Raw genomic sequence first — 232,902 nt, 5'->3', positions numbered from 1 at the left:
CGAAATGGTCGTTGGGAAATTGGCAAACGGGCGCATATTTGGAGCGGTGTTGGTCGTGATTTTACTTGGGACGGTGGCAGAATTTTCACGCCGTGAATTAATGCGAATTAATTTTGAATTTTCCGGCAAATTTTTCACAATCTCCTCGGAAAGTTCTTCTGAACTTGTCAGACAGATTTCACCGCAAATTCTTCTGAATTATCATAGGATTTTTCCGAATCTTCGACAAACAAAATAATTCCATTGATCGTATCAAAAAACAATTGATTACATTGAAGAGTTCAATTGGTTCGACCGCCCGACGTAATCTGCGTAAAATAGTTTGGTTCTCTGAGGAATATAGTGCCATTATGCATGAACGAACATCACCAGATAACTCTTTCGTTTTCCTATGTCACTGGTTTAGATCAAAATAGAAAGAAATTTGTTGGATACGACAATTTACGACATTTGCACTAAAAAAAAGCTACTTATATATTTTTGAAATTTAGTAAATAAAAAAAATTAACTCCTGGGTTGTTTATTAAATTTATCGAAAAATCGTCAATGTGAGCCTAACTTTTGATATTTTTGTTGCAAATTTCATTTTGTCAGGTGAAATTACATTCTTTACTATATTTAACTATTAACATGTCCGCAATTGAGGATAATTACCATCGAATCGCTAGAGACGAACACTGCTGAGGGAAGACCCATTAATTACGTAACGCAAAATTCGGCCGATTTCTGCAGTAACCACTCGCCGACGCGTGCGTTTTGCACTTTGAAGAAATTTGCCCCTGATCGGCGAAATCTTTACGATTGAACTGTCTGCCATTTCCAAACGAATGTGTTATAGACTATGAAGAAAATTCGTATCGATTCAACATTCCCTTGTATAAAATTGTGCCTATGAAAAAAATTAATTCCCTTCAACAATGCGCTTTTCCAAATCCTTAAAGCAACAAAACCAAAAACAGAATTTCTTGAGGTTCATTCGGCTGCTACTGATGCCAACGTCAGCCACGCGATTATTGCATCGTCTCCCTTCGACGCGCGCTTGTGATTCCGCTACCGACGGCATCGCTACGATTGAACTGTCTGCTGTCGTCACGCGATTGTGTTTTGTATTGTTAAGAAATCTCGTCCAGGGTCAAGTTTTACTTGTATGAATGATGATCCTGAAAAGAACCTGTTTGTTTATAATAATGTGCTTTTCAGTATTTAATAGCAACAAACCCAAAATGCTAGAAAATTTCACTTATCGTCGAAGGCCACTGCTCGAACCAAAACTGACGCCACGATTCCGCTACCAACGTCAAGCGATTGCATATGTTTGTCACTTTAAAGGTAGTCAAAATGAAGGCTTTCCGTACCAATGACAGGGCGAAAGAAACTTTCTTTTCCGATCTGCGCATTTGCATCCCCGATGACAATCTTTACATCGTGTGTTGGGCACTCTCCGTAGGCCTTATCAAGGCTCTCATAGAACTCGTCCTTAGCGTCATCAGGCTTATCGTTCGTTAGGGCATAGGTGCTGATCACGCTATAGTTGAAGAATTTGCCCTTCATTCTGAACAGGCAAATACGGTCGCTTATCGGATTCCACCGGATAACACGCTTCATCTGTTTCCCGATCACCATGAAGCCAACTCCACGTTCTGCTCTGTCACCGCCGCTATAGTAGATGTGGTACTTGAATTAAGTGTTCGCTAAGGGATCCACCGCCCGGAATTCACGTTCTCCAGTTCTGGGCCACCGTATTTCCTGGATGGCTGCCACACTCACGCCGACCTACTGCAGCTCACGAGCCAGGAGCCCAACACGCCTCTTTTTGGTCCTCGAGTCCCACGGTCGTTTTGCGGAAGCGGGGAGGCGTTCGGATCTGGTTAGCGGAATAGAATTGGGGGTTAGCTTTGCGAACCTTTATTACTCACTCACGATTGCGATGTATTGCGATGTACAGCTGGGAGCCACAGAGTAGTCGGTAACTGGGCTGGCAAGTTTGGCGATGACGGAAATTATGTGGGAATGCTATCGGCATCAATGACGGGGGGAGGGGTTCAATGACGAATGAACGACGGACCGGATCGACGAGTATCGTGATGGTAGCGGTTGCTTGACAGGCTGTGTAACGCCAGCGAGGGCGGCGAAGGCTAGGCTTGAACGGCTGATACCACGGCAAGAATGGCGATGCCGACGGCTACACTAGCGGGCGGTGATAGCTTGACAGGCTTGACGGCAGGACGGGAATGGCGATGACGACAGTAACCGGGGAAGCAGGCTTGCTGAGCGATGGGTAGGGTTAGCGAAATCACGCTGGCGGCGATGGCTTGACAGGCGGATGGAACGGTGAGAATAGCGAGGCTGGCGGTAGATAGGCCAGCAGGTTTGCCGGACTACGGACGAACAACGGCACTCGCAATGGCGGCGATAACCGGGCAGGCGGAGAAATAGTCGATGGTCTCAATGGCAGGCTACCGATGGAACGGGCCGGAACAACGGTTACAACATCGGCGTGACGGGAATGCGGCCTAGATGATAGCCTAGATGAACTACTGTTGCCACCCGAAACTTAGAATGAACTGTTCTTAGTGATTAACCACCAACGATTATCATGACACACGTTTCAAATATCATTATCTTTAACTTTGTTCTTGCACTCCAAAAACGTCCATTCACCACGATGCTTCACGTCCAACTCCTCGAAGGGAACCAACCAAACCGCCTTTTCTGTCTCCCCCCATACAGCCACCCACTGTTTTTTCCTATTCCCGACGTTCTTCGTGTCATTTCCTGACTTCCGTTCCGTGATCTGTCACCCAGCTGTCACACACGCTGCGAAATGGTGAGTTGACATCTGGGAAGGAGCGACCTACACAGCTATGGTCCTCACAAGTTCCAATATCACGCTTCCACTGGTCTTCCGATGACAATCTACCGCCAGCTAAGGGTTTCGTACTTAGCTGGTAGTGCAGCCTGGGCACTGTTGTCCTTCTGACATCAGCTAGAGTGAGTGGGTGCGACCAAAGGGACCATCGTCCCTAACCCCTACTCCCAAGGTGTTAAGCGACCAGTGCCGAGGGGATGCATGACCAGGGTGGTGAAATAATGAGCTAGGCCTTCAACGGAGCCTGTGGGGTACCTGGGCACCCTCCACAGTAATTGTCCCTTACCGCGTCATGCTGGGCTCTGGCGTGATGGACCTCTTTTCCCGAGCAACTCGTGGGACCAAAATGGAAAACCAAGTCAATTCTTCAATTAGTGGTAGTAGTGTAGGCGACAACCCCTTCGCAAGAGGTGGGTTGTTCAGGTCTCCGCCTAGGAGGCCAGAGGCATTAGTCGGCACCAGCGTGAGTCACTTAACCATCTCCTCGGCTACGCCGGTAGAGGTTATGAACGGCCCATGGCTAATCATCAAAACGGACGAGGCTAAGTACTCGGACATCTTGAAGGCGATGAGGAGTGACGTCAAGCTCGATGAACTCGGCGCCAACGTACGTCTAATAAGACGTACCCGGATGGGCGAGATGATCCTCGAGCTGAAACGGGGCGTCTCGCAAAAGGGCGCCGCCTACAAGAAGTTGACGGGGGAGGTCCTGGACGAGACGGTCAAGGTAAGGTCACTCACGACGGAGGTGAATCTAAGGGTTAAAGACCTGGACGAGATCACAGAAGTCGAAGAGCTCGTCACGGCACTGCGGCGACAGTGTGAAGTGGAGACACCGCAGCCGTTCGGCTACGGAAAGGTCCGGCAGGGACACAGGTAGCATTTGTTCGGCTATCTGCAGCGGATGCCTCCAATGTAGTCAAGTTAGGAAGCGTCAAGGTGGGATGGTCGGTGTGCCCTGTGGGCATATACGAGCAACCCGAAGTTTGCTTCAAGTGCCTGGAACCGGGGCACAAGCAATGGGACTGCAAAGGCCCCGACAGAAGCAATCTCTGCCGACGCTGCGGATTGGAGGGACATAAGGCACAATGCTGCACGAACCCTCCCAATTTTTTTATTTGTTCCAGCAAAGATGTGAACAGCAAGCACCCCATGGAGGGTTCGATGTGCCCGGCGTTTAAGCGTGCTTCAAAATCACAGTGCAGATAACGCAGCTGGCTTTCTCGGCCTCGCCCGTGTGTTTGACGTGCGCAGGTTTAGAGGAAACGGCGGAACACGTGTTGTTCGTGTGCCCACGTTTTCGCGCAATGCGTGACCACATGCTTGCCACATGTGGTCTGGATACTACCCCGGACAACCTAGTCGGAGGATGTGCAAAGATGAAGTTGGCTGGAACGCCGTTTTATCTGCTATCGTCCAAATCGTCTCGATGCTACACAGAAGGTGGCGCGTGGACTAAAGGATGGCTAGTTCAAGCGCAAATAAGAGGTGGTCCAAGGGATCGGAGTCGGCTTCATGGGTCATACCGGTGGTCATGCTCTGTGGTCGAACTCGATCCTTTAATCGAACAAGTGGCCGCGCGCAGAACAACATGGTATCGTCGCTTTCGCGACGTCGGTCAACCGGGCGGGTTCCGAGCCCGAGGACGGAAAAGGGTCCTCGTCAATGCTGGGTAGGCGTAGGCACCGCGTCGGCAAGTCCCTCTGTGTGTTGGCGAATAGGCCCTGTCGCAGAGAGGTCAATTTGGGGTGCAAGCGGCATCATCATTCTTGATACCAGTCGTGCAGAGGGAAGCAGGCGCGAAGTTGACTCTTCCCACCTTCCGAGGACATAGGACTTGGTAAGGCCACCTGGAAAGCCGGCAATGCGCTGGCATGATACCATGGTGTTCTTCTAAAAAAACAAGTCACGATGTTCGTTGCTGCAAGGACACGCAGCTAACCTCGAGGGTGCGTTGTGCACTGGCCCCCCTTTGAAGCATTACTTTCTGGTTGTACCGAAGGGACTATGGGCTTGGCGGCAATGGAAACGGTTTAGCGGGTCGGGGATGTAGTCCTGCTTCCCTCGTTTGCTGTTGGAGGTGGTCCCTAACCCCGCACTTCCTGGACAACCCAGGATGTCTGTTGAGCAGATTCCCCCTCCATTGCTTAGGAAGAAAAAAAAAACACACACACACACATACACACAGACATCACCTCAATTCGTCGAGCTGAGTCGATCGGTATATAACACTATGGGTCTCCGGGCCTTTTATAAAAAGTTTGTTTTTGGAGCGATCATATAGCCTTTACGTATACTTAGTATACGAGAAAGGCAAAAATGCTTTTCAAGTTAAAAGTCGAATGATAAATCGATTATGTAGGAGCGCATTGTGGAATCGTTGAACGCCGCAGAAGTTAAGGCTCAAATCCCAGATATGGTGATTTTATGCAGGGATCTAAACGGGATCACGTCTGAAGATGTGATCAAAGGTGCAGTTACAGCACAATGTAACCAGGGCAAGGTGCAAATCCGGATAAGTGTGCGGAGGCTCACCATCATCAATTATTCGTCTGCCAGTAATCGCTGGCTTACAATGCACTGGAGGTAGACATATTGACTGTCGGATGGCCTGTAAAAAAAACAAGTTGAGGTAGGTTTCAAATGTTTGAGCTTTGTAAAGGTCCGTGCAGATCCAGCCTGTGAAATATGGGGAAACATGTGGTCATTTAGCGAAAGACTGCATGCAAAGACCGAAGTGCATGCTTTGCACTCCTGATGAAAACAACCAGCAGATGAGTGGCTGCAAATTCCCTGCCTATAAAAGGGCAATCGCAGACAAGCAATAATGAAGACAAGATTATTCTGAATTACTGCGAACCCGCACAGCGAACGATGTGTGATGTAGCGGAAATTGCAGATCCGTATCGACTTCCCCTTGCTAATGGCAGCTGAGTGGTTAATAGAACGGAAAATGGATTCGATACTAAATAGATTCATTATCCAAGAAGCGATGGAAAGTTTGGATGGAGGTAATCAACGGCGTTTTCATGTGCAGTTTCTATGCACCTCCAAGTTGAACAGTAGAGCAGTTCAACCAGATGCTAGAGCGATCGGACGAAACCCATTAGTTCTCGGAGGTGATTTCAATGCCTGGGTTGTGGAGTGGAGCAGCAGAGTAACCAATGCGAGAAGGTGCCTCTTCTAGGAAGCTGTGGCGAAACTAGATGTACGACGGTGCAATGGAGACTCCGTTATGACATTTCGTTGAGATGGAAGGGTGTAAATGCCGGTCTAGCAAACCGGGAGCACTTCCGAGACTCCCCGAATAAACTGCCTCAGGGTCGGCACACTCTCGGAAGTTTACCGCGGGACAGGGAATCTTCGCACTCGAAATTAAGGAAAACCTACCAGCACTTTCAACGTTTTTAACAATTTTATTAGCTTCACTCCTTCCTCTCTTCACTTTCCCACTTTCTTACTAACTATTTAGCTAACCTTAACTGAGGGGGCCCCTTCTTCTTTCCAACCACCGTTCTCCTCTTCGCTGCGTGCTTCCTCGTCTGATGAGTCTTTGACTGCAAACTTCAGCCACGTCTGGCTACGTTCCGCGCCTCAAGTTGCGCCGAGGGATCGTCGGCGGATAGCTGATGATCCAGTTGCGCGTCCTAGGCTACCGATGTGTTGTCGGATTGGTCTTCGCCCAAAAAAACCAAGCGAGGGGGCTCTAGGACGGCGCAGGGCTTCACGGGAAACTAGGCCCAAGCACGGCGTTGAAAATCACGGGAAAACAACGATGGAATCCACGGTAGAACAACGGGGTCCTGATATCCTTGTCTTATGGCTTTCAATATTGGTTTCCGAGATATAAACGCTCTCCTTAACTTGTCTCTTTACACTTCTTAACTCATTCACGATTAGCGAGCTATTACATGATTTATTCAGGCCCAAGATTCATGATCCCCATCTCCGGTCATCAACTTTTCCAGTCTTCATCCCTGTTTCGTACCACCCACTTATGCAACCCATCATGGCCGCTCCCAACTCCATATCCTGCGGCTCCTGATGGTGGGTTGGAGGGTGGTTGGTAGTATAGATTGTAGAATCTATAGATGAGCGAAAGCATGGCTGAGTCGATTTTTTTGACCGTGCACGCGCGCATATGACGTCATGCTCGTTTGGAGACACGTTTGACAGTTCGTTTGGAGACAGAGGATTTATCTTCGCTCATCTATATATTCCACTATCTATAGTTGGTAGCAGTTAAGGTGGTTGCTCCTAATGGCTATCTTCTTGTATGCTAAGTGAGTCTACTGGGGGACAAACCTTCTCATACAAAAACTACCTGTCATACATTTTTACACATATTTACAAAGAAAATCTCAGAAATACGCATGATTAACAAAACCGAACACTTACAAGAGAGTCTATCATCGACATCACGTTCTGCAGTCTATCGCTAATGGAAAACGATCATGTATTACTGGCTTATTCCGAAGGCAGGAAACGCATCTGTGAACTATTTGTCTAGCGAGGCTTCGCACACTTAGCGATCAAAATCTTTCTCAGACACTGGCATCCAATAGTTGCGGCCTAGCGTACAAGTGCTCATAGTGGTTGTATAAACGCAGTAATTTATAGTAGCAATTATTGTCGCATATTCTCAGTTGGACGATCGTCCAGTGTCCAGTACAGTTAGCTTATCAGCAAGAAGCAAACGAAATATCCCTTTAGTGTAGATCAAGTAGTGTAGTGTTCATTTCCTCGCACCCAAGCAAAACGCAAAATTCGTTACAGGGTCCGAAACAACCATTTTCCGCAATAGTTGAGGGCACTGACCAGATCGATTACCTGTACTTTAAGTAGCTCTGCACTCGTCAATGCGTGTTTTTTATTACAGTCCACTTGATGGGAAGACAGCCTGGAACAGGGACTGATCTCATCTTTTTGTTGTAGCTAATTTTCTGAAACATCCACTCGCGTTGCGATCTTCACCAACTTGAGTAATGCTTTTTCTCGTTCGTTGAGATTTCAATGCCTCGTTTACTTGTCGTTTGAGCCAAGACTCCGAAGGGCATAGTGTTCGAATCGTAACAGTCATGCCACCAGCTTCTTTAGATGACCCAAGGTTGGCCGGAGGTTGAAGATTTCGCCCGGTGGTGATACTGATCTACTACTACTACTGATATCTCTTCAAAATGAGATTCGTCCAAATCCCAGAGCATCACTTCTTGGGTTTTGAGCCAACAACTAGTTTCTTTTTTTAGCCAATGTGAGGGTGAGATGTATTAGAGCTCGGTGGTCTAGTGGCTACCGCTTCTGCCTTATAAGCAGGAGGTCGTGGGCTCAATTCCAGGCTCGTCCCATTCCTACTTTGTATTTCTATCTTAGTTCTTTCTGTGTTTCACGTTTTACCCAAACGATTCCTACTGTTATAACCTTCCACACACAATCCCAAATACTTCCGTGGCACCTATGAGAGGTCGTAGAGTTCTCTGCATCTTTCTTAAGTAGGTGTCTAACTAACCATCCTTCCCCTTCCTCAGCATTCACAAGGACGTGACCAGGACAGATCTCGACTATTGGAGACTCCATTGCTTCCATCTAAGAGATAGTTATCAGTCCCAAATCAATATCTGTGGTAACGGATGAAAGTGATGCTACTCTCATACAATAGTCTTGGCTTGTACCACCTACGAATTTGTGCGAATTGCTCAATGCAATGCTAATGCTAATGTGAGGGTGAGATATATTAGAAATTGGGCAATCCACTTCCAGCGTGCATAAATGACAGATAGCTATAAAAAAATCTTCCGTATAACGGTTCGGTTGCCAACATTGACTAGTGAATAGCAGGCCATGGCTTTGTCCCTTTCCTCGATGGGTAACGAACATATGTAGTTGCACGCTCGATAAAATAGCACACAAACAATCAAAACTTGTTCGGCGGATTTAGGCCACACATCCAACCAGGCAACATCTGTACGAGATGATGATGATGATGATGATGATGGTCCCGCCACATACCCCTACAAAGGTTTGAGCTAGACGATTTATCTTTAAGATAATTAATTTAATTTACTTTTTCAACAATTTAATCAGATTTGCAAAACAAAACAAAAACGATCTGATTACCATCACAGATATAAATTTCTTAACTTTCCATTACTATCCAGCAAAAATATTAAATGTAAAAAACTGTTTATTTCATCTACAGATTCTCATAAGTATCAGTAGTGATGCTTCGAGTGCAGATCGACAGAAGTAAGACGGGATAGAGCATATGCACTATCCGTGTGTTGTGAGTTGAGTTTGATAGTAAAGATTCGCAAAGAGGAACTGCCAACACTGATTTTGGACGATATTCGTGTTATGATTTTTGCAATTTTCATTTTTCATCGACCATTCAAGGGACTTTTTATGTGAGCGTTAACTTCTGATTTTTTTTTAATCCACCACCCAGATTATCCACAAACTGCAAACAAGTGAGATTCTTGTTGCCACTTTATTGGGAGGTGTATTGAAGTGTTCTTACTATCTTTTCATATGACAAATCTCATACAGTTTAGATCTGAAGTCTTACATTCTTATTTGCATAATCATTTTCAGGCGATAACAATACTTTCTCACTACCATGAAACATTTGTTTACATTGCTCGATAGCCAGACGGTTTGACAGTTCAATAGGTAGATTTTGCTAAACTCTTTGCGCAACTTTATGTAATAGACGAATCCAAGTAAAAATAAGAAGAAGACACACGACGGTGTTAACTTTGACAGATCCTACAGCACAGCATAGGAAGATAATTTTAAAATGTTTATTATAAATTATAGACAAATTATAATTAAAATCTGATTGATGTACGATACGGAAAAAGTTCTGAATTACATATTTAGAAGCTTATCTCATTTTTTTAATATTTTCCAAAAATGTATCTATCATACAGGTCGGAACTTTTTCCGAACATCAATCAGATATTAATTACATTTTGTCTAGAATTTATTATAAGCATTTTAAAATTATCTTCCTATGCTGTGCTGTAGGATCTGTAAAGTTAACACCGTCGTGTGTCTTCTTCTTATTTTTACTTGAATTCGTCTATACACTCCGATGTTTACTATAGAGGACAATGTTCAGGGTTGTTACGGAGATCCTGAAATATTTTCCGCGCCAAATCCGCGCCGACTGAAATCAAATCCGCGCCATTTCCGCGTGACATTAAATCCATTCCGCGCCAAATCCGCGCGATCCAAATCAAAATTCTAAGCAAATACACGTTAAATATAAATTTTTGTATAACAATTTATTGAACGTCTTCTCTTCAAGTTTTTTTTTTACAATATTACTGATTTCAAATATGATTTTAAACTGCAACCAGGGCCGAATTTAGGAGGGCGGGGGCGGCTTTGCGGTGGGGCCGTGGCCCCCACAAATCTTATGTACCAAAACCAACCTATTTTGTTCATTTTGGGGTCCCCACATACTGTCGGCCCTGGGGGCAGCAGGGACCATGTCCGAGGACTTGACGACCCCTCCCCAGCTGTCTGCGAGTCAGGGGGTTCTGCCTAGGAGGTGGTGGGGTTAACAGGGGGCTCTGTTAATTCCCTCCCAAAAACCACATATCCGCAAGCAAACCCTATCAAGCGACCGTGTGCCGCTTAAAGCATACAAGCCCCTAACCCCGAATCCCAAGGTGTCAGGCGACCCGTGCCGAAGGGATGAATGACCTGGGGAGTGAAACAATTAGCCAGGTCGTTAACGGAGCCTGTGGAGGTTCCACAGAGTGAGGGCTGCTTCGGCGGCAAGCGGGTGGCAGTGGGTGGTACCCACACACCCCAAGTGGTGCACATGTGGTGCAAGCGAATGGGAGTTGGGGGTATTACTCGTAATACCCCCACAGAGTGAGGGACCAAGTGTATGGGTGAGCACACAAGTAAGACTTGCATGGTACGCATGGTCGGTAGTGTTAGAATGACTGAAGTCTGGTGGGGCCTGGGAGGAGTGTCGGGGGGCAGATACCTCTGCGGCACCTCAGAAGTAGGGGACACGAAAGTCTCGCTGCGTCTGGCAGGAGTGTCGGGGTGTTGATGCTTCTGCGGCACCTCAGAAATCGGAGACATGTAAGGTAAGTGGTGCCACCCCGTTGCAGGATGGGGAGACCACCACACTGGCTGAGGACTATCTGGGCTTCGAATTGTCAATAGGTGGGTGCTACCTGCAAAGTACCCGTCCTTCAGACCTATTGGCCGTATCAAAGCCCGGGTAGGTGAGTGTTAGGCACGCGTGACGTGCCGGGTGTTCCACGCCCAAACAATGCACAGGAGGTGCACAGTGTGGATAAAAATGGGAGATGGGGGTATTACAACCCCCACTGAGTGAGTGACTGAATGTCAAAGAGAGTGGTGCAAGCGATTGGGACTGAATGTATGAGCGAGCACACAAATCAGACTCGCATGGTACGTATGGTCAGAGTGGCTGCTTAGGCAGTAGTGTGATCCGGCTGTCAGGGACAGAAAGAGTGAAGTCTCGCTAGGCCTGGCAGGAGTGTCGGGGGGTTGATGCCTCTGCGGCACCTCAGAAATAGGAGACATGAAAGGGTCTGCCTCGTAGCTGAGGTAGGAGCGGCATAGGAGCCACCAACCTAGGGTCGCCTCCGGCTTGGTAGACAAGTGGTGCCATTCTGTTGCAGGACGGGGTGAGCACCATACTGAGTGAGGACTGTCTATGTTGTGAGATGGCGGCATGGGGTACCCCCTGCAGGGTACCTGTCGTTACCCTTGCAGTCATTCAAGCGGCATAGGCAGGTGAGTGTTGGGGCACATGTGGTGCCAGTATGTCTTGTGCAAATGTGTTGCATGGGGAGTGTCGAAGAGTTGAGGCGCATACGTGTACGTCATGGAGGGGGCGCAATGCCCAATAGTCATCCCCCGAAGTATTGCTTAATTGCGGGCCGGGGGAATGACTGGAGAGGAAGGAGTTGGTTTTAGTGGGTCGGGAGTGGTGATCCCATCCCCACACTACCTGGGTTCGCCTCCCCATGTGTCTGGTTGCAGATTTCCATTACCTTCGTGAAGTGCAGAAGTCGCTCCAAATTATCTGTGGGAATTCCTCTGAGTATTCTTACAAAAATTCCCCTGGGAAATTATTTTGTAATTCTTTTGGGAATTTTGTCGCGAGTTCAAATAAATTCTCCACAAATAACCTGCGGAAAATCTTCAGAGCATACTTGCAGATCGCTTTAGAAATTCTTGCAGAAATTGATTGGTGGCTTCCTGCGGAAAAACTCCCGCTTCTATTTTTGAGAACTTATTAAAGAAATTTCTGTTATCATCGCTATAACCCTATTGTAAATTTAAGGCGATATTCTTTTAAATTTTCTATAGTCATTCCCTTGCTCACCGCTCCAGGAAATTCCTCCAAAAATGTCTTTATAGTTTTTTCGTGTTTTTAATGCTGCAGAAATCCTCTTTACGGTGTGGAAATTTATTTGCAAGGAACTTATTAAGTTAACCAAAATATCATAAAAAAAAACCGCCAGAACTTTTGAGAATCATCTTCTTATTTTTGATCGACATTCTGCGGAAGAACTTATTAAAATGAAGCATCTGCATTAAATCACAGAACATTTTTATGTTTCCAATGAATCGCCTGCTTTGAGCGTGCTTACAGCGCTCAAGAGTTAACTTTTGGAAATCAGTATGGCAAAAGGGATCTAATGTTTAATATCTCGGAAATAAGCACCTTAATCGAAAAAATATTTGGTAGGCGTAGTAGCGGACACCTTCCTACATGACTGGTATCAAATAATTTTTCGTGAAAAGTTCCTACTGTTGAGAAACCCCGCGTTAGATGTCTTTCGCCATACAAATTTCTTGCCATTAACTCATGCTGGCTACATATACGATAGCGCATGGATAAGGCAGCGGCGGGTAGGAAACCAGCCACTGTATATGATACATTGTTATATAAACCCTTATTCGTTCTAGATGAATGTTATAAAGGAACTATAAAATGTTCCAATATTATGAAAGAATTCCTGACGACTTTTGAAAAATGATATAATATATCATGCTGAGTAGTTCATCGTAAAAGAAACAACCAATCAGAAACTGACAAATATCTTGGAATTACAAAGAAATTGACAAGATGAAAATGGGTGTTCATGTCCTTCAATAGACATGGTTTGTGTGCGTCGTGTTTCAGAATGGATTAAAAATGACAATAAGTGGCGTATCTCTCCTCATAACGTTTGTTTTAATAATGCTTGAGAGTGTAATGCATGCCATTAAATAAGGACTTGGATATATCCGAAAAATAATGTTAATAACCTTGAAACATTCTCAACAACATTTGCTAATGAAAATAAAGCCCATATATAGATAGGCATCAAACTAATTTTCAAATAAACTTCCTTAGATTTAGTATTTTATTTATTAAATTTCCACCTAAAACTAAATCCGCGCCAAATCCGCGCGAAACCCTAAAATCATTATGTAAATCCGCGCCAAATCCGCGAAAACCGCGAAATCCGCGAAAATCGCGAAATCCACGTATCGTCAAACGGGGTGACTTGCAACACTTTTCAAGTTTCTCGCTCAATAATTCTGAATTAAAAGGATTTATTCATTCTACTAGTACATGATACTTTTAATGGGTCCTAATATTAGTGATTAGACATATAATCAGATATACAACAAAAATAAAAATATGAAAATAATATCAAAATGATGGGTGTTGCAAGCCACCCCTACTGCGGGGTGACTTGCAACACATCATCGAATTCAATCATAACATGTTTTAGAACATCTTAATCGTAGTGATTTTTCATCCTGGGTCATTCTCCATCACTGTCAATGCAGGGGCCTTACTTGAGCGATCCCCCCTCCCACCATTCCGCCTTTTTTACGATTTCAACGTATCGATTGATATTTTTAAGTCATCAGTTTAAAAGTGCTCTATGTCGGCTTAAGAATGGTGTGCCCCACCAGTCATTCCCTAGATAGTTGTTTTTAAAACAGTTTTCCTTTCATTCCCCATCATCTAATTTACCACCATTATGTTAAGATCATTATTTTGAAAAGGCATTTCCGCAGCAAGCAGCAAACCATCCACAAGTGTTGGATCTTCTTGGGGATTCAACACTGTTTGACCACCGTAAGTCTTAGTTTTACTGTTTTATTTATTAAGATAATGTAAAATTGTTGTAGGGGACAAATCGTAACGCCAAGCGGCTTCCCAAATAAACAATTTGTTTTTTAACTTCTACCGCCGACTCCATCAAAGTTTTCTTTGAAAAATTAGAAATCATGCAACTTCCTCCAGGTTTTTTGTAGTTTCGCGGCTAGTAAAGGAATTCTGTAACATAAAATCAATGCTAGTTTGAAAAAAAAAATGTTTAAAAACTGAATCAGCAGTTTTTGATAAATAAAACTATCGTGTATCAGCTGTTGCAAGTCACCCCGCAGGGGGACAAATTTCGAAAAAGTTGATATTTCAAAAACAAACAATTTTATTATTTTATAGTTTTTGCGGAATTACATACCTTATTAGGTACTGTAACTGGAGAGGGGATCGATTTTGGTGAAATTATTTTCAATTTGCTACACGAACTTACGATTTACGACGTTCGATTTTCAATTAACGAAAATGTTTCACAAAATAATACAAAAAAACAACAGTGAGTTATATTTTCACCTAAATACCAACTAGGCACAACAAATACAATGTAACCTAGGGATGCGTGACGACAAGTTCGATGTTTGGGCCTTTTTTTATTGTAAAAAAACAAAAACTTGTGGCACACCCAAGTGTTGCAAGTCACCCCGCTGTTGCAAGTCACCCCGCTGTTGCAAGTCACCCCGTTTGACGGTAGTCGTAACAACCCTGAATGTTGTCATTTGCAAAGCTTCATTGCCTCCAATACATTTTTCGAATTAAATCTTTTACATGCTTTACTAATGCAAATCGAGTTTTCAAGGACATATTTTTATTTACTAATTTATATTAACAAAGTTCAGTTTTAAGGTTCTCAATCATGAACTCTTGAACTGATTCTCATTGTCGGATTCCAGTAGCTTTATATTAATGTTGTACACTGTCTGGATTTCCTTTCCGGTGAGGAACATCGATGCCATCAGATTGAATGCCAACAGACCAATCACCGTCATCATGATAGGGTTGGATAGCTTCCTATACAACTTCACTACTTCCATAGGCTTCTCGGTAATTGAAGGCAAACGATAGGTGAAATGTCTGGTAGCGAACTGCAAAGGAAGCATCAAACGTAGTAAATTTCGTGAAATAATTTATATGATCGAAGATACCATAAAAGCGGACATCGGAGCTAACAGCATGGGGTAAATAGTGCTGAATCCTGCCTGCAATAACCCAGCCCTGGTTTGAACACAAACCGGACACTGATGTTTACCGAGCACTATGTCCGGCACGACGTAGACTCTGTGGAAGAATGTAGTCATAATTGCCGGCAGGACGACAGCCGGTATGTAGCTGGAAAGACGTCCATAGGTGCCCAGCTTGAGCTTTGTTCGATAGTGGTTGTTGATGTAAATACTGGACACAACCGTCGTTACTCCCAAAATGCCAGGGGTGTACTTCATTGCCCATCTGAAAAAGTGAGGTCAGTGTTTTGAATGGCAACCCATGATTCATATAAGGATACTTACACATCCCACTTATCCGGCCATTTTTCCACCAGCTTCATGAAGTACAGCAGCGCTTGCCTTTCATCCAATAGCACGGCATCCTCCGGTAATTCACTTATCTTTTTATGTAACAATGCCATCGTTTTCACACAGAGAATCAAGACCCACTGCTTCTCCACACACTATTTATGTTTATGTCGGAGACTTGACACTAGCAGCCACCTAGCTTTCGGCACAGGAAACACAAACTCAGCAAGCATAGTTTTTGTACGACCGATGCCAGCCCTATCGTCACTCACCGACCGGAGATGTCACCCCCTCGAGTCGTGGTGAGTTTTCCACGCGATACTTGACTGCAGTCAAACCGCCCGTCAAAGAACGGGGCCATGTGCGTCATGGTGCGGGTGGTCGGAAAATTCACACCACACAAACAGGATTTATTTACACCAACACACCCCTAACGGCACGGTGGAAAAGCATGATGGAAGATGGAAGTCGTCCGCACACTTGGAAAAACCGAGCACTATGATGCTGATGATGGTCGACGACATCGAACCAAATGCAAAACACACATTCTGCCTAGTCGTCAGAGTCAGAGCAGCCCATGAAGTGAGTGACTCTCGCGTTAGAATGGTTTGTTGGTGTGGTGGACGGACAAACAGACGAACGACGACGACGACGGCACAGATAGAAAAGATCGAAGCAAGCGACCGAGCAGGACACTTTTACTAGAGAGCAAGGAAGAAAAGTGAAATTTTCGAACGGATCGGTGCAATGAAATCCCGTGACTAAATCCAACTGGAACGGGCTGGAATCGTGTCGCGTAACGTTTCGGGACGGGTTGCGATTTGGTTAGGTGGTCGAGAAATAAATCGAACGCGGACGGTGCGGAAAATTCGGAGGCACCTGCTCGTTTTTCTTCCTTATTCGCGCAAAGGCACCGCAGTGTCACTGGTAAAAATATTAAGTTTATCGTCTTGATCCAGTTTTTTTGCATTGGTGAAAACGCCCGATGAAAATTGATATCCGAATGCGAGTGGTGACATTTGGAACGTGAGAAAATTCGATAACGAATCCGTGAAAAGCCCCACTTAGGAAAAGCAGTTTTCCTAATTCGTGAAAAGTGTATTAAATTGTGAATGCATGCATAACTTTCGCGTTTTACGGCGAAGCAGGTGGTAAAGGGGGTGGGTACAGCAGGTTGACGATAGGAGGACGACCCAACAAACCCAGCAGTGCTAGTGAGAGAAAACGGGTGGAAGAGAAAAGTCGAGCATATTCACCCCATCGCCGCAGCAGTCCGATTCAGTCCTGATAGTCGCGTTGGTATTTGTGTGCAGCTCCTGAAAAGTCCATAGCCTGCCGTTTGCCTTCTGCTGATAATCAATTTTCTGTCTATTTTCCTCGTCGGAGTAGGCCGCGCGCAATAGCATTCACTCGCGTGTATTGTTTTTGTGCTCGTATAATTCAATCGCTCGACTGTTGGGATAATCCAGCCAGTGTTCTATATTGAATGGCATGCTATTTTTGTAGGCAAGCTCACGAAGCTAGCTGGTGGTGCGGGCTTGGGCCATCACTCGGACAGGTTGTCCGTCAGGTGGACTCATCCAAATCAAAATTATTTGATCAACGGCAAAAGCCAAGGGGAACGACCCGCCTGCATTTATGCAATCGTGTATTGTTCTTGCCGGGCAGTTGGTATAAATCGCTAATCGGATTGTGTGTTGGTGTTTTGAAATTCCTCGAGTGTCTACCAGTGTCTAGCGTGGTTTGCAAATGAGTAAATCTAGGACAAACAATACGAGAGAAATCGAGAGCGCAAAAATTGAAAAAGCAAACGCTGTTCCATCCGAGCATAGATTTATAGTAGGGTATTATTTTTAGTATCTCATTTTTCTTATTGGCACCCTTCTATCTGCTGTGTCGTGTGTGCGATGCTTTCGAATATGGCAGGAAGTGGAAAAAAAGTAGCACGATACAGTCATCGATATTAGAACAATCACGGTTCTATTTTTCCTGGCTACTGATTCGAACCGAGTGCTTCTCGTCATACTTTACATTATTTACTTAGTCACTGATAGGTTTTTTTTTACATAGGTTGGTATGCTTCTCCACGTTTATAACATTTGGTAAATATCAGAATCAGAAATGTTCTCATGTTTTATCAATCACCGCAAGTCAGTCGTAGGTTTCGAATTTTCTCAGTTTTCGATAGAGACAGTAGTCAAATTTCCAATAATGATTAGCAGCGTACCACATATTTATTCCAACTGTCATATGAATTCCAAATTTATTCACAGTGGTTCGGAAATATTTTCCATTGTCATTCAAATTACTTTCCAAGCGAAGTTTTGAAGGTCACCTTTCTGTCAATTCTCGCTTAATTTTTCAAAAGGAACTAAGTAACAATTTTTTCATGAATTAATTTGAATAGCGCAATCAACAGAACAACATGAGAGCTATTGATTGCAGTATTCAAATTAATTCATGAAAAAAATGTTACTTAGGTCCTTTTGAAAAGTTAAGCGAGAATTTATTCCAAGACCAAGCGTTGGTATTGTTCATTCTGTTACATGATATTTCCATTTGAAACGATCATTGAATGGGTAGGGGAACGGTTTGCCACATAGCTCTCATAGCTCCTATTTCCATCCCATAAAAAAACAAAGCAATGGAAAGGAATTTGGTTTGTTTATTATTTTTGTGATTTTTTTTCAGCAGTGAGCGTTGACAAAAAGAAGCGATTTCTCGCTTAACTTTTCAAAAGGTCCTAAGTAACATTTTTTTCATGATTTAATTTGAATATTGCAATCAACATATTTCATGTTAATCTGTTGATTGCAATATTCAAATTAAATCATGAAAAAAATGTTACTTAGGACCTTTTGAAAAGTTAAGCGAGATTTCTTTGTTTAGCGATGGGATGGATATATGTACAGTGAGATGGAGATCGGAACAGTTCCCCTATATAATATATAACATTCTACAAATTAAAAAAAAAATCGGGGACTAGACGTTACTTTGACTCGATGTTCAGGTGAGAGCATGGATGAAAAATGTCTATTCATGGTTTTCAATTTATCTCTAAGAATTAAGTCTACAACTTTGTCTAACATATGTCTATATAAATAAAAAAAAATACTATGCGCTGATTTGAAAACTGTGATTTGCCGTAATTTAACTCTGCAAGTTTTTTTTCAAAAATAACCAAAATTACGCGCTAAATTCTTCTAAATTTGTCAATTTTTAAACTTCCCGGAAAAATATTTTCGAATCTCGGGAAAGAAATGGTGTGGTTTCGGATAGGAATTTCTTTAAAAAAAATGCAATTCACTAGAGCAGCAGTTCTCAACCTGGGGGTACCTTCGCAAGCCCTAGGGATTCCTCGGACAAAAATGCGGCCGTAGGACAATTCCAATCAAAACATATTGATAATTGTGTTTTTTTTTATTTCAAGGGACGATTCAAATATGACGTCCACTACTTTTTGAGATTTCTAGACCCCCCTCCCCCCTCTGTCACGCTTTTTTGTATACCTAGTATATGCAGTGTCACAAAGTCTTAGACCCCCTCCCCCCCTAAAACCTGTGACATCATTGTTGAACGACCCCCAATACTTTGCCTTGTACATAATATGCATAGAGATTAATAAACCAAAGCCAATCGAATTCCGCCCTCCACAACCAACGAATGAACAAATAATTAAAAAAAAATCTTCTACGCAACATACCTGATCGAAACGAAATGTTAAAGAATATGTTAAGAATATGGTTCTTAACTAAAATCTAGAATTCAAAGGTTTGGGAGCCTTTGTTTGAGAGGCATGAAGGCTTTTTCAGAAAAGCTCGTTTTTTTGTTGTTGCAAGAAGATTAGAAGCATCCTTCGACGCATTTCGGAAGTATTCTTCCAAGGTGCTTGAAGGTCGTCTTTCGAAAGGCTTGGAAAGTCTCATTTTGAAAGGTTTGGGCGACTCCTTTCAAGAAGCCTGGAGGACTCAAGGCTCGGAAGGTTCCTTTCAATAGGATCCTTTAAAAGGCTCGTGAGCCTACTTCTAAGAGTCTCCTTTCAAGAGGCTAGAAAGACTCCTATCAATAGGCTTGGAAGTCTCCTATCAAGAGGCTTGGAAGACTCCTATCGAGAGGATTGGAAACCTGGAAGAGGCTTGGAAGCATTTCTTCAAGAGGCTAGGAAGCCTTCTTTCAAAAAGCCATGAAGTCTTCTTTCAATAGGCTCGGAAGCTTCGATTAAAGTGGTCTGGACGCCTTCTTTCAAGAAGCTTGGGAGCCTCCTTTTAAGAGTTCGAAACCCTTCTTGCAAAAAGCTTGAAAGGCTCTTTTCAAGAGGCTCGGGAGGTTCCTTTTAAGATGATCGGAAACCTCCTTCAAGGGGCTCGGAAGCCTCCTTTTAGAGATCGAAAGCCTTCTTGCAAAAAGCTCGAAAAGTTCTTTTCAAGAGGCTCGGGAAGTTCCTTTTAAGAGGCCCGGAAACCTCCTTTCAAGATGCTTAGAAACCTCCTTTCAAGAGGCTCTGAAGCCTCCTTTCAAAAGGATCGGCTGCCACCTTTCAAGAGGCTCGGAAAGCTCATTTGAAGAAGCTCGGGAGCTTCCTTTCAAGAAGCTCGGAAGCCTACTTTTAAGTGGTTCGGACCTCAAGCCTCCAATAGTCATAACGGTCCTGTAGGAAGCTTGATGGTTAAACTTAATGTGGGTTGGTAAGTTGCACGGAATAATAAAAATGTCAACCCACTTTATGAAGGGCAATATGTCAGATACGCTTATTTTCATTTACAGCAAAAAATAGGGGGTACATCAATTAATGTAAAAGTTCGAAGGGGTACCTCTCATGAAAAAGGTTGATAACCGCTGCGCTAGAGAAATGGTTCATTGAGAACGTGTTTTACGTTAACATTTAATTTTTGTTGCGATTGTTATTAGTCGGGGATGTCCAAGAGGCTATAGACAAAAGTATTAACACAGAGGAACAGACGTCTCACTTAGAACAAATTGCAATCAAAATCATCGTCACGAAAACATTGTCGCCCAATGCTGAAATCCCGGTGAGTGGCCAAGCGGCAACCAGATGGCGGTAGTGTGCAAACGTCAAACACAAGCAAAATCGATGAAAGCGCCATCGGTGGCCGATTGACCACCTACAAAAAGTTAAATAAACCGTTAAAAAGGTGTACGATGGAACATATGTTTAGTGAGACGTCTGTTTCTCTGTGGTATTAACAAAATGGCTATGCTCATAGGAGTAGAACAAAGTGGGGGCATACGGTGGTTACACTCAACAGCCCTGGTCGACCACAGTAGTCTCCTTTACTTCCTAGCTCCAGCTTGGCGCAGTGTTCTCTGGATGCAATCAACGGCAAGCCTTTTGCAATGAAGTCCGCTTGTTGATCCGATGATTGCACATTTCGGATAGCGATTTCCACGCTGCGCTAGGTCACGTGTAAAATGGAACCTCATGTCATCGAGTTTCTTCTGGTCATAATCCTTGGAGTCCTCAGCTATACTCTCGCCCTAGAGCCACACCTATTTTGATTGATTTGATGAGTGATCGGTTATAGCGTTCGACCAAACCGAGTGTTTGATTTCTATTTCAGATATCTTGCAAAAGCTAACAAATTCATCTGATCCGAATGGAGGGCCGTTTTTTTTATTCGTGTTCTTATTTGGTAGGCACTCTGTGTTCTGAACCGCTACATACTATGCCGTGATCTAATGTGTTACTCTGCTGTACAGAATCCACACAGAATCTATTATTAGATGTCCATAATTCGTTATCGTTGCCAGTCCATTTCATCGTGAGTCTATGGTGTCCATTTGTCCATATGGTAAATAGTTATGGATGACATTATTTCGATTTCTGGAAATCTGGAGAAATCAATGACAACCAAAAGATGTATACGTTTAGAAACTTCTGTTAAGTCCAAAGCGAGTAAAGTCCAAGTTTTTGCCATGGACCTGCTGGTAGCGTTGTTCTAACCATCGGTTCAGTTGATGAATTTGAGACCAGCAAACAGCCGTTACATGCTTTGACGAATTTTTCCACCAAAACATCGATGCGTACCCACTAGGGTGGTTCAAAAAATCGATTTTGCTCCACAGTGCTCATCTGATTCTTTACCATGTTCTGAGTGTCCTCTGAAAATTTGAGCTTAATTGGATTAAAACTGATTTAGCACAAGACGTTTCAAGTTTGCATGCAAATTAGTATGGGGAAATTTATGTTTTCATTATACTGTTAATGACGCTTCCCAATTCAGCGCAGGTTAAAAGAAAACCTACATAGCTAAAAGGAATACTCAACAGCTTTCACCCAGTGAAAACCGCATCTTAATTAATCTTTCCAATAATTAGTAATCGAATTTAATCTATACCGTGGTTTTCTGGAGCTAATTGCATAACTCCTCAACAGGCAACAATGCTGCTCGTGGCGCGAAAAATAGCACACACAAATTCAGGCTACTATGTTGCACTGCACATTTCAGTGATGCCCTCAAAGAAGTTTAACGATCATGACTAAAGATTTGCAACCTGTCTTAAAATCGATTACTAATTATTGGGGCGATTAATCAACATGCGATTTTCGTTGGGTGAAAGCTGTTGAGTATTCCTTTCAGCTATGTAGGTTTTCTTTTAACCTGCGCTTAATGGGGAAGCGTCATTAACAGTATAATGAAAAAATAAATTTCCCCATACTAATTTGCATGCAAACTTGAAACGGCTTGTGCTAAATCAGTTTTAATCCAAATAAGCTCAAATTTTCAGAGGACACTCAGAACATGGTAAAGAATCAGATTAGCACTGTGGAGCAAAATCGATTTTTTGAACCACCCTAGTACCCACCATACCTCCATCTTTCGATTCTTGCCCAAGCTTTTGCTTTATCCTCAAAGATTGTTTCCATCAAGATAGAAATTGAATTTCTCTGGGGCCCAAACCAAAGCCAATGCTCTCCTCTTCGTCTGGGCATATCGGCGTTCAACTTCGGTGAGTGGTTTGGAGGCATGACTGATTACTCTGAATCCTTTTTTTTTTTTTCAAAGTACTGCTCCTAGACATATTGGACTAGCACCAGCCATTAGAAACGTATCCAGATCAGAGTCAAAATATGCCAGAGTTTCCACATTTGATTTGGCATTTTCTGGTAAAGTGTGTTCAATGGGTTCGAAAGGTTCGGAATATATCAACCAACAAATGTTATAAACATCAGAAAACTTCGAACTGCCGTCGTGGTAGGCGAAACTTGATAATAGTTTCCAGTTGAAGAATAGTTTCAGGGGGAAATGCTAATACCCTTTGCTGATAAATGGAAGTAGTTCTTGGTTTTAAGATGTTTTCATCTGGAGCGTCTATGAATACGACCAGCCATGGAAAATCTCCTAACATTGATTCCATACAGTTTTGGAATAGCTACGGAGCGGCTGGTAATCCAAAAATGTTTATAACGTACTATTAGCCCAAGTGGGGGAAATAAGTATCGTAATGTACTGACAATCCTTGCTCTAGTTTATGAAAAACTTGTTTATTGTCGAATTTAGCAAATACGTTACTGTCCTTCAATCGGCTGACCATTTGTGCGAGAGTGGGCAAAGATGAACTTCCCTTATCATAGCCTTATTGGCCTCTCGTAAATCGACCATGATCCTCACTTTGTCTTCGCTCTTCCGTTTCACCAACATAGGGGTCGTTCAACAATGATGTCACAGGTTTTAGTGGGGGAGGGGGTCTAAGATTTTGTGACACTGCATATACTAGGTATACAAAAAAGCGGGACAGGGGGGGGAGGGGGGTCTAGAAATCTCAAAAAGTAGTGGACGTCATATTTGAATCGTCCCATAGGTGATACCCATTCTGAAGCCTCTGGGACGCGTTCAATTACACCCTGACGCTCATGTTCCTAAAGTTTTGAGCAATATTAGCCCTTCCAGTGGGACGGGTATGCGACGATACGCTTACCTCACAGGAGGAATAGATTTATCAATTTTGATAGTCACGCAAAAGTCATACAAATCAATACAAATTTTATTCAATTTTATTAATAATATGTTAGCTGAATTAATGTTCAGGCATTGACGAAAATTGCTCACCTTTTATACATGGTAGTCCTTCCTTAGACACGGAATGAAGAAATTTGATGATTCCTAGAACCTCCACATTTTTACCCGACAGTAATGAACATCTTCCATCCTGGATACCAAATAGTGTTGTATCGCAATATGTTCCACCAATAGTGACTCTAGCAACTGTCTAAGACCAGTTTAGTACTAAACCCAAACTTTTGGCCAATGCATACCATGCACTTGAGTAAACATTTTAATTTTTAAAAATAAAACAAAAAAGAAAACGCCGAAATTTCATCAATGCATCTCAAAGATGATCAAAACTGGGTTCCTTTCCACTTTTTATTTCGAAATTTTGTGGACTCAATAAAGCGTTCATGAATTCGTGAGTTAACAAGTTCACGGTGTATTTTTTCGTGAACAACCACGGATTCGGGAACACAGTCACATTTTCTGGAACGTTTTAAAAAACGTGACTGGTGTTCCCGAATCCATGAATTAAATCACGGTGTATTTTTGCTGGTTCACGAATTCGGGAACACTTTTTTTGCGTGTAAATATAAGAAAAATGTGTATCTTAATGTAATATTTTAGAACATAAAAAAATGAAAATTGTTGGTTTAAAATACCTACGATGCAAGATCTACTCATATTCTTTATAATGAGCCAGCAATACCCGAAATCGGATGTAAGACGGCGAAAATACGGCCAAAAACTTTTGCCTATATTTTTTAGGGCAGAGGCGCCTCGTCTATACGTTCTACCTGTTCATGGAACAGGTAACCATTTTTATAACGAAACAAAATATTGCGTAGGCAGATGAAGTCAACGCCACATAGTTGGCGTACAGTCAAATTGCAGCTAAATATGTATTTTTCCGACACACTACGTATCACATAGAAAGCTTTTGCCAATCGTACGATTCATAATAAAGAACCAACAGCAGCGCTGTCAGAAGTTAAATTTAAAGTTTTGCGCCATGATATTGCGCAGATTCCGCCTTATTAGACTCCTGCGCGAAAATTATTTGCGTGAATATTTTTCCTGTGTCACACACACGAATGAATTGACACTGTTTATTGTTTATTTCAGTAAACAAAAACATGTGTGTTCGATAAATAACAACAACAAAAAACAATTACGAAGATAGTTTGAATGTATTGGTGTGCACGCTAAAAATTCGAAGCAAAACGAAGTTGCAACGGGCAATAAATGTTTTGAAATAATTTCCTCCCTGGCATCAAATATATTATATATTAAATATATTAAATATATTATAATATATTTGCTGGCATGCTCACTCGTTCTACGCGCGCAGAGAACCAGCGTGAGCGTCGCCAGCTTTCTCCGTTTCCACACATCATCCTCTTTCGCATGGAAAGCAAGCACGTTTGGATGAAAGTTCTGCTATGCTGTGCAGGAGTCCAACTCGTTCGACGCGCTGCGAGAATAATCAACGATGCGACTTACCTTCGGTTAGACTCTGTCGGACTGTCGTGCTGTGCTTTGCCGATAGGCGCACCGCGCACGCACGTTTTCGTTCAAACCAGGGTGGCCATATTATATTTTGGGAAATCGGTAGCTTGACTGTAGAAAAGTCAGTAGTTATCGGTAGTGTCAAATTATATTAAATGGTATGATAACGTTTTCAAAATATGTAAATCTTATAATTGAGAAGTTCATTCTTGAGAGCCAGGGTTTATATGTACTTCACTATAAGACGTAAAATCAGTAGTGATTAAGTCAAGATTAATATCAAATAACCTAACACTTTTCTGATTTGAATCTGAAACTAGATATTAAGAACTGATATAAAGATAAATCTAAAATTGCCTTTTGAGAAAATTCACGTTTCTCAGATTCATAATCAATATCGACGAACAATCGCAACAAACATTGGGGGCCTAATAGAGCGCTTATTCGACAGAAACTAGGCTTCTTCAACTAAAAAACTAGTTTATTCAGTGCAAATGGTTCGTTGGGATCTAATGATTGTTGATTTAACTCTAAGTATTCCAAATTTATTGATGAACTTCAAACCGGACGGGAAGAATAGTTTTCTCATCACATTTGAATTTGGCTGAGAAATACCCCACTTGTTTCTTCGCTTAAAACTTGGAGAAAAACTAAATTGCAAAAAAAAATTCCTTGTGGACAAAACATCTTTAGCTTAAAAAAAACTGAGAATTCATGAAAGTTAGTGGACATTTTTGTAGAAAAATTACCATGTAATAAATGTTCAAGTTACTGTTAAATATTGAGCAAACATGAATATAAGGCTTGTTCGCGACAAAATCTGGGCACAACATTGAGAATTGAGAAAAAAATATGTGTCAGTTTATTCGGCACAGTTTTTACTTCAAATGACTTCATTCTCTGTCTATGCTTTGACATATGCCTTAAAATTGGTGACATTCAGAGAAGAAACAGTTCGTGTCGAAAGATTTGTTCTCCTCTGTAGTATTTGTTTCACCTTCCCATCCTACTGGTGGTTCTCTAAATCCGTTCTTGTTCAACTCCTTGGCATCCTCATGGATGTCAAAAAAGCATCAAACTATTTCAAGACTCTATGAACAGCGCTTACATGAAAACAATAGCTTTTTAGCAAGATTTCGAATCGAAAGAACTAGACCTTAATGGCGGCTGCAAACAATTGATTTTCTATCCTGCTCTTTCTTCGAAACCATGATCCATTAAGTGCTTGTAATACTAATAAATAAAATATTTTCTGATAGTACAGACATACGTTCATTACTCTATGAAATATTTCACTCGTTGATGAGGTATTTTAAAAGTTATACGTGTTTTGGGATGTACAGATTTTGTCGCGAACAAACCTTAATAATGTAGATGATCATCGAACTATCTTTATCAAGGATGCAGTAATATCGTAAGTGACACAAAAGATAATAATTTAATACTCTGATCCTGTATTTATTCTATTTATGTGGATTGGACTATGGATTTTATGCAAAACATCATCATAACAGATAAAACAAAATTAAGGTATATGCGACACACAGGAGATTCAATTATTCTGAATCTCTGATATTAGATTGCATGGGAAATGATTTAAATCATTTAAATATTTATGATGATGATCATTTATAATAAAGATTATTATGATGGCCGTGCTTTTGTTTGGCGGGTTGAAAATCGGTAGTTCTCGGTAGGAATTTTGAAAAATCTGTAGTTTTTGATCTCTCGTCTGTGAATCGGTAAGTTAGTCAAAAATCGGTAGGACTACCGAGAAATCGGTAGGTCTGGCCACCCTGGTTCAAACTCCGATGATTCGGAACAGTTTGTTATTCTTTTTTCTCCTGATGAATAGGGTAAATCACTACTTGGGCCTATGGACCCCATTCCCGGCTCACTGCACAGAAAACTAATGATTTATACTGTTTGGTAGCTGTAGGCTTATGATTGATAATTTTTAAAAAGTCTCCTATTTATCGCGCACAATGCTCAATATTTTTCAACCATTTATTTCACTCCTAATCGATCCAATTATAGAAAATAAAAATGTAGATTTCAAACTTTTGCTCTTTGTTGCAATACCACTGAGCCGGAGTGATTCTTTCCACTTTTACAAAATGGTATCATCAAATAAACACCTACCTGAAAATCGTCACAGTGCTCGATACAACCATTGCTTCAGGCTGTTTATCACCACACAATAATGCTAAAATCACGCACTTCAATCTTTTCTAATTGTTCGTATCACTAGATCTTATATAAACATATTAGAATACATTTAAAAATGTATCCTCAAACCGAACAAAAAATCACCTCGGCACAAGAACTTCTAGCTGTACAGTGCTGCCAAAAGGCCGTGAGTCTCATTTTAGTATGAAGATAATCCTTCGTCGTTAATAGGAAAACTGTCTAAAACGTTGACGCTTTTAAGTTATTTATAATTATCTCAATTTCAAAGACTAAAAACAATATATTTACAAGTATTTGGAAGGAATTTGGATGAGTGCATATATCTTCTCAACCAAATAAAAATTATTATTAATAATACCATCTGGCATCACGTTATCGTGGAACGTGCATTGCATATTTTTGTTTACGTCGCATTTTCTACCGTCCCGAGAGAGAGAATGAGAGTGAGATGTTGAGAAATTGAGTAAAATATTGCGTATGCCGAAGAGACTTGCGTATGCCGGATAAGCAATCGCCTATGACTGAAATGAGTGCTGCACCATGTTAATTTAAATCAAATAAAAGCTTTTTCGAGCGGTTTTTAGCAAGAATAACTATTTTTTAAGCAGAGGTGAACCCCATCGCAATACATGGCCCACAAAATTCAGAAAAAGTAGCTCCTAGTCATAAATATCAATTAAATAATGCAGTCGTGCCCATGTTAGGCCGGGAATGGGGTAAGAAACCCTACCTATACATCAAGAACAATATTAAATTAATGTTTGAGTTTTCAAAATAGACCAAGATTTTTTTATGTATATCTTGAAATAGACATCAAATAACGCTTTTTACGAATACTCAAAATCAATCAACATAGATTTCACTAAATTTTCACTAAATTTGAAAAATTCAATAACTGGAAAACATTTCAGCTTCTAAATGTGATTCATTGGTCGTCATAATCTGGGGTCGCATCAAAAAAATATACTAAGAGTGAAATTAGTAGTGATTCAGTTTCATTCCAAATTTTCGACCACTATTTTAGTTTGAATCTGGAGCAAAATAAAACAAACACGTTAATTTCCCCAGCAGTGTTCCACACATGTTTTTCAAATTTCCAATTCCAATGAAATCATGTTGCTGTCAAGAAAAGCGCCGTAATTGCAAAGTGTATTGATCCGTAGATAAAATGACGCATCCATACACCAAAACAATTGAAAAATATTTGAATCTCGTGATTCAATCGTGGTTCAAATCAGAGTCTATTATATATAGAGTTACGCAAAGAGTGAAGCCAAATCTACCTATTGAACTGTCAAACCGTCTACCTATCGAGCAAAGTAAACAAATGCTTGTTGGTAAGGCGAAAGTATTGTTATCGCCTAATGATTATTATGGCGAAATAAAACGCATGAATTGAAATATATTAGAATTGTTCTAGAAACAGCTTCAAAAAACTTCAATACACCCCCCAATAAAGTAGCAACAAGAAACTCACGTGTTTGCACTCTGTGGGTGACTTGGTTATCGAATAAAAAAGCTTTAGTAGTGAACACTCCCGTGAAGTCACTTTAAGGGTTGAACAAAAATGAAAGTTGCAAACAGAATAACAAGAAGATCGTTCAGGATAAGTGTAAGAAGATCCTCTTTGCGCAACTCTATATAACAGACTCTGGTTCAAATCTGCAGAAAAAAGAACTGAGCATTATAACGTGTAAGAGTAAAATCATTAGTGATTCAAATCGTTCGGGGCTGTCAGTTTGAATATGAATCTGAAACATTATTTTTCCCAGCAGCTGTTGTAGATTCATTTTTATGCCAGTCAACTATCAAAAAAAATAAAACTGGTTCAACGCTCAGATCTTTTTCTGCAGATTTGAACCACGATTGAATGACGAGATTCAAATATTTTTTAATTGTTTTGGTGTGTGAATGCGTCATTTTATCTACGGATCAATCTACTTTGCAATTACGGCGCCTTTCTTGACAGTTTTGACAGTTGACTGGTATAAAAAATGAATCTAGAACAGCTTCTGGGAAAATTATTGTTCCAGATTCATATTCACAGCTTCGAACGATTTGAATCACTGCTTGAATCATTTTACTCTAATAATGGTTAATAACATTTCATTCATAGCAGTGGCGTAGCCACGGGGGTGGTTTTGGGCATAAAACCCCCCCAGAGACAAAATTTTTAGAAGAAATTTTTTTTTTCGAAAAAAAAATGTTCAGAACCCCTTCCCCCCAGAACAATTTTCTGGCTACGCCACTGATTCATAGCAACAAAATATGGCCGGGGCTCAGCCGAATCGCACCAAGCGCCAATGAAAAATTACCCATTTCAAGTACAAATTTTCGTGTAGCAGATCCAATTGATCACAAACCGTATCGGATATCCTTCTACCCCATAACTGAGGATATCCAAAAACAAATATACGAATGAATTGACATGAATTGACATGAATTACTTTTGGTTTTTATTCTACGAGCAAAATATCACAAGTCAGTCGAAAAGGCGCTTGGTGCGGTTTCGCTGAACCCCGACCGACGAAATATGAGCGGCGATGAGTCCCGTGTACCCCGAATCATGGAAAGAGCCGATTTGAAAGATCTCTATTCTGAGCAATATCCAGTTATCGCCAACTGTTACCAAGTTAGATGTCGGAAGACTTGCGAGAGTTTAAAATTTTAGGTACATATTTATTTAGAATAATTTTTGGAACAAAAGAGATTAATAAGCTGTTTATTGTTTTGTAAATCCTTTCTATTTATTTTTTTCTAATATTTTGTTAAGTTGTATAAGAAAAGGTTGTAATAGTAGATTAAAAGCACAACTTTCATTCGAAACCACTCAGCAACCCAGAAATATGCATCAATATTTTTTTAGCAGGATGATAGAACAGGTGTACCAAAAGTCCACGAGACGCCCCTGTTTTAGGGTGAACCCAAGTTTTTGGCGGGAGTGTAACTGATTCATGACTACGTGCAATATCAAGCATCTTGATCAGACTGGTATCAGCCTCCAGATATTTGTCGCGAAGCTTATCACGACTTGATCCATGATCATTTCTTCAATCTGGTCACCGGAACTGCATTGAGCCTGCTCCTTCAAACGAATCACGAATTGGTCAATTTTCTCGCTTGAGTTGGAAGTTAGCTAACAACGCATGAACCTGAATTGCGTCACCGTGGAGAATAATAAGTAATTGTCCAATGTTTCCATTGCTTTCCTGTAACGGTTATCAAGGATGGCTGATTCGCTGACACTGACATCACGTGCTATCTTTCGTACATCCGATCCGCCGAAACACATGCGTTCAACATGTTCTCGTGATTATTCCTGTTCTTTGATTGATTCCTTTTAGAGTAAGACAGGAAACGAAACGTTGAAGCACCCCCAATATCGGAAAATGATTGGTTTTTGATATTGAGCTGTAAACAATTTTGTGTAGGGGAACTACTCCTGGATTTCATTTCATGGCTCCGATGTTCATCCCATCAAAAACAAAGCAATGGAAAGATATTTTTTGATTTATTTCATATTTTTGTGACTTTCTCAGCAGTATGCATGCATGTTAGCAAAAAGAAACGACGGAATTGGTGCCGTATTTCTTTGTTTCGCGATGAGATGAATATATGTTCAGCGAGATGAAAAACGGTCAATTCCCTTATTTATAATTTTTATTAGTTCAAAAGTTGGGAATATTCTATTGATCAAACTTATTTTGGGACAAGTTTAACCCCCATTTCATTCAGGTTGCCTTAGCAACGCCTAATGTTTTTCGCAGAAGTATTGTTTCCTCTTCGTTTTTTTTAAAGATGCGGTCCTGATTGCTGAATATGAAATTTCCTACTTTTTTCTCTAAAGGACCGAAATTTATTCCCCTACGCGGTTCTCCACCTGGGGTACATGTACACCTGGGGGTACCTTCGCTGGCCCTAGGGGGTACCTCGGATAAAACTGCATTATGGCGGACGTATTACAATTCCAATTGGAGCTTATTGATAAAGTTTTGATAATTGTGATTTTTTTATCTCTAAACTTTGTCCTGTACATAATATGCATGGCGATCAGTAAATCAAAAAATAATTGAACCCTGCTCTCCTCAACTAGAACAGCGTATGAAGGACGGCGGAACAAAAGATCAAACGGACAAATGTCGAATGAGCAAATTTTAAAAATCTTCAATGCAATCTACCTGATCTGAAAAAATGTTGAATAATATGTTAACATACTTTTGAATAAAAATCTAGAATCTAAAGGTTTGGAATCCTCTGTTTGACAGGCTTTTTTAGAAAAGCTCTATTGCTCCGTTGCAAGAGGTTTAAGGGCATCTTTCTACGCTTCTCGGAAGCCTTCTTCAGAGTAGCACGAATTCCTCCTTCCAAGATGTTCAGAAGTCTTCTTTCGGAAAGTTCGAAAGCTTCCTTTCAAGATGGCCGGATGCCTCGTTTTAAGAGAGTCGGAAGACTTTTTCACAAAGCTCGGAAGGGTGCTTTCAAGAGGGTCGCAAGCCTTTTTTCAAAAAGCTCGAAAGTCTCCATTTAAGTGGTTCGGAAGGTTATTTTCAAAAGGCTTCTTTTAAGAGACTGGAAACGTCCTTTCAAGAGGCTCGGAAGCGTCCTTTCAAGAGGCTCGTCTTCTTCTTCTTCATTGGCATTACATCCCCCACTGGGATATTGCCGCCTCGCAGCTTAGTGTTCACTAAGCACTTCCACAGTTATTAACTGCGAGGTTTCTAAGCCAAGTTACCATTTTTGCATTCGTATATCATGAGGCTAACACGATGATACTTTTTATGCCCAGGGAAGTCGAGACAATTTCCAATCCGAAAATTACCTAGACCGGCACCGGGAATCGAACCCAGCCACCCTCAGCATGGTCTTGCTTTGTAGCCGCGCGTCTTACCGCACGGCTAAGGAGGGCCCCCAAGCTTCCTTTCAATAGGCTCGAAAGCTTCCTTTCAAGAGGCTCGGAAGCCTCCTTTCAAGAGGCTCGGAAGCCTCCTTCCAAGAAGTTCGGAAGCCTCCTTCCAAAAGGCTCGGAAGCCTCCTTTCAAGAGGCTCGGAAGCCTCCTTCCAAGAGGCTCGGAAGCCTCCTTCCAAGAGGCTCGGAAGCCTCCTTTCAAGAGACTCGGAAGCCTCCTTCCAAGAGGCTCGGAAGCTTCCTTCCAAGAGGCTCGGAAGCCTCCTTTCAAGAGGCTCGAAACCCGAGCAAAGTCTGAAAACATAATGAGAGCATATAGAAAACATATTTTGATATTGATATCAAATTGAAATCATAATTTGTTTTCAAATATGAATCATCATGACTGATTACATATTTTGATCTCATTTTGCTGTTGATTTCTAAATTGTATGATCTGACATCAAACTGTGTACTTATTTTGTTATCGGAACCAATATCAAAATTAGTTTTTGATTTGCTCTCATCTATAGCAGGAATAGTTTTCGATTTGATGTCATAGTAAGATTTTTCTGCTATAGATTTTGATCTTTTAACCGTTAAAACGACCAAAAGGATATCAACCTGAGTAATCAAAATTAGGCGATTTCACAACAACAAAATTAGTTATCGATTTGCTCTCAAGCTTTGCTCGGGAAGCCTCCTTCCAAGAGGCTCGAAAGCCTCTTTCCAAGAGACTCGAAAGCCCCATTCCAAGAGGCTCGGAAGCCTCCTTCCCAAAGGCTCGGAAGCCTCCTTCCAAGAGGCTCGGAAGCCTCCTTCCAAGAAGCTCGGAAGCCTCCGAACTTTCATAAATCCATTCGTTTGCTTTAACAAAACGGGCTTGAAATTCCTTTCGTTTGGATCTGTAGGGAACTGTAACCATGAATTTCGGTTTTCCTGATTCTAACGTTTTTTCTTTTATATCAACGAAGAAAAAATTTCTATAGGTATTTAATTACCGAAGTCATGTATCCAGTTATAAAAGCTTTCGATTATTCTGGATTCAGTTTCAATTTGATTCTCCAATCAAGGTCATCGCCAATTGTAGATGCGAAAATGCCTAACTACGGAACGTAATATAACACAACCGTTGCTTAACAAGTATTACATTAGAATGAATCTTTATTTTATCAGGTGCTTCCGAGTCTTCAGTGCTTACAATGCATGCATACACCTTGCATGCAAATTTGCTAACATATTGCATCAGGAAACGCTTATAGCATTAAATCATCCTTCTATCTTCCATAGACCAGGCACACATCTAGTGTCCCTCTATTGTACCTTAAAATCTGCTTCGAGTAGTTCCAATAGCGACGAACACTGGAAGACACGCTTGAAATTGGCTGAAATAATTATTGACTGACAACAGGATTGTTCTTGTAGTAAGCGACGGGTACATAGAATAACCGACCAGCTAATAATACGGTACGGCTTTTTGTTACTCAGCTTTTCTAACGCTCTACTGAGCTTCAGTCGGATTTCAATTGATGTCGACTTCTGCTGGAATTCACTCATGCCAAAGCGCCTGAGCAATCCTTCAAGGTAGTTTCGTTAACTGATTCTCAAAATACCTGCCTTGAAATCCCGCCCAACCTTCGTGTTCAGAAACTGCCTCACTTCGCTGGAGTCGGTTATCTGTTCCGACAGTTTTCCCTTGATGCGTCAATATGTCGTCAAGGTACTTCAACTTCAACTTCTCGGATCCGAGCGTGTGAAGGCAATGGTCGAGGTCGCTGCATACGAAGCCCACCCTCTTCACGAAATGATAAAATTTGGCGTTTCATGACTTCAGCTCATACGGAGCTCAATTCAGCCCTACACAAGAGACCTATCTTCCACTCGAACCCGTCTAGTTGAGCCCTGCATTTTTTTTCTTCTTTCTGGCAGCTCTTCATTTAAGAACGCAGTCTTCCCGTCCCTCTGGTGGATCTGCACTCCGCTCTGATTCGACAAAATCTACACTGTCCGCCAAGTGCCCATCTATGCTTCCGTAGAGTACGTTTCAATATGATGAAAGCCTTTCTTTAGCCAGCAACCAAGCGTTGTATTTCGGCGGCCCGTCCGTCTTGTCGTGCTTATTCGGAACACCTACTTGCACGAGCGAGTTTTGTCCCGCTGCATTGAGCTTATCTCATTGTCGATCACAGTTTTCAATTCGTTACTACCGACCGCGTCTTCCACTGCCAACTCCACGGATGCTTTTTTCTCTACGAAGTTTAAATCCGACTGATTTTCTTCTGGTACCTGCAGTACCTGCAGTACCTGCAGGAAGAATCCTCTTCTTCTTTATTGACAGGGCTACAAACCATTTGCTTCACGAATAGAATTTTCCCAATCGAGTCTACTTCACGAAGTCAACTCCTTCTTCTAGATTCTAGAAACTAGATTCCACATTCCCTATCCAATATGGCTGTAAATATATAGATATATTTTGAAGTTCAGTCGAAATTCGTTCGAGACATGAACAAAAACTTTACAGTTGATATATGTAGTATCTGGGGCTCCCACTGCTACAGTCAGCATTGTCTATCCTCAGAAACGCTTGTCGATCTCTGAATCCTCCATCATCGCTCTTACCTTTTCGACGAGCGTCCGTCTTTTGAATTTCCCCGAAAAATTGTTCTAAATTTCATCGGAATTGTTTTTCTCTCTATATTAAAAAAAACTGGAAATCTAAAAATCCATTTTTTACCAGAAATTCTCGGCGTGTTCACTGTTACTGTTTTGTGTAATAGGTTTAGGTACACAGATAAAAAAAGTTGTTGAAATTTACGCGAAAGTAATGCACATAAAGGGAATGCCGAAAAGAGCGTAAATTTAAACGATATTATCACCTGAATGTATGCAATTTTTATTGCATTATGTCACTTTTTATACGAATAAGTGTTATAATGCTATGTAAATTGCATACATTTAGGGTGAACTTGTTGGAAAAGATCCATGTACGCCAAGAATAGTGTAATTTTTCACGTCTTTATTGTTTACGCGTCGAATACTTTTCATTATTTTTTTCTGTGTAGCTCGATTCAATGATGTATTATGCCCGTATGGTGAAAGCAAGATATTTTCTACCGTTTCACCATATTTGTCTGGGCGGTACTGAACGACAAGGTTGCGTTATACCCCCATGCATATTGCTGCCATAACCTCCATGTGTACCCGAAACTACAGCGATGTTTAGTATGTACTGTCAACTTTCAGTAAGTCGACTCATGTCATTCCTCACGCCCAGCTGTTTCGAACACTTCGCACCTCTTCTAACCATCTAGATTTAGGTGACATTACTCCTTGGCCCAACGCTTCCAGAAGTTGCCAACATAACCTGGAAAGCTTTCCAATTGGATCGAAGAGCTGCTACTTCTTCCGTTGCACTCGAAGTCGGTTGAACCACTCCGCTGGAATTCAGGCACAAAACATTGTTGGGCATTAAGGCTTCGTTCGCTTCGCTGTCCAGGGTTAAGTAGGTTAGTGGACGTGGGTGTACGAGCGATTCGACTTTAGCACAGTAGCCGAAGCTTTATCATCGGGATGTTTATCCGTTAGTAGACAGCTAAGTTCTTTCTTAACGGAGCGTACAAGCCTCTTCCGTGACGCACGCATATGAGGGGGATACTGAGAGTTAAGCTTCCACTAGGTTCTTGATGGTGAAAGCAAGAGATTCGTTGACACACTGTATTTGTTTGGTCAACTCACCACTAGCTCCCTGGAAATTAGTCAGAGGCTCGTAATAGTCCATTTCTAAGTTTGTAAAAGCTCTCACGTTAAGCGTATTCGAAACCAACGACAGGAGACCCATTTTCGGAACCTGAGGTAGTGCACAGCGCACCGAGCAAAGCTGCAACTTTCATCAAACTAATGAAAGTTGATAAATAAAAAAATATGTTTGCCGTTATATAAAAAAAATATATGCCATAATAAGCACTCGCTATAAGAGTATTAACATAAATGTTATCATCTTAAATGTTTAACGCATATTAATTACCATTAGAGTTCCCATCCCGGGACATCCCGGGACAAAAAATCCCGGGATTCAGGAAAATTCGGGATTTCCCGATTCCCGGGATATTATTTTTGAAATCCCGAAAATCCCGGGATACCCGGGACAAAAATACTGTTTCACTTCCGGTTCGCAAACAGTGTAATTTTCCTTTTTACAAAAGTTATTTGTTTTGAACGCGAAACCCAACTTAGCTGATAAACTCATATCATATTTTTATACCTCCCATCAGACATGATTTTTTCTCCAAGTTTGTTTATTTGGTAGGCTCAGGCATGTATACGGGGCCAAGGTTTTTTTGTGATGCACAATCGATAACATCTTATTATCAAATTAGTAAGAGAGGAACAGACATGAAAATATCGGAGATAGTTAATAGAACACCTTCACAAAAAATATTAGATTCCCCTATACCGTTCAATGGAGGACTACTGACTGATGCTTTTTACAGCAGCTACAGCTCTCAATTAATTAAACGACAAGTATCTACAGTACAAGATCAGCTACATCTATTTGGCGCCTTACTTCTACCCATCTCCCGTCTACAGCTAGGTTGTGTACACTAGCTGATATTCGCCTTGCTAATCTCCTCGCGCCATCCAACATTGAGGCAGTCTTCCTGAGCTTCTTGCCTCCAAAACAATTCTTGATCCAATTCATGTCCTTGCAATCGACGTTCGTACAACAAACTTTCCAGCACATGCGCAAGTACAAGTACCACGATGCTCTACCAATTTTTTTTATTTTGGTACTTGCTGCTAACCAGCTGACCAAAGCTTCGCTTGGACTCCTACTGACCAACTAGCAAGCTACCGAAAGTTCGAACCTCACACTAAATTCTGTACGGCGCTACCCATGATTTTCGCAGCCAATGCACGATGCCACGAGACTTATGCGCCCGATCCATGGATCCCGGATTGTGATTACGTTTCTGTAGATAATCCATCGACACTATGTTTAAAATCTGAAATCTTCCTGGACCATAATCTGTTCCAGGGTTGTTAATCGATAAATTATCGTCGTTAATTTAACGCCTACTTCGATAACAATAACGGATGTACGATGATATTTCGTTGACGATAAAGTGAGCGTTGATTTAACGTTATCGTTATCGAGTACTCGTTGATTTATCGATAATTATCGATTCTACTGCGCATCTTCCATCTTTCGTCACTAGGGTATTGAATGCAATCCCAGCATCTGTCTAAACCCAATGCATATTCAAAACAATGCAGAAAGTCAAGCCGACTGCAACCGCCAGCGAACCCTTCTTCTCGGACTCGGCGATCATATATTCCAAAAGGGCACTCTTCCTTCCGAGAAAAACGTGAATATTATTTGCTTCTTGAAATAATTAATATTGAGCATCTTAGGGGAAAATGTTACAAGGTTAAAAAAATTTAGAATTGAATTGAGTTTCAATTTGAACTCTGTATTATCTGGCCTTTCTAAAATAAGAACTTTACCCTTGAATAAAATCGTTTTTAAATCAAAATATAGGTTTTCTTAGGAAACAGAATCCCGGGATTTCCCGGGATATACGAACAACTTCATCCCGAATCCCGGGACAACGGAAATGGCCGGGAAATGGAAACTCTAATTACCATGTGTTTTTTGCCTTTCTCGTACAACAAAGTTGTACCAGAAGGCTATAATTTCACTCCAAAAGCCAAATTTTGATAGAAGGCTCGGAGACCCATAGTGTTATATACCAATCGACTCAGCTCGAAAAACTGAGCACATGTCTGACTGTGTGTGTGTGTGTGTGTGTGTGTGTGGCCTCGGGAATTTTTTATTGTTAAACACGTTTCATATAGAAGGACTTGACCGATTCGAGTGCAACTAGTTTCATTCGACGGAGAAACTTTCCTAGTTGGACACTATTGTTTTTGTTTGCTAATATCTCATGCGGTTTGAATAATATTTCTATTTTTCTTTTATCAAATACGCTGTGTACATGCACATTTTAAATCATTAATCAATTTAGCCGTGACGCAATCCATTACTCTCATAGTTGAGTTATTTTTAAGCAGCGTGATATAATCGCATCAAAGCTATTAACCGCCTAAATGTAGGCAATTTACGTTGCATTTACCATACTAATTCGAATTCAACAAATTGAATCGAGAAAGGCATAATCACCACTGGGGGATAAATTTGGGTTTTTTTTAATTAGGTATTTAGGATTTTTTGTAAAATTTTGCAAAGATTTTGGTGGCATATTAAAGTCACACGATCAAAAAATCGTGTAAAAACAGAATCCTGTGTAGTTTAGTAAGGGTTATGTGTGTTTCCACATGGTGAATTTGACCGAATGCCACTAAGGCCGAGAATCATCTAGCGGAATTCCATTTGGCCGAATCAGTCGAGAGGGACGTACTTTTAGAATTTAAAAAACGGGTAGCGCTCAAAAGTTTCATCTCCTCGAAAAAACTCCTTATACAAAGTTTCAGCTCAGTCGGACTTCGTTAAGTGTTTGACCAAAGCGGTGAAAGAGTTGGCAGTGAGCCAAGCAGTGGAGGCCAGGAAGGAAGCAGAGTCGAAGATTCGAGTCCTTGCGGAAGAAAAGCAAAGCAGCTATCAGAAAGCCAGACTGCAGAACTCCGGAAACGCATGGTTGTTACTGGAGAAATTCCAAAGCTTAGTAAGGTCAGTATGGCAACCAACCTGAAGGGAGCTAGCGCCAAGTCGGTATTGCACGAGAAGAAGGGTACTAAGATCCATTGGGAGAAGGTTGAGCAGGTTGCCGGCCCTAAGGAACGACGGAAACCAGTTCCTCCTTCTACGAGGACTACCGAAGTTCGCCGGGAGGAAGGCCTGCCCTAGAGGGAAGTTGTGGAGGCGAAGGTATAGGAGGCGAAGACGCCATTGGCCAAGAAGGGGAGTGGCCGTAGAAGAAAGGGCAAACCTTCCAATGGTCATGGCAAAAAAGGATAGAGGCGAAGCAATTATCGTCAAGGCTGATGGTAAGAGCTATGCTGACGTTCTGAAGGCTTTGCGGGGCGATACAAGCTCACTGGCCTAGGGGATGATGTAAACTGTGTGTGATAGGAATGGAAACGACATGGAAGTCCATTTCCATTTCCAGAATATAAGAACTAGCAATTCCAAGAACTGGAAATGGACTTACATGCCGTTTCCATTCCTATCCTACACCTTGAAATTGAATTCTAGCAGTAGTTGCTAGTTTCCGCTCCATAATTTCCGAGGCAAACTCTCCACAATTTTGAAGAAAAAATCTCTTCTACTGCTGAGTAAAATTCTTCACAATTTCCTAGAGAAATTATTTACAATATCCGAAAGAATTTCTCCACAATTTCCAAGAAAAACTTTCCATTGTCCTGGGGGATATTCTCCACAATTTCCAAATAGTATTCTTCATATCTTCCGAGAGAAATTCTCGAATATCAAGGGAAATTTCGCATAATTTCCGAGGGAGATTCTCCACAGTTTCCAACAAAATTCTCCGAAATTTCCGAGGAAAATCCTCCACACATTCCGAAGAGAACTCCGCAAAATTTCTGGCAACAACTTTCAAGGAAATTTCCCCACTATTTAATCCACAAAATTCCAAGAGAAATTATCTACGATTTCCAAGTAATTCGTATTCGCAATTTCTGAGTTAAATTCTCCAGGGACTTTTTCCACAAAGTCTGAGAGAAGTTTTGCCCAAATTCCGATGAAAATGGCTCCAAAATTTCGGAGGGAAATTCTTCACAAATTCCGAAGGAAACTCTTCACAACTTCCTGATGAATTCTCCACAATTTTTGAAGGAAGTTCTCCACGACTTCCAAGGCATATTTTCTACAATTTTTGAGATAAATTCTTATCAACTGTTGAGTAAAATTGTTTACAAATTCCGAGAGAACTTGTACACAATTCCTGAAAGAATTTCATCGCGATTTCCGAGAGAAACTTTCCATTGTTCTGAGGGAAATTCTTTACAGTTTCTGAATAAAATTCCCCACAACATCCAAATAAAATTATCCATTATTTCCAAAGAGAAATTCTACTCGAGTTCGATTATCCACAATTTCCAAAAAAGTTCTCCACAATTTCCAAGGGTAATCATTCACAATTTCTTAGAAAAAATCTCCACAATTTCCGTGGAAAGTTTACCACGATTTCCAAGGAAAATTCTTCACCACTTCCGCTATAAATTCTCCACTGTTACGAGGACATTTCTCCATAATTTCCGAAAAAAAATCTTTCAGTTTCTGAAGAAAATCCTTCACAATTCCCAAAAGAAGCTCTGCACAGTTTCCAAAACGAAATTTTCTACAATTTTTCTTAGAAATTCTCCATAATCCCCGAGGGAAATTCTCCGCAGTTTCTGAGTGGAATTCTCCAGAATATTCGAAGAAAATACTGCACAATTTCGGAGAGCAACTCTCCAAAATTTCTGGTAACAATTTTCAGGAAAATTTCTACACAATTTATGAAGAAAATGCTAGCAAATTCTCCACAAAATTCCAAGGGGAATTCTCTACGATTTCCAAGGAAATTCGCCTCTATTTTCGAGTGAAACTTTTCATTTTTCTGAGGGAATTACTCCACAATTTCCGAAGGAACTTCTCCGCAATTTTTGAGAGAGATTTTCCACTATTTCCAAGGAAAATTTTCCACCAATTCCTAGGTAAATTTTCCACAAATTTCGAGGAAAATTGTTCACAACGGAAACTCTCCACGATTTAAAAAAAAATCACTTTTCCAATGTAAATTCTCCATTCTCCACAATTTACGAGTAATTTCTCTACAAAGTCCAAAGAAATTTTTCCTCAATTGCAGACGATTTTTTATGTCTCTATTGGAGGGGTTGGCTTAGCGGTAAGATGTGCGGCTACAAACCAAGACCATGCTGAGGGTGGCTGAGTTCGATCCCCAGTGCCGGTCTAGGCAATTTTCGGATTGGAAATGGTCTCGACTTCCCTGTGCATAAAAGTATCATCGTGTTAGCCTCATGATATACGAATGCAAAAATGGTAACTTGGCTTAGAAACCTCGCAGTTAATAGCTGTGGAAGTGCTTAATCAACACTTAACTGCGAGGTGGCTCTGTCCCAGTGTAGGAATGTAATGCCAATAAGAAGAAGAAGAAGAGAAGCTAGCTCGCCTCTAGGAAGAAAATTCTCCAAAGCTTCCAAAGGAAATTCTCAATAATTTCCGAAGAAAACTCTTCTCTTTGCCGAGGGAGATTCTTCGTAATTTTCAAATCAAATTACTCACAAATCTTCCTCAATTTCCGAGGGAAACTTCCCCGCAATTTTTGAGAGAAAGTCTCCACAATTTCCCAGAGAAATTCTCCACAACATCCAAGGGAATTTCTACACAATTTCCGAGAAAAATTCTTCGCAGTTTCCGTGAATTTTTTTGCATACTTCCAATTTTCACAAGAAATTCTTTTGAAATTCCACGCTTCTCAAGTATTCAAGATTAAATTATTCTTTTCGGAATTTGCACATACAATTTTTTTTAATTAAAAATTAATTTAAAATTTTTTTTTTAATTCCTCGAAAATTTTATTTAACGTGAAATTTTTCCAAAATCTCAAGGGATCTTCAAGTGAAATTCCGCGGAAATTTCTTTTGAATTTCCACAATTGAACTCATCAAATATACAAAAACAAAACACAGTATTATTTAAATCCTCACCATTCCATAAGTGGCATCTAATAAGTTGGCAATAGTGCCCATTAACATGAGTACTACTGAAATAATTAATCATAGATAATCAACCAGTACCGGTGCACAGATAGGCGAACGAGAATCTTCTTTTTTTATAGTAGTTATGCGGCCACTTGAGGCGCTGATTCTATTGTAGTTCTCTCCAGCAAAGCTCCGAACACGCTCAAACGCCAATCTTAACTGGCCAGTAATACTTTATTGGTAAAAAGCTCACGTAAAAATACACATACTTCAAGCGTGCATTTGTTTTAGAATATCCTCAATGGCCAAATAACCATACGGCATTGGTAGTTTTTGACAATAACTTTCGTCGTTATTACGGCCATGTAACATCTCTTTTAGGGCCTTTCTTAGCCATGCGGTAAGATGCGCGGCTACTAAGCAGGACCATGCTAAAGCTGGTTGGTCTAGGTCCGGTCTAGGAAATGTTCGGGGTGGAAATTTTCTCGACTTCCTGAGCATAAATGTATCATCATGATATACGAATGCAAAAATGGTAACACTAAGCTGCGAGGCGGTTACAGTGAGGGATGTAATGCCAATAATAAGAAGAAGAACATCTCTTTTAAACACATTCTGCTAGCATGCTTTTTATGGATGTCTCAAAGTGTCACGTTTTGTAACCCATCCATTCGAATATATCGCTCTCCAGTTTACACTAAGTTTAGCAAAACAATTCACTCGATGAGAGCTACTGTGAGAAATTCTCCGCAAGATTCAATCCGCACATACACACTCAACCAGCATAACCCCAACATCGCTTGCCTGTGACTGTAAAAACATAATGCAAAGTATGCTCCTCGCTAGCTGGAGCAAATCATTGCAAGCCCAATAGCCCACGGCCTACACTAAGCTTCTTGACCAAGGAAGATCCTCTTGTGTGTCTACGTCGTCGACGATGTCCATCGTCCCCAGGCCAAACCAAATCAAAGAACTTTATTTTTTATTGTGTAAGCGCTGCTTCTGCTGCTAAGGTTTCCCATTTCCGTTTTTATGCTGCGTTTGCCGATTTTGCCCTTTCCGCTCAGCCGCGCGCGGCCGTGTCATCATCTCGATCTCGACTTTTATGTACCGCACCACCCGACCCGACACGCTGAGGAGCACATTTCGCGTCATCGAGGGCTGTCGTCCGTTTCGAACGAGCTGAGCGCGCTTTACTGTAGTGGGACTGCTGTGTGCTGTGTTCTATGTACTTATTATGTTCTTCCCCGACCTCCCGTTCTTCCGATCAACTTGAACCGCGATGTTTGCCTTCCAGCCAGGCAGCACCAAAGTGAAGTGAATCCTCATCGTCGTCGTGGAGGAATTTGATGTGATTGGTGATATTTGAGAAGCGAAGCGACATTCACGGCTGAAGTGGCAGCCTACTGCGACGACGGCCAAGGAGACGCCGACGACCGATAAGTTGAGTGGTTGAGCGATAGCATCGTGAAATAAAAGTGCGGCTCTTCGGGGTTTTTCTTCTTCCATTTCTTTTCCTTTTTGGGTTAAGTGATTGGTGTGTTTAGTGTTTGTAAGGGAAACGAAGAAACATAGCAATAAGGATACGCGCTGAGAGGCTGCTGCAGAGTGAGTTAGAAGATACATAAACGTAGTCATTCTGTTTAGTTCAACAATAGTTCCTGTTTTACCGACTGCAGTGGACCGCTACGGGGGCTCTGCTATAATTTTGGCGCTAACGAAGGACGGAAAGATGCCTGTCAAGAAGCAGGGTGAGTACATGTCATTGGATAATCTCTATTTTCGTCAATGATTGATCACTGGTCAGTGACCAGTTTTCCATTCAATATCCTTGTCATATTCTCTCATAATCTTGATTATGTAATTGATAATATAAATATCCCAGCTTAACTGCCAGCTTGTCACCGCTAGTTGAATGATAAAGCTACTTTTTTCTCGTCGACCCAAACGTGTCACATGGTTCCTCTCGCTCTATTTCCCTTCCATTCGTCAGTCGACCACCCACGTGGAAATTGGCTCACACTATCACGGTCCGAGTGACACTACCTGTCTACAGATATCTATATAGGAACATGTAACATAGTAAGCCAAGAGTCCGAACATCCGAACGCAACTAAGTAGGCCAAACGAAGCAAACGTCGACATACGATACAGAATACTGACTACAGAAACAGCAGGCTGTAGAAACCGGATATTTTATCAGGTGCCTTTCATCTATAGGAGGCACCGACTCGACTGGCAGACGGATTTCACGGAGCTTCACTCTGAACAGAACCTACCATAGAGTAGTTCGCTCAGTAGTTGCAGTGGTGGTGAGGGCGTTAGAGGGCTATTCAAATGGGATAGCAGTCTAGCGGAAGTGGAAATTCGATATTAATCGGAAAGTTGCAATCGCAGTTCGCCGGGCTGATGTTTATTGTTTCACATCATGAACGTTTGCCCTCCCTCTAGGCCTAATGAAGACTGATGATAACAATCAACTTCACCGGAAGGGTTATTTTTCTGGCCGTCCCGCCGCGCGTGTTCTCCCACTTGCTGGCGAATTTAATATTAATGACAACCGAGATGGAGCAATTCCCCCGTCTAATATGTGGGGCTTGTGCTGCTCGTGACTTTGGATTTTCGTGAGTGCGTGCAATGCCCAAAACGAAAACTTTACGATGTTGTACAAGCATTATCATTGGTGGACAAAGAGCGGTAAAAATGCTATTTCTGGGACAAAGGTTAGATTTTTATCATGCTGTTAAAAAACTGATTAAAAAAATTGTATAATAGAAATTATTAATTATTCTTCAAGCTGTAGGGTTGGCATTGCATTAGGACTCTCGTGAATTACATATTCGGAAGCTGATCTCCAATCTTTAATTTGATACTATAAACAGCAGCAATTGTGGTACTGTAGGAAAATAAAACATTAGAGATGAATTTTACCATAACTTAAGTTTGAATCAGCAATCAAATGTGCTGCATCATCTATCACTTTAAATAATATATCTAAAATAATTATAATACTTTACATTTGAACCGGTGCCAGCGAAAGTGGTACATGTTACATTGAGCAAATTTTACAGGAGACGCATTTTTCCAAAAACTTAGAAAATGAAATTCAAATTTGCAATTTTCTGCAACTCAACTGTACCAACATCATGACTGATGTAATATGCGAAGTTTCTTGACAGACTTCAAGTTTGTTGGAACAAAATGCATCAGAAACCGAAAATCGTTGCCAGTAAAAGTAGTACATGTACAATGTACATTTATAAAATTATTTTAAACGGCAGTAAGCCATCTAGAAATTCAAAATAGAGTTAACATCTGCGGCGGAAACGTCCATGTTGTCAAATTTTCTTTTCAATAAGCTGATTTTAGTGGGTAGAACTGTCTACGCGGAACCGCGAAACAACTCACTTTACCCAAGTAACATTGTAGTTTTATGCTGGTTTTATAACACTCTTGAAGAGTAAATTATGGTCTTCAAGAGCGTTATAAAACTTAAAATATTACTTGGGTATGGTCCCTTTCACTCAAATCCGCCCTCGCGTGGAAGAAGCCAAAAATAAGGAAAATGCGAAAAAATCCGGTGAGTACTTTGCCTTTACTCCCGTGTTAAATTTCCACCCACTATAAAGTTTCACCAACTCAATTTTATGTTATTTTCACTCACCCGAGACTGCTTGAAGTCTTGACTGTAATTATTTCGGGTGCCCAAAAACGTCATGATTACACTGACTGGCTTCATTAGTAACCTGCCATTTATTTCACCCTCCAGGGCATGCATCTCCCCAGTACGGATCGCTTGACTCCTTGTGATTGGACGTTGTTATTTATTTACTCACACCAAAGGTGGAGTTGCCTGTGTAGTACATAAAGGTCTTCTCCATTCAACTCGGTCCATGACTGCACGCCACCAACCACGCAGCCTACGGAGGGATCGCAAATCGTTTGCCACCTGACCGATCCACCCTGCTCACTGCGCACCTCGCCTTCTTGTTCCCGTCACTATCCGATATTCTGGCTACGTGCCAGGCCTACCACAGTCGTCCAATTTTCGAGGTGTGATCGATGGATGGTTCTCCCAACAGCTGATGCAACTCGTGGTTACATCTGCACCCCTCCAAAGGTGATACACAGCACTTTCCTTTCGAAAACTCCAAGTGCGCGCTGGTCCACCACAAGCATCATCCAAGTATCGTGTCCGTAGAGAACTACCGGTCTAATGAGCGTTTTGTAGATAGTCAGTTTGGTACGGCGGAGAACGCTATTCGATCAGAGCGTTTTGCGGAATCCAACTTACGGTACGGTTTCCAACCACGATGCGTCTCCAATGTTTTCTGCTGGTATCGTTATCGGCAGTCACCAGTGAGCCCAAGTACACGAATTCTTCAACCGCCTTGATTTCGTTACCACCTATACAAACTCGTGGTGGGTGGCTCACTTTGTCTTCTCTTGAACCTCTTCCTATTGTGTACTACGTCTTCGACGTGTTGATGACTATTCCGAACCGCTTAGCCTCGTTCTTCAGTCTGCTGTAGGCTTCCTCCATCTTCTCTAAGCTGCGTGCTATAATATCTATGTCGTCTGCGAAACCAAATAACTGGACGTGGGCATGTTGCAAGAACACCAGACAGCAACCCTGCAAAGATGGTGTTCGCTTCCGATCCGGCAGGTACGAGACGGCGTGGAGCGCAGCACGCAAGGTCGGCTGACCAGGTACAGAATTACTTGGCAAACGTGGCGCGCATTCGAGGATGGAGAGATGCGGCCTCGAACCGTGTATTGTGGCGTCAAATTGTTGATTCAATGTTATCTGTTTAGATGTAACGCGGTGAACTGGGCATTTTACGATAAGACGAATGAATTGATTGCTCACTTGTTATACGGACTAGAGATAACACGGCAGATACGAGTTTGACTGTGGTTTGTATTCGACTGACTATTGCGAGATTCTTGCTGTCTTATATCTAGGTATAGGATCAGTACGGAGATCTTGTGTAGATGTGTGATTTTGCCGATTACTATCTACCTGTGGTGTAGGTGAGTAATCGGAATGGTGTGGGAAAAAATCTCAACTGTTGGTCACATATCTGATATTATTTGGGTGTTTCAATTAACTAATTACTTAACATATGCCGGCCACCCTTAAAAAACTAGTTTTTAACCTATCTATCCTAAGGTGACCGGGACTGGGATCGGAGATCTACACTAATACAGTAACAATCGGTTTCAACACGTGACTAATCGGTTTTTATATACACTGAAAATTGCCGATCTTACGATCAGCTGTTGATAAACACTAATTCGGCTGTCGACCTTGCTCGATTAGCGGCTGGCTCTGGTTCAATGACTGATGCATGAGGGTATTTGTTCGTCGTCACGTCATCGTCAATCGAATGGTCAGCACTGTGCTTGTGGGTTGTAGCGCCTGTGCCCACGGATTGTAGCACTCGTCCAGCGGCCGGTCATGATGGGAGACAAAAATTCCTGAATATTCATAAAACAAACAAGACTTACATGGACCGGAGGCCCGTAGGCCCCCGGTTGTTGTGCAGCGCGAAAACTGCGATGGAATAGCGATGTCATCAGTTGTCATCAGCGGGCTCGTGCTGTACGAGCGATGATGAATGGTCTATCGGCAGCACGCATATTTTGGAAATCGCGCGCCGGTACTCTCTGTCCTTCGCCTTGACTACGATGACGCGAATGTTCCCGTCATCTCCCCTAAATATGTGGGTCACTCTACCATAGCGCCATTTGAGAGGTGGCAGTCCGTCTTCTTTTACCAGAACTAGCGTTCCGATGACGATGTTGTCCTTCTCGCGGGTCCTTTTGGTTCTAGGCTGCAGCCCGGACAGATATTCTGTGGCCCAGCGCTTCCAAAGTCTGCGGAGAAACTCTTGGACTTCCTGCCATTTGTCGAGTCGATTCGGAGGTACATCTTCCAGCAAAGGTTCCGCAATGGCTGTTAGCGGACGGTGTATTAAAAAATGCCCTGGCGTTAGGACATCCAGGTCTTCTGGGTCCGCTGATAGTTAGGTTAAAGGTCGCGAGTTCATGCAACTCTCGATCTGGGTCAAAAGTGTGGTTAATAGCTCAGCAGTCAAGACGACGTTTCCCAGTGTGGCTTTGAGGTGGGTCTTCAGTGATTTGATGCCCGCTTCCCACAAGCCACCGAGGTTAGGGGAGCGAGGAGGGATGAATTTGAAACTTATTCCGTCTTCGGCACACGCACGGGAAATACTGGATTGCATCTCCTGACTTCGAAATTGCCTTGCTAGTGCTGCCAACTCCCGAAACGCTCCGAGAAAATTCTTTGCGTTATCGCACGGGATCAGTTTAGGTTTTCCTCTTTGAGCCACAAAACGCCGGAGGGCAGCTAGTAGGGACCCCGTTGAAAGATCCCCAGCGAGCTCGATATGTAATATCGTGTGACTTGCTCGGTAAAAGGGTGGTTCGATGGCAAAATATATGATTGTTGGTCAGTAGAGATCGAAGCTTGGCGAAATAGACCACCGACTCGCAAGATACCATCATCGAGAAACGGTCTTGAATTTTTCAGTTTAGACGAGGGTTTGACTTGCCCAGAGTTGGACACCGAAGCAAAATCATTCTGGAACGATTCGAACGAGGCATCGCAAGGCATCGTCCATTTCCACAGTAGATAGACCACCAGAGCGCAGGTATACCCCGTTAGGCATAAATATGTTAGGTATATAGACGGTAGGCATACACACTTAGTTTTTATTTCTGCAGCTCGGCAAAAATCCGCACAGCCGTGCGCCAGCAAATGAAAAAAAAAACTGATATTCCGGCAAAAATGATGTTTGTAAGCTGATTTTCGGCAAATTATTTGCTGATTTCCAGCAATTTTGACAGAAATCTCGGCAAAAAACATGTTTGCTGGGGCACGGCTGTGCGAATCTAGGTAAAAGTTGACCATTTTGCTGAGAGCCGGTTAATAAAATTAAGTTTGTAAGTACGTTAGGCATAAAATGACCCAAAGAACAGCCTATGACATAAAGAAGGCAGAATTTTGCCAAACGTCCATTATGCCTAACGTCGCGGACCCCCGAGCGCCGTTGTGTTCGGTTATTGGGATTCGAGTTGAAGTGGAACCTTTTCATCCATGTAACTATTCGCAGTAGAGCATCGTACGAGGACCGCAGCGAGAAAATAGGATTTGGAGGTACGGATTGGATAGCGAGAGCGTTCTTCGAGTTCTTCAGGGTTGAAGTTTTCATCATAGGTGCGAGTTAAGGAAGGTCAAAACCGCGATGGTTTCGACAATCAATCTGGTCCGTGCCATCACGTGTTGGTAGCCTTTAGTTGTTCGGGCTCCATTCCCCGCGAAATTCGCAGCCAGGAACATGAGCCCATCATCCATTTACGGTTGCATGCTGAACCTCCGACACCCGATTGGCAACGAAGGTTTTCCAACGGGACGGATTAGCACTTTTTGGAATCGATGGACGAGGAGTAATGCCGCCGAAAGTTCTAGACGAGGTATGCAGATTCTTTTCTGCTTCCGAGAATTTGCGAGAGGAGCCACTTTAGATTTTTCCGTCAAGAGATTCACGCTAATAGTGCCGTTGTTGGCTACCACACGGACATAAATGCAAGCACCGTATGCGAGACCAGGGCGAGAAGGTTTTTCCGGAATTCGTGCCACCTTTGTTGTAATTTATCGTCCAGGTTTTCATCCCATCCCTTCTGGCTTCTCCAAACATCCTGGAGGAAAATTTTGGCTTGCACGATTACAGGACCAGCTAATCCCAACGGGTCAAAAAGTTTAGCCGCGTCCGATAGCGCAATCCGTTTGGTAATAATGGGAGATTCGTTCCATTCAGGAACGTCGAAGAGAAATTCGTGATCGGAGCCGAGGATTCCCAATCGAAAATTGTTCTTTCGTCTCGCATTGCGGGTGACAGTGGAGCGAGAATAGCTTGGCAGTTCGATGACCACTTCCGAAGGCCAAGTCCAGCTGATCTGAGGAGAGCCCATATCTGAATACTTAACTGCTGACCTTCCGGGATTTCGTTGACGCCGGTTAAAAGGTCATCCATATAAAAGTTCTTGGCAACTGCCCCCGCAGCTTGTGGGTGAGAAATTTCTCCGATCTTCGCGAGTTCCATAAGGAACCGTACACATATTATGTAAGCACTTATGGGGGAGGGGGGACTGTCAATATCTTACGCGCCATATAAATAAAAAATCTTTTGTTTGGAAAAAATCTTACGGGGGGGTCGAAAAACCCAGAAAAATTGCTTACGTAATAAGTGTACGGCCTCTAAGACTTCTGGTGGTAAGGTACGGAGCACATGACGTTCCGTACGTCACGGTGGAAAGTTGGAATGTGCGTATTGGTTCGGATGGAGAATTCCGCCAGAGTATCTTCTGAAATCGCCGGTCCAATGGCGAAAGCAAAATTTGCCGGTAATTTTTTTTCGATGTCCGACACAATCACGTACCGAGACATCCGGAAGCGTAAGATAATCGACACTAGGTCATCTTGGACGACGGGAACCATAAGTCCGTCATTCAGCGAAACTCCTGTACTGGTAGCACACGAGGCGTACCCGGAGTTTGGTAGTCAGGCTGTCGAGTCGCATGACACAATGGTGGGGCAGATAATACGAGATAGCGTGCGTTTCTACGTCTGTCGAGTCCGTGATGTCTTCCATGTGGCCAAGTCGATGGTACTCCACAACGAACTCCGTGTACGCCTGCTTCAACTGCGGGTTGGCATTCAGACGCCGCTCTAGAGCAAGAAAACGGCGAGTATCGATTTCTTTGGAATCACCGAGTGTTAAAAGAACTGCTGATCTGCAACTGATTTTCGAGTGAACTGATGCTACAGACATGAACAAAGTTGATTTGTGCCGACGGTGTCGATCCAACTTTACTGGATACGACCCTTACAAAAACGGTTTTGTGCAGCACTGGTAGATTGGATCCTAGATGAATCAAACCTTCATCGAGCAGTCCGTAGTAGACTTCCATCCCTAGTATCATGTCGATAGGTCCAGGCTGAAGGAAGGTGGTGTGAGGGTGAGATATATTAAGAGCTGGGCAATCCACGTTTAGAGTGCATTGATGACAGATATGCAAATATCGTATAACGGTTTGGTTGCCAACACTAACTAGCAAATAGCAAGCCATAACTTTGCCTCTTCCCTCGTGGGACAACGAACGGAGTCGCACGCGCGATTAGACAGCACACCCCGTGATAGCTCGTTCGGCAGAACTAGGCCGCACATTTGGCGATCCTGCCAAGTTGTTCCTGGTTGGAAATAATTGTTTTGTAAGTATCCTGTGGGCGTGATTGGGACATTTTTTCATCGGTTTCGACTTGTAATGTCGAAGACGCTCTGGGAGAGCCTCGGATTGTTAAATTGGCTCATCGGTTTCGACTTGTAGTGTCGAAGACGCTCTGGAAGAGCGTCGGATTAAATGATTTGCACATCGGTTTCGACTTGTGATGTCGAAGACGCTATGGAAGAGCGTCGGATTGAATGATTTGCACATCGGTTTCGACTTGTGATGTCGAAGACGCTATGGAAGAGCGTTGGATTGATAAATTTGCTCATCTGTTTCGACTTGGAGTGTCGAAGACGTTCTAGAAAAGCGTCGGATTAAATGATTTGCACATCGTGTAGCAATTTCGAATTTGGATTGATTGTGCTGCGATTTTGTTGGAAACGATAGACGACGAGATTTATTGCTCTACTGAATATACGCGACGATATTACAGTACGATGCGTTCGAATTTTTATTTGCGACTGACTCTCTAATTCTACAGCAGGTAATTTATATAATCAAATGGAATGATAGGGACGAAGATTGATATCGATCGGCTTTCCGATCGAATGCTGCTAATGCTAAGAGCTGATAAGAAAGAAGAGTTGAGAGTGAGAGAATCAACACACTATCGTTTTCTAGCAGTTTGTGCTTCCACGGACTACGATACTACTTTAGATTTTGGATTCAACATGCCGGCCACCGTGAAAATGTTAATTTTAACGACTCCGGATTATTTCATAACCGGCGGGCAACACATGTCAAAGTCTATCCTTACTTGCTATCGAATTCACTAGTAAATATTTCTCTATAATTTTAATTTGATCACTTCGTTGGGTTCTCCTTCTGCTTTCGATGCGATTGTTGCGGCTTCGACGACAGGCTTCGTTTTCGTTCGGTTATATTCGTATCAGGATCGTGTGTTTGTTTACGCCACCACGTGTTACTTCGGCGACATCTCGGGACTGAATGGGTCAAAGCCATGTGACTTCTCGGCTGACATGGTCGATCCTTCAGTTTGCTGCAACTCACGGTAACCTGGATGCTGACAGGGTTTCTGTTACTCGTCCGTCTCCTTCGTCGGCTGCGTCGTCCTCGCCTAGACTCCTCATTCTGTAATCAAACATAGACGGCTTTTTCAAACAGTAAATGAAGAAAATAAGAAACACTTAACTGGGACGGAGGCAACCGGCCTCCACGGGTCCGTTTCCGGACGATGACCGTTGGCAGCGAAGTACTGAGCGTACTTGTGCGGAATGGAGAATCGAGTTACCAAGCGACGGCATCCTTCGAGCGACGATGTAACGAACAATACTTCCTTCGAGCGACGACTTGGCAAGCTAGACATCCTTCGGTTGGCGGCTAAGCGAGCGAGGCTTCCTTCGTGAATGCATTGGATCAGATGCAGACCGTCGAGAAGCCGCCAACTGGAACCTCGTTGGGCGGGTTGATGCAAACGATACCATCGCAGACGCAGGGAGACAAAGCATTCCATTATTTTTTTTAAACACAATTGAAACAAAACGACATACGTGGACGGGAGGTCTTTCGAGTTTCGACCCCCCGGTGGTGCGCAGTAGAGGACTGCGATTGGTGGAAAGATTTCAGTTTCCTTCAGGTGGAACGACTACGCCACTATCATCGAGTTGATAGGCAACGCACAGATTTTGGATATTCCTCAGCGGTATTCGCCGTCTTTCGTTGGCACATCGACGACTCGAATGCAATTATCATCTCCCACGAAGATCTTCGTGATCCGCCTTATTCTCCACTTCAGTGGAGGAAGGTTCTCCCCCTTGACCAGAACCAAAGTTCCGACCTTTATGATGTTACGCCGCTGAGTCCAACGCGTACGGGGTTGTAGCCCGGACAAGTATTCGGACTGCCATTGGTTCCAAATTCTTCGGACGTACTCCTGAGTCTGTTGGTATCGGTCTAGTCGGTTTGTCGGGATGCTGTTTAGACTGGGCTCCGGTATAGCAGTAAGGGACCTATGCACCAAGAAATGCCCCGGTGTGAGCACCTCCAGATCATTTGGATCGGATGTTAGCTGTGTCAACGGACGAGAGTTTAGGCAGCTCTCGACTTGGGCTAAAACAGTCTGAAATTCGTCCTGGTAGAGGATCACATTGCCCACAGTTCTGCGTAGATGGCTCTTCATAGACTTTACTGCGGCTTCCCAGAGTCCTCCGAAATTCGGGGACCTGGGAGGTATGAATTTAAAAGTTATTCCGTCTTCCGAACAGCTGCGAGAAACTTGGTCCTGGTGCTGTTGCGACCGAAACAAGCGAGCTAGCTCTTTTAGCTCTCGCTTAGCACCTTGAAAGTTGAGGGCGTTGTCGCACTCGATCACTGCCCCGACGTGACACGAATCATTTGAGTGCCGCGATGAATGCGTTGGTGGTCAAAGCGGAAACGCATTCCAGATGCACTGCCTTTGTTACGAGGCAGACAAACACAGAGACATAGCACTTGATGGCAGTAGCACGGCGGGTTGGGCGATATGAAAATGGACCACAATAGTCCACTCCAGTATGAGCGAAAGGGAAGGTGGGTGTAACACGTTCTACCGGTAGTTCTCCCATTAGCTGCTCTAAGACCTTGGGTTTGCACCGGAAGCATTTGGTACACGCGTGAACTATTCGACGAGAGAGATTCCGTATACGAAGCGGCCAAAACCGTTCCCGTACTACAGCTGCCAGAAGCTGCGGTCCGGCGTGTAGGAGTTTCCGGTGGTAGTGCACCATTATCATTTCCGTGAGACGATGCTTGTCCGGCAGGATTATAGGGTGGCGTTGGTCATACGGAACAGGGGCGTGACGTAACCGGCCACCTACACGGATCACACCATCTACGAGGATTGGGAACAGTGCCTTCAAGCGAGAATTGGACTTAACTTGTCCATTTCGAGAGATCTCCGCCAAGTCTTGGGCGAAGTGTTCCTGTTGAGCGATTTTGACGAGTAGCAGCGTAGCATAATTGATTTCCGCGGTCGAGAGAAATCCAATGCGACGGTTTATTCTATCTTTGGCTCTTGAGTTGTGAGCAAATCTTTGTAGCCAAGCTACAGTTCGAACGAGTTTAGAGTACGTGGAATACAACAAAAATAACTCGTTTGGTACTTGTATTTGCATAGGAAGCGATACCGTTCGTTCTTCAAGCTCTTCGGGACTGAAGTTTCGGTTTGTCGGCCGCCCCAGTGGCGGCCAAAAGCGTGATGGTTGCGATAACCAATCTGGTCCATGCCACCAGCCTGTGTAGTTTTGCAGCTGTTCTGGACACATTCCTCGGGAGATTATGTCTGCCGGGTTTTCCGAGCCAGGAACATGCGACCACATGCCATCCGCCGTGATACGCTGGATTTCGGAACACCTGTTTGCGACAAACGTTTTCCAACGTGAGGGACTGGCTGTAATTTGGTAAAGCGTGATTTCCGAATCCGTCCAGAAGAAGTTCTGGGCCTTAAGTTTCAGACTGAACTCGACCTTCTCGAATAAGTGGCTTAATAGCAGGGCTCCACACAGTTCCAAACGTGGAAGACTGACGATTCCTGCTCTTTTGCTTTTGCCATTTGGTGCTATTTTTGATTTAGCGGTAAGCAGGTTGACATGGATGCTGCCTGTCGACGACACAGCACGGAGATATATGCAGGCCCCGTACGCTCTCTCCGATGCATCGGAGAATCCATGGACTTCTAAACTCACAACTCCGGTAGTTGCAACGACCCATCGAGGGATTCTGAGGGCCGCCAGGTGCTGAAAGCTATCCCGAAGTTCCAGCCACTGATGTTGACGATTTTCGTTTAGCGGTTCCTTCCAATCACAGCCATCTCGCCATAGATCTTGGAGAAACAACTTTGCTTGTACCAGCACTGGCCCAGCTAGACCCAATGGATCAAACAGGCGGGCGATATCCGAAAGTACTATCTGCTTGGTCACTGGCAGCTGTGTGTTGTAATTTGGAACATTAAACTGCAACTCATCCGAAATAGTATCCCATTGTAATCCTAACGCCTTTATGGGAGCAGCAGCAGAGTCGAGTTCGAAAGGGTGCGCTCATCTCTCAGGTGTGGTGGAATGACTGCTAAAACAGCCGCGCTGTTCGACGCCCATTTCCGCAGGGTAGACCAGCGGAATTAGTCAGGTCGATTAGCTGTTGACAGAGCTCCTGACCTTCTTCGATGCTATCTGTTCCAGTAAGCATGTCATCCATATAAAAGTCACGCCCAAGAACCAATGCTGCCTCTGGATGACTACCGGACCCATCTTCAGCTAATTTCTGAAGACATTTAGTCGCGAGGTACGGAGCCGAAGATGTTCCGTACGTAACCGTTGTAAGTTGAAACGTTTGCAGCGGTTGGGTTGCGGAATCTCTCCATCGAATCCGTTGTAATTGATGATCACACTTCCTCACCCTGATTTGCCGGTACATTTTTTCAATGTCGGCGATGATTGCAAACTGCGGCATCCGGAATCTCAGAACGATAGACAACAAATCATCTTGGATGACAGGACCAACCAGAAGCGCGTCGTTGAGTGAGACACCGCTGTCGCTTGAGCATGACGCATCGAAAACCACACGTAATTTCGTGGTGATACTGTCAGGTCTGACGATGCAGTGGTGAGGCAGATAGTACGATGGAAGTGTATGGGTTTCCGCATCCGATATAGGCTGCATATGTCCGAGTTGCACGTACTCGTGTATGAAAGCAGTGTATGCTTCCTTTAGCGCAGGAGTAGCGTTCAACCGACGCTCAAGCGAGTAGAAACGACGATCTGCAATATCTTTAGAACTCCCAAGCATGGAAATCACTGAAGACTTCGTCGGTAGAGCGACGATGAAACGACCAGACGGATCCCTTTCGACTGTTTTTCAAAAAACTTTTCACATTCATCCTCTTCTACAGAGTGAGTGCTAAACGTGCGACACGATTCAATTTCCCAGAACCGTGATAGTTGATCTTCAATCGTTGGGCTAGGTGCCACGTGTGCAAAATTCGATACCGAGGCAGAAGGTATCTTTGCTTGAACCTTCCCGGATACTACCCATCCTAAGGCAGTATTCTGCAACACAGGATCTCCGCCTCCATGCTTAATTTGACCATCTCGTAGAAGGTCGTAGAAAATGTCAACGCCGAGAATCAGATCGATTGTGCCAGGTTGATCGAATGTGGGATCTGCTAATACGACGTCTGACGGCCATCTCGATCGGCAAATATCAACAGCTTGATTTGGCAGTTCTAATGTCAACTTTGGAAGTACATGGAACTTCCAATTATCCTCGAAATCAGCACAGTGAGACTGAATGCGAATGATGGTTGTGTGTTTGGAAGAAGTAGACGAAAGGCCTACACCGCTGATTGGGACGAACTCCTTTGTGCGACGAAGCTTCAGTTTTTGTACAATATTCTCCGAAACGAAATTAAGCTGCGATCCGGAATCCAACAATGCGCGGACCCACAATGAGAAGCCAGATGAAGAGAATACTTTCACCAGAGCCGTCGACAAAAGAACAGTTGCAGGAACGATATGCTCGGCTTCGGTGACAGGTATCGAAAAGTGGCTGGTTTGTGGGGCAGGGACCGCGGAGGCTGGGGGTTGGCTTTCCGGTTGCAGAGCCTGTTTGCTCGATGAAGCAGACTGCTGACGATTGGTCTGAGTGTACGAGAACGAAGTCTGTGGATCTGTTGGTTTGGTAGGTGGAATCGATTGGCTATTTGGGACGATGGGTCTTTGATGCAGCATTGTGTGGTGTCTTTGCTGACAAACACGACAAGTTCCACTCATACAGGCTTTGACGAGATGCGAAGGTGACAAACAGTTAATGCACAGAGCGTTTTTCTTAGTGGCTTCAAACCGTTGAACAGGAGTCATTTTTCGAAACACTTCGCATTGATAGGGTGAGTGGGCCAACTGTTTACAGAAGGGGCATGATTTCTGAGGGGTCACGGTTGCGTGAGCGACGTTCAGCTTAGTGGGATGTGAGGGGGAGCGGTGAGTGGATGAGCGAGAAGAATCGGTCGGTCGACCTTTGGACGCGTCAAGGGATTGCAGTACCAGACTATGATTGCGCAGGAAATTCACGAGATCGGTGTAACTAGGAACCAGTGTAGATTTCCGGTGGGTTTCCCAATGGCGGAGAGTTGCAGGATCCAAACGAGAACTCAGCATAAACACCAACAATGTACTCCAGTTGGCTGTTCGTTCTCCCGTCTTCTCCAGCATTTTCAAATTGCGCTCGAACGTATCGATCAAGCGATTCAAAGACTCGTGACACTCTTTTTTGACAGGATCGGCCGTGAAAAGCGCTTCAACGTATGACTTTACGATCAGGTATTTATTTTCAAAGCGCTTCTCAAGAAGTTCCCACGCCACAGCATAATTATCGGAGGTCACTTCTATCACCTCAACTACGCGCTTCGCCTCCTTCGAGAGGGACGAAAGAAGGTAAGAAAATTTGTCCACGTCGCTAAGATGGGTATTTGACGCAATCAGCGACTGGAACGAGTCTCGAAAAGAAGGCCACTCCCTAATAGTGCCATCAAAAATTGGCAGTTTGATCTCCGGCAGCTTAACCCGAATTTGCTGCGCCGGAATAGGTACGACTCCTCTGGATGCGTTACCCTTAAGTTGAATTTTGGACAGAATGAATCCCTTAAGTCTCAAATAAGTGGACTCGAATGAGGCTCTTGCCTCTCTATTCGCTTGTTCAATTGATTGAGGTTCAACTGAAGCCCCTTTTTGCGATTGTTGTAGTGCGTCTGCCTCCAGCCTTTGCTTAAGATCATTTTGGAATTCATCTGAAACCTCTAGCTGCAACCTAGTATCTTTATAATCATCAAAAATCTCCTCGAGACGCTCTTTCCACCCCTCGAGCATGACACTGTCCTTTTCATCTTGGTACTCGTCAACCAGATGAGACAGATTCCGCAAAGAATCCCGACAGAAACGTTCTCCCTTTGCCAACCTTCTTAAATTCGGGGCCATAGCGCGCACTAAAACAATCGCAGATGATTCTATCCAAAATGCGAAAATTCCGATCCAATCAGATCATGCAAAATTCTCGAAAACTTCAGCGATACGGGAAATCTTTCAAAAGTGATTATTTCCTCGCGATCGGATTACATACAGCATGCAGTACTTACAATCGTCGATGATGTACCCAAGCCAACCCACGCGGTAATGCCCAAGCCACGTCTGCTCACTGTTGCTATAGAACGCCACCGACAAAGGTGATCGGAAACAATGCAGCAATAGACCAGCTTCACAATCGAGAGATGGCTTCGATGATTGCACACTATCAGCGACCGTTAGCACCAACAACTATGGTTTCGCAATAACTACACTGTACGCGGAGGTAATTGTTCGAGATACGTTCTTTTATTCACAGTTCGCATATGCTTTATATTTAGTTCTTATCACTTAATTCCACTTTGCCAATCCGAACCGACGTAGACAAAATCGCGAACACAATATCCAACAGCAAACAATCCGGTTCAAAGGACCATTTTTTATGTAGCAATTTCGAATTTGGATTGATTGTGCTGCGATTTTGTTGGAAACGATAGACGACGAGATTTATTGCTCTACTGAATATACGCGACGATATTACAGTACGATGCGTTCGAATTTTTATTTGCGACTGACTCTCTAATTCTACAGCAGGTAATTTATATAATCAAATGGAATGATAGGGACGAAGATTGATATCGATCGGCTTTCCGATCGAATGCTGCTAATGCTAAGAGCTGATAAGAAAGAAGAGTTGAGAGTGAGAGAATCAACACACTATCGTTTTCTAGCAGTTTGTGCTTCCACGGACTACGATACTACTTTAGATTTTGGATTCAACACATCGGTTTCGGCTTGTGATGTCGAAGACGCTCTGAAGAGCGTCGGATTGATAAATTTGCTCATCGGTTTCGACTTGAAGTGTCGAAGACGCTCTGGAAGAGCGCCGAATTAAATGATTTGCACATCGGTTTCGACTTGTGATGGCGAAGTCGCTCTCGAAGATTGTCGGATTAAATGATTTGCACATCGGTTTCGACTTGTGATGTCGAAGACGCTATGGAAGAGCGTCGGATTGAATGATTTGCACATCGATTTCGACTTGTGATGTCGAAGACGCTATGGAAGAGCGTCGGATTGATAAATTTTCTCATCGGTTTCGACTGTCGAAGACGCTCTGGAAGAGCGTCGGATTAATTTATTTGCACATCGGTTTCGACTTGTGATGTCGAAGTCGCTCTGTAAAAGCGTCGGATTGAATGATTTGTCTATTTTTTTTTATTCGACTTGTGATGTCGAAGACGTTGTAGGAAGCGTCGGAATGAATGATTTGCTCATCGGTTTGGACTTGTAGTGTCGAAGACGCTCTGGAAGAGCGTCGGATAAAATGATTTGCACATCGGTTTCGACTTCTAATGTCGAAGACGCTGGATTGACAAATGTGTTGTTTCTCAACGGTTTTTACTTTAGAAAAAGTTGAAGGCGCTTTGGGAGAGCGCCAGCATAAATAATTTGTTTTCTCATCGGTTTCGACATGTGATGTCGAATGGATTGAATGTTTAAGCTTGTGACGTCGTAGACGCTTTGGAAAAACGCCGAAAAAAAATGTTATTTGTTTTCTCATTGGTTTGACTTAAGCGAGTTAAAATGTATCGGATTGTTTCAGCTTTTGATGGTGAAGGTTGTGTAAAAGAGGGGCGGATTTTTCGCGTCAAACGTTAATGCGGATCAGCAGAACACAACTATTCAAATTAGAATTTTGAAGGTGTTGTATGAGAGTACCGGACTAATTGGCTTGAAGGGCATAGTATGTTTGACGATCCACCGATATCGTTTTGATTTTCCCATTGGAAGGCCATCAAATTGTATTGGATATGGACTGCCGAATCGAATTATATTGGTTTTGGGTTGCAATTCTGGAAATATTTGCACATAAAAATTAGAAGGAATACAGCTGGAGGATCATGAATCTGAAATAGTTGACATTTTCAGAATGTTAATAAAAGGCTGGATTAATTTGCTTAGTAAATATGTATTTGCGTATTTGTATGTGGACTTTGAATTGAAATATTGAACTTGGATTGTTTTTGGTATTGGTTTTCAATGAAACATTTGATTTTTGATAATGGGTGAGGTAACATGATTATTAGATTTGAAAATTGGAATTGGGTTGGTTGCAAATATTTAATATTATTTTAGAATTAACTTTTGGTTATAAGCTAGAGATTGTATTTGAAAGATGGAGTTGGATTAGAATATTAGTTGTGAAAATTGGATGGACAAAATACGTAACCTTGCAATGGCAGGCATAAATAAAACTTTCAAATAATTACTGTGGAAATGCTAAAGAACACATAAATAGTAAACCGAGAACTAGTTGTAATGCAGATCCATGAAAGATGAGGAGAATAAAAAAAAACTTGATCATTTTATATGAATGTTTGATTTTAGTATTCCATTAAAAAAACGTTCCAATCTTGGTCTGGGAATAAAACTTTATTCATGGGATAGGAATATTGAATTTGCTTTTCGGGTTCATACATTGCATTTGAGTATCAGATTGGAAAATCATATTAAAATATTTGAATTCCAATTTGAATTAGGATTATTTTGAATATAGGAATTGAGTACGGATATTGGATACTGGATTGTAAAATTAGAAAAAAAAATGCGATTTAAATAGTTGTTTATGAAAATCCTAAGTCAATGGTTTTTTTTATATCTTTTTTAGTGAGAGAAGAAGGGGAATGTGAGGGTGAGATATATTAAGAGCTGGGCAATCCACGTTTAGAGTGCATTGATGACAGATATGCAAATATCGTATAACGGTTTGGTTGCCAACACTAACTAGCAAATAGCAAGCCATGACTTTGCCTCTTCCCTCGTGGGACAACGAACGGAGTCGCACGCGCGATTAGACAGCGCACCCCGTGATAGCTCGTTCGGCAGAACTAGGCCGCACAAGTGGGATCAGCTAGAACGAGATTAGCGGGTATGTTCCACTCTTTGGTGTTGAGTGCCTTGGCTGGTAGCTCACGAGTGATTCCTGGTAGTACATGGAAAAAAATCTGCGACGAAACTGGAACAATGCGACTCAATCCTTGCATCGACTAGATACGACGAAACGACAGTAGCATTTCCAACTCCTCCAATCTCCTGGTGGGTCTTCAGTCGCCGAAGCTTCAATTTTTGCGAGAGTTGCTCCGTTAGCAAATTAATCTGCGACGCAGAATCCACGAGCCCATACAGCATATACATTACAATCAACAATCTTCACCCCAGCAGTTTGCAACAAAATGGTCAAGAAGACACTGCGAACATTGCCAAGCAGAGCCGTAGGCACGTAGCTGCTGGATGCAAAACTGGCGGAAGGAACAACTGCAGTAGATAGCGGGCGAGGTTGAGAGGTGGAAGGCTGAGGCGGAACTGTAGTATTTCGAATGGATGGTATATGATTGGGAGGAGAAGGAGACATTTGAGTGGATTTTGGAATCGAATCAATATCTGACGAAAGAAGCGTGGTATTTTGGTGCAACATTGTATGATGTTTTTGTCCACATACTCGATAATAGCTGGAAGGACACTGTTTCACAATGGATGGCGAGAAGCAATTTCTGCAAAGCTTTCTTTACTAGTTCGAAACGTTGGGATACTGGCATTTTGCGAAAAGCTTCGCAGTGGAAGGGGGAATGCGACGACTGTCCACGCAGACATTAAATCAAAAGCAATTAGCGATATTTGATTACCTCGTAGTCTTACTTAATTTGCCTCGAAACGATCACCGCAGATGTGCTGCTATCATGCATGCGTAGCGTACTTGCAGTCTGCGGCACAGAAGAAGGGATGATTGTTTCGCCTCATTTGTGTAGTCCAACAATAGTTCAGTTTCGTGGACCTAAGCCAAGCCACCTGACGATCGATTCAGCAAAACGATTGCCTTTCTTTCCGCACTTATTTCCAATTTTTCTCCGACCTGTGCGGAATCACTTTCGAATCTTCACCCCGGTTGTGAATTTAAATTGCGGTTGTTAGTTGCGGCAAGCACACACAATGGGGGAGGTTCCTTCATCAGTGCTGCCACCTGGAAAAGTTTAGAGAAAAAGTAGAACCATGGAAATTTGACATGGCATGATATAGAAAATGAGAATTAAAATGTTATAGAACGTCATAGAAATTTTTTTTGCCAAACAATTTTTAGTTTTTGGAGTTAGAAATTCAACAATCTTAAGCATTAACTGCTTATTCGAAAAAAATATAAAAATCGAGATATCATGTCTATTTTGTGTGCTTTTAAAATTCTAACCCCGTAAACCAAGATTTTTTTGAGAAACGTCCTTAATTTTTGTTTTATAACAAAAATATACTTCATTTCCTATACCACACCGTGTGAAATTTCAATGATTCTACTTTTTCTCTCGATGACAGCTGATGGTCTTCTCCTCTCCTATGTCTGATCGTCCAATCTTTAGTGCAAATGCGATGCACTACACTGTGACTTTGCACACGATAGGTGCATAATTCACTATCACTTGTCACGATCAAGTTTCACGCGCGCGCAGTGATCCGGCTCTTCAAAGGACCAACTTTTATGTTCAGAATTTTTACAATCACATTAACGCGGTGAACTGGGCATTTTACGATAAGACGAATGAATTTATTGCTCACTTGTTATACGGACTAGAGATAACTCGGTAGATGCGAGTTTGTATTCGACTGACTATTGCGATATTCTTGCTGTCTCATATCTAGGTATAGCAGTGTTTCCCAACCGGTGGTCCCCAGGGGGTCCGCGAGACCATACCAAGGGGGGCGTGAGACCTTTGCAAAGAATTAACCCTTTTTGTGGTTTACTACAACCAAAAGCGACGACAACATGGCTGCAATAAATAGCTTTTTGAATCTGGTGGCTTGCAGTGGAAACAAATTTGAGAAGTTTGTACTGATGGTACACCAGCAAGGCTTATGTCAAAATCAGGATTTCAGAGAAGAGTAAATACCAAGCATTGCATGATTTTCCGATATACCCTTGTTTGTAAGACCTTACCGCAACCATTGCCAAAAGCTGGAGACAGTTTTCAGAATCGTGAGCTACATCAAATCTGAAGCTCTCAATATACGTCTGTTTAAAGAACTCTGCAAAGAAATAAATGAAGATCACGAAAGCCTTCTTTTCAACACCACCGTACGTTGATTTGCAAAATGTGATGTTTTGAAATTAGGGATGATAATAAAATTTTCCCAAGAGGTCAGTATATGACTTTCCTTGACAATCTCAATGAAGAAATATGGTAAAAAAAAAGTCTCGCTTACCTATCAGACATTCCCCAAGTAACCAAAAGTTGTTTTAAAAGCACGTTTTTCGCTTAATCAACTTCGCAGTCAAGCTGTTTAAGATCACTCCTCACGGAATCCAAGTTTCAAAGTGCTCGCGTTTTCGGGGGTACACCACTCGATACGGAGGCGGCGCACAACTGTCATTTTTGTTGATTTAGCTTTGCTGCGTCGAAAAAATAAAAATGACAGTTGTGCGCCGCCTCCGTATCGAGTGGTGTACCCCCGAAAACGCGAGTATTATTATTATAATCTTTATGGTATTTAGCCCAAGGCTAGTTCACCTCCGAACCTAAAAAAAAAAAAAAAAAAACCGAGTATTTTGAAACTTGGATTCCGTGAGGAGTGACCTTAAGCAAAAAGCATACTTTTAGAGAATTTTTTGGTTACTGGGTTCTGATCATTGAATTTGTAGCTACAGGACAGGAAAACTAATTTGTTTCAGTTTAAAAACAATTTGCATATAAGTCTCAAATTGTAAAATATGAATCAACTTGACTCACTCGTTGTTTCCTTGAGGTGGTTCAAGAAGATCATTTATTAGTTTGCAATTCGTTTTCGTAACATTGGACGTGGTTAGCCTTCCCGACGAAATTCTGAATTAATATTTGGACATACTGAATGCTTCATCATTCGGTGATCGGTCGCTTGGATCACCCCTAATGGATCGGATGTGATCTTTTTTCGGAAGTAAGTTCTGCCGTTTCGTTTGTTCGTCCTTCCGAAAAATGTCTATCATTAGTCGAAAACTATCAGATCAAATCCTCTATATCAGAGGTTCCCATAGTTTATTGATGGCAACACCTACACATTAGGTAAACATAAGTCCACGTTAGAATGAGCAAATCATAGAAAATTGCTTCATACTCCTCCATCGCATTTAGCGAAATTTCAGCATTTTATCATACTTTATTTAATTCCTTATTAAAGACTTTTCCACCCCGAGGCAATTATTAAGGCAAGTGGACGTAAAATTTAAATCAAACGTCTTATGGTAATTTGTCACAAGAAATTGGTATGAATTTCAATATGTTGTCTTATGAAAGATGATTTCAGTTTAAACTTAAAGTGCGTAGACTAGGTTTGAAACCACGGACGTCGGGATATGAAGCTCAGCATGTAGACCACACGCTCGTCGAGCTGATTTTTTTGTGTTTATTTTGAGGTTCAAGTTGAATAATTTTTCGGTACAGCAGAGGCAGAAATTCTTTCATGTTGTCACATGCCTCCTCTATAGACGAATCCAAGTAAGAATAAGAAGAAAACACACGACGGTGTTAACTTTGACAGATCCTACAGCACAGCATAGGAAGATCATTTTAAAATGCTTATAATAAATTCTAGACAAAATGTAATTAAAATCTGATTGAAGTATTATACGAAAAAAGTTCCGAACTGTCTGATAAATACATTTTTGGAAAATAATCAAACAAATTGAGATATGCTTCCGAATATGTAATTCAGAACTTTTTCCGTATCCTACATCAATCAGATTTTAATTACAATATGTATAGAATTTTTTATAAGCATTTTAAAATTATCTCCCTATGCTGTACTATCTATCAAAGTTAACACCGTCGTATCTTCTTATTTTTATTTGGATTCGTCTATGGTATCTCCAAAAGCTATCGCTGAGAAATCGTCCGTCGTCAGGATACATTTTTCGTTCGTTTCGTTCGACTTTCCTGGGCATAAAAGTATCATCGTGACCTGGCTTAGAAACCTCGTATTTAATAACTGTGGAAGTGGTTGATGAACACTAAGCTGCGAGGCGACGCTGTCCTAGTGTGGGTATGTAATGCCAATAATAAGAAGAAGAAGATATCAACTTTTCTGGTATTCCAAGTGATATCTGTTGTTTGAGCAGAATCTCCAAATCCACCGAGTCGTAGGCCATTGAGACATCGAGAAAGGCCACCACGCTGTTTTTCCTCTGTTCCTTGGCTTCTTTGACCGCATTCACTATGTAGTTGGTGGCTGTTGTTTCTGATACGTTTTTCCAAACACAGAACGATAGATCAGAGATGATGTTTTCAAGAGTTACTATTTCCATTAGTCTTTCCATTAGTAAGACAGAGCTTATGAGCTTTATTTGCGCTATCGACCTTCTCGAATCGGCAAACTTGGATCCGCTTCTTTCTTGGGGATGGATTTTATAGTGGAAATGCGCAATCTGTCGGGAATGCGTTCATTCATGAAGACCCTGTTGTGCATCTAAAAAAATTACCTTGCATTTCTGGATTTAGTTTCTTGAGTATTTTGTATATGCTGTTTTCGCCTGGGGATGTTGTTTTTGGTTTTGAGAGCCGTCTTCAATTCTGCGTGTTGTAGTTCCATCTTGTACGCCTTCAATCCCGCCTCCGTTCCTCAGGATGGCAGCAGGACAGTTTTGAGTTTTCCACCAAAGTAGTAGGTTATGAACTCCCTACCTTTCTCCAAATCGATGTATGTCTTCCCGTTTTTTGTTCCGCTAAGCGTCGTGTCGACTCCTTATATGATTTTGCAGAGCTGCCGTGTTGGGGTGGTTTCATCGATCTTTTCCATTAATTCGTTGGTGTAACTTCGTCTTTTCCTTCTCACAACTTTCTTGAATTTGGCCCTCTCCTTCTGTAATGTGATGTAGTTGACTTCGGATTTGTTTTTATTATAGCTTTTCAGGATTTTCCGTTTTGATTGGAACAGTGCGTTGATTTCTGCGTTCCACCAGGGCTTAAGCAAATTTGTTTTCTTGTTTTAGAACGAATATGAGGCTGAATCGACTGATTCGTGGAATATCTGCACCACTTCCTTATACGCGAATTGAAATCAAATAAAACTTTAAAGTGACAGTTCGTCTGAATATGAAATCCTCCGGTCATAAGAATGCCTGGTGCTACCCAGCAAGACCTAAAAAATATCTATCCAAAATGATTCAATATCTTGCTCTGCGAGCAGGATTATTTGGAAATTATTGACTGTCATTTTTATACTCAACCAGCGATTGTTAGATTTTCTAACAATTCTGTATGAGAACCTAGCAAAACCTGTATAAGAACTGGGCAAATGCGAAAATGCTAAATTCTTATACAAATATTGTATGAGAGCTTACAGTTTTGCATGATTTTCTTCAAACTTGAAATAAAATACCGAACTCGGTTGAATTTGAACCGAGTTTTCATCTGCTGAACGCTCGGTTCCGAACATACTGTAAAACAATTACGTAGCTCGGTTCGAATTTTCAAAATCGATCATTCTCCATGAAAAAGTTTTTTATGAGGAAAAATAAAACTGATAACTAACTTTTATGCGAGAATCATTGTTCTATTTCAAATAAGAAGGATACAGGATAAATTACAGCGGCTTGCGATTGTTTCAATCCGTTGCAAGAAGTTGGACAAGAGCGCATATCCAAATGAAATAATAAACTGGATGTACTCCGGAGGATTGGACGAGGTTTGTTCAATCTGAAAATAAAAATAATGATCGTTTAATGAAACTATTTGTTCATTTCTCGTGATTTTTTACGCTCAATGTTTATAAATTTATATGTTTCACAATTCGAATAACACAGAAAATATATGAAACTTGAAAAACAGCTGTAGTGATCAAAAATGTCTAACTGTATCGTTACCTCATGGCTAACAAAAAAAAATGCTAAGATTGGTCGGTATTAATTTATTGTATCGAGTTTTCTCGGTTATCTCGTACCGAATAAGTACACAAAAATGTTCTACCGAATATTTCGGTTCATTTGACATGTTCTCTGTCAAATATTTTCTGATGTAACCGATTATTCGGTTATGATTTGAAAACATGTGACTGAATAATTATTTTAAAACGAATTATTCGGTTTTTTAATAATAACCGAGTGGTTTCGGTAGAAATATGAACCGAGTTCGGTCATATATTTTAAGTGTGTTACAATATTTGGTTGTCAGCTTACATTTTGTGTATAAAAACCTAACAATTTTACATGTGCCCAGTTCTTATACAGATTTTGGAAGGTTCCCATACAGAATTGTTAGAAAATCTAACAATCGCTGGTTGAGTATAAGTTTATTTAATTTTAATTCTCGTATCAAACCAAAGCCTTAACTGCGAGACGGGGATGACTAAAATAATCATTCGACTAAATGTCTTTCGATGAAATGTCCCAAAATTTTTCCAGTTTGCCCTGATATAATGAAAACGAAGTATTTTTTTTCTATTTCCAAATAGAATACAAAGTGGATTTTATTATTCATTATGGAACAGATGCCTCATACATTGTTGTAAATTCCGAACGGCAAAGTCGCTATGCTGCTTGTCTGTCCAAATCAAATATCTCGTTTCATGGCGCTGCCGGCAGCCAAATTGCTGATTCTACTGTCAATCAAGTCACCAGAAATTGTTTTTTTGTTTAAAATTTCTTCCCAATGAAAACAACCTGCTACTATGTGTGCCACAGTTCGTGCTGAAATCGTGACAGCATCTGTGCGGTACTGACATTTTTTATTCATACATAGTATGGTGATCGCTCATGTTCGCTTTATAAGCAATGTGCCGTTCAATATTGGCAATAAACCGTACAAAAACGCGCGATCAGAGGCGAACAGACAGATACCGCTGCTGACTAAGCCACATTGTCCAAAGCCAGCATTTAATCAAACCAGGCGCGATGGGTTTGTTTGTTTTTCTTTTCCATTTCGTTGGCGTGTCAAAAATAGCCAGCATTCGGTGAACTTGATTTTCGATAACAACTGCTCCTTTTTCAAGGTTTGCTTGATTCGAATGACGTCCGACGCGGTGTCATCTATCGACCCAGTTCGTTCGGATGGCAGACTCTGATGGTACGTACGTTGATTGCATTCCCCGATCCCAGTCGGCGGTCGACGCCGATTACAAAATCTCTAAACAACTCTCATTTCATTGTGTAATGCGAGCAGCCAGCCGCTTAAAACACACAAAAATAAGAACGAAAACCGAGAAAGGGGGGAATACGGTGAAAATAATTTTCTACCAGAGTGACTAAAAATAATCACTCTTTCCACCACAAACCAAGCATCGTCATCATAGCTACCGCAGTTAGCCGGTGGCAAAGAGTGTGGTTTTCCAATTTGACGGAGGGAAAATGTCAGCACATTGTCGTCCCCATGACAACTTGTTTTGTCCTCGACTCGGTTAGCTATGCAACAAACAAGGATGTAACACAAGACTACTATGTTTAAGAACGACTGACTGCCGAATGAAAAGACGCCGACATTGACCTATCTTTATGTTGTTCTCTTTCTTTTGCAGAAGCACACCGGGCCCTAGAACTGCTGGAGGACTACCACTCGCGACTGTCCAGCCCACAGGATAGAGCCCTCCGCAGTGCCATCGAGCGAGTCATTCGGATATTCAAATCGAGGCTGTTCCAAGCGTTGCTCGGTAAGTTCTAGTCCCGCAGCCCCCTCCAAAACCACCAGCGAATCGAGTGTGTGTGCTCTCATTCTATAAGCTGACATACAAGGGAATCTAATTACACACTAAAAATAGCCCCGCTATCAGACATATGTTCCACGGAAAATAATCAATTCAAAATGGATCTAAATAGAAGTTTCCGAACCACTTACCCGGGACAGAAGGGGCGGGCGGGTGGAAATTGTCTGGTATTTTCCAACAATAGCAACATCGAGAACGAATGAAGGGAAAATGTATACAGCACACATATTTTTCTGGTCAAACACTTGTGCCACTCGCTCAATCGGTGAAAGCAGTGATGCAAGATCTAGGGATAATTAAAACATTCTACCGATTCAAATTTTTAAATGATCAAATTACATTTTTTATTTTTATAGTTTGGTACTTTTGGTTTTGACTCGTGCTTGATTTAGATCAAGCTTGAGTGCATTAGTTTCGAAATTTTGAGTTGTTTCCAACACATGAAGATTTTTTTTTGTCTGGAGAAAATGGCATGATGTTTTCGGAGCTATTTTAGATCATACATTCTGAAACGCTGACACTATATTACAATGCCATGAAATACAAAAAAAGTTGCAGATAAATGGCCGAAATTGAAAACTATGGGACTTAGAAAGCTGTCAAAATAATTTAATTATATTCAAATGTATCTTCATTATCATACAACACACATTTTTATGTTAAAACCGATACATATTTGAAAAATCTGCTAGAAATTTGATTTAATTCTGGTGATGATGATGATGGTGCAGCTGCCCAAAGTACTGGTCATATCTGGTAAATACTTTGATCCTGTTTATATTATTGTTTACATTTCATCAAACTCATGTATGAAGGGGCAATGGGTGGGATGGTTCCATAAGCAGAACATTCATGCGAACTTCACGTGATGAATAGAGAATCTCCTTCATATAAAATTCGTACAAATAATAATACAATCAAGCCGTCGTTCCCCAGATTGATCAAGTAGATGAGGAGAAGAGTCCGCCCTTTATGAACGAAATGTTAACAATAGGAAGTTGGCAATCCAACTCTTCCTATCCTTCATTCTTTAGAGATGAGAAATTCATTATTGCTGGACAAGATCCGTCAACACGTAGTTAGATTGCAGTCAATTAACGCTACAATGGAATACTTCTAAAGGTAGCATGGTCCTGTAAGCCATCATGTAATAAGGTTACTGGAACATCATCCAAAGCAAGGTTCATCTGGCCTAGTTTTGGTCCGCCGTCTTGTGTCTAAGTATCTAAGTATCTATCGTCTAAGTATTTGATGAGCAGTCCAAACTTTCTCTCCACGGCGATCTTGGAGAAAAAAATCATTTTTGTGACAGCTGTTTTTTTTCAGTCCGTCTTATGTCACGGCACTCTTCGAACTTATTATTAGATTCTGAAAAGATGAGATAAAAAGAAGAAAGTATCAAACATAATGAAATGAGTGTTTTAAAAAACCAATACTCCAATACAAATTGATAGTTTTATGATGTATTGCATCGCTGATAGAGATGAGATGTAAATTTGAAAAAAAAATACATACAACCAATAAATAAAGGTTGCTCATACAACAACATCACAATCTGAGTTAAACTGCGGCTTAGCTTCCAGTAAAGTTTAACATAGTTTAAAATGTTTGTAGACATCTAGATTCCAGTGCGTTGATTAATGAACGACAGCCTTTCAAATGGAGGTTTAAAAAAAGTTATTGAAGTTCAATACGAAAAGTTTTGACATGTCTGACACCTTACATATTTAAATCAGAAAAAAAATCAATCTAAATTCACGTACTGCAGAACAAAATTCAGAGCCTCTTGAAAGGAGGCGTTCCGAGCCTCTTGAAAGGAGGCGTTCCGAGCCTCTTGAAAGAAGGCGTTCCGAGCCTCTTGAAAGGAGGCGTTCCGAGCCTCTTAAAAGGAGGCGTTCCAAGTCTCTTGAAAGGAGGCGTTCCAAGTCTCTTGAAAGGAGGCGTTCCAAGTCTCTTGAAAGGAGGCGTTCCGAGCCTCTTGAAAGGAGGCGTTCCGAGCCTCTTGAAAGGAGGCGTTCCGAGCCTCTTGAAAGGAGGCGTTCCGAGCCTCTTGGAAGGAGGCGTTCCGAGCCTCTTGGAAGGAGGCGTTCCGAGCCTCTTGAAAGGAGGCGTTCCAAGCCTCTTGAAAGGAGGCGTTCCGAGCCTCTTGAAAGGAGGCGTTCCGAGCCTCTTGAAAGGAGGCGTTCCGAGCCTCTTGAAAGGAGGCGTTCCGAGCCTCTTGAAAGGAGGCGTTCCGAGCCTCTTGAAAGGAGGCGTTCCGAGCCTCTTGAAAGGAAGCGTTCCGAGCTTCTTGAAAGGAAGCGTTCTGAGCCTCTTGAAAGGAGGCGTTCCGAGCCTCTTGAAAGGAGGCGTTCCGAGCCTCTTGAAAGGAGGCGTTCCGAGCCTCTTGAAAGGAGGCGTTCCGAGCCTCTTGAAAGGAGGCGTTCCGAGCCTCTTGAAAGGAGGCGTTCCGAGCCTCTTGACAGGAGGCGTTCCGAGCCTCTTGAAAGGAGGCGTTCCGAGCCTCTTGAAAGGAGGCGTTCCGAGCCTCTTGAAAGGAGGCGTTCCGAGCCTCTTGAAAGGAGGCGTTCCGAGCCTCTTGAAAGGAGGCGTTCCGAGCCTCTTGAAAGGAGGCGTTCCGAGCCTCTTGAAAGGAGGCGTTCCGAGCCTCTTGAAAGGAGGCGTTCCGAGCCTCTTGAAAGGAGGCGTTCCGAGCCTCTTGAAAGGAGGCGTTCCGAGCCTCTTGAAAGGAGGCGTTCCGAGCCTCTTGAAAGGAGGCGTTCCGAGCCTCTTGAAAGGAGGCGTCCCGAGCCTCTTGAAAGGAGGCGTCCCGAGCCTCTTGAAAGGAGGCGTCCCGAGCCTCTTGAAAGGAGGCGTCCCGAGCCTCTTGAAAGGAGGCGTCCCGAGCCTCTTGAAAGGAGGCGTCCCGAGCCTCTTGAAAGGAGGCGTTCGAGCCTCTTGAAAGGAGGCTTCCGAGCCTCTTGAAAGGAGGCGTTCTGAGCCTCTTGAAAGGAGGCGTTCCGAGCCTCTTGAAGGAGGCGTTCCAGCCTCTTGAAAGGAGGCGTTCTGAGCCTCTTGAAAGGAGGCGTTCCGAGCCTCTTGAAAGGAGGCGTTCCAGCCTCTTGAAAGGAGGCGTTCCAGCCTCTTGAAAGGAGGCGTTCCAGCCTCTTGAAAGGAGGCGTTCCAGCCTCTTGAAAGGAGGCGTTCCGAGCCTCTTGAAAGGAGGCGTTCCGAGCCTCTTGAAAGGAGGCGTTCCGAGCCTCTTGAAAGGAGGCGTTCCGAGCCTCTTGAAAGGAGGCGTTCCGGGCCTCTTGAAAGGGGGCGTTCCGAGCCTCTTGAAAGGAGGCGTTCCGGGCCTCTTGAAAGGAGGCGTTCTGAGCCTCTTGAAAGGAGGCTTCCGAGCCTCTTGAAAGGAGGCTTCCGAGCCTCTTGAAAGGAGGCTTCCGAGCCTCTTGAAAGGAGGCTTCCGAGCCTCTTGAAAGAAGGCGTTCTGAGCCTCTTGAAAGGGGGCTTCCGAGCCTCGTGAAAGGAGGCTTCTGAGCCTCTTGAAAGGAGGCTTCCAGCCTCTTGAAAGGAGGCCTTGAGCCTCTTGAAAGGAGGCTTGAGCCTCTTGAAAGGAGGCTTCCAGGCCTCTTGAAAGGAGGCTTCTGAGCCTCTTGAAAGGAGGCTTCCTGAGCCTCTTGAAAGGAGGCTTGAGCCTCTTGAAAGGAGGCTTCCGAGCCTCTTGAAAGGAGGCTTGAGCCTCTTGAAAGGAGGCTGAGCCTCTTGAAAGGAGGCTTCTGAGCCTCTTGAAAGGAGGCTTCCAGGCCTCTTGAAAGGAGGCTCTGAGCCTCTTGAAAGGAGGCTTCTGAGCCTCTTGAAAGGAGGCTTCCTGAGCCTCTTGAAAGGAGGCTTCCTGAGCCTCTTGAAGGAGGCTCTGAGCCTCTTGAAAGGAGGCTTCCTGAGCCTCTTGAAAGGAGGCTTCTGAGCCTCTTGAAAGGAGGCTTCCAGGCCTCTTGAAAGGAGGCTTCCAGGCCTCTTGAAAGGAGGCTTCCGAGCCTCTTGAAAGGAGGCTTCTGAGCCTCTTGAAAGGAGGCTCTGAGCCTCTTGAAAGGAGGCTTCCAGGCCTCTTGAAAGGAGGCTTCTGAGCCTCTTGAAAGGAGGCTCTGAGCCTCTTGAAAGGAGGCTTCTGAGCCTCTTGAAAGGAGGCTTCCAGGCCTCTTGAAAGGAGGCTTCTGAGCCTCTTGAAAGGAGGCTTCCTGAGCCTCTTGAAAGGAGGCTTCTGAGCCTCTTGAAAGGAGGCCTGAGCCTCTTGAAAGGAGGCTTCTGAGCCTCTTGAAAGGAGGCTTCCGAGCCTCTTGAAAGGAGGCTTCCGGGCCTCTTGAAAGGAGGCTTGAGCCTCTTGAAAGGAGGCTTCTGAGCCTCTTGAAAGGAGGCTTCTGAGCCTCTTGAAAGGAGGCTTGAGCCTCTTGAAAGGAGGCTTCCAGGCCTCTTGAAAGGAGGCTTCTGAGCCTCTTGAAAGGAGGCTCTGAGCCTCTTGAAAGGAGGCTTCCAGGCCTCTTGAAAGGAGGCTTCCGAGCCTCTTGAAAGGAGGCTTCCGAGCCTCTTGAAAGGAGGCTCTGAGCCTCTTGAAAGGAGGCTTCCGAGCCTCTTGAAAGGAGGCTTCCTGAGCCTCTTGAAAGGAGGCTTCTGAGCCTCTTGAAAGGAGGCCTGAGCCTCTTGAAAGGAGGCTCTGAGCCTCTTGAAAGGAGGCTTCCTGAGCCTCTTGAAAGGAGGCTTCTGAGCCTCTTGAAAGGAGGCTTCTGAGCCTCTTGAAAGGAGGCTTCTGAGCCTCTTGAAAGGAGGCTTCCTGAGCCTCTTGAAAGGAGGCCTGAGCCTCTTGAAAGGAGGCTTCCGGAGCCTCTTGAAAGGAGGCTTCCGGGCCTCTTGAAAGGAGGAGGCTCTGAGCCTCTTGAAAGGAGGCTTCCAGGCCTCTTGAAAGGAGGCTTCCGAGCCTCTTGAAAGGAGGCTTCTGAGCCTCTTGAAAGGAGGCTTGAGCCTCTTGAAAGGAGGCTCTGAGCCTCTTGAAAGGAGGCTTCTGAGCCTCTTGAAAGGAGGCTTCCTGAGCCTCTTGAAAGGAGGCTCTGAGCCTCTTGAAAGGAGGCTTCCAGCCTCTTGAAAGGAGGCTTCTGAGCCTCTTGAAAGGAGGCTCTGAGCCTCTTGAAAGGAGGCTTCTGAGCCTCTTGAAAGGAGGCTTCTGAGCCTCTTGAAAGGAGGCTTCTGAGCCTCTTGAAAGGAGGCTTCCAGGCCTCTTGAAAGGAGGCTTCTGAGCCTCTTGAAAGGAGGCTTCCAGGCCTCTTGAAAGGAGGCTTCTGAGCCTCTTGAAAGGAGGCTTCCTGAGCCTCTTGAAAGGAGGCTTCCAGGCCTCTTGGAAGGAGGCTTCCGAGCCTCTTGGAGGAGGCTCTGAGCCTCTTGGAAGGAGGCTTCCATGCCTCTTGGAAGGAAGCTTCCGGGCCTCTTGAAAGGAGGCTTCCGAGCCTCTTGAAAAGAGGTTTCCGAGCCTCTGGAAAGGAGGTTTCGGAACCTCTTCGAAGGAGGCTTCAGAGCATTTTGAAAGGAGGCTCTTGAGCCTCTTGAAAAAAGGCTTCCGAACCTCTTGAAAGAAGGCTTCCGAGCATCTTGAAAGGAGGCTTCCGAGCCTCTTGAAGAGAGGCTTCCGAGCCTCTTGAAAGGATGCTTCCGAGTCTCTTGAAAGGAGGCTTCCGAGCCTCTTGAAAGGAGGCTTCCGAGCCTCTTGAAAGGAGGCTTCCGAGCCTCTTGAAAGGAGGCTTCCGAGCCTCTTGAAAGGAGGCTTCCGAGCCTCTTGAAAGGAGGCTTCTGAGCCTCTTGAAAGGAGGCTTCTGAGCCTCTTGAAAGGAGGCTTCTGAGCCTCTTGAAAGGAGGCTCTGAGCCTCTTGAAAGGAGGCTTCTGAGCCTCTTGAAAGGAGGCTTCCAGGCCTCTTGAAAGGAGGCTCTGAGCCTCTTGAAAGGAGGCTTCTGAGCCTCTTGAAAGGAGGCTGGGAGCCTCTTGAAAGGAGGCTTCCTGAGCCTCTTGAAAGGAGGCTTCCAGGCCTCTTGAAAGGAGGCTTCCGAGTTTCTTGAAAGGAGGCTTCCGAGTCTCTTGAAAGAAGGCTACTGAGTCGCTTGAAAGGAGGCTTCCGAGACTCTTGAAAGGAGGCTTTCGAGCCTCTTGAAAGGAGGCTTCCTAGCCTCCTGAAAAAAGGTTTCCGAGCCTCTTGAAAGGAGGCTTTCGAGCCTCTCGAAAGGAGGCTTCCGAGCCTCTTGAAAGGAGGCTTCCGAGCCTCTTGAAAGGAGGCTTCCGAGCCTTTTGAAAAAAAAACCTTCCCAACTCAAAGGTTTCCTAGACTGCGACCGGGATTAGAACATCGACTCTTGGAGGATCCACTGAAGCTTGTGAAATTGTTGAGCGCGATCTAATCGGCTCAATGGTCCTGCTGGAATGTTCAATAATGCACGAATACGTCGTGCAGGACTTGATTGATCGAATAGATCATATGTTCTGAGCTCCTGGACGTTTTGGAGAAACAAAAAGTTTTGTAGTATAGTGTAAAAGTAACGAATGCAGTCCTATCGGCTTAAAGGACCTTCAGGGATGTAAACGAAGCACGGATACATCGTTCAGGACTAGATTGATCGTTTCAATCGCGTGTTCTGAACTCCAGGACGTTTTAAAGATCTTGAAAAAAATTACGTTTATTCAACTCTCGATTAATTAATGTAAATTATGATCACATGGCTATTTCTCGACATACATCTCAGCTTGGGATATGTTGACTCTAGACATATTATCTGATACACTCAAGGATATGCTCTCCAGAACAGTTAGGCCTAGATCATCCGAAATAATATATGCCAATGCCTTTTCAGTTCTTTCTATACTAGTTTTGGCAGGATCCACAACAAAGAAAGTAAAATAAATAAATAAATAAATAAATAAATTTGAACGTCAAATCTACGTAAAAAAAAGTCTTGAAAGGGTTAATGGATTGAGCATACCTGCTTAGCATAGCATGATTTCCGTAAGTAAGATTTCGAGTATACGTAAAGCCCCAAATACAATTCAGCGGAACGGCGATGAAAGGTCTTCGAGTTTTCCTATTCTGTGTCATCTGAATTTTGGCGTTGAAAAGCTAATGAGTCAGTTAATCGCTGACCTTCGTTCTTATATGTATTTTAATGATATCTTAATTCTAGTTAAAAAGTATACGAAATCAGTAATATACACTAAGTCAGACCTACAAAATATCAATATTCAACGAAATTTTCAATGTTTTCAATTACAAGCAGCCGTACCGTGAAGTTGACCAGATTGGCGCCTGCCAAGGGCGCCAGCCTTCAGGAGCGCTAAAATCGAGGATTACTACATAACAAAAATTTATTAGTTTTAGGATCAATTAAAAAAGTAACTAAACTGACTATGGGTTAAAGACCAGATCATTTAGAAGTGGGGCACTTTCAAATGGGTGTATTTTTTTAACTTTTAGTTTGATCGAAAAGCTTTCTAAGAATGGAACAAAAGTTATATTATTTTATTTCATATGAATGACTGAAAGGAATCATGCATCGTTATTTCGAAGAAATTCTCGCAGTTTCCTGGTGATGCCGCTTGTCAGTTGGCGCACACCTCCTCCAGTCATGATTTTGGCTAGTTGATTCCACCAATTCTTCATACGGCCAATGTCAGTGGTGACTGCTCCCTTCATCTTCAGATTCTGGTAAATAATCACCCAAAATAACTCTATTAGGTTCTGCAGCGTCTGTATCTAACCTCAAACTGATAACTGGTTAGTAGTACTTCGCGTTAGACTCGGGGGCAGCCAACCAATCACGAACTAGAACCTTGTCGGAGTCAGCGGAAAGTCTACTGAACTGTCAAACACGTTCATTCGACGAGGACCGAATTCATTCGTGACGTCATGCTGCAGAACCTAATTGTATGGAACTGAGGACAATTTAATGGATTCAGATATTTTTTTGGTATGAACTGGACTCCACTATTTGTAGTACCGTTGTAGCACTTCCTTGCTACAATGGTAGCTGGCTAAATCTAGTAAAAACGTAAATGGGCCATCATGGGACTGAATGAAGAGTAAAATCTGGCTTTTGACAAAGATGGATTTTGCAGGACTGTGCAGAATTATTTATCTATTCTCTTCCTGTATGGTGAATATATTAAAACCACGTTAGTTTCAAACTGTGGAAAAAATAGACCGAAGACCGCTGTGAAAAACTTGCATATCCGACCACTAGGAACGCAACTACCTCTAAAATGAAGTGCCCCATTTCTAAATCATCTAGGCTTTAGTCCAAAAGTAATCTTGATCAATCAAATAATAATTCTGCATTTCTATATGAACATGTTATATATGCATTGGTTTAAGTTTTGACTACTTTTCCAGTCTCTAAATGGCTTCCGGAATTGTTTTCAAGGGGTGAGTTAAATTAGAATTCTCAAAGTAGCTGTCCAGTATCCATGCACTACGTAAACAATTTAGGGTGAGGGAGAGGTATTATAATTTGTACGCTAGGGAAGGGGTATCTAAAACTAATGAAAACATGTTCTCGGACAGCTTCAATTAATTATTTGTTTTTGTATTATTATTTTAAAACACATATTACGTAGATCTTAAAAGGTTCAGATTTAGAGATGCTGCAAAACTGTTAAATTTGAAGAGAAAAAAAACAAATTTTGATCACTATTACAGCCACCAAGGTACTTTCCGAGCTCTTATGTTTAATATTTCGAATAGAATCCAATGGACAATAAAGCAGTTGCATTTCATAATCTGTCATTGATTCGCATATATTATTGACTAGTCGACCCAGCAGACGCTGTCCTGTATAGTAGGCGAAAAACGCGTTGTGAACTGCTCATGCGAAATTTCCATACAAATCTTTATTTTTGTTTTTCACGATTTACTCAACTTTACAATGATTTTCGCATGAGGAAATATCATATAAACCCGTCGGAAGCCGTAACAAACATATCTGCTGAAGAAATGAAGAAAATCCATCCAGCCGTTTTTGAGTTATGCGGATACGAACACAGACCATTTCATTTTTATTATATAGAAGAAGAAGAAGATAACAAATGTAAAATGCATTCGAAACATGTTCATTCATAAATGGTATTAAATCGAAATTAGCCGTTTTCAGCATTTGAGCCAAAGCTTTGGCTGCTTGACAGGTCTGTTGCTCGATTGGCTGCTGTTTTTTGACGGTTAGATTGGCGGCACATACCAATCCGCGTTTCTCTTATCAAGGCCTCTAACTTAGACTATTACCAAAATGTATATAACATCGGTTCATGTATTCTAGACCGATGCACTATCGTTTGCCATCATAAATAAGTTAGAAACTTGGGAAGTTATCAAGGTTCCGTAAATAGACTTTCTCGACATATATAGAAGGCATTGTGTCATATATTCCAATATGGCATCACTGGACGCAGCGGCGTCTCTCGTTGCATGCATTAAACATTATCATATGACGCAAGAGTCAGATATTGCGGGCCGCCACCACACGTCACTTATTTTAAATTCAAGGCAATCGCGGGGAAAGTCACGAGAGCGCTTGGAAAATAGATAAAAATACACTTACCTGCTCATGTCTGCCTACCATTTAGCTTTCCTCGAGTAGGACACGATACAAGTGCCGTTTACCCGAATGGGAATAATGTTGTTCGCAGAAGAGTGATTGGCTGAGCAAACCCGACCGGCCGCGTGTCTGTCTACGTCATCGCAAAGTCGTAGCAGCGTCCTGACTCGTCAGAATGGTAATAACCGGGTGGAGGAATAGAGTTTCCTCCTTTTTGGTGCAGCACAAGGATCATACAAGCATGAGCTTGAAACTTCATGAAAGTTTATCCTATAATTGGATGAGGCCTATATAATCAACTCGAATGAAAATATTTGTACAATAAGGAATAGCCGAAAGTAGAACAAAAGTTCTAAAAACACAATAAGAAATGAAAAAAAACATTGTTGATTTAATTTGAAATAATCTCCTTTTCTCTAATTTTCAAACAATATTAAGTAAAAACAGTTAGACATTCAAGCAAAAACACACACACAATTCTAATCTGAGATAATTTGAGTTCGTTCTGATTTTCTACAAAGGAAAGGTGATTTTGAAACTCAACTTTGCCGGCACGCAACCGTTAACAGTTGATGTAAAAATCGAAAATCTACAGGGAAAAGTCACCTTCAAGTTGGGTAAACGAGAGGTATACAAAACTCTGAACCAGCTGGATAACTTTTCCCAAGTCCGACGAGCAACGAGCAACTTTTTCCTGCATATCATGAGTGAGTGCGTAGTTTAGTACCGTAAAATGGGGAATGACTGATACTTATATGAAATATGATGGACTACAAATTTTGATCTAGATCACCACATGCCTATGTTGTGACCGTGGGTTTTATCCATACCAAGTTGTGTGAATTGAATTTATTTATACATATCTTTATTCTATATATCACTACAGCCTGGAGGATCCAAAATAGTTTTCTCTTGTGTATAGGGAAAAACACACATGATCCCCCCCCCCCTACTTCTTGTACTTGCGCTTGTAAATTCAGCACTCAGTACCTGCTGTCTCCGTCTTGGTCTATAGCGTTCTACGTTCTGGCGGGTACCTAGCGCAACCGTGAGCGCTACGTCCTACTCTTACAAAATCTGTCAACAGTCTTCAGAATCTGTCAGAGTTCAAACCAACGATTGTTCCGTCGATTTCCTCCCACTTACACGGCACGTTGCTCTCCGCTATGTCAATAATGGCTGCTCTAACTGTACTCCAGCAGGCTCGAAGAGGGACCCCATTGAACACAACATCTTTCGGAAACACTGCCTTGAGATGTTGCGCATTGGCGACATCAGATTGTTTCAGTCGCTCTAGGTCGTACCGAGGTGGCATTAGATATCGAACATGTGGCCAGTTCGATCGACAACCTTCAAAAAGTGGTTCAGTGTACTTATTCAGGGTGGCCACCGAACCGGGAAAAACGGGAAAAGCGGGAAAAAGACGGGAAATTGGAGTCACCGGGAAAAAAAGCGGGAAAAACCGGGAATTCAGAACATGAACCGGGAAAAAATAAATTTTGGACAACTTACATTCAAAATTATTCAAAGTGTTTAATGAAGTTGATAAAGCCTGTCCACGTTAAATTTCGGACACCCATCTACAAACGCGATTTTTAAACATTTTTACCAGCCGCTGAGACCATCTATTTACATGACAGCTCAATCTCTTCGCTTTACTGCTGCATTCAGCATGTCTTAGCTCTTATTCAAATTGATGGAATGGCGACAAATCAATTGAACATTGTCCAACTGTCCGAAATTTAACGTGGACAGGCTTTATAAAGGGAAAGATTTACTCTTTAATTTTCATTATTCAATCGCATTCTAACTGAGTTATTTGATTTTAGTACATAATGTGTGAGGTATAAAAAATAATTTTTTTTTTCAGATTCATTTGCCTCTAGATCATTTTGATTCCAATTTCGAGTAATCGGCTTTTTGATTGACTACAGTAAAACCTCCATGAGTCGATATTGAAGGGACCATCGACTCAGGGAAATATCGAGATGTGGAATATACAATCCAAGGGATGCTGTTTGAAGGGACCATCGTAGTAACCCAGAAAATAATTTTTAATATGGAATAATTTGCTTCCATGAGTCGATATCGAGTCATAGAACATCGACTCATGGAGGTTTAACTGTATTTCGTACGTATGCGTACATTTGTTGTCGGATATCCTCAGTTATGGGGTTGAGGGATATCCTTTAGTATAGGACCTAAACGATTTGTGATTAATTAAATCTGTTAAACAAAAACTTGGGCAACACTATGAGTAATTTACCCCGGCCATATATAATAAATATTATAAGACATAAAAGTATAGAATCGAATATCGAAATATTCATTTTTTCAAATGAATGTTTTTATCTTTAAGTTGTTTGCCTTTGTATGTACATCTGTTATTTGTATATAATTTCCAATTGCACAGAATTCGAATAAACATGAATATGGTAAATAATATATAATTTAACACATGTTCAAGAATTTTATTTGAAAATTCTACAAATCATTGAAAATGGTAATTTTTTTAATACTTCGTGAATATGTCTATAATATTCTAAAGAGTAAAATATCTTTAGTTAGTTTTTTTTCGCAAATAGCATTAGAATTAGTATTGAGCAATTCGCACAAATTCGTAGGTGGTACAAGCCAAGACTACTGTATGAGAGTAGCATCACTTTCATCCGTTACCACTGACATTGGTTTGGGACTAATCACCATCTCTTAGATGGAAGTAATGTACTCTCCAATACACGAGATCTGTCCTAGCCACGTCCTTGTGAATGCTGAGAAGGGGGAAGGATGGCTAGTTGGACACCTACTTAAGAACCAGTCATGAACTTAATTTTAAAATTAAAAACCCAGATTAATCCACCTACAGTGAGATTTTGACCCTTCCTTAGTTATAATTTTTTTTCCAGACTCCAGTATTTAAAACGAGATAAAACTATTCAGCTTCCCACGGCGATTTACTGTGAAAGTGACAAATTTATTGCCTACCCAAAGGCGGATGCCATGGGTTGAGTGACAACTCAACGAATGATAACGTACTGTTCTTCATGCTGCCTATGTAAAAGTGAATTTGTTTAAAATACCATACATTTTAAGTGATAATTCACAAGATTTCTTGATAGATTATTACGTAACACACCTGCGTAACGCATACAAAGTGAAATTATAGACACTTCCGAAGGAAGGGTCAAAAATCACTTAAATAACGATTAAAAAAATACTTTATTTATTTTTTTATTCTTTATTAATGAAAAAAGAGACCTACTTAAGAAAGATGCAGAGAACTCTACGACCTCTCATAGAATTGTTAGTGTGGAAGGATTTAACAGTAGGAATCGTTTTGGTAGAACGTAAAACACAGAAATAACTATGATAGAAATACAAAGTAGGAAAGGGACGAGAATGGAATTGAACCTACGACCACCTGCTTATAAGGCGAAGCGGTAGTCACTGGGAACGTTCAAATTTTCCAATAAAAAATCCAAGATTTACTTTCTAGATATTACTTCTAGAATTTAAAAAAGTAAAATAGAATAAATTACGAATCGCATGTTTTGATTGCCTAAAATGTGTTTAAATCTTTTTTAGAAAACTGAATAATTATTTTGGTCGGAAACGAAGATTGTCTTCGGGTTAAATCTTTGTTCAAATTAGTTAATTAATAATTTAGGTATAAAGATAAAAAAAAACTTTTTTTCAAGTTTAATTAGAACCGGGAAAATTTGACAAAAATTACCGGGAAAAGCGGGAAAAAAACGGGAATTTGAAAATCGACTTTCAGTGGCCACCCTGTTATTTTATAAAATTATGAAGTTCGACATGTCGCAAGATGAATTTCGAGGACCATCTGTAAGCGGCCATTTTCTCCGGGAGGAAGGTAACCCCAGTACTCCCCGGAATATATCCGAATCCATGGTCATTCCACAAAAATTGTTTCTCGATTCGTAAAACTATTGGAATTTTTTGATCGATTCCAGAAGATTGCTTGTAAATCCGAATGGGAATAATGTTGTTCGCAGAAGAGTGATTGGCTGAGCAAACCCGACCGGCTGGCCGCGTGTCTGTCTACGTCATCGCAAAGTCGTAGCAGCGTCCTGACTCGTCAGAATGGTAATAACCGGGTGGTAACATATAGAGTTTCCTCCTTTTTGGTGCAGCACAAGGATCATATAGTTTTACGAAAGCATGTCATGAGCATGAAACTTCATGAAAGTTTATCCTATAATTGGATGAGGCCTATATAATCAACTCAAATGAAAATATTTGTCCAATAAGAAATAGCCGAAAGTAGAACAAAAGTTCTAAAAACACAATAAGAAATGAAAAAAAAACCGTGGGTTGTGTTGTGACCGTGGGTTTTATCCATACCAAGTTGTGTGAGTTGAATTTATTTATACATATCTTTATTCTATATATCACTACTGTCTAGAGGATCCAAAATAGTTTTCTCTTGTGTATAGGGAAAAACACACATGATCCCCCCCCCCCCTACTTTTTGTACTTGCGCTTGTAAATTCAGCACTCAGTACCTGCTGTCTCCGCCTTGGTCTGGCGGGTACCTAGCGCAACCGTGAGCGCTGCGTCCTAGTCCTACAAAATCTCTCTCTCTCTCTCTCTCTCTCTCTCTCTCTCTCTCTCTCTCTCTCTCTCTCTCTCTCTCTCTCTCTCTCTCTCTCTCTCTCTCTCTCTCTCTCTCTCTCTCTCTCTCTCTCTCTCTCTCTCTCTCTCTCTCTCTCTCTCTCTCTCTCTCTCTCTCTCTCTCTCTCTCTCTCTCTCTCTCTCTCTCTCTCTCTCTCTCTCTCTCTCTCTCTCTCTCTCTCTCTCTCTCTCTCTCCCTCTCTCTCTCTCTCTCTCTCTCTCTCTCTCTCTCTCTCTCTCTCTCTCTCTCTCTCTCTCTCTCTCTCTCTCTCTCTCTCTCTCTCTCTCTCTCTCTCTCTCTCTCTCTCTCTCTCTCTCTCTCTCTCTCTCTCTCTCTCTCTCTCTCTCTCTCTCTCTCTCTCTCTCTCTCTCTCTCTCTCTCTCTCTCTCTCTCTCTCTCTCTCTCTCTCTCTCTCTCTCTCTCTCTCTCTCTCTCTCTCTCTCTCTCTCTCTCTCTCTCTCTCTCTCTCTCTCTCTCTCTCTCTCTCTCTCTCTCTCTCTCTCTCTCTCTCTCTCTCTCTCTCTCTCTCTCTCTCTCTCTCTCTCTCTCTCTCTCTCTCTCTCTCTCTCTCTCTCTCTCTCTCTCTCTCTCTCTCTCTCTCTCTCTCTCTCTCTCTCTCTCTCTCTCTCTCTCTCTCTCTCTCTCTCTCTCTCTCTCTCTCTCTCTCTCTCTCTCTCTCTCTCTCTCTCTCTCTTTCTTTCTCTTTCTCTCTCTCTCTCTCTTTCTCTTTCTCTCTTTTTCATTCTTTCTTCCTTTCTCTCTTTTCCATTCTTTCTTCATTTCTTTCTTTCTCTTGATGTGGTGTTCGGTGTAGTGTTTGGTGATTATTTTGGGTCAGCTTCAGTTTCTGTTGGTGCCAGTACTGTCGTTTCTTTTACCATTATGCGAAAAAAAAAAAAAATATACTTTACAGCAAATGAGCTATTTCGTTGCGTTTTAATTATTCTTTTGCACCTACGTCAAACCGGGTTCCATTCATACATTTTGAATTGCTAACCTTCACACTACTAGCTAATATTACAGAGATACAATCTAAACGAAATGCTTGGCTGTATGGACTACACCAGTTCTAATCGGGTGTATACATTTTCAAGGGTTGGACCAAGATGAATACACCACTTCGTTTTGCACTGAAAATGAATTTTTCACCCACGCCGTCTTCTCTTCCACAAACTTGGCTGGTGGGAGCACCTACTACTGTTTAACAAAGTTGCATTCATTTTGCACAATACGGGAAAAACCTTTTTTTTCTACAACGAGCTGAATTTTTACACGGAGAGCGTAACAAAGTAATGTCTATACTATTGAATAGGATAGAGTATCAATTGCCTGACGATTTAAAAACACACCCCTCATGAAAATACTTCAAATTTTAGGATATACGTTTCTACACTCCTAGATAAAGTATATAAATTGTAGATCGCTTAATGAATAAATTTAAAGATTACCAAGCAAAACTGTTTTATTCTCGGCTTAATTTACACCACCAGAAAGTGCTTGAGTACCTCAACAAGACTGTGTAGTTAATTATAAAAAGGATGCCTTAAATATCAGCCTTTCTCTCTTGGAATCTTTACTAATCTTATATGAACATATTTCCAACCAACCATAAGGTGTGGTTTGCTAAGAAGTAGTACTTGGGTAGTAACAGCTTGCAATACTTTTTGAGAAATCTATCTATTGCTTTTTTCACCGAGGAATAGACTACCGTGTTGAAGTACCAAAACAAATGTTCTCACTTCCGAATGGATGGAAACTAGCTAAAGCATTGGATTTTGCTTTACGTCTTGAACCATGCATCGTTCTTGCAATAAAGACGTCACCATGAGGGAACTGGTGGGAATAATATTTTTGGAACAATATTTTTGAACGGGAGTTTAAGACGGCGCTAAGTTTACAATACCTCCGCCGGAATATTATAGAAATGACATGACTAGTTGATCAGTACACGTTATTTTTTGAGATTGAGGGATTGTGAAGGATTTAATTGTTGACAGATAAAAAACCATAAAAATACTAAGCTTGGAAGAATTTCGAAGCAAACTAGCAAAATCACTAGATTAGTTGCCAGTTGGGTCGGAATAATCTTGTTTCGTAACATTATTTATATTTGGAGATCTATTTTACCCCTCTCTCCCCATCCCAATATTTTGCCAAATAGTTTCATCTACATATAGAAATAAACCAGATGCTGAAACATCGATAAAATGGAGTTGCGATTCTCACAAACTGGCTTGCAAACAAACAGTGCAATGTGCAGAAACTCATAATTTGATTGATTGTTCTTAAGTCGGCGCACTGAAATAAGTTTCAATAAGTTTGATGTATATTCTGCTCGAGCTCACATATAAAAATTTATGAATTTTTGACATTTTATTTTTACAAGGCTATTTTACCCAATTTTCCGAAATTGCTCGTTTGTCGTTAAGAATAATTGTTTTTTTTTTCGCATAGCTGTAAAAGCAACATCCGGTACCCACATTAATTGTAGCTCATTAAAAAAAATATCAACAAGCACGTTCGCCGAATTCGTTCATTTTTGTTTCAGTTTGCGAAAGACGTGCTAATGTTTAATGTTTAAATTAGATGAATTGAAAGGAAGAAGAAATAGTGTTTTTAAACTTATGTATTTTCTGCTAGAACTCACATAAAAAATTGATGTATTTTTTGACATTTATTTTTAAAGGACTATTTTACCCTATACTCCCCTAATAGAAAATTTAGATTTTTAATTTCAACTTGGACAAAAAAGTTTGGACAGTTTTCACCAGATCGGAAAACATCAACATAAGTAGGGTCGAAATTTGTGCGAACTTCCTTGAGAATAAACAGTGTTGCAGAAAATTGCGATTTTCTTAGAAATTCTTGAGTTGGCGCTTCTGAATTATATATGAGATGAAAGCTCTTTAGTTCCTTAATTGCCTTACGGGTTTAGTTTTTTATCCTAGATCTGTTGGTGAAAAATATTCCCTTTGGAAAAACGACCATTTTCTATCGAAAAACTCAATTTTCTACTAAAGTAAACAATTTTATAACCCTATTAATCACTTGGTATAAAGTACTAATTGAGTAGAAAAAGCGTGCAAAATTTAAACAAAATCGGTCACTCATTGCCAAAGTTATTGCATTTTTTTGGTTTTGGCGATTTTTGAACAATATTTTTTGAAAGGCCGTTTTACCCCACTTCCCTTCAATGAAAAAATCTGAAAATTTGCAAAATGCCTTCTTTTACATATATGAACAAACCCTGAAAATTTCATCCAAATCGGAGAACATCGTTGCAACCTCCCTTGGAAAGGGGTCGCGCTTCTCGCGAACTGGCTCTTAATCCTCCCCGCTTGACATTGGATTTACTCAAATTGTAGTGGGAACGCATTGTAAACTGTAAGGAAAGTGTCTTGTTGTTGAATAACTACTTGCGGTTGAGTACTTACACCAAGCTTCCTTTGAGTTATGATCGTCCACTTCTGGCGAAATAATCAACTAAAAAAAATCAACATTTGGTCGTTCATTGTTTTGGCTATCGTATGAAAAGCTTGCTCTTCGTTAATGAACACCATATTTCGGTTTTTAAGGTTTTTTCTACCAAAATTATAAATTATTTTTACCAAAATTATAATGGATAAAATGACCAAAATTTTAGATCATATCACTAAGTATTATGGATAATCATGACGATAAAAATTGCGCAAATTTGAATCTACATGGATCCAAATATAGTTTTTATGGATCATTTGTTTATGGTTTATGGAAAACTAGCAGGGATGATATAGTTTTTCTTGGTGATGTCTAACAGAACATATTTGCGAGCTCAGTGTTTGTTTTCTCTTGTTTCGGACAGCAGAACCTGCAGAACGATCGCGCGATCTGCCGAAATATTGTGTTCTGCATTGCGCGGCCGGTAATAAGAGTAGCCATCGAACAAGTAAGTGCAGTGCGTGTTTAGTCGTCGGCAAAGAAATAAAATATCTATCTCGTGTTCGGTGGCTTATGTGCATGTCGTGCGCGGTCGAAAAAAGCGCTTTCTTCAATAGTTTGCTGTAGCCATCGAGCAAGTGAGTACAGAGCGCTGCGCTTCCGTGCGGTCGTCCAAAATGCGAATCTCCTCAGTTTTCCTTTCCTCAGTTTTCACCGGGCGTGCATGTTTTATTTTTTAACTCGTATTAGTGTTATCTCCCATCCCATAGATCGCATCGCTTACCAAAGTGAATCCAGATAAATTATCCTTTGTAACTAAAACGATATCCTATCCCAAGACAATCGTGGAGCTGCAGAGGTATACTCGGTCTCTATAATTAGCAACGAGAGTCGGGCTAACAATCCTTCCATTCCTATATGACCGTAAGGACGTGGCCGGCGGCGTTATTGACTTTAAATATTTGAGCTCCCGAAACGTGTACATTGATAATGGGTAGCTAATCCCAAGCCCCATTCATGATGTTCTCTGTACAATTTTTCTAGCGGAGTAGCAACTACGAATTGTGCGGTCATAATGCTCATGCTCATCATGTCTAACGAAACATATTTGCCTATCAAATTGCTAAATTTTAGCGAAGCAATGGATCATAAAATTATTCTTCATGGAGACTCCTGAACTATTTAATGGATTTATGTTAGCGTTGTATGGAACAATAAGATGTTATTTATAAATCGTTTTCATTTTTGAAGGATCCTTTTTGCACATTTAACGGTACAAAGTAAGGGCTGTCATTCCTTACCACAAATCTAATTCTTAATTGCAATATGCAATTACTCGTAGATCCCTTAACGCAGTAGACAACAACATTGCAGACGCCACTTGTTTTTTCGCATGATTATTTCGAACGACCGGATTAAAAGTTGGCAGTAAAAGAACTTATTTTGAACGTTAACGGAAAATAGTCAAGTCAAGCAGAAATAACCTGTATCTCTTTCTGTGAAATGACAATTCTTCCACGTGCTGAACACACATTCAATAAGTACCGGAGCAGATTCAATCAGGAAGCTGGTTTTCTAAACACAAAATCTTATGTCATGTAATCAAAGATACTCCATTTCACAGTAGGTTACTGCATACTGTTCGTAGTGATGAAATGCAAAGAGCCGCTCATTGACTCAATACCTACCGCTGCTTATTGCTGTTGTTCTGTGCGGAAAGTTGCACGTTCCGATATAGAGCGATGATGTTGGTGTTGCTACCGTGCGCCGACCGTAAGGATATTGTGTTGAGCCACCCTCTTCAGGCTTCACCACACCGGGGAGGACCAGCCCAAGCGCTTATAAAATGTGACGTTGGTAGCAGCTTTCCCATAGTCTTCCGGACGTGCCCGTGATGGGCTTCGCATTGATTCCTCTTTGCCGGCGAGGGGCACCCTGCCGCTGCCTTCTTGACGATGATGTTGGGGGAAGTCAAGCTGATGGAGCTTTTAAATAATCGATTTAGCGTCAACATCAACTTCCTTCCCCTGCATCGAAGGGGCTTGAAAGCATTCATCGGAATCCTTAGTGTGTAGTGGGTGGGCTGCGTTTGGTTTTATCGTCATCGTGGCTTACATGCTGCTACAAGCTACATAGCTTCGTAGACGGAATGTGATGCGAGGAAGCTTGCCAAGGCTCACAAATTTTAGTCCATCTTCATCAGTTTCGTAATTAGATGGTTAATGAGGAGTAGTAAAATCTAATTTTCCATAGCGTTTGGGCAAATTGATAATATCGTGGTGCTAATGAGAGATCCAAGTTATGTTAGGGAAGAAGCAGTTCGTGCAGCTCTTATTAATCACCACTATAAGTGGTACATAAAGTCGATAGGAATTATCTAAAGCTGCGCTATCGTTTTTATAAAGTCAAATTCAGTTGGCACCGTTCAAATGTCCTTATTAAAGATCTAAGACTTGGTGTATTTTTTCGATCAGCTTCCCACTTCTAACTTACAAGTTTGATCGAAATTTTGTCCAAGTGACTCCGCTGCTCGTCCATCATCTTTGTAGTATATTAAAACTCGAATTTTTCAATCATCGTTACGACGATTTTTAATCCTGTTTTTTTCTGCTCAATTGTCCATTTAACGATGGATCAAAGTATGTCGCTCCTGACAAAACTTCTCTCTGTGTCCAGAAGCATTTCTGCACGCCTATAACCAGTGATGCTGCACAGTACAGATTACTGGTGGAGTCAGAGGTGGAGCATCACTCGTCGCAAGCACGCAATTATTCTTAAAAGCAGAGATGGGAAAAATCAAATTTTCAAACAATCGAGGGTGATGAACACTCACACGCGATAACACATTTAAATTATCAATTGATAAAAACTCACCAGCGAGTGCGAATCGTTTGAAAATCGTAACTTGATTTGAAGCATTTACTATTATTTTTTGAACGCATGTTTCTTTCTAACACGAAACCACAACGCCAAACAGAAGATTTAACGAGACTGTTGACATTTAGCTAATATTAGTAAGGTTTAGAATTGAATGATAATTCTGTGTTTATTATCGTTTGATACCATCATTTGAAAAGTTATTGCCGGCGACAACTCGCCTACTGTTTTCATCTGAAATTTTTTCACGTGAAAACTGCAATCATTATTGTCTGAGAATGATTCAGGACAACACTGCTTAAAAGCAACGCCCTTGCACAAAATGATGCCCATTAAATAAATGAATCATTTGTTTGAGAAACTGCATAAGTCCATTTTACACAATTTCGAGAAAACAACAAAAAACTGCTTTTGAACAAATTGGCAACGAAACTTTCGATTTCTTCGATACAGATCAATAGTTTTTGGCAAAACTCAACACCCTGAGGTACTTCCAGTGCAAAAACTATAAGCAGTACTCTTCAAAGTGCGTAGACATATGTAGTTTCTCAAACAAACGAAAAAAATTTCATACATTCCTGAACAATTTTTTTTTTCGTTTTTTTGCCAGAATACGTATTTTTGGAAGAGGATTCAGAATATATAAAAATCTCATTTTGGCCAAAAATGTTACATATGCAGTTTCTCAAGCAAACGGTACAAATGTAGCTAATCCTCTGGCTGCGGCAAGATTGGCCAGCCCTAGACCGTTGTAATTGAAGTTCGGAAGTTCTTCATTCCAAGAAGCCTTTCGACATATGCACCAGTGCGACTTGTCTCACCCATGTCGGATTCTGACTCCTGATCATGCTTCTTAGTCCTTGTTTAGACGCTCAACGAACTCGGATTCGTCGTTGATTTGTGGGCATGCATTGATCTTCTGAAAATGACTCTGCGAATTTCTCAAATTGACCTTTCCCATAAAAAAATCGCTCAACCGGTTCTTTGATTTTTTTTTTACAGCCAACTTTTTTAAAGAACGCCTCCAATTTAAAAAATTGAAACAACAAATTGAAAAACTGCTGCTTTGTTCAGTTTGGTCTAACATTCGCCCGATTTTAAACCAATAGGCCAATTCTTTAGGCCGGAGATCGCAGCAAACATTGCTCATGGACGGTTGTGACAAATTTTTGTTGACAAGATTTTTCTCGTGTCCCAGATTTTCTGTAGGAAGGTCCTGTAATTACGGAACGCAAAAATTTCCCATTTTAAGCCCCATCCCCTCTCCCCTTTTTCATACTTTTTGTACGGAATGTCTAAAATTTGTGTAAGGATCGTCACACTTCTCGCAACCACATTCCCCCTATCCCGCCCGGATCGGATAGAGTAGAGTGGGGCAAGAGTACGCACTTAGTTTTCAATCGATCATGTAACCCTTATGAAGCAAGCTTCTGCATATCAAATCAATGTCGACGATTCGTATACTCTTCCTATATGTTACCCAGTGGCAAACATATTGAAATTATTGTAATTCGCTGTAGTAGATCCCTTATTGCAAAACATGTTCAAAACGCTCTCTTACCCCACCGGTGGAGTAAGAATGCGCATCGGGTGGGGTAAGAGTACGCATTTTTCCAAATCATGTATTTTAAGTATATATTAACAAAAAATAAGAGTAAACAACATTGAATTGATATTTATTGAAAGTATATTATAGAATGTTTAAAGATTACGTAACTCTGAAAGGGGGAGGGGTTCTAGAAATATGAACTTTCATACAAAATTTTTTTTTTCTAATATTATATACGAAAAAAACTACAGAGGTAAAAATGTACGAGGTTTCCCGTAGCTTGAAGAAAGGAATTTTCTTTAAAGAAAAATCACTAATTACGTAACGGAAAATTTTACCATTTCATCACCCCTCCCCGCTATCTTACACTTTTTGTATGAACCCTCTAAAAATTCTATGAATCGTTATACATCTCGCAACCCTCCCAGCTCAGCGTTGCGCAATTTATGGATGTTTCTTTTGATTAAATGATTATCATTCAGATGAGATTGTGTTTTCGGACTATGTTGAGGTGTAAAACAATACCAAATACAATTTTATTATTTCGTTTCAGTGCTTTGTTCGCTAAGTCCTTTCTAACACCAAATTACTTATCTTTGAAGGGAGAATTTGTGATAATTTTCGATTTCTGTCCCTTTTTTCTTTGTTTTGGACCTTTACGCTGTGGAACTAGTCTTATTTCGGCCGGAGATACGGGTTTGACAATAGAACTTAAAGATTCACATGCGTACTCTTGCCCCATCCGTTACTGCGTATTTTTACCCCACAGCTCCAAAATTTATTCAGTTAATGGTTTTGACTTCTTAGAAAACCAACCGAATTAATGTTCTGCAGCACCAAGTACTCTATACAATAGGTTATCGAAATGGTACAATGTTCACCTGATTGAACGTATAGATGGAATACTAGTATATATTGGAATACTAGTTGCGAAAACACAATTATTTTTAGCAAAATGACCAGAAAATTAACTATCTTCATATCTCCCTTGTTGTTTATTCAAATCGTTTACAATTACACATGAAAATAGTTGGTCAGAATACCTATCAAACTGATGCAGTGCTGCTAGTTTATCTTTTTTATAACTTCAAAAAATCGAAAACGTACTCTTACCCCACGCGCACTCTTGCCCCACTCTACTCTAATGGCACTATCCAACAAAATTGAACTTTTTTTCGCTCCCTTCAACAATTTTTAATGTACTCAATAGATTTTTTTACGCTGAATTCAGGTACGTATTCAGATTTTCTGTAACACGTCCAGTTTTTGAGAAAAACGCATTTTAATTCACGAAAATACGTATTTTCATAGAAATTTGGTTTCTCTCCCCTGCAAAGCTGAATTTTGGCTCCTCACTTTTAGAATAAAGTTTGAATTTTGTAGAATGGGCCTTGTAGAATGCATGTGGGTTGTTGGATTTCATTTGGCACGTACATTTGTTGTGAAAAACGGAATTTAATTCACAAAAGAACGTCTTTTCATAGAAATTTGGTTTCTCTCCTCTGCAAAGCTGAATTTCGGCTCCTCACTTTTAGAATAAAGTTTGAATTTTGTAGAATGGGCCTTGAAGAATGCATGTGGGTTGTTGGATTTCATTTGGCACGTACATTTGTTGTGAAAAACGGAATTTAATTCACAAAAGAACGTCTTTTCATAGAAATTTGGTTTCTCTCCTCTGCAAAGCTGAATTTCGGCTCCTCACTTTTAGAATAAAGTTTGAATTTTGTAGAATGGGCCTTGTAGAATGCATGTGGGTTGTTAGATTTCATTTGGCACGTACATTTGTTGTGAAAAACGGAATTTAATTCACAAAAGTACGTCTTTTCATAGAAATTTGGTTTCTCTCCTCTGCAATGCTGAATTTCGGCTCCTCACTTTTAGAATAAAGTTTGAATTTTATAGAATGGGCCTTGTAGAATGCATGTGGGTTGTTAGATTTCATTTGGCACGTACATTTGTTGTGAAAAACGGAATTTAATTCACAAAAGTGCGTCTTTTCATAGAAATTTGGTTTCTCTCCTCTGCAAAGCTGAATTTCGGCTCCTCACTTTTAGAATAAAGTTTGAATTTTGTAGAATGGGCCTTGTAGAATGCATGTGGGTTGTTGGATTTCATTTGGCACATTACATTTGTTGTGAAAACGGAATTTAATTCACAAAAGAACGTCTTTTCATAGAAATTTGGTTTCTCTCCTCTGCAAGCTGAATTTCGGCTCCTCACTTTTAGAATAAAGTTTGAATTTTATAGAATGGGCCTTGTAGAATGCATGTGGGTTGTTAGATTTCATTTGGCACGTACATTTGTTGTGAAAAACGGAATTTAATTCACAAAAGAACGTCTTTTCATAGAAATTTGGTTTCTCTCCTCTGCAAAGCTGAATTTCGGCTCCTCACTTTTAGAATAAAGTTTGAATTTGGTAGAATGGGCCTTGTAGAATGCATGTGGGTTGTTGGATTTCATTTGGCACGTACATTTGTTGTGAAAAACGGAATTTAATTCACAAAAGTACGTCTTTTCATAGAAATTTGGTTTCTCTCCTCTGCAATGCTGAATTTCGTCTCCTCACTTTTAGAATAAAGTTTGAATTTTGTAGAATGGGCCTTGTAGAATGCATGTGGGTTGTTAGATTTCATTTGGCACGTACATTTGTTGCTAAAAAGGAATTTAATTCACAAAAGTACGTATCTTCATAGAAATTTGGTTTCTCTCCTCTGTAAAGCTGAATTTCAGCTCCTCACTTTTAGAATAAAGTTTGAATTTTGTAGAATGGGTCTTTGAAAATGCATTTGGGTTGTTGGATTTCATTTGGCACGTTTATTTGTTGTGAAAAACGAAATTTAATTCACAAAAGTACGTATTTTCATAGAAATTTGGTTTCTCTCCTCTACAAAGCTGAATTTTGGCTCCTCACTTTTAGAATAAAGTTTGAATTTTGTAGAATGGGCCTTGTAGAATGCATGTGGGTTGTTTGATTTCATTTGGCACATGCATTTGTTGCGAGAACAGAATTTAACTCACAAAAGTACGTCTTTTCATAGAAATTTGGTTTCTCTCCTCTGCAATGCTGAATTTCAGCTCCTCACTTTTAGAATAAAGTTTGAATTTTATAGAATGGGCCTTGTAGAATGCATGTGGGTTGTTGGATTTCATTTGGCACGTACATTTGTTGTGAAGAGCGGCGTTTAATTCACAAAACTACGTATTGTCATAGAAATTTGGTTTCTCTTCTCTGTAAAGCTGAATTTCGGCTCCTCACTTTTAGAATAAAGTTTGAATTTTGTAAAAGAGGCCTTGTAGAATGCATAAGGGTTGTTGGATGTTATTTGGCACGTTCATTTGTTGTGAAAATCGGAAGTTAATTGACAAAAGTACGTATTTTCATCGAAATTTGGTTTCTCTCCTCTGCAAAGCTGAATTTCAGCTCCTCGTTTTGAGAATAGAACTTGAATTATTTAGAATGGGCCATGTAGAATGCATGTGAGTTGTTAGATTTTTTTCGGCAAGTTCATTTGTTTGAAAAACGGAATTTTATTAACAAAAGTACGTTTTTTCATAGAAATTTGGTTTCTTTGATAAGCTGAATTTTGGCTCCTCATTTTTAGAATAAAGCTTTAATGTCGTAGAATATGCCTTGCAGAATGCATATGGTTTGTTGGAATTTATTTGGCACGTACATTTGTTGCGACAAACGGAGTTAAAATCACAAAAAAACGTATTTTCATATAAATTTGGCTTCGCTTCTCTGCAAAGCTGAATTTCGTCTCCTCACTTTTCGAATAAAGTTTGAATTTTTGTAGAATGGGCCTTGTAGAATGCATGTGGGTTGTTAGATTTCATTTTGGCACGTACATTTGTTGTGAAAACGAATTTAATTCACTAAAGTACGCATTTTCTTAGAAATTAGATTTCTCTGCTCTGCAAAGCTTAATTTCGGCTTTTCACTTTGAGAACAAAATTTGAATTTTGTAGAATGGGCTTTGCAGAATGCATATGGGTTGTTCATTTGGCACGTACATTTGTTGTGAAAAACGGAATTTAATTCACAAAAGTACGTCTTTTCATAGAAATTTGGTTTCTCTCCTCTGCAAAGCTGAATTTCGGCTCCTCACTTTTAGAATAAAGTTTGAATTTGGTAGAATGGGCCTTGTAGAATGCATGTGGGTTGTTGGATTTCATTTGGCACGTACATTTGTTGTGAAAAACGGAATTTAATTCACAAAAGTACGTCTTTTCATAGAAATTTGGTTTCTCTCCTCTGCAAAGCTGAATTTCGGCTCCTCACTTTTAGAATAAAGTTTGAATTTTATAGAATGGGCCTTGTAGAATGCATGTGGGTTGTTAGATTTCATTTGGCACGTACATTTGTTGTGAAAAACGGAATTTAATTCACAAAAGTGCGTCTTTTCATAGAAATTTGGTTTCTCTCCTCTGCAAAGCTGAATTTCGGCTCCTCACTTTTAGAATAAAGTTTGAATTTTGTAGAATGTTGTTGGATTTTATTTGGCACGTACATTTATTGTGAAAAACGGAATTTCATTAACAAAAATACGTATTTCCAATGAAATTTGGATTCTGTGCTTTGCAAAGTTGAATTTCGGCTCCTCATTTTAAGAAAAAAGTTTGAATTTTGTAGAATGGACCTTGTAGAATGCATGTGGGTTGTTGGATTTCATTTGGCACGCACATTTGTTGTGAAAAACGAAAGTTAATTCACAAAAGTACGTATTTTCATTCCGTTTTTCACAACAATTGAACGTGCCAAATGAAATCCAACAACCCACATGCATTCTAAAAGACTCATTTCACCAAATTCAAACTTTATTCTAAAAGTGAGGAGCCGAAATTCAGCTTTGCAGAGGAGAGAAACCAAATTTCTATGAAAATACGTACTTTTGTGAATTAACTTTCGTTTTTCACAACAAATGTGCGTGCCAAATGAAATCCAACAACACACATGCATTCTACAAGGCCCATTCTACAAAATTCAAACTTTATTCTAAAAGTGAGAAGCCGAAATTCAGCTTTGTAGAGGAGAGAAAACAAATTTCTTTGAAAATACGTACTTTTGTGAATTAAATTCCGTTTTTCACAACAAATGAAATACAACAACCCACATGCATTCTACAAGGCCCATTCTTCAAAATTCAAACTTTATTCTAAAAGTGAGGAGTCGAAATTCAGCTTTGCAGGGGAGAGAAACCAAATTTCTATGAAAAGACGTACTTTTGTGAATTAAATTCCGTTTTTCACAACAAATGTACGTGCCAAATGAAATCCAACAAGCCACATGCATTCTACAAGGCCCATTCTACAAAATTCAAACTCTATTCTAAAAGTGAGGAGCCGAAATTCAGCTTTGCAGAGGAGAGAAACCAAATTTCTATGAAAAGACTTACTTTTGTGAATCAAATTCCGTTTTTTTACAAAAATTGAACGTGCCAAATGAAATCCAACAACCCACATGTATTCTACATGGCCCATTCTACAAAATTCAAACTTTATTCTGAAAGTGAGGAGCCGAAACTCCGTTTTGCAGAGGAGAGGAAGCAAATTCCTTTGAAAATACGTACTTTTGTGAATTAAATTCCGTTTTTTACAAAAAATGAACGTGCCAAACGAAATCCAACAACCCACATGCATTCTACAAGGCCCATTCTACAAAATTCAAACTTTATTCTAAAAGTGAGGAACCGAAATTCAGCTTTACAAAGGAGAGAAACCAAATTTCTATGAAAATACGTACTTTTGTGAATTAACTTTCGTTTTTCACAACAAATGTGCGTGCCAAATGAAATCCAACAACCCACATGCATTCTACAAGGCCCATTCTACAAAATTCAAACTTTATTCTAAAAGTGAGAAGCCGAAATTCAGCTTTGTAGAGGAGAGAAAACAAATTTCTATAAAAATACGTACTTTTGTGAATTAAATTCCGTTTTTCACAACAAATGAAATACAACAACCCACATGCATTCTACAAGGCCCATTCTACAAAATTAAAACTTTATTCTAAAAGTGAGGAGCCGAAATTTAGCTTTGCAGAGGAGAGAAACCAAATTTCTATGAAAATACGTACTTTTGTGAATTAAATTCCGTTTTTTACAAAAAATGAACGTGCCAAACGAAATCCAACAACCCACATGCATTCTACAAGGCCCATTCTACAAAATTCAAACTTTATTCTAAAAGTGAGGAACCGAAATTCAGCTTTACAAAGGAGAGAAACCAAATTTCTATGAAAATACGTACTTTTGTGAATTAACTTTCGTTTTTCACAACAAATGTGCGTGCCAAATGAAATCCAACAACCCACATGCATTCTACAAGGCCCATTCTACAAAATTCAAACTTTATTCTAAAAGTGAGAAGCCGAAATTCAGCTTTGTAGAGGAGAGAAAACAAATTTCTATAAAAATACGTACTTTTGTGAATTAAATTCCGTTTTTCACAACAAATGAAATACAACAACCCACATGCATTCTACAAGGCCCATTCTACAAAATTAAAACTTTATTCTAAAAGTGAGGAGCCGAAATTTAGCTTTGCAGAGGAGAGAAACCAAATTTCTATGAAAAGACGTACTTTTGTGAATTAAATTCCGTTTTTTTACAAAAATTGAACGTGCCAAATGAAATCCAACAACCCACATGTATTCTACATGGCCCATTCTACAAAATTCAAACTTTATTCTGAAAGTGAGGAGCCGAAACTCCGTTTTGCAGAGGAGAGGAAGCAAATTCCTTTGAAAATACGTACTTTTGTGAATTAAATTCCGTTTTTTACAAAAAATGAACGTGCCAAACGAAATCCAACAACCCACATGCATGCTACAAGGCCCATTCTACAAAATTCAAACTTTATTCTAAAAGTGAGGAACCGAAATTCAGCTTTACAAAGGAGAGAAACCAAATTTCTATGAAAATACGTACTTTTGTGAATTAACTTTCGTTTTTCACAACAAATGTGCGTGCCAAATGAAATCCAACAACCCACATGCATTCTACAAGGCCCATTCTACAAAATTCAAACTTTATTCTAAAAGTGAGAAGCCGAAATTCAGCTTTGTAGAGGAGAGAAAACAAATTTCTATAAAAATACGTACTTTTGTGAATTAAATTCCGTTTTTCACAACAAATGAAATACAACAACCCACATGCATTCTACAAGGCCCATTCTACAAAATTAAAACTTTATTCTAAAAGTGAGGAGCCGAAATTTAGCTTTGCAGAGGAGAGAAACCAAATTTCTATGAAAATACGTACTTTTGTGAATTCAATTCCGTTTTTTACAACAATTGAACGTGTCAAATGAAAGCCAACAACCCACATGCATTCTAAAAGACTCATTTCACCAAATTCAAACTTTATTCTAAAAGTGAGGAGCCGAAATTCAGCTTTGCAGAGGAGAGAAACCAAATGTCTATGAAAATACGTACTTTTGTGAATTAAATTCTGTTTTTTACAAAAAATGAACGTGCCAAACGAAATCCAACAACCCACATGCATTCTACAAGGCCCATTCTACAAAATTCAAACTTTATTCTAAAAGTGAGGAATCGAAATTCAGCTTTACAAAGGAGAGAAACCAAATTTCTATGAAAATACGTACTTTTGTGAATTAAATTTCGTTTTTCACAACAAATGTGCGTGCCAAATGAAATCCAAAAACCCACATGCATTCTACAAGGCCCATTCTACAAAATTCAAACTTTATTCTAAAACTGAGAAGCCGAAATTCAGCTTTGCAGAGGAGAGAAACCAAATGTCTATGAAAATACGTACTTTTGTGAATTAAATTCCGTTTTTCACAACAAATGAACGTGCCAAATGAGATCCAACAACCCACATGCATTCTACAAGGCCCATTCTGCAAAATTCAAACTTAATTCTAAAAGTGAGGAGCCGAAATTCAGTTTTGCAGAGGAGAGAACCAAATTTCTTTGAAAAGACGTACTTTTGTGAATTCAATTCCGTTTTTCACAACAATTGAACGTGCCAAATGAAATCCAACAACCCACATGCATTCTACAAGACTCATTTCACCAAATTCTAACTTTATTCTAAAAGTAAGGAGCCGAAATTCAGCTTTGCAGAGGAGAGAAACCAAATTTCTTTGAAAATACGTACTTTTGTGAAATAAATTCCGTTTTTCACATCAAATGACCGTGTCAAATAAGATTCAACAACTTACTTAGATCTTGTACGATTTCTTCTATATAATTCAAACCTCTTTTTCAAAGTTATAAACCGAAAACCAGCTTTACAGAACAGAGAAACCAAATTCCCATAAGAATACGTAGTTTTGTGAGTTTAAATCCGTTTTTCTCAAAAACTGGACGTGTTACAAAAAATCTGAATACATGACTGAATTCAGCGAAGAAAAATCTTTCAAGTACACTGAGAATGGTTGAAGGGAGTAAAACACTGTTGACTAGTGTGGTCACTAAAGTCACTATTTTCGCGCAGCGATTGGAGCAAAGCAAGCAAAAATAAATCACTTGTAGTTTCAGTCAAAAGGTTTGCACTGCTCTACATAAAACACTTGAACATTTTCTTCTTTTAACTGCAAAAACCGGGTGAAACAACCTTGACCGCTCATTTATAAACCAACTCTACTAGATACAAATCATAAATAATAACGTTATTGGTGTTTTGGCGGTTCACGCTTTCAATGTCGTGCACATGCACACGTATACGTATGCATTGTGGGAAGTTGTCACGGAGGCTTCCCACGGCAAACAGCGGAACCGATCTACACTCCCGGCGAGGTATTTCGGACGCGATCAGTGGAAGTAAACACAAGCGGTTACTCTCTATCTCTGGAAAAAATAAAAACCAAATAGGTTAAAAGTCATACTAACTGGCTATTTGCCTGGTTGACCCCAGCTTAGATTAGGTGTGTACTATACCGCGTTAGTATAACTTGGATTTTTAGTATAACGACAATTTGCCGTTACCATCCACACATTTTAGCGATCCTTCACCAACACCGGCGGATTTCACGGCGGAACCATCCGCCAACGTAACATCCAGCTTTACGCTCTCGTCAATCTCGCTAAAGAACTTCCGGTCGCTGGTCATGTTGCTGGAGCAGCCACTGTCCACGTACCAGCTCTCCTGCTGCCGGTCTCCTCCTACGCCAAAACATATTCGAGAATTCTTCTTCGTTGCCGTCTTCGCCTCCAGCACATTCTCCCTTTGCAGCACCGGGCAATTTATCCGGATGTGTCCCGGTTTTCGGCATCCATAGCAAATGCGGTCCTTTACTCTCCGCCAGCCTCTCTTCTGCGCTTTAAGCGCACGGTCTTCACGCTCACTGTACCCTTCATTTTGTTTCTCGGTCCTCCGGTGGTACTCATCCATCAGCCGCTGCTCGCGAATTCAACCGTCTGGTCTGCGTCTGGTCGGCTCTCCAGAGCAGTCACCAATCCATTGTACGACTCTGGTAGACTTCGGTAAATCATTGCCACTTGCAACGAAGCTTCTATCTTCTGTCCCGCGCACGAAAGTTGGTTGAAAAACTCTTCGATCCGGAACAGGTGCTGTTCCATATCAGCACCTTCGTCATAGTTCAGGCTACACAATTTCTTCAGTAGTGACACTCGCGACGTAGCTGAAGCCTTTTCGTGGTAGTTTTTCAACTTTCTCCGCACACATCGATCGCCGATTTGGCATCTTTCACCAAAGGCAACTGATTGTCCTCGACATACAAAATTATTGTTGCCTTGGCCTTTTGATCCTCTTTGCCCCCACTGGCTCCGGTTTCGGATCACTCACTGTGTGCCACAGATCGACACTAATTAACAACACCTCGATCTTTATTTTCCACGTTTGATAGTTCTTGTTGTTCAAACGTGCGATCAGAACTTTCTCCGCCATTTCTATTTTCTTTCGCTAATTTTAGCGCACCAGCATCGATCAAAACACAATCGAAAGTACAGCACGTACCTACACACCGACGGCAGGCACAAGAACGGCATAGGCACTATCGATCACCACTACCAATAGGCTACAGCTACAACAATCGCGGCACAAAATGGCACTCTGATTATTAGTTCACAGAACATGAAAAATACTGAACTAACAGCCCACCAGAGTCCAACCAGAATGGTTTCACACAGACCCAAACGATTGTCGCGAATCACTGCTGCAGCACCACTCAGAAAAAGTCCACCCCCGGCAGAAAACGAGCAAAACAAATTTGCTTCTGCCGAACGGTACACACGGTAAAACTTTTTCACACTCCGCGGCCGATTTTCGAGGAACTATCACGCCGATTTTAACGGTTTCTTCCACCTAAACTGGGCCGATAACCTGTTGGTAGTGATCATCTCTCCCGATAATGACCAAATGCTATCATTTTCTCACAGCAAAAATCCATAAACACTCTACCACAATTTCAGGATTTTTGGATTTTGAGTTGTTGCCTCAATTTGAGGAGACTTGATCCCTCATTAGTCATTCATATATAATACTAGCGAAAGAAACCCAGCTTTGCCCGGGTGTTGCAAATGTCACAATAAACTATTTGTAGCATCGCACTCTAGATCAATCTCCGTGCGTTTGTTCTGTTTTCCTTAACAGCTGACCCAAAATTGTTTCTAATGATTTTTTTTACATTTCCCCGATAAATTCACCAACTTTTTGTAGATACAAACCTTGCGGATCCCAAAACGAATCGATTAGGGAAAAAATCTTGCAAATCAGTCAACCCGTTCGCGAGTTAAATCGTCAGGAAGGAAAATTCAACTCATTTTTATTATATAGACTAGCGGAAAATACCCAACTTTGCCCGGGTGTTGCAAATGTCACAATGAACTTATTTGCAGCACCGCACTCTAGATCAATGTCCGTGCTTTTGTTTTGTTTTTCTCAACAGCTGACCCAAAATTGTATTCTAATGATTTTTAACATTTCTCCGTTAAATTCACCAACTTTTTGTATATACAAACCTTGCGGATCCCAAAACGAATCGATTAGGAGAAAAATCTTGCAAATCGGTCAACCCGTTCGTGAGTTAAATCGTCAGGAAGGAAATCTCAACTCATTTTTATTATATAGAAGATAATATAAAAATTTTGTCTAAAAAATTCGAGAAAATATAATTTGTTCTCATTTTTTTTTGTTCTCATTTCAAATATAATTTTGTTCTCAAAATATTTATTGAGTAGATATTATAGAAAGGAGATCAAGTCTCCCCAATTTTGAAAAAAGAGTGGTGAGTGAAAGATGTTTTTCGCCACAAATTATTTTCCTTCGACTCAAAAACGCTTGATTTCGTCTCATTTAACTGGAATTGGAAGTCACTATTTGGTCACTTTTTCTGCAAGTGGAAGTCACTATTTGGTCCCTTTTTCGTCAACTTTGGTCACTATTTTGAGTGGCTTTGGTCGCTACCAGCCCTGTTGATGGGTAAAACTTAGATTTTTACTCTCTTGAAAAAATACGTCTCTAAAGGGACGTAGAGTCTGAATCAACCGAGTTTTCTCCTCGCCGTTCATATGATCGCTCGGGAAGTTGAGTTTGGGTAATTTCCTGTTTGTTATTGCGAAGCTATCATTACAAAATGGGTCTATCTTTTGTGAAACTAATTTTGACTTATTCGACAGGTGAACCATGGCTCTGTTACCTTCAGCGGAATACAATCCGGGTTTCAGAGTTATCTGAGGCGATAAATTTATCTCTTCCTCAATCAAAAATGTTCCGTTACTTGTAGTACAAATGGGGACTACAGAGTTCTCTTGAATATGGAAGTTTACTGAAGAAGGATAATATTTCGAGAACTCGTACGACTTATTTCCAATTGTCAAATGATGGCGTTTGGTGTCAATTACAGCTTTCATTCTAGATAAATTTTCATATCCAATAAGTCCATCAAAGAACTTATGGAACTTGAAAACGTAATACGGCAGTTTTTCGAGGAAACTATCAGAGAAAAGTTTCGCGTGAACCATTTTGTCAATCAAAAATTTGCCGTTTTTATTAGTAACGATGGATGGATTGTTAACGGTTTTCGCCCGCTTCACGTGCTCGGGATTAATATAGGATTTATTGGCTCCCGTATCAACTAAGGCATGTAAGATTCCTTTCGATTGTCGGGAAACGTACATACGGAATAAAGTTCAATATTTGTTACTCGGTCCTCTAGCAGCTTGAAAATTTAGTTCCTCATCAGAGTACTCCAGGTCATCATTTTCTGTAGGAATTTCAATCGAAGGCTCTGGTTCATTTAACTCTTCCACTTCATTATTATGAGCTTCAGCGCGTGGCTTCGGCTGGAAGACTGGCTTCTTGAACGAATATATATTGTTTATGCGGATTAGATTGTGAGGTGTTAGGTTGCATTGGCTGCTGACTACTCGAGTTTGTGCATCGTTCGTCGTCCGGTTGCCTTCTCAGCTTCTGGGTTCCTTGAGGCAGGAGCTGTTGTCGATATCTCTTTTTTTAAACACCACAAATACTTGCGATCCCACTTCTGACACCAGTTAGGGATTTCTTTGACACGAACAAGTTTTTAAAAACTAAACTTAAAAATACTTTATTACCGCGCACTTCACTTATCGACTACTTACTATGAAATCTATACCAAGAAGGCAGCAAGCCACGCTGCTGGTTCGCTTTTATCAACTAATTATGCATTCCTTGCGCATTTAGCGCTTCCTAACACCTGATTGCAGTGCAGCGTGGCGTGATGTGCCACGTTGCGTGAAACTGCGCCTACTGACTAACTCCCCTAGCAGAATTTCCTAACGCAGAAATTGATTTTTTTACTCAAAGGCACAATCCTGGTGGTCCCCCTAGAATTCGACAACTTTTTTTTCTCCCCATACAAGGCTGGGCCACTCTAGTGGGCATCTATCGTATGTCTGCTCCAGCTGTGCATAGACCGCTTCTTTCTCGTCGTTGGGTGGGCTGTGCACGTTGATGAAGCTATAGTTGAAGAATCGGCCTTTTATCCTCAGCTTGCACATCCTTGCGTTGGTTGGCTGCCACCCAATCACGCGTTGGCGCATCTTTCCCAGCACTATGCAGCCGGTTTCCAGCTGATTAGTGGTGCCTCAGCTTTAGTAGAAGGTAACCGCTCGATGCCCGCTTTTCCACACTTTCTGTCCTGTCCAGCAGATTTCATGCAGTGCTACGACGTCGAAGTTGCGGGGATGTAATCCATCGTAGATTATCCTGTCGCAACCTGCGAAGCCTAGCGATTTGCAGTTCCATGTTCCAAGCTTCCAATCGTGATCCTTTATTCGTCGCCTAGGTCGTTGCCGATTGTATCGAGTCGTATTATCTTCTATGTCGTTCGTAATGATTGGTTTTCCAGGCGGCTTATTGGGCCTGCGCAAACCTCCTGTCTCGTCGGAGGGCCGTCGTGTCAGGGCTGTTTAGCGTTCCACCTAACACCAGGACTTGGGCTTGTGCGCTTTGAGCGGCACACGGATTCATGCAGCTTTTTATAGAGGTTTAAGCTGGTTTTCTAAACACAAAATCTTATGTCATGTAATCAAAGACACTCCATTTCACAGTAGGTTACTGCATACTGTTCGTAGTGATGAAATGCAAAGAGCCGCTCATTGACTCAATACCTACCGCTGCTTATTGCTGTTGTTCTGTGCGGAAAGTTGCACGTTCCGATATGGAGCGATGATGTTGGTGTTGCTACCGTGCGCCGACCGTAAGGATATTGTGTTGAGCCACCCTCTTCAGCCTTCACCACACCGGGGAGGACCAGCCCAAACGCTTATAAAATGTGACGTTGGTAGCAGCTTTCCCATAGTCTTCCGGACGTGCCCGTGATGGGCTTCGCATTGATTCCTCTTTGCCGGCGAGGGGCACCCTGCCGCTGCCTTCTTGACGATGATGTTGGGGGAAGTCAAGCTGATGGAGCTTTTAAATAATCGATTTAGCGTCAACATCAACTTCCTTCCCCTGCATCGAAGGGGCTTGAAAGCATTCATCGGAATCCTTAAGTGTAGTGGGTGGGCTGCGTTTGGTTTTATCGTCATCGTGGCTTACATGCTGCTACAAGCTACATAGCTTCGTAGACGGAATGTGATGCGAGGAAGCTTGCCAAGGCTCACAAATTTTAGTCCATCTTCATCAGTTTCGTAATTAGATGGTTAATGAGGAGTAGTAAAATCTAATTTTCCATAGCGTTTGGGCAAATTGATAATATCGTGGTGCTAATGAGAGATCCAAGTTATGTTAGGGATGAAGCAGTTCGTGCAGCTTGTATTAATCACCACTATTATAAGTGGTACATAACGTCGATATGAATTATCTAATGCTGCGATATAGTGCGCTATAACTTTTATAAAGTCAAATTTAGCTTAGCACCGTTCAAATGTCCTTATTGAGGATCTACTTGGTGTATTTTTTCGATCAGCTTGCCTCTTCCAACTTGCAAGTTTGACCGAAAATTCCTTCCAAGTGACTCCGCTGCTCGTCCATCATCTTTATAGTAGATTAAAGCTCAATTTCTTCAATCATCGTCATGACGACCCTTAATCCTGATTTTTTTATACTCAATTGTCCATTTAACGATAGATCAAAGCACCTCGCTCCTGACAAAACGTCACTCTACTCTGTCTCAGGAAGCATTTCTGCATGCCTATAACCAGTGGTGCTGCACAGTACAGATTACTGGTGGAGTCAGAGGTGGAGCATCACTCGTCGCAAGCACGCTATTATTCTTAAAAGCAGGGATGGGAAAAATCAAATTTTCAAACAATCGAGGGTGATGAACACTCACACGCGATAACACATTTAAATTATCAATTGATAAAAACTCACCAGCGAGTGCGAATCGTTTGAAAATCGTAACTTGATTTGAAGCATTTACTATTATTTTTTAAACGCATGTTTCTTTCTAACACGAAACCACAACGCCAAACAGAAGATTTAACGAGACTGTTGACATTTAGCTAATATTAGTAAGGTTTAGAATTGAATGATAATTCTGTGTTTATTATCGTTTGATACCATCATTTGAGAAGTTATTGCCGGCGACAACTCGCCTACTGTTTTCATCTAAAATTTTTTCACGTGAAAACTGCAATCATTATTGTCTGAGAATGATTCAGGACAACACTGCTTAAAAGCAACGTCCTTGCACAAAATGATGCCCATTAAATAAATGAATCATTTGTTTGAGAAACTGCATAAGTCCATTTTACACAATTTCGAGAAAACAACAAAAAACTGTTTTTGAACAAATTGGCAACGAAACTTTCGATTTCTTCGATACAGATCAATAGTTTTTGGCAAAACTCAACACCCTGAGGTACTTCCAGTGCAAAAACTATAAGCAGTACTCCATAATTGCTCTTCAAAGTGCGTAGAGATATGTAGTTTCTCAAACAAACGAAAAAAATTTCATACATTCCTGAACAAATTTTTTTTTCGTATTTTTTGCCAGAATACGTATTTTTGGAAGAGGATTCAGAATATATAAAAATCTCATTTTGGCCAAAAATGTTACATATGCAGTTTCTCAAGCAAACGGTACAAATGTAGCTAATCCTCTGGCTGCGGCAAGATTGGCCAGCCCTAGACCGTTGTAATTGATAGTTACTCGGAAGTTCTTCATTCCAAGAAGCCTTTCGACATATGCACCAGTGCGACTTGTCTCACCCATGTCGGATTCTGACTCCTGATCATTCTTCTTAGTCCTTGTTTAGACGCTCAACGAACTCGGATTCGTCGTTGATTTGTGGGCATGCATTGATCTTCTGAAAATGACTCTGCGAATTTCTCAAATTGACCTTTCCCATAAAAAAATCGCTCAACCGGTTCTTTGATTTTTTTTTACAGCCAACTTTTTTAAAGAACGCCTCCAATTTAAAAAATTGAAACAACAAATTGAAAAACTGCTGCTTTGTTCAGTTTGGTCTAACATTCGCCCGATTTTAAACCAATAGGCCAATTCGGCACCAACATTTCAAAAGGGCGAAACTGCTTTTGTAAACAAGAGCTTCTCACGTCTCTGGTGCGCTTATTTGTGCTCACCCACGCAATCCAGCACCATTAAATGATAGAAGAGGATTCGATGCTTCCATCAGTGGTATTGAATTGCGTGGGTGGGCTCAAATTAACCCACCATCGACGTGAGAAGCTCTTGTTTACAAAAGCAGTTACGCCCTTTCGAAATGTTGGTGCCGAATTCTTTAGGCCGGAGATCGCAGCAAACATTGCTCATGGACGGTTGTGACAAATTTTGGTTGACAAGATTTTTCTCGTGTCCCAGATTTTCTGTAGGAAGGTCCTGTAATTACGGAACGCAAAAATTTTCCATTTTAAGCCCCATCCCCTCTCCCCTTTTTCATACTTTTTGTACGGAATGTCTAAAATTTGTGTAAGGATCGTCACACTTCTCGCAACCACATTCCCCCTATCCCGCCCGGATCGGATAGAGTAGAGTGGGGCAAGAGTACGCACTTAGTTTTCAATCGATCATGTAACCCTTATGAAGCAAGCTTCTGCATATCAAATCAATGTCGACGATTCGTATACTCTTCCTATATGTTACCCAGTGGCAAACATATTGAAATTATTGTAATTCGCTGTAGTAGATCCCTTATTGCAAAACATGTTCAAAACGCTCTCTTACCCCACCGGTGGGGTAAGAATGCGCATCGGGTGGGGTAAGAGTACGCATTTTTCCAAATCATGTATTTTAAGTATATATTAACAAAAAATAAGAGTAAACAACATTGAATTGATATTTATTGAAAGTATATTATAGAATGTTTAAAGATTACGTAACTCTGAAAGGGGGAGGGGTTCTAGAAATATGAACTTTCATACAAAATTTTTTTTTTTAATATTATATACGAAAAAAACTACAGAGGTAAAAATGTACGAGGTTTCACGTAGCTGGAAGAAAGGAATTTTATTTAAAGAAATATCACTAATTACGTAACGGAAAATTTGACCATTTCATCACTCCTCTCCGCTATCTTACACTTTTTGTATGAATCCTCTAAAAAATCTATGAATCGTTATACATCTCGCAACCCTCCCAGCTCAGCGTTGCGTAATTTATGGATGTTTCTTTTGATTAAATGATTATCATTCAGATGAAATTGTGTTTTCGGACTATGTTGAGCTGTAAAACAATACCTAATACAATTTTATTATTTCGTTTCAGTGCTTTGTTCGCTAAGTCCTTTCTAACACCAAATTACTTATCTTTTAAGGGAGAATTTGTGATAATTTTCGATTTCTGTCCCTTTTTCTTTGTTGTGGACCTTTACGCTGAACTAGTCTTATTTCGGCCGGAGATACGGGTTTGACAATAGAACTTAAAGATTCACATGCGTACTCTTGCCCCATCCGTTACTGCGTATTTTTACCCCACAGCTCCAAAATTTATTCAGTTAATGGTTTTGACTTCTTGGAAAACCAACCGAATTAATGTTCTGCAGCACCAAGTACTCTATACAATAGGTTATCGAAATGGTACAATGTTCACCTGATTGAACGTATAGATGGAATACTAGTATATATTGGAATACTAGTTGCGAAAACACAATTATTTTTAGCAAAATGATCAGAAAATTAACTATCTTCATATCTCCCTTGTTGTTTATTCAAATCGTTTACGATTACACATGAAAATAGTTGGTCAGAATACCTATCAAACTGATGCAGTGCTGCTAGTTTATCTTTTTTTATAACTTCAAAAAATCGAAAACGTACTCTTACCCCACGCGCACTCTTGCCCCACTCTACTCTAATGGTCACTAAAGTCACTATTTTCGCGCAGCGATTGGAGCAAAGCAAGCAAAAATAAATCACTTGTAGTTTCAGTCAAAAGGTTTGCACTGCTCTACATAAAACACTTGAACATTTTCTTCTTTTAACTGCAAAAACCGGGTGAAACAACCTTGACCGCTCATTTATAAACCAACTCTACTAGATACAAATCATAAATAATAACGTTATTGGTGTTTTGGCGGTTCACGCTTTCAATGTCGTGCACATGCACACGTATACGTATGCATTGTGGGAAGTTGTCACGGAGGCTTCCCACGGCAAACAGCGGAACCGATCTACACTCCCGGCGGGGTATTTCGGACGCGATCAGTGGAAGTAAACACAAGCGGTTACTCTCTATCTCTGGAAAAAATAAAAACCAAATAGGTTAAAAGTCATACTAACTGGCTATTTGCCTGGTTGACCCCAGCTTAGATTAGGTGTGTACTATACCGCGTTAGTATAACTTGGATTTTTAGTATAACGACAATTTGCCGTTACCATCCACACATTTTAGCGATCCTTCACCAACACCGGCGGATTTCACGGCGGAACCATCCGCCAACGTAACATCCAGCTTTACGCTCTCGTCAATCTCGCTAAAGAACTTCCGGTCGCTGGTCATGTTGCTGGAGCAGCCACTGTCCACGTACCAGCTCTCCTGCTGCCGGTCTCCTCTTACACCAAAACATATTCGGGAATTCTTCTTTGCTGCCGTCTTCGCCTCCAGCACATTCTCCCTTTGCAGCACCGGGCAATTTATCCGGATGTGTCCCGGTTTCCGGCATCCATAGCAAATGCGGTCCTTTACTCTCCGCCAGCCTCTCTTCTGCGCTTTAAGCGCACGGTCTTCACGCTCACTGTACCCTTCATTTTGTTTCTCGGTCCTCCGGTGGTACTCATCCATCAGCCGCTGCTTCGCGAATTCAACCGTCTGGTCTGCGTCTGGTCGGCTCTCCAGAGCAGTCACCAATCCATTGTACGACTCTGGTAGGCTTCGGTAAATCATTGCGATTTGCAACCAAGCTTCTATCTTCTGTCCCGCGCACGAAAGTCGGTCGAATAACTCTTCGATCCGGAACAGGTGCTGTTCCATATCAGCACCTTCGTCATAGTTCAGGCTACACAATTTCTTCAGTAGTGACACTCGCGATGTAACTGTAGCCTTTTCGTGGTAGTTTTTCAACTTCCTCCACACATCGATCGCCGATTTGGCATCTTTCACCAAAGGCAACTGATTGTCCTCGACATACAAAATTATTGTTGCCTTGGCTTTTTGATCCTCTTTCGACCACTTTGCCGTCACTGGCTCTGGTTTCGGATCACTCACTGTATGCCACAGATCGACACCAATTAGCATCATCTCGATCTTTATTTTCCACGTTTGATAGTTCTTGTTGTTCAAACGTGCGATCAGAATTTTCTCTGCCATTTCTATTTCTTTTCACTAATTTGAGCGCACCCTGTACTCGATCAAAAACACAATCGAAAGTACAGCACGTACCTACACACCGACGGCAGGCACAAGAACGGCAGAGACACTATCGATCACCACTACCAATAGGCTACAGCTACAACAATCGTGACACAAAATGGCACTCTGATATTTAGTTCACAGAACATAAAAAAAACTGAACTAACAGCCCACCAGAGTCCAACCAGAATGGTTTCACACAGACCCAAACGATTGTCGCGAATCACAGCTGCAGCACCACTCAGATAAAGTCCACCCTCAGGCAGAAAACGAGCAAAACAAATCTTTTTCACACTCCGCGGCCGATTTTCGAGGAACTTCCACGCCCATGTTAACGGTTTCTTCCACCTAAACTGGGCCGATAACCTGTGGGAGGTTGTCACGGAGGCTTCCCACGGCAAACAGCGGAACCGATCTACAGTCCCGGCGGGGTATTTCGGACGCGATCGGTGGAAGTAAACACAAGCGGTTACTCTCTACACTGAACGAAAGGTTCTGCCAGTATCTGTATGATTTTTGCTTTACCCCAGCCCCATGCCTAAAATCAGATGATTTCTGAAACACCATCATTCAATTGACTACATGCCGAATTTGAAACAAGTTGTATGAATATCATACTTGAACCGATGCATAATCATTCAAATGATAATAAAAAAAACAAATTTGTTAGGAGATGTTCATCATTCAAACATTAACCGAACAACAGACATTAGCGAAATGAATGTTATTTAAAATGCGATTGCATTTGATATAGTTAATGGGACTTTTCTCACTCAAAACATGTATGAGAAATGAAACAGATAACCAACCGTTTTTGTTTTAGGTGAATTTTATTGTACCATCGTCCCACACAGTAATAACAGATATTCAGGAATGGAATTGATTAATCTGGAAGTCAATTGCATCACGATTCCGTCACTTCCTTTAGCTGCCACACACTTAATTTTTTTCGCCGAGGCCGGCAAAATAAATTACCGAGAATCCAACAGCTGAGATGTCGGTAAAAATCTCGGCAAAAGTTCAAATTACCGACTGGTCGTAAAATGTGCGTAAACGTCCAGCTGTCAAAATTTGCCGTGCTGTTCGGTAATACGTTACCGAAGTGCTCGGCGAAGTGCATTACCGAGATAATGTAAATTCATATTTTAATTTGTTTTACTTTTTAGTTGAAAATAATAAAAACAACAAAAGCGTGAGGTAGCATCAAATATATTTTGTAAATGGAAAATGTGAAATGAATTTAAAAAAAAAGATTTTTTTTTTACAAAATTGAATAACGCTTGACATTATCGAGAGTATCATTGTACCTATTTCGACCACCTAAGATATGATAACACTACTCTGGCTGCACTTAGTATATGGCGAGCTGGAATATTCTTCCACATCCAAGAATCCGTCACACCCATTGCAAGCTGACATTACTCATTGAGTTACAATAATCGTCCTCTCCATTCTATTCCATGATGGTATGTTCTATAAAATAAAAGTTCAAGCACGGGATAAAGTAAAATGCCTGCTAAAATGTAACTTTATAACTTACATGAAGATTTTTTTCTGCGGCCGTTGTCTAGAATCAAACAAGTGAATGTTCTCCTCATTTTTTCTAACACGTGCTTTTGTCACGTTTTGACGTTTGACAAGTATACTTCTCCGAAATTCGGTAAAGTGGGTAGTATACCGATGAAGATCGCAAAACATATATCCGAATCTCAGTAAAACGTTTATTTAGCTGATTCTCGGTAATTAAATGTACAATAATTCGGTGAAACAACTTTTTTTGACGACATTCCGGTTAAAAGCGATTTTACAGAACATGTTCGTTAAATTCTTTTACCGAAATAAAATCTGGCTTTTAAGTGTGCAGATACCGCAAATCCTGTATCGGGTTTCGATCCATCAGTGGATCGTTTCCGGTGACTGCCTAGGAAAGGACAACATGTGTAATTCCTTGGCTTAAAGCTGTGGATTCAATTTCAATAGTCATGAACTTACCATCTGTATGAACAAAATAATCGAATCTTCATCATTGAAATAGAACAACAGTATGTTACGTTTCTGCAAAAGATGATTGACATGCCAACATGACGGTTTCGTAGAAAAATGGTTAACAAGGCAAGGCAAACCTCAAGCATCGAGAACTTATGTAACGGCGATAAACCTGCAAAGATAAATGTTACTTTAGTTGAGACGGAACCCTTTTTAAACTACATATATCACCTGCATAATTTATGGAAAACGTCACTTACCATTGGATTATTGATTGCGATGCCGCGAGCTTGCCACCTTTACAAATAGCACAACATGACCTATGAATATCTACTTGATGATTTTCCGTATAATGAGGATTCAACGCAGGATCATGCTGTTTGTGAATGATATTTGTTATGGGATGGGAGTGAATAGAAACAGGGTTATTATTTGGCATGTTAACATTTAACAACTGCATTAAAATACATCAGGTTGAGGTAGAGAATCATCCAAATGGATATTTCATTCAATATTAGGAAACATGAAAATGATAGATCCATGAATGATTTTTCATTCATTACATGGCGGGTGATTTGGCTCAGTGTACGCGGTGGTCAATTTATTACTATTATTTACATACATTCACAGGGCTGGTCACGGATTATAAACATCGACAACATATAATAGACTGGCCCAAAGTCAACATGCATTAGCCTCTAACATTTTATAAAAACTTATGGCCATCTCGACTCTCAGTTAAACTCAAGATGAATACACCAATAGGTGTTCCAATTTGATAAATTCACGATTCAGTCACCTTGAGTTTAGTACATATGGGAGAGCCAGCCGGTTTGTTTTCGTTTTGAACTGAAAATGAATTTTTCACCCCCACCTTCTTCTCTTTCACAAACTTGGCAGATTGGAGCATCTAGTACTGTATTCATCTTGGTTAAGCTCAGTCAAATCAAGTCATTAATTAAAACTAGAGCACACAAATTTTAGTTTTTTCTAGCAAACTTCTGAGACAATGTTGTCTGTGTCAGTCCATCTTATCGAAATTCTATTGTGTCCGTTTGTCCATGTCGTGCATCCAATGATCGTTGCTTTGTTCGGTTGCCATTTATCCGGGTAACGTTGGAGGAATGCCTCCGAGAAGAACAAGTGGTCAGTCGTCATCAGGCAGCCGTGACGGTGAGGCGCGTACCCTAAAACGCCACCGTATAGGCTGTGGACTCGACGACTGACGGGTTTGGTGGAGGGGCTGGAAATCGAACCCATGACCATTCGCTTGCAAGGCGAACGTGTAGCCAACTACGCTACGGGACCCCCCTTAATGTAAACATTATCATCAGAATATATTTTGTGAAATTTTGAAGTACTGATCGTTTGAGCAATTCATCGAACACCAATGGCCTTCTTGAAAGACGGATGTAGAATGCAGAACAAGGCCAGATTTAGGGGTACCAAAACCAACCTTTTTTGTACATTTTGGGGCCCCCACAAGCTGTCGGGCCCGGGGCCCCCTTCCGGCTAAATCCGGCCCTGATGCAGAATTTAAAAAAAATCAATCTGAATAGCTTACGAAGTTTATTCGTTTTTTTTTTTTTTAATATTAGCAAATCAGCTAGGTCCGCACGTCCGCAGTAGGGTGCCAATGGAATGTATGGGAAAAAAATTGTCATCGAATTTCAAAAAACGACATTGATCACAAGTTTTATTGCCCCAAAATATGACCCCATGCTAAATTTGAGCTCAATCGGATATGATCTAGGGGTGCCTAAAATTCATTAAAGTTTTGAAATTTTTACCCATGAAAATTTTCCCAAAGGGGGGCCAAAGGAAAAGTCGAAAATCGAATTTTTGTTTTTGATGCCAAATGACTTAAAAATGCATGAAACGTCAAAATCTGACGTTATCTAAATTTTTTTTTTTTTAAATCGATTTTGCGATTAATTGAAATTAATTATAATCGATTTAAATTTTCGATTTGAGCAATGTCGTTTTTTAACATTCGAAAATGTCATTTTCATTGGCACCCTACCGCAGTTAGCCTTGCAAATATGTTTGGATTCCTGATCTTTATATGCTTACCTCCACTAAAAAAACATTCATGAATAGTGACATAGAATCCGTCCAACAAATTATTACCTTTCCGTCCCCAACGTCTTTTTCTAAAGGCTTTCAAAAATCTAAACTGCTGTAAAAACCGCTTTTCTTGACCGATTCTTTCGCAACAAGTTGCATTCCATCCGGATGGATCCCAATTTTCCATTTATACATACGAGGCTATCCACAGTATGGTTCAAGAATTATTCCAGATTCCGTTGCGGTCGGTTGTGCCCGGAATAAGTGGCCATTTACAATTTTAAGTCAAAACAGGTCGTGCGACACCTCAAACTTCATGATTTTACAAAGCAATGATGGGAATGATATTTTTAGGGTTCCTGGCCCACTCGGATTCAATCCGGCCACATCGGTCACAATCCAGGGACCCAGGAATTCCACCGAAAATTTATACAGAAATTATTCCGTAAATGAAATCAACAATGGAATTTTCGGAGCAATTCCTAGATTAATTCCCAAAGAAATCCTGAAAACTCTTCCGGGAATTTCTCCAGAATTTTCTCCGGGAATTCATTCAAACTTTCTTTCTGGAATTAATTTGGGCTCCTTCAGGAATTTATATAGAAGAAGTTCCACCGAGAATTTCTCTGGGAGTTCCTCAAGGAATTCTCCGGGAGGTCCTCTGATGTTGATGATGATCCAGCTACAAACCCCTAGAAACCCAACAAACAACTTCAGCTGAATAAGCTAGTTTTCTAGTTGAAGAAGACTATTTCTAGTTGAATAGGCGCTCTATTAGCCTTCAATGTTTGTTGGGAAGGTTTCAGCTAGACGAGATTTGTCTATAAGATGAATTATCCAAGAATTTTTCCAAGAATTCTTCTGGTAGTTTCACTGGCAGTTCCTTCGGGGGTTTATTTGAAAATTCTCCCGGTTTTTTTTCAGAAATTCCTTCGGAAGTTATTTCAAGAATTCCTCCGAGAGTTCCTCCTGGAATTCCACTGGCAATTCATCCGGGTGTTTATCCGGTAATTCCTCCAAGAGTTCCACTAGTAGCTTTTCCTGAAAATCATGCAGGGTTTTTTTCAGGAATTCATTTAGGCCTTCTTCAGAAATTTAACTGAAAATTCCTCCCAAAGATCTTCCAATAGTTTCTCTGGGAGTTCCTCTAGGAATTCTTCTAGGAGTTCCTCCTGAAATTCCTCCGGAGTTCTTACGGGAGCTCTTCCGGCAGTTCCTACAGGAATTCCTTCTGGAGATCCACCGGCAGTTTCTATGAGCATTCCTCCGGATGTTTCTACGGCAGTTCTTCCGAGTGTTCCTCTAAGAAGGAACTCCTGGGGTAATTTTCGGAGGAACTTCCGGTAGAACTTCTTGAGAAATTTCTGAAAGAACTTCAGGAAGAATTTCTAGAGTAACTCTCGTCAGAACTCCTGGATGAACTACCAAATGAACTTCCGTTAGAATTGCAGGAGGAACTCCTGGAAGAATTCTCAAAGGATCTCCCGTAGGAACTCCCAGAGAAATTTTCCGAGGAACTTCTGGAGGATTTTGTAGATGAATTCCCAAAAAAAGCCTGAATGAATTTCCGGAACTCCCGGGGGAATTTTCAGAGGAACAGCCGTTGGAATACCCGAAGTTGAATTTCTAGAGGAACTTCCGAAATCCCATTTTCCGTGAAATTCCTGCAATATATCCTCCAGGAATTCCCTGGGAAGTTCTTGGAAGGATTCCCGGAGGAACTCTTGGAAAAACTCGTGGAGGAGCTCCCAGAACTCCCACAAGCACTTCCGGAAGAATTCTCACAAGGAAGTCCTGAATGTATTCTTGGAGAAGTTCATGAAGGAATTCCCGGAAAAATACCAGGAGGAATTAATGCAGAAATTCCCAGATGAAATGCTGAAGAAATTACCGGATAAATTCCCGGAGGTTAGGAATTCCTGGAGAAATACCTGAAGCAATTCCCGGGAAAATACCTGAAAGAATTTCCGAGGAAATACATGGACGAATTCTTGGAGAAATTTCTAAAGAAATTTTTAGATGAAATCTTGAAGGATATTCTGAAGTAACAGCGGAAAGAATGAAATCCTAGAGGATTTTGCAATTAAATTTATGGAGGTATTCCCGGAAAAACTCCTGAAAATTATCCTGGAGGAAAAAATATTTTCAGCTCTTTTTTAGTGAAATGTATTCAATCGTCTAAGACGAGTTAAGTAACTCCATTTAATTCCACCAATTATTTCGATATCTTTGCAGATACGTATTTCGACCACAACTGTGTGATCGTCTTCAGTGTCTCGTACTTGTACTTTTCGTAAGTCGAGTCAAGTACGAGACATTGAAGACGACCACACAGTTGTGGTCGAAATACGTATCTGTAAAGATATCGAAATAATTGGTGGAATTACATGGAGCTACTTAACTCGTCTTAGACGATTGATCCTGGAGGAATAAAAGGAAGACTTCCTGGAGGAATGACCGGAGAAGTTCCTAGAAGAATTTCCGAAGAAATTTCTTACAGATTTACGAGTGAAATTATGAAGCGAAATCGGAGGATTTCCGTCATAAATTTCTGAAGAAACTTCTAGCGGAATTTTGGGAGGAAATTTCGTTTGTATTCTTGAAGGAACTCTCAAATGTATTCCTGAAGAAAATGCCGGAGATTTTTCTGGAAGAATAGCCAAAGAAATGTCTAGAAGGAAACATTGGAGACAAAAAGAAATCTTCAAGGAATTTCCTCATGAATGTCCTAAAAACAAATTTAGTGAGGGGTTTCTAGATAAGGAGAAACTACAATTACATGAGAAAGATTTTCGAACGATTTTCAGAGGAATTTGTGGATAACTTTCCGGAGAAATAAGAAGTTCCTAGGGGAGCTTCTAGAAAGATTTCAAGGAGAATTATTGAGCCCGAAATTTTTCGAGATGTTTTGCCCTAACCTGCCCCCTCTGGCTACGCCCTTGTATCATTCCCATCATTGCTTTGTAAAATCAAGTCGAGTCAAGTACGAGACACTGAAGACGGCCTTACTGTTGAGGTCGAAATACGTATCTGTCAAGATACAATTAAGTGGTGGAATTCAATGGGATTGTACAAACTCGTCTTATGACAAAAGAAAATTATGAAGTTTGAGGTGTCGCACGACCTATTTTGAATCAATTTAGAAAATGGCAATTCCGTAGGTCCCCGGATTGTGACCGATGTGGCCAGATTGAATCCGAGTGGGCCAGGAACTCTAAAAATATCATTCTTATCATTGCTTTGTAAAATCATGAAATTTGAGGTGTCGCACGACCAGTTTTGACTTAAAATTGTAAATGGCCGTTTATTCCTGGGATAACTGACCCCAACGGAATCTGGAATAATTCTGGAACCGTACTGTGGATAGCCTCGAACAAACTAGTATAAATCGAAAATGGGGATCCATCCGAATGGAGTGCAACTTGTTGCGAAAGAATCGGTCAAGAAATGCGATTTTTACAGCAGTTTAGATTTTTGAAAGCCCTTAAAAACAGACGTTGGGGACGGAAAGGTTAAGAGCGGCTTTCGGGCTAACAATAAATTACTGATACCGACATACCGACGATTTTTTGGTCGCAAAACGTACCAGAATTTTAGTATTCCAAACATCGATAGTGAATATAATAATTTTATTTCTCTGCATGGTTGTATACGGCATAAGTAGTTATCGAACCTAAACTCAACATTGCAGGATTAATTCGCATCAATAGCCACTTCAATCGACACTTGAGTAGCTGACAATCGAAAATTTGTTCCATACAGTAGCAGACCAGTCACACAATTCAGTCTATCTTCAGCCGTCAGTCAAAAATGTTCCGACGTATTACACTGATTATCGCGTTGTTAATTCACACAGCAATTCATGCTGCCAACTACAGTCTACCGTTCGGAAACAATCACAATGTGGTGGCACATGTCGATACCGCCGCCAAGCAGCTAACAGTGCATCGCAACGCCAAGCCGGTGCAAACAATCATCATGGGCGATGACCTCGGATCTGTAGTTTCCCATGAACAACTGGAACACGGATTTAGGTTGCGTAACTCGGACGGCGAGGCGATTGAGTTCACTATCGATTGGAATGGAGAAGACTTCTCGCTGTTTACCGTCGCACGACGAATAAGGCACCGTTCCCGAGCGACGGAGGACTGTGTTAAGCTGGGCACGGACGTAAACTGGTTCGGTGGTCCGATGCAGGTTATGCAATATTGGCCTGTTCAAAAGCAGAAGTTCAATGGGTACGATTACATGATCAAAGCAGACGACAGTTGCTACATTGCGGAACGGTACTGGCTGAATTCCTTGGGATCGTTTATCTACGTGGACGACGAAACTCCTCTGTTCATCGATCAGAACTATGGACAACCAGGTTACTTGTGTTTGCGGGCGAAAAAGTCGCTTCCTTATGACATTCACGACAACACGTACTCGTTCGTGTATCAGATCGGTGTCGGTAAGAACGCTCGAGAAGCTCATATGGGGGCCATCGAAAGGATTCTGGGTAAGCCTTCCGGACACCCAGCGGAAGAAATGGTAAAGTATCCAATTTGGTCTACATGGGCGCGCTACAAAAAGGATATCAACGATACCGTTCTTTACGTGTACGCTGATGAAATCTACAAAAATGGTTGGAGAAATGGACAAATTGAAATCGACGACAACTGGGAAAAGTGCTACGGCTCGTTAGAGTTTGATAATTCAAAGTTCCCCCGCATGAAGCATACCGTTGGTGTTTTGAAAGCGAAAGGATTCCCCAGAGTAACACTCTGGGTTCACCCATTCGTCAACAAGGATTGCGAGCCAGCGTACTCTGATGCCCTTCGAAACGATTACCTGGTGGCAAACCACAATGGGCAGACGGCGGCGCAATGGTGGAACAGTGAACCGAATGGGTCTGCACATTTGGACTTAACGAAGCCGCAGGTTGCCGAGTGGTTCACCAACCGTCTGAAGAATCTCCAAACTGAAACCGGGGTCTCCAGTTTCAAGTTTGATGGAGGAGAACCGAGTTGGATGCCCGATGATCCAGTGCTGAACGGACCACGCTCAAAGCACCCGTTTATGATTGCGGACAGCTATCTGCGAACCGTAGCCAAATTCGGCAATCTGGCAGAAGTTCGTTCAGCGCGACGAACACAGGATTTGCCGATCTTCGTGCGAATGAACGACAAGTTTTCCGAGTGGGGTTGGCACAACGGTCTTCCGACGTTGATTCCCACCCTTTTGATGATGAACATGGTCGGTTACCCGCTGGTGTTGCCCGATATGGTCGGTGGAAATGGGTACTTCAACCAATACCCGAGTAAGGAGATGTTCATCAGGTGGCTGCAAGCCACCGTGTTTATGCCAAGCATTCAGTTTTCTTTTGTACCGTGGGACTACGATGAGGAGACGGTGCGTATTTCTAAGAGGATGACGGATTTGCATGAGAGGTACACTCCGATCATTATGGAGCGTTTCAAGCTGGCTGTTTCCGACGGGTATCCGGTGAATCCCCCGATTTGGTGGGTTTCACCAGACGACATTGAGGCTCAGAAGGTTTTTGACCGTAAGTGCAGGTAATCAGCGATCCAATAGGACATTATATAAAAAGCTCCATTGCAATTGCAGAGTTCATGCTGGGGAATGACATCATATCGGCACCGGTTGTTCGGAACAACGCCCGGGCTAGAGACATCTATCTACCGAGTGGAGAATGGGTGGATGGGAATATTGCTACCGTTTACATCGGACCACGGTGGATTCGGAACTATTCAGTGCCGTTGCACATTCTCCCATATTTTGTGAGAAAAGGTGTCAAAATTTACTGAGCCCAACGGAACTGAGCAAATATTGAATAAAATTAGTCGAGCGATCTTTTCGTGTCATATTTAACAGATATGGTTAAAAAATTCTAATTTTCCTAGGGACCCGAATAAAAGACGGAATCACAAAACGCAGAATCTCAAAAGGCAAACCTTTCTTACACATGTAACAAAAAGCGGAAAAAATCATTAGGCGCAATGCAAAAGGCGGAACTTCAAAAGGCAAAATTTAACCATTTCTTATTTTTAAACAGGCGTCTGTTTCAGGTAAAGGAAAATATATTTTATTCTTTGAAGGCAAGAATCTGCCCGGTCATCCACAACTGAAACATTAGCCGTCTCGTAACTCATTCCCACAGTTATTTAAGTGTACTATTTCTATGCTTCGGAAAGGCGAGGAAATTTCTCAGCCGAAAACTTCTCAAAATGTATAGAGATTCGATCTCAATTGCGAATGTCAGAGCAATCACCAACGCGTTCGTCTAAATACATGGATGACGGAAAATTGTCTGATTTTAATTTGGTTTTACGTAATTGAAAAAGTTCTTTATTTCGTTTTCTATTTTCGTGTTGTGTTCTTCAAATGCTACATCAATTGCTAATTTTAATTGATCGCAGACGTCGAAATATTTTTTCAAATTTCCATTCGTCTTAGTTTTATTTAATTTTTGTTTGCGATTCTTTAAACTTTTTATTTGCCTATTGTACCAAATTGGATATTTTGAATTTTCGCTCCGTTGTTTTCTTCTTTTTGGAACCTCGTCAATAATAATATCAAAAATGATGCAATAAAAGACATCAATGGAAGATTCAATATTAGCTCCATTTTCTCAAATTAGCTTCCAGTTAAATCTACATAGCTTATGTCTTATGTTGTCATTCAATAGTACGAGATCAAGGTAACAGTTCTGTTGATTTTTAATGTGATTGATTTGGTTAAGTCCTAGGTTAGTAGTTCTGTCAAATATAAACAAAAGTGTTTCATTTTCCCCAGCGTAGAATTTGTTCGTTCTCTGAATCCGGAATAAAGTCAACGGTACATTGATTAAAGTCTCCGTAAATATGTACTTTGACTTCAGGAGGAAGTTCCGATAAAATTTCTTCTGCAGTTTTTAAAAAGCTTCCATAAGATGTTGTTTGTGCATGTTCCGGTGGAAAATACACAGAGGAGAAAACACGGGTTTCTCCTGCAATGTTAGATTTTACCCAAACATGCTCAAAATTCTTATATTTTTTGGTAGTTATTATTTCTGAATCAAAATTGGTAGAGTTTGCGATTAGAACTTTACCGCTGGACTTTTTTTAGATTCGTAGAAATCACAATCGTCCCTGAATACATTGAAGCTGCTTCCAAAAAGTTCTTCACTATTCACGCTTTCATCCCAGCTGGTTTCAATTGCCAAAATAACCGAGAAGGACGAGCTTAAGATGTCATTATGAATTTTCTTCATTTCAGCTGCGCTTTTCATGCGATTGAAATTTTGACAATAAATCAAAACTTCAGTCGTATTCTGTTTTGATGAAGAACTTGGAAGTACGTTGGTTGTTAAAATATTTACCCCGTCGGTCGTTAAGATAGTGCTACTTTCTCGTTGTGCTCTCCCGTAGTTGTTGCAGACGATGTGTCCGCTCGCTGGACAGGTATTGTCGATATGACTGTAGATCAGCTGCAGCCCAATTCCGTATTCCTGATGGCCTTGGCTGAATATTTGATGTAGATATTCTGGTGCCGTCGGCAGTCCTTCAGATGCAAGGAGCATGCTGATGCTCGTTGAAGTCATTCCCTCGACGCATACATTAGCAGACTGGTCCTTCATGTATGCCAAAAACAACCGGACAAGCTTCATATTCCTCGGGTCACGTAGTCTGGCTTTAAGGAAACGGCCGTCTCCTTCGGTGGATTGCTGAGTCAGACGGACCATGGGTGGCCTCATCCTGTTGTTGTTGTTGCTGATGTATTTGGTCATGTGATGATTTTGTTCTTGTCGTAGATGTTGTTGTCGAAGGCTTTGCTTATTTCCGATAATTGGTGCACGCTGTTGGTTGTGGATTGGTGGAGGTGTGGGTTTTGTTTTTTTGTTTGGCCGGTTTGCAGTGGACGGTGCAACTTTTTTATGCGCTAGATATTTTCTATCTGTCACTGTACTGCACTGTACTGTCACTGCTACACTGTACCGTTTTCCATTGCAACGGGTACGGTGAGGTTTGAGTAAGATACCTTCAGCGTGGTTTCTTAGATACACACTTCAGCAATCCGTGACTCTGCACATTCCTGTCAAACTCTGTGGCGTGCACACGCATCCACGGAGTGCCGCTACCATCCTATTTTATTCCGGTCGCACAGGTACGAGCATTCGACTCCTAGTTTCTTTTTTCTTGTCCATCACTACTCATTTCGTTGGCCTCGCTGTGCAGTGCCTAACACTTTCTGCACTGTTGTAGTCACAGTTTCGTGGATATTCTCCCCGCCGTCTCTAAACGGGGGAGCTATTCATCAACCATTTATCAGAGAGCATTCTATGAATAAATAATAAACCCATTTCCATGTGATACCTCTTCTACCAAAGGAGAACACTTCAGTTGATTCATTATTTCGTCTCATTCCATACATCTAATCTAATTAACAATCACATTCGGGAACGGATTCTGCTTAGAAACCACCAACTTATTATGCTGATGGCTGATGTAGCCCTTGATCCGTCCCTCGTAGATCAAGTTGGCCACGATGCAGTGGGTTTCGTCCATGGTCAGCTCGTCCTCTCCGACCCATTGCAGCGCAGTCAAAAATGCATTCAAATCAATCTGATGCGTCTGCAAGATTATGTACACCTTCTTGAACAGATTGCGGTAAGCGAGTATTTTCAGCTTTTCCACAATGAGATAGATTCCAGCGTTGATGAAGAACGCCTCATGCTTCTGAATGACTTCGTCGAACCGCCGCACATTTCCCTCCTTCAGTGCAACGGTCAACTCGTAAAACTGCAACATGTTGTACCGCTCCAGAATTTCCTTACGAGGCATGTACCCCAGAAGCATCTTCACCGGAACCAAATACGTCAGGATGAGTCGTTTGTTCTTTGTAAACTTCCTCGGACATCTCTCAAACGCGAAGCTCAAGTACTCGTCTGCATTTTTATACTCCGAATCGAACATGGCCTTCCGTCCGGCAAAGTACTTGTACGTGATCCGCTGGGCTAAGCTGAAGGATTCCTTAAAATTCGAACTGTCAATTGCCCGAATCAGTGGCTTGCACAGATTTAATTTGTTTATCCGGAAGTATACCTTGAACAGCTGATTGACCAAATTCAACATCCCGAGTCGCTTCGTGTCCGGGTCCAATGAGCGGTTATCCGCGGCGCAAACACGAAAACAGCTCATTAAACACTCGGCGGCTTTCTCGAGAATTTCGCCTGGTTTGGACGATTTCTGCTGTTGTTCGCATTTTACGGCCAACCGCCGGAGATCGATGGCCACAGTGTACATGACCGGCAGGAACCAGTTCTCGCCCTTCATCACCTGAAGCATCTTGACCACCGCCTGGACGCAGTTTGTTTGATGTTTGAAGGCTTCGCTGTAGTTGCGTGCTGAAATTTTAGGAGCGATTAAAGCGAAGTCCTCTTACTTATGTAAATCAAAAAACTTACGCTCCTTGGTGAGACAGAAGAGCACTTTCAAATGGCACGAAACGATCTCAACCACAGGCGATTCGTGCTGACGGTCCACAGCCGTCTCCGGATGTTCTACGTGCAGCCATTGGTTGTTGACATGCTGGTCGGATAGGGATAGTAATCGTGCCACCGCTTGTCCCTCCCCAGCATCCCAAACTCGCTGCACAGAGTAGTGAAGGTTCATCGTGTGGAATCGATGCTCTCGCAATCGTCAATGTGTAACTCGATTCTATGAATGAGAAATTGACTCAAAAGGCACGTTGTCCTGGAAGATACAATTCTTTGCTTACCTAAGTTGATTTCGTTTTTATACACACATATTTATAAGATTTTAAGGGATTTTAATCAAAAATACCACAAAACTTGCCTACAATCAAGCATCGCGCTTCAAACCCTCCGAACCGAGGTTCGATCCGAACAAAACGAAAACAAATATTTTGACAGTTTGCCGGCGACGGCGCAGCAAAGAGAGTGACCAGAAATTCACCAAAAGCCATGGTGAATGCGATTAACTCACGAGTGCGAGTTCTGATGTGAGTGGCAAGTCAGACTCAACGCGACGTCTGCATTTCACGATTGGCACTAGTAGAATGAGGCACGAGGCACAGTGGTTCGAAACTTGATATTGCAAATTCATTAAGGTTTCGGTTTCTACCAAACACAAATCAAGGGGGTCAGGGATCAGACATACACTACTAGAAATCCACACATATCACACACACAAAAATCCATAGATTTAACTTATGATGTATATCAGCGCACACATAACCATTCTCCACGCGAACTACTAATAAAATATATATTCAAATAAACTTTATGTGTGGTCTCAAATTAGCAATAGCAATTATTTAATTTATGTGTGGTTCTATATCGATTATATTGGGGTGGAGCTATTGCAAAAATTTATAACGGCGACACATATATCTTATATAGATATTTTTGGCAGTATACAGACATCATACAAATTATATAAATTATACACTTTTGATTGAATTTATCGACTTTAACAGACATTAAATTTTGTTGTTTTCGATAACTTTAGCCCAAAATAAATCCATTAAAAACCCAAGGTGATTCCGTTCGAAAGCCCAAAAGAATCCCATTTTGGGTGCCCAAAAACATCTGTTCGAACGGATTCCCGCAAAGAATTTCCGAACGTAATCCTTCTTGGTTTACTAACAGAATCCCTTCGAGCTTCCGAACGAAATTCTTTTGGACTTTCGAAAGGAATCACTCTGGGCTTTCCAAAACATTCTTTTTGGACTTTGGACCAAATGAAATTCTGAACAAAAGCATTTTAGAATTCCGAACGGAATCCTTTTGGGCTTCCGGAAAGAATACTTTTGGACTCTTGATTGGAATGTTCTGAACGGAATCTTTCTCTGCTTCTGGACAAGGGATTCCGATTAGAATACTTATGGGAAACCCTCAAAGGATTTTGTTCGGAAGCGCAGAAGAAATCGATGCCAACACTCGAAGAGTTCTTTTCCAAAATGCAAAAAAAGTTCCGTTTAGACAACCAAAAAATCTCGGTTCGTAGACCCAAAATAAGTCCTTTCCCTGTTCTCTGAGTTTCCGAATGAAATTATTTGGGATTGTGAAAGGAAATCTTTTATATTTCTGAACTGAATTCTTTTGGGCTTCCAAAACAGAATTCTTTTAGGTATCCAAACGGAACATTATTAGCCTTCTGATCTAAATTATTTTGGACTTTTACTTTCAAAAGGAGTCCTTTGGGAAAAAATACTTTTAGAATGCCGAGTGGAGCTCTCTGGGCTTCTGATTGGATTTTTTTTCTGTTTCTGTACAAGGGATACCAAATACTATTTATCTGTCTACTCATCCCAAATGTTTATTGTATTTTAATTACCATCTTATTTTTCTACGAATTATTTGGGATCTTTTTGAAATGTGATGCAAAGATTTTAGTGGGGAAACCATACGATCAAAAAAAGTTTATCAAGATATTGAGTTAACCCCATGGAAAAATCTACAATAAATCGAAAAATTCGGAGATATTCATAAATCAACATACCATGCTGATGGTGGCTGGGTTCGATTTTAGATTCAGTTGACACATATATTTGTCTCATTTCATACATAATCTAATTAACAATCACATTCGGGAACGGATTCTGCTTGGAAACCACCAACTTATTATGCTGATGGCTGATGTAGCCCTTGATCCGTCCCTCGTAGATCAAATTGGCCACGATGCAGTGCGTTTCGTCCATGGTCAGCTCGTCCTCTCCGACCCACTGCAGCGCCGTCAAAAATGCATTCAAATCAATCTGATGCGTCTGCAAGATTAAGTAAACCTTCTTGAACAGATTGCGGTAGGCGAGTATCTTCAGCTTTTCGACAATGAGATAGATTCCAGCGTTGATGAAGAACGCCTCATGCTTCTGGATGACTTCGTCAAACCGCCGCACATTTCCCTCCTTCAGTGCAACGGTCAGTTCGTGAAACTGCAACATATTGTACCGTTCCAGAACTTCCTTGCGAGGCATGTACCCCAAAAGCATCTTCACCGGAACCAAATACGTCAGGATGAGTCGTTTGTTCTTTGTAAACTTCCTTGAACAGTTCTCGAACGCAAAGCTCAAATACTCGTCTGCATTTTTGTAATCCGAATCGAACATGGCCTTCCGTCCGGCAAAGTACTTGTACGTGATCCGTTGGGCTAAGCTGAAGGATTCCTTAAAATTCGAACTGTCGATTGCCCGAATCAGCGGCTTGCACAGATTCAACTTGTTGATCCGGAAGTAAACCTTGAACAGCTGGTTGACCAAATTCAGCATCCCGAGACGCTTAGTGTCCTGATCGGAGGCTCGGTTATCCGCGGCACAAACGCGGAAACAACCCATCAGACACTCGGCTGCTTTCTCGAGAATTTCGCCCGGTTTGGAAGTTTTCAGTTGTTCCTCGCATTTGGCGGCCAACCGACGGAGATCGATGGCCACTGTGTACATGATCGGCAGAAACCAGTTTTCGTCCTTCATCACCTGAAGCATTTTGACCACCGCCTGGATGCAGTTCGTTTGCTGTTTGTAGGCTTCGCTGTAGTTGCGTGCTGAAATTTTTGTATTGAGTGTTAACGCATAAAACATTTTTCATAAATCAAATAACAAAATAATCAACTTACGCTCCTTGGTAAGATAGTAGAGCACTTTCAAATGGCACGAAACGACCTCATCCAGTGGAGATTCGAGCTGACGATCCACAGCCGTCTCCGGATACTCCACGTGCAACGTTCGATTGTTGACATGCTGGTCGGATAAGGACAGTAACCGTGCCACCGCTTGTCCCTCTCCGGCGTTCCAAACACGCTGCACGGAGTTTAAGTAGTGGTGAAGGTTCATCGTGCGGATTGAAATTGGTTCCGGTGCTTCCTATTTTGTTCGTGTAACTCGATTCTAAAGAACATTACATTCAATCGATAAGCGCGATACCACATGGGGATACAATTGTTTTCTTACCTCAATTGGTATCGTCTTTATTTAACACATCACTTTATTAGAATTTCTGCGATGTTAGACGAAAATAATTTTATTTATTCAACTCTCCGAACCGAACAGCGAATGAAAACAATTTTTTTGACAGTTTGCCGGCGACGGCGCATCAGAGAAAGAGAGTGATCAAAAATTCACCAAACGCTGTGGTGAATGCAATTTCCGCATGAGTGCGAGTTCTGATGTGAGTGGCATCTCAGACTGAACGCGACATCTGCATTTCACGATTGGTACCACAAAGTAGAATCACAGAACAGTGGCGTGCCCCCATACACTGAGAAAAATTTTATAGTATAGAAACTACTATTTCAGGGGTAATATTAACACGCTTAGATATGATTACCTAAAATTAGGTTTTTATTTTACCTAAAATTAGGTATTGGATGTTTACTACAAATATCGGTAAAAATTAACGATAATTATCGTTAGTTTTTACCGACTTTTAGGTACTTGACGTTTTCAGACGAGGACGTTAATTTTTACCTAAACTTACATTTTTCGTGTGTTTGTAAAAAAAAGTGTTTGCTCCTGTTGGCTGCTCACAAATCTCCTGCTATTGTAACTTCCTGTTCCTGCGGCAGTATTCTTTGGAAAATATGTTACGTTTCAAGATTGATGGTAATAGTGTTGATTGCTTATGAACAACTTTCGAGGATAATAAAGGAACTTATATTTATTTGCAGAATTCCTGAAATGGTTTCCTGGTGTCATATTTCGGCTGGAACTTTAGGGCGGCTAATCAGCATTGATTAAACATTTCCACAGTTATTAACCGCAAGGTTTCTGAGCAAGTTGATTACGCAAGCATGCGTATGTAATGCGACTAGCACTAAAAAAACTAAGCTTCTGGAAAATCATAGCAATTTCCCATCCGAAAAACTTCCAGACTGGACCAGGACATAACCTAGTCACCAATATAGATAGTGGAATATATAGATGAGCGAAGATAAATCCGCTGTCTCCAAACGAGCTGTCAATCGTGTCTCCAAACGAGCATGACGTCACGATTTCAATGGAAACGTTAAGGGCTGTGACGTCATATGTGCGTGTGCACGGGCAAAAAAATCGACTCAGTCATGCTTTCGCTCATCTATAGATTCTACTATCTATAGTCACCAACAATTAGGTCTGTTTTGCAGTGCGCGTTTTTTTATATTATTTATTTTCATTTATTGGGTTTATACCTACAGATAAATCTGAATCAACAACACTCGGTTCGTGGCCACATTCCTCCGGACTCGGTAGCGAGCTACGCCGGCTAAGTCGTTTTGAATTTGGTCTGCTCACCCAGCTCGCTCCACACCGCATTGAACGGAACATCTAATTTGCATGGTTGCTGTCTGGCATTCTTCGACGACACACGTTCTCTTGAACACCGCTAAAGATGGCCCTAATCACGCTTCATTGGAATACATCAAGCGCTCGCAGGTCCTCCTCAAGAAGAATTAAAAACTCATTTTCGGACCACTTCCGAACCCGTCCGAATCAAGATTCATTGTTTGGCCGTTGTCTTATTGCAAAATTACGGAAAGCTCTTTTCACGGGATTTGCTCCCATGTATTTTATAAATGGCGAAAATCCGACACGTTTAAAATACATAGGGACCGGAATCCGGCGGAAAAGTTTGCCAGGACCGTAAGGAGAAATTCTTGTGCAACAACAACAAACAGATTAAACCGCCAGGTATTCACGCAAGATTTTAAAACATTATAAATATAATCCGGTATCGGCACATTTATTCAAAGCGGCAGCTCGTTCTGCATCCCAAGCACATTTCCATATTTATCGCATTGAAAATAAAAACATGAGTGATTGAAAGAATTTTGTTTTTCTGTAAACAAAACACTTAATAATTACCGAAAAATCGGTAATTTTCAACGTTTTTGCGTGACCAAAACAAACATCCAAAACCTATTTTTAGGTAAAAATTAACGACCAAAAATCGGTAATTTTTAACGATAATTCTTGATGGCCACCACTACCTAACTTTAGGTAATCGATGATTACCTACACTCAAATAAAAACGCACATTAGTTATATATGCCCTGCACTTAGAATACGACCAGTTACTTTCATATATGAAAACTATGTGCAACGTTATTGAATTATTGCCGATATAATCAAGATGAATTTTATGTGCAACCTTTTGATTCACATTAAGGAGCTCGAATGGATTATACTAATGAGAGTAATGAAAATAATAGTGTATAATGGCCATGTCTCGGATTAGGAACAAATAAATTATGCTCAGAATTTTAATGCTATTTGTAATAGCAATGTTAGTAGGGAAGTAAATGATTAACTCAATCATGCTGAATAGCCTTTTAGTTCATTTATTCGTAGTTTTTCAGTAAAACATTTTTGATTTTTTCAATGTAGTGGCACAAATTAAAAAAGAAATTGGCTCCATGTTTGGCTCCGTTCGCTGCATAAATGTCAGAGTCACAAAAAGTATTATTAACCTACAGAACAAAACCGACAAAAGCGCTGGTGGTTACATTACTACTGATCCATTCAAATATGATAAGTTACTTGCCACGTCCTTGTCGTACATCTGCCGGATCATCCGTGCCAATGCCCTCTCCCCCCAACAATCGACAATCACCAATATCTCTGCAATCATAATTCGGGGTCGAAAGAATGCGGATTTTGTGAGCGGTGATTATTCATTATTCGGTGAATAGCCGACGGCACGGAAGAGCCGTTTGATGTACGACGGTCGTCTCAGTGGTTCCAACATAATCCTATCCTACTGCTGGCTACGGTGGCAAAAATAATTGGCCCTTCTCGACTCAGTTCCTCTTCCTTAGTTTCCCATGTATTTGAATTATGCCATCCTACAATATTAAGTGTTTAAATGTTTTTGGTTTACAAAAATATGATCTTTAAAAACTTACGACTACTTTCTATCAGACTATCAAGATCAAAAGTGGATCTGCCGAATTTTCGCATAAGCCCAATTGATTACCAAGTTCTTCGCTGCCGATAATTCTGCCTGTAACACAATTATGAAAACCTGAATAAGGGATGTAATAACTAAACATATAGTAATATGTGGTAATATAATTAATTACCTCGAGTACTTTCACCAGTATTCCATAATCCCAAATTGTGTTTGTTACTGCGGCTAAGAATTGGTTTTCTTCAAGACTGTATTGTTCGCGCCCAAGCTCGCGCCTGAAAATTGTTTACTTTGCGTCAATTAAAAAAATGTGGGGTTGCGCATGTTTTTCATGTCTATACACATCTAATGTATTTTATACATAATAAGCCTTATAAATAAAATTCATAAGTTTTATTAGCCGCACATAGAATTGAAATTCTTCCATTATTTTATAATCTATGAGCTTTGCGCACATAGAATATATCAGCAGTTTGGTTTGAGTGTACATTTTAGGTATGTGCACTTTAGTTCGATTATCGGTATTTTTTACCGAATTTTAGATTGTCCAGTCTAAGCGTGTTGAGAACAGTACCGACGTTTTTCAACCGAAGTGCCAATCGTCTTAAAATAACTAAAAATTTTATTTAATTTTTATTTAATATGGTCTATCTTACTATAAAAATAGTATATTCAACCGCTTACATGGTTATTCTTACTGAAAATATAGTAAAATTGTGTAGTAAAATCAACTATTTTGTTTGAGACTACGTTCAGATTATGAGCTATATCACTTGATATAGAGCATCTTGACATCAGTGTTTGTACATCTAGTTTTCACTGGAAATAATGCATATAGCATCTCATGTCAAGATTCGCTATATCAAGTGATATAGCTCATAATCTGAACGTACTATGAGTCTAAGCTAAATAACAATTTTTGTGGTGAAATTAAAAATAATATCAATCAGATTTACTACATTTATGGTAAAATTAAGCGATTTGTCCCTTCAGTTGAAAAACGTCGGTACTGTTCTTAATTTTACCATAAAATTGTTATTTCTACTACAAAGTTTTTTTCAGTGTAGAAATGCCGGACAAAACCTAATAGTACGTTCAGATTATGAGCTATATCACTTGATATAGCGAATCTTGACATGAGATGCCATATGCATTATTTCCAGTGAAAACTAGATGTACAAACACTGATGTCAAGATGCTCTATATCAAGTGATATAGCTCATAATCTGAACGTACTATAATAGTACGTTCAGATTATGAGCTATATCACTTGATATAGAGCATCTTGACATCAGTGTTTGTACATCTAGTTTTCACTGGAAATAATGCATATGGCATCTCATGTCAAGATTCGCTATATCAAGTGATATAGCTCATAATCTGAACGTACTATAATATGTTGTTCGAATCTTTCACCACAGACAAACAGACGTAACAGCTTGAACATTTTTCAGAAAAATCCATCGCCCAACTCCTCTACTACCATCTTGCGAGCATGTTACACGAAACAATGTTTCGTATGACATTGTCACCAGAAGGCGCTGGAGTGAAATGTCAAACTCGAAGGATTACGATTCCAGCGCCTCTAGTTGTGAATCGCACAATCGCTCTAATTCAAATTGAGCGTTGAAGTCATGATCGATGAGAATTTCTCTAGTGTTACGTCTGTTTGTCTGTGCCTCACCTACTGGGACACGTGCTCATTCTTTTTTCTTTTGTCGCCAAAAATGCAAATGCCTAAAAGCACGTGGTTTTCGGTAAACAAAATATTCGCTCTTTCACTCAGATTGCTGGTTGAAATTTTTTTGACGTTTACTTTGTCTCGCTCAAACCAACAGCGAATAAATATACTCTAGCGACTAGCAACCCTATAACCAGAGACCGGCGAAGTGAAAAACTGTCGAAATGGCAACGTATGAAAATGCATGATATAGTGAAAATAAGACTGGCAGCACTTGAACTTTTTGCTTGCTTCTTATGGATGCAAAATGTAAACAAGTCGAATTGGAATCGCTTTTGACGGTTCAATTGGAAACAAGATGGCGTCTTCGCCGATCTCTTATTGTAGTATTTCTACTAGCGACTACTTTAACGAACACTTTTTTTTATTTTTCATTTTTCACGAATGTCATTTGTTCAAGACTTTTGGGGCTTTCCAAAAGGGATCGTTCAAAAATTACGTCCATCGTTTTTCGGCATTTTCAACCCCCTCCCCCCCTCCTGTCACAAACTGTCACAAATAATTGACCCCCCCCCTCCCCCTGTACGTACATGTCTCATTTATATTTTAGCGATTACTGTGGTTTATCTTTTTCGTACACTATTTTCACAATAACATAGTGAGTTATGTCCCTTACTAACAGTTTGAATGTTTTTAAAATGCAAGTTGTTTCTAAAATGCTTTCAGTATTTTTTTCTTGTGAACGGACGTCACATAAGACGAACCCCCTCCCTCCCCCTGTCACAAACTGTCACAAAACTCTGACCCCCCTCCCCCCCTCAAACCTTGGACGTAATTTTTGAACGGCCCCAAACGCGTGTTTTGTTATAGGAATATCGTCTATATTTTCTTCCATTGTCGAGTTATATCAATTTACTTGAAAAAAACATGATTTTTGTAAAAATGGTAAAACTTGAGATAAAAAAATTACATATCGCCAATTTTTTGACACAATAAAGAATATGAATTGCTTTTTCAAATGCCGTGTGAACATATTGGTTCATTGTTTTTGGTCTGCCCTAACCAGGGATATCAACTTTTGAAAAAATGTAATTTTGACAGAAATACGATTATAACTTTTGATCGGAAAAAGATATTGAGCACATTTACCGATCAAAAGTTGCATTTTTTAGAGCTCACCCAAAGACGACTTTTTCGAGAAATGTAAAACAAAAAAAGTAGATAAAAATTGTCAAATTCCGAGAAGTAAACAAAATATTTTCTATTTTTTTTTTAAATGGTGGGCCACCCTATTTTTTGATAGCACCATAATGATGCCCTTACTATTTTGAATAGAAAAAATATTTTAAGCTCTTTTAGTGGAATGTATTCAACCGTCTAAGACGAGTTTAGTACTCTCCATTTAATTCCACCACGTTTTGTTATCTTTGCAGATACGTATTTCGACCACAACTGTGTGGTCGTCTTCAGTGTCTCGTACTTGACTCGACTTGAAAAAAACAAACGCAACTTACACTATTTTTACTACGCTAGGTACCTAATCTAATCTTATTTGCCTACTTTATTTACCTATACAGCTAATTACCTTATTGCTTGGGTAGAAACTTGAGGAGCCAAGAGCTGCCGTTTCGGTTTTTATTTTGAATAATTTTGTAGAACAACAATTTCTTCGAAAAAATATAGTTTTGGCGTAGAATGCATCTTTCCGCGTAAATTTGTATCCTGGACCATAGTGCAGTGGAACCGCGTGTATCTGGGAAAGATTCGGGTACGCGAAATAAAGGCACTAGCGAAACACTAAGCGTTAGATAAAAAAGGAACTTTATTCGTGAAAATAGAAAAGTACAGTTTCGTACACACACGCGTCTCGACGGGTTGATGTTCGTTTTCGGTATAAATTTCTCGATACCCACGTCGTGGGTAGACTGACAGCGGTGGAGAGTACACAGGGGTGTACTGAGGCGAAGCTTGGCCCATTGCAACTCCACACTCCTCCGCAATGGACATTAGCTTCGGGTTTACTGATGCAAGCCAAGTGTTTCACAGAACCGCGCGTATTTGGTCGGTCCTAACGGCTTAGTCATCACGTCCGCAGTCATGCTCTCAGTCGGACAATAAACGAGTTCGACGACCTTGTTGATACACAGTTGCTGCACAAATTTCTGCCTAGTATCAATGTGTTTGGATTTTCGGCTGGCTCTTTCACACTTCACAGAAGATAAACAGCCCTGATTGTGCTCTCGAACCACCGTGGGCTGTATTTGTGGATTTCCAAAATCGATGAGTAGTTTTCTTATCCATACGGCCTCCTGGCACATATTCGGCCTCCATGGACGAGAGCGTTACACTACCTTGCTTACGACTGGCCCACGAAATTACTGAGCCACCAAAGAAAAATACCATTCCCGACGTCGTTTGCCGATCACAAGGATCTCCGGCCCAGTCGGCGTCCGAATACCCATTCAGCTGTTGATCCAGATCTCCACCAACTACTAAGAAATAACTGCAAGCATGCTTCAAATAGTCCTCCATGTCTTTCAGGTAACCCAAGTCCAAAGGCGATTTTGCTCCTTTGGCTCCACGCATTCCATGGCTGTTGACAAGTTTTTCAATGTACTGGTGCAGACGAATCTTGTAAACACCTTGATCCCGTTGGATTTCCAGTCCTATAAAATGGCATACAGGTCCTAAGGATGCCAGATCAAACTCCACTTTCAAATTGTTGAATATGTCCTGGATGACCTTACCGGACGCTGACGCAAGCAACAGATCATCTACATAAACTATTAGATAAGCCTCACACTCTCCTCCTCGCACGTAAAGGCAGGGATTAGATACAGATGCATTGAATCCAAGTTTAGAAAGAACATCATTTAGCAGCCTATTCCGGCACCTCGCCGATTGTCGTAGGCCATAGATGCTTCGTTTCAATGTACAGACCCATCGCTCCTTGTTTTTCTTCTTAAATCTCGGAGGTTGTTTCATAAAAATCTATTCATCGAGTGAGCCATGGAGATAAGCAGCTTTTACGTCAAAATGGTGGACACAGAATTTCCTGTTTACTGCAACAGCCAAAAATGCACGCAAAGTCACTTGGCTAGTCACAGGTGCGTACACGTCGTTAAAATCTATTCCCTCTCGTTGAGTATAGCCTTGAGCTACGACCCGGGCTTTGCGTTTCACCAGTTCACCTTTCTCATTGCGCTCCACTCTAAAGACCCATTTGGATCCAACCACTTTCTGTCTTTCCGGAGCGCACACCAATTCCCAGGTTCCATTCCGCCTGTGGGTGCTGAGTTCTTCAACCATAGCACTATGCCACTGCGCATCCTTCATGGCCTCTCTATAGTTACTAGGCTCTTCGAAAGCACAGGACTCCTTCTTAACAACACTATCCAGTACGCAGTCACCGAGTCACCCAGGAATCACACCACGAGTAGAACGAGTGGACCGTCGTACGACTTCTTGATCTTCACCTTCAGACTCTGCATCTTCGTGTTGATCACGAATCACGATGTTCTGAAGTTTCGTCCTTCGGATAATCGACTTCTTGCTCCTCCTGTTTCAGGTTTCCCTGTTCCACTTCAGTGCCTTCTCCACCTGACATTGGAATTTCCACAAAGCACGAACCGTTGCTCAACTCTAAGAATCAAGCATCTCTGCTGACTATAACCGAGTCCGTATCACGATCTAAGAACCCTTTGTGCTCCATTGATTACCCAACTGTGCGGCCCAGTTCTTCCGAACGAGCTATCTGTCACGGATTGTGCTGTCTTATCGCGCGTGCTTCTCCGTTCGTTGTCCCGCGAGGAAAGAGGCAAAGTCATGGCCTGCTATTTACTAGTCGGTGTTGGCAACCAAACTGTTATACGATATTTGCATATCTGTCATCAATGCACTCTAAAAGTCGATTGCCCAATTCCTAATATATCTCACCCTCACATTCCCTTCTTGTCTCACTAAAAAATAGAAAAAAACCATTGACTTAGGATTTTCATAAACAAGTAAATAGTTGTCGCATTTTTCTAATTTTACAATCCAGTATCCGATATCCGTACTCAATTCCTATAATAAAACCATCCTAATTAAAATTGAATTCAAATATTTTAATAGGACTTTCCAATCTGCTACTCAAATCCAATGTATGAACCCGAAAAGCAAATCCAATATTCCCATTCCATGAACAAAGTTTTAATCAAAGATCAACATTGGAACGTTTTTATAATGGAATACCAAAATCAAACATTCATATAAAATAATCAAGTTTTTTTTATTCTCTTCATCTTCCATGGCTCTGCATTGCAACTAGTTCTTGGTTTACTATTTACGTGTATTTTTTAGCATTTCCACAGTAATTTATTTGAAGTTTTATTTATGCCCGCCATTGCATGGTTATAAATAACTCGTATCAGTATTATTTTTTTCATATTCATATCCAATTTTCACAACTAATATTCTAGTCCAACTCCATCTTTCAAATACAATCTCTAGCTTATAACCAAAAGTTGATTCTAAAATAATATTAAATATTTGCAACCAAGCCAATTCCAATTCTCAAATATAATAATCATGTTACCTCACCCATTATCAAAAATAAAAAATTTCATTAAAAACCAATACCAAAAACAATCCAAATCCAATATTTTAATCCCAAGTCCACATACAAATACGTAAATGCATATTTACTAAGCAAATTAATCCAGCCTTTTTTTAACATTTTGAAAATGTCAACTATTTCAGTTTCATGATCCTCCAGCTGTATTCCTTCTATTTATTTATTCTTTTGCAAATATTTCCAGCATTGCAATCCAAAACCAAAAGAATTCAAATCGGCAGACCATATCCAATACAATTAAATCAAAACAATATCGGTAGCTCTTCAAACATACTATTTATTGGCCCTTCAAGCTCAAGCCAATAAGTACGGTGCTCTCACACAACACCTTAGAAATTCAAATTTGAATAGTTGTGTTCTGGTGATCTGCATTAACGTTTCTTTGACGCGAACAATTCGCTGCAACAATCCGATACTCTTCCAGAGCACCTTCGACAACGCAAGCAGAAAACCGAACAAATAATTTAATCCGAAAACAAATCATGTTTAGTCGAAAACCGATAAGAAAAACAAATCATTCAATCTGGCACCTTCGACATTACAAGTGGAAACCGACGAGAAAACGAATAATTTGTTTCGGCGCTACTTCAGAATTCTTTCGACATTTTAACTCGTAGGTCGAACCAATGAGAAAACAAATAACTTCTTCCAAAGCGTCTGCGAAGTCACAAGCCAAAACATTCAATCCAGCGCTCTACCACAGCAGCTTCGACATCACATGTCGAAACCGATGAGAAAACAAATCATTTATGCTGGCGCTCTTCCAGAGCGCCTTCAACTTTTTTTTTAAGTCGAAACCGTTGAGAAACAACACATTTGTCAAACCAGCTTCTTCGACATCAGAAGTCGAAACCGATGTGCATATCATTTAATCCGACGCTCTTCCAGAGCGTCTTCGACACTACAAGTCCAAACCGATGAGCAAATCATTCATTCCGACGCTTCCCACAGCGTCTTTGACATCACAAGTCGAATATGATATACAAATCATTCAATCCGACGACTTCCAGAGCGTCTTCGACGTCACATGTCGAAACCGATGTGCAAATCATTTAATCCGACGCTCTTCCAGAGCGTCTTCGACTTTACAAGTCGAAACCGATGAGCAAATCATTTGATCCGACGCTCTTCCAGAGCGTCTTCGACACTACAACTCCAAACCGATGAGCAAATCATTCATTCCGACGCTTCCAATAGCGTCTTTGACATCACAAGTCGAATCCGATATACAAATCATTCAATCCGACGACTTCCAGAGCGTCTTCAACGTCACAAGTCGAAACCGATGAGCAAATCATTTAATCCGACGCTCTTCCAGAGCGTCTTCGACATTACAAGTCGAAACCGATGAGCAAATTTATCAATCCGACCCTCTTCCAGAGCGTCTTCGACATCACAAGTCGAAACCGATGTGCAAATAATTTAATCCGACGCTCTTCCAGAGCGTCTTCGACATCACAAGTCGAAACCGCTGTGCAAATCATTCAATCCGACGCTCTTCCAGAGCGTCTTCGACAATACAAGTCGAAACCAATGAGCAAATTTATCAATCCGACGCTCTTCCAGAGCGTCTTCGACATCACAAGTCGAAACCGATGTGCAAATCATTTAATCCGACGCTCTTCCAGAGCGTCTTCGACACTACAAGTCGAAACCGATGAGCAAATTTATCAATCCGACGCTCTTCCAGAGCGTCTTCGACATCACAAGTCGAAACCGATGTGCAAAAAATTTAATCCGACGCTCTTCCAGAGCGTCTTCGACATCACAAGTCAAAACCGATGTGCAAATTATTCAATCCGACGCTCTTCCAGGGCGTCTTCGACAATACAAGTCGAAACCGATGAGCAAATTTATCAATCCCACGCTCGTCCATAGCGTCTTCGACATTACAAGTCGAAACCGATGAAAAAATGTCCCAATCACGCCCACAGGATACTTACAAAACAATTATTTCCAACCAGGAACAACCTGGCAGGATCGCCAAATGTGCGGCCCAGTTCTTCCGAACGAGCTATCTGTCACGGATTGTGCTGTCTTATCGCGCGTGCTTCTCCGTTCGTTGTCCCGCGAGGAAAGAGGCAAAGTCATGGCCTGCTATTTACTAGTCGGTGTTGGCAACCAAACTGTTATACGATATTTGCATATCTGTCATCAATGCACTCTAAAAGTCGATTGCCCAATTCCTAATATATCTCACCCTCACACCAACGAAGACCAATTTACCTGCCTTGCTATCTATTTTGGTACGCTTTACTACAGGAACGTGCACATATGCCTCGCTGCCGAACACTCGCAAATGTGACAGGTCAGGCTGCCGCCCCCATCACAGTTCATATGATGTCTTACCTATCGACCTAGACAGTAAACGGTTTTGTAGATATGTAGCCGTGAGCACGGCCTATCCCCAGTAGCGTTTCTCCAAACCGGCGTCGATCAGCATACAGATGGCCATCTCGGTGATGCTCCTGTTCTTCCGTTCAGCCACGTCATTTTGCTGGGGAGAATAAGGAGTCGTGAACTGCGGCTTAATTCCTCCCTCACGGTAGAATCTACGTAGCTCCTTATTATCGAACTCCCCACCTCCATCCGAGCGGATTACTGCAGGTTTGCGTCCAACTGTATTTTCCACCCACCACACATAATCCTTCAGACTCGCAGCAGCTTCGGATTTGTGCTTGAGTAGGTACGTCACGGTGAAGCGGCTGTAGTCGTCGATAATGTGCATTACGTAACGATTGCCGCTCGGTGTCTCATTTTTCATGGAACCGCAAAGATCCGTATGGCTTATGCCGACTTCCCCTCTAAACAAATTTCGCAAATGATTTTCATTCCACAGTCGCTTACCTTGATTCCGTTGACCAAACCTTTCTTACGCATCCGCTCGGTGGACACGGTGGCCAAGGCGTCTGTGCCACTGGTGTTGGCAGTTCTCTCGGTGCTTATTATTTGATGCTTTCATAGCTGCTCCAGCGACCCGTAGGTAATACAAACCGCCACTGTATCATCGGACGCGTCAACGATCTTACAATTTTCTTTCCCGAAACACACGTAAATGTTGTTTTGCGCAAGCTTACCTATGAACACGAGGCTAGCTGCAAAACCCGGCACGAATTTCACGTCGTTCATTTCAATTCTACAACCATCTCGTGGGTAGACTGACACCGGTGGAGAGTACACAGGGGTGTACTGAGGCGAAGCCTGGCTCATTGCAACTACACACCAACAACATAGCATGTGATTTTCATATGACTTCATACGCATTATTCAGTAGCTCCAAAAGATAAACATATAAATAATAAATTTAATTAGATAAAATAAATCTTCTTAACTCATAAGAGGGGTATTAGTCACTCTGAAAACTACATGAAGAATTTTATTTTGATCCTTTTCTTTATCATCTCTACATTCAAAATTTCAGATATACAAGAGTTCTATGAACTCACTCTTCTGGATGACTCCAAATCGATTCAGCAGAAAACAGCAGAAACACTTCTCATTGCCAGCAAGTGGGAGCAGGACAATGCGGCCAAAGCCAACGAGGTAACAAGATTTGATTCTTTCCCATTTTTTTGTTTTCCCATATCTATTTGAAGTTTTTCTTGCAACCTATCACTTTTTTTTTCTAGATGTAGTTCGTCATCACCCATTCACCCGTTACCAAATTTCCAAAGTGTGTACATCAATTTCTCTCTTCCTTTGTTGTTTACTGTGTATTCTAGAATGGTAACACCATCACCACTACCACCACCACCAATACCACTACCACCAATCATTTCCCCGTTCCATCGATAGCCAATGGCAACAAAAAGCAGCAACCGCAGTCGATCCACAATGTCAACCTCGGCCAACAGCTGCAGCAACTGCACCAAGAACTCCTCGAAAATCAGGTATGGCACCCGGTACGGTACCCGGACTACACCCCCTAATAGTTGCACAAGTAAACCATCGCAGTACTTCTTAGAAATAGAATTCGCCCATCATCACAGAGAACAGACAAACAAGCTTGAATATAATTTGCGCCACTAGCGTCAACATTTTAAACTAATTTTATGATCACATGATTGCGATCATATATATATGTACACTTCTTTTCGAGGCGATATTAGCTAGATGGCGTCATTAGTAAGTCTAGCTTGAACGTCTGTTCTCTGTTCTAACATGTAGACTTAATTATAACACATGAGGATTATACTGCTCATGCTATATTGACCGTTTGAGGTTAGGTGAGGTTAGGCATATAAATTTAAAAAGTTCAAGTTAATGTTTATTATGTTTTAAATTATTTATCCTTTTTTCACCTATCCTCAACCAAGAAACGAACTCACTGTCCCCAGATTGTATTCGATTACAAAGCTAACTTCACATAGTTTTCATGAAGTTCATTTGTTTAATTTCATTAAACATATTTATTCAGTATTGGTTCTTGATGTTCATTTCATGATTGTTCATTTTCAGAATTCAGTTTGCAGTTATGCAAACGAAATCCGAATTTCGGCAACCAAAAACCAGCAACAATTCACGAATATTGTTTAATTTTAGTTGCACGGTGGGCATTATTTGATGGGCATGAGAATAGGACAAGAAGAACGCCATCAAATCGTTAATAGCTCGACTGGTGTGTGATCACGTTTCGCTTTTCTCGCGCACTCGAGCAATTTCGTTCATCTGCTAGAACGAGAATTTATTCCGACGGCATGTGGAACCGCAGGCGCAGTTTGTTTTGGTTGTCGTATAAACTGCAAACGTGATTTCCCTGATTTCCTCGGTCTGGTGAAGCGCAGGAACCAAGAAGTGGACTCCGAGATGTATGATATTTATTTTTCTTGGAGGGAAGAGCTCAATGGTCTGACATTGAATGGCAATTTCATATTACCACAGGCAATGATATGTAAGACATTGTGGTAAAAACTTTGAATGTGTATCGTTTGATAATCTGTAGTGAAACCAACCAGTACCGAACACAATCAACTGCCAATCTGACATGCATCAAAAGTGAAAAAATGCTTTAAAAAATCCCACCGAGCAAAGTCTATTACAAAGTCTAGTTGCCACAACTGTTTTCTTTTCACTTTCAATCATCAGTCAACACTGATCAATTATTAATATTTAATAATGCAGCACACACTCTCCCGAATCTTTTACTGGTTTGTATAGGAATGATGTCTGTGATTGTGCTCAGCATTCCGACCTCACAAGTTTAGAAGTACAAAATGTGTCAAAATTCTACTTAACCAAAATTAAATTTAAAATCAATCCAAAATCAAAATGGTTTGCCTGAAACGCTGAAACCACAGGATTTTAAATCTTTAGAAAATCCTCAAGTGTTATGATTGTTTATCTTGGGGGTTTCGCGAAAAAAATCATAAACCGTCCTGCGGGGGACGATACTGACGAGCGCTATATCTACAAAGTAACTTCCAACGAACGTAACCAGTTGAAGCGAGTTTGCGCGGTCAGCTTTGTTCGCAAGTATTTACATTTCTGTGCCGGTGTGTATGTCTCAAACAATCGAGTTCAAAAGAGCGGATGTTTCCGCACATGAAGGATTTTGAATGAAATTTCGAGCATGAAGATCATTCGCGGAAAGTAAATAAAGATGTAGTCAAAGCGTTGGACTGTCACGATAACTAAGTTGATAGAAGCCACCTGCTGTAACATCAGTGGTGAAAATTTGACATCGATTGAGCGTCATATGAATTTTTGGCGCCCTCTTTGACAACACATTAATTATGGATGGAAAAATGATTGATTGCGTTAATATTTTTTAGTGCTTTTCTGTTTTAGAATCAACCACAGTCGTGATTAGCTCGTTCCACTTATGCAGATTGAGCCAAATTTTAAGCAAAAATGCATCAGTAAGGTTTTTACCTCATCTGTGCATTGCATCTCCATTCCCGATCAAGAGTGCATAACAAAATTATAACAAGGGGAGTTATTTATTTCAGAAAAATACTGTAACAAAATGTGTTATAAATTTTGCTGGTTAGTTGTAAAATGACAAAAATTATATCAAAAATACCTCTGGCCGTAACATAATTAAAACAGAGGTTGATATCTTCATATCAACAACAAACGTTGTTATAATTTTTCTGTACAAAAATCTACTTTCGAGGTAATTGCCTACATCACGGATAGAAATCTCGTACGCTACCACGCTTGATTTCCATTCATAATGTAGGCAATTAACTTTGTTCCAGCTATGTATTAATATCGAGCGGGTTCAAGTTACTGAAGGTGATCACCTCCGATTTTTTTTTCCAATGTCTACAAAAAATGTAGGCAATTATTTTGTAAAAATAATCATAACTAATGTTGTTATAATTTTGATATGAAATAAAACTGGCCGAAGACACATTTTTATCGAATTATCTTATTTTAACACACGTTGTTTTAAATAACAACAAATGATAGAATTGAGTTATAATTTTGTTATGCATTCCTGATCGGGTTTGGTGATAAAAGGAGTCAAAGAAAGAACCAATCCAAATGTATTCCAGATCCCAATTAAACCTAATTAAAATCAAATTAAAATCAATCCGAAGTAAATCTAAATCCAAATACAATGCAAATTCAATCCAAATCTAATCGAAATCCTATACAAATCTTATCAGAATCCAATGCCAATCTAATCAGAATCCAATGCCAATCCAATCACCATCCAAACTAATTTTGGATTGAAACTCAATCCGAATTAAATCCAAATCCAATCCAAATCCAATCCAAATCCAATACAAATCCAAATCCAATCCAAATCCAAATCCAATCCAAATCCAATCCAAATCCAATCCAAATCCAATCCAAATCCAATCCAAATCCAATCCAAATCCAATCCAATCCAAATCCAATCCAATCCAAATCCAATCCAAACCAATCCAAATCCAAACCAAATCCAAACCAAATCCAAACCAATCCAAACCAATCCAAACCAATCCAAACCAATCCAAACCAATCCAAACCCAATCCAAACCCAATCCAAACCAATCCAAATCCAATCCAAACCAATCCAAACCAAACCAAACCAATCCAAACCAAACCAAACCAATCCAGATCCAATCCAAACCAATCCAAACCAATCCAAACCAATCCAAACCAATCCAAACCAATCCAAACCAAACCAATCCAAACCAATCCAAACCAATCCAAACCAATCCAAACCAATCCAAACCAATCCAATCCAAACCAATCCAAACCAATCCAAACCAATCCAAACCAATCCAAACCAATCCAAACCAATCCAAACCAATCCAAACCAACCAAACCAATCCAAACCAATCCAAACCAATCCAAACCAATCCAAACCAATCCAAACCAATCCAAACCAATCCAAACCAATCCAACCCAACCAAACCAAACCAAACCAATCCAATCCAAACCAATCCAAACCAATCCAAACCAAACCAATCCAAACCAATCCAAACCAATCCAAACCAATCCAAACCAATCCAATCCAAACCAACCAAGTCCAAACCAATCCAAGTCCAAACCAATCCAAACCAATCCAAACCAATCCAAACCAATCCAAACCAATCCAAACCAATCCAAACCAATCCAAACCAATCCAAACCAATCCAAACCAATCCAAACCAATCCAAACCAATCCAAACCAATCCAAACCAATCCAAACCAATCCAAACCAACCAAACCAATCCAAACCAACCAAACCAATCCAAACCAATCCAAACCAACCAAACCAATCCAAACCAACCAAACCAATCCAAACCAACCAAACCAATCCAAACCAATCCAAACCAACCAATCCAAACCAAACCAATCCAAACCAACACAAACCAATCCAAACCAATCCAAACCAATCCAAACCAACCAAACCAATCCAAACCAATCCAAACCAATCCAAACCAATCCAAACCAATCCAAACCAATCCAATCCAATCCAAACCAATCCAAACCAATCCAAACCAATCCAACCAATCCAAACCAATCCAAACCAATCCAAACCAACCGAACCAACCAAACCAATCCAAACCAATCCAAACCAACACAAACCAATCCAAACCAACGCAAACCAATCCAAACCAAACCAATCCAAACCAACCCAAACCAATCCAAACCAATCCAAACCAATCCAAACCAATCCAAACCAATCCAAACCAATCCAAACCAATCCAAACCAATCCAAACCAATCCAAACCAATCCAAACCAATCCAAACCAATCCAAACCAATCCAAACCAATCCAAACCAATCCAAACCAATCCAAACCAAACCAATCCAAACCAATCCAAACCAATCCAAACCAATCCAAACCAATCCAAACCCCATCCACATGCAATCCAAACCAACCAAACCAATCCAAACCAATCCAAACCAATCCAAACCAATCCAAACCAACCAAACCAATTAAAACCAACCAAACCAATCCAAACCAATCCAAACCAATCCAAACCAATCCAAACCAATCCAAACCAATCCAAACCAATCCAAACCAATCCAAACCAATCCAAACCAATCCAAACCAATCCAAACCAACCAAACCAATCCAAACCAATCCAAACCAATCCAAACCAATCCAAACCAATCCAAACCAATCCAAACCAATCCAAACCAATCCAAACCAATCCAAACCAACCAAACCAATCCAAACCAATCCAAACCAAACCAATCCAAACCAACCAAACCAATCCAATCCAAACCAATCCAAACCAATCCAAGTCCAATCCAAACCAACCAAACCAACCAAACCAATCCAAACCAATCCAAACCAATCCAAACCAAACCAAACCAAACCAATCCAAACCAATCCAAACCAATCCAATCCAAATCCAATTAAAATCCAAATCCAAATCTAATCCAAATCCAATCAAAATCCAAATCCAATCCAAATTCAATCCAAATCTAATCCAAATCCAATCAAAATCCAAATCCAATCCAAATTCAATCCAAATCCAATTTAAATCCAAATCCAAATCCAATCCAAATCCAATCCAAATCGATTCCAAATCCAATCCAAATCCAATGCAAATCCAATCCAAACACAATCCAATCCAAATCCAATCGATTCCAAATCCAATCCAAATCCAATCTAAATCCAATCCAAACACAATCCAATCCAAATCCAATTCAATCCTAATCTAAATTCAATCAAATCCAATCCTAATCTAATCCAAATCCAATCCAAATCCAATCCAAATCCAATCCAAATGCAATCCTAATCCAATGCAAATCCAATCCAAATCCAATCCAAATCCAATCCAAATCCAATCCAAATCCAATCCAAATCCAATCCAAATCCAATCCAAATCCAATCCAAACCAACCAAACCAATCCAAACCAATCCAAACCAATCCAAACCAATCCAAACCAATCCAAACCAAACCAAACCAATCCAAACCAATCCAAACCAATCCAAACCAATCCAAACCGATCCCAAACCAATCCAAGTCCAATCCAAACCAATCCAAACCAATCCAAACCAATCCAAACCAATCCAAACCAATCCAAACCAATCCAAACCAATCCAAACCAATCCAAACCAATCCAAACCAATCCAAACCAATCCAAACCAATCCAAACCAATCCAAACCAATCCAAACCAATCCAAACCATCCAAACCAATCCAAACCAATCCAAACCAATCCAAACCAATCCAAACCAATCCAAACCAATCCAAACGCAATCCAAACCAATCCAAACCAATCCAAACCAATCCAAACCAATCCAAACCAATCCAAACCAACCAAACCAATCCAAACCAATCCAATTCCAAACCAAACCAATCCAAACCAATCCAAACCAATCCAACCAATCCAAACGCAATCCAAACGCAATCCAAACCAATCCAAACCAATCCAAACCAATCCAAACCAATCCGAATCCAATCCGAATCCAAACCAACCAAACCAATCCAAACCAATCCAAACCAATCCAAACCAATCCAATCCAAACCAATCCAAACCAACCAAATCCAATCCAAACCAATCCAAACCAATCCAAACCAATCCAAACACAAACCAAACCAACTAACCCCATCCAACCCAAACCAAACCAATCCAAACCAATCCAATCCAATCCAAACCAATCCAAACCAATCCAAACGCAAACCCAAACCAATCCAAACCAATCCAAACCAATCCAAACCAATCCAAACCAATCCAAACCAATCCAAACCAATCCAAACCAATCCAAACCAATCCAAACCAATCCAAACCAATCCAAACCAACCAAACCAAACCAATCCAAACCAATCCAAACCAATCCAAACCAATCCAAACCAATCCAAACCAATCCAAAGTCAATCCAAACCAAACCAATCCAAACCAATCCAAACCAATCCAAACCAATCCAAACCAACCAAACCAACCAAACCAATCCAAACCAACCAAACCAATCCAAACCAATCCAAACCAATCCAAATCTAATCCAACCAATCCAAACCAATCCGAACCAAACCGATCCAAACCAATCCAAACCAATCCAATCCAATCCAAACCAATCCAAACGCAATCCCATTCCAATCCAAACCAATCCAAACCAATCCAAACCAAACCAATCCAAACCAAACCAATCCAAACCAATCCAAACCAATCCAAACCAATCCAAACCAATCCAAACCAATCCAAACCAATCCAAACCAATCCAATCCAAACCAATCCAAACCAATCCAAACCAATCCAAACCAATCCAAACCAATCCAAACCAATCCGAACCAAACCGATCCAAACCAATCCAAACCAATCCAATCCAATCCAAACCAATCCAAACGCAATCCCATTCCAACCAAACCAATCCAAACCAATCCAAACCAAACCAATCCAAACCAAACCAATCCAAACCAATCCAAACCAATCCAATCCAAACCAATCCAAACCAATCCAAACCAATCCAAAGTCAATCCAAACCAAACCAATCCAAACCAATCCAAACCAACCAAACCAATCCAAACCAATCCGAATCCAACCGAATCCAAACCGATCCAAACCAATCCAAACCAATCCAATCCAATTCAAACCCAATCCAAATGCAATCCTATTCCAACCAAACCAATCCAAACCAATCCAAACCAATCCAAACCAAACCAACCAAACCAAACCAATCCAAACCAATCCAAACCAATCCAATCCAAACCAATCCAAACCAATCCAAATTTAATCCAAACCAACCAAACCAATCCAAACCCATCCAAACCAATCCAAACCAACAAACCAATCCAAACCAATCCAAACCAATCCAAACCAATCCAAACCAACCAAACCAATCCAAACCAATCCAAACCAATCCAAACCAATCCAAACCAACCAAACCAATCCAAACCAACCAAACCAACCAAACCAATCCAAGTCCAATCCAAACCAATCCAAACCAATCCAAACCAATCCAAACCAATCCAAACCAACCAAACCAATCCAAACCAATCCAAACCAATCCAAACCAATCCGAATCCAACACAAACCAATCCAAACCAATCCAAACCAATCCAAACCAATCCAATCCAAACCAATCCAAACCAATCCAAAACCAATCCAAACCAATCCTAATCGAATCCAAACCAATCCAAACCAATCCAAACCAATCCAAACCAATCCAAACCAATCCAAACCAATCCAAACCAATCCAAACCAATCCAAACCAATCCAAACCAATCCAAACCAATCCAAACCAATCCAAACCAATCCAAACCAATCCAAACCAATCCAAACACAACCAAACCAATCCAACCCAACCAACCAAACCAATCCAAACCAATCCAAACCAATCCAAACCAATCCAAACCAATCCAAACCAATCCAAACCAATCCAAACCAATCCAAACCAATCCAAACCAACACAAACCAATCCAAACCAATCCAAACCAATCCAAACCAATCCAAACCAATCCAAAACCAACACAAACCAATCCAATCCAAACCAATCCAAACCAATCCAAACCAATTCCAAACCAATCCAAACCAATCCAAAACCAATCCAAACCAACCTAATCGAATCCAAACCAATCCAAACCAATTCAAACCAATCAAACCAATCCAAACCAATCCAAACACAATCCAAACCATTCCAAACCAATCCTAATCGAATCCAAACCAATCCAAACCAATCCAAACCATTCCAAATCCAACCAAACCAATCCAAACCAATCCAAACCAATCCAAACCAATCCAAACCAATCCAAACCAATCCAAACCAATCCAAACCAAACCAATCCAATCCAAACCAATCCAAACCAAACCAAACCAATCCAAACCAATCCAAACCAATCCAAACCAATCCAAACCAACACAAACCAATCCAAACCAATCCAAACCAATCCAAACCAATCCAAACCAATCCAAACCAATCCAAACCAATCCAAACCAATCCAAACCAATCCAAACCAATCCAAACCAATCCAAACCAATCCAAACCAACCAAACCAATCCAAACCAATCCAAACCAATCCAAACCAATCCAATCCAAACCAATCCAAACCAACCAAACCAATCCAAACCAATCCAAAACCAATCCAAACCAACCTAATCGAATCCAAACCAATCCAAACCAATTCATGTCCAATTCAAACCAATCCAAACCAACGCAAACCAATCAAAATCCAAACCAAACCAATCCAAACACAATCCAAATCCAATCCAAACCAATCCAAACCAATCCAAACCAATCCAAACCAATCCAAACCAATCCAGATCCAATCCAAACCAATCCAAACCAATCCAAACCAATCCAAACCAATCCAAACCAATCCAAACCAATCCAAACCAATCCAAACCAATCCAAACCAATCCAAACCAGTCCAAACCAATCCAAACCAATCCAAACCAATCCAAACCAATTCAAACCAATCCACATCCAATCCAAACCAACACAAACCAATCCAAACCAATCCGAACCAATCCAAACCAACCAAACCAATCCAAACCAATCCAAACCAATCCAAACCAATCCAAACCAATCCAAACCAATCCAAACCAATCCAAACCAATCCAAACCAATCCAAACCAATCCAAACCAAACCAATCCAAACCAATCCAAACCAACCAAACCAATCCAAACCAATCCAAACCAATCCAAACCAATCCAAACCAATCCAAACCAATCCAAACCAGTCCAAACCAATCCAAACCAATCCAAACCAACCAAACCAATCCACATCCAACCAAACCAACACAAACCAATCCAAACCAATCCGAACCAATCCAAACCAACCAAACCAATCCAAACCAATCCAAACCAATCCAAACCAATCCAAACCAATCCAAACCAATCCAAACCAAACCAACCAAACCAATCCAAACCAATCCAAACCAATCCAAACCAATCCAAACCAATCCAAACCAATCCAAACCAATCCAAACCAATCCAAACCAATCCAAACCAATCCAAACCAATCCAAACCAATCCAAACCAACCAAACCAATCCAAACCAATCCGAACCAATCCAAACCAACCAAACCAATCCAAACCAATCCAAACCAATCCAAACCAATCCAAACCAATCCAAACCAATCCAAACCAATCCAAACCAATCCAAACCAACCAAACCAATCCACATCCAATCCAAACCAACCAAACCAATCCAAACCAACCAAACCAATCCAAACCAATCCAAACCAACCAAACCAATCCAAACCAATCCAAACCAATCCAAACCAATCCAAACCAATCCAAACCAACCAAACCAATCCAAACCAACCAAACCAACCAAACCAATCCAAACCAATCCAAACCAATCCAAACCAATCCAAACCAATCCAAACCAACCAAACCAATCCAAACCAATCCAAACCAATCCAAACCAATCCAAACCAATCCAAACCAACCAAACCAATCCAAACCAACCAAACCAATCCAAACCAATCCAAACCAATCCAAACCAATCCAAACCAATCCAAACCAATCCAAACCAATCCAAACCAATCCAAACCAACCAAACCAATCTAAACCAATCCAAACCAATCCAAACCAATCCAAACCAATCCAAACCAATCCAACCAACCAAACCATTCCAAATCCAATCCAAACCAATCCAAACCAATCCAAACCAATCCAAATCTAATTCAAATCCAATCCAAACCAATCCAAATCTAATTCAAACCAATCCAAACCAATCCAAATTCTAATCCCGTCCGAATCCAATCTAATCTAAACCAAACCAGTTCAACAACCAAAGCGAATCCAAATCTAATTCGAATTAAATTCAAATGCAATCAAATTTCAATTCAAATCCAAATCGAAAATCCACTCAGAATCCAATGCGAATCGAATCTCCATCCGAAATTAAATTCGAATTAAAATCAAATCCGAATTAAATCCAAATCCAAATCCAATCCAAATCCAATCAAAATCCAAACCAAATCCAATCCAAATACAATCCAAATCCAATCCAAATCCAATCCAAATCCAATCCAAATCCAATCCAAATCCAATCCAAATCCAATCCAGATCCAATCCAAATCCAATCCAAATCCAATCCAAATCCAACCAAACCAACCAAACCAATCCAAACCAATCCAAACCAATCCAAACCAACCAAACCAATCCAAACCAGTCCAAACCAATCCAAACCAATCCAAACCAATCCAAACCAACCAAACCAATCCACATCCAATCCAAACCAACACAAACCAATCCAAACCAATCCGAATCCAATCCAAACCAACCAAACCAATCCAAACCAATCCAAACCAACCAACCAAATTTAATCCAAACCAATCCAAACCAATCCAAACCAATCCAAAACCAATCCAAACCAATCCAAACCAATCCAAACCAAACCAATCCAAACCAATCCAAACCAACCAAACCAATCCAAACCAATCCAAACCAATCCAAACCAATCCAAACCAATCCAAACCAATCCAAACCAGTCCAAACCAATCCAAACCAATCCAAACCAATCCAAACCAATCCACATCCAATCCAAACCAACACAAACCAATCCAAACCAATCCGAATCCAATCCAAACCAACCAAACCAATCCAAACCAATCCAAACCAATCCAAACCAATCCAAACCAATCCAAACCAATCCAAACCAAACCAACCAAACCAATCCAAACCAATCCAAACCAATCCAAACCAATCCAAACCAATCCAAACCAATCCAAACCAATCCAAACCAATCCAAACCAACCAAACCAATCCAAACCAATCCAAACCAACCAAACCAACCAAACCAATCCGAACCAACCAAACCAACCAAACCAATCCAAACCAATCCAAACCAACCAAACCAATCCAAACCAATCCAAACCAATCCAAACCAATCCAAACCAATCCAAACCAACCAAACCAATCCACATCCAATCCAAACCAATCCAAACCAATCCAAACCAATCCAAACCAATCCAAACCAATCCAAACCAATCCAAACCAATCCAAACCAATCCAAACCAATCCAAACCAATCCAAACCAATCCAAACCAATCCAAACCAATCAAAACCAACCAAACCAACCAAACCAACCAAACCAATCCAAACCAATCCAAACCAACCAAACCAATCCAAACCAATCCAAACCAACCAAACCAATCCAAACCAATCCAAACCAATCCAAACCAATCCAAACCAATCCAAATCCAATCCAAATCCAATCCAAATCCAATCCAAATCCAATCCAAATCCAATCCAAATCCAATCCAAATCCAATCTAAATCCAATCCAAATCCAATCCAAATCCAATCCAAATCCAATCCAAATCCAATCCAAATCCAATCCAAATCCAATCCAAATCCAATCCAAATCCAATCCAAATCCAATCCAAATCTAATTCAAATCCAATCCAAATCCAATCCAAATCTAATTCAAATCCAATCCAAATCCAATCCAAATTCTAATCCAGTCCGAATCCAATCTAATCAAAATCCAAACCAGTCTAACACCAAAGCGAATCCAAATCTAATTCGAATTAAATTCAAATGCAATCAAATTTCAATTCAAATCCAAATCGAAAATCCACTCAGAATCCAATGCGAATCGAATCTCCATCCGAAATTAAATTCGAATTAAAATCAAATCCGAATTAAATCCAAATCCAAATGCAATCCAAATCCACCAAACTTTTTTTTTATTTCTTCATTATCAAGACTTTCAGCTCGTGACTGACTCGTCTCGATTACCGAACAAATATATTTTTTTGTTCTTCTAAAGTTGTGGTCTATGATAAACGTGACGTTTTATTGTGATGTTTTTCATGTTCGAAGCATAGTCATATGGATGATTACGATCAGATTTTGACCGAAAGTGCAGCCATTTGATAGAAAGATAAGCGAGCTCAGCTACCTGTCTTTGATGGTATCCTTGACACACTTAAAAGCAAAACCGTTCTTATGTATTCTGAAAATCAGTTTCAATATGCTTTTCTGTAAGGTGAGACGGATCTTACACGTCGTTGACCGTTATCGAGTGCTCTGTCTGCCCGCGATCTGTAATAAGAGTTTTAACAGGGATTGAACATACCAGTGAAAGCAGCAAATTATATACAGCAAACCAACGCACGAAGCGTCATCCATTGGCATCTGGATCATTTACGCCTTCGCAGCTATTTTGATGAATTTGGAATAGTCATTGACGCCTCGTTTTGCAGGCAACAGATTGCCTTATTACCAACAATTACCTTCGCCTCCATTAGTCGAACCCACCTTCTCTGCCCGCATTTTCACGACTCGTGAAGTCCAGCGGACCTATCCCAGTAGCGCAGTACTGTTCGATGGTTGATGTTTTCATCAACTCATCTTTTCCTGTGGCGTGTGTTCCTTGTTTCACGATTTATTTTTATTTTATTAATCTCATAAACTTTGGCGAACGTTATTGTTGCTGTTGTTGTTCTTTTTATCCATCCCATTCTATCCGCCCATGTTGTGAGCCGACCTCGACGTGTGCTGTCCTCTTGCTTTCTTCGACGTGTCTCTATTAGCCCGCCGCTGGGCCCACTTCCTTTGCTGCCGCGCTTTCCCATGCCTGTTTGATTTTTCCGTTTTTATTTTTTTATTTTCTGCTGCCACCCGCTGGCTGGCGGTGGATGCTTCTCTCACATCATCTAGCGTGTAAAGGCGATTTTCCTCGCATTCTCTGTTTTAAACTTTTAACTCATACTCGAAACCGCATGGGAATACGAGAGGCGCCCGGCCACGAACGCTTTTCTGTTACAACAACGCACGTCCCATATGTGCGATGGACGAAGAGAATCGGCCCCAGTTGCAATTCGGGGGTATCAGCTATCAGAGCGATCGCGAGATGACGAAGAATAGGCGCATTTTTTGATAACAAAAAAATGCAGCTTCATTCGGTAGTGTATAATTTGTGTGATTTATTGCCGATCGAAAGTGCTTACTGCAACAATTCGCATCCTACAAGTGGCCAGGCTGTGTAAATATACAGAAAGATATTTCCGCTGAAAGCGAGAGTGTGTACTAAACTAATAAGAGTAGGAAATTCTCACCCAGTAAGCGCTTAACGCTGACCAAAAAATAGCTCATCGCGCATAAGTGCCACCATCTGTATACTAACGTCATCTGTGATATACATCTTCATGATCCACTGTGTGTCTCGGAAAGTTTCTCGGCATTGTTTGGGGTGTAAATTGTGAAATGATGAAAAAGTAAATGCGAAGCAGTTTGTTTTGTCGTTGTCGTTGGATTTGATTTCCGCAATTTGTCGATGTTATCGAAGTAAGCGTCGTCGCGATGATCGATTGGGTTTCGATAGTGCGCCATTCGCGCACCCGTTTTTCGCACTATGTCTCGCCGAAACGTCGTTCCGATCAACCGCAAAAGCGATTCTTGGCCTACAATGAACCACCACGCTTGCCGTTCCAGTCAAAATCGAAAGTGAGAAATCGCTTCACCCACCAAGCCTACTATTCTTTTGCATTCTCGAATAAATGATGGATTGGAATAGAACCCATTGGTGGTATTAATGCAATCGATATTCTGTTTTCTTCGTCTAATTGCAGGCCAACCGCCTGAAGCAACAGGAGCAACAGCAGCAACAGCAAGAACAGCTATGCAAGCAACAACAGCAACAACTGCAGCTAGAGGAGGAAGACAAGGTGGTACCGTCGATCCTGGCCGAAACACCATCGCCATCCCGTTTCACGGGCACCAGAGTGAGTGCTTAGAAGATGTGTTCAGTTTTGGTTTATTTTATTTAACTGAAATTTGTGTGTTAAACCTTTTCTCCATAGTTCGGATACTAGATTTTTATTATTTCGAGATTTTTATTAGCCAGATGTTAACTAGCTGTAAGCGCTACCATTCCATCAGTTTAAGCTCCTAATATTTGAAAGTTAACGAGTTTGTTGAATGTCAAAGGCATGTTTGTCTTGCAAGTGTATTATTTTTATTTTACGTATCTTATTGTACCCTCGATTTTAACTGAAATAAACGATTAGTAGTGTGTAATTATTTGCTTTTATTAGTTTGTTTGTTGCATTGACCAATCGGACTGTTTTGGCTCAGGTAAGTAATCAATAAAATGTGACTATAAGACATTTTTATTAGACAGTTGTTTATAATGTAACCTAAGCTGTTTTACAGAAAATAATATGAATAGCTTGATGAAAGCGTTAAAAGCTTTTGATCGTAGTAATTTTTATGGACGCCTGATTCCCCTTTATGTTAAGTTTAGATTGTGCAAATGATGTTGATCAATTAGAATTTATTTCACTTGGGAAAAGTTGAACGTGTTCAACTTCTTTTCAATTCAAGTGTAAGACCAGAGACAGATTACGAAGCGGAATCACGTTGTTCGTAGGAATAAAACACCGGAATCATATTACATAATTGGAGACTATTGAAAAAGCACGTGGCGTCGTAGCAAAACTTTTTTGTACATTTGACAGTTACAAGTTTTAATAACATAAGTAAATATATGATATGAATTTAATTATGCGTGATCTTGGGGTGCAAGGCAGATGATAGAATAGCGCACTTTTGTACCCACAAACACTCCCCTTGAACGAATGTCCTCAATTAGTCACGAATGCAATTAGTTTAGTGAACCAGTTCAGATTCACCACACCTTGCTCAACCAAGTCATGGATGAAAAACTGTTTGGCCTTGACGTGTTTCGACCTCTTATTTATTCTTCCGGACAGAACGATGTTCAAACAGCCTTGGTTGCCTATCAGAGTCGAATAGGAATAATTTTTTACACGATCTTTGAAAAGACGTAGACACTAATGGTGACGTATTTGACCTCCACTGAGGATATCCTGACACAGCTCTGACCTAAGTAGGTCCAGGTTAGAGAACCCGACGGACTCGGGTCGGGTTCGGGTTTGGAAAATTAGAATAATGTCGGGTTCGGGTCGGGTACGGGTTTGTGAGATGATAAAATGTCGGGTACGAGTTTGAGAAATAAAGTATTGAATATTTTTTATACGTTTATGGTAATTTTAGCGCTTGTTCGTTGTTTGGGCCTATACCCTTTTAGGTGTTAAGAGAAATATAAAATATCTAGTTTGAGTTTACTTACTCCGGATCTAGGCCATCGGACTTCTTGAATAGCAGCCACGTTCACTCCAACCTTCTGCAGTTCACGAGCCAGAAGGCTCACTCGTCCAGGTTCATTTAGGGTCCTGACATTGCAGGTACCGAGTTTCCAATCATAGTCCTTATTTCGTTGCCGGGTCGGTTGCCAAAAATAACGTTCTCTTTTTCTTCTATCTCCATTTTTCGTGGTATTTGAGAGGCTTCAGTAAGCTACCTTACCGGGGTCGCGTTACCTACATCGCGATGATGGGGCTGCCACCTTAGGTATAGCAGACACGATACAGCATTTCGTTAATCAGCCGCTGGGTACCAGGCAGACGCTGTTTGAGCCGCACCTCCTGGTGAACAGACGCTCGAGGCGTACCTTCTCACTCTAGCTGATGTCAGAAGGACAACAGTGCCCAGGCTGCACTACCAGCTAAGTACACAACCCTTAGCTGGCGGTCTTTAATTTTTCTTTTTCTCCGTAATACCTTTTTCTTTAACAACAGCGTCCCTATCACGCACAAAGGCATCTTCATCGGAATTAACCACAGTAGGCAGTTTACTTTTGATGTGACGTCCAAACATTAGCTCGCCCGGTGATTTTCCAGTACTTGGATGTTTTGTTGAGTGATAGGTCAGCAAATACCGTCTCAATTCTGCCCTCCAGTCTTGCCCCAGCTCCTGTGCTATTCGGAGCCGCTTGAGGATTGAACGGTTTTGGTGCTCCACTTCCCCGTTTGGTTGAGGCCAATATGGAATGGTGTTTAGAAGACGTATACCATTCGTAACACAAAACTCACGAAATTCCGTGCATTCAGAACTTAGCTGTGGTGCGTTGTCAGCTTTTAAAACAGTCGGCATCCCAAATCTGCTAAACATTATCGAAATTTCGCGCATAACGTCTTTAGCTGTAGTTTTTTCCATTTCAACAACTTCCATGAACCTACTATAACAATCTACAACCACTAGTAAATGTTGTCCTTCTGGAAGAGGACCCAGAAAGTCAAGTGCTACAGTTTGCCATGGAGCAGATGGAAGCTGACTACGTTGCATTGGCTCTGGTACTTCGGGAGCAGCTACTAGAGTACACCCTCTACATTGTTTCACATACCTCTCTACTACAGCGTCCATTTTTGGCCACCAGACGTTGGCTCGTAGATGATTCTTCATCATGGTGATGCCAGGATGCCCTTCGTGGGCGGTAACCAATACTCTATTCCGAAGAGAAGATGGAATGACTATCCGATCTCCCCGCAGCAGGACGTTCTGATAAACGCTCAACTCATTGGCACAAACTCGAAAGCCAATGGATAAATTATGTAGTTCACAATAGTCTCCAAGATTTTCATAACTTGCTGTATTCCGTTATCAGTTTTCGTTGACTCACTCAATTCTTGCCATGTCAATGCTGCCGATCCAGCCGCATACAAAGATACCTCGTGTACAATGATCTCTTCAGTAACATCAAACGGTTTTGCCTCACGCACTGCAAGACGTGATAGGGTATCCGCCACATTATCTCTGACAGCCACGTAGACTACTCTATATTCGAACATTTGCAGCCGAAGAACCCAACTCTCTATGCGAGCGCATGGTTTAGATCTCTTGGAAAAAAGAAGCTCTAGAACTTTGCAATCAGTAACCAACTTCAAACTTTTTCCCTAAGAGATAGTACTGGAAGCGCTCTACACTCCAAACGAGAGCAAGTGCTTCCTTCTCTGTTTGGCAGTAGCGCCGCTCCGTTTCTGTCAACGATTTTGACGCAAAACTAATAACTCTATGTTAGCCATCATCAGCATCGAACTGTATTAAAATTGCCCCAAGTACTACAGGGCTGGCGTCGGCTATAACCGCAGTATGATCCTCAACTTTGTAGAATCCAAGATTCTGGACTCTGCATAACGCGTGTTTTATGTCTTGAAACGTTTTAGAATGCTTCTCTGTCTACTCGAACTTGACATCCTTATGTAGCAGATTTCTAAGTGGCTCGTCAATTGTGGCAAGATTAGGAATGTATTTGCTCATGTAACTCGCTAATCCTAAGAAGCTGCGTACCTCAGCTTCATTTTGAGGCTCACGACATGTACGTAGGGCAGCAATCTTCGACTCTGATGGGCTTACACCCTGTGAACAAATATTATGGCCTAAAAATTCTAATTCAGTCACCCTTAACTTGCATTTCTCCCAGTTGAGCTCGACACCTCGTTCTTTAAACGTGACAAAACCTACAATAAAACATTTTTTTTTATAGGATTTATTCATTTTATTTAAGTTCATGATTGAGTTGCAAAACCCATTAATTCACGCTACCTTCTCTAGGCGATTCTCATGTTCGTTAACATCCTTCCCTTCTATGATTATGTCATCAAGATAGCAGTACGCACCATCGCAGCCTGCCAAAATCTCATCCATCGCTTTTTGAAATGCTTCAGGTGCTGTGACGAGTCCAAACGGGAGCCGCTTAAAGCGAAACAGCCCGCGACTCGTGATGAAAGTCGTAAGGTCCCTGGAATCCTCAGCCAATTCTATTTGTAGAAACGCCTCCTTCACATCAAGCTTACTCCAAATATTACCTCGGCCAAGGCGAGCAATGTAGTCCTCGACTACTGGCATTGGGTGATGTTCTCTGAGCACAGCTTCGTTTACTCGGCGCAAGTCTAGGCACAACCGTGGTTCTCCATTAGCCTTATTGCCAACAACCACCAGCGGGGACACCCAGCTGGTTGGGCCACTTTTTACTTCGATCACGTCACGCTTCAAAAGTTCGTCAATTTTCCTTCCAACAGCGTCCTCCAGTGGCAATGGAATTCTGCGCATTGGTTGATAGACGGGTTTTACGTCGGGATTTGCTTGAATGCTGACCTTAATGCCCTTGATTTTACCTAGTGGTTTGAGCACTTCTCCTACCTGAGAGATGTTTATTCCTACACGGAGAACACCCAACTGCTTTGCCGTTTTGTCACCAAGCAGACATCGCTGACCTTCTTCGACCACCAAAAATTCAGCGTGAACTGTTTTTGTACCAGTCGTGATATCGGCTGTGAATGACCCGAGTATTGTACACTCAAAATAATTTTCACTTAGAAGCTACTAGAAAACATATGCAGATATTTTCCATGTAGTTTCGTGTGTAAAAGTTAAATGATTTATTAGTTATGGCACTCATTATTCTCAATTCACTAGAAAATAAAATAAAATTTAAGTGAATTTTTGTTTGGCCATGTACTTAAATTTTAAGTGAAACTTTGATAATTTTTTTCGATAGTATCCCTATTAGTGATGTGTATCCCGTCCACTAGAAGCGGACGAGAGCAAAAATAGGAGTACAAAACTATTTCATACTCAAACATTATGCTTCGCAAATCGTTCTCATAATGCTTTTGCAAAATGTTTCATTAGTGATAGTTGATAAACATACATTTCGCTCTGAGAACCCCACTCATATATTTTTCATACATTCATTTTGAGTAGAATTCACTAGAAGAGTATATAGATATTATTTTCAATGTTTTCTAATGAATTCCACTACATTTCTTATTAAGATGCACTTGTGATTTGAGTAAGTTTTATTTGATTCCAGTAAGGCAGATGAAAGATTCGATTTTTAAAGTCTACATGACTTTTTATAGTGGAATCAAAATGACAATTATTTTGAGTGTAAGTAGTCGGTCACTACCGTACCCTCGTAGCATTCGAGAGCTTCCCTTTTCGGAAGATTGTATGGAAATACGTTGTTTCTTCATCTCCAACCATGCTTTGGCGGTAACTAGATCGGCATCAGCTCCTGGGTCTACCAACATGTCGATATTGACTCCTCCAACAACGCATGGTATTACATTCAGCTCATTCCCCGTGTAAAATGCGTAATACACCTTGCCCTGATCCAAGCTCTCGGAGGAATCTTTAATCACCGGGTTATCGTTTGTCGCATCATTAGTTTCTATAGTGTGGATCTGTAACAAAGGGAAACGAAGCTCATACCTGTTTAGTATTTGCCACTTTTCCCATTTCACGCTTCGGTTTGCGACAGAGTTTTTCAAAATGACCGTAGCTTTTACAATTGTGGCACTGCTTCCCGCGGGCCGGGCACGCTGTCGAAATCGCAATATGTCCCAAACGTCCGCAATCGTAACAGTTTTTTCCTTGCGACCTTCCAGCGACTCCTATTCCAAAACCAATCCTTCTACGATCTCCTCTCTGCTCTGCCACTTTGTAAATTTTCCCCGGTCGTTGTGCTTCCGAAATTTCTTTCACCTGCCTGTCAACGCTCTCCTGCGATACACCGAGTCTTTCTTTCTCCGGAAACGAAATATCTTTTAGCAGAATCGTTTTACGAACATCATTCGAGGCGCATCCCTCGACAACCGCATCCGTAAGATAGATGTAGGTCAGAACTTGTGCTACTTCTGTGTCGTATCTGTCAAAACCGCATTCCGATGCCTGCTGCTTCAGGCGTATAATGAAATCTGCGAATCGTTCGCCACTTTGTTGCTTCATCTGGCGAAGCTTTCGACGTTCAGATGTGTTTTGATGTCGCGGTTCAAAGAATTCATAGCAAGCAAGAATTCGATAGCAATGTCGTAGTACTTGGGATCCAACACAACGATTGGCACATGATCGTAGTCTCCGAGATTTCTGAAAACTGTCTGCAACGCAGATCCGCCCAGATGCAAAAGCTTTGCTCGTTTTACCTTTTGGTCCATGATCCCATACGCCTCGAAGTAACAGTCGAGGGATTCCTTCCACTTCTTCCATTCCTTGGCTCAGTTTCAATTCGATCACACCGGAAAGGTGGAACAGCTCTTGATTCTTCCATCTGTAATTCAATTGACCAAAAGAAGACCCAATCAGAAAGACACGAAACTTTCAAAACACTTATTCGTCATTTGTTGCTATGCATGGTTGCTTCGGAAGGAGTTAGCCCTCCTGCTTTTGTTTTGACAATTGTCAATTGGGTTCATTCCATTCATTTTGCACAGGTCTATCTCAATGAATCAATTTAAGGTCACTCCTGACGGAATCCAAGAATATATATTCCTTAATCTACCCAAGAGCAACTACAACCAACTGGCGCCCGCTTCTTATCCATCGATCTACAGCGAAGCGTCGCACACTACCTGATATTCCAACACTCCTCCTTAGTGTGCACGCCTCGCAACTCTCTTGACTCCTTCTAACACCGAGCCTCCCGTCCAGAGCTCCTTCTCGCCGGAACAATTCCTCCTGGTCCAAATCCGTTGCCCGTACAAATGGCCTCTATCCGACGTTTGCACAGCACCCTGTTGACCAGCTCCTGAATGTTCCGACGCTCGTCTCGGACTCCTGCTGACCAGCCAGCACCCTACCGAACGTTCCAACCTCCTGATGAATTCCGTCCGGCGCTACCCAAGACTTACGTGGCTGATCCATGATCCCACTGCGCCACGCGACTTATGCGGCCGATTCATGATCCCACTGCGATAACGTCGACGGCAATAACATCCCACTAAGATGGAGAACGGGAATCGTTCCTAGGCCCATAACCTGTTGGCCAGATAAGGGAACCCCCTCACAAAGAATAACAACTAGAGTTCCCTCTCTACACCACGGCAGGCTACTGACTGATACCTCTGCCAGTAGCTGCAGTTCTCTTTATTCAACAATAGGTATCTACAATACATCCATACAATATTCCTTAATCTACCCAAGAGCAACTACAACCAACTGGCGCCCGCTTTTTATCCATCGATCTACAGCGAAGCGTCGCACACTACCTGATATTCCAACAAAATCAACAAAAATGACAGTTGTGCGCCGCCTCTGAATCGAGTGGTGTGCCCCCAAAAACGCGAGCACTTTTAATCTTGGATTCCGTCAGGAGTGACCTTGATGATTCCACATTTCAACTCGAATCCATCAGCCCTAACCTTCAAATGCAACGGTATATTGGCTTGAATTTTTTTTTTAACGTCGGTGCCATCAACACTAATACTACCGTACCTCAGTTTCCAAAGATGAAACGAACCATAATCCTATTCCCCCTTTTTTGCCTTTCTTGTATACTAAGTATACGTAAAGGCTATATCGACACAGTTGTTTCATAAGGGCCAATGTCGCAATGAACTCGAATGGAGAAAAATGGGTTCCAATGTTCCATGACATGTTTTCAATTGTGGTTCGAAAATTAGATGTTATTTTAAATGTTAATAGTTTGCATGAAATACATCCACATCTAATCATTGAAGCCCCATATAAATAAAATTTACTTTGGATTGATTTCGATTTGAAAATATAATCAAAGAACTAGTCGTCGTTTTTTCTAACAGTGTATACTTGCGCCCTTCAGAAATGCGCCATAATGTTTTTGTCAACATCCTTTTCGCCCAAATTCCACGCCCGGCTGTCAACCTATTTGTCAATATCGCCTGTTTGCATCGCCCCGTTGTGTTTTCAAAGTACCGTTTAGCCCTTTTGCTTACATGTGTTGCAAGAACTAAGTGTCATAATGCAAAAATGAAACACAGTTTAGCTCTTTTGCTTACATGTGATGCAAGAACTAAGTGTCATAATGCAAAAATGAAACACAGTTTAGCCCCTTTGCTGCCATGGAGAGAACGGTACATATAGTACATTTCCAGGAGGTTCGATCTATGTCATAAACTCGATTTGTTTACATTTGCGACTTCGGCCCTTATGAAACAACTATGTCGATATGTTCGCTCCAAAAACAAACTTTTTATAGAAGGCTCGGAGACCCATAGTGTTATATATTGCTTTTTGCATTGAAACTTTTCGTTTCGTCGTTGAAAACAATGACATTTGTCTTCAGCGACTGCTTCCCCGATAGTCCTTTTGTACATGTTTTTCACTCACACATAAATAATACATACTGTCAAAACTTGCAATTGACAATAAAAAAATCAGCCAAAGCTTTATTTTTTGACATCGGTGCACTCACACAAACAATCGAATCGAATTGTCAAAAATCAGGGTTACCAACTTTATAACTTTCCCCTTGTCGCCGAGTCTGGCGCTGAGTGCTCGGCGCGGAAACCCAAAGGTGGGAATAAAATTTTGGGATTTATGCGCAATACCAATCATCTCAGCTCGACGATTTGAGGTGATGTCTGTATGTATGTGCGTGTGTGTGTGTGTGTGTGTGTGTGTGTGTGTGTGTGTGTGTGTGTGTGTGTGTGTGTGTGTATATGTGTGTGTGCGCACCAAAAGAGCAAAAAGTTTAGCGCACTTATTTTGTACTTACCCTTACCCTTTCTTCGCAACAGGTTGCATTCGACGCAGTATTCTGTCCCATTGTTTCCTATTGAAAATTGGCCGGATCGGACAATGGGCTTGGAAGTTATGGCCAAAACACTTTTTCTCATAAAAAAGCGCGTAAAAAGTCTAGCTCACGTTTAATGCACTTACCCTAAACCGATTTTCTCGCAACAGGTTGCATTCGACGCAGAATCTGGTCTCATTATTTCCTATTAAAAGTTGGCCGGATCGGATGATGGACTCAGAAGTAATGCCCAAAATCTCGCCCAAAATACTATTTTTTCACCGCACGAGAAAGGAATCATCACCGCTAGGTGGATTAATCTGGTTTTTTTAATACGTACGCCACCATCTTGGAAAATCCACGATTTTCGCTACCGCTTGGAGCATCCAACTGATACTTATAAACTTTATACCTGAAGAATCCTTTCGATTCTTGCAATTTCTACCGGAGAAACCCATTGATTCCTGCCATCTCGACTGAATATAACTTTTTCATTTCAAGTTTCCAGGAGAACACTGACATTTGTTTTCGCATCATGCCTACATCTCCAATGTGTTAAGAGTACCGTGTAATTTTCTCTTTTTTTTCGAATCATCCACAATGAATTCGAAGCAATTAAATAACCAGACATTCAGCGGTTTCTTTTTTTTATACTTACATTTTGTTCGGTTTCCTCGTCGCCAGTTGTCGTATATGCGTCCAGTCTTCACGACAGTCAGCGATCAAAAACCCCTTTCTCGCCACCAAGACCCGATAGCTCAAGGTCCACATTTATTGCCTGTGTCAAGATGTCCACAGTATAAGGTAGTTACAGTATTGTAAAGCTATCAGTACACTGTTTGTCATAATGACAAATATTTGTCAAGTCAGCCTGATATCCATGTCGATTTCTAATCGGTTTGATAGATGTCCGGATCAACTTGACAAATATTTGTCATTATGACAAACAGTGGACTGCGGGCTTAAGCCAATGTGTGTTAGTAAGAGTTTTTTTTTTGTGTCTTTATTAAGGAGACTTTCAGCCCGAGGCTGGCTCGTCTCCGATTTGTTAGTGAGAGTTGTGACTTAAGGATATAAAGAGTTGTGGTCAATATAGGGGAATTGTGGGTAAAACCGACACTGCGGGTAAAACCGACACCACTTCAAATCTCTGATTTTAAGTGATTATCGGACAGAATTTCGACACACTTTGAATAAACGTTTGATTTCTTGTATTTCAAGTCATTTTGTAACTGGCGGAGACGTGTAAAAGTCGTAATAAACAGACAATTAACATTGATCACCATTGAGGAGATGAGTTATGTAAAATTTTCGCATCGGTGTATAAGCTTTTACGACAATAATTAGTTGATATTCAGTATTTAATCCATCTCTGATCCATAATTGAACATCATTTTGTGTATGTTGTGGAAAAATAGTAACCTTTTCTAATTATGAATATCCACATGTATATCACCATTATTATGTTATCTGTTGGGGTAAACTCGACACCTGCCATCGAATCACCAAATACCTCTGTTTTATTAGACTCATTATTCGCATAGTATCTTAAATTATATTATTATTATTGGAAATTATTATTTTTGGAAAGCGAGGCACCGGGGAATATAACTTAATCATAGACTGATTATATTCCATGTCCTCATTGGGTGTGACAATAGATCTAGGGGGTAACATTGAGTCATCAAGGAAAACCTGCAGGTAGGATAACAATAGCGCTCAAAGAAGAATCGAAATTTTAAGGCTTATTTTGCTTTTAGATATATTCAATCCCTTCTCTAGTGTTGTTCTTTCGTGATCCATTTTCACCCCTGTAAACATGTAGCTTGTCTCCTACGGAACTAGTCATTTTCATTTCTTGTCATAACTGCACCATACGCATTTATTTTAAATCGGCGTTTTGAACAACTTTTTAAAATAAGTGAAATATAAATGTAGGTCAATATTTACAGTAGTTAGTAAATTTGTTACTAACAATCTTATACTCTATATATTTTTCACCGTGGGTCGGGAACTAAATAAATAAAATATGATTTTAAATATACAAAATTTTGTTCAACCATCGTTTATGAGTAACCCCTAAACATGAATTTCATACACAAATATCAAAATAAATGTTGTTAAACATTTTCAATTATGTTGTAACATCATTTAGAATTGTTCTGATGTTCAATTCCATAACGACTTGATGTGTCGGTTTTACCCTCATGTAGTGTCGATCTTACCCGCAGCCCAGCTGGTTGGGCTGGAAGATGAACTGTTCGCGTTTTCATCATAAATCAAATTCTATCAAGAAATATTGTCCTGCGACCTAATGGACTGATGCATGAAGAGCCAAAGTATGCTGAAATGAATTTTCTAGACCGGAAAATTGCTTCATAAGTTGGGGAACTGTAAAGTTGCTTAGGGTGTCGGTTTTACCCACTTTTCCCCTACTACAGGCACCAAGCTTTTTTTCTGTCTTTATTTAAGAGACTTGCAGCCCGAGGCTGGCTCGTCTCCGAGAGGTACCAAGCTGTCAAATCGTATGAATTTTCCTTCTTTGACATTTAGCTCCCCTATCCTCGCCAGCAAAAGATGTTCCGGACAGCGACGACAGCGACAATCTTTATCTGGTAACTAAAATATCTTTTGTAATCATGATCATGGACCTTATTCTTGCCGCGAGTTTTCCTTGGATTTTCGTTAGGTGTATTTGCTGATGCATGTCGATATTTTCCAATTCAACTTCTCCAGCAACATCAATTCCGTTATCCTCATATTCTTGGTCCAAATCTATTGGAGTTGCTTTTCGATCGATGAAACATATATTTTCATCGGAGTTAATATCATTACTGCTGGATTAGCCGAGAAAAGCGATGGAGCTGCGAAATGCATTAAACTATAATGGATTTAATAGCTGGACTTTGTTATTTCGCGTTAGTTGGCGAAATGCTTCGCAGATTCGACTGTTCTTATTGATACCCGGGGACAAAACTCGATCCAGGGTCTCACATCCCTATACATAATTTAATATACGCACTTTCACACAGCTTTCCAGCTCAGTGTTAAAGAAACTGGTTTTGGCCATCGCCTTGCATGAGTTGTTTGCATAGTGCAATGTCTCAGCTGTTATTCGCGAAGTCGAAGCAAATTCTGCTCTTCCCTCCTATGGGAAATCCCATTGCTATCTGTCAGAGTTTGAGTGAAACATGGCCGCCATCTCCTCCTCTCTGTTGCTCTACTGTAAAAACCCATAAAGAACTGTCATTGTTTGTGTGAAGAATTTTGCTTCGACTTCGCGAATTGTTTTATTGAAATTTATACAAAAGATGATCGATTGAAATTAACAGTGTACTAGTTCGGTTTTTGTTCACTTGCGGCGCTTATCGTGTCCCCGTAAAATCATAGAAGTCGGGTATCTTGTTGCTTCTAGCCATCTTTGCTTTCATGTTGCAGTGTTGCAGTGTTGCACTGCAAAAATAGGAACGGACTACGATTTTATAGCCAAAAAACGTGTTTTTCACTTTTGTTTATACTTGCATGAGAGTAAATATGACATTTGTTAAAAGTGAAAAGCTGATATATCACACGTATACGTGTAACTGCTTGCTTCGAGTGCCCTCAGAAATCATTCGTTCGCACGAGTGATTTGCTTGGATCGTCTGACGGAGCCTTTTTAGAAAAGACAATAACGGAAGCATTCGTTTTCTAACATTTCAAATTCCGAACATTCCTGGATCGATCATAACAAATAAAAGTTATTTTAGTTACAAGATAAAGATTGTCGCTTCAGTTCCACGAACTGATGTCCGAAACATGTTGGGTACCGAACTGTCAAATCGTATGTATTTTTCCTTCAATGACATTTAGCACCCTATCCTCGCCAGCAAAAGATGTTCTGGACAGCGACGACAGTGACAATCTTTATCTGGTAGCTAAAATATATTTTCCACCTACAAATGGTTGGAAATTTATTCAACCCTGCTAACAGCGATATACCATTCTTCTGTGCATCTTTTTCTATGGAATCTTCGATGGGTCTCAAATTTCGCAAAAACGCCAGATTTCTGAACATTCACCCGCTGAGTGCCACATTCGCTTGTGTGCGTTTTGCGGGTCCGTGCGCAACTCACCACTGGCTCGCACACACATTCCCCATCACAAACCGCTGTGCGATGTTTTGTCATCTGCCTGCCGTCTGCCCTTGCGTCTCCTCCGGCGTCCAATCGCATTTCGATATGTCATCGTCGTTGTCGCTTTCAAACATGGCAGAAGAGCGCTGATGGGAAAGCCGTGCGAAGTAGTCGAAGTTGTGTGCATAGTTTGTTCCGAAAATTTCGCGTCGCCAGTGGCTTCGGTTCGTGGAAAAGCAGTGGAAAATTGACGCGATCGCCAGTGGCCGTGTAGGCGTTTTCCGGTCCGGTGCGCTACGGAACGCGATTCAGCGCAAATCGATTGCGCAGGTGATTGCGGGGCCGTGATAGTGGAAATCTGGAATTCCAGAGAGAAAAAAAAGTTTTAGTGGTCCCGGATTCTTCTGCGGTTGGATTGTTGTGCACGGGGTGTGGCGCAGGGGAACCTTGTGTTTGTGGGCTGCTGCTATGACAGCAGGGGCGCTGTGCGCTTGCCTACTATGATCCAGTAAGGAAAGATATTTTTTCTGAAATTTCAAAGTGCCGATTTTGGAAGTGCATGAAGTGAGTTGGGAACGACGGTTCTACCTGGTCAAGAGGAAGAGAAGAGCAGATAGAAGGAGAATATATTGTGGAATTTACCATCATGTGACACACAGAGCCGAGCATTATGTTGTTTATGCTACTTTATGGAGGATGAGTGAAGTGAATGTTTTTCTTAGTAGAAATTTGGATTTGTGTAGCCGATTTTAAGTATACTAAAGAATAATCAAGTGAATAAATGGAAAGCGGGTGGATTGGGACGGGGTGGGAGATTAGCCGCTTTGACGTGTACTGCTATGCATAACTGTGTTTTCATTCAAAGCAAAGGAACAGTGCTGCCAAAATATTTGTATTCGAAGGAAATGATGACTCCGTTAACTGTAAAGATCTGTATGTAAAATAATTATGGTTATATAAAAATCCTTTTAGTAAAAAGGCTTGTTGGTAAGATGAATCTTCCAAAAATGTTTGCAATACATTTATTTCACTTAAAATTGTTCTGAATGTTCAAGAAAAGTAGTCCTGAGTTTTTCAGTAAAAATTTGTTTGAATTTCTAATATAGCGGGCTTGGTAGTCATATGGCTACTGCTTCTGCCTCATACGCAGGAGTTCGTGGGTTCAATCCCAGGTCCGTTCCATTCTCCTACTTTGTATCTTTCTCTTTATTTATCATGTTCTAGCAATCGCTAGAACTGGAAATGGACTTCCATACCGTTTCCATTACTATTCCTATACCTTCAACTTGAGTATTCTAACAGTAATCTGCTAGAATTGGAAATGAACTATAGAGCTCGTTTCCTACATCCAATTAGAAATTCCATCAGTTACCTTCTCCTATCTATCACATTGGCAGCTCGTTAACCAAGACGGACCTCTGCCTCTCCAACCTAACCCAGAAATTCCAACAAATTCCGCATGAACTCGTGGCAAGTGCAGAGGTATATTCGGCTTGCAGTGGGCGAGTGATTGCATCATCATTTCCTCCCCCTTCCCTATATTGACTTGCATTCTGACGTGGCGGGCGCCAGTATGACCTAACAAATGAGATCACCAGTACTTGTACATTGAAGATGTGTGCTAGTCCCAAGCAAACATCTGTTGGTTCCTTGTGCAAGAACAGCTGATCTGGTCATAATGGAGTAGCTCAAGCTCAAGCAAAAATTTGTTTGAATTTCTAATATAAATTGTTTTGAATTTCTAATGGAAATTGTTTTGTATTTCCAAAGAAAAATTATTTTCATATTTCCGCGGAAAACTAGTCTAAATTTAATATGGTTTTGAAGCGCTAGTAGCAATCAATTTTGCTATAACAATCGCTTCAACTCTATAACAACTAATGGAAATCAAACAACAAACTGTTCAGTCACAGAAATAAGTTATTGAGAAATTACTAAATTATCTCAATGTCTTATAACAGAAAAGCTTGTGTGATCGTTCAGCAAACTTGGCCTAGAACTAGAACTAGAACTGTCTAAGACGAGTTTAGTACTTTCCATTTAATTCCACTACGTTTTGTTATCTTTACAGATACGTATTTCGACCTCAACTGTGAGGACGTCTTCAGTGTCTCGTACTTGACTCGACTATTACCACATATGACTATCAGGGCTCACAATATTTATATATCGATTAGTGGCATATTTTGAATTTGAATTGTAGAAAGTTATTGCCTTATCAACATTAAGTCAGCAAGTTTCACAGACATTCATCCGGAAAATAATTCTTCCAGCTAGAATTCTTCCAGGAGTTTCTCATGAAATTTCTTCAAGAATTCCCCAGGAAATTCATTCAATAATTCTTCCTGAACTTGCTTAAAGAATCCCCTAGGAATTCTTCCAGAAATTAAATGATTTTCGGAGTTTCTACAAAATTCTCTTAAAAATTTATTCTGAAATTCCTCTAAGAATTTCTCCGCAATTTTCGCTAGCATTTCATTTATTTAGAAGAAAATTTTCGCTAGCAATTCTTTACAGGAATTATAACGGAAACTGCTTCAACAACTTCTCTACAAATTCCACCAGAAATTCTTGAAATCCATGTAACTCTCCCGTTTAACCCTGTAGGAATTCCTCCTGAAATTCATTAAGAAATCAATGAACGAATGTTCTTTGTTTTCTTACTTTATTAAAGACATTTTTTTTTTAATTATTGAGAGTTCACCACTAAATTCCTCCAGGAATTTCTCCAAAAGTTTCTCCGGGAAGTCTTCCACTAATTCCTTCGGAAATCCCTCCAAGAAATTACTCCGGGACATCTTCCAGAAGTTCCTCCGGGAAATCCTCCAGGAATTCTTCCAAGAACTCTTCCGAAAATATCTCCAAGAATTCCACCGAGAATTCCTCAGGGAATTTCTCGAAAAAATCCTCAGAGAATTCCTCTAAGATTTATTCCGGGAATTTCTCGAAGACTTCCTCTGGGAATTGGTCCAAGAATCTTCAGGAATTAAATTCTTTCGGGAATTCCTTCGAAAATTTCTCCAATAATTTCTCCGGGATTTTTTTTTCCAAATATTACTCTGAGACATCCTCCAGAAACTCCTCCGGCAATCCTTCAAGAATTCCTCCAAGAACTCTTCCAAAAATTTCTCCGTGAATTCCTCCAAGAATTTCCCAGAGAATTCCTCCAAGAATTCCTCCTGGAAATCCTCCAAGAATTCCTCAGGGAATTCTAGGAATTTCTCCCGGAATTCCTCCAAGAACTCTTCCGGGGATACTTCCAAGAATTTCTCCGGAATTTCCTCCAAGAATTCCTCCAGGGATTCCTCCAAAAACTCTCCCGAGAATTCCTCTAACTAACTCCAGGAATTCCTCCAAAAATTCCTCCGGGAAATCCTCCAAGAATTACTTCGGGAATTCTTCTAGGAATTCCTCCAAGAACTCTTCTGGAAATTCCTTCAAAAATTCCACCGCGAGTTCCGAAATTTCTCCTAGAGTTCTTCCGGAAATAGCTTCATGAATTTCTCCAGAAACCCCTTCAAGAACACCTTCGGGAATAATTCCAAGGACTCCTCTGGGAAATCCTCTAGGAATTCCTCAGGTTATTGTTTCAGGAATTCTTCAGTGTATTCATGTATGAATTCCTCACGTAATTCTTATAGAAATTCTTCCAAGAACTTTTCCGGGAATTCATCCAAGAATTCCTCCGCGAGTTTCTCCTGGAATTCCTCCTTGAATTCTTCCAGAAATTCCTCCAAGCAGAGATGCATCCTGAACAGAACATGAGCCAAGAGCGTGCCTTGGTGTTCTTAGTTTTGAACTCTGAATACAGTTCAGTGTGCACTGGGTTGGTACGCAAGCAAAACGATCATGGTAACTGATGTCGAATTCGTTTTTAAAAAGTTCCAAACTAGGTTAGAACCAGTTCCAACCTAACTGCTGTCAAAGTGTTTTCTTATTCGCTCAGGTTGAAACTAGGTTCGCATTAGTTCCAACCCCGAAGCTGTCGGGTTCGCACTGTGTTGTTTCACAGTTTCGCACCAGGTTCACCAATACAACTGCACTTCAGCTGTCAAAACCATATGGGTGGAATAAACAAGCCGATAGAAAATACAATCCGGAGAAAAACAAAACTGTTTGTGCATTTAATAAAGAATGCGCATCGAAATCCGTTTTACAGAAATTTTTATTCCCTATAATATTTGTTAACATTTGCATTATATTTATATTCCCTGAGGTCTTTTTCAATAATCCCAGGAGAATTTGTTTAAACACAAATATTATGGGCCTTCAATTCGAAAATTCCCCCATTAATTATTTATTTAAGTAGTTCTTCAAAAAAATCATACAGAAATTCTTCAAAGAATTCTTATAATTCTTTCAGGTATTCTTCATTGGAATCTTGTATGCATTCCATTGCGAATTCTTCCAGGAATGCATTGAAGCAATATTTCAGGCATTCCCAAGAGTTCTTGCGAAATTTCTCTTAAAAATTTCTCTGAAAGTTCTTCCAGGAATTCCTTTGAAAGTTCCTCCATAAATTCCTATGGAAGTCCCCCAAGAGATTTCTCCGGAAATCCTTGCAGAAATTCCACCCCTGCACAAATTCTTCTTGTAGTCCCTTCAAGAATTCCTTCGAAAGTGGAATTTCTCCGAAACTACAATTCCTCTGAAAGTTCTTCCGCAAATTCCTTCGGAAGTACCGGAGTTCCGGAAGTCTCTCGAGAAATTCCTCCGGGAGTCCCTTCAAGAATTCCTCCGAAAATTTATCTGGAATTTTATCCAAAATTCCTCTAGAAGCTACTTTACAAATTCCTCCAGAAATACCTCAGGAAGTCCCTCCAGAAATTCATTCACGCCCAGATGGTTTAGGGCGATGACATACTGACGTGTCGAGCGATGCGGAACGCGTCAAGCACTTGTAAAGAAGAATATCAGCAAGAGGATTTCTTTTGTCTTGGACGCGTTCGCGCACGCACACAGTATGTCATCGGCCTTAATGACCTCACGGAGTTTACTGTGCAGGTCCCTACGTTTATCCTCGCTTGCTGCAATCCATGGTGGTTATGCACCACAACAACCTCAGTCTTGTGATCTGCTGACGCCAACCTCCTTGAGTTGAGCCATTCTTCGACTCTGCTAATCACGTACGAAGCTTTCAATTCAACTTCGTCGAGAGTGTCGCTTGTGACCTCTAGCATTACATCATCCGCAAAGCCTTCTATTTTCACACCAGCCGGGAGATTTAAGCTCCACACCTCCGGCAAAGCCGACTCCGATCAGGACCTTTGCAGCCATATGACTTATGTCCGTAATCGAAGCACTTGAAGCAGGCCTGAGGTTGTTGATTTACGCTCACCGAGCATACCGACCAACCCACCTTCAGCTTGGCCTTATCCAGTACCTTCTTGGCATCAGCCACGGGTACCTGGAATGAGGCAACCTGCGTTCCAGCATAACCTTTCCGCATCCGAATCGCAATATCCTGGATTTCAACGCCACACTGATCTCTCAGTGCAGCTACCAGCTCACCGGTTTCGGTAATTTCGACCAGGCCTCGGCATTGGATTACCTCTACTGGGCATAGGGATCTCACCTGAACCGCATGATCCAGCACCCCTTCTGCCAACTTTTTATACGCGGAACTCTTCCTCGCAGCAACCCACTTCAGGACGAGGATCATCTCGCCCTTCTGCGTTCTTCGGATGCAGTTGACATCATTCCCAAGGCCAGTGAGCTTTTTATCGCCCCGCAAAGCTTTCAGAACATCAGCATAGCTCTTACCATCAGCCTTGACGATAATTGCTTCGTCTCTGTCCTTCATGCCATGACCATTGGAAGGTGTGCCCTTTCCCCTACGGGTACTCCCTTTCTTGGCCAATGGCGCCTTCGCCTCCTCTGTTCGCTCCTTCTTCGCGTATTTGGGATTCACAACTTCCCTCCAGGGCAGGCCTTCCTCCCGGCGAACTTCGGTAGTCCTCGTAGAAGAAGAAACTGGCTTCCGTCGTTCCTAAGGGCCGTCAATCTGCTCAACCTTTTCCCGACGAACCTTAGTAGCCTTCTTCTCGTGTAATACCGGCTTGGCGCTAGCTTCCTTCAGGTCAGTTGCCATACTGACCTTACTAAGCTTTGGAGTTGCTCCAGTAGCAGCCATGCGTCTGCGGAGTTCTGCAGCCTGACTTTACGCCAGCTGTTTTTCTTCCGTGAGGACTCGAATCTTCGACTCGGCTTCCTTCCTGGCCTCCACCGCTTGGCTCACTGCCAACTCTTTCTCCTCGGTAAGTTGGCGGATCTTTCGTTCCGCCTCCTTACTTGCCTGCAGCAAGGACTTCCACTCCTGCTTTGCCTCTACAACCATGTTGCAGAGGGTCAGCACGGACTTCTTAAGGTCCTTGCTGTACTTCCCGCCGTTGTCCAGAAAGGACATGATTACGTCCGTTACGTCTGTAATCATCTCCATTTTCTGGCCTCCACTCTCCTTGTGACTGGTCATCACTTCCGTGATGACCCTGGTCAGGGTAGCTCCGTCCATCTTGATCTCAATGGGCGGCTCCTCCGACCTGCCACGCTCTTCTGTATCGCCTGCCCCTGGCGATCGGTGGGGCGACCTGTTAAGGCCACTTCGTCTGGCGAAGGGATCCACCCTTTCGTCAGACGCTTCTCCCTCTCCACTCAAATTTGTTTTTTTTTTGGTTTGGTCGACATTTTGGTCCCACGAGTCGCGCGAGAAAATAGGTCCGCCACGCCAGAGTTCCGCAATAACTTGGTAAGGGAACGCAATACCAGGTATCCCACAGGCTCCGTTAGCGGCTTGCTATTTATTTCACCCCTCAGACCATGCATCCCCTTGGCACGGGTCGCTTGATACCGTAGGATTAGGGGTTAGGGGACGTCATATTATTAGCTGCACTGAAGTGCTCCTGATAATATGACCAGATTTACACCGCTACACACTGCTCAAAAGTATCTATATCCCCAGTGTAACGGAAGAAGAAGAACTCTGCAGTTAGACAAATGCGTTCCACACATTTCGCGTCATACAATCTGAAAACGGTCTCTCCATAAGACTCCTGTATTGAATCTTTCCCAGTCTGCTCCATTTTAAACTGATTCATCATCTTTTCTATAAATAAACTCAAATCAGCACATTTTTTTTTAAATTGAAGAGAATGCACCCTCCACCCCTGAGTGATTGTTCTGAGCAGGTTTTCGATCGGAAAAAAAATTGGTAGTGTGTCTTTGAGCACTTTATTGTGTAAGAGATCATGATCTTAGAGAACTCATATACAGGGAAAAGAATGTAGTTCCTACTGGAATTCCTCCGAAAGTTCCTCCCCGAATTCTTCCAAAAGCTCCCCCAGGAATTCCTCCGGTCGCTCCCCAAGGAATTCCTCCGGAAATTCCTCCAGGAATTCATCCTGAAGTTCCTCCAGGAATTCACCCGGAAATTTTTCCGGAAGTTCCTCCGGGAATTCCTTCGCAGGTTCTTCCAAGAATTCCTTCGCAGGTTCCTCCAGGAATTGATTCAGAGGTTCCTCCAGGAATTCCTCAGCAAGTTCCTCCAGGTAACTTCCTCAAATTTTCTTTCGCAATTTCTTTGGAAGTTTCCCGAGAAGTCCTGTAACTTCTTAAATAAATAATTACTCTCTTGAAATTCTCTCTGGAGCTCCCCCAAAAGCTCCTCTAAGAACACTAAATTACTTCGCAAACAGAATTTACCACGAGGGATATTTTTTTTCACTTCCTTTTGAAATTCATATGGAATCTTGTCTTGTCTTGTCTTGTCTTAGCACATGCACAGCCAGTATTGAAAAGCATCCTGGAAATGTCGGTTGTATTTCCGAGCATTTTCTTGTCTGCATTAATATTTGCAGCATATCTTAAATATGACACAAGTATTAAAACGGCCAGGCCCACCGTGCAGGCTTGAATTTGGGAGATAATCCATAACTCCCCGGCAATCAGATTATTTAGTCATAAATAACATGATCAACGAAGAGTTTTGAATCTACGAAAGGAAGAAACGGGGACAGCCGTACCAACCGTTTCACATTTAGGGGGAAAGATGATTGACAAATCGTTGGGAGTGACTTTGCTAAGAAGATTAATGTACACTCCTTGGGACCTCGACGTCTTGGGATGGGACACAGTTTTTAGTCTAGTGCCCTGGCTTATACACAGATGGGCAAAAGTATTCGCATAAATTCAGATAGTTTACTATGAAAACATGACGAATATTTATGCACATCAGTGTACATATAGGCCTAGGTTTCAGCGCCATTACTCGCTCTCTGGAACGAGAAAAAGAAAAAGAAAGAAACAAAAGCGATGAAAAACAAGGGAAAACTCATAAGATGATAAAATTATTCCATATTTTTACTTATAATCTCCATATTTTTCGTGCTTGGAATCGTTCTTTTTTAATTACTCCCGTCAAAACTCTATTTATTGAAATTGCTTACCACAAATTTTCGCGAAAAGTGAGTGAGGAATAAAAATGAAGAAACGAAAAAAAAAAATCCATAACTTATGTCACGCAAAATTTGGCTAATTTGGCTAAAATTTTGTGTAGATGGCCCCCAAGAAAGCCGATTTTCGTTTATCTTCAGTCAAAGATGTTTTTCACCACAAACCCAAGACGCAAACTGTCTTAATGACCTTTGAAAAGTCAATGAAATTGTATATGGTTGAAAACCTGTATCTAAAAAACTCTTTTCGCGTTTGTGAGAATTTGCATTTCTTTGGAAATATAGAATTATTATTCAAAATACAAAATAAATGTTCAAAATAAATATTCAAAATAAATGTTCAGATGTGTCTACAGCAACAACTTATACACTAGCTAGGAACTTATTACTATACTGCAACAATTGGGAAGGTGATGTAAACATGCGCCCCTTTTCGATATTATAGATTGCCATTTTTCCTTCAAGAGTCTTGAAGAAATCTACTAGCTAATATTAAAATATCAGAAAAATAACGTATATGTAACTTTGCCAGATAGGGCCCTCCTTAGCCGTGCGGTAAGATGCGCGGCTACAAAGCAAGACCATGCTGAGGGTGGCTGGGAGAACAATCCACCTACCTTATGAGGCAACTTCTTAAGAATTCCTTACCGACACCCAATAGAGAGAGTGCATCCTCGAAGGTGAAATCCGTGACAGATCCCATCATAATCGCTACTCATTTATTGTGGATAATTGGAGCCATAGATCGAAATGACCGTCCAACTGCACGCCTTTCATCCGTTAATGCTGAACTTAGTGCTCTTGATCCAAGGTCCAGCTCGTTCTAATTTCATAGCGGCTCCGAGCCAATGCACGATGTCTTCTTTTACGCGGTTTCTTTTTTCTTCAAGTGCAGGCAGTGATCAAACAACTTATAATTGATTTTGGAAATTATTTTGTAAAATAATATAAAGTAAAGAACATTCAAAATTTGGAAATTTGGCAGAACTCAAAAACATTGCATCCGTTTTCTAACGAAGCATACTTCGATCTCCTTTTGAAATTCATATGGAATTTCACTAAACCCACCTCTCGGGACTGGGAAATTGTCCAGGATTTTCTGAAGAACTTCTTATGGAAATTCAATTGCAAAATCTAGATCTAGAAAATCTTACGCGGATTCCTCTGGGAATTATTCCAGAAATTCTTACCCCAAAACTTCTCCTGGGATTCTCCCGGAGGGTCATTCATATATAAATTATTCTAAAAATCAATTCGCCGAAAATTTTATTTAGGAATTTTTCCGAAATTTTGTCCAAGAACTCCTTCACAAATTCCTTCACGAATTTTTCAGGCAATTCTCATGAAAACTTCTCCAGAATTTTTCCAAGGCTTCGCACAGCAAACCTTACAGGATTTTTCCGGGAAATTCTCTTGCAATTTCTCTGAAAATACGCCCGCTTTTTCTTCAGACTTTTCAAGAAATTCTTACAAGACGAGCCAGCCTTGGGCTGAAAGTCTCTTTAATAAAAAAATAGAAAAAGAGAAATTCTCCAAGAATTCCCTTAAAAATATCCGCGAAAATTCCTTCAAGAACTCTTCCGGAAATATCTCTATATGTTCTCCTGGAAGTTTCTTTAGAGAATTCTCCAAGGAACTGGTCCGGGAAAACCTTTTTCATTGAAGAAATTCGCAAAGGAATTGAAACTCAGAAGAAATTTTTATATAAATTCGTGAATGAATTTTGTGAGGATTTCCCGATGGGCTTTCGGGAGAAATTTTCGAAGGAACTCCTAAAAGAGAGAATTTCAAAATAAGATTGTCGAGTTACCAAACAATTTTTAAATGAAGTTCTGACTGAAATATTCTAGTACGTACTGCCGAAGAAGTTCTAGGAGCAATTCCTTGAATTCCTGAAGAACAATTCCCTTATTTTCTGAATAATTAAATGTCAGGTGCATTTTGTTTGAACAAATATTGTTTTGTTTGACCGAGCATACGTTGTACAACAAGGGATCTAGTGGTTCCCCAACAAACAATTCAGGCTGAATAAGCTACTTTTTCAGCTGAAATAGCCTATTTTTAATTAACCCTTTTGTAACCGACAGGGTACCCGGGTACCTTTTTCGTTTTCAAGTGAAATTTTTTTAGGGTTCTGAACATCGCAGGAAATTGAAACTCCGTGACATCTTCAAACTCGGCAAAATTAAGGTTTGGATGGTACGAAAATGAAAATCCAGTAAGGGGGGGCTTGGGGAGGGGCTTCTGAATATTTTTACCCCGTAACGTACCGACAGGGTACCCGGGTACCCAGGTTTTGGTATGACCATAACTTCGTCAGTTTTCATCCGATTTAGACGATTCCGTTTGCTATGGATTAAGAATTTCATCCTCTATTCGATCCATGTCACATAGGACCGATCCGGATTACCTGGTTACCGGAGTTCCGGATTTGCTAGACCATGTCTCAAAAATGGAGAAGTTGATCTTATAGAATCCAAATGATGATTTCTTGTATCCTGAGTTACCAGTTTCGCAGAAAATTCGAGGATTATGACTTCCAACGTATTGGGACCACGTGATCATATGGACTCGGAACGGACATCCCGGAATAGGTTCCCGTGGGCCCTATAGTGGCCGCAAATTCATTCTGAAGAAACCCTGGCAATATGGGTATCAAAATTCTTGGAATTGTTCCTGAAACATGTTTTCCATGTAGTTGAGACCATAGGATGGATATGAACCGGAACGGTCATCCTGGAATAGGTTCCCGGAGGGGCCGTAGGGGCCAAAAAATGATTTAGAATAAATCCTGGCAATATGGGTATCAAAATTCTTAGAATTCTTCCGGAAACATATTTTCCATGTAGTTGAGACCATAGGATGGATATGAACCGGAACGGTCATCCTGGAATAGGTTTCCGGAGGGGCCGTAGGGGCCAAAAACTCATTTAGAATAAATCCTGGCAATATGGGTATCAAAATTCTTGGAACTGTTCCTGAAACACGTTTTCCATGTAGTTGAGACCATATGATGGATATTTCAAGTGACCATAAATTCATTTAGAATAAACCCTGGCAATATGAGAATCAAAATTCTTGGAATTGTTCCTGAAACATTTTATTCATGTAGTTGAGAATATAGGATGGATATGAACCGGAACGGTCATTCTGGAACAGGTTCCCGGAGGGCTCGTATGGGCCAAAAACTTATTTAGAATAAACCCCGGCAATACGGGTATCAAAACTCTTGGAATTATTTCGGAAATATGTTATCCATAAAGTTGAAACTATAGGATGGATATCAACCGGAACGGTCATCCTAGAACAAGTTCCCGAAAGCCCTTTAGTGGCCACAAACTCATTTAGAAGACACCCTGGCATCAAAATTCTTGGAATATTTTCGGAAACATGTTTTTCCAAGAAGATGGGACTGATGTTGAGTCATCAGGCTGAATGGCCGATAGGCCGAATGGTTATTGGGTCGAATGACAAGTGAGGAGTGAATAATGAGAAGTGAGCAGTGAGAAGTGGAAAGTAAAAAGTGGAAAGAGAAATGTGAAAAGTGAAATGAAAGAAATGAGTAGAGAGAAGAGAGAAGGGAAAAGTGACACAGTGTTGACCCGATTTTGTCACTCCCCGATTTTATCTACCTCCGATTTTATCTACCTCCGATTTTATCTCATTTTCGACCCGATTTTATCACATCCCGCTTTGGTCACGTTTTTGACCCATTCTGTTACAACAGAAAATTTTGAAAATTTTAGTCGATCTTTTTATTTTTGTAAATTATTCAGCAAACACCAATGATACTTACAGCGCCTGTGGTTCATTATAAATTATTTCTGAATACCTGTCAAGAATTTTTAAGTCGTTTTGACAAGAAATAACGGAAAAAGAATATAGCAAGAGTTTCTTCTAATGAGGGGCCCACGGAGACCTGTTTAAGAGAGATCGGTCTATTGACAAACCATCTTATGGCCTAATAACCCAAAAGATCATGCCTCCGAAACAATTTCATGAATTTTGATATCCATATTGCCAGGGTTTCTTCAGAATGAGTTTGTGGCGACTTTAAGCCCCACGGGAACCTGTTCCAGGATGACCGGTTCGTTGTTAAACCATCCTATGGTCCAATTACTTATCGGATCATGCTTCCGAAACAATTTCATGAATTTTGATACCCATATTGCCAGGGTTTCTTCAAAATAAGTTTGTGGCCACATTAGGCCCGACGGGAACCTGTTTCCGGAATAACCGTTCCGGAATTTAATCATAAAATGGTCCTGTAATGTAGTTAAGTTATACTCTTTAAATTTCCAACGAAGTTTATTAGTCATGACGCAAGAAATCTTCATTTGGTTGAATATATATCTTCAGTTTATACATATTTTGGGACTTGACCCAGTTAATCCGTTAATGAATTTCTGACAGCAGGTAGATAAATCTGGACTTAACAGTAAAAATGCCATCGGTGTGGTAAAAATATTCATACGGTGATTAATTTTTCAAGGCCGCGGCGGCGTGAGAAAATCGCACAGATCTAGTTTTTTTCTTCTATTGACGAATGTACCGATAGCTTAAAAGCAAAAATATTAAAGTTTCACAAGTACAAAGAACATATTTTGCTTTGTCTCGGTTTTTTTACAGTCGCGGATTTCATTCTGCAAATCGCGGATAGAAATTTGATCAGTTTGTAACAGTCCTGCATTTTGTACTACAGATTGACATAAATAAGGACAATGCCGTGATATAATCAGGACGAATCAATTATTATTCACAACCCCCAAAAGATCTGGGTAAGATATAAGAAGACTCCAGAACTGAAAAAGGATTGAGACGAATAAAATAGGGACCAGAGATGAAGCTATGAATGACATGAAGGTGTTGGGGAAGATAAAATGTAAAATATTGACAGATACAAAACGTACAGATGTAATTCGGAAATGTTTAAAAAAAAATCGGGATATTCGGAAAAAATGCGGGAATTTAAAAAAGAGAATATTAAGTGGTCACCCTGCAAATCAATGCCATTCTGGCATCCCGGCCGGAATTATCCATGATCCGGCACCGATGGTCGCCTTGCAACAGTTTGGACACACTCACACCGCGCCGGACAACGGTGCATAATCTTGCCGACATCTAGCCTAAAAATAATTTCGCCTATGCTTCGCACTAGTGCGCGCGGCATAGTGGGTCTTCATATACATAAACACACTGCCGCGGTGGTGGGTGACGATGTTTATGCATACAACTCCACAACATTATTTTACTACACAAACGACGCGGCTCGGATCGCCGCCCCGACGTCGCGCAGCAGACACGGACGGGTGCGATGATATGTGCGGCTCACCAGTAGTAGAGGGTAGAGGAACGGCACTTTTTGGAATCGACACCGGCGGCCGTGCAAAGGCGAAGTGATTCGACGACGATTGACTCTGTGCATAGATGGATTGAGTGCCCGACCCGTGGGAACACTGCCGGCTGTCGGTTTTGTGTCGTCCATGAAATTCTTCAGCGGGTTAATTTGTGATGTTGAAAACTTTTCTTCGTTGCCTCAAATTATTGATCTTGAACCTTTTAACTATTTCATCAAATTACCCCATACTTCCGGCCGACAGTGTCCCTCTGGAAAAATAGTTCCTTCCGGCCCCGCTGCGTTGCGTTCGACGACGACTTTGCTAGGTTGGATGATTGCAGTCCGGCCGTGTAGTGACGTCGTCGGTCGCGGGTTGTGTTGCTTGTATCGGTGAGCGAGCTATCGCCACTATCCGCCCCGTACTCTGGTGAGGCGTGTAATCGGTCTGGTATTTTTATTTATTTTTGTTTATAATGAACAGTCATCAGTATTTCTCGGCGATCGGTTCGTCAGGTCGCGTTTGAATTTTGCTGGATTTTATCGATAGTGGTCAGTGCGTAGATTAGTTACCATCATAGTTCTCAGTTGATAAGATCGGAGCCGCAGTGCAAAAGGGCGGTGGAGGACGTCGCTTGGTCGCCGTCTTCGTCTACGTGATCGAAATAATGCGAACAAGGTGAACGGAGGAGTGAAAGAAGATTTTTTACTGTTATGAAAGGGAAATCAACAGGTTATTCCAGTGATGGTGCGTGCCGTAGAAAAAGTGCCAAAGTGGAGAAGATTTGATATTAATTAGACTGATTTTGTGGCGAAAATCAAAACGTCAGAAAAATTATATAAGTCATACTGCGGTTTGGAAACGAGAAATGAGGCAAATCACGTCGCCTTTATCATCTGCCAAATCCAGTGGCACTTAATCTTCAGTCTTGGCGAGGGCTAAGCGTGATGAATATTAATTATTGCATCCAAATGTGTCATTCTGCGTTGATTTAATCGGAAGGGGCTTCAGCGTGTTTGTACTCTTCAGGTGTATTCGCTTTGTATTAGTAGGGCGACTTCACTTCAATAGGAATCGCTATGATAATAGCACTTCGACAAGGCCTTGGAAAAATGTGTACTGAAATGGAAGACGACGCGAAAGAATAGCAAAATTAGTAGCAACAGTCACCTATACTTCGGGGTGAAACACAGGGTGCAATAATAACCTAAAGCAGGGTGCTGTGCACTTAGGTGTCACACCGAGGTGTCTATTTGCTTCTAAGTAGCATCGATGATAACTGCTAAACGATTACCCAACATTGTCGGTACTTGTTGCATGACGGATGCGCCCGCTTAGTTGACGTTGGAAAACAATAACAACGGCGACCATGCGCGGAGGGCGCACGCATACACAACTTTTGGCTTGAGTCATAATCAACTGAGTCAACGCCTACTGTGATTGCGTGTATCGTCCGTGGATGAGAAGTTTCTGATGCGGTGGAGGAATGTTGAATGCGGAATGTCATTGAACATCGTCGCGCGTTCCGCGACATTGATAGTAGCGAGTTATTTCTGGAAAACGCTTGTGCTACTCACATATTCTTTCGAAAGATTTCCACAGATAGTTTTTTCTTTAATCAAAATATTAGTTATCATTGCCAAATCTACTAGACAGGGTTGAGAGTAAAACTCCCAATCCCTAGGTTGACAATCATTCGTTTTACTTAAATTAATGGTTCCTTAAAGAATCAAGATCGAGCAAAAGAATAAACTTTTTTTTAAGTGTTAAAAAACATGGGAATATTCAACGAATTCTCGAATAGAATAATTTGAGCTCAATGCTACAGTTTTCACACTTCCGATTTATATACTCTGATGCTAATTGAAGCATTGCATATCCAGTTTCGTTTCAGTCAGATAATACCAGCTCCAACATATCCGAACCTATCCGGATCTGAACAATGTTATCGAATGATAAACATATCATTCAGATTTCAGTTTTGATTTCATTTGCTGTAACGCATCCACGTCTGGTTTGAGACTTTTGATCGGCACGACGATGACATCGATTCAGCAATGCTTTTACATATGAAACAATTCGTTGAATATTATATCGATAGTTAAAATACTGAAGAAGCTAACTAGAACGACACCTTCTCATTCCAACTGAACATAGCGTAATCGAGGAGTAGAGTATGTGTAGAATCTGTTTAAGGTCAGTGCAAGCAAAAGCTCAGAGTAGAGTAGAACCTGTTGAAGGTCAGTGCAAGCAAAAGCTTGAAGCTTTCGTTCCATTTCCAAAATGTAACACTAGACTTAACGGTTTGAGCGTTTTCTTGTGATTCCCTTCACCTCAACTGCACTCTTGTCGAGTGCACTGAACACCAAACTAATAGATGCATCAATATCCCATACAAACGAGAGTTGTGATCTCTTCCATTGATCTTGAATGCGATGATTTTGGCAGTTTTCCACCTCAACAAATTAACTATTGATTGGAATAAAACATTTACTTTTGGCAACGAATGGATTATCTAAACCTCCCGCCACACACTTCTATCATCTCTTCTTCTCTCCCTCATAGGTGACCGTCGTTTAGTGTTCAAACAAGTAGTAAATTTTGGGTAGTGAATTATATTAAAAAAAAGTCGGAATGTTTTGAAGTATCCTAAATAGTTTATTTTGTCCAGTAGTGAGATAAGGAAAATATGTAACCGCAGATTTATGAACGAACAAAGCAGAAGAAAATTGTCATGCATGTGAATAGTGCTTGAAGCATAAGCACCAAGGTGTGTATAATAGTGTTTGATAACTTAGTGAATAGAAGCAACTCGGTACTCAAAGAAGGCGAAGAAAACCGAAAGCACGCTGGGGAACATCGAAGCGGAAGACATGACCACCAGGAAAAAGAAACGCCAACAGGAGGGTGGCGGTTTTCTGAAGAAAGTTTCATCGTTATTCAATCTCGACACGGTAATCTTCTTATTTTTATTACTTCTATAATCTATTTTTACACACATAATAACGAAGTTCTGTATAAAACGCTTTTCTTTACTAATTACGGTGTGATGGTAGCGAGAGATATTTTCTTTCCAATGGTTATTACTTTGCTTATCCATTTGTCGAACACGAAACTGCCGCCTGCGTCTAATAACGGAGATGACGGTCTCCAAGGTTATTTTTAGTTCAGACTGAACGGAAAACAAATCTCGAATCAATTTCGCTCACCTATGTATGTTATCAAGGCAAGGTAGGAGTCATAAAACCGCGCCCTATCGAAAACCATCGCTGATAGTGAAGATAGAGCGTTTATGCTTTTTCGTGCTGTGATAGGCATGCTCCTGTTTACATATGCCGACAGGTGGGTAATCTTATCTCTAGGCTGGAAGGCGCGATAGCGTTCAGTGGAGCACGTTGTGGTGTTTGAATCGAAAAGATGGTCAGAAGTAGCCAAACGTGTTTCTCGTCTGTAGCAAACATAGAAATGGTGCATAACTGGTATTAGGAACTAGAACGAACAAGGAAATGTTCCTTTATTTTACACATTCAATTGTGAACGTGTTTTGATTTATCCATCTACATACACATGTGCTTTCAAACTAATTTAGGGCGTTCAATAGGATTTCCTGCTCAGAAAATATAAAATTCCAGAAGATTTTCAGGATCCCAAAGTGGTTTAAACATATTTCATTAAGTGATCCAGTATACATGCTTCTGAGCAGGTATTTTATTGGCCATATTTTCTTTCGGGCAATTAAATTTGAGGACAATCCTCATGGGATCCAAACTTCAAAGTACTTGCGTTTTCAAGGGCACATCACTCAATACGGCAGCAATGCTCAACTGTCATTTTTATTATTTCACGCATGCTGCGACGCGTAGTTTGCGCAGTCGAGATCGGTGAATGAAATTTCTACGGAAAATTCGTTTTAAATTTACTGAAAAGTCTTACAAATTTCCAAGAGAATTTCTTCCGAATTTTCACGGGAAATTCTTTCGAATTTCGATGGTAAAATTTTCCAAATATTTAGTGGATTTTTTTCTAGATGTCGACATAAATTTGTCCGATTTTTTGTCCGGGAATTTCGTTCTAAACTTTCAGTGAACATTCTTTTTAATTTACACGGAAGATTCTTTAAAATATCCCGATTCTCTAATTTTACCTAATTTTTCACGAGATAGATATTTTTACATGTAAGGCTTCCTAATTTCCAGGTGGAATTCCCGGAGGAACTTTTGGAGGATTTCCCGAAAGAACTTCTGGAGGAACATCCCCGAGGAAACTTGCGGAGGAACTTCCAGGGGAACATCTAAAGGATCCGAAGGAACTTGCGGAAGAATTTCCGGAGGATTCCGGAGGATTTCTCGAAAGACTTCCGGAGGAACTCACGGGGGAACTCCCGGAAGAACTCCCAGAGGAACTTCCGGAGGAACTCCCGGAGGAACTTCCGGAGGAACTCCCGGAGGAACTTCCGGAGGAACTCCCGGAGGAACTCCCGGAGGAACTTCCGGAGGAACTCCCGGAGGAACTTCCGGAGGAACTCCCGGAGGAACTTCCGGAGGAACTCCCGGAGGAACTTCCGGAGGAACTCCCGGAGGAACTTCCGGAGGAACTCCCGGAGGAACTTCCGGAGGAACTCCCGGAGGAACTCCCGGAGGAACTCCCGGAGGAACTTCCGGAGGAACTCCCGGAGGAACTTCCGGAGGAACTCCCGGAGGAACTTCCGGAGGAACTCCCGGAGGAACTTCCGGAGGAACTTCCGGAGGAACTCCCGGAGGAACTTCCGGAGGAACTTCCGGAGGAACTCCCGGAGGAACTTCCGGAGGAACTCCCGGAGGAACTTCCGGAGGAACTCCCGGAGGAACTCCCGGAGGAACTTCCGGAGGAACTCCCGGAGGAACTTCCGGAGGAACTCCCGGAGGAACTTCCGGAGGAACTTCCGGAGGAACTTCCGGAGGAACTCCCGGAGGAACTTCCGGAGGAACTCCCGGAGGAACTTCCGGAGGAACTCCCGGAGGAACTTCCGGAGGAACTCCCGGAGGAACTTCCGGAGGAACTCCCGGAGGAACTTCCGGAGGAACTCCCGGAGGAACTTCCGGAGGAACTCCCGGAGGAACTTCCGGAGGAACTCCCGGAGGAACTTCCGGAGGAATTCCCGGAGGAACTTCCGGAGGAACTCCCGGAGGAACTTCCGGAGGAACTTCCGGAGGAACTTCCGGAGGAACTCCCGGAGGAACTTCCGGAGGAACTCCCGGAGGAACTCCCGGAGGAACTCCCGGAGGAACTTCCGAAGGAACTCCCGGAGCAACTTCCGCAGAAACTCCCGTAGGAATTTCCGCAGGAACTCCCAGAGAAACTTCCGGAGGAGCTCCCTGAGGAACTTCCGGAGGAACTCCCGGAGGAATTTGTGGAGGAACTTCCGGAGGAATTCCCGCAAGAACTTCCGGAGGAATTCCCGCAGGAACTTCCGGAGGAACTCCCGGAGGAACTTCCGGAGGAACTCCCGGAGGAACTTCCGGAGGAACTCCCGGAGGAACTTCCGGAGGAACTCCCGGAGGAACTTCCGGAGGAACTCCAGGAGGAACTTCCGGAGGAACTCCCGGAGGAACTTCCGGAGGAACTCCCGGAGGAACTTCCGGAGGAACTCCCGGAGGAACTTCCGGAGGAACTCCCGGAGGAACTTCCGGAGGAACTCCCGGAGGAACTTCCGGAGGAACTCCCGGAGGAACTTCCGGAGGAACTCCCGGAGGAACTTCCGGAGGAACTCCGGGAGGAACTTCCGGAGGAACTTCCGGAGGAACTCCCGGAGGAACTTCCGGAGGAACCTCCGGAGGAACTTCCGGAGGAACTCCCGGAGGAACTTCCGGAGGAACTCCCGGAGGAACTTCCGGAGGAACTTCCGGAGGAACTCCCGGAGGAACTTCCGGAGGAACTCCCGGAGGAACTTCCGGAGGAACTCCCGGAGGAACTTCCGGAGGAACTTCCGGAGGAACTTCCGGAGGAACTTCCGGAGGAACTTCCGGAGGAACTCCCGGAGGAACTTCCGGAGGAACTCCCGGAGGAACTTCCGGAGGAACTCCCGGAGGAACTTCCGGAGGAACTCCCGGAGGAACTTCCGGAGGAACTCCCGGAGGAACTTCCGGAGGAACTCCCGGAGGAACTTCCGGAGGAACTCCCAGAGGAACTTCCGGAGGAACTCCCGGAGGAACTTCCGGAGGAACTCCCGGAGGAACTTCCGGAGGAACTCCCGGAGGAACTTCCGGAGGAACTCCCGGAGGAACTTCCGGAGGAACTCCCGGAGGAACTTCCGGAGGAACTCCCGGAGGAACTTCCGGAGGAACTCCGGAGGAACTTCCGGAGGAACTCCCGGAGGAACTTCCGGAGGAACTCCCGGAGGAACTTCCGGAGGAACTCCCGGAGGAACTTCCGGAGGAACTCCCGGAGGAACTTCCGGAGGAACTTCCGGAGGAACTCCCGGAGGAACTTCCGGAGGAACTCCCGGAGGAACTTCCGGAGGAACTCCCGGAGGAACTTCCGGAGGAACTCCCGGAGGAACTTCCGGAGGAACTCCCGGAGGAACTTCCGGAGGAACTCCCGGAGGAACTTCCGGAGGAACTCCCGGAGGAACTTCCGGAGGAACTCCCGGAGGAACTTCCGGAGGAACTCCGAGGAACTTCCGGAGGAACTTCCGGAGGAACTCCGGAGGAACTTCCGGAGGAACGCCGGGAGGAACTTCCGGAGGAACTCCGGGAGGAACTTCCGGAGGAACTCCCGAAGGAACTTCCGGAGGAACTCCCGATGGAACTTCCGGAGGAACTCCCGAAGAAACTTCCGGAGGAACTTCCGGAGGAACTTCCGGAGGAACTTCCGGAGGAACTTCCGGAGGAACTTCCGGAGGAACTTCCGGAGGAACTTCCGGAGGAACTTCCGGAGGAACTTCCGGAGGAACTTCCGGAGGAACTTCCGGAGGAACTTCCGGAGGAACTCCCGGAGGAACTTCCGGAGGAACTCCCGAAGGAACTTCCGGAGGAACTTCCGGAGGAACTGTTGATTACACTTATCCGTTCGTCGAATTTCTGGCAGTAGTCATCTGTCCGATACTCCTTTCGCCGACAATCGCTGGATATTGTAACGCCACAGTTTATGTGACCTTTTGTTCGATACAGATGATAACCGTGATCGATTTTAACTGACAACGAGGTAGTGATCAGAGCCAATATTCAGTCCTCTAAATGTCCGCACATCGATAACATCCGAGAAAGGTCGCCCATCTACCAGAACATGGTCTATCTGTTTGCAACTTTCATCACTGGGATGTCTCCAGGTATGCTTTCGGATATTCTTCCGTGCAGAGTAGGTACTACTGATGGCCAGGCCATCCCTCTGACATCAGAAAACTTTGCAAGCCGTATGCTGTTGTCATTTGTAGCGATTGCCATTTCCCTAGCGATAATGGGAAGGAAAAAGTCCTCTCTACCGACATGAGCATTAGCGTCTCCGATAACAATCTCCACGCCTTGCTTTGGACACTCTCCATAGGGTTTATCAAGATATTCATAAAATGGAGTATTGGTCGTTGGGTCCACTGCTCTGAATTCACGTTGTTCGGATCTAGGCCATTTAGCTTCTTAGATAGCTGCCACGTTCACTCCAACCTTCTGCAGTTCACAAGCCAGAAAGCTGACTAGGGTCCTGACATTCCAGGTAACGAGTTTTGAATTATAGATCTTATTTCATTGCCGGGCCGATTGCCAAAAGTAACGTTTTCGTTTTCTTCTTTGTCCATTTTTGGTGATATTTGAAAGACTTCAGTAAGTTACCTTATCGGGGTCGTGTTTCCTTTATCACCCACTAGCTGACGCGATACAGCGTTCCGTTAATCATCCGCTGGGTAGCAGGCAAACGCTGTTCGATCTCCACCTTCTGGTGGATAGACGCTCGAGACGAACCTTCTTATTCTAGCTGATGTCATTAGGACAACACAGTGCCTAGACTGCACTACCAGCTAAGTAGACGACCTTTAGCTGACGGCATTTTGTCATCGGTCGACCCGTGGAAGCGTGAGATACGAACTTGTGAGGACCAGAGCTATGTTGTACGCTTTTTACTTTGAAAACAATCAGTTCGGATGCAGAAAAATTGACATACATTTTGCACAACGTTAAAAATATTGGTTAGAATTCAAAAACTCAAACCGCATTGGACCATTTTTTATCTATAATGGCCGCCAACTTTCAAAACATGGTATGAAGCAAGATGAATACACCACTAGGTGTTCCAATCTGCCAGACTCACGATTCAGCCATCTTGGAGTTTAGTATGGGAGAGTCAGGTTTGTTTTCGTTTTGCACTGAAAATGAATTTTTCACCCCCGCCTTCTTCTCTTCTACATACTTGACAGATTGGAGCACCTAGTACTGTATTCATCTTGGTATGAAGTGCTCCATTTTAATGAAGCTGAAATAAAAGTCCATAATGCCGAAGTTGGAACTAGTGTATATAATGACTACAGCGTTGCTTAAGACCAAATCGTGAATATGGTCACAGTCAATGCGTGCGAACTGAATGAGCAAGTGTTATATATCTGTGGAGATAATCAGATCGTTTATTGTTTGCTAAATCTGAATCATAATTAGTTATCTCATTACGTCACATGTGGAAGTCCTCTATTGAGCACGGATACGATAAGATGCTGAATTTTCTGAAGTAGCAGACGTTGATCTTGGAGAGGGGTTGAAGCAAGCAACCCGAGGTCCTCATCAAGCGAGATGGAAATGCACGGAAGAGCATTCGCATTGCGCTGAGTTCAAGGCGCTTCCGATTCCACAGAGATTACCCAAAGTAAGAGGGCGAAATATGTGCTTTAATTGCCTTGGGAAAGATCATTGAAGTGTCGACTGCTCGTCGGACAAATCCTGCCAAGGGTTGCACCATAGTTTTACTACACGCCGACAACAGTTCAAACAATATCCAACAATGGATGTAATAGACAAAACTTTCGACCTCCTTCTGTGTACAGAGTTTTAATGGATAGTGGATCCCAAGTTAATTTGATTACACGGTCCGTAGTCTATATATTTGCCTTGGAGCTGGATTCGTCGAATGCCACGATGTTCGTGGTGAATAAAACCAAGACGTAGTCATTCAGCTACGATGTGGTTCACCTTCCGTCGAGATACAGGAATTCCCAAGGTCAAGTGTTTGGTATCAGACCAAGTGACAGCAAATCTCCCATAATCATCATCGGTTATCGATACCAGCGCACTGGAGCTTTCCGCTGGTGTTTAGCTGGTATTTCCGAAATTTTTCCATCCACGCAAGATGATTATACTTTTGGATACTGAATCAAATGGTTCCTTAAATTGTAGCTCGGAGAGATAGCATTATCTGACAATCCCAATTTAATTTTGTTGTTGGTGGAATGTATGAATGTATGCGTTTTCTGATGGAACAGCACATTCGCAAACTGTCACGATGGACGAATTCAGCCAGTCTAGTCAACGTTTCTGGAAAATTAGCAAGCTGGGAGATTCCAGACCGCTGGCATTACGGTAGTTTCAGGCACTGAAGAGAAGGCTTTCGCAGCACCCGAATATGTAGGAACAGTATCAGTTATTGAGGAGTACCAGAGTCTGCTGTTCAACGACCATCGAATACCACTACTAGTAGTCGTATGATGTTTGAAATATCGGCTAAGATGTCTGTCCGGTCGATCAACGACGATATAGATGGGTGCTATCATTGAAAACTGTCAGCTCTATAGAACACTCAGCGAATCAGAAGGATTCTTCCTCCAGAACACACGAGCCCACGTATCAGCGATCAACTCAACTGACAGAAAATCTTCATATTGTATTATGGTTGATTTGTACCGACAAGAATCAAATGGGGTTCTAATACTAAACAGATACATATCTTTTATAATTCTAACTCCTCCACAGGGAGACAGGAGTTAATAACGCCAAGACAAGACCATACTTAAGAAGAAATATCATCAAGTTTCCTAGCGATATCCGATTTTTTGACTTTGCTTTGCTTGATCGAGGCTTCACTCAATTCTCGGCCTTTATACACTTATGAAGTTATGAAGCAATTTAAAAAAATAGCCAGTCCATGAGGCATTCCCTCGAATTTCCACGGAAAATTGTCTCGATTTTTATGAAGCTCTATGGATTTCGAACACAATTTTTGGAAAGATGTTCAAAAAGATGTTTGGAAGATGAATGCTCAGGAACTTTATCAAGTTCGGAGAAATTTAACCATTGAAACGTGTATTGCATTTCTATACCAGCTAAGGAGTAATCACCTCTAAAATAGGAAAGGGAACCATACGAAAAATGTTTAAACCCTACTTTGAAATCATCTGTGTCGGAATCCGTGTCCAATCCTTCTTGACTGTGTATACCCATATTTTATTCCCTCACTCGAGAAACGTCAACGTCAACACGCTCACGCCTAAGCATTAAAAATATCTTACCACATCATCGTTCGTGGTGGCGGTGCTCGATTGCCGCAGATTCGCCAAACTTTTCCGCGCGCGGCTCTAATACCCACTGACTGACTTTGAGTGAGTTTGGGCGGCCGCCGCGCTTCATTTCGGCACACATATGCAAGCGCAGAAGCAAACAAGCAGGCAGCACATTCCTATCAACCGGCGCGCAAAGTCACCACACCGCAATCACGGAACGAAAATATGAAAAACGAGCAAAATTCCCTCCTATTTTCGGTTGCGCATAACCATTGGCCCCCTCGAGTAGATGTAGCAGCAGCAGCAGCAGCGAGAGGCACAATTCGGTTAAATTTTCCATCACTTCAATCGCTTTTGGTGCGCGAAATTTCTACTTACACCCCTTTTCAGATCAGAGTAAGTGCATCGTCGTGACCGAGATCGGATCGATCATCCGCCCGTCTTCCCGTCTCGAAGAGCTATGAAAGTAAGATTGATGTTGATGTAGATTTTCTTCCGTTTTAATTAGTCGTATCCGTTTGTAATATTCTAACCAATATTGTCGTCTACGTTCGTTAGATCTTCTGAGAAACGTCAATAATTTGTCTCTTTTGTTTTATTTCTTTCCGACAGGTAAACACATCCAATTCGAGCGATTCTAAACAGGTCAGTTGCACTTCCCCATTAATCACAAGATCGCAGGAAGTAATATTTTACCGAATCAATTTCAGCTCAATGGCGATTCCGTTTGGGAGTACGACGATATTGCCCTGGTACGGGGATCCACCGGTCTCGGGTTCTCGATAGCAGGCGGGACGGACAATCCGCACATCAACTTGGATGCGTCGATTTATATCACCAAAGTGATCCCGGGCGGAGCAGCGTATGCCGATGGACGGCTGCAAGTCAACGACTGCATCGTGGCCGTGAACGATATGAATGTAGTGAATGTGAGCCACGGTGAAGCGGTGGATGCGTTGAAGAAAGCCGGCGAACGGGTAACGTTACACATACGAAGGAAGCGACCGCCCGCGCAGGCCCCCAAGCAGGAGGAAATCGATCTGTTCAAGGGCACCAAGGGTTTGGGTTTCTCGATTGCCGGCGGAATTGGCAATCAGCACATCCCTGGTGACAATGGAATCTACGTGACGAAAATCATGGAAGGAGGGGCGGCGCACGTTGATGGTCGACTGGCCGTCGGCGACAAACTGATCGGCGTGCGAACCAGTGAAGGGGAACGGAATCTCGAAAACGTGGTCCACGAGGAAGCTGTATCCACGCTGAAGGCAATCACCAACAAAGCAACGCTGATCGTACAGAAAACCAACATCCTGCAAGCGCTGGCCAATTCGATCAACAACCTCAACTCGTTGTCCACCAGCGCGATGAACCAGGTCGGTCAGAGCGTGGTGGACCATGCGGTGTCGGGCGATCTGCGGTCCCACTCGCCCATGCTGGACAACTCCTCGTCGCGGTACGCGTCATCGAATCTGCTCGAGTCGGGTCTCCCGGTGGGAACGCCGCGGGCGGTTAGCAATGAGGATATCTCAAGGTAGGTTGATTTTTATGCTGTTAGTGCATGGTGGTTTGATTGATTTTTGCCTTTCTCGTATACTAAGTATACGGTAAAGGCTATATAATCGCTCCAAAAACAAACTTTTTATAGAAGGCCCGAAGACCCATAGTGTTATATACCGATCGACTCAGCTCGACGAATTGAGGTGATGTCTGTGTGTATGTGTGTGTGTGTGTGTGTGTGTGTGTGTGTGTGTGTGCGTCTGTGCGCACCCACCCAAAAAAAATGTCACTCATTTTTCAGGTACTTATCCTTAACCGATTTACTCGCAACAAGTTGCATTCGACGCAGGACACTCTGCCATTGTTTCCTATTGAAAATTGGTCAGATCGGACTATGGGCTCGGAAGTTATGGCCAAAATACCACTTTTATTACAGAAAAAAATGTCACTCATTTTTCATGCACTTATCCTTAACCGATTTACTCGCAACAAATTGCATTCGACGCAAGATACTCTACCATTGCTTCCTATTGAAAATTGGGCAGATCGGACTATGGGCTCAAGAGTAATGGCCAAAATACTATTTTTATAATGCACGAGAAAGGCACCATTACCGCTAGGTGGATTAATCAGGGTTTTTTAAACAGTAATCAATTAGACAACTTCGGATATTGATATCCCAACTGTAAGGCCGTCTTTAGTGCTTAGAAAGGCCATGATTTACGATACGTGGACTTTTTAAAATGTAATTTCAAATTATCATTGCTATCTAAATGAACAATGAACGCAAACACCCGAGTCTGAAATCCATCCCAATCCAACAAACGACAAACTATTAAAAATTTCAACACTAAAGGCTGAAAACTAAAGACTGAAGATTAAAGACTGAAAACTAAAGACTGAAGACTAAAGACTGAAGACTGAAGACTGAAGACTGAAGACTAAAGACTAAAGACTGAAGACTGAAGACCAAAGACTGAAGACTAAAGTCTGAAGACTAGAGACTGAAGACTAAATACTCAAGACTGAAGACCAAAGATTCAAAACTAAATACTAAAGACTAAAGACTAAAAATAATAAAGAGACTAAAGAAAATAAAGAGACTAAAGAGACTTCAGACTAAAGAAAATAAAGAGATTAAAGAGACTGAAGAGACTGAAGAGACTAAAAAGATTAAAGAGATTAAAGAGACCAAAGAGAATAAAGAGACTAAAGAGATTAAAGAGATCAAAGAGAATAAAGAGACTAAAGAGATTAAAGACTAAAGAGATTAAAGACTAAAGAGATTAAAGACTAAAGAGACTATAGAGACTAAAGACTAAAGAGACTAAAGACTAAACAGACTAAAGAGACTAAAGACTAAAGAGACTAAAGACTAAAGAGACTAAAGAGACTAAAGAGACTAAAGAGACTAAAGAGACTAAAGAGACTAAAGAGACTAAAGAGACTAAAGAGACTAAAGAGACTAAAGAGACTAAAGAGACTAAAGAGACTAAAGAGACTAACGACTAAAGACTGAAGATTAAAGACTAAAGACTAAAGACTGAATACTAAAGACTGAAGACTAAAGATTGAAGACTAAAGACTGAAGACTAAGGACTGAAGACTAAAGATTGAAGACTAAAGACTGAAGACTAAAGACTGAAGACTGAAGACTAAAGACTGAAGACTAAAGACTGAAGACTAAAGACTGAAGACTAAAGACTGAAAACTAAAGACTGAAGACTAGAGACTGAAGACTAAATACTCAAGACTAAAGACCAAAGACTCAAAACTAAATACTAAAGACTAAAGACTAAAAATAATGAAGAGACTAAAGAAAATAAAGAGACTAAAGAAAATAAAGAGACTAAAGAAAATAAAGAGATTAAAGAGACCAAAGAGAATAAAGAGACTAAAGAGATTAAAGAGACTAAAGAGACTAAAGAGATTAAAGAGACTAAAGAGATTAAAGAGACCAAAGAGAATAAAAAGACTAAAGAGACTAAAGAGATTAAAGAGATTAAAGAGACCAGAGAGAATAAAGAGACTAAAGAGACTAAAGAGATTAAAGAGACTAAAGAGATTAAAGAGACCAAAGAGAATGAAGAGACTAAAGAGACTAAAGAGACTAAAGAGACTAAAGAGACTAAAGAGACTAAAGAGACTAAAGAGAATAAAGAAACTAAAGAGACTAAAGAGACTAAAGAGACTAAAGAGACTATAGAGACTAAAGAGACTAAAGAGACTAAAGTGACTGAAGAGACTAAAGAGACTGAAGAGACTGAAGGGACTGAAGAGACTAAAGACTAAATACTAAAAACTGGAGACTGAAGACAAAATACTAAAGAAAACAGAAAACAGATACCTTTCAATGCTGCCACCAAATTACTTCTGCTGGATAGTTAGAAATCAAAATTGAATGACAAGAAGTTGCTACTTTTCAGCTTCTCGTGTTCAGTCTTATGTGATTTAGGCTTATGTTGAGGTCCCGATAATAATTGCATATTATGATAAGCTTTCTTTTATTAACCATTCTTTGTTTTTTTTTTAATTCAACAGAGAACCTAGGACAATTGTTATTCAAAAGGGCCCATCCGGGTTAGGCTTTAATATTGTTGGTGGTGAAGATGGACAGGTGAGTTGGATCCGCACGAATGGTTCCTGTCTATAATGCCCTAACAAACTAACCTTCATCCTATTCGCAGGGTATTTTTGTGTCATATGTACTCGCAGGGGGCGCGGCTGATCTTGGCGGTGAGCTCAAACGAGGCGACCAGCTGCTCAGTGTCAACGGCGTGAGCCTCGCTGGGGCTTCCCACGAGCAGGCCGCTGAAGCGTTGAAGGTTTGTTGCTTGTACTGATTGATCATACACTTTCAATTGCTAACATTGGTGTTTTTATTCCGAAGAACGCTGGTGGCACCGTGACACTGTTGGCGCAGTACCGCCCGGAGGACTATAACCGCTTTGAACAGCGGATACAGGAACTGAAACAGCAGGTTGTGGCCGGTACCGGAACCTTGCTGAGAACATCACAGAAACGGACATTGTATGTGCGGTAAGTATTTTCCGTTTGTATCCAACGCAATTATATTCAAATCGATTAAACTTCCCCTCAACTCGATAGAACGTTATTTGATTACGACCCGAATCGGGACGATGGATTGCCGGGCCGTGGACTGCCTTTCCGGCACGGTGATATACTGCATGTGACGAATGCCTCCGATGACGAATGGTGGCAGGCGCGACGGGTGATTGGGGATGACGAAGAGGAGAGCATCGGAATTGTTCCGTCGAAGCGACGGTGGGAACGGAAACAGCGGGCACGGGACCGAAGCGTCAAGTTCCAGGGCCACGCCGGCGGGGGCAACATGGACAAGGTTTGCCAATGCTCCAGTTTTGTATTGCTTTTAGATTTTGAATGCATTCATTTCGTAGATGTCAACCCTGGATCGTAAAAAGAAGAACTTTTCGTTCTCGCGGCGGTTCCCATTCATGAAGAGCAAGGACGATAAGAACGAAGACGGTTCGGATCAGGAACGTAAGTGGTAGTTCAATGATTCGCTTTTAATGGTGGCAAAAAACGAACGAGAATATTTGATGGCTCATGCTGGACATTTTACGTCTTCTATTTCGGATATATTTTTAAACATTTTTTTACCGGCATTATCCGTAATTGTATCGTATATAGCTTTATTGAATTCGCTTTGCTGGTTTTTCTTATCCCCTGTGCTGTCCTGACTTTCGTTACCAATAAACTTCGGTTATCTCGTGTTTTTTGTTCTGTCAGCAATATTTGCCGCTTATGTTTGTTAATTTATCTTTTCGACTGATTTTGTTTACGTTTTTTAGCGAATGGCAATGTGTGTGATCAGAATAATCATGATTCCGACCAACGTAAGTTTCATTTTCCCAAAACAAAAAATCTCTTTTTTATGTTCTGTATGTCTATAAATGGTGAGGCTCATATCCCCAAGGGCTAGATTACGTACAGACGCACCTACAAAACCTACAATCGCCAAACTCATGTCTTCCATTCATTTCCAGCTTTCATGCTTTGCTACACACAAGACGACGCAAACGCCGAAGGTGAGTTGAGTTATTTTCTCTATCCATTCATTAGCCAAAATGCTCTTACAGCAAAATTACACATTCATACCACTAGTTTTAAATCTGAATCAGGTTGATCATTTATTAGTCATGCAACAATTGGCTCTTTCTAAATTAATAGAATAAACACAACGGATAGAGCATAGATTAGGGGTAAAACGGACAACCGTGGCTTTCAGCCTGAATTCAGGGTTAGAGATTTTCAGCTAGAATTAATGAGTCGAAAGCTGTGTGTTTGTCCACCGCTTCGATTATTTTTTTCATCAACGAAACTGATCAATTATTGTTCTCCACATGCTTCTGAACCTTCTTTCCGCTCGTGCGTTTTGCCTTACAAAAAAATTATGAAAACAAATCGACAAAAAAACCCTTTCCGCCTTTTTTCTGTTCGCTAAACTAAACCAAAAAAATACAATCCACTCCAAAACACCCATCCAGGGGAAATAATCTACCGCGTGGAGTTACCCGACATGGAGCAGATAACTCTAATTTACCTGGAGAATAATGATGCTGATTGTAAGTCTGGCTTCCGTCTATCTTCTCACTCTCCTTATCTCTTTCTCTATCTACATCTTTCTTCTGTTCAGTTTTTTTTACTGGTCTAACACAATTCATACGCCGTAGTATTACTACCAACTATCCGATCTACAATAATTACACGACTTTTGCAATTTAACCTGTCCTGTTTTTGTTACCTCTGCGTGCCCATTTTTTGCTATCTTGAATTTTGGTGTCAATTTTCTAATTGACCGTCATCTTCTAAAGTGGTGGCGCGCAAAGGTTACGATAAAGAGAAAATAACTATCAGAAGAAAGCATGTCTTTATGTGTGTTTTTTTGTTGTTACTCGCCCTACTAGTAATATCAAAAATGTATCCCTCCTTCTGAAGGACAAATACCTTTTGGTGACATGTTTGTTACTTTCTGGATATGAGTAGTTTGTAACAAAGTTTGCGTTTCAGTATGATTTTTTCGGTAGTGAATAGATATTTTATTTTGAAAATTCTGTTGAATTCGTGTTCCTTGCATGGTAGGGTAGTGTTTTCATGTGTTTCAAACAAACGTTCACGTTCGAAGTAGGTAGTGAGGTGGTGCAGAAAACTGATTTTGCTTCGCATTGGTCGTTTCATTTTAAAACAGGGGGTAACTGTTTACTAATAGAAGAATTTTCAGGATGAAACCACTTTTTATTTTTTTAAAATTTATACAAGTTTGAAACGTTGATCATCTTATATAACTATCTACCAAAAACATCTATTTCCAACCGATAATTTCTAGAATAAAATAATGCAAAGCAAAATCGATTCTACATTTAAAAACTCTCTCTAATAGTTAGTAAAATTTCGTATATGAAAGTATATCAGAAGACTACAATTTTCATCATATTCACCATTTTCGGAATATTGTAAAGGTTGAAATTGCATCCTGCTGCTTTGTAGCATTTTTGAGAAACAATTTCGCTATTCAATAAATTGATTCCAAAAATCTATTTTAGAGTACGGATCTATTTTACACTTCTCCAGTTCGAACTCTTTCAGCGCCTTGCACGACTCAGTGTTACACACTCGATTAGATTGCCTAAGCCCGTAGAGTGTCTTTCGCACCGATATACCTGCTCCGTTGTGATAGCGATCCATGAATAATGGGGTTCCATGAATATGATTGCGAATATTTGATCTATGGATCCACTTTAAGGTCGTGCTTCACCGCCAGCGCCAGATGGTATCGGATGGTGGGATACCGTACTACCGGAGAATAAACTTCGTCGAAATCGATTCTTGGCCGCTGCGAGCACTCCTGCACTACCAAACGCACCTTGTACCGCTCGATGTCACCAAATGGGACTCGTTTTGTTTCGAAGGCCCTGCGTATTGCTTTCCGGTCGCTAAGAGAGTGGCCAGCTTCATTCTCCTCTAGGGCCTTGATTAAATCGCACATGGCCGCGATCCACTGCTGTCTAACCGGTTTACCGATTCGGCGCTCCCGCTGGCAGTGTCTTGAGCAGGGTTTGCAGAAATCGCTCACAATAGATAACGAACAACGATAAAAGAGAGACAAAAACCTCTACGAATCATAACAAGCCATGAAAACAAAACTATCGTGCTTGTATACAAGTTGAAAAAAAAAAACTGATTCGGAAAGGCGGAACCCACCGAAGAGGTTTGATAAAACGATGTTGGTGACCATATTTTTTTCGCACAGCTGTGTAAAACAAGTTGAATGCGTCATCAGAACCGGTGCCCCCCCCCGCAATTGGGGCTTATTAAAATAAATTTAGCATGGGTACAGCTACAGCCCTCCGAATCAGTTCATTATCGTAGCAGCTACCGAAAAACGTCTCTCACGGTATGCTACCAATCGAGAGTGTATAAAGACATGATAAGTGAGAGATTTTCTCATTCTCCTTTGGATTCAAACCCTGGTCACGAGCCTTGCTGCTGATTAGCTGGTCTATCTGATTACGACGTGATGAGTTAAAATTGTATTTGCAGCTGATTCTCTCATTGTTGTAGCAAATGTTGCGGAACGTCCTCTTGCGTTGCGTTGCGTTGTAACGGAGTATTTCGTAGATTGCATACTGATAGTTTTCATGTATATTCTTTACCTTTCTTACCCCAATTGCTTATGGATTTCCATTTGGGATTCAATGGAAATCCAATTGGGGGTCCAAAATGATAAAACATGAAAGCTATCATTGCCGGCCACGCCCATCTTCTCCGTTACTAGGAAAAGGAAGGAAATGATGATATGACATCTACTTAACGTGAGGCCAGCGACTCACCGACGCCCTCATAGATGTCAAGGAATTGGATGGTGGGTAGGGTATGTGGCTTAGGAGTATCATTATAAGCAAATGATAGAAACTTTGTGGAAATACGTTGGGAGTGACTTTGCTAAGAAATTTATGTCACTCCATTATCCTTGCCGATGATTTTCCTCGGATGGGGCGAAGGTATTAGCCTTGCCCTGGCTAATAGCCTAGGTTTAAGCGCCTTTGCTCGCTCTCTGAAACGAAAAAAGAGCAAAAAGAAATTAAATTCCCCTTCCCCCCTGATATGATAATGATTTTGATCAACAAATGAATTCTAAGTGGATGAATAAATGATCAAACGGCTGCAAACAAGCCTCTATTGTCGTATTTAATAAGTATAACAACATAAATATCCTCATAAACATAATTGCTGTAATAGATATAATATATTTATTTATTACTAGTCGACCCGGCAGACGTTGTCCTGCATAGTAGGCGAGAATGTGCGTTCCGAACTGTCCATGCAAAGTTCACATAGGAATCACAATTTTAGTTTTTTGCGATTTGCTCAACTTTACTCGTAATTTTCGCATTAGGAAATATCATATAAACCCGTCGGAAACTATAACGAATGTGTCTGCTGAAGAAATGAAAAAAATCCATCCAGCCGTTTTCGAGTTATGCGGATACGAACACAGACCATTTCATTTTTATATATAAGATATTCGCTCATAAGAAACGGCGTTGATCCGAAGATGTCAAATTCCGTTCCCACTCCGACCCAGCATGTTCTAAAGTTGGTCTTAAAATATTGATTACTCTTACATTGTTACCATTTGAAAAACAAGTCTAAGTAAGAATTGATTGGGTGAGTAACATAAATGTAGGAAAAATTATTAATTAGAAGTAGCAGAACATACACCATCTTATTTCACAAAAAAAAGCTAACTAGTTATTACATGGAATTTTTTATTCTTTGGGTACATTTATCACCATCACGATTTATTTTTCAATTTTGTTTCAGGTTGAAAGTGAAATAAAAAAACCCGTTTCGGCGAAAAAAATATATTCCACGAACTTTCCGACAATCGAGTCATGCCTGTATAAAGAATTCATTTTTCTTTTCACAACATAGATGAAAAGACGTATCGAATTTTAGAATAACAAGAATAATGTTCAAAAACTTACCAAATTTGGATTTCACTTACGGGTACTATCCCTACATTACCAGCAAATGTTGCGGAACGTCCTCTTGAACCAAAACCATATTACGACTGATCTGGACCAGACGCTCTAGATCGAACACTCGATATTCCTTGAATTTTGTTTCTTACCACTCTCTGCTTCTTCCGCCGGTTGGATCTTCAATTTCTTACCTGCTGGCGCTCCAAATGGGCTCGAAGTACTCGTAGTATTGAGCCCCATCAGCTAGAATGCAGCCAGCCATCATGCGTTTATGCAAATTTATGTGCAGTGAAAAAAATCACTTTTATATAGATTTCAAAAAAAAAAATCAGCTCGTCAACGTATGATTCCGAGCTGTCGCATTTGTCTACCCGATATTCCTGGTTAGGCAGTTGTTCTAAAAAGCTTTCCGTAGCTTGTCCCAAGCTTATTTGGTATTTTTTAGCGCTACGAGATTGTGGCCAGCGCACGATAAATGAAAATAATGATAATTACATCGTCGTCGATTGCTTGCTGTTTTGTTGTGTTACCAAGTACCTTCGCGAATAAGTGTCATTTTCATCGCTAACGCCCACGTTCAGATTCTCAATAATCGGTAAAGCGACCTTGTTGATTCCTCCGCTTCCTACTTTCGACACTCCGGCTGCGTTCCCAGCTCCCGGTAATCCAACTATGCTTCCTTTGTCGTTTATTCGTCTTATTATTTTATGGTTTACACTTGGCTATGGCCACACGCTGGGCGCATAACCTTTTTCAGAGTGAATGGAAAATATCCGATTAGAATCAACTACTAACGACTAATCAAACGTTTGTTTCAAACCCAAGCATAGGGGCGGTTCCTTCATTGGTGCTGCCACCTAGAAAAAATATGAAAACATAGAAACATGGGAATTTCATGACATGGGCTTCTGCATGGAATCTTTTTGGATTTTCGAAAGAAATCCCAAAAGAAAAGAATCAGTTTAGAAGCCCAAAATAAATTGGTTCACAGACTTCCACTTGGCAGACCAAAAGGATTCCAGAAGCGTGAAATGCTTAGGAATTCTTCTTGCTGCTATTCTGCTTTACGTGCGCTTACTCGGAACCCATTTAAACGTACAAAGGAGTTCCGTTCGGAGATCCAAAAAAAGGATTCCATTCGGAAGTTCAAACCGCTCCGTTCGGAAACCAAAAAGAATAAATTAGACTTCCTTCGGGCTATGAACGGAGATCTTTTGAGCTTCAGAATGGAATTATTTTTGGATTTTAAACAGAATCCTTCGGGGCTTACAAATGGAATTCCTTTGGATTTTTGAACGGAATCATTTAGGGTTTCCAAAAAGAATCGCAACCGAATTCCGTTTGGACGACCAGAAGAAACCCGTTCAAAAGAGCCAAAGAACGAACGGAACCAAAAAAAAGAAAAAGAGCCAAAGAACGAACGAACTTCCGCGCGAATCATTAGGGCTTACGGACGAAGATGCTTTTGGATTCCGAACGGAGAGATTTGGGCTTCCGAATGGAATCCTTCTTTTGGATTTCCGAACGGATTTTTTTGTTTTTGGGCTTCCGAAAAGAATCCCGAAAGGATACCGTTTGGAAGCCCAAAAGGATACGGTTCAGAAGCCCAGAAGGAACCCGTTCGAAAGTCCAAAAGAATTCCGTTCGGAAATCTAAAAGAAGGATTCCATTCGGAAGCCCAAATCCGTTCGGAAACTCAAAAGAACATATCGGACTTTTTCCGGGCCTACGAACGGAATATTTTTGGGCTTCCTCTAGGAATGCCTAAAGGATTGTTTTAAAAGCCAAATAGAATTCCGTTCGAAAGCAAAAGAAAATATCTGCCTTCTTAAGTTTCCAGGAAAGGAAAGGATCCTTTCGGGATTCTTTTCGGAAGCCCAAAACTAGAAAACCCAGAAACAAAAAAAAATCCTTTCGGAAATCCAAAAGAAGGATTCCATTCGGAAGCTCAAATCTCTCCGTTCGGAAGTTCCATTTTTTTATTCAAATAAAAAGTACATTCCGTTTTTTGGGTTTTCAAACGAAATAATATCAGCTTCCGAACGGAATATATTTGGTCTTCTGATTTTCGAGCGGGATCCTTTTGGGATTCCTTTCGCAATCCCAAAAAGATTTCGTACAGAAGCCCAACATAATTCAAAAGACCAAAAGGATTCCATTCGATAGCCCAACTCGTTCCGTTCGTAAGCCCAAAAATCTTCGTTCGTGCGCCCGAAAAAAAGGCGATCCGTTCTTTTGGGCTTCTGAACGAAGCGAATTGAGCTTCCGAACAGAATCGTTTGGTCTTCTCGGTTTTGGTCTTGGCGGATTCCGTTCTATGGGATTCCTTTTCTTTTTTCCGCTTTGGAACGGATTCTTCTCGGAAGCCCAAATGATTTCTTTTCAAAAGCTAATTTGAATTCCGTTGTAAAGATCTAACCATAAGCTAAAAAGAATTCCGCTCGGACGCCCAAAAAATCTTCATTCTTACACCAAAAAATCAGTCCGATCCATTATTTTGGGTTTTCGGAATGATTGATTTGGGCTTCCGAATAGAATACTTTTGTACCTCTGAACGGATTTCTTTGTTTTGGGATTCATTTCGGATGTTCGGATAGATTCCGTGTAGAAGCCCAAAATGATTGCATTTGGAGGCTCAGAGGGGTCTCGTGCATAAGCGAAAAAGAATTCCGTTCGGAAGCCTAAACGATCTCCCTTCTTAAGTTCAAAGTAGTTCCGTTCGTAAGTTTAAAGGAATGCCGTTTGGAAGCCCAACACATCTCCGTTCGTACGCTCAAAAAAGTACATTCCGTTCTTTTGGGTTTCCAAAGAGAATGATTTGGGCTTCCGAACGGAATATTTTGAGTGTTCCGAATGGAAATCTTTTGGGTTTCCGAACGGAATTCTTTTTTAGCTACGGAATGGATTCCCGAAGGGGATCCTTTTCGGAAGCCCAAAGAAATTCCGTGCAGAAGCTCAAAATAATGTTATTCGGAAGCCCAAAAGAATTACGTTCGGAAGCCCAAAACATCGCCGATCGTAGGAGGCCAAAAAAGAATCCCAAAAAATCTCTGTTCGTAAGAGCTTAGCAATGCCGTTCGTAAGCCCAAAACATCTCCGTTCGTACGCCCAGAAAAGTACGTTCCGTTCTTTTTGGTCCGGCGTTGAACTTAATCTAGAATTAAAAAAAAATACCTTAATAAAGCTTAAAAAAATTTGTTAGGTTTCCGAACGGAAGAATTCTAAATTGATGCCTTTTGGACTTTTGAAAGGAATTCTTTTTGATTTCCGAATCTCCGAATATCTTCTGGCAGCAAAAGAAAATTTCTATGAAGAATTAGAAATTTTCCATAAAAAATTAGGAAATTGTCAATAATGAAATCAGGGTATGAGCAATAAATAAATATAAAATTTTCAGAATTAATGTAAAATTTCCATAAATAATTGAGAAATTTCCACATAACAAAAATAAATTAGCACCTTTCAGCACTTTTATTTAACAAATTGTGGCTGGCAAATTGATACTTGGGATTAGTACCTTTTCTTATACAGTAGTAGTTTTATACCTGGCCACGTCCTTACAATCACGGAAGGAAGGGAAGAAATGTTAGTTAGCTACTAGAGAAGATGCAGGGAATCCATACTACTTTCATAGATGTCTCGTGAAGGATATTTGTGTTAGTGGGTAAGGTGAATAATAGGGAGCTCTATTCGACAATATAGAGCGTTTGTCTATAATAGTATGTGCTGATTTTTTTTAAAAATATATTTGTTAATTTACTTACGAATCGTCCAAAGCAGAACAAAATACACTGGATTCTGTTTTTCAAATTTGCACTCATCCAGAATGTTTAAGGCAAATTAATAATCATGTGATTTGTCGTTGATTTGTTCAGGATTTTTTTGAAACATGTTGCAAACATTTTGGTGGTGAATTGAAGTCACACGATCAAAAATACGAACAAAAAAAAATCGTGTAAAAACAGAATCCTGTGTAACCTGGATCATGCAAATGTTCCGCATCATATACAAAACACGTTCAATCACACACTTATCCACTGATTGCTAAAAACAGAACCACAAACTCGGATTTCATGAATATTCTGTGTCTTATCTAAAACACGTCCGATCGCGCACCAATTATTTACTCCCTTGACCGCGCGAACTATCTGCTTACTAAGCAGAGGCACGACAAAACAGGCACTCAAAAAAAAAAGCAAAAATCGCAATTATTAAAGAAGAATTTTTCATAAGAAATAAAAATGCCGTGGAACAAAGAAATAAAATACAAAATTTTCATACATCGATATTAGCAATAAACAATAAGGCCGTTACAAATATACTGCCTTTCGGATGGTCAAGGGAGAGGGGGGGGGTCGGTTAATAAGAAATAAATATTAAAATTGAAAAAAATCAAAAAACTTCATTTTTTTTCTTTGTTTTCTTAGTTTTTAATGCTCTTTATTGATTATTTTGTTTTGTTTTGAAAATTTGGAAAAAAGGAAAAAAAAAATTTTTGTAGACAATTTTGTAATGCCGTTACACATATGCTTTACAAAATTGTCTACAAATTTTTTTTTTCCTTTTTTCCAAATTTTCAAAACAAAACAAAATAATCAATAAAGAGCAATAAAATAAACTAAGAAAATTTCCACACAAAATACAGAAAAGCAATAAACTTTATAAATTTTCCATGAACTTTCAACGCTTTTAAAGAAAGGGCCTTCCTTAGCCGGCGAGTACGATGCGCGACTACAAAGCAAGACCATGCTGAAGTTGTACAATCTAATCTAAACAACCTAGTGGCTGGGACGATTCTATCCGCAATTTTCTGATATTAATTTCTAAAAATCCAAAAAGTGAGTAACTGGTACATGTACATTTTTCGGATCTACAACGTTGACGTTGTGTATATGGCAAATGACAAAATGACCATTGTTGTTTTGGTGTACGGGTCAACTTCCACCAGAAAACATACGCCATCCACTGGCAATGTTATGAATTTTATACAAATTCGGGCGAAAGAGCAGAATCGCGTTCGTGAAATGTTGAAATCAGTATTTGTGTAAGTGTCGCAAGACGACGACGGCGGCGTCTCGGGTGCCGGTAACAAAAGAACGGTGACTGTAAACTCACACTTCATTAATTAAATTTAGACGTCAGCAATCAGATGGTCGGGAAAGTTGAGCCTTTTTGAGCTACTTTTCGATTCTCAGCCCCTCCACCAAACCCTCGTCAGTCGCCGGATCCGCAGCCCATACGGTGGCGTTTTAGGGTACGCGTCTTACCGTCGCGGCGGCCTGATGATGACTGACAACTTGTTCTTCTCGGAGGCATTCCTCTAACTACCCGGATTAAATGGCAACCAAACAATGCAACGATCATTGGATAGACGACATGGACAAACGGATACAATGGACTCACGACAAGATGAACTTGCAACGACAACAATAACGAATAATGGATATCTAAAAATAGATTCTGTGTGGATTAGACTGGCCCAGGAAACAAAAAGTTGTCTAATTCCACGGGGCACCCCCCAGGATTGTGTCTTTCAATTTCACAGAACATTGTATGATGATTAAATGAACTTTTATATGGGTTTCGGCTGATGCGATTCGATCAAAAAACCCAAAAATACACAAATCAGCTCCTAATAATTCAGCCGAAAATTATATAAAAGTTTATTTAATCATCATGCAATGTTCTGTGAAATTGTTTTGTAGCATACCAACTGCCGTTTTTGCAATTCTGAGGTCAATCCGAGCAATCAGAACCAATTTCCAGATCGAATGAGTGACGGAGGTGTATTTTCCTATACATTTTGGCTGAAATCCCCATACAAACTTCAAATCAAATGCGCCAGCTTATGCAACAAGCGATTGAGCTGAAATTTTCAGAGATTGATTTTCTCACCAAAGACACAATCCTGGGGGGTGCCCCGTGGAATTAGACAACTTGTAGTGTATATGCATATGCAGTCTCCGTTCTTCTGCTTGTCGTTTATGGAACTGTCAGTGTGGAACGCACCTATCTCTTTCTTTCCCATGATTCTTCTTATGGCTGTCAGTGCGGAATTTTCTATGTTGGCTACGAAATGAACTGTGGTAGAGGTATACAAGTGTCAGTCCCGTGGGTGCCCCGTGGAATTCGACAACATTTTTTTCTCGCCATAGTAATCTGGGCCAGTCTAGTGTGGATTCTGTACAGCAGAATACCATAGTAGATCACGGCACAGTAGCGGTCAAGAACACAAAGTGCCTACCAAATAAATATATGAATAAAAAAAAATTGCATGGCTAGTTGAAATTTGTCTATGTGTTTTTTCATTACCTAGGTAAAAGCCTACTAATATTTATTCTTAATTGATTTCATTCCTCAAAATGAGGACACGTGTTTAGAAATGCACAAAGTTCGTTGAATATTTTGTAGTCGTTGATTGATGCAGTTTACCCCTTTTAGAAACTATTGTACGTTTCATTCATTCTAATTTTAACACATTTAGAACGCTATTCTATCATAAAACAGATAAAGCGGGAGCTCCTCCGAAACCGGCCGTTTCGCCACGTTCTGGCGCTGGCGTTCCCATTCGTTATCGACATATATATTCACGACTTCCGCGGCGGAGTACTCAACTTCGTTGAAGGATGTCGGCTATCCTGGGCGTTGCTCTTGCGACTGCTCTCCACTGTTCTGGGTTCTGGCACATTTTTCTGACGATGTTATCGGTGTTAGTGTCCGTTCCACATGCTTCCAACATCGCACGCCTCTCCGTTTCGAACCGGGGGCATGTGAACAGGATGTGTTCAGCCGGTTTTGTCACGTCTGAGCATTGCGGACAAGCGGGCGAAACCGCGTCTTCCGCGTCGTCTTCCTCCACCACCCATTTGAAATGCATCATGCCCGCGAGTACACATGCCGCTTCGCGAGATTCGGTGCGATATACGCTGATGACTCTCAGGCACATCATTAGCCTATGAGTAATCTCCAGCTTTCGCACGTTGCAGTTTACGTTCAACGCCGATTCCCAGGCTGGACCTCCGTAAAGTAGTATTGAAACCGCCACGCTAACCAACAGCCAACAACGTAGTAGCCAACAACCAACAGGCGTAATTGACGTGACTTTTAAAGCTCAACTTATCGTCGAGCATCACCCCCAATTGTTTCAGAGATCTCTAGGATGTGATGTTGCAGCCGCCGACTCTAATTGTCGCCTCTTGAACCGATTTCCGGTTGTTAACGCCTATCACCTGGATGAACGTCTACAATGGCATCAACGCAGAATTACAAAGACGTAATCTCATGGGAGACCGTCAAAGTAAGACACATCTACCTAGGAAATAAGACGCCTTGTGAATTAACCTTTCCCGTCAAAAATTGTATATAGTTTTATTGTCTCAGTCGATTCTTTGGCTTTTTAAGGTCAACTTTCCTGAAGAACCCAATTTTTTTAAAGCCTCTAACTATTTTAGAAATCGAAAACAAAACCCGAAAAAGTGCTGCACTTTTAAAATTCATCCGATGTTCGTTCAAAGTCGGGCAATCTTGAAAAACAGCACTTCTTCGATTTTTTTTGTTTAAAATTTTAAAAATACTGAGAGGCGCAAAAAAATATGGGTTCTTTGGGAAAGTTGACCTTGAATAAAATAAATAATCAATTGAACAAATGAGTAATTTTTTGACGGGAAAGATCAATTGATTTTCTGGTTTCTACGGCTCGAGTTTTCATAATAAAAATGGCTACAATCCGGCTGTTATACTGCATTAGGCCGATACAAATATTTAAAATCAATTTTGTCTCCCCCTCGGTTTTTTTTGCCAAAAAGTAATATTTTGAAATAAAATTCGGATAATTTTGAGGATTTTCAAAACATTCTTTAACAAATCCTAGGAGTTTTTTTTTATTTTTTGCATTTTAATATTTATTTTTTATTTTCCCCCTCCTTGACTTTTCGGTGACCAGTAGGACAATTTATTTACACAGCCTTTTTTATAAGCCGTGCGGTAAGATGTTTGGCTACAAAGCAAGACCATGCTGAATACGGCTGGGTTCGATTACCAGTTGGTAGTTTTTTTAAGGAGATTCTTTACTGAAAAAGGCACCGCACTTTGTTCTGATTTATTTTTCGCAAAATCTAACTTGAAAAACCCTGATTAATCCACCTAGCGGTGATGGTGCCTTTCTCGTGCATTATGAAAATAGTATTTTGGCCATTACTCTTGATCCCATAGTCCGATCTGGCCAATTTTTAATAGGAAATCATGGGAGAGTATTCTGCGTCGAATGCAACTTCGATTAAGAATAAGTGCCTGAAAAATGAGTGACATTTTTTTACTCAATTTTTCTATAAAAAAGTGGTATTTTGGCCATAACTTCCGAGCCCATAGTCCGATATGACCAATTTTCAATAGGAAACAATGGTAGAGTATCCTGCGTCCAATGCAACTTGTTGCGAGTAAATCTGTTAAGGATAAGTGCCTGAAAAATGAGTGACATTTTTTTACTTAATTTTTCTAAAAAAAAGTGATATTTTGGCCATAACTTCCGAGCCCATAGTCCGATATGACCAATTTTCAATAGGAAACAATGGTAGAGTATCCTGCGTCGAATGCAACTTGTTGCGAGTAAATCGGTTGAGGATAAGTGCCTGAAAAATGAGTGACATTTTTTTTTTGAGTGGGTGCGCACAGACACACACACACACACACACACACACACACACACACACACACACACACACACACACACACACACACACACACACACACACACACATACACACAGACATCACCTCAATTCGTCGAGCTGAGTCGATCGGTATATAACACTATGGGTCTCCGGGCCTTCTATAAAAAGTTTGTTTTTGGAGCGATCATATAGCCTTTACCGTATACTTAGTATACGAGAAAGGCAAAAAATAACGTTTTTGATGGTTAAACGGTTAAGATGTCCTGATAGTCTCGGCGGCACCGTTGAGGCAGGGTTTGCCATACAGAGTGAAACCATGAGAGTCGAAGCTTCTGGGTCCATCTGCGTTGTGACAACCAACAGCGCGGCGTGGGAGTCGTGAGCGGAAAGTGTTAGGTGAAATACTCAGCTGGGGCATTTGATAATACATTATTTGCTATGTCTGAAACTCGATTATGCATATGCACAACATGTGATAGATTTAGTTCGGAAAAGGTATTGGAGGGTAACAGCCCCTTCGGTGGGCTTTGATCCCACGACCCCAGTACGCTAGACAGGTGCTTTCCCTACTAAGCTACGAAGGACCTCCGTCGTCCTCCGCAGCTTAGCGGGTACTGATGAAACCAAATTCCCAAGCCCCGGGCCACCAGCCAAACTCTCGCAATACATTTTCAGAACTAACTCTCTCATACGTATTTTTGTACACATGCCAACCTCAGAGAAACAGACGTCTCACTCAACACATGTTCCATCGTTCACCTTTTTAACGATGGATTTAATTTTTTGTAGGTGGTCAATCGGCCACCGATGGCGATTCCATCGATTTTGCTTTCGTTTGGCTGGTGGCCCGGGGCTTGGGAATTTGGTTTCATCAGTACCCGCTAAGCTGCGGAGGACGACGAAGGTCCTTCGTAGCTTAGTTGATTAAAGTACCAGTCTAGCGTACTGAGGGTCGTGAGTTTTGCTGGTTGGGATGGGCTGGGAACGAATTGTCATTGTTATTGTCAACCCATAAGATTTCACAGTTTTGTACACAACATGCTGAATTATGCCAGAAATGCTCGGTTTTTAAAACTGCGCTGATTCAGAGGTTAATAAGATTTGGTACGAAGTATTTTTCAACACTTATGTCTGTATGTCTGTGGTCTAACTCTCAAGTCCCTAACTGGTTCCTTATCTTGCTGCATCACTCAAACAATATGTATGTAAAATAAAAATAAACTACTTTTATTGTTACCCTAACCCCATAGTAAGGCATTGCATCCCTGAAATGGCTCACGTTTCCCATGTTTCCATTATAATCGATGTTGTTATTCTCATTGCCTACGAAATTGCATTAAACTGCTCAATAACTGTTTATTTTCTGACTGTGTTTAGTCCTCCCCGCCACCAAATTGATTGATTGCATTGATGTACATTTCCGTGTCAACCCCAATTTCCGAAATATGTTTCCAAAGCCCCGTTTTCGAGGCGTTCAAGTCACCGACGGAGCATTAAGTCCGTTTTACCCTTTCGTTGGTGTTTCCCAATTCGCACTCGGGTCCAAATTTCGCAAGTTTCGTCACAGTGAGAAAGATTTAAATGCACTTGAGCAGTTTAACGGTTTCAGTGGCGCGTGAAGAACTTTGCTTGCAGTCATATACACGTCACTGTGCCCGAATCGTTGAAACTAAGCGTCGGTTTCGTTTTTGTTTCTAATTTTCTCCTCATGCAGCGGAGGAAAACATCCTTTCGTACGAATCGGTCCAACGTTTGCAGATCAGCTACACCCGACCAGTCATCATCTTGGGCCCGCTGAAAGACCGCATCAACGATGACCTCATCTCGGAGTATCCGAACAAGTTCGGATCTTGCGTTCCTCGTGAGTTGCCTCCTTGGAGTTTCGTGGGATTCTCGCTCATTATGAGTTTCATTTTACCATTCACAGATACAACAAGACCCAAGCGGGACTACGAAGTCGACGGCCGGGACTATCACTTTGTGGCGTCGCGGGAACAGATGGAGAAGGATATTCAGAACCACCTGTTCATCGAAGCGGGCCAGTACAATGACAACCTGTACGGTACGTCGGTGGCATCGGTTCGCGAGGTGGCCGAGAAGGGCAAGCACTGCATTCTGGACGTGTCGGGCAACGCCATCAAGCGGCTGCAGGTGGCCCAGCTCTTCCCGATTGCGGTCTTTATCAAGCCGAAATCGGTGGAATCGATCATGTAAGTGTTTTGTTTTCGCGAGAGTTTGATTGAGGGAATTTTAATTGCGTTTTGATTCTCATTTGCAGGGAGATGAACCGGCGGATGACGGAAGAACAGGCCAAAAAGACTTACGAAAGGGCCCTCAAAATGGAGCACGAGTTCGGTGAATATTTCACTGGTAAGTTGCAATTAATTTTAATTTCCTCAGTATCGTGTCTGATTTGTTTCGCATTCCGAGATGGAAGAATATTTTAATATTTGTGGTTGTTAAGTTGCCATCCTCAACCCATAGACGAATGTAAGATTTGTATGAATTTGGCCGCATATGTCATTTGGCTGACATGAAATGGCCGAATGGTTATTATATTTGGAAAATGAGTCATTTGGCCGAACGGGTCATACGGCAGAAAATGTCGTTTGGCCGAATAGGTTATATGATCGAAAATGACATTTAGTCACATACATTTCGATTGTTGAAGGGATCATATGGGTCGTTTGGCCGAACAATAGTTATTTTAACACTGTGTGAAATAATTAATGTTAACTGTATGAGAGAAGTGAGAAATAAGAAGTAAAAAGTGAGATTATTCAGTTGAGTAGTAGAATTAGGCTACTGAACATCTTGAGAGGACGCAAGGAAGGCTTCCGAGTCACTTCTGAAAAGGCGCCTATGAGCCTCTTATAATTTTTAAGTTAAGAAGAATTTCGAACCTCTTGAAGAGTAGCTTCCGAGCCTCTTGAAAGGATGCTTCTGAACTTCTTGAAATAAGAATTCAGAGCCTCTTGAACGAAGAATTCCAAGCCTAGAGCCTCTTGAAATGAGACTTCCGAACCACTTGAAAAGAGGTTTCCAAACCTCTAGAATGGAGGCATCCGCGCCTCGTCTTCGAGCCTTGAAGGAAAATTCCGAGCCTCTTGGAAAAAAGTTTTCAAGTGTACTTCCGGGCCACTTGAAAAGAGGCTTCTGGGCCTCTTGAAAAAAGGTTTGCGAACCTTTAGGAAAGAAGGCTTCCGAGCTTCTTGAAAAGAGGCTTCCGAACCTCTTGAAAGGCTGTCTCCGAAACTTTTGAAAGGAGTCCTCCGAGCCTCTTGGATAGACCCTTCGGTGCTTCTTGAAAGGAGGTTTCCGAGAAGTGTAGAAGATGAATCCATGATTTTTTATTTGGTTTATAATAAACGTTGACAGAGTTGGTTTCAGTTTGGCGTCGATTGGTAACCCATTCCAGCAGGTTGCACCATATACCAGTACTCTTGTATGTATTTGCCCGGCATTAGGCAAAAGAATTAGATTTTTTTATTTACTTCATTTACGTGATTTAATAAGTTCATCACGGCAAAAGAGTAGATGACTCCTTCTGAAAAAGTATGCATTTTCCCGGAAAATGGTAAACGAGTAGATAACTCCTCTAAAAGTACGCATTTGCCTGGGATAAGGCAAAAGAGTAGATGACTCCTTTTTTAAAGTACGCATTCACCCAGAAAAAGGCAAAATTACTTCTTCTTTAAAAGTACGCATTCGCCCGGAATAAGGCAAAAGAGTAGATGACTCCTTCTTTAAAAGTACGCATTTAGCGGTGGCAGCGTGACGGCGTCCCATCATTGATGATCGTAGGAAGTGGTGCGGAATTTCCTGCATCATTTCCTTCGGAAGTTCCTTAAGGAATTCCACCCGAAATTCCGTCAGGAATTCCTCTGGAAGTTCTTTCAGAAATTCTTCCGGAAGCTCCTTCAGAAATTCCTCCGGAAGTTTCTTCAGCAATTCCCCCAGTTGTTCCTTAAGCAATTCCTCCGGAAGCTCCTTAAGCAATTCCTCCGGAAGCTTCTTCAGCAATTCCTCCGAAAGTTCCATTAGGAATTCCTCCAGAAATTTCTTCAGGAATTCTTCCGGAAAATCCTTCACAAATTCCTCTGGAAAATCCTTCAGAAATTCCTCTGGAAGTTCCTTCAGGAATTCCTCCGGAAGTTCCTTCAGGAATTCCTCCGGAAGTTCCTTCAGGAATGTCTTCCTTCAGAAATTCTTCAGGAAGTTCCTTCATATAATACCTCCGGAAGTTCCTTCAAGAATTTCTATTGAAGTTCCTTCAGCAACTCCTCAGGAAGCTCCTTCAGCAATTCCTCCAGAATTTCCTTCAAGAATTCCTCCGGAAGTTCCTTCAGAATTTCTTTCGAAAGTTCCTTCATGAATACCACCGGAAGTTCCTCCTGAAGTTCTTTCAGCAATTCTCTCGGAAGTTTCTTCAGCAATTTCTCCGAAATTCTTTAATGAATTCCTCTGGAATTTTTTCAAGAATTCCTCTAGAATTTTCTTCAGGAATTCCTTCGATTGTTCCTTCAGGAATTCATCCGAAAGTTACTTCAGCAGTTCCTTCGGAATTTCCTTCATGAATTCTTCCGAAAGTTCCTTCTTGAATTCCTCCATAAGTTCGTTTAGCAATTCCTCCGAAAATTCAATCAGCATTTCCGCCGGAAGTTTCTTCAGCAACTCCTCCGGAAGTTTCTTCAGCGACTCCTCCAGAAGTTCCTACAGGGAATTCTCCGGAAGTTCGTTCAGCAATTCTAAAAAAGTCCTTCAGGAATTCTTTCGGAAATTTCTTCAGCAGTTCCTTCAGCAATTCCACCGAATGTTCCTTCAGCAATTCCTCCGATTATTCCGGAAGTTCCTTCAGGTAACCCTCTGGAAGTTCCTTCGGAGAAATTTTTACGTCACCGCACCGCATCCACCGGTCGCCAACGGTGTGACGCCATCACCAATTTCAATCGGCGCGCAGGTCTACACCGGAACCGGTTCCGGCTGCCCCAAACCTGACCAATAAGGTCTAAATTATATTAGAGGCAAACCTGTGATAGTTGTCTCTCGATCTGATTTAGAAAAGTCGAAATCTGCATACAACTAATAGGTTTGGTAACGAACCTTAACTTATAGAACAAACTTTAATTCCACTTCCATCGTGTTCCAGATTTTTCCGGAAGGGCCAGAAGTAGAATCAAGACCTTAAAAATGTTATCCTACATTATTGTCATGGTGAATCATGAAGATTGATATGTCGCATGCTATGTTCTGTTCAAAAACCGGATTCAAGTCTTCCACAGGGCCTCCGGAATTGGTTCCAGCTGTCCCGGGATGTTTGGATCAATTGGATCAAATGGATCAAACATGAAAGTAGAAATCTAAAATTAGGTTCAATTTAACTTTCGGCAAAAAATGTGGATGATTCATATGCCTCATGATACATTTCGAATTATTCTGATGTATGTCCCTAGTTAGAGCTCCGGAGCCGGTTCCAGTGTGGTCACCATGCTTCCAAATTCGTTCAGAAGCATCGCAAATAAATTTTCTTCGGGTATAAAAAACGATTTTGGTACGAATAACAAACATAAAAGTCTAAATGGCCACCCGATAGACCCAACTGGGATTCCGTATAAATCTGAAACCGTTGGACCGACATAATTATGTTTATGTTTATGTCTAAATTAAAATTTCAAATAAATCGATCAAAAATTGAATGAAGTAGAGCAAAAACACCAAATTTTGATGCACAAAAGAGGTTAGGGGTGCAAAGGTTAAAAATATGCATTTGAGTAGTGCAAGTAAGCAAAAGACTAGATGACTCATTCTTCAAAAGAACGCATTTGTCCGGAAAAGTCGAAGCGAATGTCATGAGATCTCTTTTCTACACACACACGCACACGATTTCTCCTTATAACGAGAAAGCATACATGCATTTGCTTGTAAGAATTCTAATGAGTAGACCATTCTTTCATTCAAAGCACGCATTTGGATTTTTTTAGGTTAGCTTTTTCAGGAATAAGGCAAATTAGTACATTATTCGTTCATTTAAATCCATTTTAATTAAAATTTACCTGGAATTAGGCGAAAAAGTTAATCAAACCCGCATATGCCCTTATGCTATTTATATAAATGACTCTTGTAAAGCGAGATTTGGGCTATAGTTTTTATAATTCTTTTAATTTTTATGCCAAATGGCACTAAAGTCATTATGACTATTTAAACGGTCGTTATGCTCAATGGTCTTCATAAAAAATGGCCTCTGGCTATTCAACTCGTTATGCCAAATGGAATTATGCCGAACGGCATTATGCCATTTGGGGTAGCCCCTATCCGCCATTACACATTTTTGTCTGAGGTACCTCCAGGGGTACATGTACCTCAAGTTAAGACCCGTTGGCCTAACGTGTTTTTGGACCAATAGAATGGCATTCGGTGAAAAGGGTCTCGGCCAAACGACCCTTCCCCCAGTCCCCATAAGGCCTTACACTGCGAGGTTTCTGAGCCAAGTTGCCATTTATGCATGTATTCGTATATCGTCCGCCTTTCTAAGGAAAGGTTAAAAATTAATGTGACAAAAGTGATCATATTGGATCCAAAATGCGTCCACATTTTTTTTGTTACATGACGAAAAAACTGGCTGATGCTTCATGCTTCATGATCCATAGAACAACAGGACAAAACAGAGAATTTATGTCATGGTGGCGTTTGTCGGGAGTTGATAAAATGCTAACAAACCCTTTGTTTGCTTTTTGTTACAAATATAAATTTTGTGCTGGAAAAATTGAATATTCCAAACTTCATAATCACAAGGCACATTACGATGCGATCAAGGAAAAAAGTGTTTTTTTTTGGGTAATCTGACGTCAATCTACCAATTTTTTTTTATATCATGGTACGTATTCTTGTCTATTCAAAACCTATATCACATAGCACTCGTCCAAGGCGATACCATCGAGGAAATCTACAGCAAAGTAAAGAACGTAATCTGGTCCCAGAGTGGCCCAACCATCTGGGTACCGTCCAAGGAATCTCTATGACCTCAAGCGAATATCACGTGGACGCTGCCACCAAATATGCGCGCCCGGCCCGTTTCACGATCCGGCTATCACCATTGACGGTATCCCGGCGAAATCAGAAGCGGATAGGTAGGGTCGTTTGACGGAAGATGAACACAACTAACACTTTCAAGAGAGCAGTAAAAAAAAAGTGGTGAATGGTGGAGACATGCGTACATACCGTCTCGCGAAAGAAAAAAAAAACACTCTCACACACATACACAATTACACACACCATTAGTCATTCACACTTGTTTAGGACCCTGATGTGATTACACATTTTAGGGATAGAGTAGTTGCGCGCAGTTGTGCATCAAATCAATATAGCAATTTGGCTGCTAGCGGTAAATGAAATGCAAGTAAAGAAAAAAGAGAATAACAAAATGAAAACATGTTGTTGTTTATTATTATTTTTAAATTATATATTATATATTGATACGAGTACGAGCGTAAGGTGAGTAAGATTTTTAGGAGAAAAATTTGCATTAAATATGGACATTTATTTAAATTATTTTGTTCGAAAATAATAAGCTTATTACTTATTACTGAATGTTTATTAAATCAATATATTTATATAAAAGAAACACATATATAAATAATATATCTAATAAAACCCGGAATAAACTATATTGAAACACTGCTGACATTGAAAATGAAATAAAAAAAATGTATATTTAAAACAGAAATCTATAAAAGTTCAGAAATCATCCTCGAAAAGCTCGTGAACTTTGCGTAGGCCCTCCCTATTTCAAACCCCCGCCCATTATTGGTCGAAACGCTTTCAGGAAAATTTTCACAACTAGAAACTAGATATGCATCGGTTTTGGGAAGAACCCAACAGCATTTATAAACATATGCGCAGTCACCTCATCGTACGCAAAATCAAAGCAAATAGTGTTGTTAGTCTAATTTTGGACAATCATCAACGTATTTCCCCCCTGTAATGACCCGACCCCGTCTGAACACTCTCTATATCTCTGAATAACCAGTCACCGTAAGCGACAGAAACAAAACATAAATGTGAACTAACTCGCCTAGCATTAAACAGCAAGATACAATAAACTCGAATTATGTAACAATTGTTTTTAAAAATTAACCGCATAAGTTAACTAAAGTTATGGTTTTAGACGAATTCGATCCTAACTCACTCATCCCTTCCCATGGAATAATTAGTACTCCAAGTGCAAGCACAGACTTCATTATTTCTTTGTTTTAATGTAGTACATAAATAGTGCAAATTAAGGAAAAGTAAAACATCGCATCCGGATTTATTCGCTCGGAAACATCTCACGCCGGACATGGACGTCCGAACTTGAAGTTAAACTCTGAAATTAAAAAAAAATCGATACCAAGACGCATTTGTTTGTTTTCGTCAAAGAGAACCGACTTGATATTCGTGCCAAAATTTTACAAATCCAATTCCTCTCTTACCCCCAGAGCCATCCATCCATAATCCATGAATCATATCCACCTATAACAGTCAAACGAAACAATAATAGTGGAAATAGAATGCGGTCATTGTTCCCACTCATTCGACACAGTGAGGGTCGATATAATGAGCATAAAATGAAATTAAATTTAAAGTACACAGATCAATGCGAATTAACGGCAACTATTATGACAAGCATAACGTTCACCCTTTCTTCACTACTTAAGCGAATTGGTATCTATTATCTTCGACTACTTATCAATTGATAGTATAAAGTGCGCCGGGGCGAATTCGTTATCCGTTTGTAAGAGACAAAATGAAACATTTTCATCTGCCTGTGCAATCAGTTCTTCAAACATTGTTCCCACATATATGGGTCACTATGTAGCGATCATTAGTCAACCTATATGGACCTTGGTCGTTCGTGACACGTGATTGTGGGTTCGGTGAAATAAGTAGACTCAATAGTGCCTCAAATTGAAGCATTAATAAAACCTAACCGTTGCATCTTCAACCAAACGTAATAGAGTTGCCTCGGCGTGCCGTATAGTAGGAAATCTATATCTGTTTTCTTCGAACGGTATGGCAGAAAACATCTACGTATAGATGCCGTTTGTAAGATCCTTCATTTGTTCTCTTTTTTGAAAAATAATACAAAATCCTCAAGCTTACTTCAAACAGTATCGAAATGAAACTACTAACCCGTTGAGAGCAGAAAAATAGAAAGGAAAATAAAATATATTGTAATTGAATTAGAAAGCTGCCTTAAAACAAAAATCCCAAGTTTTATATTGAAATGAGATCATTTTGGCTAGAGCAAAACACAGTTAATAGAAGAAAAAACAGTAAGGTGAGCGACGCTGAATATGTACATAAGATCAAACAAGAAACTAAAAGCAAACAAGCAGAGCATGTTGAGCAAATTAGATCATTACAGAAATGGTCATAGAAGATCGCGTAAAATAATATTGAAATAAAAAGAAAAAAAACTCGTTGAATTGTTCTGATTAGTGAAAAATGGAAAGCTGAAAAACTAACACTCACCAACAAATACACATACACACACTTACATAAACCGCAGACTCACGCCCTCTGGTGATGTCTGTTTTGTCGATTTTCACCACCGTTGTGCAAATCGCAGATGCGAACGAAACATGAAATGTGAAAAAAAAACTGTTTAACCTTGTAATTGCAATAAAAACGACATTACGTAAAAACTGTAAAAAAAAAGTTCCAAGCCTGGTTTGAATAATGTGATGACAGCCAACAGACGAATCCGAGATTGTGACTATCGGCAACTTTCCAACCAACTGGTGAAACGGTCGTCTGAAGAATATTTCGGATCGAATACATCCTGATTGCTGCGCGGATCACAAAAGGCAGAATTTTGTTCTTAGTTTTAAGCAGGCGTCTGCTTGAGGTAAGGGAAAACATATTTTATTCTTTGAAGGCTCGCATCTGCCCGGTCTGAGTTGACCTTCCTTCTTTAAAAGCACATTCCTCCGTATATTTCTCTACTTTCTATCTTTTGGAATCTTATCTCACAACTGTGAAACATTGGCAGCCTCATAGCTTAGTATTCATTAAGCACCTCCGTTTGATCTGGTAGTTCAAACCCAAGCAACCAGAAGTTCAGATTTTACTTAAATTTACTCTTAACCGAACTAATTGGTTCACTATGGTTCACATCAAGTTCCAAGCATCCTTAACGGAACTTTAAAGTTCACTTTCACGCTCCCACCATACAAAAATTACTTAAAATGAGAGCTGATTAAGCCAAAATAACCCTTCTTATCGAGTTGCATCAGCTGTTGGGAGAACCATCCATCGTTCACACCGCGAAAATCGGAAGACTGCGGTGGGCCGGGCACGTAGCCAGAATGTCGGACAGTAATCCGGTGAAAATGGTTCTCGACAACGATCCGACGGGAACAAGAAGGCGAGGTGCACAGCGGGCAAGGTGGATCGATCAGGTGGAGGACGACTTGCGGACCCTCCGCAGACTGCGTGGTTGGCGAAGTGCAGCCATGAACCGAGTTGAATTGAGAAGTCTTTTATGTGCAGCACAGGCCACTCCGGCCTTAGTCTGATGATAAATAAATAAACCCTTCTTATCCGAACTTCTGGTTGCTTGGGAAATGTCCATCTAAGTTGAAATGGCCCAATACTATTCTTGCCTTTCGTGGTTCTGCCTTTTGTGATTCTGCCTTTTGTGATTCTGCTGTTTGTGATTCCGCCTTATGTGTTTTGCCTTATTTATCGTTCCGCCTTTCGTGTTTCCGCCTTTTGTAGAATACCCATCCAACGCCATTCGGAAAGCCTAGTGTGTGTCAAAATCTTGCCAAACGAAATCCAACGAATTCCTTTGTCCTTATTTTGCGTCTCGAGAACTGTCCATTTTTACACGCTGAATACTCATAAGGCTGAAATCTCGAAAGACTGAAATGTATCGTCAGTTGGCAATTGCTTCTCGCGCGTGACAGACGTTTTTCCGCACAGTCGTGAACACAATTCCTCGGTTCTTGTGACGAATCCACTCGGCTTAAATGTCACATAGAAAGAACACGCTGGATGTGGACTTTATTGTTCTCCCAAAACGACCCTCTTTAGAGCAGGTAAAGAATTTTCTGGAGGAGTCCATCAAACTTGACATGGTTGATGTTAATAGAGTATTTAGCTGCACAATCTCAACAACTGCTTGTTTATAGAAATGAACGATGCAGGTGTAGCTCCACGACTACAAAAGCAAAACCATCTGAAACACTCTTTCCATCACCTGGGAGTAGTCTATCACGTACCAGTATACGTCGATGTTCCAACTAATACAATAAAACTACATGACCTTTCCACCATTTCCAACCATTTTAAGCAATACGGTAAAATGATCTCCATACATAATACGACGTGGAAAAACTTCTTCCCGGGAGTTTTTTTTTTTTTTTTTTTTTTTTTAAGCTTTATTAAAGTGATTTTTCAAAAATTAGAGTTCATCACTAATCTTCCCGGGAGTGCTGAACCAGCCTAGGGCTGAAAGTCCTCTTAATAAAGATAAAAAATGTATCGAAAGGCTGAAATTGAGGGGATGAAATGAATCCCAACCATATGAGTTGTTACCAACCAAGTTGAGTGGTTGAATAATGAATAAATAATAAAGAAAAAGCGCATAGTAGAAGAAGGAAAAAGTAAAATGAAAGATGGAAGAAGAAGGAACAAGGAAGAAAAAAGTCAAGAAAAAAGGGGAAAGATAAAAGAATGAAAAAAAGCAGAAAGAAGAAGGAAGAATTATAAGAATAAATAGAAGAAGAAAGAAGACTGAAGAAGGAAGAATGATAAAAAATACAAGATTAACGAAAGGACGTTGAAGAAGGAAGAAGGAAAAAGTAAGAAGAAAGAAGGAAAAGGAAATAAAGATGCAAGAAGAAGGAACAAGGAAGAAGTAATACAGAAGAAAGAAGGGAAGAATGAAGAAAGAAAAAATAACAAAAATAAAAAAGGAAAGTGGTGCAAGAAGAAAAAAGGATGGAAAATGAAGGAAGATGAAAAAAGGAAGGAAAATGAAGGAAGAATAAAACAGGACGAAAGAAAAAAGAAGAAGAAAGGGAGAAGGTAAGAAGACGGACCAAAGAAAAACGAAGAACGAATGAGGAAGAAGGTAGAAGGAAGAAAGAAAAAAGAGAAAGGAACATGGAAAAAGGATGAAGGAACTAGGAAAAGAAAGAAAGAAAAAGGAAGAAAGAAGAAGGAAAGAAAAAGGGAAAGAAGAAGGAAGAAAACAACAAGGAAAAGGAAGAAGTAAGATAGCAACAAGGAACTATGATGAAGAAAGAAAAAGATCAAGGAAAAATGAAGGTAGAAGAAAACAGAAAAAAGAAGAAATAAAAAATTGAGGAACAAGGAAGAAGGAATAAGATAGAAGGAAGACATAAAAAGGAGAATTAAATAGGAACAAGGAAGAAGGAACAAGAAAGATGATTTTTGGAGGAAGAACTAAAAAAAGGAAGGCAGAACGAAGAAGGAAGAAGAAAAAGGAAGGATTGAAGAAGAAGGAAAAGGTTTCGGTTCATTTTAATTTGTGTCCCTATTAACGTCAAATATAAATTCTTCTATCAAAATCGTTTTCTCACGATTTTTCAGGCATAGAAAAGCTTTCGCGACTTTAGGCATAAGTACGCTAGGCATAAGGACGTTAGGCATAATTCTGCCTTCTTTATGTCATAGGCTGTTCTTTTTGTCATTGTATGCCTAATGTCCATTATGCATATCATCCGTTATGTCTAACGTCCATGATGCCTAACGCAGGCCTGGTGGCGGCGAGTCACTTTTTAGTGACTTGGGGGTCGTACACTTATTACGTAAGCAATTTTTCTGGGTTCTTCGACCCCCCCTCCCCCCATGTAAGATTTTTTTCATACAAATGAATTTTTATTTGTATGGAGCGTAAGACATTGACCGACCCCCCCTCCCCCCATAAGTGCTTACGTAATATGTGTACGGCCCCTTGGTCACTTTTTTCGGGTCAGTCACTAAAAAGTTTCTTTTTTCGACCTCAAGACACTAAAGTCACTTTTTCCTCGGAAAAAGTCACTACATATTTTCACAATTTTGTAACTATTGACTAGATTTCGTTAAAAGCATCTTCGCGGAAGTTCCGGAACGAAAAAAAATGTTTGAAAATTTGAAGCTTTATTTGTCGGAAGATGCTTTATTCATGACGGACATGAAATGACGGATTTAGAAAAAAAGACCACTTAGTACTATTTGGCCTGTTCGAAAGCTGTTCGCAACTTCCTAGTGACTTCAAATTCGCTCTGATTTTCGGTGTTCTTGTTAGATTTTTAACAGCGAATCATTGAAGGGGTTTTGTGTCACAGTGATGCGATTCCCGAGCAGGAGCGACGACCTCGTTAACAGAAATTGGTGGAAGTAGCCTTGCATAAGAGGTAAAATACCAAAAAATAATACCAAAATTTGATATGCAAAATACTTTAGGCATAACATACTTGTAATTGTATTGTAATAACAGAGTATGTTATGCCTGAAGTATTCATATTATAATTTTTTATATTTAACGTTTTATGCAAGGCTATTTTATTACAGAGTATTATAGTGAGTCGCACGAACAGAGCTGTTCGTGATCGGACATTAATTCCCGATATAATGCGCTACTGTGGACTGGTAAATTTGTTTTCATAAAAAAACAGGAAGCTTATGCGCCACCTCGTTAGAGGACTTCCCGCTCAAGTTGATTTGTTGCCCGGTCTGAGACCCACCTAAGAAAGTCCATTGAGAGAAACCCCCTTTAAGAAAGGTTCGAAGATCAATTCCGCCCCTCCACTTTCTTAGCGTCCGACTTACTAGAACTTCACAAAACCAGAACCGAACATTACTCACTCAACCCTAACTTCTCCATTTTCCAGAAGAACTTTCCCACATAAAGTTTAGCTTATCATCACCGGGCGATTCTGCCACTGTTTTAACTGTAGTTAACTCTACTCACGTAACCGCCTTCTAGCGCCGGCGCGGTGGCATGGTGGGCTCAGCTGAAGATTCCCTGTTATTCATGCAGGAGGCTTGGCTTGCTTCTATTGTCCACCGTTGCTATTGTCTGTCGGCTCGGCTTGCTTCGCTTAGCACAGCGTGGGAATGGTTATTGTTCGCCGGCGTGGGAAGAACGCGACGATGAATTCACCTACCAGAGCGGGTGAGCCTTTCTCGATAACCGATTTCCGTTTTCCCGGGCGATGAACGGTGGTATTTACACCGACGATGCAATTTAAGAGGACATTGCTCCAACGTCCGTTGGGCCCGACAGACACGTGGTGGCGGTACACCAGAAGGAGATTTGCCAGTCGGGTGCGTACTCACGTGGACCTCGATGTAGAACGGGCTGGGGTGCGATGTTGATGGCCCGGCCCTTCCGGTTCCGGATGGACATTGGTTGGCGGGTTGCCCGATGACAGTTGTTGGCGGATGCTGTCCGAGTTTTCTAAATCCGAGAGGAAAAGCCGTCGAACGGCTGTCTGACAAACAAAAGTGTTACGAGAGCAACGCCGACTATGAGTGGCCGACTTTACTACCTTCCTTTCTTCTACCTTTCAACCAAAACCCCTCGATCTTCTACTAACAAAAATCAACGAGAAACGCAGCGATTCACCGCAACGCACACCGGAATAACGAAATGGCAGGCTATGGGCGTTATATTTGGGGCGGCAAGAAGAGGATAAAAGGGCAAGGCCGTAATAGATTCGGTCTCTTAAGTAATCGACCGGTCCAGAGGAGTGACGAACAGTTAGTGACACCCGCGAATTTGCCACGTTTTCCCGCAATTCGTAGTTCCGTAGTTTGTGAAATTTATATCTAAAAGACTATTATAAACTAAATAAATTGCTTCATTAAAACTTTCTAAGCTTATCAGCTAAAACACTACAAGTTAAAAATTCCTTGAAGTTAAAACCAGGTACGGGCCTATGCTCGGCTGCACCTCGGACGGTTAAGAAAAGTAGACACCAAAGTGATCGAGTCCATAAGTGAACGTTTCTTTCTAACCGAGTTAGGACAGCTAGGCCAAAATCGTACCATACAAAAGTCCGAGCGAGCGTGGTGCAAATAATTGCAAATAATTGCCGGTGAACAGTGGTCCGAGCTGACGGTGAAGAATGTGTATAGTACAAGTGTAAGCACATGGTGGTGTTCCGTAAAGCCTGGTACCGTCGGCTCCGGTGTTTCTCGCTCGGACAGGACCATATTGCAAAGTGCGCGCGCGAAAAGGTACCACTCCCTGGATCAACGGAACAACGCTACAATACGGTCATAGTGTCACTAGTGGGTCCCTTGTGTGAATCGGGACGAAGTTTGAGTGCCCCCATGGCATGGTAAAGCGAGGACAACATCCACGAATAATCCAGCCTATTACAGTACTGCGGGCATCGCCATCGTCGTTTGTTCACTACTGCTGTTTTGCTGTATTTCGACCAACGTGTGATCATCGATCGGCCGCAACGAAAAAACGAACAGTGGGTAATGTCTGTGACATAACCGCGAAGTGGACGTAGGACTTGACTTGACCATGCCTTTGAAGATGTATAATATATCCAAATCGCTCACGTCCCCTAATTTGTATAAAAAATCGGCGATAACAGCCCAAACATTATTATAACAATTTTCATGAGCAATATAGGAAAAAATATCTCAAAAAGAAAAGCTCTCAATCGATTTTTCATCTAATAGTGGAATTTTTGTGATTTATTTCATTATATGTCACAGTTCTTGTTATGTAACGGTTATGAAAAAATCTTGAAAATCTGCTATTCGCGTATAACATTTTATCTCTAGAGTATTTTAGAATTTTTAAGTACTATTTAGTAAGTCTATCAATGGCTCTCAGAAGAACCGTATGCTTTGAAAATAAACATTTTCTATGTCCATCTGTTGCGTCATGTTGCAGTGGATTGTAAAACTAATGTTGGGTGCACCGGGTGGAGCGCGAAACCAAAGCTGTCTTCATGCAGTGCAGGTATGTGCCGACGTGTGTTGTTTCTCCAGATGGAACCAGCGGGATACGAACTGCCGACCGATGAACCGGTGACCAATTGCGAGCATTATCATTATCTTTCTTTGCCCTGATATGGGCCGGAAATTAACTTTTTCATGGACAACTGGTTGACCGAAAGAGTTTCTTGTTCGAAACCAAAACACACACACGGTTTCTTGAAAAGCATCGCAATTCTTTCTCTTGCTTTTCTTCAGCCTGTCTCGAATCGATACTGATGCCGGCCGGCCTCGGCTCGACTCTGCTGCTGTTGCCGGTATCTGCTCGGCATTGCTGCGGTGTCGGGTCTGTGGGGTGGACTGCTTCTGGAACTTCTTCTACTGCTGTACTGATGGCTATGCTTCGGCTCATGTTGGCGTCGACTCTGCCGGGCCGAAAAAGTGGATAGTATGGACGATGCTGCCTTGCTAAAAGGTGTGAATGCTGTCGAATCGATATTACTGTTACTTGGCTTGTCCCGGTCAGAATGAAAGGAAAAAAAATCACGTTGCGCTATTTTATGCCTTCTCGTCAGACCCAGCAGCAGCTCATTCGCAGCTTCGACTGAAGGGCCTCCGAGTCCATGCGATATCGACTGAATAAGAAAATTATTTAACTCTTATAGCCTTGAAAAAGGCTGTTTGTTTCGGCTTGGTCCAACTAATAAGAAGGACTGAATGCTCTGTAAGAGCACCTCCACGGGAGTCCCCATCTGGGTCCCTATCGCTATTTCCGGGCCCCTCATAGGGACCCACTTTTACACCGAAGGTATCTAAACGGGAATGTAAAATAAGAACGCAACTCAAAATTAGCCGTGAGTCTCCAAATTTAGCGCCCCATACTGGGTTGCTAAATTTCCATACAGGGTTGCTATTTTGTGAAACGTCAATTTGGTATTGATAAAAAATTGCAGAAAATCTGTTTTTTTCTTTTTCAGAACAATTTCGACGTAAATTAAAAAACAAGGAGAATATTTTTTTTTTAACTATAGTAACTATATAGTGCCCCAGTTCAACTCCGCGAAGAAATAATTATAGTCAGAGGCGCGGTCACCTTCCGAGACGTGGGTAGGACAAATAAAAAGATTTATCAAACAGGAGAAAAACGAATTTGAAAGGAATAACATGGGTATAAATTTTGATTCTATTAAAAAAGCTATACTCTCCTTCATAGTCGAATCATGATTGGCCGAGAATCAACTATTCTCACTGTACATGCTTTAGAGTTTCATAAATTCAAAACCACCAACGATGCCGGTTACGTTCTTACAGTTCGTTTAGGATTAGAATAAGAAAATAAGTTCAACACTCATAGTTTCAAGAGACCAATGAATCCTCTGCATGCGCCACGGGAAAGGAATAATTGGTTAGTTTGGAAGATAATCTTGGTAAGCGTTCAAAAAATCGTTATTTCGGACTTAATTGTTGTGTTTCGGTTCATGAGCGAAAGCACGATCCGAAATCTACTCAGCGCAATGCACGGCCGACGGCCTATGCGTCCTGAGAAAAATCGTTCTTCTTTCGATCAAATCATGCGCACTACAGAATAATGATCTATCAAACATTAAATTATTTATCTTCTTTGTTTCTCGACGAGAAAATAACCACGCACGCCCATTGCCTTCTGTATTCTGAGGAGGATCGCGCTTTTTTTCGATCGAAACGACGGGTACCACAGAAGCACGGTCCATCAAGCTTCTGCATTCTCATAATGGTAGGCGATAGCATAGCTGAGAAAACTTCATAAATGTTTTCACTGTAACACTCTGTAATCCAAGCTACTTTCAAGAAATATCTTAAGGTTTAAAGAAATCCCTTTGCACTTTAAGAGATATGTCCTGGTATAATACTCAAATTATTCAAGACATTCTATGCAGATTTTTAATGGTGTCAATCGTATATCACTATCTTTCTAACTATTCAGGAAACCATTGGAATTTCGGAAGGATAGAGACCACACTAGGAACTTCATATCGACCAAAAACCTTAAAGGATTATCATATCTCGTAAAGGATTTTCAGAAATCTTCATGAATCTCAAAGAGTATTTATGCCATTATTTGTGGCACTCAGGATTTTGGACTTTTGCGTAGTGAATGCAGAGAGAACAAATGTACATTTTATATTGTGTGGTTTCCCAAGAAACTTTAAGGAATTCAAAAAATGTACTTTCAAGAATATTTCTGACTCATCAAGGACCATTACAGTTTTCAACAAAATTTACGAAATACCAGAAAACGGTAAAAAAATTAGACTTCTTGCGGTGAAAACCTTCAGGCCTCCTTGAATCAATTTTGGATGTCCTGGAATCATAATAAAATCTCGAGAGACTGTTTAGGAAAAAATCTTTTCAAAACCCAGAAATATTTTGGATATTAGGTAAATCCTCTAAATAACTGTGAAAGGAAAGATTCCTTAACTAATTTACAGATTCTTGTTATCTAATAACTTTATCAATATTCAACTTGATATTTAGTATTAAAGTTCTTGTCATAATCATGGGTAGGACAATGCTTCGAGTGTCCCACCCAAGTATTTTCATGCGTAGGACATGTCCTACGTGTCCCACCCACTCCCGGCGCCACTGATTATAGTAATGGATCAGCTTTAATGAGGAGCGATGCGCACCGGCGCCCGTTAGAGCCCGAAATATTCATGGAATTCTCGCGAAAGAAAATTCCACTGTTTTAATTTTGTTGTTATAGTTATTCCAAGGGAAGGTCTTCCAGGAATGCCTCAGAAGGTTCCTTTAGTAATTGTTCAGTATGTTCTTCAAGTAGTTCCTCCAGAAAAGCTACCGCAAGTTTATCTTTTTTGTCGTTCATTTAAGAATGATTTGTTTTGGAAAATCATCTTGGATCCCTCCGGGAGTTCCCCAGCAATCTTTGTGTTCTTTTAAGAATCTTCAGCAGTTCTCGCAGAATAGTTTTAGGATTTCGTCCAGATTCTCTCGGGATTTTTTTTTATTGGAAAAGCCCTATATTTTTTGTGGTTTCATTTGAAAACTCTCCGGATTCTTTCGGATGTTGTTAAAAAAAATTTTTCTCCGAGACGTCCTGCAGAGAAAAAAAAACTGTGGAAGCATTCCTGCTGGAATTTGTCAAGAGATTTTTGTGGGAAAACTTTTTTCCTTTTTCCAGAATTTTCCAGGAGAAAGGAATTCCAGAAGGAATAACGGTGAAAAATTACTATGACGGGCTAGCATTGCGATCAAAAGCGTAGAATTGCCCTCCGGAGATGGCGTGTTCTATTCCCGATTCGGTCAAGGATGCTTTCGAGTATACCTATAGGCTCCATGGGCATAGTTGTCAGTTGTCACACAAAATACATACGCATGCAATGGCGGGCACAGAAAAGCTTTAAATTAATAACTGATAAAATGCTAATAGAATACTAATTCACTAATTTCAGCAGCTAGCCAAGTTTCAGTTGAAGTGTAGAGTCATTGAAGAAGATGTTGACTACTTTTAGCAACGCCCGGTGAGAACTCAATATGTTTACGAAGTCGCTATACCTAAAACAAAAACCACCGGTGGGAAGATGGGGCGCTATCCTTAAATAGCACTCGGGAGGGAGCGCTATAATGAGAATAGCGATGAGGACTCCCGTGGAGGTGCTCTAAGCGAATGCACTTTTCTTTTATACTTAATTTTGAATCGTCTCTTGGTCGGCCAATCAGTGAGCGTCTTGTATCCTGTTCCTTTGTCAGCCAAAGCGTCATCATCATCGACGCGTTCGTGATGGGCTTCTTCTTCTTTCTTTTGTTGCTCGCTGCTGGCGTCTATTTCCTAACGGGACTTTTCGCACGGTACAGGCCACAACCAGGCAATCGAGAATTGCTGTTCAGGTGGGAAGTGCGGAAAACTTAGGATTGGTAGTTTGGGAGAACATTCAGTCACGTTCGCTTTCTGCGCGAACAGTATCAAACAATGTTTTTCTATATAAATCGATTGATAGCTTTTCATTTTAAGATATCTTTTTTAAATTGCTCACGAAAACTGTTATATAATAATGTTTGGGCTGTTATCACCGATTTATTTATCTAAATAAGATTAAGTGAGAAATTTGGACATATTAAGTGTATTTAAAGGCATGGTCAAATCTAGTTTTTCGTCCACTTCGCGGTCACAGTTCTTGTTATGTCACGGTTATAAAAAATCTTTAAAATCTGCTATTCGCGTATAACATTTTATCTCTAGAATATTGGATTTGACACTCAAGTACATTTTCTAACGCGGAGGGTATTTAAAACTTTGATATTATATAGGGGGAATGACGGCTTTGGCAGGTTTTGTTCTATTATTGTCAGGGGGGTTTTTTATGACTGATTTTGCTCAAATTTGGCCTAAACATTCTTTGCATATCGAAGAATATTGTGGCCAAATTTCATAAAATTCGGTCGACAAAAACCCCCTGCCAATAATAGAACAAAACCTGCCAAAGCCGTCTGTTCCCCTATATCAGTGGCTCTCAGAAGAACCGTTTGCTTCAAAGAAATACATTTTCTATCTCCATCTGTTGCGTCATGTTGCAGCGGACTGTAAGGCTGATGCAGGGTGGAGCGCAAAAACAAAGCTGTCTTTATGCAGCGTATCCGCTTGACGTGTGCTGTTTATTCAATGGAACCAGCGGGATGCGAATTGCCTTAACGCAGCATGCGACGAACCAGTGACGAATGCCACCCAATTGCGAAAATTATTATTAACTCTCTTGGCCCTGATAAGGGCCGAAAATTAACTCCTTTCGGGGAACTGGTTGACCGAGGAGGTTTCTTTACTCGAAACCAAAACACACACACGCGATTTCTTCAAGAACATTGCAGTTCTTTCTCTTGATTTTCTTCAACTTGTTTCGGCTCGATACCAATGCCGGCCGGTCTCGGCTCAACACTGATGCCGGTTGGCCTCAGCTCTTCATTGATGCCGGCTAGTTTCGGCTCGACTCTGCTGCTGCTGCCGGTATCTCCTCGGCATTGCTGCGGTGCCGGGTCTGTAGAATGGGCTGCTTCTGGAACATTTTCTGCGGCTGTACTGGCATGCTATGGCTGATGGTGGCCTCGGCGCTGCCGGGCCGAAAAGCGGATGATGCGGACGATACTGTTTTGCGAAAAGTTGCGAGTGCTGTCGAATCGATGCTGCTGTGGCTTTGCTTGTCCCGGTTAGAATGAAAGAAAAATATCCCGTTGGAAGTTCTGAACAGAATGAGAAGGAAAAAATGCGTCACCCTCTTTTATGGCTTTTTTTGGTGCGCAGTCGCAGCTTATCCGCTAGTGTCTGCACCCATCAGAATCAAGCGAACAAATGACGCGAGGAACAAGCGGCACCCATATTTATAGGTTTCAGTGCAGTCAATGTTTTGCTTCGAAAACAGTTTTAGGCCTATTGAAACAAGTTTTTCGGGTCATATCAAGTATGAATATGAAAGGCATACTTAAGATCTGTCGATTAAGGGGTTTTCCGAAGAGATCCGTTCACTGGGACAAACGCTATTATCATTCAAAATCTTTCAACACAGCGTAACGCGGTCGATTTAGAAATATTGAAATGACACCCGGTATAGTGAAGAGAGACGTAAGTCCTACGTCAAAACGAACAGTGGGTAATATCTGTGACATAACCGCTAAGTGGACGTAGGACTTGACTTGACCATGCCTTTAAGATACATAATATGTCCAAATTTCTCACATCAACTATTTTGGATAAATAATCGGCGTTGCATACCATTCCTTGGCGTTGCATACCAAATCTTCTCATCAAACCGACACAGAAATCAAATCTACCTCGAACAAAAATCATCAAAAAAAAATTCAGGAAGTATCTGTCCGATCACGAAATATTAGCCTCGACAGTGGCAACCTTCCCAAAAAATAATAGGAAATAAACCACAAGTTGGCTCAGCAGGGGATGTAGACTGTATCTCAGCCCTTCACTGAAGGGCCTTCTAATCCGTGCGATAGCAACTGAAGGAGAACATTATTTTTAACTCTTGACTGAATGCTCTGCGAGCGAATGCACTTTTCTTTTATACTACTTAATTTTGAATCTTCTCTGCTTCCCAATTGGTGGGCCAATCAGCTAGTGTCTTGTATCCCGCTTCTTTGTCAGCCAAAGCGTCATCATCATCAACGCGTTCGAGAAGGGCTTCTTATTTTTTACGCTTGTTGCTCACTGCTGGCGTCTATTTCTTAACGGGACTTTTCGCTTGATACATGCCAATAAGCCGGGCAAGCGAGCTTATGTCGTTTTCGTTTATTCCGAACGGTGTACACCGGCGGTGCAACATTTGCCACCGCAAATACGAACGGTTTGGGTGCAACTTTTTGACTGCCAACACATGTTTTCGATGGTGTTGGTGGTGTCGTCAATCAAATCTATCAAATATCATATAGCGAGTAAATATTATTGAGATTTATGTAAGGATGTAATATTTGTAAGGATGTAATATGATTATGTAATATTTTTGTCTTGTTTTTAATGTTTTTTTATAAATATCTACTTTATATTGCAAAAAATATTACACAAATTTTGTAATTTAATTTTGCAAATTGAAAACGTATAAAATAGTTTCTTATCCGTTTTGTTTATTGTTTGTAACATATTTAAATGTTGAAAAATCTTCAAAAAACAAAGGGCCCTTGTAGAATTTGATAAATTGATTTGATTTGATGATTGAACATATTATTTATACAATTCATTTATATTCATAGTACAAAAAATCAAGTTTTAAAATAAAGACAAAAAAACTATTCATATCATTGCTATGAAAAAGTAATGATAAAAGCTAAATCAGAAGATAACCGGATATGGTGCGTAAAACTGATTGACGCTAAAACCCAGAACCACATATGTGTAAATTTAAATTATTTCTCGATTTAAAAATAGTTATGTAAATCGACTATTAATTTGAGATCAATTCCCGAATTTCACAGTCAAACCCTGTTACATCATGTCAATATTCGTTTGAAAAAAAGTTGAAATATAATGTTGAGGAAAATGAACAAGTTTGCTCTATCTGACTATTCGATTTACTACATTATGAATAGAAAATATATAAATATAAATAATGAATAGTTTTATAACTATATAAATTTGTTAGATTAAATTAAATATAGAAAGATTTCTCTCTCTCTTTTGTTGATTTTGATATATTTATTTAATTGTAATTGAAAAATCACTAATAATTAGAATAATTCATTATTATTATAACAAATTGTACATTTATAGAAACTTCTTTGGATAAAGATTCTTTGCAGCTTTTGA

General features: G+C 41.1%; 5 protein-coding genes and 1 long non-coding RNA gene across 16 annotated transcripts; 2 read left to right on the top strand and 4 right to left on the bottom strand.

The window, feature by feature from the left end:
- Nucleotides 1–14,813: 14,813 nt before the first annotated feature.
- On the bottom strand, nucleotides 14,814–15,735 carry LOC134207947 (uncharacterized). The gene is made up of 3 exons (XM_062684037.1): nucleotides 15,533–15,735; nucleotides 15,173–15,473; nucleotides 14,814–15,112 (listed from the first exon to the last, which is right to left on the bottom strand). Exons 1-3 carry the CDS (start codon nucleotides 15,649–15,651, stop codon nucleotides 14,882–14,884), a joined length of 651 nt encoding a protein of 216 aa, XP_062540021.1. The 5' UTR covers nucleotides 15,652–15,735; the 3' UTR covers nucleotides 14,814–14,881.
- Nucleotides 15,736–16,200: 465 nt separating this feature from the next.
- On the top strand, nucleotides 16,201–219,109 carry LOC134207939 (disks large 1 tumor suppressor protein). Of its 8 annotated transcripts, XM_062684015.1 has the most exons (21): nucleotides 16,201–16,465; nucleotides 43,113–43,423; nucleotides 43,495–43,566; nucleotides 68,707–68,838; nucleotides 139,849–139,970; nucleotides 140,150–140,317; nucleotides 154,329–154,481; nucleotides 192,072–192,104; nucleotides 192,170–192,990; nucleotides 195,498–195,573; nucleotides 195,644–195,781; nucleotides 195,847–195,995; nucleotides 196,065–196,317; nucleotides 196,376–196,478; nucleotides 196,790–196,834; nucleotides 196,985–197,026; nucleotides 197,486–197,563; nucleotides 211,366–211,512; nucleotides 211,579–211,861; nucleotides 211,930–212,021; nucleotides 216,564–219,109. In XM_062684015.1, coding segments are annotated over exons 2-21 (3,015 nt in total). In that variant the 5' UTR covers nucleotides 16,201–16,465; nucleotides 43,113–43,422; the 3' UTR covers nucleotides 216,671–219,109. The 8 variants fall into 8 exon arrangements, with proteins under 8 accessions (XP_062539999.1, XP_062540004.1, XP_062540000.1 ...); XM_062684020.1 differs by lacking the exon at nucleotides 140,150–140,317; XM_062684016.1 differs by lacking the exon at nucleotides 196,790–196,834.
- On the top strand, nucleotides 118,031–120,421 carry LOC134207941 (myogenesis-regulating glycosidase-like). The gene is made up of 2 exons (XM_062684023.1): nucleotides 118,031–119,793; nucleotides 119,856–120,421. Exons 1-2 carry the CDS (start codon nucleotides 118,056–118,058, stop codon nucleotides 120,053–120,055), a joined length of 1,938 nt encoding a protein of 645 aa, XP_062540007.1. The 5' UTR covers nucleotides 118,031–118,055; the 3' UTR covers nucleotides 120,056–120,421.
- Nucleotides 122,625–124,162, bottom strand: LOC134207944 (PCI domain-containing protein 2 homolog). 3 transcript variants are annotated; one of them, XM_062684034.1, is made up of 4 exons: nucleotides 124,008–124,162; nucleotides 123,694–123,946; nucleotides 123,332–123,633; nucleotides 122,625–123,259 (listed from the first exon to the last, which is right to left on the bottom strand). In XM_062684034.1, the coding sequence occupies exons 2-4, from the start codon at nucleotides 123,899–123,901 to the stop codon at nucleotides 122,666–122,668; spliced, it is 1,104 nt and encodes a 367-aa protein (XP_062540018.1). In that variant the 5' UTR covers nucleotides 123,902–123,946; nucleotides 124,008–124,162; the 3' UTR covers nucleotides 122,625–122,665. The 3 variants fall into 3 exon arrangements, with proteins under 3 accessions (XP_062540018.1, XP_062540015.1, XP_062540016.1); XM_062684031.1 differs by having other exon boundaries at nucleotides 122,625–123,633; XM_062684032.1 differs by lacking the exon at nucleotides 124,008–124,162 and having other exon boundaries at nucleotides 122,625–123,633; nucleotides 123,694–124,000.
- LOC134207943 (PCI domain-containing protein 2 homolog) lies at nucleotides 125,772–127,340 on the bottom strand. Its single transcript, XM_062684030.1, has 3 exons — nucleotides 127,197–127,340; nucleotides 126,863–127,133; nucleotides 125,772–126,790 (listed from the first exon to the last, which is right to left on the bottom strand). The coding sequence occupies exons 2-3, from the start codon at nucleotides 127,077–127,079 to the stop codon at nucleotides 125,823–125,825; spliced, it is 1,185 nt and encodes a 394-aa protein (XP_062540014.1). The 5' UTR covers nucleotides 127,080–127,133; nucleotides 127,197–127,340; the 3' UTR covers nucleotides 125,772–125,822.
- On the bottom strand, nucleotides 129,557–130,431 carry LOC134207948 (uncharacterized). Of its 2 annotated transcripts, none has more exons than XR_009978449.1 (3): nucleotides 130,304–130,431; nucleotides 130,127–130,224; nucleotides 129,557–130,066 (listed from the first exon to the last, which is right to left on the bottom strand). It is a non-coding gene; the product is annotated as an uncharacterized LOC134207948 (long non-coding RNA). The 2 variants fall into 2 exon arrangements; XR_009978450.1 differs by having other exon boundaries at nucleotides 130,127–130,245; nucleotides 130,304–130,415.
- Nucleotides 219,110–232,902: the final 13,793 nt, after the last annotated feature.

This window comes from Armigeres subalbatus, chromosome 1 (assembly GCF_024139115.2).
Source record: "Armigeres subalbatus isolate Guangzhou_Male chromosome 1, GZ_Asu_2, whole genome shotgun sequence".
In the NCBI taxonomy this organism is placed as follows: domain Eukaryota; kingdom Metazoa; phylum Arthropoda; class Insecta; order Diptera; family Culicidae; genus Armigeres; species Armigeres subalbatus.
The sequence above is the reverse complement of the archived record's forward strand: the minus strand, read 5'-3'. Positions and strand labels throughout refer to the sequence as shown.

Excerpts from the sequence above, each read along its gene's own strand:
- LOC134207947 (XM_062684037.1), bottom strand. The coding sequence starts at position 15,651 with ATGGCATTGTTACATAAAAAGATAAGTGAATTACCGGAGGATGCCGTG. Across the intron at positions 15,474-15,532 it reads TGGCCGGATAAGTGGGATGT|ATGGGCAATGAAGTACACCC; the intron begins GTAAGTATCCTT and ends TCACTTTTTCAG. Across the intron at positions 15,113-15,172 it reads CTCCGATGTCCGCTTTTATG|TTCGCTACCAGACATTTCAC; the intron begins GTATCTTCGATC and ends CTTCCTTTGCAG.
- LOC134207939 (XM_062684015.1), top strand. Across the intron at positions 154,482-192,071 it reads CCCGTTTCACGGGCACCAGA|GTAAACACATCCAATTCGAG; the intron begins GTGAGTGCTTAG and ends TCTTTCCGACAG. Across the intron at positions 212,022-216,563 it reads GTTCGGTGAATATTTCACTG|CACTCGTCCAAGGCGATACC; the intron begins GTAAGTTGCAAT and ends TATATCACATAG.
- LOC134207941 (XM_062684023.1), top strand. The coding sequence starts at position 118,056 with ATGTTCCGACGTATTACACTGATTATCGCGTTGTTAATTCACACAGCA. Across the intron at positions 119,794-119,855 it reads GGCTCAGAAGGTTTTTGACC|AGTTCATGCTGGGGAATGAC; the intron begins GTAAGTGCAGGT and ends TTGCAATTGCAG.
- LOC134207944 (XM_062684031.1), bottom strand. The coding sequence starts at position 123,901 with ATGAACCTTCACTACTCTGTGCAGCGAGTTTGGGATGCTGGGGAGGGA. Across the intron at positions 123,634-123,693 it reads CTTCTGTCTCACCAAGGAGC|CACGCAACTACAGCGAAGCC; the intron begins GTAAGTTTTTTG and ends CTAAAATTTCAG.
- LOC134207943 (XM_062684030.1), bottom strand. The coding sequence starts at position 127,079 with ATGAACCTTCACCACTACTTAAACTCCGTGCAGCGTGTTTGGAACGCC. Across the intron at positions 126,791-126,862 it reads CTACTATCTTACCAAGGAGC|CACGCAACTACAGCGAAGCC; the intron begins GTAAGTTGATTA and ends CAAAAATTTCAG.